This window comes from Pituophis catenifer, unplaced genomic scaffold, assembly GCF_029215685.1.
Source record: "Pituophis catenifer annectens isolate HBS135680 unplaced genomic scaffold, rPitCat1.0.hap2 SCAF_8, whole genome shotgun sequence".
NCBI lineage: Eukaryota > Metazoa > Chordata > Lepidosauria > Squamata > Colubridae > Pituophis > Pituophis catenifer.
Window position 1 is genome coordinate 37,904,129 of NW_027256888.1, and position 288,358 is coordinate 38,192,486.

General features: G+C 37.9%; 2 protein-coding genes across 4 annotated transcripts; one reads left to right on the top strand and one right to left on the bottom strand.

Moving 5' to 3' along the window:
- The first annotated feature begins 4,875 nt into the window (after nt 1–4,875).
- Nucleotides 4,876–168,699, top strand: LOC139320510 (teneurin-3). Of its 3 annotated transcripts, XM_070948858.1 has the most exons (27): nt 4,876–5,099; nt 39,491–39,613; nt 58,765–58,976; nt 62,293–62,503; nt 62,890–62,991; nt 63,167–63,361; nt 67,450–67,650; nt 70,878–71,063; nt 84,498–84,524; nt 86,028–86,048; nt 86,952–87,098; nt 101,562–101,778; nt 102,944–103,063; nt 108,021–108,282; nt 115,770–116,037; nt 117,858–118,001; nt 120,859–121,108; nt 121,585–121,605; nt 124,159–124,391; nt 125,069–125,223; nt 127,002–127,876; nt 147,457–147,632; nt 148,244–148,479; nt 158,816–159,112; nt 160,757–162,368; nt 164,028–164,158; nt 167,137–168,699. In XM_070948858.1, exons 1-27 carry the CDS (start codon nt 4,928–4,930, stop codon nt 167,890–167,892), a joined length of 7,350 nt encoding a protein of 2,449 aa, XP_070804959.1. In that variant the 5' UTR covers nt 4,876–4,927; the 3' UTR covers nt 167,893–168,699. The 3 variants fall into 3 exon arrangements, with proteins under 3 accessions (XP_070804959.1, XP_070804960.1, XP_070804961.1); XM_070948859.1 differs by lacking the exons at nt 84,498–84,524; nt 86,028–86,048; XM_070948860.1 differs by lacking the exons at nt 84,498–84,524; nt 86,028–86,048; nt 121,585–121,605.
- A 58,642-nt stretch (nt 168,700–227,341) lies between these two features.
- Nucleotides 227,342–267,653, bottom strand: DCTD (dCMP deaminase). Its single transcript, XM_070948154.1, has 6 exons — nt 267,574–267,653; nt 255,032–255,143; nt 253,529–253,664; nt 237,911–238,027; nt 230,382–230,478; nt 227,342–227,530 (listed from the first exon to the last, which is right to left on the bottom strand). Exons 1-6 carry the CDS (start codon nt 267,612–267,614, stop codon nt 227,452–227,454), a joined length of 582 nt encoding a protein of 193 aa, XP_070804255.1. The 5' UTR covers nt 267,615–267,653; the 3' UTR covers nt 227,342–227,451.
- Between the last annotated feature and the right edge of the window lie 20,705 nt (nt 267,654–288,358).

Consider the following 288,358-nt stretch of genomic DNA (forward strand, 5'->3'; position numbering starts at 1 on the left):
AAGGCCCCCCTGGCCACGGCCGTCATATGCTCTTCTAAAGACAGCCGTGCGTCCAGGAGGACACCCAGATTGCGAGCCCTCTCCGTGGGGGGCAAAGATTCACCCCCAATAGTCAGCGATGGCACCTGCTGACTATATCGGGGTGCCGGAAGCCACAGCCACTCGGTCTTGGAGGGGTTGAGTCTGAGCCTGTTCCTCCCCATCCAGATCCGCACGGCCTCCAGGCAGCGAGACATTACATCAAGGGCATCGTTGGGGTGGTCTGGGGTGGAGATGTACAGCTGAGTATCATCAGCATACAGATGACACTTCACCCCAAAACCACGGATGATCTCACCCAGCGGCTTCACATAAATGTTGAACAGGAGGGGCGAGAGGACCGACCCTTGCGGCACTCCCCATGCGAGACGCCTCGAGGTCGATCTCTGTCCCCCTGCCAACACGAACGAGCGGTCGGAGAGGAAGGAGGAGAACCACTGCAAAACGGTGCCCCCTATTCCTAACCCCCTCAACCGCTGCAGCATGATACCATGGTCGATGGTATCAAAAGCCGCTGAGAGATCTAATAGGACTAGGACAGAGGAGCAACCCCTGTCCCGAGCCCTCCAGAGATCATCCACCAACGCGACCAATGCCGTTTCTGTACTGTACCCCTGCCTGAAGCCCGACTGGTACGGATCTAGATAGATAGATTCATCCAGGTGCTGGGGAAGTTGTCGTGCCACCACGCTCTCAACAACCTTCGCCACAAAACGAAGGTTGGAGACTGGACAATAGTTGGCTAATTCAGCTGGGTCCAGGGAAGGCTTCTTGAGGAGGGGCCTCACTACCGCCTCTTTCAAGGCGGCAGGAAAGGTACCCTCACTCAGAGAAGCACTTATAATCCCCTGGAGCCAGCCTCGTGTAACCTCCCTGGAGGCCAGTACCAACCAGGAGGGACACGGGTCCAATAAACACGTGGCGGCACTAATCTTACCCAGAACCCTGTCCACATCCTCGGGAGTCACAGGATCAAACTCCTCCCAGATAACATTCTCAAGACCCACCCTGGTCTCCTCCCGTGGACTCATCCAATCGGAGTCCAAGCCATCCCGAATCCGAGCGACTTTATCGTGCAAGAATTGCACAAAATCCTCATCACGACCCTGCAAGGGATCTTCCCGCACTCCCCCCCGAAGAAGGGAGTGGGTCACCCTAAACAGGGCGGCTGGGCGGTTCTCTGCAGATGTGATAAGAGCGGAAAAATGGTTAGATTTTGCCGCTTTTATCACCACTAGGTAGGTCTTGATATAAGACCTCACCTGTGTCCGGTCGGAATCGGATTGACTAGTCCTCCAAATGCTCTCTAGGCGTCTTTTCCGACGCTTTATCTCTCTCAGCTCCTCAGAGAACCAAGGAGCTAATTGAGATCGGCATCGGGTCAGAGGCTGCAAAGGCACGACGCGGTCCAAAGCTCCAGCGGCTGCCCTTTCCCAGGCGGCCACCAGCTCTTCAGTCGAGTTGTGTGTTAGAGTCTCAGGAAACGGCCCAAGCTCCGTCAGGAACCTTTCAGGATCCATCAGGCGCCTGGGATGGAACCATCTGGTCGGTTCCGACTCCCTGCGGCGGGGGCAGGCAGTAGGAGAGTCTAGTTGAAGGAGTGAATGATCTGTCCATGACAAGGGTTTAATATCTAGGTCCCCTCTACCAAGATCATTCAACCACTAACCAGAGATAAAAATCAAGTCCAGAGTGTGTCCCCCTATGTGAGTGGGGCCTTGAACTAACTGGGTCAGGTCCGAGGCCGTCATGGAAGCCATGAACTCCAGAGCCACCTCCGCGGATGGGAGGTTGAAATCCCCCATGACAATAAGTCTGGGGGTATCGACTGCCACCCCGGCAATGACGTCAAGTAGCTCGGGCAGGGTCACTGCCACGTGGCAGGGAGCCAGGTACGTAGTCAGCAAACCCATCAGCACCCCACGGCCCCACTTCACACAAAGGGACTCACATCTGGCTATCTGAGGAACAGTGGTCTCCCTCGGACAGAGACTCTCCCTAATGATCACCGCCACTCCCCCACCCCTCCCCTGGGCCCTTGGCTGATGAAATGCATGGAAACCTGGTGGGCAAATCTCGACAAGGGAGACCCCCCCTTTTGGCCCAACCAGGACTCTGTAATACCTGCCAGGTCTGCACCCCCCTCCAAAATAAGATCATAGATGAGGGGAGCCACCTGGCATTACATAACATCAGCCGTGGACCCTGGGCCTGAGGCTCTACACAACCCAGGACACGAGTCACGCATTGGGGGCCGGAGTGCGCAATCGCTCGGAGACAGCGCATGCGCACCCCCGACACTTGATATGACCCCCCGTGCCCGTCATACCTGCCCCTCCCATTCATTATTTCAATTACACAGCCCTTTCTATCATCCCCCTGCCCCCCGGTTAAATTTCCTTTCACGACCCCTCTGCTGCAACTAATCGACCCATCATCCCGCACAGTCGCTATCTGGACCCCCCCTAGGTCCACTTTTACAACCCCCACCCACCCTCCCGGGTCCCCTTAAAATTTTCCTTAAAAATTTAGCTAAAAAACCCCTCAACCCCCTCTTTGCTGCATGCCATCTCTTGGGGTCCCAAAGCCCGTCATCAAGATAGGCCCTCGATAACGTGGAGGGCCACGCCTGCGAGAGGGGGGAGTCTCGCAGCGCAAGAAGGTCGGTTTTTTGGAGCATCAACCGAACCAAAGATGGGAGAAGAAAGGCCAGTCCGGGAATCTATCATGGTCCAAGGGATAACTGAGCATAAAAGGTCACAAAATATCCATTTATAGGGCTGGACTCCACTGTCCTCTCACAACAGGGAGAGGGTCCAATGTTCTTTTTCTCCAACGGAGGCTAATGGCCAACCATCCTGTCACGACGGCCGGTCCCGTTACAAAGTTAACGGGAGCAATGTTCTATCCTCTCCGTTGGGATGTGGAAAATCCCTCAGCTCTCTCAAATGGTGCTCAGTCTCTCCTACCAGCGAGGGCGTGAGTGGAGCATAGTAAGGGGTCCAGAGTGTAGATGTTAATAACGATGGTAATAGTAAAGATGCTAATAAAGATGATAATAGACCCATGGGCACAAGATCTTCCTTGAGGTGAGAGTAGGAGTAGCGAGACAGGAAAGCCCAATCCAGGAGTGGTTGGCCATTAAGGCCAACACCCACCCATATCTGGGGGAAGGGGGGGAGAGGCCACCCGAGGCAACCAACAAACCAAACCATGGTCAGCCTCCCGCCTCTCCAACCCCAAATCTCCACAACCCCCAGTCACAGCTTTGTTCTCAAACACCCCATCACAGTAAAAATCTACTGTGAGCCAGATTGTAGTCCTAGGGGTGAGGCTGTCCGCTTCTCCCCCATCAACCTGCTGCCTGGCCGTTTCTCTGGCCGGCCGGTCCATGTCAGCCATTGCCTCCGCCGCCGCCAGCCCGCAACCAGGCACCCCAAGCTCCCAAGGCACACCGGAGCCCCCAAAAGCGCCGGAAAAGAGCGTCCCAGCGTCCCAATAATGCACCATTCCTCCTAGTTCTAGAATATGAAGAACTGATTGACCTGGTCCTCTTGCTGGATTTTAGTAGTTACCCAATAATTGGTTATGAACTATGGTAACATATAGTGTAAAATAATGTTATTGTTATACATATCATTTAGAGTTGATTAAACATGACATCAATATATCAATATTATGTCCAATAGATTTGGGGAGTGAGAATTTCAGCAGCTTTTTAAAAATGCAGGTAAGATATTTCTGTTGTTGGCACTTTTTTGCCCAAACCTATTCTATAAAAGAAGTTTACTAGATGGCAGCACTACCTGACCTTGGATCATCTCAAAAAGTTAACCAGTGATTGTCCTGGTTAATATATGTACTATGATATTAAAAAAAAACATTGATATAGTCTAGACTGAAAACTGATAGGACATCACAGAAGAGGGCAGTATTGACCTTTCCATTTTTAAATTATTTTTAAACTATAGTATATTAAATTTATATCTTGTCGCCGTCTGTTTTCTCACAATGCCAACCTGTTAGGTGAATTGGACATTGTCAAGAAATCTATGTATGACGTGAGAATTATTTTTACACGTTCAAAAGTATAAAAACAAATAGATCATACCATTACCAAAATACAGAACAAATGGAAACCAGATTACTTAAAGACCTTAATTGGGAGCAGGTCTGGGAAAGATATTAAAAAATTGAACAGTGATTGAAATGTAAATAGAATTCTCATTTGATATTTAGTAGTTGCTGGCATTCTTTCATAATGACTTCATAGTTTTACTGCAATAAATCTGCTTTTTTGAGCTGTCGTGACCTACAAAATATATTCTTGCAGTATTTTGTTTTGCCAGCTGAGAGGTTTCTGACAGAAGTCAACAGGAGACTAGATTGGCCTATAGAACATTTATCTTTATCTTATCATGTAAGAAATTTATTTTCTTATTCTTGAACTCATGGGGCTTTCATAATATAGGGAATATTTATCCAGTTGGTGATACAAACTATACACTGTTTTGCTGGATATATAAGGTTTTACATGTTCTTTAGAAAATGTTTCCAATTAATTTGATTTAACAATCTGCTTAGAAAAATCATGTTGGAAGCAGTAACAGCATCAATCAACAATTCTAATAACTTTTTCCATGCAGTGCTTGATACTTGTAACAAAAATATTTAATATCATGTTTAAAACTATTCCTATCTAAGAAGGATTAAGTAAATACACAGGAAAATATAATAGATAGCACATTAAGAAAATAATATAAAGCATTTTACAAATTAGTTTGTGTAAATTTTAAATATATGTATTTTTTTTTTCTGCAGGCATTTCCTATTCAAAACAGGAACAGGGACAACACCACTGTTCAGTACTGCAACACCGGGTTACACAATGGCGTCTGGCTCAGTTTATTCCCCTCCTACACGACCACTACCTAGGAACACCTTATCAAGAAGTGCTTTTAAATTTAAGAAGTCTTCAAAGTACTGTAGCTGGAAATGTACAGCGCTCTGTGCTGTTGGGGTGTCTGTGCTTCTGGCAATACTGCTATCTTATTTTATAGGTAAGCTTTCCTTTTTATGTTCATTATAAACCTATATTCCAGTACTGCTGGAGGTAAAGATCTAGATATAGATCTGGAACTAAAAATATAGAGTCAGCACCACACTTACAGTTTAAAGATAACTTACTAGCAATTGCTGGAAACCATGTGAATATTTCCATGTAAAAAATTACATGGAATAGGAAATACCTGTATTTTATAAATATTTTCCTTCAAAAATGGCATCTGAAATGTTATTTTTAAAAAATTGAACTATAATTTAAGAGTGTTTTTCTTTTATAAGGGTTGGCTATCATTCAGCCATCTTTATATTAAAAGTGTAGTATATTGGTTATACACAAAATAGTTTTCTTCTAGCAAAAAGCCTGTATATCTTTACTTTTAAAAATGTCACTTACACGTAAATAATGAAAAGCATTGCTTAATTCTTCTTTCTTTTTCCCATGCTTTAAAGCATTATTTTACTGAATAAGTTACTCATGATTGCTTATGTTGTATTGAGTTGAGTATTTACTCAACTCAATACAATTAACTAATTGTAAAATGTAAAATGCAGTGATCCAACACTCTATCAATTAGCGCATTATACCATAGTATAATGGCAGAGACTGTGATTATTACATAAACAATATAAGAGTGAAATGTCAGGTTTTACTGGCATAACTAAAATGTCTCTGAACCCCAAATAAAATATTCTGTTAAACCAAGCCGTAAGCTTTCTGAAATGTTAAAACTTTGTGTTGAAATGCATTTCTTAAATTTAAGCTCAGTCTAAAGCACCAGCTGAATAAAATCTTTGAATTTAGACCCTTGTTGAAGCTGAAGCCACTGAAAATAATATGAAATAATAAAATAACAAAAAAATAGTTCTTTAGCAGTCGAAGAAATTTGCTTTTCCTGCTGTTTGAATATGATTGCCTGAGATTATTGCCAGTCTGCCTATTATCAAAGAGAATAAAAAGAGTTGCATGGGACTGATTCTGATGCATGATAATTTGATGCAGTATATGGCAATAATGGTAAGAAGTTTATTAGACTCAAAGACTTTTTGGTTCAAAGTATTAGGCAAAGACTTCAATTACTGTATGCACAAAAAAGGTATGCACAAAAAAAACATTTGGGCACATTTAAGTGCCACTAATGTCAGATATTGAATATCTAAATATGAAGTTAAAATGTCCGTATTTATACTTAGAAACTGATGTGCGGTTGATTAAAACTGATCTAAATTTTAATCACATTATTGTTTTAAGTAAATTATTGTTTTAAATAAATAATGTAATTAAGTTAAGGTATATTGTAAATTAAAAGTTTCCTATTAACTTGGAGGCATTTAAATACATTCAATTATTGTATTGTACATATTTAATGCTACTTATTCTTAACTTTAGTTTCAAAACAAATAAGGCTGACCATAAGTTTGTCTTATATTTTGATATACACTAAGTTTTCTAAGCAGTGATTAAAAGGGTGGAGATAAAGGTTGTTTAGTCTCTATAGTTCCTAATGCCTTTTGTTTCATACTTGGCATTGTGTTAAGCATACATTTTGCTGTAAGCATACATTAAATCTGTAATTCTTATTCAGCAAAGATATTTTTTTCTTTGAAAGAAAAACAGTAAAAAGCGGCATATTTTCAAAAGGAAAGGAACCTATTAAGTCTTTATTCTTGCCTTCTAATTATTGATATCTAGGGCTCCTAACCTTCATTGAACAGACCTTAATGTTTACAACCTCCTATATTTTGGAAGGAGGGGTTATTGCTGAAATAGTCATCTTAAACCTGCTTGTTGATATTCATGGATGTACTCTGTTAATTTTCGGCGTGTTTGTCCTACATAATGTCTGTAACAGTCCTTATGTTGTATGTTGTTGGTATGGTATGTTGTAGATGACTCCTGGTTTTTTTTTTCCTTCTGGGGCTACAGGATCTTTTGATTTACTTAAGATGTTTTGTTTTGTTTTTTATTGAAAAGTTTTACAAAAAGTTTACATATTTCTCCCCCCTTCCCTACCTCAACCTCCCCCCCCTCCTCTTCCCAGAACAAATTACAGGGTATAACCTTCAACAATCATAATCAATCCTAGTCTAAATAATTATGACATTCCACATCTCTTGTTCCTTCAATTCCCTAATTACCCGCCTAGCTTTATTACTTAAAGACACACCAAATATCTATATAATCATTCATAACCTATCTGCAATTTCTTATTCCGGTATTTATTTTGAATATAATCTATCCATCTTCTCCAGTCTCTTAAATATCTTTCATTTGAATGATCCTTCAGGTACGCCGAAATTTTTGCCATTTCCGCTAGGTTTGTAACTTTCATTGTCCACTCTTGGATTGTAGGTAAATCTTGCTTCTTCCAATATTGTGCCACCAACAGTCTTGCTGCAGTTATTAAGTTCAAAATCAATTTAGTCTCTATAACTGTACAATCCGTAACTATACCCAGCAGAAACAGCTGTGGTGTAAATTTCAACCTTTTTTTAAGAATATTTTGTAAAATCCACCAAATTTTAATCCAAAACGCTTTAACCTTTTTACATGTCCACCAAATGTGAAAATAAGTGGCATCCTCACAATTACATATACTTAAGATATTTTGGATGGCTTTAGTTGGTTTGTGTGCTACAATGATGTCTTGCGGTTGTCGTCTATTGGTGGTTTCTGAGAAGTTTTTGATGTAAAAATCTTTTAGTTGTTTCTGATATGTATCATATTAAAGTTAGAAGACTATGAAAATTCCTTAATCTGAGCAGACTGAATCATAGTTTCAACCGGGAAATGATGCATCCAAGATGCTAGGGAATTGGCATTCAGACAAATCAGCCATCAATGGACATTTGGAGATAAACCACATTTACACACTATTTTAAAGAGATAACAGTTTTTGTTAAAAAAAAAAGAAAACTAAGAAGAAAGCAAAAAGACCAGACTATATCTCTTTCAGCAACCAACACTGATGAGTAGGGATTAACACAGATAAACAATCAGCAAAGAACAATAGCCTAATCAAGGGACTTTCAAGGAGAAAGCCACATTTCCATGAACACTGGTAGGGCAAGCTACTGTATATAAGCAAGCCCCACACTCAACAGCACTAATGATACATAGGCCAGTAATGAAATCTCAGAGAGCACCAAAGACTCCACAATTCAAACCTTAGCTACATATTTTTTGTCTTTTAATCATCTTAAAACTTTTGGAGTTTTAAAGCACCTACTTCTTTTTGTTACTTTTTAAAAATAAACCTAACAATTTCTACAACTTTTGAATAATTTCCTTCTACTAATTTGTGTTATTTTGCTGCTGTTTGGAGTGCCTCTGGAACTGCAGAATATGGTTTTGGGGTGCAAATGTAGTTGTCTGAGATTTCCTATTATGAGGAAACTATAAACAAACTGGAAAATGAAAAGGTTAGATTCTTTAATTTGTTTTATAATTCCTAATGGGAAATCAGTGAGAAACAAGCTTTTCTGGCATTTTTCAGGGCATATCTTCTCATGTGGTTACATAATATTGTCACATTTGGAATATTGGAAAAAGAAACTCTATTATAACTAGATTCAGTCTATGCAGTGATTTAAATTTTGTTAGGCATGAGAAACTGTATATAAAAAGTCTGTGTACTTACAATTCCTGTAAACATCTCTCCATGACAACCACAAGAGATTGCTTGTTCTCTTCAAAATATGAAAAATTTATGTTTTACTTGACCTTAAATCTGATACAGTTTCTTTTGACAGGCTATTAGCTCTTTTCTTCATGTTATGAGGATATCCTCCATCTAAACTTTCAGTTCACTTGTTGTATAATTCCACAATCATTTTTTGTTCTTACTTTTTTCCTGGATATGAACATACTGCTTTCTAATCATAATATAAACGTGTCTGCTGCTAGATTGCAGAATATTTAAAATATACAAGTAAAACTCAAAAAACTAGAATATCGTGCAAAAGTTCATTTATTTTGGTAATGCAGCTTAAAAGGTGAAACTAATATATGAGATAGACTCATTACATACAAAGCGAGATAGTTCAAGCCTTGATTTGTCATAATTTTGACGATTATGGCTTACAGCTCATGAAAACCCCAAATTCACAATCTCAGAAAATTAGAATATTACATGAAATCAATAAAACAAGGATTATACATAGAACAATATCAGACCTCTGAAAAGTATAAGCATGCATATGTACTCAGTACTTGGTTTGGGCCCCTTTTGCATCAATTACTGCCTCAATGCGGTGTGGCATGGATGCTATCAGCCTGTGGCACTGCTGAGGTATTACAAAGACCAGGATGCTTCAATAGCGGCCTTCAGCTCTTCTGCATGGTCTCATGTCTCTCATCTTTCTCTTAGCAATGCCCCATAGATTCTCTATGGGGTTCAGATCAGGCGAGTTTGCTGGCCAATCAAGCACCGTAATCCTAGGTTTTGGTACTTTTGGCAGTGTGAGCAGGTGCCAAGTCCTGCTGGAAAATGAAGTCAGCATCCCCATAAAGCTCGTCTGCGGAAGGAAGCATGAAGTGCTCCAAAATCTCCTGGTAGACAGCTGCGTTGACCCTGGATTTAATGAAGCACAGTGGATCAACACCAGCAGATGTCATGGCTCCCCAAATCAACACAGACTGTGGAAACTTCACACTGGACTTCAAGCATCTTGCAGTGTGCGCCTCTACATTCTTCCTCCAGACTCTGGGCCCTTGGTTTCCAAATGAGATGCAAAAGTTGCTCTCATCAGAAAAGAGGACTTTTTTTCTTTAGCCCAGGTAAGACACTTCTGACATTGTTCGTTGTTCAGGAGCGGCTTGACAAGAGGAATACGACATTTGAAGCCCATGTCCAGGATCCGTCTGTGCGTGGTGGCTCTTGATGCACTGACTCCAGCCTCAGTCCAAAAGTCCCCAACACTTTTGAATGGCCTTTTCCTGACAATCCTCTCCAGGCTGTGGTCATCCCTGCTGCTTGTGCAACCTTTTTCTTCCACACTTTTCCCTTCCACATAACTTTTTATTAATGTGCTTTGATACAGCACTTTGGGAACATCCAACTTCTTTTGCAATTACTTTTTGAGGCTTTCCCTCCTTATGGAGGGTATCAATGATGGTTTTCTGAACAACTGTCAGGTCAGCAGTCTTTCCCATGATTGTGATTCCTACTGAACTAGACTGAGAGACCATTTAAAGGCTCAGGAGCCCTTTGCAGTTGTTATGTCTTACTTAGCTGATTAGAGTGGGACATTTTGAGCCTAGAATATTGAACCTTTTCACAATATTCTAATTTTCTGAGATTGTGAATTTGGGGTTTTCATGAGCTGTAAACCATAATCATCAACAGTATGACAAATCAAGGCTTGAACTATCTCGCTTTGCATGTAATGAGTCTATCTCATATATTAGTTTCACCTTTTAAGCTGCATTACCGAAATAAATGAACTTTTGCACGATATTCTAGTTTTTTGAGTTTTACCTGTATATTTTAAATATTCTGCAATCTAGCAGCAGACACGTTTATACTATGATTAGAAAGCAGTATGTTCATATCCAGGAAAAAAGTAAGAACAAAAAATGATTGTGGAATTATACAACAAGTGAACTGAAAGTTATTATTTATTTATTTATAAGTTAATTTTTTGAGTTTCACCTGTATATCATTTCCTACTTAGCAAATTAGAAGATACTATAGCTCTGAGTCACAATTGGTCCTGTGCTTCTCTTGTTATGGAGTTTCAGCCCAAGCCCCAACTCCTTTGGGGAAAATGCATACTTTCTCACTTGATAACATTGCCCTTAGCAATACAGCTACTTCTTCATAAACTGGAATTGTAATTGGTTCTATTAGCTAAAGCAAGTGCTCCACTGCAGAAGGACTCTGTTATTTCTTCTGCTTAAAAGGATAGTTAGTATTCCTGCTTAACAATTCTTTCTGATAGGAAGGGAAAAATAACTTTTCAATAACTCATGGAAGGAATAACAACCTGCAATTTAATACATCTCCATCTTGCCAAAAGTCTTCACTGTTACTGAGTTCTGTGCATATCTACTCAGTTAGCTGGCCTTTCACAAATCCAACAAAGGAAGCAGTCAGCAGGCTTGAACCACCTCCAGAAGATGTCAACCAAGTCTTTGCAGAGACTCTTTTTTAATTGAAGTGGAAGCAGTCTTCTATTGATCAGTGTGTCAGAGCATCCAACCATTTGGGCAATTGTCAGATTCCTTGCCTTGACAGTATACTATAATGAGATTAAACATTGCATATTTTTAAATTACTCAAATATCTATCCATCCAATTTCTGAATATGTTCCATTGGAATAATAAATAAAATCACTGATTTTTTTTTTCAATTTTCATCAAAGTATGCAAGGAAAAATTTGATTGAAAAGCAATATTCTAAACTTTGTCTTTTCAATAAATTACATTTTTTTCATAAGTGACCCTCAGTTCAGCTCATCAGGGAGATTTATTAGCTTTGATATTGTTGAATATTAAGACTGCCGCAAGCGATTCCCCCACCCCCATCACCGGCACAAATGGTTCAGCTGTTCTCTGATTGGTTAACCGAGTGACAGCTCTTGTATAAAAGGAGCTGTCAAAAGCATGGCTGTTGCTGTTGTTAAGTTGTTGCCGTTCATAATAAAGTTTGTTGATTGCTGCAGCCGCCTCGCCTCGCCTTAGTCAGTGATCGTGTGGACTGAGTATTTAATAGTGGCGACGAAGGTGGGATATGCCTGGCGGCTCTTGGGGGCATAGTGGAGATTCCAGTGTCGGTGGTTGTTGTGGAGCCAATCCAAGCGTGAGGCAGTTACACATCGCTGGTGCGCCTCAGCCGTGGTGAGAGACAATGGCTATGTCCCAACAGTTCGCCCCATTTAACCCGGCAACAGAGTCATGGGAGACGTATGTTGCCCATTTTGAATGCTTCCTCATTGCTAATGATTACCGTGATTTGTCAAGCGAACGTAAGAGAGCATATTTCTTGAGCTTTTGTGGCCCAGAGATGTTTGACACAGCAATGACTTTGATGGCCCCCCAGTCTATTCACGCAGGAACATGGGATAATTTTATGTCCAAATTAAAAAAGCATTACGCCCCCCGCACCGTCCCGCATTGCTAGAAGGCAACATTTTTACCACAGGGACCAGGCTGAGGGGGAGTCCATCAGCCAGTATGTAGCCGCTCTGAGGAAAGCGGCTAGGCATTGCCAATTTGTTGACCTAGACGATTACTTATTGGATTGGATTGTCAGTGGCGTGAGGGATCAAAATTTAAAGAGGCAGCTAATTGCTAAACCAGAGCTGTCTTTCCAAGAAGCGTTAGAGAGGCTTGTGCGGCAGAGCTCGCTTCGTTATCTATAGCCGATCTTCTCCGGGGCCAAAGCACAGAGCAACCTAAGGGGGAAGCAGTTCATTCCAGCTCAGCGGCCAGCTCAGTGGACTATAGTGATGAGGAAGAGCAGGACGAAGCAAGAAATGGGAACCGTGTTCAGGGTTCACAGCAGCCAGTCCGGCCAAATGCAGGTGCAGCCTCGCAATGCCGGGGTTGTGGGGAATTCCATTTGCGATCCACTTACCGTTTTAAAGACGCAGTTTGCCGCAGATGTGGCCACCATGGCCACATTGCCCGTGTGTGCTGGTCGGCACAACCGATCGCTGCGGTGCCAGCGCGGATGAATAGGGATCACCGGTCTTTGCCAAGGCGGCCCGGTACACAAGATGACAGGCCCAGCTGGGGGCGGGGGCCGGGTGATGTGAATATGGTTACCCTCGCTGCAACGGCCTCGCTCCGTAAGAAGATTTATGTGGAGGTTACCATCGAAGGCAAGCCCTGTCAGATGGAGGTGGATTCCGGCTCCGTTACCACGCTCGCATCCTGGAGCACGATGAAACGACTGGTGCCGCGGCTGGCCAAACACTGCCTCACACCTTGCGATGTGACCCTACAAGACTATCAGGGCGTCCAAATTCCTATTTTGGGGTGTGGAAAATTCCGAGTGAGGTTTAAGAAGTTTAATGGCAAGCTGCCTATAGTGGTAGTCACCGCCCCATTGCCAAGCTTACTTGGCCTTAACTGGTTTGAGGCCCTAAGGCTGACCATACAAGAGGTTAACGCCATTAGTCCTGACGAGCTGGATAATTTAGTAAGGGAGTTCCCCGCTGTGTTTGATGGCAAGTTGGGATGTTATAAGTGTACCCCGGTGTCTTTTTAGTTCAGATCCTAGTTTCCCTCCCTGTAGATTGAAGCCCCGGCGTGTACCATTCGCGCTTAAGGCTAAGGTAGATGCTGAGCTTGATAAACTCATTTCCCAGGGGATTTTAGAACCTGTGGATTTTTCCCATTGAGAAACTCCGATTGTAACACCCATTGAGGCTGATGGCTCGGTCCACATCTGCACGGATTACCACTCAACAATCAATAAGGTGCTCCTGGGCCATGCGTATCCTGTCCCTGTCGTGCAGCACGTTTTGCACTCACTGGGCAGAGGTTCTGTGTTCGCCAAGCTGGACCTCTCACAAGCCTACCAGCAATTGCTGGTCGATGATGACACCGCAGAGGCCCAAACTATTGTTACACACCGTGGGGCGTTCCGGTGTCGTCGCCTCCAATTCGGTGTGAGTGTGGCCCCGGGGCTCTTCCAGGGCTTGATGGAGAGAGTTCTTCAAGGAATCCCCGGGGTCATACCATATTTTGACAATGTTTTGATCTCTGCTACCAGCAAGGCACAACTGATGGACAGGCTGCGCAGAGTTCTCCGGCAATTTGACGCTACGGGGCTTAAGGTGAACCGCTCCAAATGCCAGGTGGCAGTGCCTGAGGTGGAATTTCTGGGATTCTTGATAAATGGCTCTGGCATCCACCCCACTCCGGTTAAAACGGCAGCGATTGTGGACCTCCCACCCCCCCCCCCCGCTGTAAGGCAGATCTTCAGGCTTTCCTCGGCCTTTTAAATTTTTATGCCATTTTCCTGCCTCATAAGGTGTCCGTGGCAGAGCCTTTACATCGCTTGCTGGACTGTGGGGCAGCCTGGGTTTGGGGTTCTTGGGAGGCTGCCGCCTTCCATGCTGTTAAACGCCTCCTTGTTTCGAATTTTGTACTGACCTAGTATTGTGAGAACCTGCCCCTTGTTTTGGTTTGCGATGCCTCCCCGTATGGGGTGGGCACAGTCCTTAGCCATGCCCTGCCTAATGGCCGTGAAGTCCCCATGGCCTACTTCTCACATACCTTAGGTCCTGCGGAACGGAACTATTCGCAGCTTGATCGGGAGGCCCTCGCCTTAGTCGCGGGGGTTAAACGTTTCCATCATTATCTCTACGGCCGCTCGTTCCTGCTGGTCACCGATCACAAGCCACTTCTTGGGATCCTTGCGGGTGACCGTCCTGCCCCGCTCATTTTGCCTCCACAGATGACGCGTTATTCAGCGTTCTTGGCAGCCTACTCGTATACCCTCCAGCACCGCCCAGGGCAGGACCTGGCACACGCTGACGATTTGAGCCGCTGCTCAGCAGAGGTGCCTACTCTGCTGCCTGACCCTGTGCCTGCTGTGGCCGTCTGCCTGATCGACTGTTCCCCGTTGCCTGTGATTGCTTCGGACATTGCCCATTTGTCTGCCCGGGATGCCGTATTGTCCCAGGTCTTGGACTGGATGGCAAGGGGGTGGCCACAGGGCCCTTTTGCACCGGAGTTGCAGCCCTATGCGAGCCGGCAGCTGGAGTTGCCAACTCAAAGTGGCTGCCTCTTATGGGGACACCGGGTAGTTGTCCTGCCCTCACTGCGGCATTCTCTGTTGTCCCAACTTCATCAGGGCCACCCAGGGATAGTCCGTATGAAGGCCCAGGGTCGCTGCTATATGTGGTGGCCCAACCTGGATAGGGATATTGTTAAATGGGTTGTCACCTGCCCGCAGTGTCAGGAAAATAGTCCTATGCCTCCTAGAGACATCCCCAGGGAGTGGGAGGACCCCAAGGTGCCCTGGTCCCGCGTGCATATCGACCTTGCGGGTCCTATGCAGGGACAAACATTCCTCATAATGGCCGATGCCTTTTCAAAGTGGGTAGAGGTAGTCCTGACGCCGTCCACCACTTCAGAGGCTGTCATACGGGCTCTCTGGGGGTTGTTCACGACCCATGGGTTACCCGACATTCTGGTGTTGGATAATGGGCCCCAATTTACGTCCACCCCCTTCGAGGTTTTCCTAGCCACCCAGGGAATTAGGCACTGTCTCATTGCCCCGTTCCATCCGTCTAGCAACGGATGTGCTGAACAGGCCATCCGATCAGCCAAGAACGCGTTGCGGAAGTTAGGCTCAGGGAGTTGGCAAGAAAAATTAAGTAGTTATCTCTTAGCGCAGCATACTACCCCATGCCACCTTACAAATAAGACCCCAGCTGAGTTGTTAATGGGCCGTAAACTGCGCACAGCGCTTGACCGCATACACCCTCTATACTGCCCAGCTAAGCCATTGGATATAGTGAGGCGGCACCTGCCGTTCCAATTGCGGGACCCAGTTTACGCTCGGAATTACGAGGGCAGCCCCTGTGGCTTCCGGGGATAGTTGTAGGAATTGCGGGGCCTTGCTCCTATCAGGTAGACTTGGGCCAGGGTAAGATTTGGAAACGACATCAGGATCAGTTACGGAAACGGTGGTTGACCACGAGCCTACCTCACGGGGACAGCGTTCTAGCAGAACACCAGGCGGAGCCACCCGCCGTCCTTATGGATCAACCTCCTCCCTCTCCCACGCACCCACCAATTGAGGCAACCCCATCTCACTCACCGGTTGTGGCCAATGAAGCAGTCGAGGACACCCAGAGGGTAGATTTGGGCGACGCGTCAGTACTAGGAGACAAGGCAGTTAGTAACCCCCAAACTGAAGTTCCTGGGCCCCGGTGCTCGGGGCAGAGCCAGCATACTTACAAGACTACGCATGTGCCACCAGGGTGGGAAGGGGTGTTGAATATTAAGACTGCCGCAAGCAATTCCCCCCCCTCCAGCAACCGGCACGAATGGTTCAGCTGTTCTCTGATTGGTTAACTGTGTGACAGCTCTTGTATAAAAGGAGCTGTCAAAAGCGCGGCTGTTGCTGTTGTTAAGTTGTTGCCATTTGTAATAAAGTTTGTTGATTGCTGCAACCGCCTCGCCTCAGTCAGTGATCGTGTGGACTGAGTATTTAATAGATATGGCATTAAATTTTTTCCATACCTCTTTTTGTCCATGCCACAAGTTTTCTTTATTTACCAATTGAAACTATTCCAGTACAAGGAAGCCTATTTATCGTTAATCAGAGATCATGGCTCTTCACCCGAAAGAAGAATATCCATATTATGTTTGTTTTGTGCTTCTTTCAAATATATCACAGCTGTACTGATTTCAGGTTAATTTTTCTCTCTAGAAGTAAATACAGGTAACTTTCCTTGGAAGTTTGTAATATTATGTCTATAAAATACCCATCATGATAAATCTGATATTCCGTCAAAATTCATTAATTTACTAATCATTCTTGTTCCATGGACATGACATTCCTTCTCTAGCCACTCCTATTTTGCCAGACCCATATAAATCTCAATCCTGCATAGCTCTGCTTCAAAATATTATTACGTCTGTCCTTTGATAACTCTATCTCTATACCTGTTCTTCGGATGACTGGATACATACCATCTGCATCTATTCAATTTGTTGTGTTCAGCAGGGATGAGGTTGGGAGGGGCAGGTGGTAATTTGTTAGACTTTGGGTTAAGAGATGAATCTTTGGAAATCACATTGAATCAAGATATGGTAATGCAAAACAAATAAAGCCAAGATGAATATAATTTCAGGCTTTGCATAGGATGAGAGAGATCACACTGAGTAACAATATATGCAGTAGCATGACCAACAATATATGAATATAAACCAATGTTTATGTAGCTGCAGAAAAAAGCAGTCCTAGGTTGCCTCAACAGAATCATAGTATCAAGATGAAGAGAATCCTTGCTATTGTATCTTCTGCATTGTTCAGATCAGATCTAAAACACTTCATGTCTGGGGCACAACATTTTAAGAAAAATGTTGACAATCTGAAGCATGTCCAGAGGAAAACACCAAGATGATGAAGTTCTGGAACAACAAAACTTACGAGGAATGGTTGAAAGACTATCACTGTAGAAGCGAGTTGGGCAGCATATAAATACTATATATCAAATAAAAATTAAATAAATTGTATCTGTTTAGTTTCCTCTTGAATGCCAGCTCAACCTGTAATAAAGCTGTATTGTTATAAACTCAGCATCTCTGGATGGTAGATTAAAGTCCCTGAGAACCATTAACCTAGGGGTCTCTGTGAACCAATTTTAAAAGTTGCTAAATAAATAAATAATATATTCATATACTATGATAATAGATAAGTCAGCCAATCAGGTTTGCATCACCAAACCCTGGGTGGATCAGACAGAGGAAGATTCCTCTCAGAGATAAACCTACCTGGGTTGGGGACTGGCACAGCCACAGTTCCAGGGAAGAGGAAGTGGGGCGCCTGCGGTCACCAAGGCAAAACTGGGGGGATCCATTGTCTTCAACGGAGGAAGGTAAGACCAGGGAAAGGGTCAAACCCTCCAGAGGAGCCTCGCTGTCCCTCTCAGGCCATACGGAGGACCCCCAGATGGTGGAGCAGGCTGTCCTGAGCCCTAGGTAGCAGAGGGCAAGCACCCAGCCTGGCCCTCGACTTCTCAGGGCACCAGGACCCCACAGACCAGACCAACTTCCTTCTCAAGGCTGCTGCTGCTGTGTTTGCTCTCCTTGGTTAGGTTGCTCGTGGTGTATGCAGGAGGGCAAAGTGTGTGGGTCAGAAGGAGGCTCACTCCGTCTCCATGTGAGGAGACCTGGTTTTGTAACCAAAGCATCTTCAACAATAGGAAGATCCTATCCACTCCTTTCTCTGTAGATAAAAGACCCCAAACTTGGGAGTGTGTGTGTGTGCATGCGCGTGCGTGCGTGCACATGCTTGGCTGCCAGCAGTTTGGGGAGGTGAGCTTGTGGGGCACCAAGTTGTCACCATGTCTACTTAACCAGCGCAACTTGTTCTGGGCCGATCCAGTCATCCTGACTCAGACACACACAGTAAGCAGTATTGAGCTGGCTATGCTCACCTACTGTGTTTCCCCGAAAATAGGACATGTCCCGAAAATAAGGCCAATTTTTGAGGTGGGCATAAATATACGCCCTCCCCTGAAAATAAGCTCTCCAACAAGTGGGGCCGGTTTTGCCATGGATTACGACCACTTCTGTAACAGGAGGCCAAGCGATGCACCCCATGTGCCTCATGGCGGCCTTCCAAAGGGTACTGTAGCAGCAGCTATCCACAATTTTTTTACCCTTATTTCATCCCAACAGTACTGGGCCGCATGGGTCAGGACAAAATAAGGGTTAACAAATTGTGGATAGCTGGTGCTATGGTACCCTTCGGAAGGCCGGTGCAAGGCGCAAATTTCCTACTGCAGAAGTGGCTGCACCAGAGGAGCGCTTTTGGGAGAGAAGACAAAGGGGAAGCGATCTCTTGCAAACTCTCGCCCTGCTCCCGCCTCTCCGCCGGGCGGCTCCCAGCAGTCCCAGACGCCCAAAGCCCGTGCCCACCTGGCTCCCTTTTCCACAGTGCCCGGCTCTTTATTGAGGGGAGTAGGGGAGAAGCGAGAGGCATGGAGCAAGACAGGGCTCGCTCTTCTTGCCGGCTCTTCTCCTCCTCTCGTCGGACATGGCAGGGCTTCCTGTCCCTGCCCCAATTGGATGCAATTTGGGGGTGGCAAGTGGGGAGGGGTGAGGCTGGGGAGACGTGAAATGTGTCTTATCTGCCTTGTAGCTCCGTTGCGTGTCTTGCCATTGTCTGCAGGCAAACACGTTGTAGGGTAAAAGAAACCTCGCGAGTTCAAACTTCTCGAACTCGCGAGGTTTGGTTTTACCCTACAATGTTTTTGCCTGCAGACAACGGCGAGACATGCAACAGAGCTACAAGGCAAGTAAGACACGCATCTCGTATCTCCCCGGACCCACCCTTCCCCACCTGCCATCCCCAATTGCATCTAATTGGGGCAGGGACAGAAGCCCTGTCATGCCCGGCGAGAGGGGGAGAAGAGATGGCAAGAAGAGCGAGCCCTGTCTTGCTCCATGCCTCTCGCTTCCCCTGCGCCCTACCTGCCATCCCCCTCGACAAAGAGATGGTGGGAAAGGGCAGCAGCCAGGTTGCTGTTACCATTGGGGTGTGTGGAGCCGTCTTACCTGCCTTGCAGCTCCGTCACGTGTCTCGCCGTTGTCTGCAGGCAAACACGTAAGGTAAAAAAATCCTAGCAAGTTCAATCAAACTTCTCGAACTCACGAGAAGTTTGGTTTTATCCTACGTGTTTGCCTGCATACAATAGCGAGACACGTGACCGAGCTGCAAGGCAAGTAAGACGCGCATCTCGCATCTCCCCGGCCCCTGGTGGTGGTGGGGAGAAGAGACGGCAAGACACATCTTGCTTCTCCCCCTCCCCACATGTCACCCCCCTCAAAGAGCCGGGTGCTGTGGAAAAGGGAGCCGGTCGGGCACACGCATTGGGCATCTGGGGATGCTGGGAGTTGCTCGGCAGAGAGGTGGGAGCAGGGCGAGAGTTTGCAGGCGAGAGGGTTGGATGGATGGATGGATGGATGGATGGGAGTTGGGCAAGTGCCCAGCTAACAGCTGATGAGTGGCTGTGTTGCGCTGCCACAGCAGCGCAACACAGCAGAAGCCATGAGGTGGCCACGCTCGCTGTCTCCTGCACCCCCAAAATAAGGGCCAAGTCCTTATTTCGGGGTTCAAAAAATATAAGACAGGGTCTTATTTTTGGGGAAACACAATAGTCATGGCGACGCAGCTACAACCGCCAGCCATGTCTACCCAGCCACGTCCACCTGGCCAGTGTGAGTCATCATAGACCCCTGTCACTGTGTAATAGTGAAGCACAAGCAAGCATAAGGTGGCAACTGACAGGGTGGTTGGGCTTCAGCTTCAAAAGATGGGAGGGAGGAAAGGAGAGAGTGAAAGAAAGAAAAAAGAAAGAAAGGAAAGGAAGGAAGGAAAGAAAAAGAAGGAAGGAAGGAAAGAAAAGAAAGAAGGAAAGAAAGAAAGAAAGAAAGAAAGAAAGAAAGAAAGAAAGAAAGAAAGAAAGAAAGAAAGAAAGAAAGAAAGAAAGCTTTAATGAGTGCAGTAGGGTCTGGGAACTTAGTCATTAGGTGCAATGGTCTCTAAGTAAAAATCATGATTATGATTATGATTATGCTTACAATTTTACTTCAGTTTTTCTCTGCATGGTACTTGAACTGGGGTTCTTTCTCTTTGCTTATTTATCCATACATTTTTGCATGGGATAAATAAGCAAACGAAAATAAGAGCAGATTGACACTGTGAAGATCATAAAAGTAAGATAACTGAGTTTTTTTAGGACTCTTATAACTCCTGACAGCCACTAAACTAGGCAGTTGCTAAGTGAGGACTGCCTGTATTTCAGCTAATAGCATTCTAAATGTGAAATCTGATACTTAAGGCTACAGTTTCAAGGTCTGGATTCTGTAAAGCAATTTACATAATTTAGTGGACTATGCTTGCTCATATGTGCAGTTAATAACATGAGTCATTTAGTGTGAAATAATTTAATTTAGCTGTTTCAAAATGGCATATATTAAACAAAACAGTGGAATAAGAAATTTTTGACAGAAAAATCAGATGTTAACAACTTAGATGACAAGTCACATTTGAAGACCCAGTTAATGACCATTTCTAATGTGGTGTAAATGTTTTACTATAATTGAGTTATGTGTCAGTATATATTAATAAAGTAAAGGTTCAAAGTTAATTAGAATTTTACACTGTGATGAAAACTGGGCAAATGTTGATTTACATTCACAAAACACTTACCCAGGTAATTAACAAATAGGCACACTGTGATATAATTGATACAGTCATACCTTCTAACATAAATACGAGATTTCTTTTTAAAAACCTTAATAGATTGTATTATGTGCATGTATTTAAAAAAGAAAATGAAGAAAGCTGAGTAAAGTTGAGGTGGTAACTATGTTATTGCAGAGAGCACTTTAGATTAAGAAACATTATTTGCTAGAAAAAAGCATCGTATTTGCAACCTTTCAGCTATTTTGATTATTTAGCTCAGTGATAGATGCGCATATGAGAATAGTTTTTCTTAGTGCTTACAATATGTCTTTCAATTCAACAGATGAAACCCTCCATAGGTCTAAATTAGAATATATCCTGTGTAAATTGATCTGTCCCCTTGTTTCAGACCATACCATATTGAATGTAAAAGTCTACAAAGAGTTCTTACTTATTTCATTTAAAAATAAAAGAAGCCACTGTTTGTGATTGTGAAATTCAATAAAAGAAGGTGTGCAATCCTAGAGATTTTTGCTTGCATTCAGAACATCTGAAAATGAGAGCGTGGAAAAGAAACAGATAAAAGAAAGACTAGTATACCTGCTGTGTATGTCTCCTCATCTTGATTTCTTAAGGATTCAGGAATTAAAGAAGGACAAAGGCATAGAAATAAAAATAAAAAAGCATTTGTTATTGCTATGACCTATGATCTTAGATTTGTAAATGCATGTAAATAAAATATAAATGCATGTAAATAAAACATCATAAATATAGCCACTTAATAAATTAATATACTTTTTCCTTTGAACAAGCAAGAGAGAGAAATTGAAGGAACTAATTCCATACATTTTAAATATATTTAAATACAACTGAATACTGATTTTCAGCCAACAAGTTTTTAAAAATAAATTCAATCTTGAATAATCCCTTTTTAAGCTTAATTCAATTTAATTTAATAATCCTATTTAATGCTGCACTGCATTGGGGTTTTAATGCAGAAAAGTCCTCTTTTTCTCCTAACCCTTGGCATAATAACCCAATTTTTTCATGGTATGGATTAGTATAGTACATTAGTGGGAAACCTGGTTGAGTTTCTTTGTATCAAATATAAATGGAACGTTAAACTTCTTATGAATTTTTTTTTTAAAAAAATACAGTGGATGCACTTTATCTGGCTTATTTCTTTTATTTGCTCCAAAAGCAAAAATCAGAACTTGGAGAAAAAAACCAACACCTTATAGTAATACATTCATCAAAAAGTCCTATACTGCATAGGACAAGAAAAGCCTACCCAACAGTTTCACAAAACCAAGATCATCTGTTTGGACATATGATGTACAGATGGAACAAATCGAAAGTTGTATGATAAAGTGGATACACAACTTGGAGTACACACAGTACAACAATGAAAGAGTTATGGAAGAAAATTAAGTTTTCTCTAGGCTACAATTTAAGAAAACTCGGTACACAGTAAAATGTTTTACTAATGGCAAATGACTTTGCTAATAATTAAAATACTGTAGATAAATCATGTAACAATAAATGTTAGAAATGCCATAACAAAAAAAAAAAACATTTTATCATGTATGGTGGTCATATAAAGAAACTCAAACATACTGAAAAGAAATAAAACAAAATATTCTGAACATTGTGAAAATTAAATTTGTGTTGAAATATTTCTATTATGTATAATTCTGGAAAATATAAATGAAAAATACCACAATATATTAAGATAATATGTTCACAGCTGTAAGAACAAATTTGGACAACATTTTTCCTGGAAGACTTTGATTTAATCTGCCTGCTGAGGTGGTATGATAGAGCCTGTAGTACAGTGGACTAAGCACTGTTATTAACATCTGCTGCTTGCAATTACTGCAAGTTCAAATCTCACCAGGCTCAAGGTTGACTCAGCCTTCCATCCTTTCAAAGATAGGTGAAATGAGGACCCAGATTGTGGGGCCAATAAGCTGACTTTGTATAAATATACAAAAGTATGAAGGCTATTGCTTAACGCATTGTAAGCCGCCCTGAGTCTCCGAAGAAGGGCAGCATATAAATTAAAGCAAAAAAAAAAAAAAAAAGTGACGTGCCTGGGGCTCCAGGCCGTCCCATGCGTCTCGGGCTGTTCTAACAGGCAGCTCCCTGGATTCTGTCCCTACGGGGAGGTTCCGAGCGGAAATACTAGCCACCGATGGGTGCACTGGTTTCCCGGCGTGCTGGCACAACCACCACCGCCACTTCGTTGGTTTTTTTCCTTTTGGTGGTTCCGAAGTCACTGCCCATTTGCTCATGGCAAACTCCGAGGACCAGGCGTGCTTTGCGGAGCTGTGGGGGAGCTTTGGCTTCCGCGCCTGTTTACTTGATCAATCGTGAGCTGTGGAGGTGGCATCGGTGCCCTCAAGTTGCGGCCGTCATTTTGCGAGCAGTTACAACACATGCAGCTGCCATTTTGTTGCTGTACCGGCCAAGCGCCTCCATTTTGGGACTATTCAAATCGGAGGGTTTTTTGACTCTTCTGGATTGTCCTGCAGCCCTCCAATTTAGCAAAGCGGCGATTTGGACTCAGGATCGAGTTTGCCTTATTTGCCTGGTAAAGCCTGGAACCTTAGCGCTGGGAGAGTGTGTCGTTCTCACGCTGCAGCAGAGGGATTGAAGAGTAGTCTGTGCAGTCAGGTTTGCCTGTCTTGCTCTTGACTTGGGCCCATTGCAGCGAGCCCAACAGTATCTGTGAAGTGGTGGTAACTTTGGGGGGTGCCTTAGTCCCACTTCATCATCAGACTTGTCCTGCTAATTTGATTGACTGCTATATTTGGTTCCAGCTTCCCAATATACCAACTGCTCTTAAGCCATATATCTGTTCTTGGCCATGGCTGACTCCTCACTTTCTTTAGATATGGGGCATGAATTTAGCCCCCCCCAGGGTGAAAAAGTGACAACCAGCCCCTCAGGGGTCCAAAGGTCGGTCTAGGAGTAAGCCTAGTAAGGCTCAGCCCGCTCAATCCCAAAGGTCTGCAACTGTGGACAAGGATGCTCAAAGGCGTCATAAGGCCTTGGAAAGGCAGTTTGACATTGTCCACCGTAAGACCTTGACTGAGACTTCTACTGTTTCGGCTGCGGACCCAGCCCCCTCTGATCAGCCTGATTTGGGGAGAGCTTATCACCATGAGTTCCCAGCGATACCGGCTGGGGGGAGGGTCTGAGTACCCATAGTCCTTCTACCTTGGGCCTTTCAAGGGGGGTTTCACTGTCCCTGCCTGATGTTTCAGCCTCTCAGTGGGTCATGCCACCATCTGTTCTTCCGCGGCTGCCGGAGGCTATGTTCACTCCCACAGCTGTGGGTCTCCGCAGGGAGGAGGAACATCTCCCTAGCCATGACTTTAATCTTCAAGCTGTGCTTTCTGAGGCACTCTCTAAGATTTTGGTGGCTGGTATACAACAAGGGGCTCCTTGTTCAGGTCAGATAGCTAACCCTCAGCCCCAGTTGGCATTCGGCCAGCAGGCCAAGTTCCCCTGCTCATAGACATTCTGTTTCTCCTGAAGAGTCAGTGCAAGGGGAGGAGGATCCAGAGGATATTGAGTTCTCAGAGGATGAGGGCTTGTTGCCGGATAAACCGGCATTTACGGGGCTGTTCCGTCCCTCGCTATTTAAATCATTGTTGCACAAGGCGAAGGTGACTACCAACATGGGGATGCCTGGACCTTCTTCTGCTCCGCCCCTGGGGTCTGCTGGTCCTCATGATGTCTTGTTCAAATCGTCCACTCCGGACAAAGACTGTGTTCCTTGTCCACAGTTGTTTGCTGAGGTAGTCCAGACTCTATGGCGTCAATTGGGGTCTTTGACCATTCCCAGTGGCCATGATAAGAAGTTATACTGCTCGGCCCCTGAACTGGATGAATTGCTGGCCCTACCATCTGTAGATAATCTGGTGGCATCTCTTTCTTCTTCTTCTGTCATCTCTACTGACATTGTGGATGATCTGCAAGCGGAGGACAGGAAGGCCGGGCTTTCCTTCAAAAAGGCACACCAGGCGGCGGCTTGGGCCATTAGGGCCGCCACAACTACCTCTTTTTTCAACAGAGCTTCCCTTATCTGGCTACGCCAGTTACAGGAACGTTTACCACCTGATGCAACTAGGCTCCACCAGGACATTCATAAACTGGTGGCTGCCACGGAGTATTCTGCAAACGCTTCTTTAGATGCTGCTAAATTTGTGTCCCGTGCTCTTGCCTTTATGGTGACTTTGCGCAGACTCTTCTGGCTCCACAACTGGCGAGCAGATTTAAAGGCAAAGTGTAAGTTAGCCTCAGTCCCTTATAAGGCTCCCCAGTTGTTTGATGCTGCGCTTGAACCAATCTTGGTGGAAGATAAGGACAAGCGAAAAGTCCTCCTCTCGTCTTATAGGAGACCGGACAGGCGATATACTCCATATTCCCAGCAGCAGCCCTTTCGGCCTTTCTCCAGGCCCAATGCTCTTATACCCAAGAATTTCGACCAGCCTTCCGACAGGCAGTCATTCAGAGATCGGGGACCAAGCTTCAGCAAAGCAGCCCTTTTGTGGAACCAGCTACAGGTCCTTTCGATGAGGCAAGTGACTCCCTGTCTCTGCTTCCCATTGGTGGTCAGCTCTAGCACTTTCACCATCAATGGGAGGTGTCGAAGTCTGACGCTTCAGTTTTGCGCACAGTAACACACAGCCTGACATTGGAATTTCACTCCAGCCCTCCCAACCAATTTGTCCAGTTCTGGGTCTTCCTGCGAAGCAACAACTTATGGAGGCCGAGATTTGGCACCTGTTGGACATAAAAGCAATTGAACTGGTGCCCAAGGATCAGGAGGGAACCGGCTTTTATTCAACCTTGTTCCATGTGCCCAAGAACTCGGGGGGCTGGAAGGGGATCCTGAACTCAAGTGCCTAAACCTGTTCATTCGTTATCGCAGGTTCAAGATGCACTCCCTGAGATCGATCCTGGGCTGTGTACGGAAGGGGGACCTATTACAGTCCATGGATCTCAGGGAGGCATACTTGAATGTGCCCATTCATCCCGAGCACCGCAGATTTCTTCACTTCGAGTATGCCAACAACCACTTTCAATATTCTGCCATGCCATTCGGGCTCTCATTGGCCCCAAGGATGTTTACCAAATTGGTGGCAGTGGTGGCGGCATCAATCGCGATGATCCCGGTATGCATTCTTTGTTACCTTGACGACATCCTGGTCCTCTCGTCCTCCCCGGCTCAAGCTGCCCAGGATATTGCTCTGGTGATCAGTATCTCTCAAAGGCACGGTTTCACCATCAACCTACCGAAAAGTCATCTCACGCCCACCACCCGTATTCTTCATCTGGGAGCAGAAATCGACTCAGTATTGGGGCAGGTCTTCCTGTCTCCCGAGAGGCTGACCAATATCAGGGAGATGTTGCAGCAGGTGCAATCCCAGAGGTCCATACCCATATTGCTACTGTCCCAATTACTGGGAAAGATGGTCTCCTGCTTTGCGATCGTGCCCTGGGCTCGCCAGCACTCTCGCTCCCTGCAGTGGTTTTTACTGCCATTCCAGAGGTCGGAATGCAGCAATTCTCGAACCAGGGTGGTTCTGCCAGCCCGGGTTCATCTATCCCTCGTGTGGTGGGGGTGGTCAGTGATTCTGAAAGGCTGCATGTTTTTGGATCCCAATTGTCTCATGTTGACTTCGGATGTGAGCCTTCAGGGCTGGGGAGCCCATCTCCTGGATCAGGTGGCTCAGGGCCTATGGCCCTCGGAGGAACGGACGAACAGCATCCACTGGCTGGAGCTGAGGGCTGTTCGTCTGGCTCTCCATCATTTTCAGGACACTGTAGAAGGGCGGCATGTACTAGTCCTCACGGACAACATGACAACAAAAGCACATGTCAACCGGGAAGGGAGCACTCGATCCAAGCCCCTAATGGCTGAGGCGGAGAAGCTGATGAGCTGGATGGAACGACACACTCTGTCCATCAAGGCGAATCACATTTCCGGTCAATCCAACATCCAGGTGGATTGGCTCAGCAGGACGCATGTAGACCGGCGGAATGGCAACTTCATCCTTGCCTATTTCTGCAACTGTCACAGAGGTTCGGCAGGCCTCTGGTCAACCTCTTGGCAAGTCCGCAAAACGTCCATCTTCCTCACTTCTACTCTCTCTTTCCAAGCCCTACAGCAGAAGGATGCAACGCTCTTTGATGTCCATGGCCACCTGGCCTACTATACGCCTTTCCTCTCATCCTGAGAGTCATTCGGAAGCTACTGTCCAAACAGGTGGAACTCCTGCTGGTTGCTCCCCTTTGGCCTCGTTGTCCTTGGTACACCAACTTAGTGGACCTGTCCATATCCCCGCACTGGACAATTTCTCAGCACAAGATCTCTCTCAGCCAGGGGGTCATCCTCCACCCAGAGCCCCAGTGGCTCCGGTTGACCGTCTGGCACTTGAGAGGGTCATCTCTCGGAGAATGTGATCGAAACCATCCAGGCGTCCAGGCGCCGGTCTATGGCATGTATGAGGCATCTTGTCGCTGGTGCTCGAGGCAACATGTAGACCCGACTACAGCTTCCTTTCCTGAGGTTCTAGACTTCTTATAGGCCTGTCTGGACACTGCTACTTTGCAGAGACAGGTAGCGGCTTTGTCCACTGTGCTAACCTGTCCGCCTTACAATTCGCTTTCTCAACATCCACGCATTAGGGAATTTCTTCAAGGAGTGATGAATCTCTGCCCGCCGGTGGTGCACCGCTATCCTTCGTGGGAGCTGCTATTGGTCCTTCGCGCCCTCACATCGACTCCATTCAAGCCTCTGGGATCTGCAACCGTGAAATTTCTGACTCTCAAAGTTGCATTTCTCCTGGCAATTACATCGGCCAGGAGAATTTTGGAGCTTGCGGCCTTGTCAGTTCGCAAAGATCTTTCATGCCGACCGTGTGGTCCTGAGGCTGGACCATTCCTTTCTGCCCAAAGTGAATTCGCTTTTCCACAGGTCTCAGGAGCTCATCCTACCTGACTTTTGTCCGGCCCCTCACCATCCGCTGGAAGAACAATGGCACACCTTAGATGTGCGCAGGGCCCTCAGATGGTACATCAAAAGGATTGCTTCGTTTCGTAGAACAGAAGCTCTTTTCGTGTCATTTCACCCATCATCCATGGGCAAGAAGGTCTCATTATCCACGGTGGGGAGATGGCTTAAGGCTTGCATTGCCAAGGGGTACGAACTCAAAGCCTGACCTTTGCTAGGCAGGAGTCTCCCGCATTCAACACGCAGCGCTGCCACTACAGCGACTTGGGCTACTCAAGCTTCCATCACTGACATTTGTAGAGCAGCCACTTGGTCATCGATTTCGCCCTTTATTCATCATTACAAACTTGACACCTATGCCTCGGCTGAAGCTTCCTTTGGGAGAAGAGTATTGCAGAGTGTTCATTCCACCCAGGACCCGGGGAGCAGTCAGCCTCCCTACCTGGATCCTTGAGCTTGGGTATATCCCATCCATGGATTGCAGGAGCAGCGCACTGGAAAACAGACATTGTCTTACCTGAACGTCCCTTTTCTGGGCGCTGTGACTGCAATCCATACCCTCCCTTTCAGCTTCCTGCTGGGGGTCTGGGTGGCTGGCTGTTTTTGTTGTGCCTCTGCTTCAATATTTCTTTCTAGACCATTGGTGGACTGCGCCTTTGTGATAAAAGACTGATGGTTGGTGGACTAAGGAGGCATGGTCAAAGGAACAAAGAAAAAAATCTACACTCAGTCTCTAGCAAGGAATGTCAAATAACCCATCCATGGATTGTAGTCGCAGCGTCCAGAAATGGGACGTTCAGGTAAGACAACGTCCATTCTAGGAAAAGTGTTATTTTCCTAGAGAAAAATGTATTAAAAATAATAGATGACATAATTTAAACAGAAATTACCAATATTTTAATATAATGTACAAATATCTAGGTTGGCAAAACAAATGGAAGGGAAGCACCACTGGGAAAAAAACCTTTTAAGATTTGTTTTTTTTACTTTATAGCTGTTATTCTTTTCTATGCTTTAGCTTTCTAAAAAATCTGTCAAAATCTCAAAAGGGAAAAAAAGAACAAGAACAAATGGATAGCCTACTAATCTAAGTATTAGAACTATCCAAGTTTACTTCATGAAAAGGAGAAACATCTTCAAAGCGAAGAGAAAATGTCAAAATTCAAGCAATCTTTCCCTATTGGTAAGTTTGAAATCAGGCCAGGGAAGAATAAATATTTTTATTAAATAGAAAATGGAAACTTCCTGGAAAGATCCATTTTCCTGTAATGTCCTTCCTCATAATTAGACAGGAGCATCTGAAGCTGTGAAACTTTTTTGTTTTCTTAAAAAAGAAAAAAAAATGCCACAGGAGCTCATTTAACAAAAGAAAGGGGATCATCACAAGATGAGCAAGAAACTGGCATTTTCTATCTTCAACTTCATCTCTCATTTCCACTATCTTTTAGGGTGATGAGGAATCTGTTTAGAGATTCTTTGTTCCTTAAGGAGAGAAGTTGCTAGCCTATAGGGATATCCTGGAAAGTCTGTTGCAGTGTACCAAAAAATAAAAGTTTTCCCCAGTGGTGAAATCCAAATTTTTTTACTACTGGTTCTGTGGGCATGGCTTGGTGGTTATGGCAGGGAAAAGATACTGCAAAATCTCCATTCCCACCCCTCCAGGGGAAGGATAGTGCAAAAACTTCATTCCCACCCCACTCTGGGGCCAGCCAGAGGTGGTATTTGCCGGTTCTCTGAACTACTCAAAATTTCCACTACCAGTTCTCCAGAACCTGTCAGAACCTGCTGGATTTCACCCCTAGTTTTCCCTCCCAGTGATCAGGGAGCTCTTCTAAAAACTTCAAGTAATTTGCTGGACTACCAACATATCAAAAGCTTTCTGAAGAAAATAGGAAAGTAGACCAGCTAAGAATAGATGTTGGAAGAACCCTGTGATCCTTCTAGAGAAATTAGAAGGAACAATCAAATTTTGAATAACTTCATCTATTTTATATAAACTGTAGAACCCCTTCAATTTTCAAGTACGAATGCCCATTCATTGTAATGATTTTCTTGTTTAAAAGAGTATGCCTTCAGAATGTACTTTTAGACTATTTCTTTTACATGCAGATAAATTTTAAACTTAGTGTAAGACTTTCCTTACTTATGAATTATTTATTAGTTTATTGGAAAGAGTGCAGTATGATTAACATGTTGCCATAAAATTCTTGATCATAATTAATGGAATGTGGTTGTGGGAATGTTTATTCCAAAGGTAGAGGTTGAGAAAGTAAATATATCCTTGTAATCAATCACTATTTTAATAAAATATCTTTCAAAATTGCGTATTGTGGTTAAAAAGTATGGTAAATAAGAGACAGTTCATAAAATTTTTGAATAAGGGTATTCATGAAATTGAAACAATTAAATTTTGGGCTTGGAATCAATTCCAAGTGGAAGATTGTATTTAAAATTTCTGGATTGGTTGATTGTGATGAATAAAACTTCAAATAGATTAAGTATTCTGGTACTCCCAAAATAAATTGAAATTTTTCAGATATGTCAATTTGCATTTAGATCTTGCTTACCGACTACCTTATTCAGTGACTGAAGTTACAGTGCTGAAATAAAAACTTTACTACCAATATCCACATTTATAACCTACAGAGTTTCCCTGAGTTACATGATCACCATTACTGAATGTGTTTTCCTATGCCTGATCCATTGTTTTTCTCCCCTCCCCGCAAAATGGAGAGATTGGAGAGGAAGGGATTACAAGATAGTAAGCAGGCACACGGTAGGGAATACATATCAGAAGAATGTGGCAATGTTTGCAGCTCTGAGCTTGCTATAAGAACAGCCCAGTGTATTCCATGTTTGCCTGCTTACTCTCTTGTAATTCCTTACTCTTAATCTCTGCAGGCCAGGAAGAGGGAAAAAATGGTCAGGAACAGGATGCACTGCCTATAGAAATTGCTGGAGTTTTTTCTTCCTTCCCCTTCTTCTCTCACAGAGTGGAGCGTTCTTAAGCAAGCAAAGGAGGGAACAACAAACAAGCAAGCAATTTCTGTAGACAATCTCCTGAGCCTGACCTATTTTTGTCTTCCCTTTCCCGACACACAGAGCTAAGAGCACACAAAGCTAAAATCGGCAGGATACTAAAGTATGCACCCAAACTAACATTGTTCTCGCCACTCAAGTCTTGCTATACTACCTTCTCCTGTGGGTGAGGATGAGGGAGGTTGTGTGTTTGTTGGGGGGATAGGGTGATGAGCAAAGAATGCCAGAAGAATATATATTGTCAGCAGGAGAGTATGTACTTTCAGCAGGGACACCCAGGGCAAGATGATTATCCCCACTATCTAGTTGAAGAAGGCATCTATTTACCTTCTATTCATCTAACAATGAAAAGAGTATAATTGCTTTAGATAGACAATATAACGCTAGATGAGGACTTCTCATGTTGACATGCTGCAGAGGAAGAACTGAAAATCCTTCAGAGTACTAAAGTGGCTAAATTTAGATGTGGCTAAATTAAAGCGTTGGGAAAATCTATTTGCTGATGTTGTCAACAGGAAAAGAAAATCTTACGATGCAAAGACATAATTATAGTAGAAACATTGAATGAAGAAGCATGGACATGGAAGAACTCAGGTAGTGAAAGATGAAGTAATTTATTTACAAAGTGATGTCTCCTATGTAAGCTCCAAGTTAAACTAAAGTGGAAGAACAAAGCCAACCATTTTCCACTATATTTTCTTCCAATCTTTATTTTCAAGGAGAACATCAAATCACTAAAATCCCCAGCCACATTGATTGGAAACCAGAGAAATTGTAGAATGAATCCTAAGAAGTTGTTAAGGGTAAATGTAAAAAGAGATTACCAAAGATGAAGAAACAGAAAAAGGTAAAGTAGATGTCAGGACAAATCATGGAAATTGCCAAGAAGAGAAAAGACAAAGACAAAAAAGACAAAGTTCTCAAGAAAGAACTTAACAAAGAGTTTTGGAGAGCTTTCAAGAGAGACAAGAGGCAGTACTACAGCAACATCAGTAAAGATGTTGAAATGGAAGTAGATGGGAGAAAACAAGGAAACCTTTTGAACTCAAGATTCCAACCTTGAATTGGTATCATAGGGATGCCAATGGATAGAGAGTAACTGACTCAAAGATTAAAGATGGAAAGAGTGTAGTTAAATTCTGTACAATAGATATGTTGAAATCCAAAATACCTTAAGAATTTTTAGTACTGGATTAAAAAATAAAGTTGAACAACTCTTTGGTCATTATCAAATCAGAAGGCTGCAGAAATTGATGGCCTATCTACAGAAATATGGCAAGACAGAAAAGAAGAATCAAACTATGCCAGAAAATCTGGAGAATTCACACAGTGGTGATTAGAATGGAAGAAATTAATCAATGTCAAAGGAAGAAGTATAATATTTTAAATTTCATTTGCAAATTATGAATTTTAATTCCATAGCAAAATTATTCTTAGGATTTTCCAAAACAGAAAAAAACTGGTTTAGAAAAGACTGAGAAAAGGAAATACTATTGCTGATGCATACTGGATAACTGAGAAAACCAAAGAATGTCAAAAAGATGTCAATACATGCTTTATTGATTGTAGAAAAGCCTTTGATTATCATGTAAAGCTGTCAGATGTTTTTAGGAAAACGAGAACCTGGAATATGTCATTGTCCTTCATCAAAAACCACACACAGTCAAGGAAGATGCAGTCTAGATGGAATTTGATAAAACAGACTGGCTTCAAATGGTCAAGAGGAGAGACAGGGTTGTATTTTCCTGGAGTGGTTTCACAATGGGGGAAGAAATATCAATAATATGGTAGCTCGTGCACTCTGATAGTGAAAAATGCTGATAATCTGCAAACAGTAAGGTATCTCATGTAATTCTAATTATATATATAATATATAATAATAATTTATAGAATTGTCCAAAATCCAGGACCTATGACTCCTATGGAATACTTAGGAAACCTGTAAGATATAGAAAATATAAAGTCTTGACAGACTTAATTTTGGAAAATATTTGTAGCTCAGGGTTGAAATTACTGCTAGCACTGATGATGTTACCTACTTGGGTAATGAAACGTCTATGTGATGACCCAGGCTGTGGCACGAAAGCAACACAACCAGAGAACAGATCTAACTCCCCTTTATTGTTCCAACTGTGCTCCCAAACGTTCCCACATTCACTACAAGTCCTGGAGCAAAACTCGCACGCGCACTTTCAGAAGGCTCTGGGTGCAAGTAGTCCAGTAAGCCAGGTTAACCAAACAGCAACCAGGGTCAGCAGTCCAATAAGACAGGTTAGCTAAAAGTAACTAGAGCAAGAAGTTCAGCGAAGCAGGCAAACTGGCAAGCCCCACAAGACAGAGTACAGCAGTCTCCAGGCTTTGGCAAGTACACACAAGGCTCCACAGATTCAACGCTTGTTCCAGACAAATGCCCTTCCCACCGGCAACTCCTTACATCTCAGTCCCCTTGTGAAAAGGGGTGGGGCACTCTCCTCCCTCATAGCTGGCTCAATCTGCGTTGATATCGCCATCTCTCTTCCCTCCTTGCTCTTGGATCAGGAGTGGGTAGCCCTTGCTCTTCTCCTGAACTCTCCCTGTCTGCAGGCCTTACTAATTCAGAAAAGCCTTGTCTGAACTGACTCTGCCCTTCCCCAGTTTCTTCCAAGGCCAACTCCATCTCTGTCAGTATTTGTTCCAGCTCATCTTCCCCCACAGATTCAGACTCCAGAAAACAATCAAGCACAGAGAGCACCGAGGACCCCTATTTAATTTTCCCTCTCTCAAGTCTATTCTTGCTTTCTGTTTTATTATGATGTCTTCTTCCCCTTCCAGCAGCTCAGTTTTTGATATTGGAATGTCTCAGAGTTTTCTCCCAGCTATCGTGCTGTCAAGCAAAGCCTTTAATTCACAAAGTTCTGCAGTCCAGCATCAGAATCCCATCCTCAAAAGCTGCTGTGGCTTTTCCTCCCAGTCTTCCTCCATGTTCCAGAACTGGAATCTCTAGATTTTAATTTGATGAATTACAGGGTGGGTGTTGACAGAAATACAAAGTAGTAATGTAGACAGTTTTTAGTTGCTCCATTTATAAAATAATTTGCCAGGCTCACTTTTATATTGTAATTACAAATATAACTATAAATTGTTAATTAATTTAGCACAATGAAATGGGTATAAAAACAGATTAAAAGGTAAGTGGCTGTTAAAGTATAAAAGCAAATGAATAGCTACCAAGCTGGTCTAAAATTATAAATAATGAGATTTTTCAATTTTGAAAGATTTTCAAATGACCTTTTTTTTTTTTGTTTTTACAAAATTACTTTATGGATTTGGGTAGCACAACTAATAGAATCTTTCCTTCTGATTCCAAAATAAAGAAATAAATCAGTTATCAGAACAAAATTAACATTTTCCTGAAATCACCAAAAATATTATGGGTATGTTTTTGTATGTGGATATGTGTGTTTGTATCTGTGCATCATTTTAATTTCAAAAAAAAGTTACAATTCTACCATATAGTTCTTTGGAATCTAAAATAATCTTAATCTTATTTATTATGAGACACAATATTAATTTTAACAATACTTTGTGAATATGTATTTTGTAAGAAACTGAGACATATTGAACATATAAAATGTACTATAAACCAGTGGTAATTGCAGGGCACACACAAATTTAACAAAGATTTCAAATGCTAAAAGCACTCAGAAAATAGTTACATAGCACTTTCTTCTTTCAAATATTCAAAATAGATTATTTTTCCCTCTTTGTCTTTTCACTTTTCTATAATCTTTCTCAACATGTTTCATTCAAACTGTTTCCTGATGAAACAGGGAAGTTATTTAGTGAATAAACAGATCAGGGCACTTTTAAGAAATCAAATTTTAGGGAAAAAGTTTTTGTTGCTATTTAATAGGATATTTTTGATGATCACTATAAAATATTAGGTGTGGAAAAAATATAAATGTTTTATTATAACAGAAGTATAATAGACAGCTCTCATGGAAGCACTTCACATACTTACATTGAGTATGCCTTTCATTATGGTGGTAAAGGCTAATAATTTAACCTATGTATTATTGAGTAGAGCTTTCAGAAATAATTGAGTTCACCATAATTTATTTCTAAGTTTGTACATACTGACTTGCAGTTACTCTGAGGCTGTGAGTACATTTGATTCTCCCTTGGAATATTGTGATAAATACACCTACCTGAGGTAAATAGCAAATAAAGAATAATGTAGATAAAAGAAATAATGTGAATAAAATAGGAATCATACAGAGTCAGATATATGGGCTCTGGGGGACCCTCTTATTATTATAAGGGGAAGACGTGCTTGGATACATGAACTCTGAGAGACCCTATCTATTCACATATAAGAGAGGAAAGTGCTTGTTGGAAATTACATTAACAAACAGTTAAACCCCTTTAAGTGGTAATATATCTTCTGAGACCTAGATATCACGGAAAGGACTGCTATATGGAAAAACATCTGAGTGACCTGACTGTGAATGACACAAAGACCTATATGTTACAAAGAGTTACTTAATCCAATGAATTTACCCAAGGATAGTAGTAACTCTCCCATTAGCAACTCCGAGCACTTAAGAAAAGTTGTGTGGCTAAGATAATTTTGTAAACTAAGATTAATGCTTTAAGTAATTAGTTGAACTTATTATACAGTGTATGTAACCATAGAAGGAAAATCGGATGTATGATCTCATGATTAACCATATATGGAAAATGTATGATCTCACTGAATCCTTTGTCTTAGAAATGTATAAAAACCATTCTATCAGAGTTCTTTCTTTGTTCAAAGCTTCAGGTACAAATCTGGCTCTGAACCTTGCGCAATAAAGCTGTCTCTGACTGACCTGGGAATGTTTTTTAGTCCTTCCATTCCACTACATACCAGTGTTTAAAAAATTATAGCACATTCAGTAAACTTGGTATGAACTCATATATAAATTGCATTTTTCCAATCTATAGAAAAGTTTGCTGTAATCAGATTCTTTTTAATGTGCATTTCATTTGCAATTTCATGTTTTCATTTCATGTTCCAGTAGAATAATAGTCCAAGCGGGTATAAAATCATTCAGTGCCTTATATTACATTATATTATTATGGAATATTTGTTGTAATTGTTGCTTCCATCTTATTTTGGAATATTAAAGAATTGCATTCTATGTATCATTTGTGAATTGTAACATACCATGCAAATTTTATTACAAAACAGGGAATTTTAGCTAACTCTATATTTGAATGTTACATTCATTTGACCTTGCTATATTTGACTCCATAAATCTTTGTAATAGATTTCATTACTTTTAGTCATTAACGTGTGAAAAAGCTATTTATCATGCATATTTTCAATATGCCCAGCCATTTCACAATTATCCTTGTAGCTTGACATGTACATACAAGTTTGTTTGACTTTTCTAAAATTATTAGTGAACTAATTTATTATATCTTTTAAAGAAATATATTTCAAATATGAAATTTTGAAAGCCTACTGGCATTTACAGGTTTTTTCCTTCTGTGCTAATTATCTAATATCGAATTAGCTTTGTAAACTGACTTTCAGCTGGTCCATGTGGAAAGGGATATAATGTAGATGCTTTGCTGCACTCATTGTAGTCTGTGTGTGTAGTTTGCTGCATTTAAAAGAAAAGTAGAGAAAAGCTGAAAAAGCAATGGATGTAAACTTCATCTCTTTGGTTATGTCTTAATATTTTTTTGTTTATCTGCAGTTCTGTTACGATGTGTGTGCATTATATTTTAGGGCTGGGATAGCATTGTGTTATAATCAGACAGAAGCCGTGCAGGATATATTTATTTGCTGCATTTTCATTTTTATAAAAAAATATACAGCATTTTCTATAAATATTTCAAATACACAAATTAAATATCGAAATTCTGTTACATGCTTCTTCGGTTATGAACCTGTCCATCTATTTAGATCAATGGAAAAGGTCTTCTGAAAATGTCCATACTGCAAGAAACTCAATTACTATGTGGGAAAGTACTTTCTCTTTTATAATTCCCAGGCAATGGAATGAGCTCTAAGGAAGTGATAATAACAAATAGCTTTTACCAAGGTTTTAATTATTAATTATTTTAAATGACTGATTTTGATTTTGATTTTGTCTTTGTTATGCTTTGTATTTTTCATTGCAGTAAACTGTCTTGAGCCTCCAAGATGTATTGTCCACAAGCTGTGGTTGGCATTTTCCACACTTTTGTTTTTGATTAATCTTAAACATTTTCATAATCATTTTATTTGCATGAATATGTCATTGTTTTTTAACTTATGAGCTGCTCAGAATCACATTAGTGAGATGCACTGCTATGGAAACAAACAAACAAACACTTTGAAAAAAAAGACCAAGATAATTCTAGCAGTGTTCAGGAAATGATATTCGGTCAGGTGAGTTGCATTGGAAATAAGGAAGAATAAATATTGAGATCTATAAGAGAAAAGAAATCAAAGTCTGAGCCAAAGGTCTTTATATATAACATAAAGAATACAAAGGAAAGCCATTAAAGAATCTTACATTAATAGCATGAGTTGTTACAGCATTCCAAAGCATATTCTGTGGAACTACCATTTATATTATTGTCTAAGATGATGATACAGAGAAGAATTTCATCTATATTTTTTCTATTATTGAAAAGAAAAACTATTTTAGCAATTCGTAGAGGAACAACTTGAAAGAATACAAATATTTTCATTGACATTAGGGTATAGCGTGATGAATGTTGTACTGTGACATTTCATTATAGTGAAAACATTGCAGGAATCATGGTATAAATAGTGGTATTCCATCCTCACTATCACCTCTTCCAAATTATAGATGTTGATCTAGAAATATCTACAAAACTAAAATGTATACATGGTAATCTAGATAACAAAGCCAAGAATTGGGAGCCCAGAAATGGGCACCGCGGAAGCTCTTGCTAATTGACTGAAATGAAATCCTGAACTATTGACTAATGTTTATCTGTGCTACAGTAATGCGCTGCTCTCCCAAGCTATTATCCATGGCAAAATAAAATCTATTTTCTGCAGCTGAAAAAACTCTTTTTACAATGGACATTGACAATACAATAGATTGGTAAAAATAAAGTACAAGTCATGAATTGAACCTCCTGGGAAAAAAAGTTTAAAATTGTTCCCTACAAATACAAAACACTAATTGATATGAAGAGGCATCATGCCATTAAGGTGTCAGTCCATTAAAAGAAAGCCCAAAATCTGTAGTTCAGTCATACTTTTATTAGGATCAATAAAGTGACTCAGATATTTTGAGTTCTCTAGGACTTTTCTTCTGGCAAAGTATCATGAATGATGGAAGGCAAAGTAACAGGAAAGTTCAGTGAGACCAAATGGATCAACAATGAGCACAGTTCAAATTCAAAGTAAAATATAGGCTGTGTTCCATGTATTATCCATAGAAGTTTTCACCGTACTGTATAATATTAACCCTATCTTTAAAGGACAACAAAAATAGTTGCTGCCTTCAATGCTATGTTTTCACATCAAGGGAAAAAGCATATTTTCTCCAGCTGTGTGGGACCAGCAGCCAGGCATGGGTACAACTCCATCTGATAACCAGTGGGACCGAGTCTGCAAACTGTTAAGCACCTCCTCCTTCCGTTGCTTCCCAGCTTTCAGACTCGGTCTGATTGGAACAGACGCTTTTTTTTCTGAGCTGCTGTTCCTTTGCTACTGATAGCCTGCGCTCCCGATTGCTGGTTGAGTGGTTTCGGCCTTTGGCGTGAACTTAGTTCAGTGATCCCAGTTTGTTTTGAGCCTGAAGCAAATTGAGATATGTTTGCTTGAGGGTACATGTACGGTATATTGGCTGTTTCCTGATTTTTTGTGAATAATGTTGTGTTTACATTGATTTTAAATGCAAAAGTTAAAATCTACTTGAATTTAAAATGTACTTGAAGTATTTGTTTTTTAAAATATAGTTGTCTGTATAATAAATCAGGAATGTAGATGCAGTTATAAAGGTATAATGAAATTGGAGTGGAACTGTATATTTTAAAATGAAAATAATTTTTGCCATCTAAAGATGGATTGGGAAGATATAAAGTAACTAAATTGCAGGTGGAAATTACTAAAATTTCCATTTCAGAAGGTAAGTGAGTGGGTTGCGTTTTGCTTCTATTTCTATTAAATGGAGAATTATGTACTTGGGATATTCTGCATTATTGTTTCATGGCTAAATTTAATTTCTAATGAATTTTTATATGTCCTTTTAAATTTATCTGACATCACTGTTTCCTAAACCAAAAACAAAGTAAAACAATTAAGACCTTATTAAAATATTCATTTATATTGTATTTTAAAATATGAATGTTGGCTATAGAATAACATGTAAATTTATTCACTGATCATTATAGTTTTTTTCGCCTAATATAACTTGTGAAATGATATATTTTCTTTACCAATAGCAATGCATCTATTTGGCCTCAACTGGCAATTACAACAGACTGAAAATGACACGTTTGAAAATGGAAAAGTGAATTCTGAGACTGTGCCAACACACACTGTATCATTACCTTCTGGTGAAAATGGTAAGAGAACACATAATTTGAATTTAGTTTTTTTTTAATTCCAGTATATCACGTTTTTAAATATTCTCTGCTATTAGAAATCTAAAACTATAGTTTTCTAAAGCTATCTGAATGATCTTGAGCTAGGCCCTCGCTCTCAACCCAACTCTCCCAGGATTTTTGTGAGGAAAACAGGCAGGAGCATTATGTACATCATTTAAATTGTACAAAACAGAGGTGGGATATAAATCTAAGAAAATAAGAAAATACTTTGAACATTTTAAAAAGAAAAAAAAATTATTGTGTTTACCTGGTATTAAATATTGTCATTTTTTAAATAGCAATAGCACTTATACTTATATATCACTTCATAGTACTTTACAGCCCTCTCTAATTGGTTTACAGAGTCAGCATATTACCTCCAACAATCTGTGTCCTCATTTTACCAACCATGGAAAGATGGAAGGCTGAGTCAGGATTGAATTGCTGCAGGCGACAGAGTTAGCCTGCAATACTGCATTCTAACCACTGTGCCACCACGGCTCATAGTTGTATAGTTGTATAGTTCAGTGATGGGATTCAATTTTTTTTACTACAGGTTTTGTGGGCGTGGCTTGGTGGGCGTGGCAGGGAAAGGATACTATAAAATCTCCATTCCCACCCCACTCCAGGGGAACGATACTGTAAAATCTCCATCCCCTCCCCACTCCAGGGAAAGGTTACTGCAAAATCCCCATTTCCTCCTGATCAGCTGGGATTCAGGAGGCAGAGAATAGATGGGGGCGGGGCCAGTCAGAGGTAGTATTTACCGGTTCTCCGAACTACTCAAAATTTCTGCTACCAGTTCTCCAGAACTGGTCAGAACCTGCTGAATACCACCTCTGGTATAGTTGTAAAGTAACTCAAATCCCATCAGAGTTAGGCCTCTTATACTCCAATATATGCTTAAATTGGAGACAGTGATAACAATATTCAGGTGCCTGTTTATTGATGTCTTTCTAGATACCAATTCTTCTGGATTATAGATACAAGCAAATTGGTTCTCTTTTGCTTTTTCCAAACCTTTTTAAAGTAGTGTTTTTCTATACATAGTAGCAGTAACCAATGTTCTTTTAATATAATTATATACAGCAAAGGATGTTGAGTTTTTGCCAAACCATGTACATATTATATATTTTTCAGCGAGGATATGCATCTTCTGCCAGTGCTGCATTTTTCATGAATCTTTCCCTTATGTTATGAACTGAAATAGTTATTTCTTATTGTACATTATCTGTCCTTTATGTCTTTTCATGCATAGTAGAGATTTTCCTCAAATTATGACCACATTTGGGCTGCAACTTCCTTCCCCTAAGCAAGACAATTGTTAAATGAGTTGCTCCTAATTTTAATGACCTTTTTTGCCACAATCATTAGGTGATTCATACAGTTGTTTAATGAATCTGGCTTCCCATTGACTTTGCTTGACAGAAGCTGTCTGGGAAGGTCACAAATGGCAATTACATGACTCTCGGATGCTTCAGTCATCATAAATACATGCTGATTGCCAAGTCCTGAAATTTTCATCCCATGAGTGGAAGGATGTCACAGTGGTCACATGTTAATCAGTTACAAGTCACTTTTTTCAGCACCATCATAACTTTGAACAAACACTAAATGAACATAAGTCAAGGACTACCTGTATGTCATTTTCTGGGTGTAGGAATAATAGATGGCACCTGGCATCTTTATTCAGCAGTAAATATTTTATTGAGATAGCTCCAAAGAAGAAAAAAAGTTATACCACAGATCCTGAATGTCTGCAGATAAGAAAAGGAATTTTGAAGATTTCTAGATTTCTGTTGTTAGTTACTATTAGTAGTACTGACTTCAAAAAATCAGTAATACTGTGGTTTTTTTGTTTGTTTGTTTGTTTTTTGTTTCAGTATAAGGTATACTTTCATGTTTCTATGTCGAATCAAGTAAATTATACCGATATCTGGGAGTGAATTTACACTGTAACAATCTTTTAAGTCATTCTTTTTCTCTTTGCCCTGTTTTCATATCTGATCTTGACAAATAGCTATGTTCAGAAAATAATGGGAACACATGAGGGAGTCAATAAATAGCCAGAGGTCAAAACACAGGGCACCACATGACCAAAAGTAAATAGGAGTCAATGTGTTATATGAATCAAAACTGGAGAACAAAAACAGATTCCAAATGCTAAGGTAATTGAGAATCAGGAACAATATTTTATATTGTTACATCCCAACAATACAACCCAGTCCTTAGGATACATCAATAACCAATTACTTTCTGATGCCTTTTCTATTCCTGCCCATTTTAGTTTAAGTAATTTCAGGAATGTAAATTAATTTTTCTCTAAATTGTCTCCTAGATTTTCAACCTCTACCTATCTGTACAAATATGTATTTGCTATCATGGTTTCAGAGACTTCCAAATATTTCAGGCTGAAATTCACATCCTGTTAAGCTATTTTTAAATAAGATAGCTAGCCTTCTTTTCCAACTCCGTCCCATTTCAACTAATAATGGATTTTTTTTTTAATTTTCAATTCTCCTTTGAAATAGCATGCATATTGAGCTGCCTCCTGTTCATTCAGTATCTCTTAAATTAGAACTGCATTGTAGTCGAAGGATATTAAAAGAAGAGCTTTGGAATTTTAATTTCATTAACTGATGTAGAAATATACCTTTTTTTTTTTTAAATGATAATTTTCCTGGCAATCTTTTAATTGGGAACTTTGCCCACACACTCAATTGATTTTATACTTCTACTGTGGAGTATGTCCTTGAAATTTTGGAAAAAGCAAATCAGTATAATGATTTGAGACAGCCTCCAGAAACTAATAGGATCTAAACCTTTTCTGAATGTCTTGTGAATTTTTCTAGATAATCCAGCCAGTGTTTTTGTCAAGGCCCTATTCTTGGGATAGCAAGGTAAACAGGCTATTGATACAATTGCAGTTAAGCATTATTAGTTAAACATTAATCACCCAGAGTTGCTGGAAGTTGGTAGCATATAAATTTAATAACTTTCATCACTTTCTTCATTATTGTGGAAGCCAGAAGACCTCCTGAAAACTGACAGGAAATGTAGCTGCTCAAGAAAGAATTAGAACATAAAGGATAGAAAACTTGCCATGTATACAATAAACAGGTGTTAAAACATATTATAATACCTGCTGTGAAATTAAAAGCTGCAGATAAGCCTTTTGTGCCACCAGTGTTGCATCTTTGAGTAGATATCCAAAGGACATGTTTTGATGTGTGGGAGCAAATAGACAGTTATTGTAATTTATTTGCAAGAGATTTGAAGGATAAAATCATTTATTTACATGCTCTCAAAATGCCAAAAATTAATACTAGTTCAAATTAGATGTTCATTGTTTCAACCTAGTGCAATTTTATGAGATCACTTTTAGCAACTTGTGCATCCAATCATATGCCCTGGTGTACCTGTCCTTCATAGCTGATTTAGTCTTGTCAGAAGGCCTTGAGTAAGTGAATCCATGTATGGTAAATGAGTTTCCATCAGGCTTATGCATCAGAATTTGGCATTAGTTTCTAGACACTGGTGACATTAAAGTTGGAGGAATAAAATTGGCCTACAAAGAAGCTACATTTCAGTTCCAATGCCAATTCATTGGCATAGTTTTCCGTAAACATTTTCTCCCTCTTTGTCCTTCAAAAGATTATAAAAAGAGCTTTAAAAAGATTTTGTAGAATAATATGCCTTGTGTAGTTGGGATATTATTGTGGTTCTGTTCCTAGTGACTTGCATATAGCTTTTCACTTCTTTCATTTATTATTTATATGGTACTGTTTTCTCCATCATGGAGTGTGCAGTGTATGATCTTGTAGATTCTCCTTAATACTTGCAGTATACCTCAACACCATCTTTTTTGTACTTAGATTGTTTTCATTTGTATCTAGAAGGCCATATATGGAAAATATGTTGAGTATATATTTCTGTTCCTTTCTGCTGTTCAATATCTATATGATGCTTTTGATAGATCATTAGGAAGTTAGGAGTTATCAGTATGCCAAAAGCACGGAGATCAGTTCCTCTGTATGTATTATTTGAAGATATCAGAGAGCAGGCAGGTCTAAATTAATATTTTTCAAGCTTGGCAACTTTAAGATGTGTGGACTTCAACTCCCAGAATTCTTCAGTCAGCACGGGAGGTGAAGTCCATATATCTTGAAGCTGACAAGTTTGAGAAGCATTGGTCTACACTGATACGTAGGTTCATTGGTTTCTGAATGAAGGTTAATAAATTAGAGTGAATCCTTACAAGACATTCCCTTGAAAGAAATTGAGGAAATTATATGGTTTGGATGGGATTACAGTTCTGAAGGAACAGGTACATAATCTGGAAGTTTTACCACTATCACAGATAAACTCTACATTATGAGTAGTGGGAGGCAGTTCTGGTTAATTTGCAAGCTCCCTCTTTATGTTACAGGGATAACCAGGCCAGAGAGGGCTCTTCTGATGTAATATATATAGGCTGCATTCAAAATTGACCCAAAAGCACAGCTATTACAAAAACTCTAGCAAAGTTGCTGAACTGTACAGTCTACTGTAATGTTATTCTGAAAGAACTGCAGTGACTGCCAGTTTACTGTCAACCAGGTTTAGAGTACATGTAATGACATAAGATCTGTTTGGTACAGAACATGGATATATGATGCTCTCTTTTCATGTGTGTACTTCCTGCCAAAGAAATAGGATACCCCCTTGTGCATGCCCCATATTCCATGACCAATCTTAATACAAAAAAAACAGTTATGGAGTTTCTTCCTTGTTCAGTTATAGTCAATACCAAGCTTTTTAACCTTCTGGAGACAGCTGAAGGTTTACTCAGACATTTGGTTTAATTGGTGCTGCTTTATCTGTCTAGATTAGATTGCTATTCTTGTTTTATGTGTTACATTTAATGGTTGTTAGAGCTATTGAATTATTATTATTGTTGTTTTTTAACTCATTGTGAATTATTTGTTATTCTTGTAACAAATCGTAGCCTGCTTTGAAATTGTTTTTAATATGAATGTACTAAATATATAATGACACAAATGTGTTAATATGGTTGCATCAGTCTTCTTGCTTTTATTTTTTTTATACAGGATAAGATTTATAAACACATATAGATAAAATTGCATTATGTGAATGATTTGGGGTATAAAATAAAATGCTGGTGTAAATTAGTAAGAACACAATTAAATTATTTGTTTTTTAACTTAATATGTATTTTAATGGTAATTTAAAAATCAAAAGATATGAAGACAATTTAAATAGGACTCTCACTGCTTCAGGAAAAGTGATAGAGAAGGAGAACAGAAACATCAAGCTTTAAAGGTCTTCTGCTAGGAAAAACCCTATCTCTGAAGGAAGCTTTTTGAGCGTCTTCTCAATTATTCTGTGGAAAGCAAGACGGAAAACTCATAAATTGATTACTGTGGTTTTTGTGGCCTGTTTATCTTTCTTTAAAGTGTTTCTGGCTATATTTGGGTCATACCAGAGTTGTACATCTCCCTCCTTTTGAGTGCTTTCTTAAAACTTGTATTAATGTATTCTCTTCAGTACATTTTTTCTGTTTTTCAAATAATTTTTATTAAAGTTTTAACTTTAATAATAAAATATAGTACAAACTAAAGAAAAAGAAATACAAAGATACAAGACAACAAAAACAAAAATGTAGAGAAATGAAAAAACTAAGAAAGCAACTTCCCACCTTCATCCTAAGTATAAGCAATTTCACCATCTCTTCACTTCCTCTTAATTAACAAATACAAAACTCTTTATCCCATAAGTCAATTCATTCCATAACTCAGTTCTTAACTATTGGCAAATCCAGCAAGCAATGTGTGCTATCCTGCTCACTCACATGTACACATAATGGTGTGTACCATAGTGGGTTTATTAATATTTCCCAGCAGTTCCCTTCATCAAAAATCCAGAACTGCCCCAATTAAGTCCAGTCAAAAGCAAACCAGCGCTAGTTCACAGCACAATGAGTCCACAAGGCACTTCCCAAAAAAGATAAATCCCAAAAAAGTTAAATCCAGGCAAAATTAAATCTACAACACAGGAGGATTCACAAGGCAAGAAAAGTCTAGTGTTCGCAAGACACAATCCAAAGTCGTTGTCAAATCCAAAGGCAAGAATCACAACAACTGGAAACGCACCACTAGGAAATAAACACATTGTTCCCAACATTGTCTCCATCTGAATGAGCCGTGATAGCACAATGGTTAGAATGCAGTACTGCAGGCTATTTCTGCTGACCGCCGGCTGCCTGCAATTTGGCAGTTCAAATATCACCAGGCTTAAAGTTGACTCAGCCTTCCATCCTCCTGAGGTCAGTAAAATGAGGACCCAGATTGTTGGGGGCAACATGCTGACCCTGTAAACCGCTGTAAAGGACTGTAAAGGAGTATATGAGTCTAAATGCTAAGTGTTCTGTCTGCTCTGCTAAATAGCCAGCTTCTGGAGCAGCCCATCGGGAAAGGCAAGGCTGCCTCCTCACAAGTAATTAGGCTGACCTTCGCTGCTCCTGCCTTTTCTCTGCCTTACGTGTTCTCAGATGAGGTGCAGAAGGCAGTTCCAATTCCACCTCTCTGATCAACTGCAGCTGCATGCTATCCCCACCTGAAGCATCAGCACTGTCCTGCTGCAGCTGTGCTTTAGCCAAATCACTCTCAGCTGGCTGCTTGTTTCTCTTCCATCAACCACTCACCTTTACTTGGACTCACAGCCCCTGCCTCAGAGCCATTGATCAACTTACCTCCTGATGTTCCTGGGATTGGTTCATCCTTCTCAGAACTGATGCCCAGAAAGGCATCTGGGGAAATCATCACACAATGCCATTTCCAAGGCATTTTTCTAGGTGTCAGATGTCCAACAAAGCCCTTAAAAAATAAGAAATTAGTTAACAAATATAATTCATTCCATACCTCATCTCTTAAGCATAAGCAAATCCAGTACATGACTTTTTTTCAGTCCAGATGTCAATAAGGCCAAAAAGAACTGTCCAAAATATTATGTCCCATATAAACCATGATCAAGTATGCCAACTTTATATTCCTGCCTTTTGTATAAAATTAATCTTGTTCCTTAATCCACTGAAATGATTATTGACCTTAATTTTTCAAAACTGTGACAAGTCTCTTTCTAAGTCCAGCAAGAAAAAAATTATTCCAATTGTTCTCTTGGATTGACATTTTTATTTCCTTATTAATTTTTAAAGCCTCATCCAGTTTTTTTTCTAAAGCAGTAATAAAAGCTTGTTTATATTACTCTCCATATTTAAACCAGATTTCGTTGCAAATTCTTTTTTCTATAACAGCTTCTTTTAGAAAGACTGTAAGAATACAGAATGTAACTGATGTTGTTGAAGCCCCATTACAATTCTTCAAAAAATATCTCTGAATGGCATTACAATTTGTCTATTTTGTTATGTTTCCAAAATCAATAATAATTTTTCTTCTCCAAAAATGCTTTCATTCTTTAAAATTCATTTTATAAAGTCTTAATATTTGAAATCAAATATTCTACTGTTTTCTGTAGCCAAATAGCCTTGATTTTTGCTGTTTATTTTAAATTCTTAAACTTATTTCATTTTCTTATATTAAAGATTGAAAGCAGTCACACAGTGTTTCCAATTCTTTTCATTTTGAAGGTGTCTAACTTCTTTAAAGTAGTTAATAGGCAATTTCCTAAAGTGGTTAGCAAAGAAAATGTGTCTGCAGCTGGAGCAAGAATAGTAAATTCTCTAATCTCCTGATTCTTCCAGAGACTGCTGCCTTGCAGCCTCTCTTATGAGACATCTGTATGTACCCTCTCCCTTCTTCCAAAGGGGAGTCAAAGGAGTCAATCTGCTTGTCCAGTCCTTGTTCCTAGCTGCAGTTGTTGGCTGTGCTTTCTCAAAGCTGTCTTCAGTCTGTCATGTTCCTGAGGAAATCCCTTCAGGTCATTTTTTCTAGATGATATATGAAAGTCAAACACTACTAATTTTGGTATGGGGGCTTTTCAGACTGAAACCATGTAACAGGATTATATTTTATTGACTTTTTCTGATGTTCCCCTTTCTAAGTTAATTCACTTTAGGCTAACAAATCAATATTTTTTAAAATAAAAACTTGATTTAAATGGTTAATGAATAGAACATTTGCTATATCATTTTGTATAAATATGTTTTCCTGTTCACATTTATAGATGAACTTTGTGTAACTTTGAAGCAAAACAGAAGCTCTTATAATCAATTTTCTGTCCATCATAGTTTCAAAAGAGATGTGAAATTATTTAGTTTCTTATCTCTAACATTTTCAAGAGTGTAGATATTCAGACTAAGAAAATGTTTTCTATATTTCTTTTTACAAAACATGTTCTTATTTTAATATCCATTATTTCTATCCTATAGAATGGCTTCCTACTTAAGTAAAAGAATGGAAAATCCTTCTGGGTATTTAACACAAAACCACAAACTAAAACAAGAGCTACAACTAACCATTTAAACTTTCATTCCACCCCATTTATTGATATTAGAAAGTATGTGTAAAGATTGGAACTTCAATTGTTTTTATCTTTTAAATATTTGGGAATAGTTTTCCCAATGAAACTTTTTCTATAAAAGTTTCTATAAAAATCAGTATAAAGAGATGATTATAAATTCCATTGAGATTATTTAATAAAAATAATACTTTAGACTGCCTATATTTAATTATAAAATTGCTATGTTAATATTTTGTAATATTTCAAGCAAATTATTAAGATATTAAGTGTGTTTCATAGGAGAAGGACAAATTCCCTTATTTTTTCAATCTTTAGGTATTCATAAATAGAAGAGTTTTCTTGATTTTGGAAATGGAAATGTCAACAAGCTCTGTGATTCTTAATTTTTCATCTCAAGACAAGAATAAACATGCTGCTGCTGTCTAGTAGCAGTCAACCAACTTTCAGAAAAACAGGCAAAAATATTTTAAAAGCTTTGCAATGCCCCATTAAAAAAACAACGGAGGCGATTGTTTCTTGTATAGTAAGACAGGTATTATTGACATTGGAGGGATACAAATTGAAAGGAATATGTTCTTTTTAAAAAAATAACATGCTAATCTTCCATATTTCCTTTCAGTTATCTCCCGGACAGGGTACTAAATAGAAAAGGAATCATATCAGTCTACCAATACAAATGGAGATGCATTCAAAAATATTTTAAACTTCTGTTTCCCTATTTTAGTGTACATTGCCTAAATGTTCCCAACAGTCATGAATATGACTGTATTTACTTTGTAAGATTTCATGTAGTTTTTTTTCTTTCATGGCCAAACTGCAAAACCACCCAAAAGAAAACGTATAACTTCTGTTTATTGAAATGCTAACACCAAAAAGAGAGAGATGACAATAAGACGTATTTTCTGGATAAAAGAAAGGAAAATATGGATCTTGCAGAAAAGAAGGAAGGAAGGAAGGAAGGAAGGAAGGAAGGAAGGAAGGAAGGAAGGAAGGAAGGAAGGAAGGAAATCAACAATTATTTCAAATGAGGGTGTTTGTGGATTTATTTATTTTTTGCAAAATTAATATTGAATTGGAAATGTACATGTACATATTCATACACATGCAACCCCGAACTCAATAAATCAGTCCAAATTAAGCAACATGTTATCCTTTCCTGTTAAAAGCTACTTCAAAGACTTGACAGAATTTAATTCCCAGAGCATGATTATCACCAAAATTTGAGTAAGTGAACCAGACACTATACAAAGAGTTAGTCTTTGCAAACCCATATGGAATTAAGTAGTTTCACAAGAATTTCATCCAGCAAGAGCATCACTAAGGCACTGCTTGGGGACTAGAAGTGATAGCAAGCTGAGACATCATGACATTTTATCTTGGACATTTTTCTGAAGTCTTGTGAGCCAGTGTCATTCTAGTATGACCACTTCAGTAAGTAATTCATTTACTCAGAATGATAAGATATTATTGTAAGAATAGTATTTACCGAACTTCCAGTTTGACATTGCAGTGAGACAGTTGGGAAATAGCAGGCTCTGATGAGTCCCGCGAAAACCCTGGCTGCCGAACCGCCGCCAATGGGTCTTTGGACCGAACCCGTCTTGCAGGGATGGGGGAAGAAGAGGGGCAACTCGGACAACCGAGAGAAACAGGCAAGTTCCTCGGAAGTCGGAGGGAACCCTCTGTGAGTTGGCGGCTGGGGCCAGCAGCCATGGCGGCTGCCACAAAGCTGGGACAACCAGGCAAGAAAAGTGCTGGAGGAAAGCGGAAAAAAACAGAGCTCTTTGAAGCCGGGTGAGTGACAACAGCCCAGGCTCGTAACAACGTTTGGAGCATTATTAACAATTAGAAGACCCCTAGCCTAAAACAGCGGCTATGCAACAAAGGGGCTTTGGAAAAAAATTTAAAACTACAACTTTAAAGAGACAAAGACCTGAGAAACGACTAATTTTGGAACAGAACTAAGAGAATTAATCTGGAGATATGGTTAAAAGAGTAAACACTTTAAAATTTGTACTGGATTCTAAAAAGAAAAAAAAGATTTGATATTTTTTTTAATTAAAAGAAGAAGAAATAAATTGGATGGTTATATAATGATAAATAAAATGGAGTCTTGCATGACTAATGGGAAATGAGGATTATAGAGAGACATCATCTGGCGTAAAGAGGAACTTTGCAACTTCCCTTTGTTATGGGAAACTGAGCTTTACAGATAAAAATTACTGAACTCTGTGGAGGAGGATTTTTCTCTCCTGTATGCAGGCAGCTTGATTTTGGTGAAAAGAAAAGAAATCTACAATGGAACTCCTACAGTTGAAATAATAATAATTCAAATGCTGGCGCAGGAATAGAAGAAGGATTAAGCGCAGCCTCAAAAGAAAAAGATTTGATACATCATATCTGGAATAAAAATAAGAAAAGAGAATTAACTTGATTTATGGAGAACAAAATTAAAAACTAGCAAAATGAAAGGAAATATATGTTTGCAGGCGAGGAAATGAAGATAATGTGATTAAAAATAAAATAAAGTAAAGATGGATTGTAATGATAAAAGGGAGGTTTTCATAGAAATTAAGAATGTAAAAAGAAATGAATATATGTAAAGATATGTTTGATGCAAGAACTATGTTTTAATGTTAAAATGCTAAGGAAAAGAATAAGGATAAATATGATTAATTGAAAATGTTAAAAGGAATTTATAAATACAGTTAAAAATATGTTTTAAGCAAGAACCATGTCTCAATGTTAAAATGTCATGAATGTCATGAAAAAGGATACAGAAAAATAAGATTAGGTGAAAAAGCAAGGCATAGATGGATGGAAACAACAAAGAAAGGTTTAGGTAGAGATTGATAGTTAAACCAATTATGAATATACTGTGTTTAACAGCCAAAAAGTTATAATATGCTGTGTTGAACAGCCAAACAAAATGACTATGCTGTGTAACAGCCAAAACAAAACTGAATATGCCGTGTAATGGCCAAAAAAATAAATAAATAAATATGCTGTGTTCAACAGCCAAAAAATGGAATATGCTGTGTAACGGCCAAAAAACAAAAATTAATATGCTGTGTTTAACAGCCAAACAAGAAAGGGCATGCTGTGTAACAGCCAAAAAATTAAAAAAAAAGATATGCTGTGTTCAACAGCCAAAATAAATGGTTATGCTGTGTTTAACAGCCAAGAAATAAAAAGGATTGGTTTAACAACAAAGATAAAGACAATAACGCTGTTTGTTTTTTTTAAGGAAAATATAAAATGAGGTGGGATGATTAAAGTGAGGAGGTGTATGTTGAGAGTGATAGTTAAGATAAAATGAATAAGCTAGGTTCAATAATAGAAATAAAGAGTATAAATTTTGAGTTTAATAGTTAGAAATAAAATGGGTATGTTGAAATTAAATATTTTTGGAATGTTTAATATAATTGTATGATTTATATTGTTAAAATATATCCATCTAAACAAATGAAAGAGAAAAATGGATTGAAATTTGGTTTGGATTTAAGATCTAAGTAACGGGTTTTTGGGGATAATGGCATAGATAGATTCGAGGGAAATACTTGTTTAAAATATTTAGTTGTGTTAATTGAAAAATAAGATTTGTTAATGATTTGCTTTAATATGTGACCGGAGCAAAAGCTTAGTTTTGAAAAGATGTGTTTTATGTTTTTTGTTTTAAAAATAATAATAAAAAAAATAAATAAATAAAAAAGAAAGAATAGTATTTACCCTTTTCCATCAGCAGTGGCTTAGGAGGGAGAAGAGGGAAGACTGCATTCATTAATAGGTAGGCTGAGATAAGACAGCTACTTATTTAATGGGAGGTTGGGAATGTCTAGAAAAATGAGGTTCATTTTAAAGAAAATGAAATATTCTACCAAAGCAGCACCTAGAAGTAAATAATCGATTATTAGCGTATTTCATGAAGAAACATTTTCTGGTTCAGGATGCTGGTTTGTATTACCTTCTCATTTTTTCTGTAATTTTTCCAGTAATGCAGAACAAAGCATATTTTATTACAAGGGTGGAATATTTGAAATTACTTGTGATACACACACACTGATTGTGATGCTCTTGCAACTGATCACGTATTTATACTTTAGTGCTAATATATAAAGAAAATCTTTATGGTAAGTTTCTGTCAGCTTTGCTAAGAAGAAAACTAGAAATAATCTATTTTTCATAGGAAAGGTTCTGATGGAGAAATAGCCTTGACAGAAATGTTTTTAGAATATAAACGACATCCTGGATATCTCAAAATGCTTGAGTATTCAGTAAACATTGTATGATGTGCCATTAATTGACTCTAAAACTAATGTTACTTTCTAAATACTGGTTATGATTATATGTAGCAGCAGTCACCAACCTTTTTGGCACCAGGGATCGGTTTTGTGGAAGACAATTTTTCCATGGACCGGTGGGGGGGGGGAGCATGCAAGCTAGGTCCTTCACAGTTTACAGTAGGATTCGTGCTACTATGAAAATCAAATGCTTGATAAACTGAGGTGGAGCTAAGGCAGTGATGCTAGCGCAGGGGAGCAGCTGCAAATACAGATGAAGCTTCGCTCACTCACTGGCAGCTCACTTCCAGCTGTATTGCCTTGTTGCTAAAAAGCTACAGTTGGGGACCCCTGTCCAGTAGCAAGTGTTGTTTGTTTTGTAATGTCTTGATCAATCTTAAAAATATATTATTTTTTTATTTCTTTAAATTTCAATCACTTGTTTTGACTTTGTAGCATTGTAGGGAAAATCATTTTCTTCTGCACTGAGAGAGAGGGAAAGACAGACAGACAGATGCATACAAACTTGGTCTGTTCCAAGTAATATCATCACAGACTTCATGGAAAAAAACCTGCTTTTAGCATTTACTCTTCTGTATATTTAATATATTTAATATAATAAATGAATTTAGTCTATATGTAGATATCTTTATTATTTTCAATTATTTCTTCCACAAAACTATCTGTAACTGTGACAGCATCTTTAGGAACAATAAAAAATATATTACGTTAAATTTTAAGTTTTTGTCCACTCTGAATACGGTTTGCTAAATTCAGTGAAATAAACCTAAATTGGGAGGTTTATGAATGCTTTTTACATATTTTCATTACCTTTTCCTCAAGGCTTTATATTATTTTTCCTCTTCAGAGTTTTTTCTTCCTATAAGCCATAATGTCTTGACTCTTAACATCTGCTTTGGTGTGTCAATTACTTCTTTCTGCTCTAGAATCAGTCCTAGATTTCTATCTAAATAATTCTTAACAACATGCATTCATTTTCAGTAATAGCAGCATACTGATGATTCCAGTCAACCTCCAAGTTCAACTATTAAAAACCCATACAACTGTTGGGTTCTGTTCTGAGTGGCCTGCACTGTTCTACTAACAGTAGAAATAGAAAGAATCTCTAGTTAGCTACAAACTCTTTATAGGTGTCAGCGTTGCTGGAATGTGTGTTAATTTCCAATAGCCATCAATACTGATTTACATTTTGTATCAATATGATATAAAGTTATATCTTATATATAGTATAAATACAGTTCTCTTCTCATGCAATATCCAGTTTTCCCTTCTGTCCTCTGCTTTCCATTCTATTCTCTTCCTGCTTCAATCATCTTTTATTGCTAAAATATAATTTATTCAGGTAGCAGGAAACCTGAGAAGAATCATTTCAATATTTCAAAGAGATCTCGCTTTAAATGAGGGTGGGAAGTTCCTCTAAAAATTTCCAAAATAATGCATTTTCCAGACTTAATATTAAAATCAGCTGAAATCTGTGTAGCTCTTGCTTCCTTGATCTTTCCCACTTGTGTGAGGTTTGGCACAGGACACCCTTTGCTGTATGGTATGGGGCCTTACCTTTCCTCTCATAAAGGTTGCTTGACCTCCCGAATTTTTTTCTGCATGTAAACAGTTCCATAAACTTTTGGGAATGAACATTTTGGCCAAGTTGAACACACACACACACACACACACACACACACACACACACACACACACACACAGAGAGAGAGAGTTAACACTCTGATATTCTTTGATAAGTTTAAGAGATGAATTTGAACTAGAAGCATTTTCTTTTTTATCTTGTTCTTGCTGCTTAGCATATTATTTTTAAGAAAAAGGTCTTCAAATCCCCATCATCTATATCAAAGTCCCTCTCTAGCCTGTGAAAGTTACACAGTGTTGTTTTTTTTCCTTAATCTACTTCACACTGAAGAAACATATTATGGGCTGTGTACACTGACTGCTGAAATGGGTATTTAATCAATGCACCCTCCATCCTATTATTTATTTCTTTAGAATATTTGCAAATTTTCTTCTCTTGACTGTTAAGAGAACAGTCCGTTTCCCTGTAGTTGGCAATGACTAGCAGACTAAAATCCGCAGGGACTCCATTACCTTTTTTTAACCACTAAGGTTTGTCTCATACTAAATTTGTATTGATACATGAATTGGATATTTGTGGTCTGAATTTTTCAAGTTTAATAATAAAACAAATTCGACTGAAAATTAGGAGCATTGTTATTTAACTTCTTTTTCCTAAAGGTATTTTTTTCACTGCAGTAAGTTTTTATTTGGTACAGGAGACTGATGTTTATCTGAATTAGGGAAGTTTTAAACAGAATCATCTAAACACATTGATGTTCTAAACATGTTTTGTTATCATCTCTATTATCCCTTGCTATTTCTGTTAAATTCTTTTTAATTAGATAATGGTAGCATGCACTTTTAAATCATATTTGTAAATCTTGTTAATGCGGTACAGGAAACAGAAGACAGACTTATGAGAAAGAAATATATGTTTTACTCTAAATAGTTTTGTTATCTACTCTAGATTAATTCAAAATTGGTTTTACAGTATATGAAGGCACTTCCTATTGTTCTCACTAGCACTTTAATTTTAAAAAACACATAAAAAACAAGAGAGTAGAAGTATTTCAAATAGCAAACAGAACAAAAGAAGCACATCTACACAATGTGAAGAAATATTTGCATATGTAGCATGATACTGAAGTTAAGAATTTTACAAATGAAGGGCTTTGTCTTAATAATCTTTAATTCTGTGTATCTATTACACATACCCCTTCATGGATCACTGCCTTGTCGTGGTGAAGGGGCTTGCGTAGCTCAATGAAGCTATGAGCTATGCCGTGCAGGACCACCCAAGACGGACAGGTCATAGCAGAGAGCTCTGACAAAACGCAATCCACTGGAGAAGGAAATGGCAGCCCACTCCAGTATCTTTGCCATGAAAACCCCATGGAGAGTACCAAAAGGCAAAAAGGTATGACGCTGGAAGATAAGCCCCTCAGGTAGGAAGGTGTCCAGTATGCTACTGGGGAAGAGCAGAGGGCTAGTACTAATAGTGCCAGAAAGAATGAAGCAACTGGGTCAAAGCTGAAAGGACACTCAGCTGTGAATGTATCTGGTGGTGAAAGAAAAGTCCAATGCTGTAAAGATCTATTCTCCATAGGAACCTGGAATGTAAGATCCATGAATCAAGGCAAGCTGGACGTGGTCAAACAAGAGATGACAAGACTGAACATCAACATCTTAGGAATCAGAGAATTAAAATGGACAGTAATGAGTGAATTTAATTCAGATGACCATCAGGTATACTACTGCGGACAAGAATCTCTCAGAAGAAATGGAGTAGTCTTCATAGTCAATAAAAGAGTAGGAAAAGCAGTACTGAGATACAATCCCCAAAATGACAGAATGATCTCAGTTCGAATCCAAGGCAAACCATTCAACATCACAGTAGTCCAAGTCTATGCCCCAACCACTGGTGCTGAAGAGGATGAAGTTGACCGGTTCCATGAAGCCCTACAACACCTTATAGAATTAACTCCAAAAAATGATGTCCTTATCATCATGGGGGATTGGAATGCTAAAGTAGGAAGCCAAACGATAACTGGAATAACAGACAAGTTTGGCCTTGCAGTACAAAATGGAGTAGGGCACAGGCTGATAGAATTTTGTCAAGAGAATAAGATGGTCATAGCAAACACTCTTTTCCAACAATCCAAAAGATGACTCTACACATGGACATCATCAGACGGTCAACACAGAAATCAGATTGACTGTGCTCTGCAGCCAAAGATGGAGAAGCTCTATACAGTCAGTAAAAACAAGACCAGGAGCTGACTGTGGCTCAGATCATGAGTTTCTCATTACAAAATTTAGGCTTAAATTGAAAAAAATAGGGGAAAGCACTAGGCCACTCAGGTATGAACTAAATCATATCCCTGATGAATATACGGTAGAGGTGACAAATAGATTTAAGGAATTAGATCTGATAGACAGAGTGCCTGAAGAACTATGGACAGAAGTCTGCAACATTGTACAAGAAGTAGCAAGTAAAACCACCCCAAAGAAAAAAAAATGCAAGAAAGCAAAATGGCTGTCTGAGGAAGCTTTAGAAATAGCTCAGGAAAAAGGGGAAGCGAAAGGGAGAGAGAGGGAGGAAGAAAGAGAAAGATACACCCAATTGAATGCAGAATTCCAGAGAATAGCTAGAAGAGAACGCCTTCTTAAATGAACAGTGCAAGAAATTTTCTTCAAGAAAATTGGAGATATGAAGGGAATATTTCATGCACAGTTGGGCATGATAAAGGACCAAAATAGCATCCGGCCCTCTCAATTCCTGGCAAATAGACGGGGGAGTAATGGAGGTAGTGACAGATTTTATTTTCCTGGGCTCCAAGATTACTGCAGATGGGGACTACAGCCAAGAAATTAAAAGACACTTGCTCCTGGGGAGGAAAGCTATGGCAAATCTAGACAGCATACTAAAAAGTAGAGATATCACCCTGCAAACAAAAGTGCGTATAGTCAAGGCTATGGTTTTCCCAGTTGCAATGTATGGCTCTGAAAGTTGGACCATAAGGAAGGCTGAGCACCAAAGAATTGAGGCCTTTGAACTATGGTGCTGGAGAAGACTCCTGCAAGACTCCTCCTCCTCCTCCCTTGGACTGCAAGGTGATCAAAGCAGTCAATCCTAGAGGAGATCAATCCTGACTGTTCTTTAGAAGGCCAGATCCTGAAGATGAAAGTCAAATACTTTGGCTATCTAATGAGAAGGAAGGACTCACTGGAGAAGAGCCTAATGCTGAGAACGATTGAAGGCAATAGAAGAAAGGGACGACTGAGAATGAGGTGGCTGGTTGGAGTCACTGAAGTGTTGTGGTCTGCGGGCGGCCTGTGAAGCTGGCAGCAGAGTCGGACAGTGAGGAGGTTGGGGAGGAACATGGGCCAGTCCTGGAGTCGGGGGAAGGCTCAGACGAGGGCTCTGCATCGGAGGCAGAGAGGGGGCCAGGACCACCTGGAAGTTATGTTCTGCGTCCAGAGCCTCCATAGTCAGACATCAGCGAGGCAGAGGAACAAGGAGAGCCTGTTCCCAGTGTGTGCATGCACAGAGTTGCCAGAAGGCAAGAACAGTTAAAATAAAAGAGATGACTCAGGAGTAGGGTTTGGAGATGATTGGCCCCTCCCATAAGACATAAAGGAGGAGCAAAGGCACGTGAGCCTTTGCAGGAAGCAACTTGTTCATGCTGGTTGGTTTAAATTCTGAAGTTCCGTTTTGACTCTGTACTGCGTGTGGCCTTGCAAAGCTAATTGCCAATTAGGTATTTGGCAGCGTGTCAAGGGAGATAAACATGGGTGCATATCAGCCTTATCCCGAAGGACTGTGGCAGACTTCTGACAGACTCTTTACCAACTCTTTGTGACTCATTACGGGCTGTGAATGAACAATAATTCACAGCTGTTGAAATAAAAAGAGGGTTTTGGGGACTAATCGTGTGCTTTTTACTGTCTTAGGAAGCCTAGGTCAGAACATAAAGCAGTCGGTGTGAGATTAAATGGACTCCAGGGGATGGTAGAGAACAGTAAGGCCTGGAGGAATGTTGTCCATGGGGTCGCGATGGGTCGGACACAACTTCGCGACTACAACAACATTACACATAAGAACTGCTACTTTACATGATAATCTCATAGAATGTTCTGCTTTGTGGTTACAGAGTAACAGTTATTATTTGTGCTATGTTGTTTCTGATTGTTGGAATATGTTTGATATTCTTGTGCTAATTACACAACATATGTCTAGATAAACAAAGTGTGAATTCTTTTTCAGATAAATACATTAAATGGAAGGTGAAGCTTTCTTAATATACAAATGTTTACTGTTGTAAGTTTTGTATCATTAAACAGGGCTTACAATTTCTACTAATTGTTTTACTTACCTGTTTATATAAGAATTAGCTTCTCATTTGTGTGTTTGTGTCTGTGTCTAAATTTGTTTATAAAAATATAATCCTTTATAAAAATTATAGAGTTAATATTTTGCCTAACAAAATTGGACATACAGTAGGTAAATAATTAATAAAAATAAATAAAATGTAATCTCTTATCAAAATGAAAATATAGTGCATCCTATAACATTTTATTAAAAGTGGAAGTTGTAGGATTTGAGTTTGAAAATGTTTTAAGTACATTTCTTTAATCTGTTACTTTTTTTCTTCAGTAATTCCTTCAAATTTTTAACGTTCATTGAATGATCTGATTAGTAGCTTAGTTCAAACTAATCTAAATGTTTGACAATTTACTGAAAAAATTAATAAAAGCTAATATTTTATATTTTTAAATTTTCAGGTAAATTAGGATTTACACAAGAAAATAACACTATAGATTCTGGAGAACTTGATATAGGTCGAAGAGCAACACAAGATGTTCCACCTGGGATCTTCTGGCGGTCACAAGTCTTTATTGATCAACCACAGTTTCTAAAATTCAATATCTCCCTTCAGAAAGATGCTTTGATTGGAGTATATGGCCGAAAAGGTTTACCACCTTCACATACGCAAGTAAGAGTTGTTTTTAATGAAAGTAATATTCATAACTTCACATCTTTAGAAATGGTTATTTGGGGTTTCAAAATTTTATAGTTTATTTTTTATTATTTCATATATTGTGCCAAGGTCATAATATTGGCCCTTCTGAATCATAATTTTACAGCATATACTTATGCTTCTAAAAAGATCAGAACACCCAAACATGTGAGCTCTCACATACACAAATATATACTTCCCTGGTTCATAGAAAAATAACATACATTTTTTCAGAAATCTTAAGATAAATTATATGATAAGATATAACTGCCACATTTTAATGATACTTTAATATGAAATAAACTTGATTACGTTTATAATTGTTTTTTAAATAAATATTTTAACAAAAAGCATTAGTTATTTCTTAATAAAAATCAAAGGAACTTGAGATCAAATGAGCATTTTTATAAATAATATTTATATGTTATTCATTTCATCCTTCAAAAACCTTTATGATTGCATTTACTTTATTTTCATTTTTCTTTTGCTATATTGCTGTAAGAAGTGATATTTTGCAGTTTTTGTGTATGTGTGTTTGTACCAATATTCCCAGATGTAGCTGAATGACTACCTCTTATATTTTGTGTCTGTGTCAGAACAATCTTAGTTGCACAGCTCTGTTTTCTCAGACATCACAAATAAGTCAGCCTGAAATAATTGATAGTGGCTGACCATTCAAAAATAGTCAATGGTAGTTTCGAGTTGGTATGACACATTCTTAGAATGTTGGTTTTACTGCAACAAGTCAATATGTTTATCTAAAGAAACTACAAAATAACAGATGACTTTGGTACTTTGAAACAAAAATGAATAAACTCTTAAGGCACTTGTCTAAATCTAACACGTATAAGGAGTTTGTAAAAATTATAATTTGCTGCAAATAGCAGCCAGTAGCACTAACTCTGCAACAAAGATTTCCAAATTTTATTTTAATAAGATAGTTCCAATGCTCATTGAATGCTTATAACTTAATACATGTTGTTATTTCCAGTGTTGCTGCCAAGATCTGGAAGAAAGTTATTATAATGAAATAAGGCAGATGAAAAACAGAAAAGAAAAATGTGTTAATATAGAATTTAGCAATGTATGCTGTTCACTGCTGCTTTTTGAATTTTTTAAAATAGCTATGTGATTGCTGAGTCAACAGGATTGTTGTTTTTTTAGTACTCATTAATCAGGCTAGTGCTCCTTCACAATTACATATATAGAGAAATAAAATAAACTATTATAAACAAATCCTGTAAATGATCTGCCTCAGTCAGTCAGTCATTGAGTATTGAGACACAATGATTGTCATTACAAAGTTTCTCTTCTAAAGTCTGCTGCCTTGTTTTCACTTAAAAATCTGAACTATACAGATTATACAGGCAAAAAAGCAATGAGCAAAACCCAGAAATGACATTGACATAGTGAACTAAACTAACTAACATTTGAACTAAACAATAGGAATCTTACTTTTGACAAACTGGGATATGAAGGGAGTAAGTAGACTGAGAAAGAATCCTTCTGTGCAGAAAACCTTAAGAAAAACTACTCAAAGAATAGCTATTTTAAGCAAGGTAGTTTGCTTTAAAAGTTGCAATCCCTGACTAATGAGTTCTAGTGGTCAGTGGATTTATAATCCTTTTCCCTCTGATATCAGCAAAATGATAAATGATGGCTAATACCTTCCCTGATGCATTTAAGGCTTCTGCTTCAGTCATGACAAGCGCATAATAAACTGCAGCTTGCTGCCAGTTCTGAATAGGAAGCAAAATCTCAGGATGCTATTTGAGAGAGCAAGCAATCTCCCTTCATGGTCACCCATTGAGCTATCAGTAAACTGCCTGTAGCTCAGAGTTACTTGACACGTAACTCGTCTTTAAAGACAATTTATTTTCCTTCACTCTGATGCTCATATAGAAAACTTCTGGTAAAATTACCCATCATGTTAATGGTATTTGAAACAAACATATATTAATGCTATTTAAAGGTAGATTCTAGTCTCCTTCAGATGTTTCTTTTTATTTATTTTTTTATTGTTTGTCTTTTTATTACTGTTCCTAGCCAGTCAGAGTTGTATACTACAAAATAGGTGGCCTTATAAATACCCAACGCAAAAATAAATACCCATACCATAAAAAGAATAAATTTTGCTATCTACCTTCACTTACCTGGTTAAAAGCAAGACCAAACTATACAATATTTGGAAGGGAAACATTTTTTCTAGCATACACGTCTAAAATCATTTAAGATTTTACAGATTGAAATCAATTTCTTCTTAAGATCGCAGGGGCCAAATTTCAATGATATATCCTTCTTTTCCTTGAAACTTGATCAGACATGGAGACAAGAAATAAAATTACAATAATGCATATTGGTTTTAGAATAAGTAAGTGTACTGTTAATAAGCAAGGTGCAAGACATATCCTGAAAATGAAAGTACAATGCCTCTGAATTTGTTCTTTTAAATAAAACTTTATTCTTAATATTCCAATATTTGTTTTAATTTTCAATCACATCATTTAGATGAACATAGCCTACTCGTTATGTATAATATATAAATGTACTACATATATAAAATGTATAAATGTACCCAGTGCCAGTGAACTGTGCTCTTCTTGCCCATCCCTGATTTCTATGGATGCATTATATTATTACACTGCTGTAAAAAATATCCAGGCAAAGTAATGCAATTTCACATTCTTAAGCTTTGAAAGGCTTCACCTCTTTTTTCACAATTTGCAGAAATATATTAATAATTAACAAAGAAATTTGGTTTAATTTTGTGTAATAATTTTAGAAAAGTTGATTTTGCAAAAACGTTTGATAACCAATTTGTTTCTTTAAAAAAAAAAAAAAAGGTGCTTCTGACAGCAGTGTAATATTTAAACCGAAATAACAACTTTCTTATTTATATTTTTTTTCTTGTGAAAAAGAATATATAGTAACCATGTTTTTGGCAATGGATTGTTCAATCTATTAATCCACAGCATCCATGTATTCTCTATTTTTATATTCTTAGTTGTGTCCATATATTAAGATTGTTGTTTATCTTTAGCAAAATACAAATCAATATGATACACTTCAGCCATAAATATATGCTTTTTTAAATATCTCCAGGTTATTTTAAAAGATGCTACTCAAGTTGTGTGTTACACATTTTGTTAGCAATTAAAGCAAAATCGATTCAAGCCAACAAGTCTTGTTTCAATATATTTTTTAAATGATATACTTATTACTGAGAACAATATAACTATAGGTTTGAAAATTAATTACATAATGCATGTCATTCATTTTTTCCCTCTTGCAGTATGATTTTGTAGAACTTTTGGATGGAAGCCGATTGATTGCAAAGGAGCAGCGTAACCTTTTTGAGACAGAGAGAGCAGGCAGACAGACAAGATCTGTTAGCCTTCATGAAGCAGGGTTCATTCAGTATTTGGATGCTGGGATCTGGCACCTGGCTTTTTACAATGATGGAAAAAATGCAGAGCAAGTGTCTTTTAATACGATTGTTATAGGTAAGTAGAGTAATCACAATATTCTTTAAGAATTAATATTTTGAATATCTCAAAACTTCCAAACTTCAAATTTTCTAACATAACCTTTCTAACTATACATAATTATTAAACAAGAAATGCAATTCCATGTTAATTACAGACACAAGCTATGAAATGTAGTAAAAAATGTGACATATAAAGCTTGTAAAATTTTATTCAAATGTGTTAGATTTTTATTTAAATATTTGTATTTATTCTCTTGAAGGCACACATACATTAGATATATGATTTCTAAGGGTATGTTAATTTACTAACATTTATAGGTTATATAAAGAGGGAATTTTTGCTGCTTTATTTCAGTGCACTGATTGCTGCCTGTTAGAATTTTCTTCTTTTGGTAATTTCAGAGTCTGTGGTTGAATGCCCTCGAAATTGCCATGGAAACGGAGAATGTGTTTCAGGATCATGCCATTGTTTTGCTGGCTTTCTTGGCCCCGATTGTTCAAGAGGTATATAAACTGAATTCTTTCTTAAATAAGTTCAAATAAGAAGCAGAAAAAACAAGTAGTTACTAAGAAGCAAGAAAAAAAGATATTGAAGTACAACTTGTCAAGATGTACCTCTGCGTCTAAAGCTTGATTGAAAAGAATTATGTTAAGTTTTCTGTCATGTTTTATTTCACAGCAGCCTGCCCAGTATTGTGTAGTGGCAATGGGCAGTACTCCAAAGGACGTTGTTTATGCTATAGTGGTTGGAAGGGTACGGAGTGTGATGTGCCTACCACCCAGTGCATTGACCCTCAATGTGGAGGTCGTGGGATTTGTATTATGGGCTCTTGTGCCTGCAACTCTGGTTACAAAGGAGAAAACTGTGAAGAAGGTAAATAAGCAAATATTGATTTAGGATTGAACTATTATGCTAAACACTATATTCCACTACAGCGTATATTTGATCTAAACATAAGATAACATTACGTAGATACCATGATGTTTTAATTTCAACAGAAACAAGTATTTCTGTGTGTTTCATTCATACATATAATCTTTCAAGCAGGTTAAATACAGAACTTAGAATATATATTCTAGAATAGTAACTTTAATTGCTTTATTGATCTATAAGTGTAAGTTAATCTGTTTTAAGAGCACTGAAAGTAGAAAAAACTAAATTCTTGATAAAATACAGATTTTTTAAAAATATATTTTTTAATCTTGATTAACTGAACAACTGAAATGACTTAAGAGTATTAACACTACAGTTGTATAAACCTTGTGTTGTATCAAGTGAATAATTACAAAACTCTTTCTACTGGAGGGAAAAAAGTGTGGTCATTTTTGCTGGATTTATTTAGACAGAGAAAGCACAACTTTCCACTCTCAAATAAAATTGATTTTATTGATCAGCACACACAAAGTAATACAATTAAGTCTCTGGAATTAAATTTTCAGACCATTGACCCTACAAGTGTAACGTTTTATTGAGTCAAATTGCTAAATTAAATCTCATCATCTAAAGCACATTAAAGGGAATTAAGAAAGATAGAGCTGTGCAACTCATTTATTTCCTAAATAGGCTGTGGGTCAACCTGTAGCCTGCCTGCTTTTTTGGATCGGACAAATATATTTCTGGGTTGGATTAATTTCTCTTGTCTTTTTGCATTTCTTCCTTTCTTCTTCTCCTTCTCCTTCTCCTTCTCCTTCTCCTTCTCCTTCTCCTTCTCCTTCTCCTTCTCCTTCTCCTTCTCCTTCTTCTTCTTCTTCTTCTTCTTCTTCTTCTTCTTCTTCTTCTTCTTCTTCTTTTTTTGCCTACACATAGCCAAATTCTTCCTAACATCAGCAAAGAAGTATTGTGATATTTGGAAAAGGAAAGCAACAACTTTGTCTTTCCTCCATTCCATGGAGAATATTAATTTACACAGCAGACAAAATAAATGTTTAATGGAACATTTGTTATAAACAGTATAAATTAAATAACTGCATTGTTCTATTAATATTGAAAGATGATTAAAGAATAAGAAATGAATAAGAGGGTATTAAAAATAGTATGCCACAACTGAGGTCTAAAAGTAAAAACTGGTGTGTCCAAAACTGAAATTTAATCTTGTTAGAAAACTGAAGAAAAGTATAAATGGAAGGTGTAACAAATATTAATTCAGCATTTGGGAAATGTAAAAAGTAATTTAAGGTTTTCTGATTATATGATAGATTATGAGTCAATGCAGATTCCTGTTCAGAATCAATTGTTCAAACTATTTACTAAGACTGTATTAGTATTATTCTTCTCATCCTTCCTATTACCTATCTCCTCCCACTTATGACTATAACCATGTTGCTTGTATCTTTACGATTTATATTGTTTTATTTGTTTCCTAATATGATTTGATTGCTTATTAGTAATCTATGACTATTACTAAGTGCTGTATCTTATGATTCTTTATGAATGTATTTTTTCTTTTTTTTTTCTTTTTATGTACACTGAGAGCATATGCACCAAAGACAAATTCCTTGTGTGTCCAATCACACTTGGCCAATAAATAATTCTATTCTATTCCTATTCTAGAATCATACCATGTAACTAGGCCTTTTGGTTTATTTCCAAAGTGACACAGCATTAGCACTGAGCTGACAGTATTTTCTATTTTTATGTATTATATTGTATTTAACTTGTCTATAACACTTATTCATATATTTCCTTTGGCTGAAGAATTACTCATTGGGACATGTCACAAGTTGTCTAGTTTTCAGCATAATAGCTTTAAAGTGCCTTTTTCTTTAAATTCAAAATCAATATTGCAGAAACAAGGTTCTTTCTTTTGATGGTATCAAGCTCTTCAGGGCAAATTCAGCAAAAAAAGAACCACTTGGATTTCCAGAAATATCTTTATTACTAGTATGGAATTATAACAGAACTTGAAAGCCTACCAAAATAGTTCTCTACCTCAACCTATACATAGCATAATTAAGACAAAGTAAATTAGTCCTTTCTCACATTTTCCCCTCTCAGGAATCCTTTTGGTAACTGTCAGGCTCCTTTTTCCTTGTTCCCAGAGACTATTAGATATTTTATGAGAGGTAAACATTGTCTTCTCTGCTGCACCATCCAAGAACTCAGAAAATTGCCCAGTATGGGCTCAGAGCATCCTAAAATATTTGTGCTGTCTATCCAAGCAGTGAAAAAGGAACTGAGTGTTACACACTGTGATTCACTCTAATATCTGCTTCAGAGCCTTGCCATATTCGTCGCTTCAGTTGCAGTTGCTTATTGCAGAATTCAGTACTATGCAGTCTTAAGGCTGATTTAGAGTTCCCCACAACTACCTACAGTCATCACCACATGCCTATGCTGCAAAAGGGTTGATGGGTAAGCAGATGTTTCAAGATGTTTGAGTGGGCAGGAGCAACAGCAGAGAAGACCCTCCTGGACCCTGCTAGCCAGAATAATCAGTCTGACAGGACGTGCAGCATGTCTCCTCTGCCAGCACAAATGGTATGTGCCAATGCCAGTGGGGTGAGATGGTCCCTCAAGTAACCTGGACCCATGCCATGAAGGACTTTAAAGATGATTACCAACACCTTGAACTGCACCTAGAATAGAATAGAATTCTTTATTGGCCAAGTGTGATTGGACACACAAGGAATTTATCTTTGGTGCATATGCTCTCAGTGTACATAAAAAGACAAGATACATTCATCAAGAATAAGGTACAAAACTTAATGATAGTCATAGGGTACAAATAAGCAATCTGGAAACAATATCAATATAAATCGTAAGGATACAAGCAACAAAATTACAGACAAACAGTCATAAGTGGAAGGAGATGGGTGATAGGAACAATGAGAAGACTAATAGTACTAGTAATGCAGCCTTAGTGAATAGTTTGACAGTGTTGAGGGAATTATTTGTTTAGCAGAGTGATGGCGTTCAGGAAAAAACTGTTCTTGTGTGAAGCAGTTCACCTGGTAACCAATGCAACTCATGGAGCAGTGATGTTACAGGGGCCATTCTTGGGGCCACCAAAACTACCCGTGCTGCTGCACTCTATACCTGCTGAAGCTTCTGAATGTACTTCAAGGGTAGACCATGTAGAGCAAATTACAATAGTCCAATCATTTAGCAACTAGCCAAAGATACGACAGTGTAATCCCTCAGACACATGATCACCATTACAGACACGAAGCAGGTACACAATAGGAAATACATATCTAAAGCAGTATATTTAGTTTCAAACCAGTAAGCACAATCATGCTCAATTTGGTTTGGCACTGATTTTAGGTACCAGTTGTAGTCGCTAAACAAGGACTACATGTACTGACCAATTTTTAATTCCAAAATAAATATGTTCTTTACTAATCTGACTTCGTATCACTCTATGCAGGGAGGGTTTTTCAAGCCTTTCTTTCTTTACATCCATTTTCTTTCTTAAATTTATTCCTCCTGAGCCTTTCCATCACCGAAGAATTATTCAACTGGAAGATGCTTTCTCTCTGTAGATGAGTTTTAGCACAAAAGACAAATAGAATCAGCTACTATGTAAATTGTACTTCACTCTTTAGGCACAGATTTTGTGCCTAAAATCTCCAGATAGCAGGAAATTAAGCATATAATGTGGACATGAAAGAGAATTAGGGAAGACAAGTTTAATATGATACTAAGTTACCAACTGTTTCTGTTTTAGTTATTTAAAGATTTTATATATTGACCATCTTGCCTATGTATCTCTCTGTCCTGTTACCTATTCAATGACAGAGACACATCTGTCTTTTTCCAAGCCTCCTATTATTAGAACATATAGCTTTGCATTATGTTATCCTGATGTTATCTCTGAGGATGAGTTTGGGTTCCCTCTTTTCATTTTTCAGTACCTAATAAGATGCATGATTCATTTTTTAAGTCTATTCATGTGTAATATGAGGAATAAAGCCTGGCAAAAAATAGTGAAACTTATAGATGCCAAACTTTTTTTTCCCCAGCTGATTGTTTAGATCCAGTCTGTTCAAATCATGGTGTATGTATCCACGGAGAGTGTCATTGTAATCCGGGTTGGGGTGGTAACAACTGTGAAATACTGAAGACAATGTGTCCGGACCAGTGTTCTGGCCATGGCACGTATCTACAAGAAAGTGGCACTTGTAATTGTGATCCTAATTGGACTGGCCCTGATTGCTCTAATGGTAAGAATTTTGGAGAAATTATTTTGTGCTAATAATATTAAAAACTTCCAAAATTCTATAGTGCTGATTTGATTAATTTATAAATTCCACTAAAGCATACCATTTATGTAAATATTGGCAAGACTAAAAAGAAAGTTTTTATTTTCTATAAACACAATTTTTTGTATCAACAACTACAGTTAACTTATTTACAGTTAGCATTAGTTCTTAGTTTTAACTTGTAATATACAATCTGTAGTACCCCCATTTCAGATCCTCTGAAAATTGCTCGGAATACAGCTGCCAAAATAGTATTGTATCAATGGCCAAATGTTTAAAATATTTAGCTATTACAGTACTTCGTAAATATGCTAAATCATCAATAGCATCAATAGAATTGATGTTATACTGTACACTTAAATATTTTCTAATATTTATTTATTTATTTATTTATTATATTTCTATACCGCCTTTTTCCCGTAGGACTCAAGGCGGTGTACAGTCAAGAAAAATATAGACACACAAACATCATAAAATTGCTAATTAAATATGAACTAACTATTTTAACATAAGCTACTCTCCTTGTCAATGTCATCAACTAAAGTCAATGTACAGGAACTGAACATGAAAAAAATTTGCTAGGTTCCCTTTCATATGATAAAATTGGCAGAAATGCAAACAAAAACCTAATTCTATGTATTTCAAAGACAATTTGAGCTATGTTCAGGCTTTCAGAAAATATATGGGAAGAGAGGAGATATGAATATATGTTTTGACAATGCTTTGTTTCGGAAAGTTCTGTAAGAAAATAGTAAGCACAGAAGGCACCATAGAATCTTGATCCAACTTTCCATGTATGTATTCATCAGTTCCACTCCACATGATCAGATCACCTTCATTCAGATCTATTATATCCTTTCCCTTTTTTCTTAGTGTCACAAATACATACTGTATCTATTTTCCTTTCATTGATAGTGACTTGTTAATTTATGCTCTTTAAAATTTTATACTTGACATTCCAACTTTTACAGTTTTATACTTTTATACTTGACATTCCAAGTCAAAATTTTCCATATCCCATAGTCATTATCAGATGGGTCAGTAAGTATTGATCTTGCCACCTGTCATGACTTAGATTTATCAAGGATTTTGCATTGTTTTTTAGAAAGATAAAAAATGGTTTAGGTTACCAGTCTCAGTCATATCCATTTCACATGAAGCATTCTCTGTTAACAATAAGTACACAATACATACTTGTTGTAATGTATTTTTGCCTCAAATTTAATCAAAGCTCAGTTTAATCCCAGACATTCTTAATCTAAAAATTAACTTGGAAACCAGTATACATTTGCTCATATTTCATCAACTAGAAAATTAAACTACTTTTAAAATTAATTGAATGTTGCAAATAACTTTTCAAAAATATTAAGAATTATGTTATTTGAAATTATTTCCATCCAATCAAATGAAGATGTTTCAGTTTAGAAAAATTGTTAACATCCCAAAGGAGAAAAGTATAAGCTCTTTTGTTCCCTTTTCCTTGGTGGTTGTCCATTAATTAGCTCTCCAATTCCAGTTTTTCTAAATTAACCCTAATTAATAAGCTCATTACAAAGACTGGCACACCTTGCTTTAAAGCAGATCTGCTAAAAGCTGATAAACACCTTCTCTTTAATGAAAAATTGATTAGACTGAGGAGAAAAGGCAAGTCTTTGGAAAACGAGGGTATTCTAAAGTTAATCTATCCAAACATCTTATAACAAACAAACAAAAAAAATCCAATTCATAACATAAAACATGATAGGAGGAAAGCTTTGCAGGTCAATATTCATTCTGACACATATACTGTCAACATACTTAATTGTATATTTGATGTTCTACAGTGCTTTGAAATAGATAAAGTAGTCAAGGTGAATGAATGTTTTTCAGACTTTTATGTTTTTTACACCTCAATATCTATCACAAATAATTTCATTTTAGGATTGGTGTCCTGGTTTATAAGCAGGAAATTGTTCCAGGAGACTTCAACTGTGTCTTTCAGTTATGTTAGATTGTATTTTTCATGAAAACAAAAGAAAAAGAAAAAACTAAGTATTTTTTTTATGTTTTACAGAGTAATATAATTATGTACCCTTTATTGTTAAAGCAGTTAGTTGTATTTTCGTGTTTCATAGTGAAATTTAAGTTAATCATCCCTGCATAGCCTTCTCTTCTGTCACTTAAGACATAAAACTGTTAGTGCTCGAAAGCAAATTTCCAAATAACAAACATTTTTCATACTCAGTATAAAGGTCATTAACGTTGTACAACTAAGACTTCATTGTTCAAAATGGTTCTATTGATCAGTAATTGTAATAAGGCCTAAAATAAATGGAACTTCAGTATACAAAAATGGCAAGAAAAACCACAATTTATAACTATAATCAAGAAAAAGGTTGCTTTATGGATATTCCTTTCATGCCAATCTCAAAAAAAATTTCTTGCCACAATGATACAGTACAGAATGTTAGCATTTTTTTAATGATAAAGAAGATACATCTCTGAAACATTATTTTGCTACTTGTATATTGCCTATACAAAGCCTTCGTACTTAACATTTTTGAGATTATAAATACCATACATTTATTTTAAAAAATGCAACCACTGCTCTTTTTAAAAATAACATGAGTGTCAGAAACCCACCTCATCTTAAGAAAAACGTCTATGTGGAATTTACCACTGATAATGTTACTTAACTCTCAAAAGTGCCTGAATTAACTGAATTTAAGCAAAAAATATGTATGATTCTAAAATCTGATGAATTCACATTGTATAGTTTTTAAAGTAAAATATTCATTGCAGTGTTTTAACTTCTAAGTTTTTTAAAAACATATCTTTGTATTACAATCCTGTTTTTCAGAACATGTAACACTGTTTACCGAAAATAATCTACAAAGACTCATAAATTTACACAAGTGTATAATTTCAGAGTACTCCTAAGCAATATGTAATTTTAAAAAATGGTCACATATTGAAAGAACTCTTAAGCTAAGTGAAAAAATCAGTAGAGAGATATTACTAGATCTGCTGAATAAATAATCAAGTATTAGGAAAGATATAACACCTGAATCATGTGAAATAAATTGCTTGATTTAATTTTCAAAGAGTTCATATAGCTGGATTTTGGAACTTAACTAATTACTGTGCTCTTTTTCCTTCTGCCTTTTTCCTTCTCTTTTCATCTACCACATTATTTATTCCTGTCTCAGAAATCTGCTCTGTTGACTGTGGTGCTCACGGTGTCTGCATGGGTGGAACATGTCGATGTGAAGAAGGTTGGGCTGGAGCATCTTGCAATCAAAGAGCATGCCATCCTCGGTGTGCTGAACATGGAACTTGTAAAGATGGGAAATGTGAATGCAACCAAGGCTGGAATGGCGAGCACTGCACAATTGGTATGTTAGCAGAGACTTCTTAGTACTGAACTTAAAAAGTATGAGTTTCTCTGAAATCGAATATTGTTTGTTGAAGCTTATTTCTTCAACATAATATTTTCACTTACATCTTTGTAAAGATTTTTTTTTAATAAAAAAGAAAGCAAGTATATAATGTAAATAGCCTTTGTAAATATCTTGTCACAGAAAGGAAGGACAAGAATTTCATTTTACATTTACTAAATTTTCTGTTTAGATTCAGAAGATAATATTAGAGAAAATTTGCTTTTACTGCTTGGACTCTTAAATCTCTAGCTAAATGAGTTAATATTCACTGGCTTTTTCTAATTTTAGGCAATAATAGAATACCTAATGTTAATGTTATAAAACAAAAAGGAAAAATACTATATATAAGGAAATATGAAACTTGGCTGCAAAATAGCCTAGCAGTCTGATATTGTTTTTGTTATGTTTTGTTAGCTAGCATAATGAATTATGTAGGATTTTCATACAGCTTTCTATTTCAGTACCAAAAAATTGAAAATGTGCTGCCTTTCCCTACTTTCATTTATAGCTTTTTTTAGGAATAGATATGTGTTTTACATCCTGAAATAAAAGAAAGTTGCCTTTGATTAGTAACATAATATAAAAAGTACTCTTCCCTAGAATTCATTTAATATTCCTTTCTAAAAGCTAATCTGTGCCTAAATAAAACTTTCATCTCTGATCTGTCATTAACCATCATATTATAAAACATCAGTGAAAAAAATACCACAGCGATTCTTCACATTTTCTCTATATGTCTTTCTCTTATAAATCTATGTGTCATAGATTATAATGTTCAGTTACAAATTAGACTTTTTTTCTGTAGTCCTCACTAACTTTAGTAGCACACTGCTGGTTTGTTTAATGGATTATCTGCTCTTGTACAATTTTTTCCAATGCCTTTGACAGAATACACTTTAATAGTAGCCTTATAATTTTCATATATATATTCCATGTGCGTGTAATTATTGTACTGCTGCTTTTGCAACACAACAACAAAAGTTTTGGATAATAAAACAATTATTATAATGTTGTAAATAGCACAGTAGCTTGGCTTGGGCTTCTGTTATTTGCATAAATTACCTAGTATGGCAATAGTATATGACTAGTACGTCTCCATTTCTATAAGCCTATAATTCTCAAAATTATATCAAAATCAGCTAGTTAATTGTGGGTTATAAATTCTGCAAAATGTAGCGATATTCACGCAAAATATAGTATGTTTTGGATATTTCAGATACAATTTTATTTTTTAAAATACATGTTTTGTGATTTAATATCTTCAGTGCACCTGTGCTGCTGTGTATATATTGGTAGCAATCACATAAAATAAAGAATTTATAAAAAGTAAACACAGAATCAATTGGATACAAAATATATCCGCTAAAAAAAGGAACCATTTGGATAAGTATGGTAGTACACATAGAGAAAGATAAAATTGCACAGAATAAAATACTAGTAAGACAAAAAATAGTATCTGACTCTTAAAATTTTCACTAAATCTGCATAATCATTGGCATTGGCATCCTTCAGTCTCAAGAGACTATGGTATCGTGCTCTGGAAAGAGGTCCTAAAACAGCATCTAGTGTGACTAAAAAGGCCAATTCGAGAGTGGCAATCCCTCCCACTCTGAGGGCAGATACATTCTGTGCCCTGCCCAACCCCCAGATTTCGCTGGTTCCGGGACAGTCCCGGAACCAGCAAATCTGCATAAAGTAACCTGGGAATTGTTGTATTGTATTTTATTTCTGATAAAGGCTGGTAAAATTGATAATTATAACCTAAACAAAAACAGATGATATATTTCTGCAATATGCAATTAGAGACACTTCATAAACCAAATAATAGAGCGCACCAAATATAATGCATGCATCAGTGGAACTTGGGTGCACTGACTACAAGGTACTACAGTCAGAGTGGCTGGCAAAGTATAAGACTGTAATTCTGCCCAGACTTCAAATGCATCAGTTTATTTTAATACTGTTTAACAGCTAATTCCCAGATGTTAGCATTTCATTTTCAATTTTTTAAACCGAATGGCTACCAAACATTCCAGGAAGCTTAGTGAAGAATAGAGGCATGCTGACTGGCATGCCTGCATTTTTTTTCTGAACAAAGCATGTCTTTGTGATCAGTAATGATCTTGCTTCCCAATGCAATAAAGAACTGGAATGAAAACAAATAGCTGCTCTTTTGTAGTTTAAAGGAATTAGGATTTCCCTATGGCCAGATTACCATTTGAATTGCCTGCATATACATGAAAATCAGTGTAGCTCAATAAACAACTTGATGTTTAAAGCACTATTAGTGGAGAACACCTCAAAGGACTACCTTTCCTTAAATTGGAGACATGGGATTTGGGGGGCTTGGTAATATGTGGCATCCTGCATACAAACAGAGCATCTAATTGAAAATGAGGCAGAAAGGAAATTAAACATTAAACATTAAAAAGAAATAGAAGTTTTCACTTTGTACCGCAATTTGCAGTCTAGTAGCACAATATGTATTGTTGCATTGTGCATGGTTAAAGCTTTCACACAAATTAATACAATCATGGAGCAACCGTGCTTCTTTTCCAACATTGGGAACATGCTTACCCATTGTTCAATGAAACAGTGCTGTTTATTTTTTCAAAAGGATAGCTATTCGTGTGGGAGATGAAGCAGGGTGAAGAAAAGAGAAACAGAATGGCACCATATTCTTATGTGCCAAGTTTGGTGCATTGGTTGAGACAGCAGCAGATCATAAGGCACTGGTGATGGTGACAATACAAGGACATTATTACTGTTGCAATTGTATTCATGAATCCTTTCTTTGAACTGTTGTGCCCTTTCAAGCTTACTTTCAAATACCTATTATGCAAAAGTCTAGGCCTGACCCACATATAAGATGTAATTGAACAAATGATGCATATTTGTTACCCATTGTTTCAGAGTATAAAAATCAACATGCATTTTAAAGAATTGTACTGTATTTAGTGAGGTGTTAAGAGACACATACAATAAACAATAAGGCTTTGGCAACAAAAGAGGACTTTCTAGTCATGAAACACAATTCATTTGTTTGTGATATTTACATGCTCAATGCATTGCCTTAGTTTAGGGATGCTACATTTTTCAGATTCTGTAGGAATCCGCAATCTGCATATGTGCAGGGATTTTCCTGTCTTGGATGGCAAACCTCAGATAAGGAAGGTTACTTGCACGTAAGCACCAGGAAATTACATTAGAAGATAAGACCCTAATTCTGTAAACAAGAGGAACAGGGGGAGAAGAAGTGGGATGTGTGTTAGATTTTAATTATAGCCAAATATTAGAAGTGCTTAAGCCAGCAGTAACGGTTAACCAAAGACTCTAGTTACCTGGAAGTTTCTGTAGCCAATGAGATGCTGCCAAGTACACTGTAACTTGAAAGTAACAAACTATATAATGTCACTATGTAAGACAATAAAGTTCCCCACATACATCCTCAACCTTTGTGTGTGTGTGGTCTCTACAAGATTCTAAAATAATGAAGGCCTAAATAGATGATCTCCATATTTCTTCTACTAATTGTCCAGAAAAAAAGGTTTTTCTGTATTTTACCTACATATGGAAACGATTAGCTATAGTTTTGAGCAAACTATACCCATTTTTATACATCAGTTTCACACCTCATTCAAGTTTAAGAATACATTAAGGAATCTACAATTGTGTAATAATAGTCTTCTTTATTTCTATTTCTATTATGATCGTATTTTTTCAATTCTGTTTTAGATTTGGAAATAGATATAATATAAACTTAATATCTGAAATTATTTAAATTTGGCTATATCAGATGTACATCAGAAGCATTAAGGGTATTCATGAGGCAATTTTTGTTTTAAAATAAATTGTTTAGTAGGATAAAATACCATGCGATCTTGCTAGTGTTTTTGTTGTTTATTAATATATATCTTCAACTGTGAAATAGTTCCATTTAAAAAGTTAAAAACAAGCAAGATAAATGCTTGTGGCTTAAATATAAACAAATTTAAGCATGAGGAATTTCAGTGTTTTAGTGATATTTTCAATTTAAAACATAGCAGCAAGTTTTTCCCCAAAAAAAGAGGGTGAAAATCTGGGTGCGTTTTATACTCCGAATGTAGCCCTGCCCAGCTTCTCAAACGGAAGTTTCAGAGGCTGAAAAAAGCATCAGAAAAGAAGCTTCAGAAAAGAAGCCCCCAGACAGAGCTTCAGAGGCTTTTTTTCTAAAGCTCTGTTTCGGAGGCTTTCAGAGACAAGAAAAAAAGTTTTTTTCTGAAACAGAGTTTCAGAAGTTTCAGAGGCAGAAAAAAAAAAAAAAAAAAAAAAAAAAGGAAGGCAAAGCGCTCACAACCAAGGAATCTGTTGCTAAAATTCACCTCTTGGAACAGCTGATTGGGGGTATTCCGGGAGGCTGATCCACCTGCCAATCAGCTTTTTTCTTATTTTCCTCCCCAAAAACTAAGGTGCGTCTTATACTCCAAAAAATACTTGCAATATTCAGATAGTCCTTGACTTACGAACACAATTAAGCCCAATATTTCTGTTGCTAAGTGAAATATTTCTTAAGTGAATTTTACATTTCTTGCCACAGTTGTTAAGTGAATCATTGTGGTTGTTACGTTAGTAACATGATTGTTAAGTGAATCAGGCTTCCCCATTGACTTCGCTAGTCAGAAGATCACAAAAGGTTATCACATGATGCTGGAACACTTATAATCATCATAAATACATGCCAGTTGCCAAGTGTCCAAATTTTGTTCATGTGACCATGGGGATGCTGCAAATATTGGAAGTGTGAAAAATGGTAATAAGTCACTTTTTTCAGTGCCGCTGTAACTTCAAACGGTCACTAAATGAACTGTTGTAAGTCATGGACTTCCTGTAATCATTTAAGTCCTACATTATGGTTTAACTGTTAATTGCAGAAATTTTGTTCTGATTTATTTATTTATTTATGAAGATTGAGCATTTGTATTATTTTAAGTGGCTAAAAGTGTGGGTGTGTGCATGGGTGTGCATGGCACGCGTGGGTGTGTGTGCATTTGAAATTAATTTTTTATACAAATTATAATTGTCTTAAGTTATTATTATTATTCCAATAAGAAAGCTAAGCTGAGTGGATTGATTTGGTTTTCCTGAAGCTTATTTCTGAATATTTTCTCAACTAGGACACACAATGAAGCTAATTAGTCTGAGTAATATAAACGGCCTGGAAAAATAGGAAGAAGGAATAGATAACGGGGTAGAGGGGGGTATTTCAAGATTATGGCTGCTAGCGCAGTTTTTTGGGAAAAACTGCAATAAGTAGCAATGTATAGCACTAAATGTTAGAAACAAACATTAAGATTTTGAAGAGTCCTAGAACTGATTTCTTAGGCAGTCTGTTGTTCTTTGACTCTTACCTTAACCTTGCTAGGTGAATTTTTGAACATTTGTTATTTTTCAATTTTTCCTTACGCATTCATATATAAATAGAAAATGAGCCCAAATTTACAAATATGTTAGTTGTCTTCTGCCATGATGGATTAAAAAGGCACAAAAATAGATTTGTTATCCTCTTCTATATTAATAAGGAGCAGTTAAGAAATAAAGCAAACATTTCAATTTATATGATTCTTGACACAACTACTTTTTGAAATTCCAAGAATAATAGTGTGATTACCAGTTACAAACTGACAATATAAAACTTTACACAAACGGTAAGAAAACAGTTCTTGAGATTGAAAATTGCAGGCATGCTGTGAGTATGTTAGTACAAGGAAATTGATATATATGAAAAGACAGAATGTTCAAAAATACAGCTGGTCTTGCATTCTACAAGGTATGCAAGAAAAAAATGCAATCTATTACAATTGTAGGTTCAAATTCAGAATTATTCTTACTGCTGCAGAATTACAAAATGATGAGTAGGCATTTTGTAGGAAGAAATAAAGAACTGTCAGCATGGAACTTGGACTAGCTCATAAAAGGACAGTATTTTTATAATAAAAAAAGAAGATCTGGGTAAATAGAAACATAATCTGTGAAATTTGAAAATACTAGGTATTGCATAAAAAACAAGATATTGTATGAACTGAATTCATAGTAGTATAATGTTAGTAATTACAATTAAGGGAAACAAATTGTCTCAATGCCAATTTACATTCAGGTTATGAGATAGTTTAACTGAACTGAACATAAAATATGAGTGCAATCATATTATGGTAGGCAGTCTTCTAATTAATGATTTAACATGCACACAAATTACGGCAGAAGGTCATATTCATAGAAGCTACTCTATTTGAATTACATTCTTCATTTATACTCCTACTCCATGTTATTTTGAAAAAAAAACTTATTTTCCTTTGTCATTATGTTCATACGGCAACTTTTGATATTGAATGGTATTGTGATAAAACAACTATCTTTTTATATAATACTAAAATAATTAACATATACAACTATGTTAACAATATAATTTAATATAAAAAGTAAGGGGGAAAGTAGAGAAATGGCCTGGAAAAATGTATAGATTAATTTAGCATTTAAGGAAATCCTTGCTGCAAATTAAGTGTAGGTTTATTTTTCCAATGTTAGAGACAATAATTCTGTTAGCCATTCTCTAAATGTTAATATCCACAATTATTTATATTTGATAAACTCCATATATTATTGGATTGATCACCAAGAAGAACATATGTATCTTTAATGAACAATTATCAATTATAAAGTCATATTAACAATCCTACATATTGCAGCCCAAAATATACTATGACAATAATATGACCCTAACTCTTTAATATTTCAATTTCTGAACTGCAGAGTAATTGCAACCAACTTTTATTGAACCTTTTCCATTTGTTTTTCAATTTGAATTGTGCAGCTTACAGTGCATTCTGAAAGTATTCAGACCCCCATCATTTTTGTCAATTTTGTTACACTGCAGCTTGATTCTACAGTGTTGAAATTCATTTTTTTCTCATTAATCTACACTTGGTTCCCCATAATGACAAAGAATTTTAGAAATGTTTGTAAATTTATTAAAAATAAAAAACTGAAATATATTGGCATAAGCATTCAGACCCTTTGCAACAACACTTGAAATTTAGTTCAGGTGCCTCTCATTCCTCTTGATTATTGCTGATATGTTCCTACACCTTGTTTGGAGTCCATTTGTGATAAATTATATTGATTGGACATAATTTGGAAAGGCACACACCTCTATAGAAGGCCTCACAGCTGACAATGCATACTGTAGCAGAGCAAAGGCCATGAGGTCAAGGGAACTGTCTGCAGAGCTCAAAGACAGGATTATTGCAAGGCACAGATCTGGAAAGGGCTACAATAAAATTTCTGCTGCACTGAAGATTCCTAAGAAGACAGTGGCCTCAATAATTTTCACATGGAAGAAGTTTGGCACAACTATGATTCTTCCAAGAGCTGGTTACCCAATTAGGGGAGCAATCAGGGGAGAAGGACCTTAGTAAGAGAATAAGAGAAGTGGACTCCAATCAATGTGTAGGAACATGTCGGCAACGATCCAGAGAAATGGGAGGCACAAGAGATTAATGAGAAACAAAATGAATTTCAATATCTGTAGATATTGCAGGCTGCAGCATAGCAAAATTGACAAAAGTGAAGAGGGTCTGAATGCACTGTATATGTTATAATAAATGTGGAAAGAATTCTGAAGAGATTTATCTTGATCTGATTTTTTTTTTATGTGTCAAAAATCTGGCATTTTAACAGGTGTGTAGACTTTCTATATCCATGGATATTGTTATTATATAATAGCAGTAGACAAATATTTCAATCTGTGTTTAAGGATTGTTTTATTTAAATGCTAAATCACTGAACTCATTTGAGCTATGGTATTCCAGTTTCATGAATTTATGCAATTGACAATATATCTGTACAAAACTGGAAATTCATATCTGCATTTTAATTATAACAAGTAAAATAAATAAAAAATAGCACTTTTCTAAATCTGGATTGATTTCAAATATATTGGATGGCATAAGTTGCTCTGCAGCAGCAAAATTCCCTTAAGGTTTCTTTATGACTTAATTTGTGTAATAGAGTACATTTGCAACAGTATTCTAATAAATTATCACTTTGGCAGTTTGTTATTGAAACATCACACAGCTCTACCATCAGGTCACTGTATTTTTCAGTACCATATGTTAATGGAGACTCTCAGTCATCCACATCATGGTTGTTCCAAAGATGCTTTTTTAAGAGGCATCTTTGGGACAACCATGACGTGGATGACTGAGAGTACATTGCTTTTTAAAGAGGCAACTGGACTTTCGTTATTGTTTTTTCTTGAAGATGTTTTGCTTCTCATCCAAGAAGTTTCTCCAGTTCTGACTAAATGGTGGGGAATAGAAGGGAATAGAGTAGAATATTCCTTGCAGACATCTGGTCATTAGCACTCTTTCAGAGAGTAGGAGAGAAGCTCAGGATGATTTTCAACTAAAACAACATACATGCATATTTTAAACCCAAGAATACACTGAGGCAGAAGGTTGTCCACATCAAGGATAAAACATCCAGACACAAACTGAGCAATGTGATATAATGCAGTACAATGCAATAAGAAGTGCAGATCTGTGTATTGGATAAACAAAACAACCACTTCACAAGCAAATGACACAACATAGAACAAGCCCATCAGGATAACATTCAGCAGTCCATCTGCATTTGAAAGACAAAGGCCTCTCTTTTGAAGACAGCAAAGTCCACATTCTGTGGACTTTGGTTTGAAAGCAGGATCAAAGAGGCCATCTACATTAAAATTGAACAGACCTCTCTTAACAGAAAGGGAGGGATACAATATCATCTATCTATTGCTTACAACAGAGTCCTTTCAGCAGTTCCAAGGAGGTTTCACACCCATTTGCACTATTCAGATCACTCTCAGGGCAGAGATAAACCTCCAAGTGGCCTTAATGACTCTCAGAAAGAGTGCTAACAACCAGATGACTGCAAAGAATATAAATCTTTCCATTTTCCACCATTCAGTCAGAACTGAAGAAGCTTCTTGGATCAGAAGCAAAATGTTTTCAAGGAAAAAGAAAAAAAAGTCCAGTTGCCTCTTGAAAAGCACATTTGGTTCAGTGCCATATAATATATTTCTAATGTATCATTCATTGTGTCTAATCCTTAATTCTTATACCGGTAGATCAACATTGACTTTTATAGAAAGTTCATTGAATTATTGCCTGGAAATCTAATTTACCATTCCTTAAGTGTTGTTAGTATAGTGTCAGTTATTGTTGAAATTTATGCAAAAAACAAGGTGATTTTTTAAAAGCTAATCTTAAACATGAAATATGTTTGGTAGAAATAACTTATAATGGGTATGATTACACAAATATAAATAAGAATGCATTATCTCTCACTGAAAATAATGTCACTATTATGATCTGTATAAGGTAATCAGTAATAAAACAGTGCACTGAGTACCAATTAAGGACCATGAAATCATTAGCTCACCCTGATTTAAACAAGAAATGATGGGAATAAATGGATTTAATATAGGCTTCTTTGCAAGTTATAACTTCAATAACAATTGAAGCTAGCATATGTAAATCTAATGATCCAAGGATACTGATTTACATCTTTAATCGATGATTAATGAAAACTCTTCAGTTTTAGAAACCCTTTGCTGAGATCTCTTAATTAAACTTACTAGTAAATGAAAACTTTGTGCTAGTATAACAACATTTTGTAAGCAAAATTACAAAAAAAGATTTTATTTTATTTATTTACATTTTATTATAAATGGGTAGTGATTAAATATCAGTAAATTTCCAAATTTTTCCCAGTATTCAAATTAGAGTTTCTGATTGATGTCAAGTCAGTGTGCAGTTTCAACCAGTTCAGTATATTTTACCCAAGGTTTGAGATACAGAAAATTTATGTTTATAATTTTATCAGATATTTCATATCTAGAGAAATGAACCTAATTTTTATAGTACAGTTTTGTGATGTTCATGAAGGAATGCTTAAAGTTGAGAAGTATATATAATATATTATACTGTACTTTTTCTGCGTTTTACTTCTTTGCACAATTCCAGCAGTGTTTCCATTACAAAACTCCAAAACCTTGTTTATTCTCAAAAAGCACACGTTCTGCAATTCCTTTGCTTCGTGGCATTTCGGTCAAAGTTTCCTTTTCTATGAGACTAAAAATACTTCTTTTCAATAACTACATGGTCCTTCTATGGGCAACTTATCTAAGTGGTTATTATTTGATATGGTGTTGTATTATTAATCAGTTTCTGTAATTGAACTTTTCACATTCCAAAGAAGTAATGTCTCAGTAGGCAGTTTAGCATTCTTCTTCTAGTCCATCATGTTCCTTTTAGCACTTTCATGTTCCTGTTTACATATGGCATTTCATCCTCACGGCAGTCTTAAGACACCAATCCTTTTTCCTTTGTCCTTTCATTGGATCCATTAGTTTCATACCTTTGGTCATAAACTCACTGTTTTGCATTTGATTGTCATTGAAGTGGATAGCAATTTTTCCCTAATGCAGTAAAAATCATGTATATATGTTAATATATAAACTTTTATTATTTTATAAATTTTTACAGATCATATCAATTCAGATCTTAGGTTTGCATTTTAAAAACACAATAGGAGCTAAACTTGAGAAAAAATATAATCTATTTGTCCATTGTTGACAGAGATCATCTTTTTCACTCTTCTTAGCTTGAGATCCTCAGGAATTTCTTGTCAAGTGTTCATGCAGCAGCCAAATACTATGCTTTATATTAATTTGATCTTTTGTTTGTTTGTTTATTCAGATTTGTTGTAGCTGCCCAACTCTGATGAACTGTAGGTAGTGTACAAACCAAAAAAACAGATAAGATAAAAACACACAGACAGGCCAGACTAAAACAATCTAAAAGCAATTCAAAACAAACAAAGCAAAACAGCCATTCCCCACCCCACCTAAAAGACAATAATACATTAACCCCAGGCCTGCTTTTAAGAATTTTTGGAATCCTAGGAAAAAGGAGACCACCTTATCTCTAGAGAGATGTCCTTCCAGAGGGTGGGGGTCATATCAGAAAAGCAGTGCTTCCTCAGTGTCACAAAATAACAACATTTAATAGAGGGAAACTGGAATGCACCCATCCTCAGAATCAGGGTAGATTTGATTTAAATTGAGTCGATTTAAATCATGATTTAAATCATGATTTAAATCACTAGTAAAAAGACTTGATTTAAATCAACTCGATTTAAATCATAATTTTTAAAGAGCAACTTTAATCTTTGCTACTCCTTTGACCCGCTGTTGACTCACCGATAGTCCCAGTGTTGCAGAATATACAGCCTTGTGCTACATAACTAAGCTCCATTTCATGCTGAATAAACTAAATTATTTATGTATCTTAAATATAAAACTATCTTACGATAGATTTTTACCCCAAAAGTTTTTATTAAAATAAATTCAATAAAAATCAAAAAAATCTGATTTAAATAAAAAAATCCGATTTAAATCAAAAAAATCTGATTTTTTTTTATTTTTTTTAAAAAAATCATTGATTTTTATCCACCCTGCTCAGAATATAATTGGGAAGGCAGAAGCAATTTGAGATTATCAGGTATCTAGACTCTATACTACACAGGTAATTAACAAATAGTATCCTTTGGCAGTTGCCTAGGAAACTTTAATAAGCTTGATTCATGATAATCATTTTATTTCCGGATGTTAATATCCATTATTGTGATTATTGAATAATATCCAAAATATAAAAAACAATACAATATCATGCATAGTTATATAAATTACATTCAATATATAACTGAAAAATAAGACCCATTATACCGATGTAAATTGCAACATACCGTTATTTAACCATTGCCAAACCTGTGAAAAATATACTAGGCTTTATGTGAAATCGTAATTGGCCATTGTAAAACATCTTGAATTTTTGAAAATATGCTGCCAAAATTATATTGCTTTTATCTGAAACCTTGAGTCAGTTTCAAATTTTAAACAATTAGTTTTACCTTTCATTACTACCAGTAAGAATAATGTGTTTTGTTTTGCATAATTAGCTGCATAATTCACAGAAATTGACAGTGCTCAAAATGGAGGGAGTAAAAAATGCCATCTCCCAAGAATCCATATTGAAAATAGGTCTTTCTGAGTTATTTATGAATTACCTGAATAAAGGGGTAAGCAGTAAAATTCCCCTGTTTGTGAATCACACAAAATTATCCAAGGCAGCAATAAAAATGTTAATTGGAAAAGCTGCAGAATTGTTTTCCGAACTGAAAATGGCAGCTATTATTCAGAGTAAGTAATGTGATCACCTCGGGAGATTATAAAGAAAAAGCTTAATTTCTCATATACAACAATGGAATATAAACAATTATTTACTGACCAGAAAAAGGATTTACTGAGGCGGTTGTTGTAGATAACTCAAAGCTATGAAAACAATGGATTCTGTATTAAGGGTCATTGTAAAAACACAGGATTTAAAATCAAATTGGAATGCCTTTAAACAGCTCTATAATGCAGCTATACACTTGGAGTTATAGTTTTCATCAACACACTACTAGAATAAATAGATCTAGACAAAGTAAATCTGAATGTTTTGGATGGAACAGTTTTCTTTCAAAAAAAGATTAGGACATATAGAATTATTTAATTTAGAAAAATATGACTAAGGAAAGCTTTGATAGAGATTATCAAGTGTTGATATAAAAGAGAGAAATTTCTTTCTCAATAGCAAAAACTAAATCTAAGCTCCAATTTAGCTAAATGGTGGGAAATTGGTACAAATACAGGGAAATAATTCTTTACCCAGTGAGTGAAAACTATGCTTCTACAAGATACATCAATGGCCACCAACTTAGAAAATTTAACAGGAGGATTAAAAAAATTCAGAGCGACACTTTCACTAATTAGTGGTCATGATAAGTAAGTACTTTTTTCTGAATCAAAGGCAATCTTCTGAGTAGCAATTGTTGAAAGTACAAGAGTGAGAACAACTTTTTTATGCTTTTGTGTAGATGTCTGGAAAGAAAAAGGACGTATACCAAACTTTTCCTGGTCTATTAAGTATTTTATATCAGAACTGTACAATTCTGTGAAATACTGGTTTTCAGTTGGTCTTGGCAACAAAAGTCACAAACCATATAAGTGCACTACAATTAAAATTGTTCATGCTTTTCAATGGATGTAGCTATAAAAAGGTATAAACCAATATATTTGAAATCTAGACATAGATTTTAATTGCTGAATGTTTATATGATTATTTACAGTAAGAAGTATACTATTCTGAAATGAAGGACAACTCTTTTCAGTAAATCTCTACTTTTTCTATTTCTGAATTCTGAAAAATTTCATCCTTTATTATTGTTCTTAAATGTCTGTTCTTTTTCTTTTTAATTCTCAAGCTCACTATTTGGATAAAATAGTTAAAGGTACTGTATATTTGCTCTTACATGACATGGTTCCATGTATCTCTACATGCCTTCATATATCTTTGTGTATATTATAGTGGTCATTCCATTAGACTTGGCAAGTGCAACATATTCATACTCATTGAATTACAGATTTCATTTGTGTTACTTTCCATATGACTTGGATAAGAGAAGACTTAATGTTGTTGTTATCTGTTAACATTTTTACTAAGCAGTTTGTTAAATTTCACAATATGTGTATAAATAGATTCACTTTGATGTTCTCAGATGCTGAAGATTACAAGTATTTGTTGTTTGTGGTGTCTTTAAGTGTCCCAACTCTGTTGTTGGAACAGACGTTCAATTATTCATGTATGAAAAAATATGAGAAGCCCCCCTGACCTGGAAATTTATAATAGAAACAGGAGTTCAGGTCTGATATGAAGGAAAAGTGGAGACATTTAATGCTTGAACTCTGAATTCTGCATTCAAATATCTTGACATATTTTTTGAATACTATCCACTAAAATTAAGCACTAAACTTTTATTACTTCAAAGAAAAATTGTAAGAAAATCTGTGCAATATATTAAATCTATTTTACTTGCAAAGTTGAAAGCCACTAAACAGCAAATATTTCCATATCTTCAGTTTTTGGTAGAAGTCTGGCTATTTAATTTATTTATTTTTATTATCATCAGTGCTCCCCTTTTTTCCAGATTGCCTTTCTTCTATTCCTTATTTGTGCTTTTTCATTAGAGTATGGCAATATCCAGGCTTTCGTAGAATTATTGTTAATTGCATCAAATTGTCTGCAATACCTTGATGATAGGACAGATAAAGCTGTATATCCTATGTAGTAATCAAGTGGAAAAAAATATTTCAAAACTAAAATATATCCTCTGTGTGTATAGTTAAAATGTGCACGTGGCAAAAAATGCTAAAGAAAAAGCAGGCCAAATATAATCTCAGCCAGGTAGGATTACATGACATCCATAACAATAATTTCACCATACCTGGTCATGAGATGTTACTATATGCTATTTCAATGAAATTATTGTTTAATTTGTACTAATATAGATAAATAAAGGCATACAGTTATAATTATTTTAGTCTAAGACATAGGAACAGATTCTTTCATTAATATTATCAATCTTCTGGAAAGAATCCTTTTCTAGAACCCAGAGATAAAGTCAGAAAAAAATGGCACATCTTACATATTAATGTGTGTGGAGTAAAAATTAAGTCCTAAAATCTTATTGGTAGTTAGTGATTATAATTCTGCTTTATTTGCTTATGTGAATGTCTTACAACACTCATAGATAAGGAATACTAGAATTTTACACATCTATATTTATATAAACTGTCATCATTCTCATACAGGTCATGTTGGCTGCATGCCAGGTTTTCATCAATATGAATTGACAAATACTGTTTTTGATGTAATGTTAGATTTAAAAAATAGATCTTGGATATATTAAATAATTTTAATTGTTTCCCAAATTTTCCCTCCTTGGCCATAAAAGCAGACAAGATAGGATATAAAGGTAACAGAACAAAAGCCTTAGGGAGATTGTCACAAAAAAAATTATAATCACTCTCCGCTCTGTCTTGAAGCACGTCACTACCGTGTTTTTGTTCAGTCTATCAATGTTTTATTGTGGTCCTTATGGTATTTCATTTTGTCCGTCCTAAATACTCAAATACGCACAGCTATTACATTTAGTTGGAAATCTTGTTGGTCCTGTCCCATCCGTATGCAGCCTGAATCCTAATGTTTGTTAGACTAGATGCTAAGCTGCTTCACTATTTCCTAAGCTTTGCTTATTCTGTGGAAAGGAATGTATTTTTGGCATAAAGTATAGTCATAAAATTGACATATACTTTGTGCAATTATTTAAAGCACTGTAATTTCACATGAATATACGGCAACTCTGAGACCAGATGAAATTAACATTCTCTTTTATTGAGTACTAAGGAACATACCTTCCTTTGAATTTTAAAAATACTTCTTTAAAACAAGGAGCTTAACAAAATCTACATAAGTAACTTGTGATACAAATATATCAAATCATTATTCTTAAAAATAGAAGCACTATTGTTTTATCTTGAGGCTATGTTGTATGCTGTGATGCTGTTGCCTGCTGTTTCACTAAAGAAAATGAAAATATGATTTTGTCTGGCCCGCAGGTATTTAGTGGTTTCTTAGATATATTTCCTGCCTGCACAGGTAAGTGGTGTCTCAAAGTGTCAGACAAATCAAAGATGCCACTTAGTTAAGAATAAGAATCCTAGTTAATGTTGCTGTTACTCTCCATGTGCAATTACAGTATTTGTGCTGTTCTGAAGGCCTGTTCCCAGTAAGTGTCCCCTGTTTGTATTTTAATTAGATTGAAATATTTTTGCAATATTTAAATCACATGGAGTATCCTTTTTGCCTGTTTTAACAGAGGGATGCCCTGGCCTGTGTAATAGTAATGGAAGATGTACTCTTGACCAAAATGGCTGGCATTGTGTTTGTCAGCCTGGATGGAGGGGAGCAGGATGTGATGTCGCCATGGAAACTTTATGTACTGACAGCAAGGACAATGAAGGAGGTAGGAGGTGTAGAGCAAAATTCTTGCACTGCTAAAAAATGTAAAATTATTGGCTTCTTAATCAGGTGAACAAAATACTGCTGTGAGACTGATACAGAGCTTTTACTACCTGGGATGAGGTACATGTAGAAATGTGCTTCAACATTTATTGCCTTCATTTTGTATGCTATCAAATCCTTAAGTGCTGGTTACAGCAAGCAAAATGTGTACATCAAAACCCATTAGTGAACATTAGATTATAACTGGTAGTATATCTATCAAAGAGCAAATACAATAATCCAATGAACTTTATCATAAAATGCATACCAACAAAAATGGTTATGAAATCCATTTTCAGATTAAGTTTTGAAAAAGTTACAGGAATATGCTGAGAAATAGCTTCATAAAAGCTTTTCTTTTTTAACTGCCTTTTATCAGCAATAGTGTCATCCCTAATACTACATACAGGCTATCCTCAACTTATTATCATTGATTCCAACCACATCACTTAGCAACATAAATTCCAGTCTCAATTGCCATTCTAAGTCAAAGACTACCTATAACTGTGTATTAATTATATTTTTCAACATTTCCACCAATTTGTTTAAAATTGAGGTCTTCGTTACCCATTTTGAATCCTCCCAACTTTCATATTCTTGACAGAAGCAAAAGTATTATGTTTCCCAAATTACATTCAAATCTTTATTTCTCTTTCCCTTTCATATGGGCCATATCATAACTTCCTTTCCTGGTTTTTCAAATTGCTTTTCTCAGTATGCCAGTCTTTTCTTGCCTGTCCTCTGTTTCTTAAACATTATAGTTACATTTTCACCTTGCATGTTTAAGAGGATGCTGAGATACATTTCTAGTTAACCATTTTGTCATATCTTTATATTTTATTTAATTGCCTAAGACAAGGTGAAATGCCTATGTGACTTTATTCAGACCTAGACCATATATATATTCCAATTATTTTGTAGCAATTTTTAGTTGTTCTGCATTTAGGATGTGAGTAATTTTAAGTTCTAGCCTATCTACACATTCAGCAACAATGGAAAACTATGGAACATTAAATGTAGTTGGACCATCATGCTCTACAGTCAGAATCTAAATATAAGTGAAAATATAAATATAGATGCAATCTCTATAATAACAAAAGTATCTAATACACAAAACTATTAGGAAAGTAACATATCTCTTAAGGATGACAGTTTAATGTTAGATTGAATTAACTACATAGTAAAACTCTGATTTCAGAGCATAACAGTTTTAATCATCTGCCATGATACTGATTTCTAATGTTACTTAAAATTGTGTAAAATCTTGAGGTTAAGAATTGAAAATTATTATAAGAAAACAATAGATTATGCCATTTATTAGCATAATAAATTTTAATTTCTATAATAATGAAATAGTATGGACATTGATTTTCCTTATTATGCAGAAACACCATTCTGCCCAGCAATATCGGTAGGTGTAATTTAGTATTCATGTAAATGATCCTGCTGAGTGTCATTATGTGTGTACAAGGAATTAAATAAAAATCTATTACTTTAATTCCTCCTTTGTCTCTAGGTATATAATACTTCTGCAAAAGATATTACCAAATTGTTGAATTACATTGATAGACATTACAAAATCTACCCTACTGAATTCAAAATTCCCCCCTCAAAATGTAAAATTCACCTTCTTATAAAAAAAAAATCTTAGCCAGTGATCTACACAAATTTATCACTGTTTACTCAGTTAAATGTTCCTAAACTGACAGGTGAAAAAAAAACCCAGTAGGAAAATTAGAGTCACCTACATGAGATGGGTGGTGTAGTATGTTCCATCTTAAAAGATGCAGAAAGAAAAAATGTAGCCATGTTGGAAAATAGGGTGGGAAATAAAACCTGTAGAATGGCAGTGTTGTTATTGTCACAGATATATCATAAAATGCCGAACTGTTATTTTACTTCTTCACATTTTAAACTTTCTCATACTAAACTGTAAGACAGATTTGACAAGTGAGATCACAGACTCTTAAGTAGCTTTTTCTATTGAAAAGTGATGGGACTAGGATGCAGTTTAAAGCAAAACAAAACACACATGTATTTATCATGTATTTCAACTGTAGTGTGTGCTAGCCAGTTTATTTTAGTCCTACCAAGCTTCTCCAGTGCTAAAGCAACTAGAGATCTATCGTAGCATGTTTGAAAATGAAAATAGAACAAATAAAATAGAATGACCATTACATTTTTTCTTATTCTTCACCATCTGAGTTTCTAAAATCAAAATAAAAAACTTGAATTCCCATATCCTATTGTACAACTATGAATAAACCTTATCTGTACTGAGTAAACCCAAGATCAGTGCAAAATAATAGGACCTCTCCCTTTAATTTTTATCTTGTCAACTACTAATTTAAGGAATAAAAATATACCAGAGTCCTGATTAAAATAAGCCTCAAACTGTGAGATGAGCAGCATATAAATTTAATAATAAATAAAAAGAAAAATTACTTTACCAATAAAATAAGACCCAGGTAGTTCTGGTTTGGTAAGTGTCAAATCACAGCAAATCTACAGCAAATCAAATGCTGATATAATACATACAAATGAAAGAATTAGGAGAACTCTTGACAGGCAGAGGCAAGTTTGTGTATTTATTTGTTTGCTTTAATTGAAGCTATAGATAATGGCAAGGACACTCACAATGTGATACATGTCATCTAATCCTTTCACTGCTTTCCAGCAATATATATGTATGTAAATGTTGTTAATATTATTTAGGCTGCTTAAGATTTAATAATAATAACCATTGTTTTTAGTTATCTTCTTTTATGGGGGTTATTTTTATCCTTTTCTTATTTGAAAGGTTTCAGATAGCTCCTGACTATTCTGTACTTTTTCTCTGAACAGTTTCCAGGTATATTCTGAACTATAAGATCAAAGACATTAAAAATATTCAAGAAGTGAATATATTCTAAATGGGGATAATTGCTCAAGATGATTCTCATAAACCCTTTCAGTTGCAATTAACTGTATATAATAATCATAATTTAATAGATGTGAACATTTTAAAGTTTTTGTTTGATTTCTTTTTTTATTCAGAATTTTTTAATTAAAAAATGGAATAAGAATCCATTGTTGGTTCTGACTACAAAGGAGCTGTAATATTTCTACCGGTAGAAGCATTTCACCTTTGTTTGTTTTTTTTAACACAGTGGCAATATAAAATTTGGAAAAAGTACTAGGCATATAAAATATATAGACAGATTTTTTTTTTTATTTAGAGGAAACCATATTCATAACTCTCCATTGCTCGCTTCGGCAAACAACTGATAAACTTCATAAAAATATAAGAAACAGCAAAACGGCATGGTTCTGTATTTTGTCTGGTGAAAAGGAGATTCATTTCCTGATAAATATGAGAAGAGAGCCCTACAAAAATGTATCTACAATTGATTAGTTCAGAAGATGTCAGTTTCACACAATTTTGTTATCACAATCCACATTCTAGATTTATATTTGCTTTTTCTCCAGTAGCAAAGGTAAAATATTAAATGTTAGCTTTTATTTTGATAAATAATATAAATGTTGTCTTCAGTTTCAAAAAGACAAATTTAAGTTTATCCCACTGTGCATCTTAAGAATCAATATGCCAGATACCAAATTTAGGTAAAAACAGATAAAAAGAACATGTTTTTCACAGCAAAAACAGAACAATTTATTGTACATATTTCCTTCTCTTATTTTGAGGCCAGGCTTAGATTGAACCTGATGCTGGTTTAGTTGTTAGTGATAACTATAGGAACTGTAGTCTTAGCCTTCTGTGCTCTAGATTATGCAAGCCTATGAGTTCCAACAAAGTTCTTTCATTTTCTTTCATCTTTCCTTATTATTTTTTCCCTTCTTTATTACCTATCTCTTCCTTTCTTGAAGACAAGATACAAGCAAATCCACTCATATTGAATAACTTTTGTGATAGATGTGGTAAACTAGAGTTCACCTCTAGCAGCACACTAATGGTCTACTTGTTTCTCAGCCAACTCTAACTCTAAGGACATGGCCAGAAATATTCAGAGAGCCTGTTAGCATTCTTCTACAAAGTCAAATGGTTCTGGCCTTAGAGGGGGTGAAAGCTGATGGTGCCAGTGGTCCATTTCCCAAATCCTCTGCCACTAATTTCCTGACTTGGTGCTGTGAGGAAGGCCAGTCCAGCTGTGACTTCAATGAATTACATCTGTTCTAGGGATTATCCTTCAAAAATAAGACATACAGGTAGTCCTTGATCTGTTACTGTAAGGAAGCATGCCCATTATGGTCACAAGTCATAATAGTCATTAAGCAAGATGCTCACATGATTACTTAATAACCCCATTCCATTTTTCCTCAGTGCGGTCATTAAATGACCATGCGGATTATTAGGGGAGTGCAAGATGTCTTTGGGGTGGAAGAGACTGTGGGAAGACTAGCGCAGGCCCAGGTCTGTACTCCCCAGCTCACGCATGGCCTGTTCCAAATATTCCAAGGCCTTCCCTACCCCCTGAGGCACCTCATGCTGCTGTTCCCATTGTTTGTGGTCCCCACAGACCAGGGGTGAAATGCTCCCGGTTCGGACTGGATCGCCCGATGTGGTAGTGATGGAGGCGGGTGGTTCGGAGAACCGGTAGCAAAAATCCCCGCCCCCCCCCATGCCCAGCTGAGCCGTGCGATCATCAGAGGCTTAAAAACCCTCTGCCGATCAAGGCAACTCAGCTTGGATCGTCAGAACCATTTAAAAGAAAAAAAGGTTTTTTCTTTTAAATGCCTCTGACGGTCCAAGCTCTGACGATCCCAGCTGAGTTGCCTGATCGGCAGAGGGTTTTTAAAAAACCCTCTGACAATCAGGCAACTCAGCTGGGATCGTCAGAGCCTTTTGAAAGCATTTTATTACAACCTCTTTGCCGAAGAGGTTGTAGAAAAAATGGTTTCAAAAGTAAAAAAAAAAAAAATGGCCACGCCCATCCAGTCACATTACCACCACCCCCCACCAAGCCACACCCACAGAACCGGTAATATCAAATTTTAGATTTCACCACTGCCACAGACCTTAGGCTTACTTCCCTACCCAACTGGGTCTCCATAGGCTTGGACTTTCTTTTCCACACAACTGGGTCCCCACAGACCCAATGCCTGCTTCCCACATCCTCTTCCTCACCTCTGTCATCAATCAATCACTTATCTTTTCAGTGCTTTAGATACCTTCTTGCCACACAGTCTTCCTACACAAAGAGGGACAGAGCCACTGGCTTCCATTGTGTAGGGAGGCCAAGGAGTGGAACGGCCTGCTTATTTCCCAGTGCAAGCCCCTCCCAGAAGCAGATGCAGCCACAATTCATCAAAATGGGGCCTGCTTCCAGAAAGGCGCCATGCAGCCACCATTATGTTTATAGGCCATGTGGCAGATTGGCTACTGCAGTACTAAAAAGGAAGTGACTGTATGGTGACGGGAGTGGGAACAGATAAGACCTAGAAGAGTGGGAAGGACCCAGCAGGATTGGAAGCAGGCTCAAGTCCTGAGAAAGCCTAACAGGATAAGAGGGGAGATAGCCGGGGGGGGGGGAAATGAAGTGTCCCTGTGGGTCAGTCATAAGTGTGGTGGATTGCCAAATGCCCAAATTTTGTTCACATGATTGTGGGGACATTGCAGCAACTGTAACTTTGAGTAAGGATTATAAGCCCCCTTCGTTCAGAGCTGTCATAATTTCAAATGGTCACTGAATGAATGGTCATAAGTCAAGGTCTACCTGTCCTATCTTGGAACTCTCCAGCCTTGTCGGATCAAGAAGGCAGAAAGGAAAAAACAAGAATACTCCCCTCTTTCATTTTTCTCAAATTATCTTGGTCCAGGATATATAGACTTTCTGTATCCACTGTATGACTATGGGATGCCCTAAATATACATACATAGTTAGTTTAGTAATAACAATACAAAATAGATGTGTAGACTAATATACATTTATGTGGAATCCTTAATGCTGTCTGAGTTTGGTTGTTTGCTTACAGACATTTCATTATCTAACTACTGTAGATAACAAGTGTGAGTGATTGTGGACTTTGCTCCCTGTTTTTATACAGTATCTAGTCCTGCCAATGTTGGCATGGAATTGATTTTCTCTTTTGTAGTTCCCTGATTAGGGAATTGTTTTGTGCTTGATTGTTTGTCTGGTGTTATTCCTGCCTATTTAGATGTTAGCTGCTGGAGAGGATGTGTTCTTTTTCTTTACTTCTTAATTTTTTTTATTTTTGTTATTGCTTTTGTTTTTATTTCTTAGCCAACCAAGCTCATAGAAAACACACCAAGGACACTACAGTTATATTGTGAGCTTCATATATTCTCTTCTATTTGAATATATGATACTAACTGCATTGAGACATGTGGCAATTATATTTTAAAATAAAATAATTTATATATTATTTAGATAGCATAGAATCCGGTAGTCCTTTGCCATTTATTGAAATTCTCCATTAGTTAATGGAGGACTGTTGCCTCTTACATAATGTCAAAATCTGGTGAAACTACAGGAACAGATATGTTGGAAAAAGGAAGGTGAAATGGTATGTTTATCCCAAAGAAGAGACGTTTAAATGACTAAATGTCATTTAAACACTAAATACCGTGTTTCTCCGAAAACATGACCCACCCCAGTAATAAGCCCAACTTTAATTTTTTCGGGGTGGGCCTAATATTACCCCTACCCTGAAAATAAGCCCAGAGGGATGGGCATGGCCAGCACAAGTGGCGGCGCAGGGGGGCAACTGTCCAGCAGCAGCTGCAGCCCACTAACCCCTGGGGCAGTGCAAATACTGCTTTTGCCCTTCCCTTTTTGTAGGTAAAATGCTTCTGCTTGTTGGGCTGCTTCCCCGAAGCCAGCAGCTCTGCGGCCAGTTGCTTTGCTTTTTTCCTTTTTTGGGGAAGCTTGCAGGAGGCTTGCGCACCGGCACCAGCATGGGGGAGGCAGGCAATCCAGACACCCCATGCTGGTGCTTGTTAAGTGCAGCCGCCAGCAAGCCAAGAGACAGTGCAACGAAGGGTCTAGTGCATTAGGATCACCTCTGCCTCCCAAATGCTTCTGCCTCCACCTGCTGCTGGTGCCACCACGCACCCAGAGGGGAAAAAACAAAGCAGCTGGTTGTGGAGCTGCCAGCTTTAGGAACAGCCAGCTTCAGGAACAGCCGAACCCAACAGGCAGAAGCGCCGCATCCGGAAAGAGATGGGCAAAAGTCATTCTGCACTGAAGCAGAGGCATGGGGGAGGCAGAGGCGATCCAAACTCGCTGCCCATTCCATCCCATTGTCTCTCAGTTTGTCTGCGGCCACTCGAAAGAAACACCAGCACAAGGCATCTGGATCCCCTGCCTTCCCCCTACCTCTGCCTGTTGCTGGTGCTGCAACACAAGCTTCCAGCAAGCCTCCCATGAGCTAGGCCAGTGGTTCTCAACCTGTGGGTCGGGACCCATTTGGGGGTCGAACAACCCTTTCACAGGGGTCGCCTAAGACCATCGGAAAACACATATTTTCAATGGTCTTAGGAATAATTTTATGGTTGGGGGTCACCACAACATGAGGAACTGTGTTAAAGGGTCGCAGCATTAGGAAGGTTGAGACCCACTGAGCTAGGCAGTTGGGATCGCCTCTCAGCCCCGCCCTCCCATGCTTCTGCCTTCCATTGCTGCCGGTGGTGCAGCAGAGAGAGAGAGATCTGATCCAACCTTCAAGAGTTATACCAAGGCTGGCAGAAATGTGCTATCTCTCTTTCTCTCTCTCACTCACACTCACACACACACACTCACACTCACACTCAAAAAAAACCAGAGATCTCTCAACCCACCACCCTCCCCAGGGCAGCCACATCCCTTCACTAACCTACTTTCCAGTTCCATTCTCTGCTGCACTTGCAGGGCAAGAAAAGTAGTCTCTGGGACTATGGTTAAAAAAAAATAGTTCAGACCTTCCAACTTTTCACAGAAAAAAAAAAGATCTTGTGAACCATCTGTCTTGCTTTGTCCTCCCGCCCCCCACCGCCTCGCTTCGTTCTTCTTTGCAACATGCAGCCTCTCACAATAATGAGAATTGCAGGCACAATTGTTTCCCACAATCTTCCAGAATTGCCCACAATTCTTGTTTCTGTGAGAGGCTGCACGTTGTTTCTGGGCAGGGGAGCTTGGTCCCCTTACCCAGTTCACCTCTGCTGTTTCTCTTTCTCTCTGTCTCTCTCACACACAGAGAAAGACATTTGATCGCTTGAACTGCCACATACTTTGCCCAGTTCGGTTCCCCCGCTTCCTACTGGTACATGGCAAGTGGGTCGCTCCTTTCGGCCGCAAAAGAAGCAGCCTGGCAGCCAGGTGAGATGCATCGCTCGCTCTTTTTGGCTGCGAAAGGAGCAGCCCAGCGGCCAGCCGAGATGCATAGCTCGCTCTTTTCAGCCCCCAAAGAAGCGGCCAGGCGAGGTACATGGGGGGAAAATTAGGACACCCCTCGAAAAGAAGGCCTAGCCGTTTTTTCAGGGGTCAATAGAAAATAAGACACTATCATATTTTCGAAGAAACACGGTACTTGAAGTGCTATCACAGGAAACATGGTATTGATTTATGCTTCATACCTCCCAAGGATAAAATAAGAATTTCCTAACCATAAATAAATAGCAAAATGGCCCGCCTCCTGATTTGGAGTCTTCATTACTGTTAGTTTTCAAGTCATGGTTGAACAACCATTAATCTGAGCCAGTTTGAAGATTCCTGTTTAAAGGAGTTGCCTTAGAAGACCTCCAAGGTTTCTCCACTTCTGATTCTGTTAGGAAAAAGAATGACAAACATCACCATGCCTGAGCAAATGCACATTTATACAATATTAGATTCAGTACATAATGGAAAAATTAATGAGCATGTGTTGGCAAAGTTTCTGTAACTTCTGTTCATAAATATTTTTCGAGAATTTTCAATGAAGTTAATGTTTTTTTTTTAATAAAAGTTTTTTTTAAAAAAAACACACAAACAAACATACAATGCAACAGAATATAGGCCCGGTCATAAATTTATACAAATTTTTGTTCATCTTTAACATAATTTTATATATTCGTTTTTTACCATAGTATTTCTTTCTTTCTAGTTTTAATAAACCAATATTACCCTTCATTCTAACCTCTAATCCTGGTATAATTCAGTTTTTCTTTTTCTCCCCTAAGTTTGAACCCTAAGTTTAAATTCTCACAACATAATACAATTCCAAATTATTTCCTTAAATTCCCTTATTCTGATCACAAAACCAATTAAACATAAATCTTAACTCAGATGTTCCAACTATTACAATCTTATGTATTAAGTTTATTTATATTTCTGAATCTTGTTTCAATTCTTAAACATCCATACATGTTATCATTACTTCATATTAACTTAATTAATTCATTATTACCATTCAATACCTTCTATATATCACAATTTTTTATCAGTTCCTTTTTTAATTTACATTTTCATAGATCTTAAATTCAATTTTTAATTACTTCATCAAATATTTATATTCTTATCTCTTATCTTAAAAGTATTCCAATTGTTATAATTTCCCTAATTACAATTACTTAGCAATTCATTTTTTAATTCACAATTTCATAGATACTCCATCTGTCACAACTTATTCTCATTTCTAAGTAACATTCATTTATATCTATAACTTTTACATCAATTCATTTTAATTCTAAGTGCCTACACCATGTTTATATCTTTCTTTTTCCCTTTCTTCCATTTTTTTCTTTTTCTTCTTTTTCTTCTCCCATCTTTTTATTTGCATTTTTTATTCCTGCACTCTTATCTTGTGCCCTGTATTTCCCATTATTCTCTATCCCTTTCTCTTTTTTGTTCTTTCATTATTAATCCCAGTGTAATCATTCATATTTTTATTATTTCTATTCCACCCCTTTTTTCCTTTTGATCTTTTCCTTTTGAAATTGATCTTTTCAATTTCTTTTTGGGTTCTTGATTCTTCTAATTTTTTAAAGTTCACCAAGTACTTGTATCCAAAAAAACCCACAATTTTCTGATCGGGTTTTGTCACTTTACAGCTTCCGCTTTAATCTTCTTCTTCTAGACTTTTCCCCACGCCCACTAGCCACTGTTATTCTGCTGGGACAATTATAACTAATTTAAAAGTCCTCTTTTTTTTTTCTGCTTATGAGCCAGTTGTCACTCACCTGGCATCAATGTTCTGCTCAATTTGCCGCTCCTGCATAATGCTTAGTCCGGTTGTCCCAGCTTACTGGTGGTCGCAATGGCCGCCGCCCCCCCCGCTGCCAAGTCAGGGAGAGTTTCCTCTGACCTCCGAGGAACTTGCCTGTTCCTCTTGGTCTCCCAAGGTGCCTCTCCTTCTTCCCTACAGGAGGGGGTCTGGTCTGAAGACCCCTCGGCAGCGGTTCGTCTGCCCGGGATTTCACAAGGCTCATCAGAGTCTGCTAATCCCCAACTGTCTCGCCGCAATGCTTCTGGTCAAATCTCCCGTGGAGTTAATGTTATCAACATTACATTGCAGTGCATCTTTTAAAAACAGTATTATATTTTCAGTCCTAAAAAAATAAGTTTAAAGATTTTGTATAGATGGAGGTTCAAACTGAAGTATATAAATGATAATTTACTGAATATAAAGTATACTGTACCTGATCGATTGATTGATTACATGCTATCCAAGTGCTGTCATCTCTTAGTAATCATATACATATATTGACAGATGACAATCTGTCCCTAATCTGGTTCTTCAGGCTTTCAACAGTACACACATTGGCACTGTAACTGAGTCCATCAGTCTTTTTATCTGGGTACATCTGATTCATTTTTAGGGATATATCAATAGGCATGTAATAATTTGCATGTATTATTAATCGTGTGGTTAAATTTTATAGAGCTAGCTTTCTTGTTCTCAGATAAGTATCCTTTTAAATGTAAGGAGAAACTTTTTGTTCTCACTTGTCATTATTTTAAAGAACTGAGATTGCAGTTTCAGAAGTGGGTTTTTTTTCCAAATCATCATGCACTCTGTGTTTTTCATTGAAAATAAAAAATATCATCCAGACTATTTTTTTAACATAAGAAACTAAATCAAATGCAATTTGGGGGTTTTAACAAGCTGCTTGAAACAAATAGAGAAATGTAGATATTTTCATAGTGCTTCACAATGAATTTTAAGTCATAAAGTGATAGTGGGGAGTTACTTCTGTGAAAACACCTGTTACAGGGTTGTGTAAATTAAGCGATTTCAGTTTATTCAAAAAGCTGATTAAAATATTATTTTTAGCATTATGAATGAACACAGCAATACTACAATTGATCTTTTACATAATGTCTTTAAGAGCAGGTTAATTTAGCATGTTTTCATTGTTGCCATTTAACTTAGTTAATACCTAGGAACTTTAAAAAGCAGGTTCTGCTACATTTTTAATCTTGAGTAGTAAATGTCTTTAGCCACTGGCTGAATATTTAAGGATAAGGTTTTGATGACTAAAGGCCATAACAAGAAAAGCAATAACATCACACAATTGGGCAAGATTGTGGTTTTATGGCAGGAATTTTTGTGGGTTTTGAACATTGTGTTTCATAAATATTTCAGTGTATTAAGCTAATGCAATAGCATTCATTGCTTTTATCTTATTCTTGCTGAAAATTAGCAGAAAAATGCATCTTGAAAATGTTATACTGAAAAATTCTTGTTCTAAAAAATTGCATACTATTTAAATAAGAAAGAAAGAAAGAAAGAAAGAAAGAAAGAAAGAAAGAAAGAAAGAAAGAAAGAAAGAAAGAAAGATGGATTTGAGGGCTACATGCCAGCTACTAATTGTCCATCAAATTTCATGCCAACTACTAAATATCCATCAATGTTCTGGACATTTTAAATCATTCTCAACAAATTATGGTCATATTACTTATGTAGCATAGTCACATCTCTTTTAAATACCAAAAATCTTTTTTTTTTCTAGTAATATGGAGCGGTTTAGTCACACAGCTCATACTTTAAGATAAAATTTTGCCAATATTTCTAAATATACATTTGGGATTTGAGACATACTTTGCTGATGGAGCACATAACTTGCATACAGGAATTAAATCTTGGGTTAATTGATCAGTGGAGAAAGATGCCCTTTTCTAAACCTCTGAGGAGCTCTTTCCCATCAGTGTAGACATGACTGGACTAGGTCAATTCAACTTTGATTCAATATATGAGAGCTTTCTTTGTTTCTAAATATCAATATTTTTATTTAATCATATAACTGGATTTTGAAGAAATCTTGACTGCTGTCCACCTTTAATAAATAGATGGTGACATTGCTCAAGAGTTTTTTTTAAAAAATGTCATTCATTCTGTAATGATCTCTGCTCTTTATTTGGTTATTATGAAATATATGCCGCCCTGAGTCTCCAGAGAAAGGCAGCATATAAATTGAATTAATAAATAAATAATAAATAAATAAATCTTAAAAACATATACTGAATTATTTTGAAGTCATTATTTTGCTACAGTATATGACTTACTCTCTTAAACAATACTTCAGCATTCTCTCCTCAGAAACATTTGAACATTCTTCTTCAGAAGAATCTGTGTGGCTCTTGAGTCATATTCCCTGTAGAGATCTTCATGTATTGTTCCGAATTCCTAATGTAAAATTTGTTTCTTCAGTGATATGTGGATCAAGAAAGAGTATATTATTAATAACATGTATTTCCCTTCTTCCTTATATGACATAATCTAAATTCTTCCAGTAGTGGTGTGTCTGAAAAGGCTTCTGCATCTTATTGATGCTGTATATATTAACATAGAGAACTATGGTGTAGTAATTAAGGCACCAGGCTAGAAGCCAGGAGACTATGAGTTCTAGTCCCACGTTGGATACCAAGCCACCTGGGTGACCCTGGGCTACTCCCTTTCTCTCAGTCCTCTGATGGAGACAGTGTCAAATTTCTTTTGTAAAACCTGGATAAGAAAACTGCAGGGAATTGTCAGGAAGTCACAAACAATTGGACAGGATTGAATGGGAGAAAGACACACACACACACACACACACACACACACACACACATTCTATGAATAGCGAGAGGTGCAGGTATTTCTTATGTTCTTAGTTTGCCTGTGTTTCATTCATCCAATCAGAAATGTGATTGTTTCTTTGAGAGCATCTCAGAGCAAGAATTGCCAGTGAACTGTTGCCACTAAGGTGGATTTTTACTAACAATCGAAATTTCTGGAGAAGGTTATAATTCTGTTTAGGGATTTTAGCTTATTTAATATGTGTGTGCGGGTCTGCGCTCACATACACATGCACATGAACATATAGAGAGCACACATAAACACAGAGAGATGGGGGGAAGGAAGGAGAAAGAGTTGCAACATTACTTCCCAATTACTTGTACTTCTTTAGTACAGGAATGGAGTGGAGTGGAGTGGAGTGGAGTGGAGTGGAGTGGAGTGGAGTGGAGTGGAGTGAAATAAGAATGGAATGGAATGGAATAGAATATTCTTCATTGGCCAAATGTGATTGGCCACACAAAGTAACATAATCCTAAAATACCAATAGTAGAAGATAATAGGAAAGATGAAAAGGATAATAGTTATACAGCCCTACCACATGGGTAAATATCTTTTGACATAACACAATGCTGTGCAAATTAGGCGTTCAGTACAGTGATGGCACAAGGGAGAAAACTGCCCCCGTGTGTAGTTATTTTGCATGCAGTGCCCTATAGCGGTAATCCTGAGAGGAGGAATTGAAACAGTCCATGATATGACAGGTTTGTAAATATTTTGTCAGCCCTCTTTCTGGTTCATGATGGTATTGAATGCCAAGCTGAAGTCTACAAAAAGGACCCGTGCATAGGTCCTTGAGAATTCAAGATGTAGTGCAGGGCAATGTTGACAGCATCATCCACCAATCTCTTTGCACAGTAGGCAAATTGCAAGGAGTCTAGCAGTGGATACATAATGATTTTCAGGTGGGCCAACACTAATCCTTTCAAAAGTTTTCATAACTATTGATGCCAGAGCAACCAATCTGTAGTCATTCAGCTCCTTGATGAAGGGCTTCTTGGCCAGCAGATGATAGTAGAGCGTTTGAAGCAAGAAGGGGCATAACACATCTCCATTTATTTTTATTTTATTTAGTTATTTTAGTTTATTAAAGATGCGGGTGAAGATGAGGGCCAGTTGATTAGCACAGACTTTCAAGAAAGAAGGAATTACTCTGTCTGGGCCTGGTGTTTTTCCAGTCTTTTCTTTGTGAAACAGAGACTCCACATCTCTTTTTCTAGGATCACTAGAAGAAGGTGATAAATTCTTTACCTAATCTGAGCTCTCTACTCTTTTTAAGAAGCTAAACTTCTAATTTTATTTTATATTACATACAATACATTAATCATGTAATTGCTCATTAGAAAAAAAATACTAATAAGTATTGTTGTTTTTCTTTTGACTTTTTTGTCTGTAGATGGATTAGTTGACTGCATGGATCCTGACTGCTGTTTGCAGAGTTCCTGCCAAAACCAGCCTTACTGTCGAGGATTGCCTGACCCACAAGATATTATTAGCCAAAGTCAGCAATCACCATCTCAGCAAGCTGCTAAATCCTTTTATGATCGGATCAGTTTTCTTATAGGACCAGAAAGCACGCATGTTATTCCTGGGGAAAGCCCGTTCAATAAGAGGTGACTGTATCATTGCTGTATTAAATAAAAAGTAATGTCTTAAGGACTTTTTTTACATTTCTGATGCTCTATTTTTTTCCCCAGGATAGTCGGAAACCTTCAAACTTTGAAGTTGAACTTTGTGGCTATTATATATAAGGCTTCAGTCCATTTACACACCTTTTCTTGTTTGGGGTGTCTATGTTCTAGTAGGACATTAGGGTTCTGCAAATCTTACTTACCCAACTGATTTGAGTTAGCACTGCTCACATAAATTTTGTATTTTGCATCTTCCAAAGATGCAAAATTTCTTGCCTAAAGAGCTTGTCTAAAAACAAACTAGCAAAACACTTTTCTTTGCAAAAGTGCAAAAGTTAGGTCCTGATTTTAAAACATATTACTAATTTATTCATTTTATCCAATGACTCAGAATGCTTTAGTTGCAATTCAGAAAGCCTTGTATTTGAAATCAGGGAATTGTACACAGTAGTAGACATTTACAATAGTGTTCTCCTGTTGTAGCATATTATATAAATTGAAAAAAAATGCATGCATACGTATGTCCATATGTACCACAAATTGAAATTTATAGAATTAGTAACATTTTTATTTAATAGCTCAGTAGTATTTGAAGAATGAAAAAAATCATGTCATTTATGTAGGGTGCATTGCTTCTTGAACTTTTCCTATTGGCTATTGATTTTGAGGTGTTGATTTTCTGATTGAATGAAATCTAACAAATGATTGTACTTTGCAGTTAGAAAGGAAGATGCCACAGTTGAAAATGCTAAAGCTCAAATTCTAAATACATTCAACATGGAATTAACATTTCAAATTCAATGAATTAAATGTAGTAATCATACATAGGATTGCATTATAAATTACTGCATAGCCAATAACATTTTCATAGAAAGAAATATACTGGATCTGAAAAGGACCTTTAGCAACAAAATATAGTGGGCACAGCTGTATTGACTTGATGCAACTTTTTGGTATTCAGATATTGCATGTTCACATATATTAAAGTGTAACAAAAAGAGTCACTGTAAGTAAATAAGAATTCGAAATGAAGTTGAAATTAAATTGCATATAATGCTGTGAAACTAATATAATTTAATATTTATTGTTGGACAAAGTCTAATTTGTAAGATTTCTGAATGATCTAAATTTGTGCCTTTCTCCACAGTCTTGCATCTGTTATAAGGGGTCAAGTATTAACAGCAGATGGAACACCACTAATTGGAGTTAATGTCTCCTTTTTACATTATCCTGACTTTGGTTATACAATCACTCGTCAAGATGGAATGTAAGTTTTTTTTCATGCACTTGAAATATGGCAGTTTTCATTCTTCTACCTATATATTAGAATCATTGCACCAATAGGTTGTAGGATAGCTAACTATCATAAGGTTGAAACTGGTTGGACTTTGATAAATGACCACCAGGAGGATCCCTCCTCTGCGCATGTCCAAGATGGCCGCTCCCAGCTGAGCGGCGGCGATACCTGGGGGAGATTCCCCAGCTTTTGGGGGATTTTCGGGGGCCGGACCAGCTAATTTTGCCCCATGTCTGGCGAGGGGAGCTTCCCACCAATCGGGTGTTATCTTTTTGAGAGCTGGCAGCTCTCCAGGACGCGATGGCCGGGAGGAGACGGAGGCGGCTGCGCTGCGGCTTTACGAGCAGGGAGAGCGGCTTCGGCGTCTCCCCGCGGCTGCCGGACTGGTGGAGTGGGCGGTGGCGGCATCAGCGATACAGTCTCTCCCTGGAGCTCCAAGGGGATGGCAGGGGCTTCCCAGTGATGGATGGAGACGTTTTTCGGAGAACTGGGATCGTCGGGGCTGGCACTTGCTTAAATACTGGGACGAGCGGCTGTGAGGGACGACACCAGAGGGGGCGAAAAGGAGGAGGAACCTGCTTAGGGAGAGCGAGGAGCCTCTGACCACGATGTACTATTAATGTTAGTTCCTTGGAACTATTATTACAACTTAGATGGGAGGCTTACCTGGAGGGGGCCTCTTCCTGGTCCTTCCAGAGGTTCCCCCCCCCTTATGTGGATGGGGGTGAGCTAGAAACATTGCTGGTTCTGACGGTCGGAAAAGACCTCGGGCCAAGCTCTTATGCCCCATGTGGTCTGTTAGCCTCTGTGAGGCCACGTATCATCTGGAGGTTCCTCTGAACAATATGATGATATTTGCCTTCCATGGACATCTATAGCCTCCTGATTCGCTTCCTGATTTGCCTAAGGTGCAGCCGCCAGAACCATCGGAGGCTTCTCTTGGCCCACGGACCTGTAGATTGGTGGCTGTTATTAATGCCCCCCAATTGTAGAGCGAGATATTCCAGATTTCAAGCCTTGCATGGAGCCGGACGATGACTGCGGTTTCTGGCCCTTCCCAGCTTTCGTGAGAGGGCAGCTGGTGTCAACACCTGGCCTCGAAGCGGCTTAAGACTCCATCCACTGCTGTGAGAGAGCAGTGGAATTTATTGAATTTATTGACTTGGAATTGATTGAATATCCCTCCCCAGACTTTGGACTATCTTGATTACCCCCAGGGCGTGGACTTCCCCCTGAATAATTAATTAATTGATTGATTAGATGTATTCGCCAACAGAACTTCTTATTCTGCGAGACTCCCCCCTCCCGCAGGTGTGTCCCTCCACTTTATCAAGGGCCTACCTTTATGATGGGCTTTGGCACCCCGAGAGGTGGCATGCCGCAAAAAGGGGATTGAGGGTTTTTTTAGGGAAACTTTGATAGATTTTTAAGGGATTTTAAGGGGCAGGAGGGTTGTGTGGGTTTGGGGGTTAACCCACGGGGGGAGGGGTCCGACCCAGCTGTCAGTGGGGCCACGGAGGGTGCGGATTCCGGGGGTAAGGGGGACATCAGAGTCCATTCTGTCGAGGGCTTCTCTATCAATGTGTTGAGTGGGAGGGGCAGATATGGCGGGAGCAGGGGGCCGCATCATGTGGTGGGGGCGCGCACTCGCTATCTTCGAGCGGTGGCGCACCCCGGTCCCCATAGCCCTTCTCGCACCCCAGACTGTTCAGACTCTCAGGGCCCGAGCCTTCGGCTGCTGTTGTGCAATACCAGGTCCGTGGTAAATAAAGCCCCCCTCATTTGCAATCTTATTCAGGAGGGGGGAGCGGACCTGGCAGGTATTACGGAGACCTGGTTAGGCCATGAGGGGGGGTTCCCCTCGTGAATATGTGCCCACCAGGTTTCTGAGCATTCCATCAGCCGAGAGTTCAGGGCAGGGGCAGGGGGGTGGCAGTTATTATAAAGGAAAATCTTGATCCGAGGGAGACCACTGTTCCACAGATAGCCGGATGTGAGTCCCTTTTTGTGAAGTGGGGTCGTGGAGTACAGATGGGCTTGTTGATCACGTACCTGGCTCCCTGCCGTGTGGCAACGGCCCTGCTCGAGCTGCTCAACGTCATAGCTGAGGTGGCGGTTGGTACCCCCAGACTTCTAGTCATGGGAGATTTCAACCTGCCATCTGTCAGCGAAACATCTGAGATGGCTCGAGAGTTCATGGCTTCCATGGTGGCCATGGACCTTACTCAGTTAATTCATGACCCTACTCACACGGGTGGACACACTCTGGACTTAGTTTTTGTCTCTGGTCAGTGGTCGAGTGGCCTTGATACAGGGAATATAGTCATCGAACCCTTGTCATGGTCTGACCACTCGCTCCTTCGACTGGACTTTCTAACCGCTGCACCCCACCGCAGGGAGGCGGGACCGACCAGGTGGTTCCGCCCCAGACGCCTGATGGACCCTGATCGGTTCCAGATGGAGCTTGGGCCATTTCCTGAGACTCTGGCTCATGACTCGGCTGAGGACCTGGTGGCCGCCTGGGATAGTGCGGCTGCCGGGGCCTTGGACCGTGTGGTGCCTTTGCGGCCTCTGACCCGGCACCAAACTCACCTAGCTCCTTGGTTTTCCGAAGAGCTTAGGGAAATGAAGCGCCGGAAAAGACGCCTGGAGAGTAGTTGGAGGACCAGCTGCTCTGAATCCGACCGAACACTGGTGAGGTCTCATATTAAGACCTACCTAGTGGCGATAAAAGCGGCGAAATTAGCTATTTTGCCGCTCTTATCGCGTCATCAGATAATCGCCCGGCCGCCCTGTTTAGGGTGACCCGCTCCCTCCTCCACCTGGAAGTGCGGGATGACCCCTTGCAGGGCCGAGCTGAGGACTTTGTGCAGTATCTGTATGACAAAATCGCTCAGATTCGGGAAGGGCTGGCCTCTGACTTGGTATGTCTGGACGGGATGACTGAGGCAGGTCTTGAGAGTGTTATCTGGGGGGAGTTCGATCCTGTGGCTCCCGAGGACATGGACAGGGTCCTGGGACGGCTGAACGCGACCACATGTTTATTGGACCCGTGTCCCTCCTGGTTGGTACTGGCTTCTCGGGAGGTGACACGAGGCTGGCTCCAGAAGATTGTTAACTCTTCTTTGAGTGAGGGGATCCTGCCGGCTACTTTGAAAGAAGCGGTTGTGAGGCCCCTCCTCAAGAAGCCCTCTCTGGATCCGGCTGTTTTGGCTAACTATCATCCAGTCTCCAACCTTCGCTTCGTTGCAAAGGTTGTTGAGAGTGTGGTAGCGCAACAGCTTCCCCGGTACCTGGATGAAGCTGTCTATCTAGACCCGCTCCAGTCCGGCTTCCGGCCTGGGCACAGCATGGAAACGGCATTGGTCGCATTGGTGGATGATCTCTGGAGGGCTCGGGATAGGGGTTGTTCCTCTATCCTGGTCCTGTTAGACCTCTCAGCGGCTTTTGATACCATCGACCATGGTATCATGTTGCACCGGTTGGCGGGGTTGGGGGTGGGGAGCACTGTTCTGCGGTGGTTCTCCTACCTCTCTGACCGGTCGCAATCTGTGTTGACAGGGGGGCAGCGGTCGACCCCGAGGCACCTTGCTTGTGGGGTGCCACAAGGGTCGGTCCTCTCGCCCCTCCTGTTCAACATTTATGTAAAGCCGCTGGGTGAGATCATCCGTGGCTTCGGGGTGGAGTTCCATCAGTACGCTGATGACACCCAGCTGTACATCTCCACCCCAGGCCACCCCAACGATGCCCTTGAAGTGATGTCCCAGTGCCTGGAGGCTGTGCGGGCCTGGATGGGGAGAAACAGGCTCCGACTCAACCCCTCCAAGACCGAGTGGCTGTGGCTTCCAGCGTCCCGATATAGCCAGCTGACGCCATCGCTGGCTATTGGGGGTGAATCACTCGCCCCTACAGAGAGGGCTCGTAACTTGGGCGTCCTCGTGGATGCACGGCTGTCTTTAGAAGATCATTTGACGGCCGTGGCCAGGGGGGCTTTTTATCAGGTTCGCCTGATACGCCAGTTGCGCCCCTTTCTAGATCGGGACTCCCTACGCACAGTCACTCAGGCACTCATCACTTCCCGCCTGGACTACTGCAACGCTCTCTACATGGGGCTCCCCCTGGGGTGCACCCGGAGGCTCCAGCTGGTCCAGAACGCGGCCGCGCGGGGGATTATGGGGGCGACGAGGCACTCCCATGTGACACCTTTCCTGTGCGAGCTGCACTGGCTTCCGGTGGTCTTCCGGGTGCGCTTCAAGGTGTTGGTGACCACCTTTAAAGTGCTCCATGACTTAGAGCCGGGGTACTTACGAGACCGCCTTCTGCCACAAATAGCTCCCACCGGCCAGTACGCTCGCACAGAGTGGGCCTCCTCAGGGTGCCGTCCGCCAGACAATGTCGGTTGGCGACCCCCAGGGGGAGAGCCTTCTCTGTGACGGCGCCCACCCTCTGGAACCACCTCTCCCCAGAGATACGTACAATAACAGACCTCCGGATTTTTCGTCGGGCCCTGAAAACCTATTTATTTCAACTAGCTGGGCTGGCTTGAGTTAAATTTTAAATTGATTTTAAATTGGGTTGTTTTAATTTACGGCCAAAATATTTAATTATTTTAAACTGTTTTTAAATTTTGTATGTTCTGTTTTTTACTTTGGCTGTTCACCACCCTGAGTCCTATTTGGAGAAGGGCGGTATAGAAATGGAAACAAAATAAAATAAATCAAATTTATCAGCTACATTGGGAGCAAAAAAACCTGGTTTGCATCAAGTATCATACCAGTGCTAAGAAAACTACATAAATATGTTCCTGAAGTCACAAAGAGTTGTGCTTAACTTAAAGGAGTTATTATCATTAAATCTTAATTGTATATATCAGTTGGAAAGCTATAAATTTAAGATGTATTACTAAATAATTATCTGGTTTACCTAGGTTTGACTTGGTGGCAAATGGTGGTGCATCATTAACTTTAATGTTTGAACGATCACCATTCCTTACTCAGTACCATACAGTCTGGATTCCATGGAATGTCTTCTATGTCATGGACACCCTTGTCATGAAGAAGGAGGAGAATGACATTCCTAGCTGTGATCTGAGTGGATTTGTGAAACCAAATCCCGTAATTGTGTCATCACCTTTATCTACCTTGTTCAGGATCTCCCCCGAAGACAGCCCTATTATTCCTGAGACACAGGTAAAGTACCATTTAAGTGTAAGGATCTTTGCATACAAATAGTTGAAATATATATTTTAAGTCATTAAAATAACAATAAAAACAATAATACATAATTTGTATTGGTCTTATCAGCGTGCTGGTTAAAAAGTTTCAACTTTATCAACTCCTAAGTATTTATCAATACTCAGTTATTGTCTTAACCTTTCTATAGTTCATTCTGATCCCTTCAAGTCTCATTAGTTTCATTTTAGAGTTATGTGATTCCATTTGACTTCTGTTTCCTGACACTTTTTCTTACCATTTTCTAACCAAACAATTATGTGATACCTAATAGTTAATTTGCCTAAAACAAACCTCACATTTTGCTTGTCAAACATCCAATAAGCTGCAGGAGAAGAATGAATTAATGTAAATGTTTTTTTTTACTCTTCTATGTTATTTCTAGAATATCTGTCTATAAGAAAGACTAATTTGAGTAAGTATACTTATTGGTATACCTCCACATCATTTTTTGAAATATTGAAGAATATGAATGAGGTTAATTGAGAGTCCCCAGATGTGGAAAAGTTTTCATTCTTGATTTTCTGGCAAACAGCTTTTTCACTAAAAAAAAAGCTGTTTGTTTATGGGGTTTTTTATTAAATAGGATACATTTATGTATTCAGCACCATTTAATATCCCTCTACTTACCTATTCACATTTGCACGTTTTATAACTTGATATTCATTTCACATCTATGTACACATATTCAAAAAAAATGCTTTTGAACCCTTTCTTACCTATACATAAACACAAAGATAAGTGAATCACCCACATTCTGTCTACATTCTGCCTTAGTTCTTGCTTTGGAATGTAAATCCTTGCCTCATTACTTCCATAGTGTTCATTGTAGAGACAAACCAACATTTTAAACATATGCTTGTGAAAATGTGTTAAAATTTAGGGAAAATTTATGACAATAGGCTTCTTTATCACTATCCAGTCTATCAGTATCTTCATTTTTTTTAAAAAAAAGCTCTCAAAACTAAAATGGCAGCACATGAAAAAATAATGTCTGGTGAGATTTAAAAACAAGATTAAACAATTACCCATGGTATAGTTAGAGCCCATGTTGTATCTCTGTGTGGTCTGTAGATCTTAAGCAACTTGCTTGTAATCCTTTCAGTTGTTTGGCTCAAGTGTTATTTCCACTCTTTCCAAAGATAAAACAGTAGCTTTTAGTAATGTAAAAACTATGCCAGTAACTAATGAGTGACTTTTTTTCTTCAATACAAATTATTTTAGAAAGTTTTCTTTTAACTGCTTAGTTCGGCTCCCGAAAAGAATATATTAAATTTATAGTATAGGTTTTAAAAGCTGTTTATGGTGAAGTAACTTCCAGATAATGCCATAACAGAATTAATCTGTTGCCAAGTTCAGTTTCAGATCTGTTCTCTAGAAGTTGGTTAATAAAATATCAGCACATTTTATTTATTTTTCACATTTCTGAACCACCCATCTTCCTCAATAAGCAGTAATTGTCTCATACAACATTACCTGGAAGTCATTTCATCAATTATATTAAACTATTTTCTAATTGCATCCCATCAAGATTAGACTTCTCTCAGAATCTTTTACAAGTAGTCCTTGACTTACAACCATGACTGAGACCACAATGTCCATTGCAAAGCAAGGCAGTTTTTAAGTGGTTTGCACCTGATTTTATGTCTTTTTGGGCCACAGTTAAGTGAATCAATGCAGTTGTTAACCAAAGCAGGCAGCCATTCAACGAATCCAGTTTCCCATTGACTTTGCTTGTCGGGAGCTGGCTGGGAAGGTCACAAATGACAATCACATGACCCCAGGATGCTGCAATGGTTGTGAATAGATGCCAGTCAACAATTCTGATCACATGACTGTGGGGGTACTGTGATGATTATAAGGCTGTCTGATCGATTATTAGACTTTTTTCAGTGCCATTATAAATTTGAGCAGTTGCTAAATGAATGGGTTATAAGTCGAGGACTACTTTTACTTGTATTTTCTTAATTGTGCATACAATGTTATACAAGTAGTCCTCAATTTACAACAGTTAGTTCAGTGAGTATTCAAAGTTACAATGGCACTGAAAAAATGTGACTTACGACTGTTTTTCACAATTACAACCTTTGCATCATCCCTGTGATCATATGATCAAAATTCAGATGCTTGGCAACTGGTTCATATTTATGACCGTTGCTGTGTCCTATGGTCATGTGATCATCTTTTGCAACCTTCTAACAAGCAAAGTCAATGGAAAATCCCGATTCACTTAACAACTGGGTCACTGACTTATCAAGTGATTCACTTACAACTGTGGCAAGAAAAGTCATAAAATGGAGCAAAACTCACTTAACAAATGTCTCATTTAACAAATTTTGGGCTCAATTGGGGTCATAAGTTGAGGACTACTCATATAGAGTTTCATCTCCAACTTATTTCTTACATTCATTTTCTTTCTTTAGCAGGTTAATTCTGAATTCATGTCACATATTTTTCTATGGAAAAGGTAGTACATAAAATCATGTAACAATTATCGTTTTAAGTATTAAGAAGGAATTACTGTATCCATAAGTTGGAACCATGCCTGGTTGTGCTTAAAGCAATCTCACTGAAAAAGAGAAACATTAGCCATGACCTTTTTGTTTCAAATGATTTAAGTGGTTCTATCTTAGATCCAACTTCTCTGATTGGTATATTGTGTAAGGGAAAAGCAGTTATGATGAAGACTTTATGAAAAGATGTGTGAATTGTTTTTGTCCTTGCATCGTTTTTCACTATATCCTATCAGTGCAGCAGTATAACTAGTTGGTAAAGACAGTATTATATATAATGTATTTAGGTACAGGAATACATCATAGGTTCCTTCATAGGTTGATTGGTTTGAATGATATGACAGGAAAACTACATTTGTCATTTGTTTGTTTCAAATCTATATTTTCATGTTTGTTAATAATACTTGAATAAATTTTTAAGGGGAAAAAATTAAATTACCAGTAATTCAGATATTTGCACTGATAGCCTACAATTTCCCATTTTCTTGTGACCCTTTGGGAAGCTATTCAGAGATTTGTAAATCAAATTCATTCTATGAATTTCTTTCCATTCTTGGTTAACTAAGTAAAAAAGAATATTTTGCCTTAAAAGACATTAATTTCACAAATCAAATAATAGGGAGGGAAGAAAAGACAATTCTTCATGTCCATCAGCTCATTAATATTTCCTCAAGGTATTCAGCACTCTTCAAATGCTTTTGGGCTTCTGACCATTATAAATATGAAAGAATATACTGATTTCTGTTATCTATTTTTTTTTTCAAAATAAATTTTGTACCTTTTTCCTCATATCAGCAGATTCAGAGTAGTGAGACTAATTTATTTACTATTAAATTTATACCTTCCCTTTTTGTTTATTCCAGTACTCATGGTGGCCTACTACAATAGAAACATAAAATGTAAATCTTAATAAAATTAATAAAGGTAATTACAAAAACCAATATTAAAATCAACCATTTAAATAAAGAGATACTTTTGGCATTTTCCTTAATAGTAGGAGAGGGTCAGCTAGACCTCCTTCAGAGCATATTCCATAGACTGGCAGCCACACAAGAATAGGTCCTTTTCCATGCCAAATGTTTGGCTGCAAGGACATCTTCAACAGTGTTTCTCCTCTAAGTTACAGAGAAAATTCATATGGTGGATCAGTTCCACAGATAATCAGGCCTAAGCACTAGCACCATATATAGTGCTTGATGAATAACTGGTAACCAGTACAGATCTTTATTTGCAGGAAACATTTGATTTCTGTTCCTGATATTAATGAGCCACCTCATTGTAATCTCTCAGCATTTCTCATATAAAGTGCATTGCAATGCAGTAATCAATACATGTTGCATATGTTCATGCGTAAGACCTAGTTGTAATTATGGATACAGTCCTTGTCCCAGAAGAATTTCAAAGCAGTAGACCAGGAGGAATATTGACCCTACCAAGATCAGCTTCACCTTACCGTAATTCCAAAGTCTCTTGATTCTTTTTCCCAACAGTATTTCCATCTAGCCTGGATTTAATTTCAATTTGTTCTTTGTTATATAGCCTTTGTGGAGATGAGGCCATGCTCAAGGGTATTGTAATGACATCTGTATACATGAGGCTGGTGATGAACTCTCCTTGGCTAAATTCAATTCCATACCTATTTATGAAAAGTTTTCTTATGGTGGAATATTGTAGCAATAAATTGTAGCAATAGAATATTCTATTGCAGCAATACAATAGCAATGGAGACAAGATGCATATCTGGCATTAAAATACAAGATACATCAAGCACTGTAATCAGGAGCTGCCTTTTGTTATGATAACTGTACTTTTCTAATGAGACAAGACCTCCAGAGCATCACTTGGGGTAAAGATACAATGCTGATTATCATGAAAATACTGCCTAAGCCTGTGTTGAGGGATAACTTCACCCAGTGAAGTTGTCTTCATGTAAAAGTTAAACAAGAGATATGAGAGCATCAACCCTGGAAGCCTCCCTTCTCTATTATAGTCCCTACCCTGTGGAATAGAATCTGAGATCTGTGTGTTTCTTACTGTGATGACATTCCAGAAGGCTTTGAAATTATGGTTGTTCTCCCAGACCTCAGGGTAGGATATTTGTGGAGCCTGTCGGTTATTTTTTCAATTTGACAGAATGTGCTTGTTTAGAAGCACCACATCTTCTTTCTACTAGTTCCTTTTATTTTTTCTAATGTTTTCATATAAGCCCTTAGAGTCACTTTGGAGTTGGACAGCCTCTGCATTTTATATATAAATAAAATAAAGTTCTGAGGCAACCTATAAACCACAGGCTTTGCAGTCACTCATCTCTCCTATCATCATCAATTGGAAAGAGCCACAGTTCTCTAAAGATTAGGTGGAGGCAGAGAAATAAGCAGTTTTACTGCACCCACTGTTGTGGAATCAGATTTCAAATAGGCCCTGAAAATGCTCCGACTCCATGTTTGATCTCATTCAAAAGGGAAGATTCTCCATTTGTTCATCAATCTTATATTGGATTTCTTGTTGTGGAAGGTGACAGTATTCCATTAACAGGAGCCATGTACCCCAAAGCATATATGGATTTGAAGAATGGATCTGAGTAGTATAGTAATATTTATATAGCACATTTCCTCCAAAGGGATTGCATATGCTTTCCACCCTCAGAGCAGATATTTCCTTTTACTTTGATGATACCAATATTCAGTCTAAATCCAGATTTTTTTTAAAAAAAAAATTCTGGTGTTTAATAATTAATAATATGTGGGCCTAACAAAGCTATAACCCAATTGCTATAAAAAAAATCTTGCAACTCTGAAAAGTATAGTATTTATTTTGTTTCAGAAGCTACCCGACTGGATTTGAGACTTACAGTTCTCTTTTTAGGAAAAAATTCATCTTAATGAGGAATCCTGGTAGCTTTAAAGCTGAAATTTAAACTTCTAATTTCTAATGTTTTTTTTTTTCAACTGAATTGGAGTTGATTTGAAAAAAGCAGTTTACTGCTTGCCTTGTTGTTTGCATGACCTTTTTATGAAAAGAAAGTGTTTTAAAAGGTTTAAAACGTTTTTGATATCAATGAATATTGATCAAAATACATAAGTCAATTTCCCTAAGCAATATTTTAAACATTTTTATGTTAGTAACAACCATATAAAATATAATTGTAACATTTGGAACTAAATTCTATGGGAATTTAGAAGTTACAAAATTAAAGGTGTTGTATTTGTACTTTAAAATAAGGTAGTTTCTTTTTTACCAAGCTTCACGTACAATACACATTTTCACTGGTATTAATAGAAAAACCTCTTATGTGAAGAAATCTTGCCTTACTTTATATTTTTTTTAAGAATTACATGTTAAATTCCATATTTTTTTTAAAAAAAGATTACATTTCTATAAATAAATACTTGTCTTTTAAGCTTTTTACCCCTTTATGCTTAATCTTGCTTTAGTTTATTGTTATAATGTGGGAATAACCTTGAAAGATAAAGGGAAGACATGCTTCATAGGGAATGATCATACATTAGTAAGAGGAGCCCGCAAGTGCTTAACAGTCAGAAAAAGAAAACTAGGAAGGACTCACCATAATTGATCAGGTTGTTGAAAGTGATAATGAGAGATTTGTACTTTCAGATTTGCAATTCTATTAATGTAGCCATACAATAACGAAGAATTAGCTCATCTGGTTTACGTGGGAGGGCTGACAATTGTAGTACTCAACAAGCAACAAGCAATTATTCTGAAAACACCAGAAGTCATACTGACAATAGATAACATGAGTGCAAAGAGGACAGTCCATCATTAAAAGTATAAATCACAGATGCCACTACAGCTACATCATCAGCCCCTCCAAAATCATAGCCAAAGTAAGTCCAAGAATCCAGGAATTCACAAAGATATTTAAAGGATAAAACCAATATATCAGCAATATATAATATACCATATTTATTAGATGTAGATAAAAGTAAAGCTAAAGGCCAGTTTGATGTAGCAGTTAAAGGCATTAAGCTAAACACCACGAAACTGTGAGCTCTAGTTATTTCTTAGGCATGGTGCCAGTTGGATAGCTTTAGACCAATCATTGTCTTATCTACTCTAGGAAGAAGATAATGGTTAACCAAGAAAATTGGGTAAACTTGTCCAAACAATCATCAGGAGTCAAAACTGACTGGAAAGCGTGTATGCATCTGCACAAACAAACACACACAAACACACACACACACAAAACATGCATTAGAAGCAGGAAAAACAATAATTGAGTTGGGCTTGGTTTCTAGGGTTCCTGGAAATGTACCAAAAGCCATAGCTCAGAATGATAGATACTGCTGAAGTAATGGTCTACTTCAATGGATACAAGACAATTTATATGAAATCATGTTATCAAGGTTGTGTGTTCTTGTCTGGCAAAAACAATTGGAAATTTTGCCGGCAAAATCTTCTTCCGATAGTACGGTAGTATAAGATTTAGGTTGTTGTGATATTGATCATATAATCTAGACAAATGTTACTTTAAATTTCATGTTGATTAATCATCATTAATTGAGAATATTATTGAAGACATACTATGTCAAACAGGTAAGTTAAATTTTCTGTAAACTTTCAGTCCAGATTAATTTAAAAGAAAAAGTTTTAAATCTAATTGAATGCTGTCTCAAATTTCATCAACATTTGTATAATATGAATTATTTTCAATACTGGTATATTTGCTATGGTTCCATAGAGAATATTTTTCTAAAAGTATTTGCACTTGTACATCTTGATAAAACTATTAAATTGTATTTCAAAATTCCAGTAAAACTGGGTAGTACATCATATAAAACTGAATTGTATATTACTATTCTTAAATGATTACTACAAAATTATGTTTACAGCTATAGTAATTATCCAATTATGTGCACTAAACAAATAGCAAACTTGGGTTAATTTGTCGATTTTTTTAATATATTTTAGGTGCTCCATGAAGAAACTGCAATTCCAGGAACTGATCTGAAATTGTCATACTTAAGCTCCCGAGCGGCGGGGTATAAATCTGTACTTAAGATCACAATGACACAGTCTGTGATACCATTTAATTTAATGAAAGTTCATCTCATGGTGGCAGTAGTAGGAAGACTTTTCCAAAAATGGTTCCCTGCATCCCCAAATTTGGCTTATACATTTATATGGGATAAAACTGATGCATATAATCAAAAGGTCTATGGTTTATCTGAAGCTGTTGGTAGGTTTTGTTTGTTATTAGGTTCTTTTGAATACGCTAATATTATGTAGCAAAAATTATATTTAATAGTATAATTCATGGTGGATACATTCTATAGAAAAAAAACAAAATTATGCTGTAAGTTAAATACAGTATTGCAGTCAGTTATACAAATCAAATGTAATTTTTACGTATAAATACAGAAATATGAAAGGAATAATCATATTAATTTTGTAACTATTGTATTGATTGTGATAAACTGTTATTTTTACATTGGGGAAAGTAACATAAATAACTGCATTGAATGGATCATTTCTAATGCTAATTTACATGAAGAAACATACATTTGTTTTTGCAGAAAAAGCCTTATGCGGCCATGGTGTTTTCAAAATTGCCTGAAATTTGCTATTCAGCATCTGATACTTCACAACATGGAGCCATAAACTTATTTCAAGGGAACATCAGTATATCAATATACAAGAGCTTCTAGTTTTAATTATTCAGTACATTAATTAAATCTTCAGATACTGAAAAAAAAATTGCTAATTAAATGTCCAGACCTGAAAATAAGCAAACCCAAGATGTCTGAATATGCAAATAAACAGTTATTTACATATTTATTTATTCATTCTATTTATACTATTCCTTCCCTCCAAGAACTGACAGTAGACTATATAATGCTCCCTTCTCCAGTGTTTTTATAATAATGATAGTGTGATAGGTTGGGCTAAGCAATTGTGAAACTCCAAAATGTCCAATGAATATCCACAGCTGGATCCTTCTAGTCCTAATCCATCATTTTAATTAACGTAGCACACAATTATTCCACACATATAATGGATGTGAAAAAAGTTTTATTTAAAGTTATTCTAGCATAAAATTATGTTGAGGTCTTTCTGAAGTAAGACACAGGAGATGACAAACAGTAGAAATGTGCATCCATATTGGATGTATTCAACTTCTCTATTTCCTAAATAAAATTTATATGATCATAGCTATCCCTCTTGGTAGACCAAATCAGTGGATAGAATAGATAATTTTTAAAACTACATAATTCACTGTACCAATTAAATATTGACACAATTTTCAGAGGACTGACAGTTATAGAATGACAAGAAAACCAACTAAATGTTTGATAGTTTCAAATATAATTACTTTGGTCAGAATTTTTAGGATCTGTTTTATCATGTGTAGGTTCAAATCCAACTTTAGCCATGGAAACTAGATGCTCACAATACAACCTACCGGTAACTCATAAAATGGTGGGAAAATAGCAGAGGATATGCTACCTTGAGTTCATGGAGGAAAGGTGGAATATAGCAAATGGATAAATATTATATTCCATAATACCTTTTGCCATACAAAATATATTGGTTTTCATATAATCTTTTTGTTATACTTTTTATTGAATTTGATTAATGAGAATCGTAATTGTGAATGATTAACTGTTGATGTATCTGTGAATGATTAACTGTTATTTCTTGATTGGATTCTGAATCAAGGATCAGTGACCTTTTCAAATGCCAGTCTTCATGTCATATTTTAAAAGAAATCATTTAATTTTTTGAATTTAATTTCAAAATCTTTAATTTCAGAATTTGTGGGTACCACATTGCCAGTTTCTGTTTGGATTTATAGTTTTCTATATTATATTATTAGTGCTTTAACGTATATTTATTTAAATGTCAACATTTAAACATTAAAATTAATCAGATAAAATAGTTAAAGCCTTTCATAGTCACTCTATATTAATACTGTAAATGAAAATAAATTAATCATGACTATATTGCATTGCATTGCATTAGTTTATAGTAAAATAATAATTTTATTATTTATTTCAGTATCTGTTGGTTATGAATATGAATCTTGTTTGGATCTAACACTGTGGGAAAAACGGACAGCCATTCTACAAGGTTATGAACTGGATGCCTCCAACATGGGTGGATGGACACTGGACAAACACCATGTATTAGATGTTCAAAATGGTGAGTATTGTTAATCTTATAATGTTACGTAGTGCATCTTAAACTGAAAACCTCAGATTCCAAGTCTGAACATAATTGTACCTTAAAAAAAAAAGTTTATAGGCTTTCTCTTGGAGAATGCTGTGTTTTTTCCAATAATGTGATTAATCCATTACTCTGAAACACAAAGCATAAATTCAGAAATTACAGTTCTCTTTTATTTTAAAATTCCAATTTCCAAGCATTCTTTAACCCACATAAACACCATGACAATGTTTCCTTTTTTGTAGTACATATGAAAATACTATATTGCTCTTTTCTGCCTCTTCAAATCAATTAATTTCCATGCAATATAGCAGTACACTTTCACTCTTTTATCTGATTATGTCTCTCCAAATATACTTTATGCAATCTATACAAACAAACTCTGTGTGTGTATGAGAGAGAGCTAGAGAGAAAGTGAAATAAATCATAAGAGGTTGGTAAAGGAATATCTCCTCCTTAAGAAAATATCTCTACAAGCAATAAAACTAGACACCTGCTTGATGGCAAATAATCAAATAGAAATATGCTGATTTAATAGGGAAAGAAGTAAAATATTGGCCCTTTCCCAAGAGATAGTATCCTACCCCTTTTAAATGGGCCATTAACCATGAAACAATATAAAACAAAGAAGCTATCCAATCCTCGGTGTAGAAGGGATTGCCACTCTCGAATTGGCCTTTTTAGTCACACTAGATGCTGTTTTAGGACCTCTTTCCAGAGCACGATAGCATAGTCTTTTGAGACTGAAGGATGCCAATGCATCCAATCAATATGGTAACTCATGTAAGGCAAAAGAAATTGATGTCCAAGAACTTATTCATGCAATCATATTTTTTTAAGTATATATACGTTCAGGCAATCATGTTTTTAAGTATATGTATTTAATTATTATTCTGTTGCATATACTCTGTAAATCAACTTCAGTGCTTAGAGATGTGCTTAGGAAGCAGTTGGCAAATAATGACTTTTGCAAGTGTAATTGAATAAATGAAGTGACTAGGATGAATGAGCTGGAAAAGTGTATTGGCTTAGAGCAAATACTGTGGCAGGTTTTTATATGGATATCTTGAATGACTGCAATAGTCTAATGTTCATCTTTCCTTGTTTATATTAAAAGAGAGATGTGAAGGAACAATTTTTCAGTGTAATGAGGAAATGTGTAAATCAGATGGTATAGTACTAACCTCTAGGAAATTTATAGAACTCATGTATTGAAGTGACATTGCAGGTTTCCCGATTGTCATAAAGGATGTAATCATAGAAGTAGGGGTTCAGATTCCAGTAGTGTACTTTTTTCCTAAGTGCTTATGAGGATCTGAATTCCATATAGAGTAATGATGCAGTCTTCTGTATAGTCTTCTGGTAGATGGGGAGGGAGGGGGTGGATGGATGGAAGATAGATAGATGATAGATAGATAGATAAATAGATAGATAGATAGATAGATAGATAGATAGATAGATAGATAGATAGATAGATATGTTTAATAGTATATAAAATATTTACTTAATAAAATAAAGTAGCTTGGATTGTGAAACTTCATAAATATATTTTACTGGTAATCGTAAAGTATAATAATGATCATGAATTTCCATTTTAAATTGAAGTGAAACCAGTATTATTATACAGTACAAAGTGACATGTACATTGCATGATTTAAATTAGATTGAGATTTATAATGAAACAAATGTTACAATAATAGCTCACTGTTCTTGCAGCAGACTTAGATTGACTCATTAATCTTGATAATAATGAGGAAAGAAGTCTGTCCAACAGACAGCATTAATTGTGAAAGTGTACATTAGGTACATATCTTCCTTCCCCACATTTCCTGTGAAGGTCATAAAAAATGATGCTGGCAAGATACTTTGTCTTTTTCCAATGATTGTTGATGCCTTTGAGCAGAACTCGGTTTAAAGGGCAGGTGTCCTGCAAAAGCATTTTTGTTGTGTTTGACATATGAGAACCTAACTGCAAACACATTATAAAACCAGGCTCTGCAACCCAAAGTAAATTATTATAAAACCATTTTGCAATGTGAAATTGAGGCGGTCAGAAAACTGCTCTACAGTAATAACGTACTAATAGAAGATTTTGATTCGTAACAGCACATATGTTTGTAGTTTATTCCAAGAAAAGAAAGAATGTGAAAACATTGTTCCAATCCAACATTCAGCCGAAACTAAAAGAGAAAATCTTCATGCAAATGAATTCTTCAGTCCTCTTTCATATAGCAGACTGAGAAGCAGTTTATGCAGAGACACAGTCAACATACCAGCTATCTGGAACAAAAGAAGACAAACATAGATGTGGATTCTGTCCAGAAAGAGAAGAGTATTGCTAACTGGGGTTACACGTACATAGCTCTTGTTCTTGGGAACCAGCTGTACAGCAGCTGTTTACATATGTTTTTCTGCTTCCACATATTTGGCTGATTATATGTAACATTACAAGCCTAGATAGAAAATAATGTAGGAGGGATTCATTATGGATTTATGAAGATCCTTGTTTTTCTTATTATTGAATTAGCTGTAAATATGAATGTTTGAAGACAGGATATCTAGCTATACATTGTTAAATAAAGTTACAATTGGAATTGAAAGGACAATGCCAATGGGATTCTAAAAGATTGTTTCTTGGTATGTGCTGACAATGCTTAATGAACAAACTTGCTGAATTTCATTGGGATGTGCTCAGATACACTATTCATATACTAGCATCCATGAAATGCAATCACACTGTGAAATTTTAAGTTTACTTTATTTAAAATGTATCTGGTTATTAAAAGTTATTACAGAGACAAGAGGGGTCATGTTTCTGGTTTTTTTTTTAAAGGAATCCTATATAAAGGCAATGGGGAAAATCAGTTTATCTCTCAGCAACCACCAGTTGTCAGTAGTATAATGGGTAATGGCCGACGGCGCAGCATTTCTTGCCCAAGTTGCAATGGTCAAGCAGATGGCAATAAACTCTTGGCTCCAGTTGCCCTAGCTTGTGGAATTGATGGAAGTCTGTATGTAGGAGATTTCAACTATGTTCGACGGATATTCCCATCTGGAAATGTAACAAGTGTACTTGAACTAAGGTATATTTTCCCCTAATTTTAAATACCTAATTTTTAGAATGCGGTTGTGATGATTCATGGTCTCTCTTTATCCATCAGAATTTAAAAATACACACAGCTAGAAAACCATTTAATATAGCATAACCATTCAGGTGGCCACGCCAATGGAACTGCTATATATCATGGCTAGTGTTTGACTATTACTGGGGATGCTAAATTGGAGTCTTTTTTCAGCCATAAAAATTCACTGGGTGTTTCTCTCTCAGCCCAAATGATTATACAGGTTGGTTGTTGTGGGAAAAAATTGGAGGATGGAGCATTGTGTATGTCACCTGGAGCTCCCAGAAAAAAAGGCAGGGTATCAATATAACTAATAAATTAATACATAAAATTAAGGCTAAAGTCTTACTAGCAACCTTACCAATTTTTTCGTTCCTTTAACTTTTTCCTTCTAATACTGTTCTTTTTGCTCTTTCTTCTTTTGCCTACCCACCAAGAAATAAAGATTTTAGACATAGGTAAGCATTTTAAGCATGTTCATACATTTTGTTGAGGCTATTATTGGCTTTAAATGAGTAAATAAGGTACTACAAAAACTGCTTCAATCATTATTTGAATAAAATAATAGTAAAACTATTCTGAGATAAATCTTAGTAAGTATAAGGTGAAAACTTCCTACTGTTCATTATTAATCAAATTACTTTCACATCCCAGTTTAACTTGTTACATTTTAAAGTATGACTCTTTAGATAAATGTAATGTTTAAAACAGATAAAACAGTGCTTCATTATCTTTATATATTTCTTATCTGTTTTTAAGGTATTGGCTATGTTTTATTTCAATGATTTGTATCTTCATTCTGCTACACCGATCATCCACCTCATTGTCTTTTGGGCATCCTCAATTCCATTGACAGAGGCTGCCATGCTGCCTTTTTAGATGGAATTCATTTACACATTTGATTGCTGGGCATCAAGTCTTGCAGTAATCCAGATAGATAGTTGAGCACTGTATACATGTGTACAAACATGTCTGGTTTTCAACAGAATAGGTCAGAGAATGTTTTAGCACTGTGATGGAAAATCTGATATACAAAATTTAATCTTCAGCATCTCAAATGTGTCTGAAGCTCTTAACATTGAAATGGAATGGAATTGGGAACATGAAGAAGAACAGAACAGAATACTTCATTTGTCCAAGTGTGATTAGACACACAAGGAATTTGTCTTCGGTGCAGAAAATATTAGAGAGAATCTACTTTTCTGTTTATAATTTTTTTTAAAAAGTCAGAATTAAAATAGTTCAAATTCCACTTTCTTTATGACGTGCTTTAATGATTATACATGAGTTTCCCATTTCTCCAACCATAAAATGCTACAAAAGGTAGCTTCCATTAAAATATATATTTCTTGAGTTGTTCTCTCTCATCTTAAAAATAATAGTATTTGGGTTAGTATATGTTCACTTTCTTTTTCAGTGTTTTTCTAATGTAGTAAAACTAAGTCAAATTCCACTATTTTGTGCAAGTTAAATATTCTTTGATTTAAATTTAGTTAGTTTAAATTTGTCCAACTAAACTGTAAAATTATTATCCAGAGCTGAATTTTATATCTGACAAAAGCTTTTCTTTAGACAAAGTCTAAGCACATTAGTGAAAAGGTATAGATGAAAAGACATATATTTGATCCATTATATTTACTGTAACCATCATTATTTTATCTTAAATAATTTTCAAAAATATATTTTCCAGTTAAGAGGTTTCTGATCAAATCCAGACATACCATTTCTTAAAATAAAAATCAGAAGAAGCTGTCAGAACCTTCAGTGCTTTGCCAAAACCTGTTCACAATTTAAAGATAGTTAGAATGCCTCCAGTTTAGGCTTTTATTGTTCAATTGCCCTGCTGCATTAATCACATTTTACCAAAACTTAAACTGATTATATTTTCCATCCAGATTTCTGTGTCTATTAAAATGACATATTAATTATTCAAAACCTGTCCCTACTTCAAACCATAATTTAGTCACAACTTGTTTATGTTAACCCCTGACACTCTTTGCCAACAAGATTACATGCAATGTGTTATTCTAACACTGTTACATTATATTTATGAAATACTAAGCAGTATTTTTTCTGAACAGATGCTCTGATATTACCAAATCTATTGGATACATGTTAGTAGCACATTTGCAAATAAATTAGAAATTGATCTGACAGATACTAGGGCTTTGTGCATTAGTAGGCAGTCTAATACTATCAGCTATATATTCATTCTTTTATGTCATAACTTAGATCTATTGTTATTGATGCAGCTAGTTAAGCTTTTGGATTGTATCTTTGAGCAGCAGATATATTCAATAAAGTTATTTACTCATTAGGAAAGAAAACTTTTTCTCCAAAATTTATTGAGCTTTGAAGAAAAGCTCCAAAACTGTATATTCTTTTATTTCATAGGAAAATATGGTGGCATATTTAGTGGTTTTTAAAATGCTGTGATATTTTGAAAAAATCTGGATTTACTCACAAATATGTCTAATATATGAAACTATGCTCAGTGATAAGAAGGTGCTTTCTGATCAGAAGAAAACACAATATATTATTTATCAGTAATATGGATTATGTATTCAAATGGCTTAGATTTATGAGAAAATGTTGAGAACAAAGGAGCGATCTAAGTGAAGAAATCCAGATATGATTATTTGAAACTAACATTTCAAATATGTTAGAGATATCTTAGAATTATATACAATTATAGTATTAAAAGAAAAAGATCACAAAAGAATTAATTCGATTCAAATTTTAAGACAAATGACAGTCTGTGCCTATGCAACTATACCAATTGTTCTCAAAGTATAGTCTTTGCCAAGTTAATTATTTTAAAATTTCTTTAATTTCTAATATAGTAAATATCAATAGATATAACCCATGTAAACCAAAGCTTTTTGGAGTCTTCTATTATTTTTTATAATGTAAAGGGATACTAAATGTTCAAGAACCACTGAATTAGACAAACAAAAATAGTGACATGGGATTATAATCAAACTAAAAAAAACTTGTTTTCCTTTTTGCAGCAGTAATCCCGCTCATAGATACTATCTTGCAACTGATCCAGTCACAGGAGAATTGTATGTTTCTGATACAAATACAAGACGGATTTATCGTCCAAAATCACTTACAGGAGCAAAAGATCTGACAAAAAATGCTGATGTAGTAGCAGGGACTGGAGAACAGTGCCTTCCATTTGATGAAGCACGATGTGGCGATGGTGGCAAGGCTGTAGAAGCTACTCTGATGAGTCCGAAAGGTGGAGGAAATTGAAAATTTATGAAGAGAAAAATACACAATATTAGTCAGCACTCACTATATAACATTTAACACTGTCTAGTTGTTTATTCAATTCTGTACTTATATGTAATTTTCTGAATGGAAGAACCTTCTAAAAGTAAAGTTGCAAAAATGAAGTCTTTGATTTCCTATCATTAATAATTTGTCTTTCATTATCATGCATTGTGAATATTTTTTACCTTCTATCAAGGATGTCCATGAAAACCTGGAATGATACCTAAAAGATGGCATGTATATGATGCCATAATCATGCAAAAACCATAATTACATGCTTGCATCATAACACGAGTTGCAAGTACGTAAATCATGTCGATTGCATGATTGCATCATTATGCATATGTCATCATTTGTCCATCTTTGTTCATGTATGCATGCCATAAAGACTTTGTATCCAGGGTACCATGAAGGGCTCAATAATTAGACACAATGCTTAACAAACTGCAACAAGCAATATTTTATTTTCATACATGATATGCCAGCATACTAGAATCAAGTTCTGTTAAATCTTTAGAATCATTCTTGGTATTTAATGAAAAGACATAAAAAACAGTGTATAAATAGAAGAGGAAAAATGTTGATGGTTATAATTTGAAAGAAAATCATATCGTATATGCTTGTTTGTTTGTTTTACTGAAGGAGTGGCAGTAGATAAGAATGGATTAATCTATTTTGTTGATGGGACTATGATCAGGAAAGTGGACCAAAATGGAATAATATCAACATTACTTGGTTCAAATGATCTGACTTCCGCGCGACCATTAACATGTGATACCAGCATGCATATCAGCCAGGTACTTTTAACAAAGATCTTTTTTCTTTTGAAGTCATTTTCCCTTGAAACAGCCTGTATAGTTCACACAATAATAACATCAGCATCTTCTTTGTCAATCTACTAATGAAAAAATAAGTACAGGTCTAAATGAATAGATTGTTCATTCATTCATCCAGGTCTAATCTATTCATTCAAATGTCTTTCCAGCAAATAAAACTCCTGGCAGGAGACAAAGAAAGAAGGAATTTTTTTAGATTTTATATTATGGAATTTTCTAGCATTTATTTATGCTTTCTGTCTGTGAATTCTAGACAATTAAAAAACTCAGCAATAAATTTGTGTCAAGATAGTGATAGTTATTTCAAACTTGATCACTCCTTAAAATAAAATTTACTGTCTTATACAAGAGCATTGTGTTGAATTTAGTGCCTCTGGGAACAACCTTCAGTTAAGTTATTTATTATTTAATTCTACAAAATGTAAATCATCAAAGTGAAGCAATTATAAAAACAAAGATTTTATACACTTTATAATATCATTTTAGAAACAATCGAGAAAAAACAAAAAACCTTCAAGGTGGATTGTAACAATTATTGCACATGTATTAACAGATCTATTAGAAAATTACAAGACTCAGATACATTTAGTACAAACATTTAATCATTATTTTAGTGTGCTACAAACATTTCTTTACTTATTTATTTGCTTGCTTGCTGCTTCTTTGCTGTGCTGCTGTGGGTCAAAAGCTAATGTAAAAATCAGAACTGTATACCCGAAAGCAATTTAACACGTGACAAAAATCAGGAAAGACTATCAAACTTCATAAATCAGCATGTTTATCAAAACCTATTCTTGTCTGAGCATAACTCAGAGGCTGTACCTCCTAATCAGAACTATGATTGTGATGGTATAGATTTTGCAACTTTCTAAGAGATTTTGCTAAACTAATGTTTTAATAAAAGGCTCACAAATCAATATAATTTTAAATTTTGCCTTTTTTCAGTACAGTTTCTCTAGAATTTTTCTTTGCATTGCTAGGTTTGTAGGGAGACAAGCTCTTAATATTGTGTGGGAGTTAGACCTGAAGACCCTATTTGTTTCCACAGAACCACATTTAAACAAATCTACCATTAACTTTTAACAGATTAACAGAGTTGGAAGGGACCTTGTAGGTCATCCAACCCCCCACCCAAGCGGGAGACCCTACACTATTTCTGACAAATGCCAGTCCAGTCTCTTCCAGTGATGAAGCTCCCACAATTTTTTTAAAATCTTTCATTTGTGACAAATGGCAGTCCAACCTCTAAATTTTTTTTTTTTTAATTTGATTTATATGCCGCCCTTCTCCGGAGACTCAGGGCGGCTTACAATGCGCTAAGCAATGGCCTTCATTCTTTTGTATATTTATACAAAGTCAGCTTATTGCCCCCACAACTGGGTCCTCAATTTACCTACCTTAGAAAGGATGGAAGGCTAAGTCAACCTTGAGCCTTGACGAGATTCGAACCTGCAGTAATTGCAGGCAGCTGGTCTTAATAACAGGGTGCTTTAGACCACTGTACTACCAAGGCTCTATCAAGTTGTAATGTTTTTAATTTTTAGTCTATTTGTTTTCACCTAAGTTAAGCCATTTAAATTGTTGAATAATACCATTCTCGGTAATCCCATGCAATTAAAAGAAAACAGAACACTATTCCAAAAGCAGCAACTAGGGCTATTTTAAATTTCATTCAGAAAATTTATTTGTCTAAAGCCAGGATAACTAATGTGTTAATAAATTGTTCTTGTTTTGATAAGGTACGTCTAGAGTGGCCAACAGATTTAGCTATCAACCCAATGGATAACTCCATATATGTGCTGGATAACAACGTAGTGCTTCAAATTACAGAAAATCGGCAAGTCCGTATAGCTGCTGGAAGACCAATGCACTGCCAGGTTCCTGGAGTGGAATATACAGTAGGAAAACATGCAGTACAAACTACCTTAGAATCAGCCACGGCTATTGCTTTGTCTTATAATGGGGTGCTTTACATTACAGAAACAGATGAAAAAAAGATAAACAGAATAAGACAAGTAACAACTGATGGAGAAATCTCATTAGTTGCTGGAATACCTTCTGAATGTGATTGCAAAAATGATGTTAACTGTGACTGCTATCAAAATGGTGATGGCTATGCTAAAGATGCCAAACTCAGTGCCCCTTCTTCCTTAGCTGTATCACCTGATGGAACACTGTATATTGCAGATCTTGGAAATATTCGAATAAGAGCTGTGTCAAAGAACAAACCATTGCTGAATTCCATGAACTTTTATGAAGTTGCCTCTCCAACTGATCAAGAGCTCTATATCTTTGATGTCAATGGCACTCATCAGTACACAATGAGTTTAGTCACAGGAGACTATCTTTACAATTTTAGCTACAGTAATGACAATGATATAACTGCAGTTACTGACAGCAATGGAAATACCCTTCGTATTAGGCGTGACCCCAATCGGATGCCAGTAAGGGTAGTATCTCCAGACAATCAAGTCATCTGGTTAACCATAGGAACCAACGGTTGCTTAAAAAATATGATAGCACAAGGACAGGAACTAGTCTTGTTTACATATCATGGCAACAGTGGCCTCCTAGCAACTAGAAGTGATGAAATTGGATGGACAACATTTTTTGAGTAAGTATAAGCTTAATGTGTATCATTTTGAAGCATGCACAGGTTGGTGTAATTGAAATTTGATATATATTAATAAAACTGATAAAGCAACTATTAGAAGAGGAATTGTGCACACAAAACAGAATACACGATCTATCTGATAAGAAATCCAGAGTAATGCTGTAACCAAAGCTGATAACCAGGCTAAATCAATCAATCCCATTTGTGTACTATAGAAAAACAGCTTAACTTAATATTAAGTTATTTTGACATGTAGTGCCAAATTACTCTGAGGTAGAAAGTATGAAAACAATGTTTGTTGTTTCCTGTAACAACAATTACAGGTGTGTCAAACTCAATTTCATTGAGGTCTTCATCAGGGTTGTGTTTAACCTCAGGGGGCTGGCGTGGGCGTGGGCAACTCAACATCATTCGTGTTAGGGGACCCTGTGGTAGCCCGAGTGCTTTACTAGCGTAAACGGGCTCCTGAGCTCCATTTTCGGCTGCAAAAGCCGCCTACAACCCTCTGCCAGTGAAAATGGAGCTCAGGAGGGCCACGGGTGGCCCTCCGAGCTCCGTTTTCACTGGTAGAGACATTGTGGGCCAGCCATTCATTGTTTTCAGGGTGGCCCTGTGGGCCAGATCTAAGCACCCCGGTGGGCCAAATCCGTCCCCCGGGCCTTGAGTTTGATATCCCTGCTGTAGTGTGTTAAGCAGCTGCCTATAATTGTTTGGACTGGTTCTGAGAAAGTTGCTTTCCTCAGAAAATGTCAGCTTCTGTTTTCTCAATTATTCTATGCATGTTCTTATGAAAAACAATTCAGATTATTCAGAACTCTGCTGGATTGGGTCCCAGATCCATTTAATCCAGCATGAATTAGATTCATGTATCATTTCCATGTATAGCTAGCCAGACACCACCTAGGAAACATACAGTCAGATTCTGAACGGAACAGCATCTTTTTCTGTGTACCTCAGAAAAGTGCTATGGCTTATAACTACCCTGTTTCCCTGAAAATAAGACATCTAATAATAAACCCAATCGCGCTTTTGAGCACATGTGCTAAAATAAGCTGTCCCCTGAAAATAAGCCCTCCCCAAAAATAAGCCCTCCCTGAAAATATTTAAAGGCATGCGCAGCCGGTCCCCACCATTTCCTCTGGTTAGGGTTAGGGAGACAGAGCTGGAAATCAGGTAAGACGGCAAGAGGAGCCCTGTCTTGCTCCACGTGCCCCAAAATAATAAGACCTCCCCAAAAATAAGGCCAAGCACTTATTTTGGGGTTCAAGAAAATATAAAACAGGGTCTTATTTTGGGGGAAACACAGTAACAATAGCTGTCAAAAGATTGTTGCATCAATATAATGTTCCTATTGCAAGACTAGCAGAAGAGACATAAACCTAAATGTCCAGTCTGAAAAGTAATAACGGAAATAACTTAGACTTAAACATTGCTAGGCAGCAATAAAAAAAGAGACAGGAATGGAAGTTGGTTTTTAAGTTGATATAGTACAGGATGTGAAAAAAGACCATGGAATAAGAATGAAGACATTCAAAAGACAATAGAAGAAATTTAAAGGGCAGAAGAAGGATGTGCTATAATCGTAAAAATACGAAATTAGGTGAGTTGAAACATTAAACCGCCCATTTAAATAGATTAGGGAATTAAATAAGCACTAATGGAGATATTTAGAAGCATATTACCAACCCTATGTTAATTTAAAGAAATCAAAGAAACTTCCCTTTCCTTTCCAGTATAGCCATCAATAAGCATCTCAAAGTTCTCTGTTTTTGTCCTAAACAATATGACACCATATAGGGGAAAGAAATAATTGGAATCATTTCTTCCATGCATTTTACTATGCAGGCTGAGTCCTATAATTGCTCCTAACATATAACTTATCCTATTATTCAAAAAGTCAATTTGACTGTCAGGTCAACTTTTATAGGTATGATAATAGAAAATTTATCTTCGAATTCGAACATAGTTTTTCTTTTGTTATAAGAAGCCATCAAGAAATTCCTATTATTTAGGCATGTAGCTTCTTTCCAGAAAACAACTGAAGTATGATTCTAATCTGTAAATCAGTTAAACATCCTTTTCAATATATGTATGAGGACTGGTATTTTTTAATGCATTTAGACATCCACCTGTTTAAATAACATGAAATCTTAATATTATTTTGTGATAAAAAGGTGTATTCTGAATTGATATATTTCAATAGCTAAATATAAAATTAAGTCAAAATACATGGAAAAGTATGTATTAATCAAAATGAAAATAAAATATTACTTTTTTTTTTTTTTTAATTTGATTTATATGCCGCCCTTCTCCGAAGACTCAGGGCGGCTTACAATGTGCTCAGCAATACTTTGAACCTGCTTCACAATTCAAATAATCAAACCATATTCTGTTTTATTTTTACTTTTTTCTTTTACAAAGTATGTGCTGCCCAATGCATTTGTGGCTCTTGGCAGTTTACAAACACTGATATAAAAGCCAAAGTAAAAAGCCATTAAAGCCAATTTAAGAAGGCCTTAAAAATTCTAAAGAACTCTTTAGAACCCTAGGAAATCTCAGTAAAATATGTTAAGCCCCTTCCAGAACTATAACAATTACAATAGCAAATTGTTCTCACAATAGAAAAAGAAGAATTAGCAAAAAGTATAGTGCAAGCTATATAGGAATTAGCAATTCTTCAAGTAACCTGGGCCCAAGCTGTATAAGATTTTATACACCATACTGAACACATTGACTTGAGCTCATGAAGCAATTGTTAACCAGTACAGCTGGTTTCTTATTTCCTACAAGCACCATTCATCATCCAAATTATTGCATTATGGAGCAATTGGAGTTTCAAAACTATTTTATTATGGCAATTCAAAAAAAGCACTTTGCAAATTCTATCCTTGCAGAATGAGTGTTCCTACTATATCAGCCAGTGCTGATAAAAGGTCCATCTTGCCACTAACATAATGTGGCTTTCTAGGACCAGTATCAAAGCCAAGAGGACCTAGCAGCTGTACATCTGATCCTTATGAAGTCTAGCCCCAAGAAAGGAAGCATTTGTACCTTGTCTGAATTCTGGTTTGAAGTATTATTATTATTATTATTATTATTATTATTATTATTATTATTATTATTATTATTATTATTATTATTTCTGTACCGCCCTTCTCCCGAAGGTCTCAGGGTGGTGTACAGCCTATTAAAAACACAAAAATATACAGACATCAATTAAAAATAATTAAAATTATTAAATAATTTCGGCCCAAATTAAAACCCAAAAATTTAAAACACCGAATTTAAAATCATTTACATTGATAGCCCGGCCTGGCGGAACAGCAGGGTCTTGAGGGTATTGTATTCTCCCACATTTAACTCTTTATATCTTAGTGACATACAGAAGAATTCTAAGCGTGCAATCCAGGTTCACAGAAAAACAGAAGTATAGAGAAATATACAGCAATCTTCACCCATGCTAAATTGGTGTGACTTATTCCACATCAGAATGAAGGGCTACTTGGGAAGAGTTCTTGATGTCTCTAAAAACAATCATTTCTTGCATGAAATTCTGCGTCTGTTGATTTGGGGTGTTTTGTTTTTTTTTACTTTCAATCTAATGCTACCAATATTGCAATATGTGGAACGAATATAATTTTCGTTATATTCAATCAATCACCGTCATTGTTTTAAGTTTGAAGATGAAGGAAATGTCACCTCTGCTAGGGGCCTGGCTATTTGGGATCCTAGTAGAGAATTGTGCCCATGTTCAAATGTTATGAAGAGCAACCAAGAGAGTAGATGGGATACAATTAAGGAGAGTCTTATGCATCGATCTCCTTTTACACAGTTAAACTTTATGATTTAGTCAATATCTGGACCATAGTCTTAATTATTTTTTATTTCTTCTATTCTTTTAATTTTTGTTCATATTTTAGGTGCTTATTTTTAATTATTTTATTATTAGCTGTTGTTGAAAATAAAGAATTAAAAATAAAATACATATTTATGTAGGCAAAACTTTCTAACTAAATATTTATCAGTCACATTAAAAATTAATTCACATTTTATTTCCAATGAAAAATCTTACACTGCAGGAAGTCCTTCCCATGTCAAGAGAAGGTTAAATCCTTTCATTAAACGTGCTGTCCTACTGATTATACAATTTCAGCAACACTGAGATGCCATAGTAAAATACACGATATTTTCTTCTGACGGGGGCAAGATAAACATAGCAAGACACTTAGTAGATTGAGTTTTATGTCCTCAGCAGTAACATTTGAACTGATATTTAAATTAGTTAACTGAGATGTAGAAGGACCCAACTCTATTTCCTGACAGATGAATTCTAGTGGGGAGTGGGGAGTGGTATTCTGAAACAGGGAATTCCTGGCAGACAATTCAGACTCTCTCTTCATATAGTCTAGAATCCCTGTATTAATCCCCAAACTTTCTTGTTGAATCTGAATTGTCACTTAACTTTACCGCTAAAAATCCAGATAAAAGTTTCAATTGTTCTGGGGTTCTCTATTGGAATGCTGAACTATGAAATGCAGTAGTCCATGAACTATATGTTATCCATAAACCTTTTCAGAATTACTGTATTTTTTATCCATACATTTTTTACACTTGTTCTAGAAGTAATCCATATCCACATACGACATGATAGAAAAGTAACATTGCCATTTGAATAATCTGCAGAACTATCCCTTTCAATATATCATAGCAACTTGGCAAAGGGAATTCCATTGTAAAGTCTCAGGATTTAAATATATGTTTGCCTCTGATCTGAGATAGTGTAGATTCCCCACCCCCAATATTTAGGGGACATTTTGAATGTCCCAGTTTTACCTCATTTCATTGTTTAAAAATGTTGGACAAACTAATAGGATCATCTATATAGTATTATATACAGTATACTTAGAATTCTTGATTAGTAAAGAATGCTATGAGTGATTTGCATTTGATTGGTAATTTTCAGTAGCTTGACAGTAAATAAAATTTCCAGCAAGAATACTGCAAATGAAAAGAGTCAGATTGGTGTAATGGTTAAGGCATCAGAGTAGAAACCATGAGACTGTGAGTTCTAGTCCCAGCCTAGCTACAAAGCCATCTGGGTGATTCTGGGTCACTGGGCTAGTCGCTTTCTTTCAGCCTTAGGGAGGAGGCATTGGCAAACCACTTCTGAGAAACCTTCCCAAGAAAACTCAGGGACTTTTCCAGGTAGTTGCAAAAAACTGACTTAAAGGAACAAAAAAAACCCCTCTTGAAAATAATACTTATACTTTACTAGCTCTGAGGCAATGAATACAAAAATAGCACTGTTTGATTTTTTGAGACAGCAACTGTCTCGTGTCCCTGCTCTTTGCAGATGCTATGACACAAAATATTATTGCAAATAGGCATGGAAGTAGGTAATACTTGTTCATGCTTAGTCCTAAAACTTTGTATTATAATATTTACCATTTAGAATAAATTACTACATCAAAATATACCATGTGATTGCAAATACCTATTTAAAATATGCAGATATGAAAAGCTAATGAGTAGCTGTTAAAACATAAGATGATTATTATGATTCACTTCAGGGTCAATTTATTCTATTACTATGGCTGTGTTATACAACACATTTAACTTGGTTTTAATCAACTCATTTTTCTGAGTTTTCACATTACAGTACATTAAATCATATATTAACCACATGAGTGGGTTCACATAGTACAAAACTGACCAAGTTTTCCAAATTCATATGAATATAGCCACAAATTTTGCAGCATACCTGCTTGAGCATGTTATCTGAGTGTCTGATTCAGGGGTGAAATCTAAAACTTTTCGCTACCGGTTCTGTGGGTGGGGCTTAATTAGTGGGCGGGGCTTGGTGGTCAGGTGGGTGTGGCCAAGTCGACGTACACTTCTTTGCCCTTTTTTAACCTACAAAACAACACAACACAACTGGCTCACCCACAATGTAAAAGCAGCTGTGCTAGACCCAAAATGGCCCCTGCAACAAGCAGGAACCTCACAGAGCCACAAAAAGCCCAAAAAAACCAACTTTCACACTTTACACACACAAAATTCCACATACAGCTTTGTGAGATTTTGTGTGTTTGTGTAATTAGAGTGAAACACTACAGAAACACACAAAATCCCAGAAAGCTGAATAAATATTATTTTATTTTATTTTATTTTTATTTTTATATAAAAGCAGCTAAATTTAAAAATTCCTAAACTTTAAATGGCTAGGTCTAAAAAGAGAACAATTAAAAAAAAAACCAATTAACTATTTTTTTTAAAGCTTTCAAAGGGGAAAAAAAACTTACCCAATTGAAGGGACAAGGCAGGCAGGCAAATAGAGCTGCTCACCGATGAGCTTGATTGCAGGCAGGGAGATTCACTTGCTTGCTGATGCAATGGATTGCAGGGATTACAGCAAGCGAAGCAAGGCAGGCGTTGCAACCAGCGGCTCAGGATTCAGTCCGAAAAGCAAAGGTAAGGAAGCTGGAGGCTGGGGGGGAAGGGATTTTTGCTACCGGTTCTCCGAACTGCCTGCTGCCATCGCTACCTATTCGCCCGAGCCGTTCCGAACCGGAGCATTTCACCCCTGGTCTGATTCTTTTTTGCCACATACCGGTAAATATTTCTGACCCAATCAGTATCTGGTTCAATTTAAGTATATAGTAGCATTCTGTGATATTTTTTTCCTGAATTCTATTAAGCCAAAAGTGGAAACCTAGGTTACCAAGACAAACAGAGTTAGAGTTGGTTAACATTTGGATTATGAGAAAATACCAGGGTTAAATCTAAAACTAGATTAGGTTATTGGAAGAACATTGCAGAACAGGAGAAGTAAAACATTCCTGTATTGGTGCCAAAATATGTCAGTTTTAGCCCAGAAATCATCCCAGAGTTGAGTTTTATTCGAAAGGGTCTTCCTCCCTATAAAAACAAATACTAAAATTATCAATTAGCAAATAAGTACTATTTCCATTGTGTTTCCAAAGGCTGTTCATCTTGCAAGCCATTCAACATTGCAATTAAAAATTTAAAAAGCTGTTTAATTATCTGTTGCAAGGTCAGGTGAATACTATATTGTCATTCAGTCCTAATTATTCTCTGAGTTGCTAAATGTTTCTGTAATTATATATTGGATTTCAAAGGAAGTCAAGTTTTGCATTCTAAATAACCCTTTATATTTCTAACAAAACTTTTCCCTTTCTTCCACATTTGTTTGGCTCACAGATTATTTGAATATGTAATTTCTCTTATATGTGCCTGACAGTTTGAAGGAAGATTTGATCTTAATTGTGTTTTGAGAGCTGTATCAAGAGTAAACTGTGAAATCCCATAATGAAATAGTGTTTGATTTTTCTGTCTGATATCTACTATTTTATAAATACAATTATTTTTTGTATTCTTATTGCTGTAGTTACATTATCTTGAATTTAGTGAAGCAGAAATGAAATGGACTGAGCAAATAATTTTAATCCATTGCATAACTCCAGATTAATCGTATTGACCACATAAAATAAAAGAATGTGTCTGACATTAAAAATCATATATTTATCACAGATTATTAAAAATTATCGGGCAAATGAGTTCATTTTCAAAATCAGTAGTGATTGTTGTTGCATTGAGAGTGTAATACAGACAGATACAGGCTACCATACAGACATTCTACTGGCAGAATATAATATGGCAAAAAGCCATTTTGATGCAGCTTTTAACATCTACCTTTTAGCTTTGAACAAAAATATTTTGTTTCTTCCTGTATATTTAAAGAGCATTTTAATCTGTAGCTGTTGTTACAATTCTAATAGAATTAGATTGTGTGTATCTACATCAGGTCATGTAATTTGATTTTTTTTTAACATCCCTCTCAATTGATCTAGTACTGCAGCCTGGAGACACCTGCTATAAGCCAGGATTTATGTAAACCATACAAAATGCCCAGTGCTGCATTTATTCCAACTTTGTATGTACAATTCACCACAGGAGATTTAAGGATCTGGACAAGAGAATTGGAACCATATGTCAAACTCCATGTAACTGACAAACCAAATAATTAAACAGCACACAGATTTCAGAAGAGTAACTTTAGTGATAATCAGGGATAAAAACATAATTTTAAAAATGATAAGATTAAATTCCAATCCACATATGAAAGTCAAGTAAGGTCCAGTCTCTTTGAAACAGTTTCTTCAACAATCCCCAAATCTAGGCTGCTTTTCCTCTTCTTACAAAAGGTAGACCAGGGGTCCCTGGCCATGGACTGATACTTGGCCCACCAAGAACCAAGCCACGCAAGCGAGCGAAGCCCCATTCATGCATACACCGGATCTAGGCAACACTCAAAGCCACGCCTCCATGGTCTGCAGAAAAACTGCCCTCCATGGAGCTGGTCCCTAGTGCCCAAAAGGTTGGGGGCTGCTGAGCTAGACTTTTCCTGCCCTGCTTCTTTCCCAATCTTTAATAGCTAATTTGATTTTGATAGAAGAAATCCCTGTGCATATTCTGATAGGGTAAATATATACAGGTGTAAAGGATGCAAAAATTCCAAAGGTATAGAAGTTGTGCCACTTGCTAAAAAATCTGCACTCCTTTTCCCAATGCTAGCCAATTTGCTAGCTAGAACCATTGTCACCGTGAAATACCCTGTGGCTGATAAACTAAACATTGAATTAATGAAGTGGACTTTAGATGGTGATACTTTTAAACCTCACCCCAGCCTGAGTTTATTTTGCATATTCAGCATTATACAGCTAATTTAGCTAATTAAAGGGCTAAAAGGGTTATCTAGTGTTAATATATTCTCTGCCTGATAGGATGGAAATATACTGGCTGCCAATTTGCTATGACGCCAGGTTCTAAGTGCTTTTGTTGACATATAACTGCTACATAGGCCAGGATTTTATTTAGTTGATGGATCCCATCCTTTCCATATCAGTTAGGAATGCAATACCCAATAAAAATATCTTCTTATGAGATTGTCCTTGTCAGTGATGTGTTATGTATCAATCCATAGCAGAACATTTTCTAAAGAGACAGTAGCTTCCTCCATGACTTTCTGGCTTGTAAATATTTGGTATTAACTGAAAACCATTAATTGAATTGATGCTACTGAATATCTTGTTTCTCCTGCTGTCTATTTTTAAAGTGTTACAGTTTTATGGTTTTAAGAAGTTAAAAATTTAAAGTTTTGATCCCATTTGTGCATTTTCTTTAAGGTTGTGAGGGCTGTAATGAAAGGTGATAGTAGATCCTTATGCTGACTTTGATTTTAACAAATGAAAACATTGCGTCCATATTACAAGCACACACACACATATATATATATACCCCTACTTACTGAATTATTACACTAAAGACATTAGAAAAGCCTGTGTCATTCCCAAAAATAAAGTTACAATAACACAAAGCTTCAGAGCGTCTAATTAAATTTAACATATATTTAGAGTATCTCAATATACATTGTGAGGGAACTTTAAGCTCCTGGCTTGTAAGAGAGAAGTAAATGTTATTATCTAGAGAAAGAAGAGATCATTATTTTCAAAATCAACAAAGCAAACTTCAGAAATACCTTTAAAAACTGCTTATTAAAGTGTTCCTGGAAATTTATTGTGCTTGACATATTTTGAGGAAAATAATGTAACCCTGAATGAAAAGAAATTGTGAAATGGGACATTTTATTTCCCAGAAGTAAAAAATGAAATGAAATAAAGGGAAGCAAAATACCTTTTTGCTGATGTTGTAGCTTTCAAGTTGCACCCAATCCAATTCAGGAATACAACAATGATATATACATTGAAAGTTTAAAAAAAACAGATGTGTTTATTTAATTACTATTGTTTTGAAATAGTGTGGAAATCAGTTCATACTTTTAACAATGTTACATGCTTTCTTAATCAAGTTTGTTAATGTGTTATGGGTAAATGTAAAAATTTTAAAAATAAATAGGTTACTCAGATAATTTAGGACTGGAAAACCCATGGTATTCTTCTCTTAAAAGAAAAAGGTTAGCTGAAAACATTTTGTACACCTAATAAGCCAATTAATATTTTACCAGATTTTTTTTGAATTGCCTGTTAACCATGCAAAATAAATGCATATTTCTACATAATAACTAAGAAGCAGGATATTTTCTTTGATATGTAATTACTGTACACTTGATTTTAGCCAAAGGCTGAAAAGTAATACTCTGTTTTTTTCAGATTGTATAAATTGTTCAACTTTTTTTTTATACATAAGAATATATTTCAGTACAAAATTTGTGGAGCAAGTACACAAGCAGTATTGTACAAAAGTCTCTCATATTTAATTTTGTGTCCTAAAAATAAAAATGTCAGTATATGCCACATAACTATGAACTTATGGAAAAGTTGATATATTTTCTGCCAAATATATAGATACATGCTCTAAAGATTCTCTACCAATAGATTAATTAAGTTCAGCTGAATATGAATTTTCATATTCTTATTTATTTATTTATTTATTTATTTATTTATTTATTTATTTATTTATTATATTTCTATACCGCCTTTCTCCCGTAGGACTCAAGGCGGTGTACAGTCAAGAAAAATATAGACACACAAACATCATAAAATTGCTAATTAAAATTATTACTTAGTTTGGTCAATTAAATAAAACCCAGAATTAGATAACATTTAAAAAATCATTCACATGTTCGTATGTTTAGCCCCGCCTGTTGGAACATCAGGGTCTTGAGGGCACGGCGGAAAGCACGGAGATCAGGGATATTCCGTATCTCTGGGGGCAGTTCATTCCAAAGGGTTGGAGCCCCCACAGAGAAGGCCCTCCCCCTGGGAGTCGCCAGTCGACATAATTTGACTGACGGTACCCTGAGTAGTCCCTCCCTGTGAGAACGAACTGGTCGGTGGGAGGCTATTGGTGGCAAAAGACGGTCTCGTAGGTACCCAGGTCCTAAGCCATGGAGCGCTTTAAAGGTGATAACTAACACCTTGAATCGCACCCAGAAGACCACCGAGAGCCAGTGCAGCTCGCGTAGGAGAGGTGTTACATGGGCGTAACGAGCTGCGCCCATAATCACCCACGCGGCTACGTTCTGGACCAGTTGGAGCCTCCGGGTGCTTTTCAAGGGGAGCCCCATGTAGAGAGCATTACAGTAGTCCATACGGGAGGTAACTAGGGCATGAGTGACCGTGCGCAAGGCGTCCCAATCCAGAAAGGGACACAACTGGTGGATCAGGCGAACTTGATAAAAGGCACCCCTGGCCACGGCCGTCAAATGATCTTCTAAAAATAACCCTGAATCCAGGAGAACACCCAAGTTGCGGGCCCTCTCTGTGGGGAGCAAGATCTCATCCCCTATTGTCAGTGATGGTACCAGCTGACTATACCGGGACACCGGAAACCACAGCCACTCGGTCTTGGAGGGGTTGAGTCTGAGCTTGTTTCTCCCCATCCAGATCCGCACGGCCTCCAGGCAACAGGATATCACAGCAAGGGCATCATTGGGGTGGTCTGGGGTGGAGATGTATAGCTGTGTGTCATCAGCATACTGATGAACACTCACCCCAAAACCACGGATGATCTCGCCTAGCGGTTTTACATAAATGTTGAACAGAAGGGGTGAGAGGACTGACCCTTGCGGCACCCCACAAATAAGGTGCCTCGAGGTCAACCTCTGCCCCCCTGCCAACACAAACTGCAAATGGTCAGAGAGGAAGGAGGAGAACCACCGAAGCACGGTGCCCCCTATTCCTAACCCCTCCAGCCGGTGCAGTAAGATACCATGGTCGATAGTATCAAAAGCCGCTGAGAGATCTAATAGGACCAGGATAGAGGAGCAACCTCTGTCCCGAGCCCTCCAGAGATCATCCACCAATGCGACCAATGCCGTTTCCGTGCTTTATCGTGACCTGAAGCCCGACTGGAACGGATCCAGATAGACAACTTCATCCAGGTATCGGGGTAGTTGTCGCGCCACCACACTCTCAGCAACCTTCTCAACAAAGCGAAGATTGGAGACTGGACGATAATTTGATAATATAGCCGGGTCCAGGGAAGGCTTCTTGAGGAGGGGCTTCACAACTGCCTCTTTCAAGGCGGTGGGAAAGACACCCTCACTCAGAGAAGCATTTATAATCCCCTGGAGCCAGCCTCGTGTAACCTCCCGGGAGGCCAGTACCAACCAGGAGGGACACGGGTCCAATAAACATGTGGCAGCGTTAAGCTTGCCCAGAATCCTGTCCACGTCCTCAGGAGCCACAGAGTCAAACTCTTCCCAGATAATGCTCTCAAGACCTGCCCCCATCTCCTCCCCTGGATCTACCCAATCGGAGTCCAGGCCTTCCCGAATCTGAGCGACTTTATCATGCAGGAATTGTACAAAATCCTCAGCTCGACCCTTTAAGGGATCTTCCCGTACCCCCACCTGAAGTAGAGAGCGGATCACCCTAAACAGCGCAGCTGGGCGGTTCTCTGCAGATGCAATAAGAGTGGAGAAGTAGCTAGACTTTGCCGCTCTTATCGCCATTAGGTAGGTCTTAATATAAGATCTCACCTGTGTTCGGTCAGATTCAGATCGGCTTGTCCTCCAATCGCTCTTCAGGCGTCTTTTCCGACGCTTCATCTCTCTCAGCTCCTCGGAAAACCAAGGAGCTAGACGAGATCGGCATCGGGTCAGAGGCCGCAAAGGCACAACGTGGTCCAAGGCCCCAGTAGCCGCCCTGTCTCAGGCGACCACCAGGTCCTCAGTCAAGTTGTGAGCCAGAGTCTCAGGAAATAGCCCAAGCTCCATCAGGAACCTTTCGGGGTCCATCAGGCGCCTGGGACGGAACCATTTGGTTGGTTCCGTCTCCCTGCGGTGGATGGAAGTGACTTGAAAGTCCATGTGAAGGAGAGAATGATCAGACCATATTGATTATCTTGAAAAGCAAGATCAAGTTTTTCATCAAATAAATAGACAATTGTCATTGAAGTAGTCCTTGACTACCCAATTGGGCCCAGAATTTTGGTCACTAAGCAATTAAATTATTAAGTGAGTCATCCTGTAACCACACCCAGATTTACAACCATTTTTACCATGGTCATTAAGCAAACCGCATGGTCATTAAGTATATGTGGCTTCCCCAATTGACTTTGCTTGCTGGAAACCAGCTGGGAAGGTCATAGATCATGATAATATGTTGCAAGACACTTCAACTATCATGAACGTGAGCCAGTTGCTAAGCACCCCTATTGTGATTGTGTGACTATGGGAGTGGTGCAACAGGTTGTAGATTACTTTTTTGGTGGCATTGTAACTTTGAATATAGTTAAATGCTTGTAAAGCAAGAATTACCTGTAGTTTTGTTGTGAACCATTTCAGATCTACTCTTTTAAATATCTGTCACCATTCATTAAAAAATGTATAAATATATTTCAATCTTAATCACATTATCTAATTTTCCTCTGTAATTTTCACATGATTTGGAGACCAAACATGTAGCTTAAAATTTATTTTGCAGAAATGTCTCTGATTTTTTTATTGCCTAATACTAGACATATTTATAAGATTTGCTCAGAGCTATAAGTAGACTGTCCATCAATTCAGAGAGGAATTCCTGGATGAGAATTAAAATTTAGAAAGGCATGTTAGCAATGTCTTCAGCTGGAATAGAAAAGTAATAGTATCAAGAAATTGATTGCTTAAAATGCATGTAGATATAAAGAAAGGAGAAATGGCTTAGACAGAAGAACACGAGATAGCATAAAAGCAACTAAGAAGCATATACTGTACATGTTATGACTTTTAATGAGGAATTCTTTTGCATTTTTTTTGTCTAGTACAAAAATCTGTGTAGTACAGAAAGAACACAATAGCAGTGATACCATTTTGTAGGATTTAATGGGGTTGATGCCCAGTCAAAAAAGTAGCTTTTACAAAAGTAGATCATGTCTTTTCTCTATTGCTTGCCATGTTAGAGCCATTTCATATTCAGCACTATAAATCTTAACCCTGATTGCTCTCAACATTAACATATTGTTTCTTGCAGTGAATTCTTTAGCCTACATATTTCAGAGTTACATTGGAATTCTCTAGATCTCCAGCTCTATTATATCTAAGTAAACAAGGATAGGTACCAGTAGAATCCTTTAAAACTGTTTTCTCTCTAGCTGTGTTCTATTAGTGCTTTTTTATATGCAAGTGCTGTTTGCATTTATTTTACAGAGAAATGAAATAACTAATAAACATAGTCTAAGCAAGATAATTCATTTTAATTTGGTTGTGAATTTTATTAAATTAAGTTTTGAAACCTTTTAGAATGATCCATCCAGATCCAGTAGTGAAATTAGTGAAATTTACAGCTTGTCCCTTAGAATGAACAATTAATAATAAAATGAAAAGAAAGATAACTTTTTAATTATTTTTAATTCTGCATATACAGCATTTTGAAGAGCTTCCACTGAGTCTATTTGTGTGATCCATTGTTCATTAGAGGATTTAAGTTAAATTAGTAGTCACAAATTGTTTGCAAAGAAAGAAAAATACATTTATGCAGGGAATAACGCAGCAGAATTACTAACAGAGTCATTTGGTATTTGGAGTATCAGGAAACACTTAGATAATCTGTGGGTGACTGAGTACAGTATGTCAGGTACATAGCCTTTGTGTGCTGCTTTTCAGTAGCAGAAAAGGTGAATCATCTCATCCTCCTACTTGAAAATGTAGGGACAATGATGAGAACAAGAGGGCACATTGCTGATATTTCTTTATTTCTTCATAATAAACTCTCAAAATAAGCATGTGTCCGATATCAGCCTGCCTATACTCTGTTTTTAACCTCTGTATTTATATAAGACTAGCTTTACTTAAATATTCTATGTAGGACAAAGAATTACTTGAAAAGCACTACAGATCAAAGTGGGAGTTTTTCCCAGTACACAGCCTTAAAGATGCATTTTGCTAAAAATTATCTTGTAGCAGAGAGTTTCCTACAGGAAACCCCTGCACTAATTTGCAAATGTTCACATTTATTATGCCCGGGGTGGGTATGCGAGGTTTGACGGGGCCAGCCCCCTTTTCCCGCTGCCCTGAGCTTCTTTACTCCTCTAGCTGAGAGGTGCCATCGGCGACATTGATTGAGAAAAGGGAGGGAGAGAGAGATAAAGAAGAGGAGAAAAAGAGAAATAAGAAAATGATGGAGGGAGAGAATGAGAGAGAAACAAATGAGAGAAAGAAGGGGGAGAGAAAGAAAGAAAGAGAGGGAGAGGAAAAAGAAAAGCAAATGAGAAGGAGAAAAAGAGAGAAATGAGAAAATGATGGAGGAGAGAATGAGAGGGAAACAAATGAGAGAGAAGGGAAGAGAAAAGGGAGAGGAAAAAGAGAGAAAAACAAATGAGAGGGGGGGTACGAGAGAAATGAGAAAATGATGGAGTGTTGTGGCCCACCAGTGGCCTGCGCGGATTGTGGCTGATCCTGACGACGAGCTGGCTGGTATGGTGTCGCGCCAGCAGCCTGTGCAGCCGGTGCTCGAGTCGGACAGCAAGGAGGCTGAAGAAGATGTAGTGCCAGAGGCAGAGATTCAGCCTGGGCCTTCAGATCCTCCAGAGGCTCCTTCAAGTGAAGAGAGTGAAGTGGAGGAGCCTCTTCTCAATGCACGAGCACGCAGAGCTGCCAAAAGGCAGGAGTGGTTACTCAGGAGGAGGGCTCCTCGAGAGTAAGGCTTGGGGCTAATTGGCAACTCCCTTAGCCTATTTAAGTTTGCACACAGCTAGCAAACGTTGCAGGAAACAACGTGTGTTCGTCCGGTCATTTGTTGAGCATTTGAGAGTGAATTTTCCTTGCAAACCTGGTTTCTGGGCTAACTGCCAACTCTTGTAAGCCTTTATCTAATCTTTGGAATTTCTGGCAGGCTGTTAAGGACGCCTGCATTTGAAAAAGACTGTGTTTGTAGTAAACGGAGTTGTTTGGAGTTTTGTGTGTGCTACATTTCTTGGGTTCCGTAGCTGGGGCAGAACATGGAGGGAGAGAAAGAGGAAAAAGAAACAAATGAGAGAGGGAGAGAAATGAGAGAGAGGAAAAAGAGAGAAAAACAGAAATGAAAGGGGGGGAGGGGAGGGGGGGAGAAAGAGAGACCCATTTCCCACAATAAACACCGGGAGCCACAAAACCTAAATAGGCATGGCTTTGGGGTCATGTGACTGGGTGAGAGTGACGTTGAGCCACGCCCATCCAGGTTTTGTGGCTCCTGGTGTTTTCTGAGGAAAACGGGTCCAAATGACTCTGAGTGTTTAAGGTTGCAGACCTCTATAATAGACATACCATGAAAGAAAAGGAGATTAAGCGAACAGTGAACAGGGTCATTCAATACTGTAATATTTGGTTACAAGTACCACTTATTCCTTTTATATTAGGAATTTTATCTTTTTCCATTCAATTTTTTGTTCCCACTGAATGCATCACAATGGCCCTACAGTAATAGTACTCCTATCACAGCTTATTGTTGTATCATTAAGATAAGGTGACCAGATTTTAACATTGGTAAAGAGGGACATTGTGGGCGTGGCTTATTTTGTGGGCGTGGCTAGCTGGTCATGTGACTGGGTGGGCGTGGCTAGCTGGTCATGTGACCGGGTGGCCATGGCTATGTCTATAGGGTAAGGTGAACAGATTTTAACATTGGTAAGAAGGACACCATTGTGGGCGTGGCTTATTGTGTGGGCGTGGCTTGGAGGCCATGTGACTGGGTGGGCGTGGCTACCTGGTCATGTGACCGGGTGGCCATGGCTATGTGTATAGGGACTACTCAGAGGGCTGAAAAGTCATTTCTGACAGGTCCTCACACTTTTGACTGGTCCTCACACTTATGACCATCCTCACATTTATGCCCGTGCAGCATTCTTAACAACCATGTCACTCATTTCACAACTGCTTCTCTTCAACAAGGTGACAAGATAGGGCAAAAATGTAAAATGTGAGGACAGTCGTAAGTTTGAGGACTGGTCAAAAGTGTGAGGACCAGTCAAAAATAACTTTTTCAGCCCTCTGAGTAGTCCATATGCACAAAAGGACTAACCAGAGGGCTGAAAAAAGTCATTTCTGACAGGTCCTCGCACTTTTGACTGGTCCTCACACTTATGACCATCCTCACATTTATGCCCGTGCAGCATTCTTAACAACCATGTCACTCATTTCACAACTGCTTCTCTTCAACAAGGTGACAAGATAGGGCAAAAATGTAAAATGTGAGGACAGTCGTAAGTTCGAGGACTGGTCAAAAGTGTGAGGACCAGTCAAAAATAACTTTTTCAGCCCTCTGAGTAGTCCATATGCACAAAAGGACTAACCAGAGGGCTGAAAAAAGTCATTTCTGACAGGTCCTCGCACTTTTGACTGGTCCTCACACTTATGACCATCCTCACATTTATGCCCATGCAGCATTCTTAACAACCATGTCACTCATTTCACAACTGCTTCTCTTCAACATGGTGACAAGATAGGGCAAAAATGTAAAATGTGAGGACAGTCGTAAGTTCGAGGACTGGTCAAAAGTGTGAGGACCAGTCAAAAATAACTTTTTCAGCCCTCTGAGTAGTCCATATGCACAAAAGGACTAACCAGAGAGCTGAAAAAAGTCATTTCTGACAGGTCCTCGCACTTTTGACTGGTCCTCACACTTATGACCATCCTCACATTTATGCCCATGCAGCATTCTTAACAACCATGTCACTCATTTCACAACTGCTTCTCTTCACCATGATGACAAGATAGGGCAAAAATGTAAAATGTGAGGACAGTCATAAGTTCGAGGACTGGTCAAAAGTGTGAGGACCAGTCAAAAATAACTTTTTCAGCCCTCTGAGTAGTCCATATGCATTAAAGGATTACAGCAATAGAGAGGGATGAAGGAATGGAAATTAGAGTAGGAGTGAGGGTAAGAGAGGGAGGAAGAGAGGAGGAGAAGGAGAAAGAAAGAGGAAGTAGGGAGGAGAAAAAGAGGGTGGGGGGAAGAGAAAGTAAGAAGGAAAGAAAAGAGAGAGGTGGTAGGTTTGAGGAGAAAGATTGCTGTACAATAAAAAAGATGAAAGGGAAGAAAGCCAACCCCAAGCAAATATAAAGATATTAAGATAAAGAATGAATTGTTAAACTTTAAAGAATAAAAGAGAACAAATATAAATAAATAGCAATAATTAGAAACACACATACAAACATACAATGTATTTTCTTTGAACAGAATATTTGGCTGGTTCACAAATTTAAACAGCATTTAGTCATTTCAATTAAATTTACAATTTCTATATTTCCTTTTTGCCATATTTATTCCTCATCTATTTTTTAAAAAAACCAATATTACCCTTCATCCTCATCTCTAATCTTAATCAAATTCAATTTTTCCCTTCTATTCTATATTATACCCCTTCCCATTGTCATCTATTTTTATATCCATCCTCACATTGTTTAATTATGTAATTATGTAATACAGTTGTTTAATACAAATTCAACATTTTAATATAAATCAATTAGTTATAAAACTATCTTTTTTGTATATTAATCAATATGAACATGAATATTCCAATTATTTCCATGCAATCCAATTTCTTACAAATCAATTAATTATAGTTACCAATAATAATAAACCAAATAATTTCCCCCATATATTCCTCCAAACCACAACTTAACCATTTCTGCTTTCAACACAGTATACAATTAATAATATCTCAATTATTACAATTCCCTAGTTAAAAAGAGCTTTTTTTTTCTTTTGTGTTTTAAAATCTTGAACTCTCCTCTTTTGCCCTAAATAATTTTCCATTGTTTGCAGTTTTTCACCTACCTTTTTTGGGAAGGAAAAATAAAAATAAAAATAAATCTCTCTCTGCCTCATTTTGTCACGCTGCACCAAAGACCCTGGTTTCGGTTTCGTTTCTGAAGCTTAGCTAGGGGAAAAAAAACTGCTTTACACTGATTGCCTGTAGGGCGGCCCTTTGAAGCCCCGGGCAAGAGTTTAAACAGTTTTTTTTTTCTTCTAGCCATCAGCTGGGGCTCAAGAAAAATCGGGACTTTTTTGAAACGCCGCGGGACGCGGGACAAATTGCTCAAAAACGGGACTGTCCCGCCAAAAGCGGGACGTCTGGTCACCTTACATTAAGAATGTGATGCTGTCAGGAATGTACATGAACAAAGTTCACTCTCTTCATAAACAGATAAGGCCCATGCTAAATTAAAAAGAAAAAAAAATCAAAACCACTGGATATAACATTTGTATCAAACTGAATTAAATCTACCCTTATTATAAAAAGCAAATTTGGAACATAAAACAATTAATCCCTACTAAATATACTCCTTTTAAATAGCAAATTAGATTGCAGTAGGATTTGGTCACAGTCCAAAGAGACTTCTATGCAGACTTGAGAGCCATTGGGATTTTTTCCCCCCTCTACCAAGCTTCCTTTATATATTGAAAAAGTTTTCAATAAATTCAACAAATTCTTCATTTTTTCATTGTGCATAATTCAGGCATAAAACCTCAAAATTCCTCACAGTGTTATCAGCCGAAATTTCTAGTTTGAGTCAGTGAGTAAAAACAATTCATTCTTGCATTTGTTTGTTTGTTTGTTTGTGTAAATTGTTTTAGCTATGACAGTGAAGGCAGATTGACCAATGTCACATTTCCAACTGGAGTGGTCACTAATCTACATGGAGAAATGGAAAGGGCTATTACTGTAGACATTGAATCATCTAGCAGAGAGGATGATGTCAGCATCACTTCAAATCTATCCTCAATTGATTCTTTCTATACAATGGTCCAAGGTACGTTAACAAATTAAATGAAGCAATAATCTTCAAGAGAAAAAAATGAATTAAAAGAAAAAACACTGTTATATTTATTACAAGTTGTGATGAGAACTAGCCTGAAAGGGAGGTTAGCTAGGGTTTTGTATAGGGTTAAAGCTTTAATCTTCTATAATACACATACTTATTTAGAAGAAAATTCAACTGAATAAAGTCATTAACTTTATGATTGTGTCTCTAATTTTTATGATTACACTTTCACTAGTTGTGGATGCAATTTGCAAGTAAAAGTTTTAAAAATATTTAGTTACATTGATTAAAACCTTTTATATACATTCTATTTCTAAAATTATTCTAAAAGGCATGTAGATGTAAAAATAATGCTTCTTATGGCATGTATTTGTTATACATTGAAATATGCACCAAGAAGTCAGATAATGCTGAAAGGTCATAATCAAAAAATTAAAATTAAAAGTTTAATGTTTAATGGTTTAAATGGTTTAAAATTAAAACGCTTGTATTTTTAATGCAACTGAATGTTGCATTAATATTGACTTGGTTTGTGTTATGAATAATTTTGTATGAAAAATCTTGGTTTAGAAATACATCTTTGCTGGGTTTCATTTCAGATCAATTAAGAAATAGCTACCAGATTGGATATGATGGGTCTCTCAGAATCATCTATGCCAGTGGCCTGGATACACACTACCAAACAGAACCACATGTTTTAGCAGGTACAGCCAATCCAACTGTAGCAAAAAGAAATATGACTCTTCCTGGAGAAAACGGACAGAATTTAGTGGAGTGGAGATTTCGAAAAGAACAAGCACAAGGCAAAGTGAATGTATTTGGCCGTAAGCTCAGAGTAAGTTACATCTCTAATGCATTTTTAGTTTAAGATGAATAGTATAGAAGACCTACTGACAGCTTTCACTGCTTCAAATGAACTTTTTTTTCTTTTAGCAAGTCTTCTAAGACCAATAAGATAAAAAGGAAAAGGAATAATCCTTGCTAATATAATTTCAAGTTAGCAATGCCTCAGAAAGGAATATCTTAATTCATATTGTTCTATGTATTTCCAGACTTACAACCCTCAGTTTTTACCATTAGCATCACACACTAAATATGAAATCCTTCCTATACAACCCTATATTTTCTGCAGATACATAGAATGTTCATTTTAGATGAGACCCATTAACAGTGTTTTAGGTTAATCTTACACATTAAGCTATAGTCATCAACTGTATAACTCCTTACTTTAAAAAAAAAGGAAGTTTATAACCCTAGGTGTGTTTCATTTCACTGAATGTATGAAATCTGGGATCTCCCTGTAGTATGTTGGTTTGTGAGTTAGTGTCCAGGTTAGAGATCCTAGCTTTCATACCAAAGGACTTCAAGCATGCTTGGGAAATAATTGGGCTTTATCTGTGTTTGTAGTGTACTATCTGAAATCTTCAGTACTCAAAAATTGACCTGTAGTGTCCCTAGTTTTAGCAGGAACTCTTACATATGGAAAGATGTTAGTAAGACTGGTAACCTAATCAGCCCTCTCTCAATCTCTTCTGAATATTCTATGGAAAAGCCTCAATTTACCAACACCATGATAGGCAACAGAGGTCAGTATCCATGAGTCCATCTAGTCATAGCCATGGCATGTGGAAGATTGCAAACCGGAACCTAAAAGCATAAATGGCAAAGGCATGAATTAACAAGAATGATGTTATATATGCCTGTGAAATTAAGAATGGAATGGTGTTGATAAGTACAAGTAGGGACGTTTTAATTAATAAAAAGGCTTAAATGAATACTAGAAAGTATGCATTTATGTCATGTTAGTTGTTGAGGTTGCTGAAAGTAAAATTCGTAGGTTGGTGATAATTACATATTATTTTCCAGCGAATGACAATAAGAGAGAAGGTTTGGAAAAATTGTGCAATATATTGAATGAATGCAATCCAGGGCGAAAATATTCTGTTAGATGATGATGACATGAATAGATGGTAAGAAAAAGGCAATAGAGCATAGAAAAAATGTTACTGCCATTTGGACATCAAAGAATGAAAGATTCTGGTCAACATACATTTACAAAAAGGTTGGTTTTCAACATGTCATTGAAGCAGAATGCACAGGGGAAGTAAATGATTCGAAAAACATAACTGATATAATTGTTTATTATTACAAACTGAGACATTAGCGAAGGATATAGGGGAGATAAGAAGTTATGAATGTGGGGCAAGCAATTATTTGAAAACATCAAAAGTGAATCAAGAAAAAAATATGCATGGAAGAAAGGAAGTAAATGTATGAGAGTAAGTATATGACTACAGGAACTAAATGTATGAGTTGTATCTGAATAGCTGGCAGAATATAAATTAATCTCTCAAAAGAATGAATGGAAGTGAAACATATGGAAAGAGGATTTGGAAGTTGCCCGGAATTAAGTGAGAATTACACTCACTGGGTGGAAGTGACAATAGTACCACAGAATGTGGGGGTTACTCTAATGAAGAGTATGCCAAGGGCTTTTAAGAGAAAGGTCTCTGCAAATAGTGCTGCTGAGAGAATGTTAATGTGTACATATAGCAAAAATAGTTGCAAATAGAATGTTGTCTTTATGTGGCATTGTGTGAGTAAGGGTAAAAGCATCATCTCTTCTACCTTTATAGTTTGAGCAAGGATTTGAATTACAGTAACATTGATTGGCTTGGACCTTGGTGAAAGTTTGCTAAAATGGGAAAGGAATAGTAACATTTTAAGTGATACAAGCGCTGATAGAAAGAAAAATAGATAGTATGTATTCTTTTGTATGTAATGAATGTGCATATAATATGAAATAAATTTAATTGTGTATAAGAACCGGCTTCTAGCTATTTTGATATGTAGAAACTGAAATTTGGATAGGTCAGGAACATAAAAATAAGTTGAATGCAGTAGGAATGGGGTATTCAAATAAATGTATGGTAAAACAAAAGGTGGTAGGGTAAAGAATTAATGATCTGTATTTTCCAGAAAAGCATGCATTTATACAATGCACATGTACTTTGAAAGCTTTCAAAAACATTTCTTATCAAAACAGGATGATGAAAAGAAATGTTGCAAACAATTCTTATTGACCCTCACTTTTGAATACTTCAATCAAATTATAGTTGCCTAGAGGATTATTGTAAAAGATTTTGAACAGCGGGATCCCAACATGGAATAGATTTTTCTGTCTGTATTCAGATAATTAAAGACTAGAAATTCACCGTCCTTGTTAAAATGCTTTCCTTTTAAAAACTTCTGGAATATGATCAGAAAACTTTGGACCTTTTGTTTCTATTGCCCAACAAAAATTCTTTGTATCTCTAGACTATCTAACAAAATAAATATTTTATTTTGTTTACAGATCTTACCATCTTTCTCCTGATAGGTTCCAGAACTAATGATATTTATTTATTTTATTTTAATTTAATTTAATTTGTATACCGCCCTTCTCCCAAAAGGGACTCAGAGCGGTGAACAGCCAAAATTAAAATACATACAATACAAAAGTTAAGATAATTAAAAGAGATTAAATCAATCGGCCTCCCAATTTAAGACCCCAAGTCTATAAAATTTAAAAATCCCATTAAAAACCATTTAGGCTAGGCCGGCTTGCTGGAATAAATAAGTCTTCAGGGCCTTACAGAAGGTACGGAGGTCCAGGATCAGTTGTATTCCAGGAGGTAACTCATTCCACAGGGCGGGTTCCCCCACAGAGAAAGCTCTCCCCCTGGGGGCCACCAGCCGACATTGCTTGACCGACGGCACCCTGAGGAGGCCTTCTCTGTGAGAGCATATTGGCCGGTGGGAGGTTATCAGTAGCAGCAGGCGGTCTCGTAAGTACCCTGGCCCTAAGCCATGGAGCGTTTTAAAGATGAGAACCAACACCTTAAAGCGCACCCAGAAGACCACCGGGAGCCAGTGCAGCTCACGCAGGAGAGGTGTTACATGGGAGTGCCACGTCACTCCCATAATCACCCGCGCGGCTGCATTCTGGACCAGTTGGAGCCTCCGGGTGCTCCTCAAGGGGAGCCCCATATTGAATCATTAATCAATTTTTCTTTTTTTTTTTTTTTATTGCAAAAGTTTTACAATTACATTTTCACCCCTTTTTTCACCCCCCCACCTCCCTCCCCAAACTTCCCATCCACCCTAACCCTCCCTAACCCTCCCCCCCCAGACTTCCCTATTACATACTCATAACTAATAACACTAATATATAAACCTGAACCCATCCCTCCCCCTATATAATTTTTCCTCTTTGTCTCTTTACATAAAAATATTTCTAATACATTATTTTCAAATAAAAGCTATTTGATACTTTCTGGTTTGGTATTTGTTCTGAACATATTCTATCCACCTTTTCCATTCCCATTCGTAAGTCTCTTGTGAACAATCTTTTAGATACGCTGAAATCTTCGCCATCTCTGCAAAGCTGGCCATCTTCAAAGTCCATTCCTCGATAGTAGGCAAAGCTTCATTCTTCCAATATTTACCTATCAACAATCTAGCTGCTGTTATCATATACAATATTAGTTTTATTTCACCCCGTGTAAAACCCTTAACTATACCCAATAAAAACAATTGTGGAGAAAATTGAATTTTTTTCTTCAAAACATTCTGCATGACCCACCAAATTTTTATCCAAAAAGCCTTAACTTTCCTACAGGTCCACCAAACATGATAATATGTAGCATCTACACAATCACATCTCCAACATTTTGGCTGAACATTAGGGTACATACATGACAACTTTTTAGGATCTAAATGCCATCTATAAAACATTTTATAAAAGTTTTCTCTCAGGTTTTGGGACTGTGTAAATTTAACATTCTGAACCCAAATTTTTTCCCAAGTTTCCAGCATCACTGGTTCTTCAAAATTCTGTGCCCACTTAATCATACAATCTTTAACTAATTCCGTTTCTGAATCTCTTTCTAACAAAACATTATACAGCCTTTTAATATGCATTGGACCTTTCTCTCTTATATGTCTAACCAATTCTTCCTCATGCAACATAATACCAGTTTTTTGGTCCTCTTTCCATCTCATTTGTAATTGATTATATTGTAACCAGGTTAAATTAATCCCTTCGTCCAACAGTGTCTGCAATGTCTTCAGCTGCCATCTGCCCGCATCTGTAAAAAGAACCTCTTTGTATAAAAACCCCCCGAGTGACATTATATTTGTATTCCACAAGGTATGACCAAGATCCAGCCATAGCGGTATTTTATAATCCCATTTGAGTCGGTGCTTCTTCCAAACTCTCATCGAAGAATCTCTGAGTATATGACTTTTAAATACTTTATCAACTTTATCATCATAAAATAAATAAGCATGCCATCCAAATTCAAGATCAAAACTTTCTGCATTCAATATTCCAGCCTTTTTATTTCCAAACCAGTCACTTGTTAAAGTTAAAGCTGCTGCATCATAATATAACTGTAGGTTTGGGAGTTTAAGGCCTCCTCTTTCTGGAACATCTTGCATAATTTTCAATTTCACTCTCGGCTTTTTCTCGTTCCAGACGAACTTATTCACACCAGACTGCCAGACTTTCAGTTGTTTATCACTTTTAAGCACCGGAATCATTTGAAACAAAAACAGAAATCTTGGCAAAATATTCATCTTAACTGCTGCTATTCTTCCAAGTAAAGACAGTTGCAGCTTTTTCCAGGTCTCCATGTCTTTCTGAACCTCTCGCCACAACACCTCGTAATTATTTTGAAACAATTTCATATTTGATTCTGCAACCTGAATTCCAAGATATTTTACCTTAGGTACAATTTCAAAACCTGCCCTCCTTTCAAGCTCATGTTTACGATCTTGTGTCATATTCTTAACTATCATTTTAGTCTTCTTTGAGTTCAGTTTAAAACCTGAAACTCTACCATAGTCTTGTATAATGTCGTTCATCAGGATTATTGATTCCATTGGTTGTGATAGGGTAACAACCAGATCATCTGCAAATGCCTTTATTCTATAATCCTCTTGCCTTATCACTATACCTTTCAAGATTTTTGAGTCCCGTATTGTATTTAGCAAGACTTCCAATGTTAATATAAATAAAAGTGGGGACAACGGACATCCCTGTCTTGTTCCTTTTTCAATTTTAAACTCTGTCGTCAAACTTCCATTAATAATAATCTGTGCTTTTTGCTCTTGATAAATTGCTGAAATCGCCTGTATAAATTGGTCCCCAAAGCCCATCTTTTTTAAAGTCTTTAGTAGAAAGTTCCAATCCACTCTATCAAAGGCTTTCTCCGCATCCAAAAAAACCAGCACTGCAGAAATCTGTTTATTCTTATCAAGATATTCCAATAAGTCTATTACTTGCCTTACATTATCCTTCATATATCTGCCCTCAATAAATCCCGCTTGGTCCTCATGAATCACTTTTTGAATTACTGGCATCAACCTGTTGGCTAATACCTTCGCATAAATTTTATAGTCTGTATTCAAAAGAGATATTGGTCTGTAGTTCTCTGGTTTTTTAGGACCAACTTGTTCCTTTGGTATCAAAGATATATAAGCAGTTGTCCAAGATGGGGGTATTTTACCCCCTTGTTGAATATTACAAAATAAATCTCTAAGTTGTTCCACCATTTCAGCTTGTAAAGTTTTGTAATACACTGCTGTCAAACCATCCGTGCCAGGCGCTTTAGCTGTTTTTAGCTGCTTAATTGCTGCTATTATCTCCTCCACTGTTATAGGGTAATTCATTCTTTCCTTTTGTTGATCAGTAATTTTTGTAATTCTCTTATCCTTTAAATATTTTTCTATAAGTCCATTCTGCACCTCTTCTTTGGCATATAATTTAGTATAATAATCCACAAAAGCTTCTTTAATTAATTTTTGTTGAGAAATTTCTTTCCCTCCAATATCAATACTATCAATAGTCCGTATACTTTGTTTTTTCCTCAGTGTGTAAGCCAACCATCTGCCCGGTTTATTAGCATTGCAAAATGTATTATGCTTTGCGTATTGTAAACTTGTTGCAACTTGTTCCGCCATAAGCATTTGAAATTGGTCTTTCAAAAGTTTTATAGCACTTCTTATTCTTTCATCTGTTGGGTTTTTAATAAGTAACTGTTCCTTATTCTTTATTTCCATTTCCAACTCAGATCTTTTCTTTTGTCGGAACAGTCTGTGTTTAGAATTCATGTAGATGAGTACCCCTCTCATATAAGCTTTACTAGCGTCCCAAACAATTTCAATTGGGGTACCTTTATTCAAATTTATTTCAAAAAATTCTTTCAAATGCTTTTTAAGTTCTATTGTATTTTTTTCATATCTAAACAAGTTCTCATTTAATCTCCAAGAACGTCTCTCAACCTTATCCATCTCAATTTCTATCCATACAGGGCTATGGTCAGTCAAAGTTCTTGGAAAAATCTTTGTTCTTTTTGTCTTAATAAGTAAATCATTTGACAACAGAATAAAATCAATCCTAGAAAAGGATCTATGTCTATCAGAAAAAAAAGTGTAATCCAATTCATTCGGATTATGTATTCTCCAAACATCTTTTAGTTCCATATCTTCTTTCATATCAAAAAAAGTCTGCGGTAGTCTAATTCTAGACTTTGCCAAGCTCTTTTTATCTAATTTAGAATCAATTACTCCATTCCAGTCTCCCATAAATAAAATAGATCTATAGTCCCATTGCAATATTTTAGTATGTAACATCTTGTAAAAACAATCCTGTTGTTGGTTAGGAGCATAAATTCCAATCAAAAGAATTTGACCATTTGCTGTAAGCAATTCAATTGCTACAAACCTACCATCTTGATCTACTTCTATAATTTTTGCTGTTAATTTTTTATTTACATAAATAACCACACCATTCTTTTTCTGCGAAGTTGAAGATATATAATGCACTCCTAATTTTGAATTTATCAAATATTTCTGATCTTGAGTTGTAATATGTGTTTCTTGTAAGCAAATTATATCATTATTAAATTGTTTCAAATATGTAAATATTTTCTTCCTTTTCTGTGCTGAATTCAACCCATTAACATTCCAAGATAGACACTTAAGGGTCATCGGCCTGTTTCTGGAGCGCAGAGCAAAATATTTGAAGTTCATCCAAAAGCTTCGATCTTGCTCTTCCCATAGCTCCACTCTCTTGTGGGGTACTCTTAGCTGCCATCTTGTCTTGTCTTTCCTGTTGTTGTTGTTGCTTTTGTTTAAGTAGCTTGGATTGAGCTCTAGTTATACGTTGATCTTTAACTTCAGTCAGCTGAATCAAATCCAAAATTGGAGAAGAATCCAGCAAGGGCTCACTCAGAAAACCTCCTTCTGCACCTTGCACATTTTCTAATTCTTGCTTGGGCTGTTCTTCCGACTGCCTCTCTTCACTCTCCTTAATCTCCAAAACTGTAGATGTACGTGGAGATGGTGTTCTTTCCTTAAGAATAGTACTATAAAAATGTTGTGCCTTCTCCACGGTATTCAATCGATATCCTTCTCCCTTATATCTAAAAATTATCCCAGCTGGTGCATCCCACCGGAAGGGTATCTGTAAGTCTTTCAGTTCCTTAACAAGAAAACCAAACTCTTTTCTAGCTTTCAGCATTTTAGGAGGTAATTCTTTAAAAATTACAAGTCGTGAGCCCCCCACTTCTACAGAGGTGTGAAAAGATTTTTGGAGGATTTCATTTCTAATTTCTCTCTCAGTAAAGTATATGACCACATCTCTAGGCAATTGTCTTTGTCTGGCCACCCAAGAGTTGACTCTGTAAATTTTATCTATTTTGTGAAATACCAAATCAGGGTTAACTTGTAAGATCTTAGCCAGGGCTTCAGAGCAGACTTGTCTCAAATCCTGTCTCTCCTCCTCTCGAATTCCCCGAAGCCGTATGGCAAATTCCATCGCCCGAAATTGTATCATGACAATCTCATCTTCAATTCTCTGCATTTTATTATCAGCTTCTTCAATTTTATAGTCATTATCTTTCATCCTAACATTAACTTCTAATTTGAGTTCTTCAACTTTAAAATCAACTTTCCCAATAAAATTTGCCAGGCCAGACGCCACTTCTGATATTTTTTTGGTCACCATATTTTGATTCTGCTTCACCATATCTTTAACTTCATTAATTTCCTGCAAAAATTCCTCATGTGATTTTTGAAGTTTATGATCTATTTCCTGTTGAGATTCTTGAAATTTTTCATCCAAAGTTTTAGCAATAAAGTCTTTTAAATCTCCCACATCAATTTCTTTTTTCTGAGTTTGTAGTTGTTGAGCAGGGGGAAGTTGCGTTTGATGTTTGTGTGTGGGGGATCCCCCCCCTGATGCCTTCCCTTCCTGCTTCTTTGAAGCCATTGTGCCACGTAGGCTAATTTTTCTAGAGAGGGAAGTTCTTTTTCCTTTCCCTCTTCCACAAAAGCTTCTAAAAAGTCCCCCAAATTTAGTCAGGTAAAGCAAAGTCAAATTTTAGCAAAAAGAAATGTTTTCCTTTAGGTAAGACAACTTTGTAGCAACTTTTCAACTTTGTAGCAAAGCAGAGAGGCTTCACAAATTCACTTTCACTAGCTCGTTAACTCAAGCGCTGGACGCCATATTTTTTCCAAATCACTTTCACTCGCTCACTTTCTCTTGATTTAAAAAGTCAATAAAACACTAATACTTGCAATTTTCAGGTTTCTGGATTCAAGTTGGTATTTCCGCTATTTGTTAGAATTAGTTCCTCTCACTTTAAGAGTTTGCTGCTGTCGGCTTGTTCTGCTGAAAGCAGAATCGTCCCACGCCGCCCGGAGTCTCCGCAGGTTGGAAGGGAGCCGCTCCTGTTTTCACCCCCAGAAACAAATCCCTGGGGGGGTTACAGGGGCTCAACCTGTGCCCTGCTGTCTCTGCTCCTGCAATCTTCAAGATTTCGGAGTTTTCGAGCCGCTCCTCGTTCGCGGGGCGGCTCTACAGGCGGCGGGGCTGGCGGTCTTAGAAAATCACCGCCGTCGCCGAAGCTCGCAAACCGGAAGTCGATTAATTAATTAATTAATCAATTTTTCAATAGAATTCTGTTTTCTAAATACAGCGGATATAGGATTTTGACATAGTAAAACCTGACACTAAAATGAAAAATAGAACTACAAACTTAAAACAGACAGTAAAATTATGAAAAGAATGGAATATAACAGAATTGAAATTAAAATGCAACTCATCATTGTTCTATCTATATATTTTTTGTACAACTGAAAAGCATTACTTTTCATTGCTCCTTGTTTCAGTGGATTGCAGACATTATTCAACTTCCTGGTCCTAATGATATTTATTTGTAAATGTCTTCTGCTGTAGAATTTATCAATATTTAATAAGGGAGGGTTTTTTTTTAAAAAATGTAGCATTTGGCTAGATAATTCTACAGTCCTTGGCTATTAGGTCAAAATATCAAAATTCGTTTTTATTTATGAAAGTCAGAATAATGTATTATTTGTTTTAAGAATATTACTTTTCTCAAAGTTTAAATATTTTTTCTGGCTTCAAACAATGTAGCTCAGATGATCCATTAGTCAGAGAAATTCTTTCTGAAAATTCTTCATATTATATTATATGTATAATATAATATGTCAACATTCCATAAAACCCCCAACTCCCAGTAAAGATGCGGAAGCAGGCATTTTCCAAAGTTCCTTATAATATACCTTATAAAATTAGAAAGTAACGAACATTCAAATTTTCTTGCCTATAAAATAAGCTAATTTTATTATTGTGAACGACCTGCCAGTGTCTATTTTTGATGATCTATTTGAAAAGCAGTTCTTATATTTCACCAACATATTTGCTGGCCTTTTATTTTTATTTTTCATTATTATAGTGATAATTCTGCTATATCTTCATAATTTCCTCTGTAAATCTTGTTAAGTATTATAAAAGTTCTCAATGTATATATTGTTGAATTATATTAACATTTAACTAAATTCTATCAGCATTAATTGAAAACATTTTGAATAAAATGTCAGTGCATCTTTATTTAATGAAACCTTTTAAAATGGCAACCTAATCCCTGGCTATTATACTAAGAAGCTGCTAAATTAGTTTACTGACAAAGAAAATCAATCATTGTAAATGATCTTTAAACAATGGTATTCAAACAGTGGCTGATTCTATAAAGAAATAATAAGCAGCTCAATGCCCCTCCCCCCACATTATTTATTTTGTTGTCTTGTTTGTTTCATAAAAGGTTAATGGTAGGAACCTCCTTTCAGTTGACTTTGATCGGACTTCAAAGACAGAGAAGATTTATGATGATCACCGTAAATTTCTACTGAGAATCGCCTATGATACTTCAGGACATCCAACTCTCTGGTTCCCAAGCAGCAAGCTTATGGCTGTCAATGTTACCTATTCATCTACAGGTCAAATTGGTAGCATCCAACGAGGCACCACTAGTGAAAAAGTCGATTATGATGGACAGGGAAGGATTGTATCTAGAGTATTTGCTGATGGTAAAACATGGAGTTACACATATCTTGAAAAGGTACTCAACTATTAGATGGAATGTTGGTTTGCAGTTCTATTAAACAATCATTTCTGCATAAAACGTTAAAAATGATTGCTGCATGATATTTGCAGTTTTAGACAGAGAAGGGATATCCGTGTGTGTGTGCACGCACTTTCCTCCAAGCTCTTGCAGTAACACGTATGATTTTTATAGTTCATTCCCCTGCAAAGTCATTACTCAGCTGAACATTACTGTTCAACCGAGTAATGAACAGTAAATATTGATCCTACTCATCCAGTAAACTTTCTAACTTTGTGGTCATTTGAACCCTGATCTCTTCAATCCTAGCCCACATCTTCACTGTTGCACTGTGTTTAAGGAAAATCCATCCTAGAAAACTGATTGAGATATACAGTATGTAAGATAAATTTGATTTCCTGGAATTTACTAGCTTGTTGCCTGTGGATACAATTTCATGGAATTTATTTATGTCATTGAAATCATGGGGAATGATTATACATTTCTAGGATTTCAATGAGATTGAAGCACATTTAGGTGGCAAGCAGAGTCAATTTATTTGGAGATACTCTTTATAAGCAGTCATGTTAACCTAACACTTTTCTAAATGATTGTTTATTTAATATTATATTTTTTTCAAATGAAGTTACCCTTAAGAATGTCTGTTAACACAAATAAAAACAGCTGTAGCTTTTCCAGGCTAAATCTGAATCTAAAAACATTTTCCAAACTTTTTTTTTATTTTGTACCAAGAAAGAACAGTATCAAGTCAAACTTATGAAAGAGTTCTAAACTGCAGCATAAATGTAATGATTTAAACAATGATTTTTCTTTGTGTATATGTGCTTCTCTCTTTGTCTCTTATACATACATATACATATACACAAACACTAATGTGTTTTCCTCACATTTGTCCAGCAAAGTCCAAAATGAAATATGGTATTAAACCAGTGCTGCATACCAATAGCATAGCAATACTGAACAAAGCATAAGAAGTCTTTTATCATTATTTAATTTGATGTCCTTTAGTGGGACAGAGCAGAATTTGCCTTAGGTGGAAACAGCTACCGACAGTGACAGATGCTGAGAGTTTTATACATCTTCATGTGAGTAATATAAAATAACAGTGGTAGTGATGTGTAATGCCAAAGCTTTACAAAAGGAATCATTTGGTGACTAATTAACTCTGCAAAATTTGATGTAAATAACAAGCCAATTGCTTCACCCATCTGACAAATAGATATAAAAGAGGAGGTTCAGGGATCTTCAGGCTAGTAAAATTCTCAGTAAATTATCTCTAATTACAGGAGTAAAATTGTCTCCTCCATATGTTGTTCCCTTCTTGAGTTGCTGGCTTAAGACAGCCTCACTTTTGTTGGTATTAAACATGACTTATCCCAGTCCATTGACAATCTGCTGTTTGGCACTGAGTACTTGATAAAAGGATGACTCAGTCACAACAAGAACACATTAGGAATCTGGAGTGACTCATTATAGATCCTCTTACAATTAAGTATCCAAATGAATTAGGCAATTACCAATATGTAAGGTCAAGAATTACTCAATTTGAATAATGATGATTTAGTAAAAAAAAAAAAAAAAACAGTGTTGCTAGTCTATCAATAGTTTTGGCACTTGATTAAACTCTGTTTTCTTTTTCAGTCAATGGTTCTCTTACTGCATAGCCAACGGCAGTATATCTTTGAATATGACTTACTGGATCGGCTTTCTGCAATAACCATGCCCAGTGTAGCTCGCCATACTATGCAGACTATCCGTTCTATTGGCTACTATCGGAACATCTATAATCCTCCAGAAAGCAATGCCTCTGTCATCATGGACTACAATGAAGAAGGACAGTTGTTACAAACTGCTTTCTTGGGCACAAGCCGGAGAGTCTTGTTCAAATATCGAAGGCAGACCAGGCTTTCTGAAATTCTATATGATAGCACAAGAGTGAGTTTTACTTATGATGAGACAGCAGGAGTTCTGAAAACAGTAAACCTCCAGAGTGATGGCTTTATTTGCACCATTAGATACAGGCAAATTGGTCCATTGATTGACAGGCAGATTTTCCGCTTTAGTGAAGATGGAATGGTAAATGCCCGATTTGACTACAGCTATGACAATAGCTTCAGAGTGACTAGCATGCAAGGTGTTATCAATGAAACTCCATTGCCTATTGATCTCTACCAGTTTGATGACATATCTGGAAAAGTTGAGCAGTTTGGAAAATTTGGGGTTATTTATTATGATATTAATCAGATAATTTCAACAGCTGTAATGACTTACACAAAACACTTTGATGCTCATGGTCGCATAAAGGAAATTCAGTACGAAATATTCCGTTCACTTATGTACTGGATTACAATTCAGTATGACAACATGGGCCGAGTAACTAAAAGAGAAATTAAAATAGGCCCATTTGCTAACACTACCAAGTATGGTTATGAATATGATGTTGATGGCCAGCTACAGACAGTTTACCTTAATGAGAAAATAATGTGGCGCTACAACTACGATTTGAATGGCAATCTCCACTTGTTGAATCCAAGTAATAGTGCTCGATTGACACCACTGCGATATGATCTAAGGGACAGAATCACTCGACTTGGTGATGTTCAATACCGGTTAGATGAAGATGGATTCCTGCGACAGAGGGGCACTGAGATATTTGAATACAGTTCAAAGGGCCTCCTTACCAGAGTTTATAGCAAAGGCAGTGGATGGACAGTGATATATCGTTACGATGGACTTGGAAGACGTGTTTCCAGTAAAACCAGCCTGGGACAGCATCTTCAATTTTTTTATGCAGATCTCACATATCCAACAAGAATAACTCATGTGTATAATCACTCAAGCTCTGAAATCACCTCTCTCTATTATGACTTGCAAGGACATTTATTTGCCATGGAGATTAGCAGTGGAGATGAGTTTTACATCGCCTCAGACAACACTGGAACCCCGCTGGCTGTTTTCAGTAGTAATGGTCTAATGCTGAAGCAGATTCAATATACTGCCTATGGCGAAATCTATTTTGATTCTAACCTTGATTTCCAGTTGGTGATAGGATTCCATGGAGGTCTTTATGACCCACTAACCAAACTAATTCATTTTGGTCAAAGAGATTATGACATACTGGCAGGCCGTTGGACTACACCTGATATTGAAATTTGGAAAAAAATAGGGAAAGATCCAGCTCCTTTTAACCTGTACATGTTTAGAAATAACAATCCAGCCAGCCGAATACATGATGTGAAAGATTATATCACAGGTAAATATTTACATTTAATAAAGTACAATTTTCTATTGTTTTTATTAAATTACATTACACATGTATATCACCTTGGAATTATAGCATCTGATATATAAAAGTATAGGAATATACCTTGTTAAGGTAAAAATGTATATGCATTCTACCTTGCTTCATATAAATGAGAAGTATACATAGTTGGGTAAAATAAGTATATCATTTTTCTTAATTAGATCTATCTGAGATCTTGTGTCTATAGAAAGTAGTCAGGATGGTGTCTTTTTTTCCCAGCCAATGATAGATTTAGTGACTTAATAGACAATAAGACTTATCAAAAAATCCTCATAATAGGCCTTGTTCCCTGTCTCTATAGAATATTTTATCTCTTAGAGGATTCAAAAGAAAATGGGGTTTTGATCTTTCCATTTGACTGAATGGTTACTATGGCAACAGTTTATAAGTCTGCAAATTTATTGTATATTATGAGTGCTATTTTGCCAGATGGCCAATATATCTAGGAAACATACTAGGATTTTTTGCTTGCATGGTAACACCTTAGATCTTTAAAGGGAAAGTTTTCCGAGCAGTCATGTGTCAGTGGGAAAAATAATGTGCAAAACATTCCTTCTTGCTATTTATGGTTGTAGGTTTATCTGTAGTTTAAATAGTAATGCTTTTTGATTTACGTAGCTCTGCTATGTTTTCAAGTACTTCATAGAAAGGCCTTAAACTAAGAAATCTGGTATTTTAATGTTTAAGCATTTTTGTATCCAAAAACTTAATTCACAATATACTTTTGTTGATAAATATATATATTTGGACACCATTGTAGTCTTTTGTAATTTATTTTCTTTCAAAGAAATGGATACAAGTTCATTGTAAATCACTTGAAATATTAATGCCAGCTGCTCTCAGTATCTAAGAACTATGCTTCCCTTTTTCACAATGAATTATTTGCATAATTTATTTACCTAATTATAATGCACTTATATGATCCTACCATGTACTAGAGAGAATCATGTTATCTGTACATTCCTGCTTAATATATCTACATTGCAGTAACATTAGGGATAAGTCTCAGTTGCACTGTGGAATTACATAATTGGAACATAAGACCAAATATATTCCAAATTAGGATCTTTAAGATCTTATTAATTCACTAAAGAGGCTTTTTTTCTAAAAGATGTCCAAATATATATATATATATATATTTTTGCAATAGTCGTGATCATATATTCATAGCAGTATTCTTCCTCTACTGTTTCTTCTGTTCCTCGCAGTCTTGCAATAGTTGAATTATGGGATGTGAGGATCTAGTGCTTTCCCTATGTTTATTAAGTAGATAACTTTATCTGCATAAAGAAATTATGTGGATCACAAGGAATCGTCTATAATAGATCATAGATTATTGCTTCAGATTATTCTGGATTGTATAAATAGTGCATTTAAAAACTAGCTTCACTGCGTTCCTTTCCCTGGGTCATTGGTTGTATATAAATGAGGACAACTTTTAAACAAATAAACTACAGCCCTGCCATGGATTTTCTCTTCCAATTATATTTTAAAGCACAGAGCATTATCCAGCTCACCAACATTCATTCAAATGATGCTGTGCTAAATTCAGGCACATATTGAGGGACACGTGACGTTTTTCTAACTTACTTTATAATTGCTTTCTAGATGTTAACAGCTGGCTGGTGACATTTGGTTTTCATCTACACAATGCGATCCCAGGTTTCCCTGTGCCTAAATTTGATTTAACTGAACCCTCCTATGAACTTGTGAAGAGCCAGCAATGGGATGATGTACCGGTAAGAAAAAAAATAAGGAACATTAAACTGCAACAAAATATAATAAAAGATTCTATTAGAGTATTGAAAAATCCTCAGAGGCATACATTGAATATTTAAAAATTAAAACATTGTAGAGATGTTTCTTGATACACTTTTGTCCCAAACTATATAACAGATGTTAATTCTTTAGGGAATTTTTTTTCCAATAACTAAAGACTAGGCTTATATTTTAACATTTCCTAAACTGAAGTGAGAGGGAGGAAATGATTAATCAATAAATAATAGTATTTTAAAATCCTTTTTTTTTCCTTCAAATTATAATATTCCCAGTGGATGCTATAGAGATTGGATTGATAGCAGCATCCTGCCTCCAGGCTAAAAGTGAACAATGTAATAAAAAATAGAATGTGAAAGAAACAGAATAACAGGTGATATAAATTATGCATATTGTACAGCAGTACAATTTTACTTGTCTTTAATATTAACTGTGTTTTATATGTGAAGATAAAATATTGAATATAAAATCACCCCAGGTAAAATGTATTACATTATATGGAGTCCAAACTCAAACTCCTTGTTTTAAAAAATATATTGCCAAACAGAAGTATAAAACTAAATCATTTACAAAAATCTATGAAATGCAAAATAGAAAGTTCATATGTACCATTTAAGAAAAATAGCAATTATAAATTTTATTCAGAAATCAAAAATCCATTTACCCTCAAATTCTCAGTACCAGCACTAAATGACAAACATTAAATAGCTGTTAACCTTTCAGGTGTATTCCGAAGGATCTCTGTGACTTTCCAGGCTATTAAAATAGTCAAAATAATTTCATGTTATATAAATCCAGAAACATTGTGTTGATGCTTTTACAGAAGAAATCTTAGTCCTATCATTATAAAAATACGTATAATTTCTTTTCTCTGCATACAAAAACTAACATAAGTGATATGAAGGATTCACCCAGGGTCTTTTCCCAAAATGGATATTAAACCTTGGGATAAGATATCTGGTGCAATTGCTGCTGTCAATATTTATTTAATACATTTGAAGTTCTAATGTAAAAGTGTAGAGAAAACTGCAACTTGCTCCTATTATTTTTCTTACTCATAGCTCATTTCTTAATTTTGCAAGTTCTCTCAGATCTTATTCAAGATCAAATATAGGCAAAATGTGACAATGAGATCATTGAGGCCTTTTATTGATGGGGCCACGCCCCTCAGTGATCCAAGATGACTGTTTCCCTGTTGAAGAATGTAAAGGGACACAGTGCACAGTGTCGAGAGAATGAATGTTATTAACATAACAGTAAAAAGGAGAGATTAGGAAGGAATAAGTAGAAAATGAAGTCATAAAAGAGGATGCTAGAAAGGAAATAGAGAAGAAACTCACGTAGTATGTATCTGGATGCATCTTTAAAACCTCTGAAAGTCCACCAGCACTGAATGAAACTTTGGTAGCTTAAGTCCTCATAACAATTTAAAATTGAATTTCTATTGTGACGTGAATATCCAAAAACAAACCTTTTGTCCTAATGGTATATCTGAACCCTTACTGCTAAATCAAAAGCAAGGCAAAAGTTGTGAAATTAAAGATGTAGAACTTTTAAGCCAGTGGAGAAACTTATTTTACAGATCTAGCAGTTGAAAATGCAATGTATTACTGTGAGATAGATTAGGTAAAGAGAAGTAGTGGTCCAAAGCTACTACCACATCACATTGCACCCCAAGGGTATAGAAACTGCTCTCCTGTAGCGAAGTTGATCACAAGTTCCTGCATCTGGTACCTTTTATGTGTGAAGATACAAAATTCAGAGATTTCAGGGAGGAACTTACATTCCCTTTCTGGATGAAGTTATAGCACCGTGATGGTGAACCTATGGCACACATGTCAGAGGTGGCACACAGAGCCCTCTCTGTGGACACTCGCGCCGTCGCCAGCTGCTCTTCTGGTTTCTGGAGCGCACATGCATGCCGGCCAACTGATCTTCGTGTGTACCGGAAACCCGAAGACCAGCTGGCCAGAGCCCCAGAAACCCGAAGACCAACTGGTTTTCGGGTTTTTGGTGCTCCAGCACACATGAAGGCCAGCTGACACACCAGAAACCTGAAGACCAGCTTGCTGGCGGGCACATGCGCACTGGCTAGCTGATCTTCGAGATTCCAGGGCCTTTGGCATGTGTGAAGACCAGATGACCAGTGCGTATGCATGCGCCAGAAACCAGAAGACCAGGTGGCTGGCGCACTGGCCAGCTGGTCTTCTGGTTTCTAGGGTGCCGGGGCATATTCCAGTTTGGGCACTCAGTGCTGAAAAGGTTCGCCATCACTGTTAAAGCATATAAAATATGCCTGATAATAAATAGATTGTACCAAATATAATTGAACCAAATATATAAGCAAGCATAAAACTCTCATGGTAGACCTTCTTTCATTTTTGCAATGAAGAAATCACTAAAGGAAAGCGCTAGAAAATTACTTATAGGAATATAGGTAATAATTATTTTGGTAATTATTTACATAAGTATGCATCAAAGATGTCTTTGCTTTTAATTCTTTAGCAAATCAATTTATTATATGAATCTTCCTATCTGAACAATATTTTATCTTTCTACCATTTCATGGTGTATAAATTAACGTAATAAAGACTGATGTAAAAAACTAGTGAAACATAGCAAATCTCTTCAGTCAATGTTTCTAATTTTATTTTGATTGGTTAATGATCACAATAAGGAATAGTTTGAATAACTGAATTTTTCTTTGGAGTGATTCAGTGCTACTTTTTAAACTTCTTAATCAAAAATGGTAATAAATGTTGAAATATATCAAGCAACGTAGAACTTATAAAAGTGGAATCCAGTCTGTGAATTCAATTAGCTGCAGCAGTGTCATTGTGGCATATCATGTTGTCAGCTGCAGGCATCATGCCAATAAATGCTTGACTGTTGGAATTTATAGGCTTGTAAAAAAAAAAAATCTGTCTCTTCTTGTTTTCAGCCAATTTCTGGAGTGCAACAAGAAGTGGCAAGGGAAGCAAAGGCTTTCCTATCCCTAGGAAAGATGGCAGAAGTCCAGATCAGCAAACGCAGACCTGGTAGTGAGAAATCCTGGTTGTGGTTTGCAACTGTGAAATCTTTGATTGGAAAAGGAGTAATGCTTGCTGTCAATCAAGGCAAAGTACAGACCAATGTGCTTAACATTGCAAATGAGGATTGTATCAAAGTGGCAGCTGTTCTGAATAGTGCATACTACTTGGAAAACCTGCATTTCACTGTTGAGGGAAAGGACACGCATTATTTCATTAAAACCACTTCACCTGAGAGTGACCTGGGCACGTTGAGATTGACGAGTGGCCGGAAAGCACTGGAGAATGGCATCAATGTCACAGTTTCCCAGTCCACCACGGTAGTGAATGGCAGGACTCGTAGGTTTGCTGATGTTGAAATGCAGTACGGTGCACTGGCTCTTCATGTCCGCTATGGCATGACCCTTGATGAGGAGAAGGCACGGATATTAGAACAGGCTAGGCAAAGGGCTCTCTCCAATGCCTGGGCCAGAGAACAGCAACGAGTGAGAGATGGAGAAGAAGGGGCCAGGCTATGGACAGAAGGGGAAAAGAGGCAACTTTTGAGTGCTGGAAAAGTTCAAGGATATGATGGGTACTATGTACTCTCTGTTGAGCAATACCCCGAATTAGCTGACAGTGCTAACAATATACAGTTTCTTAGGCAAAGTGAGATTGGAAAGAGGTAACACATTGGTTGAGCTTGGCCTGCCAAAGAGACGGACCCTGTGCCAGTGTCTTCTAAGAAGGGAGACCAAATAGTTTGCTGCATTATTACTTGAGCCTAAATATACATCTTTGCTCAGATTTTTCTGTAGCACAATCTGAATGGACTCTACAACAAAGAGAGAGCCTTCCAGAAGAATGATAATATTAAAAAGAAAAACTGGAGTTGTGTTTTTTTCTGAATGACCTTAAAGGTGATCTGCTTTAAAGAATATGTTTACATATGCATATCGCTGCACTCAAGTTGGACTGAAAGTACTAAAAAAGAAAGATCTAAAGAGTTTCCAACTGGCTGAGTATTACAGTAACTAAGAAAGAAAGCGATAACAGTGTTTCCAAATATTACTAAATTGTTGACTTTTACTTACAAGAATTAGTCTTTTTTCCTCCTCCTCCTCCTCTTCCTTCTCACCCTTCCTCCTCCTCCTCTTCTCTCCTGCTCACTCCCTTTCTCTGCCTAGGATGTGGTATATAATCTCTGTTCACGTTAAGCGGAGGACAAGACTCTTTGTGTATGGACACCCCAATGGCTTTAACAGTGCTGCTTTTTGAAAGGACACTGGCACAAGCAATTTATTCTACAATCAAAATTTGGTAATGGATTTTACGGTGATCATGGGGTTTACCTTGGGGAAAATGGCAAATAGAATTCTTGTCACAGAGAAGCAAAGGAAGCTTGATTTTTTTGTAAATTATGTGAGACAAGTTGTTTATGGATTTTTATATGAATTACAATTTACTGTACATCAAATATTAGTCTCAGAGGAGTTAATTTATGTAAAGTGTTTAAAAAAGTTTATACTTAAATAAAATAATAAAAATATGCAGTGTGTGAATTTTTTAAAAGAATTGCACCTTTTATTATGTTATAGCTGTACAGTATTAAGAGGTATAATGTAGAGATATAACAGTGTAAAACAGTTGGATAGAAGTGTTAATATTTTTGTATTAACTTTAACATGGTGTGTTTTTCTCTTTGGATTACTTCTGAGAAAGGATGGAGAAATCACAGACTAGAAGGAAACGGAGTTGCCACTCTTTTTCCTCCCTCCCTCCCTCCCTCCCTCTCTCTCTCTCTCTCTTTGCTTGAGCCCTGGCAAGCATGGTTGCATCAGTCACTGCTAAAAGGAAGGAAGAACAATTCAGCAAGACTCATTTGTTACCATAAAAGACTTTTGTAGGCTGGACATGCCTTGTTCTCTTTCAGAGCTCAAGGTGTAATTATTCTTTTTACAGCTTTCTAATGTGTGGGGTTTTTTTTAAAAAAATATGGGATGTGAAGTGTTATGTCATAAAAGGAACATTTCCATACTTCTTTACACAGGAGTAAATTCCTTTGTGGGATTTATTTTTGATGAATAAATTTAGGGCTGGAAGCTCAGATATTTAGAGGGTTATGAAGGCAAGTTGATGCTGTTCTAAACATACAGAATTGGTTCTTACAATATGTTTAACTGAGTAAGCTGGAAGTTAATTATATAATGGAAATACTATATCTGGCCAACCATGTTGGAATTAATAAACATGGGGTAATTAGCTCTTTTGTCTTCTGAGGATTAAGCAACATCCTATAGAAGCCTCATAAAACTGGGTCTTTTTAGGTAGTTTCTATGGAAGTTTTCATAAATACATCCCTTAGACACAGGAGAGAATGAGAAACAAGCAAGTCCCATGCCGGCTGGTGAGAGAGCAATAACTGAGTTGCTTGTGTCTGGGAACTTGTGAGTCTTTTCGGTTTGTTTAGTTTTGGTTTGGTTCTCTGCATGTGTGAAAAAGACATACTCAATTCTCTTCTGGAAGAAAGAAAAGAATAGAATTCTATCTGGGGCGATGGAACAAAAAGAAAGTTATCCTATCAAGTAAAAAAAATTGAAAAAATCCAAGAAATTGATAATTTTAGGATATCTAATCAGCATTTATGGGTATCGTAATGTTTAAGACTTGCCTATAAAGACACGTGTTAGGACTTGAGATGTGCTGATAGAAGAATTTAATGTAAAGCGTGCATAATTTTCTTAAACCAGGTTATAGTATCAGATCTCTCCTGTTGAATACCTGAAAATATCAACCAAAAGGAATATTTCTGAATAGTTTCTAAATATATCTCCATCAATGATAAAATCCAGGATGGAACATAATTTTCATGCCAAATGCCAGCCTCACACAGTGTTGGTCCAGCACTTTCTTATTAACAAATCAATCAAAATACCTGTCTCAAGAAGTTTAACATACTTAAAAATTCTGTATTGACTACCTTTTCACTTTTTTCTAGTTAGTTTGTTAGTGCAGAAGTTCGTGTAAAAACTTGAAATGCTTAGCTTCCATTTAAAAAAACCCTTCAGGCGCAAAAAAATATTGGCAGTTTCTGGTAACCCTCTTATGGAAAAACACATTAAAACAATATTTTTATCCCCAATCCTTTTTTATAAGTATAATAATACAACTTAACTTGCAATTGAGCTGAATGTTGCATGATTTGAAAATACATTTAAACTTTTTATCGGTATTAGTATTGCATAATTTATATGTGGGAAGGAAAAAGGAAAATCTCAAAGGCCTAATTTCTCTCTTACATCCTTCGTACTATTTTCAGCAGCATATATTCAAAAATATTATTTATTTGGGGAAAACTAGTCCATTTTCATTTTTATGTGCTAAAAAATCAAGATAGAAATGCCAGTTAAATACATCTGAAACATGTAAAGAAATTACATAGATGATTTTTTAAAATTGTTTTCTAATTGCTTTCTGCACTGAGATTCTGTAATAGACTTGTGCTTTCAATTACACAGTGTGTATCTTGTCAAAGAATTATGGAATGATCAAGCAAGCCACAGTAGTATTACTTACCTGTGTCCTGTTGGACACAACCTATAGAATAACAATCTAGACATTTAGAACAAGTGTTATTTTATTACATTTAAAGTGAAAAACAATACTTTATTGTTATTTTTCAGACACAAAGAATCCAAATTTAGAAATTAGAATTTAAAAAATGCTGATCAGTGCCATTATTTCCTATCTAAGTTTAAATCTCAGAACAGCCTGTCTATAGTTCTGTTGGGTAGAATTGCAGAGGATTTTTTTGAAAGCACTGGGTTTTCTGTTCTTTTGGGCTCATACTGGAAATACAGTAATATGCTGTTTAATAGAAATACTGCAACAGATCTGGTGTATGACAAGTTGGAATAGCACTAAGATTTCTGTTGACGTGTCCTTGTGCTTTCACAAATAACCGAAACTTTTATCTGTTAGCTCAAATTGAATGATGGCCAATTAACCTTCATAGGTTTTTAGTAGATCTTTTTCATACTGTAAAAAAATATCTGATATGTTCCTACATGACATAGTGACTGTGGGGAAAATGTAAACTAAACAAGTTTTTTTTTAAATTAAAATCTGTATTAAAGTAATTAGCCTTTGGAAATTCAGAGTATTTTAGGCAAAGCCAGTCAAAATGTTTTCATGCAATTTTGAAATGTATTTTTTGTCCAATTTGTATTGTTCTTTTCATTTGCCTTCCAAACTTTATATGTATCCTGAAGTTTTCCACAACTTGATGACTATATTGCATCTAGGCTTTCCAATAAAAGCCAAGCCAATGTGTCTGCGTTTAAATTTGTTTTCTTAACTATGTTTGTCAGACATTATAACTGCTATTACTTTTTGTTTCAACTTGTAGATGCAAAGTGATCTGGTTGTACTAGTATTGATTTATTTGCTCCACAATTGGGAATTGTTTCCCACACCTTCTGCCAGTGTCTCAAACTGCTAGTTCAGCAAGGCAAACCATGGCAGGAGTCTCCAGAGACCTACTTTACAGAAGCATTAACTAAGTTAAGTTTCGCAAATTTTAAAAAAAGACAATTGAAGCTGTCTCTCTCACGCTAAAAATAAAAAGATTCATTTAACTAACCGATCATGAGCAGGAACCTTTCCCTGGGAAGTGGTATCTTCAAATCATTCAGTATGTTTTATGTATAATGGTAGCATATTTTGATGTGAATTGGAAGAGGGGCATTGCAATATGCCTCCTCGTATAGAAAGCTACAGTTTGATAACATGTCAAGCAAACACAAATCATGTTACTTGTCTGCTACACATAACCCTACACATATACACATAGTCCAACAACAGAAATTAGTTCATTTTAAATGGAAAAAGACTGTTAGTATGCTTACAGCTTTTTGCAAGTAATGAATGATTTATTAATCATTCCAATTTGTATATCATTTTAGGATGTTCATTGTCTAATTATAATCCTTACAGGTAGGTCTATATCAGCTCATATTTTAGATGAGGGGATTGAATGATGGCAACTTATTTTATAGCCATCTAAAGAATTCACAAATGACATAATACATAGTTCAATTCTTCTTGATTTATATCATTTATTGTAGGTGTCTTAACTAATTATATGCCAGCCTTTAGGAGATACATGAAAGAAAAACAAAGTTGATTTCTAAAAACGAAGTTATGTTTTAGAACAAAGTGTAGTCCCAAATGTTAATGGCAGGGACAGTAAAAGTTATCTATTAAAACATACTTTATTATATATTTATAAATCTTAGCAAAATCCCCAAAAGTAACAATATTTCAGCAAAAAAATAAAAGTTAACAATTGGTTTAATAAGAGAGACTTCTTACCAAGCAATTTCTATGCCTTGGTACAACATATACCATTCCCAACTCAAAACAGTCATAAAACCCATTTCCAGGTTAGAGGCTCAAATAAAGACAAGGAATAACAGTTTGAATATATATTACAGTGATTCATGAACATGTTTAATGGTATCTATTGCACAGATATGATCATTAAAATCAAATGTCAAAATTGTCAGGGTCATTTGTAACTAACTTCTTCAGAGTTTTTTATTTTTATTATTGGGGCATTTTGAGGGTCCAGGTTAATTCACAAAACTAGATAGAAGTAACTTCTGTATAAAAAAAACCTGAGTTCACTGTTTTGGAAATCTAACCCAATCTATGTTGTCTCACTAGAATGCCCTGACATTATTTTCACACTTGGTATCAGGCAATAGAAGTGCCTGATTTAGCTCACATTCCATGTCAAAGTTCTATTAGATACTGCAGTTTCCATTGTCTTCTGAGAGGCAAAGCCTATCAAATGTGCATTTTAAAAGCATGGTTTTAACTAGCCATTTTTTAAAGCAGTCTAGAGAATAGCCAATCCTTGTCTGGCAAGCAGTACAGAATCCTTCCACATGCCTTCTGCATTCTGACACCACCAGCAACAGCCAAAAACACAACACAGAGTGCTCTTTACAGAGACCTATTGCAACTATCTGCAGTTGATTTGCTAAGAAAAGGGATCATTGTGTTTTGTCAATAAAAAAAAAGTGTGTTTGGCATTAGGGCAACATGGTGATTTCAGAAGGCATATGCATGGGCATAAATGTCACACCTGTTGTATCTTCTTGAATCAAAATCATTTTCATTGGATCTCACTGTTCAAGTTGCATAAATCTATAAAAGAATGTGGGTTCTTTAAGGAATTGTAATTTGAGCCTGTCAGTAAACTCCAAAACACCTTTCCCCTTTTGTATTCTGATTGTTGCACGACCGAATGGAAGACATTCTTTAGCCCTAAAATGAATTGGCTATCCCAAATTAGACAATAGACCTGCTAAATTCTGTGCAAGGAGGCTTTCTGTCTGAGAAAGCGCTCCAAGTAAGCATACTTTTCCACTTAGGGCTCAGTACAAAAATCATCACCAGCATTTATAAACAAGCCATTGGCTTCAGAAGGAAAATATAATTCTAAAAGAAGACCACAGTTACAACAAATAACTGTTTAGATGTTTTTTCCAAGTTCTTTCACACTGAGCACAACATTCACAATTTCTTTTCTGTTAAAATTTGTTGACACTCTACAAACAAATGCAAAGGTCTGGATGACAAAAAGGAAATTTTCCTCAACTCTATAAGGCCCACAAAAATAATAAAGTTAGTTAAATTTTGACATTTGACGGTGGCTGACATTTTTAACTTTAAAGGGGGGCTTTTATTCTCACTGACCAATCTTCTGAGTTTGAAATGTTTGGTAATTAACACTACAAATTGTGCAGGAGTTAGAACAACCAACTTCTAAATATTTACTTAGCTCTACATGCAGTATTTTTTGCATTTATCTATATGTTAGTCTTCAATATGTAAAAAGCATGTATTTCAGTGCAAAAAAAAAAAAACAAAACCAGACAGATTGCATTTTTATAAAAACAACAAGAACACAGGTACAGCAATATTATGTTTTATTTTAAAAAAATCCAAAGACCAAACATTATCAGAAACCTGAGGTGCTATAAATTTAGCATTCAAAACTAAATTTAGGGTTGGCATGCTCCAAATTCATCCAATTAAGGAGTATCATCAATCAGGACTCTGGAAGTACCTCTTCCCTATAGCAGGAGTTTCCCTATGGAAGAAGGTTCCACCTGAGATTCATACACTCCCATCCAGCTTGTATTTTGGACGCTTTGAAAACCTGGATGATAGTTTACGAGAATAATCGAAAACCCCATTTAGGCTGTTCAGATCTTGCTTTTTGCTTCTGTCTGATTTTTACTATCTTACCATCTTTCATTCTTGTTCCTTGTTGTATGTTTTATAGTTTTTGTTTAATATTTTTTACTTGTGAACTTCCCAGAGTCATTGGTTCTTTATGAACCCTAAGTAGCTTAACTGACGTTTTTGGTGCAAAACATAAAGGAAGGAGTGTCTGAAGTATTAAGAGAGATGTGAATATGGAAACACAATTTAAGCATTTTAGACATAAACAAGGTGCATTCATATGTACCTCCCAGTATGTGCACGTCTCCTCTATAAACAACATTCCATTTCATATCAGTACAGTAGCAATACTTGCAGAATTATACTAACTACCCTGTTTCCCCCAAAATAAGACATCCCCGATAATAAGCCGAATCGGGCTTTTGAGCGCATGGCAGTAAGGCCGAGCTCTTATTTCAGGATTCAAAAAAATATAAGACAGGGTCTTATTTTCGGGAAAACATGGTAGTTAGTTTCAGAGCACTAATTAAAATATATCAATTACAGCAGAATATCTCGCTCTCGCTCTCGCTCTCCAGTATCTATCATCTATCTCTCTGTGTGTATTGCTAATTGATTGATAATTAGTAGGATCAAATTTACCACATTTTTAACATTGGGAGAATTAAGCCAATCTTTGCGGATACAGAAAAAAATGCTTATAGCAGTGAAAACGGGACAGAACAGAACAGAATAGCTTTATTTGACCAAGTGTGATTAGACACACAAGGAATTTGCCTCTGGTACAAAAGCTCTGAGTGTACCTGCAAAGCAACAGAGTAATAATAATCATAATAATACAAATAAGAGGGGATAGTAGAGAAGATGTGAAGGATAATAATAGTACTACAGCCATACAACATGAATAAATATCTTTAGACATAAGACAGTGCTGTGGGAATTAGGTGTTCAGAGAGTGATGGCATTAGGGGAAAACTGTCCCTGTATCTAGTTGTTTTGTCATACAATGCCCTATAGTGGTAGCCTGAGAGAAGAAGTTGAAACAGTTTATGTCCAGGATGTGAAGGTGGCTACCAAATGTCCAGCAGAATGACCACCAAGGTGTATTTATTGTTAGAAATCCAATGCTTTACATTTTTTCACTTGAGCTATTAATGAGCCATAGTGAAACTATGGGCCATTTGGTTATTTACTGGCAGGATACGTGCATCTTCTAGAAATGCTTTAAATAAGCCATAGAAGAGCCCAATCTGTCTCAAGGACCATTAAATTAGTGCTATTTGTAGAGCTGAATCTTGATAAAGATTGTGATATAAAATGCCAGACTAGACAAACTTTATATTTCAGAACCCAATATAACCAGGTCCAGTTTTCTAATTCATAGTTTGATTTCTTCTCTATTTGTATTTTTTATAGCCACCCCCTTTTTTTTAAGAAAAAAAAGTTGCATGTGAAGTTGTAAACTAGGGTTTTCTGTGCTCTCAAACTAAGTTGGGATCAATTGTTAAACTGATATAAAGGAGAAAGTGATCTAAAATAATCAAAGAGAGATCCAACATAGAACTAAGGAGAAAGTTCCTGACAGAATAATTAATCAATGGAACAACTTGCCTCCAGAAGTTGTGGTTGCTCCAGCACTGGAGGTTTTTATGAAGAGATTGGACAATCATTTGCCTGAAATGGTATAGGGCTTTCTCTTTGAGCAGAGGGTTAGACCAAAAGACCTTCAAGGTCCCTTCCCATTCTATTATTCTGTTATTCTGATTGGACATAAATTAGGCAAGACTAATGATTTGCTGAAAAAAAATTTAGTTTCATGAGCATTATTACTTGTAGTTATAGACTCTCTCAAAGAATTAGCAGTTGGATCATTAAAAAATTGAATTGAGACTGTAGACAACTGAGCAAGACATAGGTCTATGTCAGTCACTAGTCACTACTTGGATGAATGTTAGCAATAGGGGTTAATTTTGTTTTATTAAATCGAGTGCTAACTTATCCACAAGCAGTCAGTGGTTACTCTCTAGGCCAGGGGTGTCAAACTCACATTGTCATGGCAGTGTTACGTGACGTATCGGAACTTTTTTTCCCCTTCACTAACTTGGGCGTGGGCATGGCCAGCATGTGACGCATCTGGCCCGTGGGCCAGGAGTTTGACAACTCTGCTCTAGAGGAGGAAAAAAATCCACCTCTGCAAGATGTGAAAGCAGTAATATTAACATGTAATCTTTACTACATCTAGATCATAAAATAATGGGTTTGTTTGAATGAGCATGTGTATCATTTGGAGACAAGAATTTAAATTATACACACGGACGTTAGCTGGAGTGTTTACAAAATACTAGCGTTGAAACCAAATAATTTTAAATACATTTCTGGAATTTTGGTGGAAAGATTCATTTCTAATTTTTTTAAAAAATGAGAGACCATGATAATTTTCAGTGTTTCTGAAAGAAATTTTTTTTTGTTATTAAAGTTTAATTTAGTAAATATTCATATTTTAGTAACCTGACTTAAAAATACATCATTTCTAAATGTAAAGCTTTCAACAATATAATGTTAATATTAAAGGGATCCATTAAGAAGAGGTGGGGGCAATGGTGATATTCTTGATTGCTCCATCAGGCTCTTAACTGCAGCTATATTGCATCGTTTAAAATGTCACATATTGAAAAACAACTAGATCTTCAGAGGCTTTATCTTAACATTATTACATAAACATTCCTGTAGTGAGTACCAACAAAACATTCCAGGAGGTGAAATTACAAGATCTAATTAACCTGAGACATGTAGGAACAGAAAACTCATGCTTGACCCCCTGAGAATGTGCTGTTTCCATCCTTCATTGAAATTGTCCCAATACAATTTAGTAGGCAATGAAAGCAATGGGTTTTCCACAGGAATTACTTAAAAACCTATCTGGTTTAATAGAAAATGGGAGTGTTTCACTAGGTTGTTTGCTTTAAAACCACTTGAGAAGCTTCTACAGGAGAGACAAAACTGTCTTTCTCATCTCTGCCAAAAGACTGTTTTTCAGTCATAATGCATGTAAGAACTCAATTGTTGTCTTTTTAATTGTTACATGTTCTGGTTATAAGCATTAATAAAGCATACCCAGAACCATCTAATACATCTGAGCTCTCTTGTGCAGAACAGTCATGTGGAGGAACAATTTAAACTTATCTCTGTCTCTAGAATGGAACAATTTTGTGCACCTGAGCCTAAAATATTAAGCAAGAGCATTCCGTTTGTTTCTGTTGCCATGAAATCAGGGATCGGCTCTTGAAATGTCATTTGTATGGCAGCCCACTAGCTAGCACGTTCCTTGCCTTCCAAAATATTGTGGCACCACTAGTGGCTTAATAATGCCTTGCCCTTTTCTATCCACACTTTCATGTTGTGCTTCTAATTCTGTAAAACACAAAAGAAAAGGAGAGCATGATTGATGGTAGCACCTGCCAAATTTTTACCTAAGTTTGGAGCTAAACTGGAATAAGCCTAATTAATACTTACAGTAGGAGCCCTCCAGAGAATCCTACAGTTTGTGGAAAATGGGGGGGGGAGGAATGTTGCAGAAGGTGGCATTTCTATATAGCCTCAATAAAAGACAAAAGGAACCAACCATGATGTGCATGAGAACTCATGGAAAGTGAGAAGTGTTTCCAGCTGAAATGATATTATAGCCATCCTTCTGCAGCTGTGAGGCAGGGTAATAACTAGGAAAAAGGAGCTTTGAAAATAGGAAGGCATGAAGAAAGAGAAGGATTTGACTCCCCTCTGTTTGCCATGTATGTTTCCCTTTAATTGCTTCCCAAGATGACACTTTATAGGACTGCAGTGGCAAATTGATTCGGCACACTCATTTGACATAATTACATCTAGTTTAGTCCTGACTGCAGTAAAGCTAGTCTCAACACAGTGCAAAGAACTGTGGCTCTTAACAGCAACTCCAATATCTTTCCCTAAAAAAGTTGTTTCTAGAGGTTCTAGGCTGTAGTTACTACGAGCATAACCTGGAAATACTACAGAAATATCAGCACATTTTATCAGAGCACCAGTGAGCCTCCCCTTCTAAAGAAGCATCCCTCCTTAGTCCATTCTGTCACTTCCTGTTTCAGCTATAGCCAGCTATTTAAGTGAAGGTAAAGGTTCCCCTCGTGCACATGTGCTAGTCGTTCCCGACTCTAGGGGGCGGTGCTCATCTCCGCTTCAAAGCCGAAGAGCCAGCACTGTCCAAAGAAGTCTCCATGGTCATGTGGCTGGCATGACTAAATGCCAAAAGCGCACAGAACACTGTTACCTTCCAACCCAATAGGTGGTCCCTATTTTTCTACTTACATTTTTTATGTGCTTTCGAACTGCTAGGTTGGCAGAAGCTGGGACAAGTAACAGGAGCTCACCCCATTACGCAGCACTAGAGATTCGAACTGCTGAACTGCCAACTTTTCGATCGACAAGCTCAGCGTCTTAGCCAATGAGCCACCGTGTCCCTTAGTCAGCTATTTACAAGTTGTTAAATACATTGAAATAACTGGTCCTCCGGCTCTCTCTCTCTCTCTCTCTCTCCTCTCCCTCCCTCACACACCATTTTATCTGGACTTGATTGATTCTTTAGGGCTTTAGGGCTTTAGGAATGCTGATTTTAAAAAAGACGAAATTAAACATTAAAAAAAACACTTGTGGAAAAGCTTAATGTTTAAAAGACTTGCTGAAAATTTCTCCCATTTTTATCCTTCAAAACTGGCAAACTTTATTGAGAAAAACTGCAAACAGGCTGAAAGTGGAAAAATCAACCTACGGTAATACCCAGATGAAAGCATTAGTTCAACATGCTTCTTTCAGCGACAGTAACCGCTTGGGGTACTTTCGAAATGGGACTTTGACTTCAACCTGCATGATTTGCCCTGATATCAACAATAGGAGAGAGGAAGCTGTGGTCTTTGGAAAAAACTTGGATTTTGAATACTTAGTAAATTGCATGGATTCCCAATGGATTAGGGAAGCTGTTACATATGAATGTGCTTCTCTACAAACTATGAAGAGGGCTGTACCCCATAAGAAACCTTATATTTACTCCATATGCATCCTACCAGAAATATGACACCAGTGCCCCTTAGTGGTCAGGAGAATTTGGAAGATAATTTGGGAGAAGGGGGAGGGGAAACCTCATTCGATTTGAGCAAAGTCTGCATTTCTTTTGCTATTGTTTGAAGAATTCTAATTATCCTGCATTTTAACAGCTTAGCACTGCCCACAGAGTTTCACAAATAAAGGCTATTACTGCTACTTCATGCTTCAGCTCACTGATTTCTGGGCCTTACGAAGAGGAAAAAAGCCTTCTTAAGATCTCTTTTCACCCCCAGCAAAAACTTTATGGAACAGATTCTTTTCATCTGCTAGATCAAAATGGAGCTGCTGCCAAGAATTGTTTTTCTGGTCAGATGAATGTAACAGGTCCCAGCATGAACTACCCCTGCTGCCATTTAGCTGTTCAGGCTACAAATTGCCAAACAGCAAAGAGGCCAAAGAAACTTTAAAAATCCAGACAGAGAGAGGAAGATTAATTTGTAGTATTAACCATGTAAAAATGGAAGCTTATAAGAGACATGAAACTGTCACCTAATGTTTGTCTCTTTTAAAATTTAGGCTCAGATGAACAAAAAACAAAAACAAAAAACAAACAGATTGATGTGCACCTCAACCTCGCCTCTTCTTACTAACTACCTAATAAACAACTGGAAGTTTCCAAATCACTTCAGAAGCTAGGAATAATACAAGCTGCTTTGATTTTGATAATACTTTGATTTTGTTCAATATTGTAACTTTTTGTGCTTATTTACAATGATGTTGGAGGTGAGCCAAAACTACATAATGGCAGTCATGGCCAGATGATCAAAGGACTTATACATCCATGCAACATTAACACACAAAAGGACAGGACTTCTTGATTTTCTAATCCCATCCCACTTCACAGATCCACACCAAGTCATTTTATAAGCATATTTTTGCCAAACTGAATGTGTTCATTTGAAATCCAAATGCACAGGATGGTGCTTAGCTTCTCCCAAAGAGGCCCATATAGTAGTTGGCAAGTTAAATAAGCTAAACTTTCATCATGTAATACTTAGCAAATAAACTTGCCACTTCAGAGAGGAAGCCAATTACAAGTATTTCACTGAGGTAGGTTAGTTGGTTAGTTGGTTGGTTGCTTGCTTGCTGGATTGCTTGCTTGCTTGTAGATATTTCATTACCAAACTAGGTAATATCATCATGAGTTTACCTAGTTGAGTAATGAACCGTTTTGAAACAAGCAAGCCAAGCTCAGATGCCATCAAGAACACTAGAGTTCAACCCTGAGTTGCAGACAGTCTCTTCTATCTACAAGATAGTGTAGCAATCTTTCAAGCATACAACTAGCTTTGAGGCCATACTTAATCATGTAAACTTGATGGATCTTGATTTTTTTTTTTTTTTTTTTGCTAGTCCAACCTATCTCAGAGGATTGTTGTTAGGAAAGAGCGGATGAAGGAAAATCATGAACATAATACTGAGCCCCTGGAATAAAGCAGATGGTAAATCTAATTAGGAAATAAAATTATACAAAAGCATGCACATTATGCTTCCAATATTCAAAATGGACCTAAGATTTATGACCTTGTGACTGCTTTTCTGGCATTGTGGTAAGTTCAGGATCTTTATCCATGTGCCCGAGATCCAGATATCAAAGAACAATGAGGGACATATTCCATTCTAATTTAAGAATGGAATATCCTTCTGCCTTTCTCCTCTACCTAACAATCACACTAGAAATCTTTGCCATTAAGAAAAAACTCTCTTTGAGGCATTTTAGCCCACTGCTACTTTTTAAAAAGGTAGTTAATGTTTAGCTGCTGATTAATTTCTGTGAATCATTTTAAACTGGACACCAATTTAGAACTTCCATGTTTTTAATACAGTGTTTTTCCCTCTCTGCTCTGCTTACTTCCTGGCAGCCCAGGCTTATCCACCAAGTCCACCCCATTCTAGCCTACACCAATGTCTTCCTTCTTGGTGGCCTTTCCAATCTTGCAGGGGCTTCCCCCCACCTCCTGCCTTCAGGGACCATTTGGGGCTTGGTTGCCTTCTATGAAAGGCTGGACCTTGTTTTGTTTTTGATTTTTAACAGTTTCAAAGATGGAAGTGAAATGCTGGTTACTGTCTTGATTGAATTCTTTTTAACAGGTTCAGCAGACTAATGGCCATTTTGATGATGATGATAATGATGATGGTGGTGATTACTAACTGAAATTACCAAGCATTGGCTCATATTTCCCAGCCTAGCTCAGGTGACAAAAAGAGCAAGAAATCTGTGGGAGGTTTTTCCCTCTGAACTAGCCTCAAAAGATGCCAACAGAAAGGAAGCGATTGGTATTTCCTTTCCTGGAATGGTTGGGAAAAAGAAGCAGGGAATCCACCAAATCCACCAGCCATATTAGCTGTGGTCTTGAGAGAACTCCTGGCCATCATAGTGATCAAGTGAGGAAGGGGTGAAATTTGGAAGAGGATTTCTCAAGTCAGCTTCATTTCTAGGTAGTTAAGCAAGCAGCTGAAGGTTGTGTTACTGAAAATGAAATATATGATATATTGTTTTAAACAAATAACATGCATAACGTTGTTTGAGATGAAAGGAAACCCCTCAGCCTGATTGCTCTCCTTAATCTTGCGTGGACTCTGACCAAAAGAATCAACAGATTTTACTGTAGGAAGCCTGCTCATCCGGCCATCAGCTCTAGTAGAAATAGCCTCACAAAAATTGTTCCTCACCACTTTCTGTTCTCTCACATTGGTTAAAAGGCTTGGCTCTAAACACAACACATATCCAGGCAGCCATATTAATTTGCCAGCACCACCTCCGGGCATTTCTCTCAACACAATAGCCATCCTATATGTAGCAATTATTTATGCCTCCCTCCCTCCACTTGTCACTTCCACTTAGGAGGTCACTGCAATTTTACATTTTTAATCCTGAATCTACTGTGGCTGCCACTACAGGAGCAAATGCCTTTGGAGTTTTGCAATCCAGAGTCTGACTGCTTTTGCCCACCCAAACTGTCCCCTCTGCTTGGTTAGTCATTACTCAGAGCTGCAGTGAAACTTCTCTATGATGTGTCAGACTTGGCCAGAATGATGAAGTTGGCAGGACAACAGATTGGCATCTAAACGTCTTACTGTACATTGCAGAGGTGAGTGACAGAAGGTGCTTAGAAGGTTTCCCAGGCAGGAAGGTGGAGATGATGAGCTCTCCTCTGCTACCTCTAAAGGTTGACATGCTCATCAGTAAAAGGAGTGTAGCATTTCCACTTTTCCCTATTGGAAAAGGCTAGACAAGGCAGAAGCATTCTGATGTTATTTGAACACCGAAAAGGCTTAGGAAATACAAAGCCTAGTGGTCTGGAAAAGACTCACAATGGTGTGCCTGAGGCAGGAGAAAGGTTTTGCTTTGGATTTTTGATTTCCTGAAATATCGCTAACAGCGCATCATCAGTATTGTACTGTGGCAATTATGTCTTTTTATAGCACATCGCTTCCTAACGTGAGATACAATTTAAAGTCTAAACATACCAATCCTTCTAGAAGATTGCTGTTAAACTGTCTCCAACCAAGTGTCCATATACACATACTGCACTAAAGCCATTTAATTTGCTTAACATCAGTTCACTTGCAATTAATATGCCTGCCATAACAAGGCCCATAAAATCGCTAGCAGTAGGGGAGTGAAATGATTATAACATTTTTCCCCTTTCAGCAATACCCATCTATTATCTGAGCTCTGTCAAATCTTTTTAAAGGTAGAAAGAAGAAGCTGAGCAGCATCTGAACAGCTGTTGTTTACTGAAGCAATAATTAGTAACAGGGATGGCATTAAAGTACCTGCTACCTGAAATAACAGCAAAACAGCAGATGAACACACACACGTGTGTCCCCGACCTCCTGGCTAGACAAACCAAAACAACTAACAATACAAAGAATAGGCTGCTGCTGAGATTACTTAATTTGTTTTATTAAACATTCAAAAGCTTCCCAGATGATTCTGCTCATTTAAGACAGACCTGCTTGGTGCCACATAATTAAATTCAAGTCATCCCACTTGACTCTACTATGCTTCTCTGGATAATTACTAGTTCAGTACAAGTATCTTTGGATTCAGGCAGATATTCCAGTCCATCTTCAGAAGATAATATTTGAGCTGAGAATAATTAATAAATTAAAATAGAGATAAAACAAGCAATCTTGGGTGGGGGGGGACACACACCAATCCATGGTATGCAAATCCAGATCAAGTGAGGCAATTTGGAGCATAAATCAAGACCAAAAAGTATCTATATGTTACAGAGACAAATAACTTTTTTTTGTTTTCAGATATATTGGACATCATTCCAAACTAACACATTTGAAAGCCTTGACTTGGAAAAGCAAACAGTGCAGAAGCAATTTGGACATTTGTTACCGAATACTGTTTGTTTTAAATGGTATTAGCTCAGCAGCCCATGAGCGGGCAAGTATTTCTTTGATGGCTAAAGATCTCCCTTTAGTGTTGAACTAGACAACACGAGGGCACAAGCCAACTTATTTTTCTATCCTGGGCATACTTTAAGAAGATGGCAACACTTAGCTGACTAGGGTTGGTTCAATGTATCTCCCATTAATGAATGTTGGATCTGGATACATGGAAGATCACCAGGAACTTCAAGGGATTGTAAGACAGCAAGAAAATGGAAAAAAAATTCTTAGGAGAAGCAACCCATCTGAATCTGAGCTGCCAAGAAAAATACTTGGATGGAACCATATAGTCAATATGAATTGATCTTTACAACTGAAATCTTGTGTGAGAGAAAATAGGATTTAGGGACCAAAAAAGGAATAAAGAAAGAAGGGACTAGAGAAGAGGTACTTTGTGATTTGCAGACTCTTTGAGAAATGTGATGTTTTGGCAGATTGACAACTGCTTGATAGCAATGTGCATGCAGTTTGCTTCAACATTACAAAAACTGATTTGTAAAACATCACACATGACAAGAGCCATGAATGTCTACTGCTTCCTTCTCCAAAGAAAGATAAACCTGAGCAGCATTGTCTCACTTACCTTAGAAAGTAAGAAGCATATTCAGTCCTATAGCCAACTAGCCCATAGCAGACACCATTCTTTTAAAGCAGTGTTTTTCAAACTTGGTATCTTTAAGATGTGTAGATTTCAATACCCAGAATTTGTCAGCCAGCATGCGGAATTCTGGGAGTTGAAGTCCACATATCTTAAAGTTGCCAAGTTATTTTATAAAGCTCCTTTAAATAATCTTCAAAAGAAAATTGACCTTTTTAAACATTATCTAAAATAATTCAGTACTAAAACTAAGCTTAGAGCTTTCATAGTCTTCCAGTGAAAATAAATAGTTATCAATCTTGTTATTATGGAAAATCCATGAGAATGATTCCAACCTGTTCTGGGAAATGAGAGGAGTATTTTCCTTTTTATTTCACAAAAGTCTCCCGAACCCATATAGCACATATTCATGCAATTCCAGTTCAGGAAATTACCAGTTCTGTGAGAGCTGAACCAATGCTGATCCTGAGCACAAGACAATACAACTACTATGTGGTGCTTATTTAGTCAAGGAGAAATCAAACTGGTAACTTTCTAATCTATGTTGTAACATTGTGTACAAGTCATTATGAAATTGACCAGATATGATTTTCTTAAAAAGAGAAATTGTAAAATTGATTAGAAACAGGAACACTCAGGAAATTAATGGCATTTAAAGCCCAATTTGTATCCACCAGGGATTGGCAATGTGGTAACCATGGACACTGATGTAAAACAGACATCTCCTATCACACCTGACAATCTTCCCGCCCACCTGACTGTGTATTGTTAAAACTTAATAAGAAATTATAATAAATGGAAAGCTAGTATGCTACAAAGTGCCATCCTCTAAAATCAACCTTATTTAAAAGTCTAAATTCTCAGAAAATAAAGCAGTGGTTCTGTCTGCTTAGTAGAGAGCCCACCTATTAGTAGGGAGACATAGATGGATTCAATGTTAGGGGACACACTAACAGACTGCAAGGAATGCCTCAGAGCAACTTTGTCAGTTTGAATTTTAACCAATCACAATAGTTGGAAAGGGGCCTGGTTAGCAAGAAGATAGGGGATTAATATTCCAATAAATCAATACATCTTTCCTTCCTCTGATATTTCCATGTCAAACAACAAAAAAGTATCTAGTTTCCCTCAAAGCCGAAGCCAAAATACCGATAAGAGCCAGTGCTCAGGAGCTATATAGCAGGGGTGTCAAACGCGCATCATCACGGCATTGTCACATGACGTATTGGAATTCCCTCCCCCGTGCTAAACTGGGTGGGGGCGGGGCCAGCACATGATGATCCAGCCTGCGGACCATGAGTTTGACACGCCTGCTATACAGGGATGGGAGCCAGGGCCCACAGCAGGCTTTGGCAGCCAATAGAAGCTAGATAAATCTCTGCCCCTGACTGCATCATTATCAGCCTTGTCGCTGAGACCAGTGTGACTTGTTCCATCCTGACCCAGCGGTCCCGAGTCACCCACACCCAGTGAACTGCATCGAGCCGGCCATGCCCAGCCAGCCATGCCCACTTCGCCGCTGTGAGTCATAGTCTTACATGCAACTGGCCCTTTGAGGGCAACCATAATGCTGATGCGGTTCTTAATGAAATTGAGTTTGACACCCCTGCTGTAAATTGTTTATATAGCAAGCCTTGGGTCAGGACAAAAGGGAAGCTACCACTTTAATGACAGAATAACTAAAGACAACTTCGCAGGGCCTCTTTAGCAGAGTGAAAATGAGACACTGGCAATGTTATGAGTACATATCCCTTAAACATAGTATGATAGGCAGATGCAATTCTACCCTTTATCTATCTTGGCTTTAAGAAACAAATTGCATAGATTATTAGAGTAAAAACAGCATCTGTGGGAGCAAACAGCATCTGGTGGAACTAAATAGAGATTATCCTATTCATGTAGAAACACCCATTTTATATCAGTGGGGCTATCAAGGCAGGTCTCTGTTGAACAATTCAGGATCTCACTTAAGAGAATGAGCAGGAAAGCCCCAAAACAGAGGATGGTTGGCTTTTTGACTTTTGAAATTAGGGAAATTCATTACTGTTGAGAAGGATCCCTGTTAGACCATTAAAGCAGAATCTAACATTTATGTATCATTAAAAGAAGATGATTAAAATACATATGTTATACAGTATAACATATGTATTGGGCTATTAAAATTACAGTTGTTGGAAATGTACTAATTTCTTTTTTTTTTTTTTAATTTGATTTATATGCCGCCCTTCTCCGGAGACTCAGGGCAGCTTACAATGCGTTAAGCAATAGCCTTCATTCTTTTGTATATTTTATACAAAGTCAGCTTATTGCCCCCACAAACTGGGTCCTCATTTCACCTACCTTAGAAAGGATGGAAGGCTGAGTCAACCTTGAGCCTTGGAGAGATTCGAACCAGCAGAAATTGCAGGCAGCTGTGTTAATAACAGGGTGCACTAAACCCCTGTACTATCAAGGCTCTTTTTCATCAGATATGTTCATAATATTTGGCCAACACAAACATACATTTTCTTGCATAAGAGTGAAAAAATGTGCAAAACCTTATGGGAAATAGATTTAACCACTCATCCATTAATCCAAGATGCATAAATATCAACGAGAGTTAAAGATACTCAAGATAATAAAGAAACACGTTGTCACAAGATGAAGCAGGGGCTGCCTGCAGTTCAATCATGATGTTTCAATTAACTTTTAGAGAGAAGCAACTCAAAATATTTTCTGAAGCCTGTCCTGTCTCTCAGCCAGAATCAGACAAAATTTAAGTAAACACACAGCTAGTGACAGCATTGAGCAGCAAAAAGGAACTCCTTGATAACCTGAAATTAAGGTGTATAAAGTAACCTGGAGTGCATAGTATTGTGTAGCAGATAGCTTGATATGATGTAAAGAATGCATGGAGTGAGAATCACTAAAGTGAAGAGTCTAAGTTTTGTAGAAAAATGTCTTGATGCTGCTGTCTGTATGGGGAAAAAAAACTTTATTCAGGAAATAACATGGTGATAGAAAAGCTACTGTTACTTAAGTCTAGCTATAGTTTAGTCGGAGATAGACTAAATTATTACTGTTATGGTTTATCCTGGAGCCTGTAATGTTCTCCCTTCCATTATGGAAAGAAGGTGTGCAGGTGAGAACTTGCAGTGTATAGTTGAGAGACAAGAATCTGAGAACTGAGAAAAGAATCAAATAATGAAGGCCCTGAGAAAATCAGTCCAACCCAATATATGTTATGTAGAGGCACGCAAAGTAAGGTGCTTAGACAAGGAAGGGAGGTAGTTCTTCTGTGAACTATCCCTACATCAGCGGTGAAATGCACTTACCTTCACTACTGGATCGGAAATGTGAGAACGTGTGCCTTCTGCACATGTGCAGAAGATAAAAAACAGGTCATAATGACATCCCGGAGGATGGGCAGAGCCTCCCGCCGCTGGCCCTACCACCTTGCGCGAGCCGAATAGATTCATTCGGATTTTACCGCTGCTCTACGTCTAATGTCTCCAGCAGTTTATAGGTTTATATGTGCAGAAAGCTGGTACGCGCAAGATTTAACTCCAGCACACAACTTAGACGTGATGCATAAAACCATACAGTGCCTTAGAACCCTCAACTTGAGCAGCCATTGCACCATAAGAAATAGAGTGGCAACATTTCTTCAGAAATGTGAGGAGCAAAGTATCTTCACAAGCGACCTTCTTTTTGAGAATCTGCTCCTTGAGAGGAAGTTGGAGAATCTTGTCTCTTCTGAATGGAATTTTCTGCTTGGTGTCTGCCTTGCGTGGTAGGCTATTGGAATTTATTGGTATGCTAATAGGGTATGCTAACAGGAAAGACTACCAAAAATTCTCCTTTTTTTATATCAGATACAATCAAGGCAGAGTTATTTTGAATGTTTTCTTTTTGCTTATTGCCTTTCCCTGCTGAGATTTCATTTACTGTCTCTTTTAACTTTTGCAGCTTTCACATTCCTTTGCTCTCTCTGCCTTCCACCACAGCAGTGTTTTTCAACATGGAGAACTTTAAAATGTATGGACTTCAACTCCTAGAATTCCTCAGCCAGTATGCTGGGTTATCTTAAAAATGTCAAGCTTCAGAAACATTGCACTATAGTAGGGGTACATCAACCTGGCAGAGAATCTCTATACGTAGTCTTTGATTTATGAATACAGTTGAGCCCAAAATTTCTATTGCTAATTGAGATAGTTGTTAAGTGAGTTAAGTGAATCACTGCAATTGTTCAGTTAGGAACATGGTTATTAAGTGAATCTGGCATCCCCATTGACTTTGCTTATCAGAAGGTCGCAAAGGGGGATCACATGATATCCCAGGATATCACAATCATCATAAATATGAGTCAGTTTCCAAGCATCTGAAATTTGCTGCAATAGCTGTGAAAAATGGTCATAACTCACTTTTTTCAGTGCCATTGTAGCTTCAAACAGTCACTAAACGAACTGTTGTTGTAAGAGGACTACCTGTAGTCAGAATTGCCTGCATATTTGCTATTGGCACAAGGGATGCAATAATGATTTTTGAAAAACCCAGAAATCTATATCCAAGACGATTATAAAGATGTGTCCTTTGTTTTTCAATATATAAGGACCTTGGAATCTGTGTACTGTATTTGTCCCATATGTAGTCTGCCGACACAACAAAGCATACTGTTAATTTGCTGTAAGGGTTTCTATTGCCAGCATTAGCCACTTCATTTCTTTTCTAGATCTTGGATCATTGACTGTGTTCTTTTTTTTTTTACAAATATGAAAAAAAAAGCTTTATTGCATATTCAGCATTACCAAACCATCCTTCTCCTCGTATTCCAGATCACCTTCAGTGTCGTTCTGCGACTTATACTCCTCACTGTCAGTTTCTGATTTGGTGGGCTCATAGGTGGTATCCTCTGAATCATCATTATCTGGAAGATCTTTCAGGATTGTTTCTATCCAGCACTGGGGCTCATCCAGAACAGCATCTTCTTCCTTCTTCCTTTACTCCTACTTTAGAAGGGGTGACAGGCAATTTCAACATCTCTTCAACTTCAATGCTCTGGCACATGCTATGTAAAAAGCCAAGGGCCAGCTGGAATCGGACCGGGATGATGGCAAAGAGGATCTGAGCCACTGTGCCCAGGCGCTTCGTGGCAGGCTGGCGCTTGTTACCGTCACGAGGTTTCACTATAAACAGGCAGCGAAGCCAGGAACATCCCTTGTGTAGCTACTGGAGCAGAAACCTCAATGGCTGGAACCAATCTATTATTTTAAAACATACTTTCCAGGCAGCTTCTGGGCTTTCTTTGAGGGGAAGTGTAGAAATCTTCTGGGACAAGGAATTCTCTCCCTTCTGCTCCATCGTAACTGAAAGAAAAAATATAAAATAAGCCCATTGACTGTGTTCTTAACTGCAGGATTAAAAGCAGATGAAACGTACACTTCCATAAGTCCTACAGTACCAAACTTACATGCTCCAGTTTTATCTACTAAAAATTCAAAAATAAGAAGAAATCGGGTAGATTAATTTTGCCCGGCTTGAGGATGTCTTGAGTAAAATGCTCACTTTCAGATTACCTGTCCTGGCTTTCCCTTTTTCTTCTCAAAACTATTTTTTTGCAGAAAAAGAATGGGAGAAGATACAGCTCTACACCATTATGCCCAAATCTTGGTGTCCCAAAAATTATTAGAAAAAATTGGTTTGATTGAGTCTAACTATCAGATATTCTACAATATTACCATAGCATATAATATTTCAACGGAATCAGACGTTTCATAGATTCCGTCTACAGCTTCTCCTTTACATCTTTTTCCCCCTTTATTGTTACTGTTCACCTTCATGTCATTCAGTAAAAAAATTGTGTGAAGTTTCTGGGTTGTGCTGCGTTTCTCTGGAATGAGAGAAAAATCTAATCTTCAAAGAGGAAACAGTGTTAGTCACTGATTAAAGTGCAGCTTTAGCATGCTACTTCAACTCAACTGTTTTGCATCTCACAGGGCACCACCTGAGTTGAAGCATGTCAAAATTCAAAGGCTTCCAAACCGGCAAGTTAATCATCAGAATGCTGAAAACTTAATAGCTTGTTATTTAAAGTGCAAAATGCAATTGAAATATATGCAGTAAATCCAACTATTTACCTGGACTTTGTCATTTTATTATTTTATTGAGTTTTAATTTATTATTTGGTCCTGTTAAAACCTGACATTGATCTCCTCCAAGAGGTAGAAGAGAAACAAGTATGAAGGGAGGTGACCACCATGTCTGTCACTTTAAAACAAGCACCTTAAAAGCTCTAGTAGCAACTGTTCCCTCTCCTGGTCAGTAATTGAAATGTAACATTGAAGCCTGGGGAGGTCTTCTTGACCCAAAGCAGGAACAGATGGAACTAAATGCACCCCAGATCCAAAGAGCAAAACACAAGCAAATTCCTGCCCTCGTAATTAATAGGGACAGTCAGGGAATTATTCATCTATTCCAGAAAGTCACACCTTCCAAGTTGTAATTGGACAGAGATATCAGTATTACAGAACAATGACAGGGCAGCCAGAATATTATAAATGTTATGCATGCGCATTCCCTTCCAGAAAAACGCCCTCCTCTGCAGATTGAGCAGGGGGAAAGCAAAGAGGCTAATGCACACCCTCCCCCCCCCAAAGAGCACTCTGTGTTTAATAAGTTGATGGGTCTTTGTCAGCAAGTCCATCCAAGTTAATACTCTGTGTTTGCCAATGAATAGTTCAGGTCAATGGCATTTTCAGTGACCTGCATACCTATCACAGCTAATGCAGTTTCATGTTAGCAAAAGGGTAAGCTGAGGTGAGGGAATTTGTGGGGAGTACTCAAAACTTTTGTTAGTTAGTCAATATATCAAACTAATGGGGTCATTCTCCCAAGCAGAATTTTACTGCATCGCAATTTGTGTGTTGAATATGTGTTGTATATGCCTCTTTAATTTTTACTTGGGGTTTTGTGTATATCCTGTTCTGAATTCTTCATTTTAACATCTCGTAATACATCTGCAAAATAAATATATAGATGGGGAAGGCCTCAAATCTGTTGCTGTACTGGGTCTCCAAAGTCCATAAAACTGTCCCGATTTTATGCTAGTGAAATGAGAATAAGACTGGCTCTAGATTATGCTTCTAGACACACTCTATTGCCTGTGTCTTGGAGAGAATTAGCCATTTTACTTCTACTGTATTTTAAGTGTAGGCAAGAGAAATAGAATTATTTCCAGATCACACTTTCAGGACTATCAGATTGCCCCCAAATGTAAATTTCACTAACTTTGTACTCCCATGGGGCTGAGTTAATTAAATGTGCAATTACAAGTGCCTAGCTTTTCAAGATATGATGGAGAGCAGATCTCGCTAAAGCTTCATATTGACTTTTTAATGCATATTGTATTGCTAGGTACAATAATATCACTGTTAGAAAGAAGGCAGCTTACATACATTAGAACGTCTATGAGCAATTTTCTGTAAATGTATTTACAATGGAGGAACTAAGTCAAGCAGTAGTTTTTCTGGAACTGTTATCAATGTCCATGTTAATCAACGTGTTGTTTATTGCCAAGTGCTGTAGTTTTCTTTTTGTTGTTTGTTATTTGATAATCTTATTTTACTTTCACTTTATTTACTGAGTACCTCAAACTAACAAAAATACCAACTTTGGCCATCACTAGAAGTTCAAAAGAGAATTGAGCCCAAGTGACTAAGGAGATGAGAAGGAATGGTGGCATCAACTGTATTTTATTCACAATATAGTTTAACACAAATAGTTCTTGAATTCTAAAAAAAAACAAAAAAAACATCTCCCTTCTCTCATCCTGGCATAGCTTCATATACATTTGTTCCTGTTTCACAATTTATGAAGGGACACAATTAAGCACAATACCCTGATCCTTTTATCAATGTACTGTTTCTTCTACCCAGAGACCAGTTTGGCGAATTACTTTTCATCGATGCATTACTGTCTGAATGTCATCCCATTTTCTTACATTGAAATAGTTGCTTTTCTATTCTATGTCCTTAAAAATAGATATTTAATGGAAAAATGTAGTCTGCGGGTAGAAGTAGCAACCTGCTTTTTAATAATCTATTTATTCATACCTAAAGGGCCTCTGTTCTGTAATGTGACTTAGTTTAATTATATTTCAGTATTTCACATTCACATCAAGGCAGATCAGAATAGAAGAAACAGATTGCTGAAATTTCTAACAAAGACCAATCTACTTTTCCATAAAGCCTTTTCCAATAAGACTAAAAGAGGTAGAAAGTAGTAAGATAATTTTTGTAGGAAGTATAAACACATAATTGAAACTCAGGTTGTGACATGTGACCTAAGGTCAGTTTTCATCTGTTAAAGCTTATTACAGCATGTTTTTAATAGACGTATAATTATAGTCCATTATTATTGTACTACTCAGTACACCATGCGCTACTAAGTACTGCATATTATTGTAACATATGGCTCTTTCAAAACACCACAGGAGTATTTCTATTAGGAAAGAAATAAAGTGGTTGGTAAAAAGGATTTCCATGTACTCCAAGCAGTTCTTATCAGGCCATGTTTTGAATGGATTGCTTTTTAAAAAATGTCTATAGACACTGAGAATACATTAACACTCCGTACATGCATATATCACCTTATCCAAAATATAAACTGACAAATCTAGCATCTAATAACATTTTAGAAATATACAGTAATCTGGTCAGATTCAGGACTCTCTAAACCTATTTAAATTAGAAAAAAGGGAATGGGCTTTGTAAACAATAGATTGATTTCGAGCACCAATTCGCTTTTCTCTAAGTGCTTATAGATTAGTTATTTGCTTTGTTATATGAACTTCAGAAGTACAGAAATCAAACAGGCCTGAGGTTTATATATTGGTTATTCACCCATTATATCTGGTAAATCAGTCCACATAAGCCTCAGTCAGAGTGAAATCTTTTGTGTTCTGGAGTCTTTTTCAAGTGTGAAATCCATGTATTAGATTTATAAAATAAGATAGCATTGCTGCCCTCCACCAAGAAGTGGTATTCAGCCGGTTTGGACTGATTTAGGTGAACTGTTAGCAGAGATTTTAACTGGTTTGCCGAACTGGCAAATACCACCTCTGGCTGGCTCCGCCCCCCTGCCCCCCCACCCCCGCTTGCCTGCCCGCCTGCCCCCCATGCCCGCAAGAAGCCTGCAACCGCCGCCTCTTTTTCAGTGCAAGAAACCTCCAGCCACCGCTGCTGGCTCAGTTCCAGCTGACAAAGAGGCGGCAGCTGGAGGCTTCTCATGCTGAAAAAGAGGCATCGGCTGCAGGCTTCTTGTGCTGAAAACTACTGAAACCTAGAGGCCGAAAAAGAGGCCCAAAGTCCTGTCGCTGCATTCGCCACCCTGTTCTGCATGCCAGCTGCACACACACACCCCATTGCCTGCCAGTGCATATACACAGCCACACTCCATTGCCAGACCCAGCCAGGTGAACGGCCTGCTGCGCCGGAGGGACGGTGTCACAGCAGAGCTGCTCGGAAAACAGCTGCCACAGTCTGTCCCTTTAAGCTACTTAAAGGGGGAATGGGGGACCATAAAAAGACAGGCCGCAGGAGCTGCCTTCCGAGCAGGTCCACTGCGAAGGAGGGCAGAAAAGTTCAGCCAAGTCTTCTTCTCCTTCTTGGGCATACACACAGAGTGTGCACACATCTCACAGTGCCAGGACCTTTTGCAAGAAGACAGCACGTGGGTGAGCTTGCTCTGTGTGTATGAGGCTGAGAAGGAGAGAAACAGCCAGGTTGAATGCTGCAGCAGAGAGAAGCAACCAGGTTGAATGCTAAAAGACTTGGCTGAACGTTTCTGCCAGTTCTGTGGGTGTAGCTTGGTGGGGGCGGGGTCATGTGACTGAGTGGGCATGGCCAACTCAATGTCACTCACAGCAAGGTACCACCCCACTTACCGTGAGAGACTTTGAGTTGGCTTTGCCCACTCAGTCACATGAGCCCCACCAAGCCATGCCCACAGAACCGGTAATAAAACAATTTGAATCCCACCACTGCCTCTGTCCCTCTTTAACCATTTGTTTAAAATCTGGCTCCTATAGACAGAAGGAAATTTTTGGTCCCCAAAAGTATCATAATAGCACCTCAGAGTCATAAAATAATTAGTAACTTGACATGGAGACAGGTAGTGAACATTGTCTATGGAATTAAATGGCCTCCATTTTTATGCATCTTCACAGGAAGCAATTTGCAAAAACTAAGCTAGTTTGTTCCATTTCCGAACGCATCACAAATAACCATGAAAATCCCTAGAAAAGCACTAAAGAAGCAGTATGAGGAAGGCATTTTTGAGAGAGTATAAATTGTTGCATTTTGGTGAATAGGATTTGACAAAATTTTCGAGTAGGTAATAAATTAAGTGCCATATTTTTATACAGACTAGACAAAGTATCTTCCATGTTTGTAACTTCTGTATAAAAGGGAGATTAACAGCTAAATTTATTCTTATCATTGTGTTTTCATTTGAAATATGTCTTCAGCTGTCTTCTAGGTAGAGGTAAAATCTCTACTAGTTGAAAAATGGCAACTTCCCTTAAAGGCTGACAGAATAGTTAATAAGAAGCTATTCAAGTATGTTTTGAAAATATATTTTATTTAAAACTGAATCGTTCACAAAAGAGTGTTATAAAGATGTAGCACAGTTTTCTTTAGTATTTGTTAAATTGTAAATTGTGCAGTGAACAATTTATCAAATTGAATGTGATCTTTCATTTAGTTACTTGAAAGATTGTAAATGATTAGTTTGCCATCAGGAATACTCTCTCCTTCTATGACTTCTGCTATGTTCTTGCATTTTCTACTATGCATGGTATATAGAAATAAAGTTGGCTACAAATCAAGACCACCTAATCTTCTTTTGAACATAATGGTATAATTTTTAAAAAATGAAAGAATTCACACAGGTCACTTACACAGAATTACGTTGTGGTTACTGAGTACTGTACAATCAAAAACAGGGCGCTCCCACATAACACCTTTCCTGCACGAGCTGCACTGGCTCCCAGCGGTCTTTCGGGTGCACTTCAAGGTGTTGGTTCTCACCTTTAAAGCGCTCCATGGCATAGGGCCGGGATACCTGCGAGACCGCCTGCTGCTACCGATAACCTCCCACTGGCCAGTATGCTTGCACAGAGAGGGCCTCCTCAGAGTGCCGTCGGCCAAGCAATGTCGGCTGGCGGCCCCCAGGGGGAGAGCCTTCTCTGTGGGGGCACCCAACCTGTGGAATGAGCTACCTCCTGGAATACGACTGATCCCGGACCTCCGCGCTTTCCAAAAGGCCCTGAAGACTTATTTATTCCAACAAGCTGGCCTAGCTTAAATGGTTTTAATGGGGTTTTTAAATTTTCAATTTTATTGATTCTGGGTTTTAAATTGGGAACTTTTCAATTTTGCAGATCTGGGATTTTAAATTGGAAATGCTGATGATTTAATTTATTTTAGTTTTTTCTTAACTTTTGTACTATATGTGTTTTAAGTTTGGCTGTCCACCGCCCTGAGTCCCCCTCGGGAGAAGGGCGGTATATAAATTGAATAAATAAATAAATAAATAAATAATTGAGATGTGGGTTTTCCCCCCTATGCCTTCATGACTCTCCTCAAAATATCACATCTCTCTTTCTATCTCAAATGTTTTCTCTAAGGCTTCAAGGTGTAAAGGTTTTCAACTATAATAATGCAAAGTATAAAATCAGAAATTCTCAAATATGAGTTTGAAGACTCTGAGGAATTTCAATAAAATTGCTTGAAAACCAAGTGAAGAAACAAGCCAGAGAACACTAGCCTCACCTATCTTGCTGAAACTTGCAAGATCATAATAAACATGTTTATACAAATTATTGGACAAAAGACATTATTTGAGAGGCCTGCATAAAAGTCTATTCTGCATTTCACAGAGACACCTTTTAAATCAATGCTTTGCTTCTAGAAAGTATGCCAGGTGGCCAGCATCTTTTCATTTAAATCTTAATTAAATATCATACTATGTAGCATTTCTATTATCACTTAATACTTCTCCTAAATTGCATGAAATATAGAGAAATTTCTGAATGATTGCAACAGTTGCCTTCTGAGATATCTTCTATATCTTCTCCTGTGTACCTCCCATTCTCCATAATGGTAAAAAATGGATAATCCTTCCCTTTCAAGTGTCTTCAGATTATATAACGTTCTATCACACAATTTTTCATATTCTATAAAAGAAACAAGGCAGACATCCCTACTTGTTAAATCAGTGGTGCAGCCAACCTAGCATTGTGAGTTGCTAGTTCCTTGACAGTCTCACTGTTTTGTAAATTTTGATATCTCACTATTTTTCAGATAAAACAATCATTTTACTGAACTGAAATGCATAGCTTGATTGTGTATAAATTATACAGGATTGATATACATGTCTGAATGCACACACACACACACACACACACACACACACACACACAGACAAACACACACACACACAGTTTTTGGCATCCAAAAATAAGTTTTGTTATAGTCACATTCTCAGCCCTGCTTCTAGATCTTGTCCTTAAAGCAATTAGGAACCCTTAATGCACGTTGGGAGCTCCAAATGAACTTTTTAGGCTAGGCTCCAAACAGAAGTTGATTTTTTCTCCCAACAATTGCTTTAATGGGTTGGAATTCCTGGGAGACAATTTGACTTTTGCTCAGACTCATGCCACGCTTTTTTAAATGCTGATTGTGCAAAAGCATAATGCTGTCAACAACCTCTATTCAGTAGTATTTCAAGAAAGGAAATAAAGGGCCATCTGATCTGTCAAGAGGAAGGTGGAGATTTTGTTTGGAAAATAAAAAGCAAAAATGTTCTTGCAGAATCAATAGTCAAATCAATACCAGGCCGTCCCGCCGAAAGCTCAGTTCAACAGTGGGTTTCTTTCCACTTCCCCGCTCCCTCATTACAGCAATCATCCATTAAAGGGAATGGATGATACATGCATTGCCAGGACCGCATCTTTGGTAAGTGTTTCTGTAACAATAGAGTAATGATTATTTTGCAGTATTGCATTTTAATAATTAAAATAAAGCACTGAACATTATGCCTGCTACTCTGTGGGAAATGTTTCCCAGTAACTAGGGCCCTAAGAAAGCATAATTTACATTAGCAAAGAGATGCTTCCACAGAATAAAAGCCTAAGGTGAAAATGTAAAGGTGACCCTGACTTATTTACCCTCTTTCTCAAGTAGAATCAACAATCAATGCTTTAAAACATGTTTTTCCCCCTCAAGGAATTACTGTATTTCCACAGCTGCATTATGTGCCTAGGAAGAATATTATCCTAAAGCATCAGTGAGATTAGAAGAGAGAACAGATCTGGCTCCCCCACAAAAAGGAAGGATATAGAAGAGTTTTATAAAATGCCATTTTAAAGGTGCAAGATTCCTTTTTTAATGGACTGTAGCCAATGAAGAAGTCACAAGTTATGGTCCTGTTTCAACTTTTTTTGCTTTGTGTATCATCTGTAAAATGTTATTCTATTGTGAAATGCATTTTCTGTGCTACGCCCACCATTGATTTCTGTAGCTTTAACACTTAAAAGTGACTATTTCACAATTCACTTATTATGACCAGACATATGAAAGGATAGGTCACTGATCTAAACCATTAACTTTTATCTAGAAAATAAATTTTAAATAAGTGTTATTGGTCATGCTAAAAATGCTGAATCCTCTCTTTTAGAGAACTACTAAGACAGAAGAGCTCTATCTTCACTTACATCTAATACCAACTTCAGTCATTATGAATACTAGAGCTGCCTTATTTCAAACTTCCTCCTTTTTTAAGATAATGAGCCCAACCGTTTGTCTTTCTACAGGATCTAAAAGTAATTTCTAAAACTAAATAGAAGTGGATGTGGTCATTGCTTGAATTAGAGACCACCTGAGAAGCTTACACATCATCTTGACTTCCATTATCAGATTAATCATGATGACATCCAACATTACACAAAATTCTGTTCTAGAGGATTAATTTCCACAAAGATTGTGAGCAATTAAGAAACATTAAGCATTCCTTCAAAACAGCAGGAAAATCTCCAATTGCTTCTTGCCTTCCCTGATTCCCACACAAATGAGAGAAGCAGTTTATTTCACAAAGCCCTTGACCAAATTAATGGAAGAAAGAGTTAATAATGAATACATACAATGGCTGACTGTTAAATGAAGTCACCATTTTGGGCCTTTTCCAAATGACTGGATTTTTTAAATATTATGGTGAAGCTAATACATTCAGAAACAATACAGAAATAATTTCTCCTCTTGAAAAGAGGATGAATGTTCTTCTGGACCATAATACTACTTCAGGATACCTTTTAAAAAAATAATTCCATTAAAATTACAATTGTTAAAAGTAAAAACTAATTCAAATTACAAAAAGTATAAGTGTAAGTGTGTGTGTGTGTGTGTATGTGTGTGTGTGTGTGTGTGTGTATACATATATATATATATACATACATATATATATATATATATATATATATATATATATATATATATATATATAATATAATATAATATATATATATATATATAATAAATATGAGATGCAGGAAAAATGGAAAAAAGGAAGTAAAAAATAGATAAAAATAACTTCCCCCTTTTGGGATACCTCCCTAACTAAAAAAAAAATAGAAATAAATTATCAACATATTTTAAAATGCAACCAATGTATTCTTCTTCTCATTATTCATCTCTTGACTATTAACAAAATCTTAAAGCTTCATCACTTATTCCTTTTCAGCATAAGTCCATTAAGGGCTACCAGAAATAACTACATAACCATTTTAACCTTAATCAAATCAGCCAATGCTATATTCCTTCCCCACACATTTAACAATCTTAGGTTTTAATCTGTTAAAATAAAATCCTTGGGATTGATTTCTTTAGATCATCTTTTTGTCTTCTTTCAGCAAATCATTCAAAGCTTTAACAGATCTTTTTTGTAAAACCAGTAAAAATTATTCTGAATTAATATGTATATATCCTTTCTAAATATCATGACATCACTCAGTTTCATTTGTATATTCAGTGTATCTTTTTGCATATCATTCTTATTGCTTGTCATATTTATATTCCACATTCTCTGCCATAGACAGTGTCACATTCAAAAAGGGTCATCTAGCTCACCATGAATCTTCTCCAGAAGTCCCAGGATTTGAGGGTCTTCAAGGTCAAAGGTTTGGGGAAATGGCAAGACTTTTACCTGATGTTAATTTCACCAGAATCTGGGAGAGAAGAGAGTAAATGGCTACAGCTAAAAATTGACAAAACTTTGCTTTTGTCAGTTTTATTACCATATTTTTTGGAGTATAAGACACATTTTTTTCCTCCTAAAAGAGGCTGAAAATTTTGGTGTGTCTTATACTCCGAATGTAGCTTTTTTGAAACTTTTTTTCAGCCCTAACGAGGAACTAGCAATCTTCTGGGCTTTGCTGCTCCCTCCGACTCTCAGCTGTGAATCTTTTTTCAGCCTTAATGAGGCAATAGCGATGGTTTGCCTGCTTTTCTCACTGCTTCTCTCTCCAAAGATCAGTTGTGCTTTAGAAGCTGTTTTTTAATTCCCAAAAAGAGCCTTGATAGTACAGTGGTTTAGTGCACCCTGTTATTAACACAGCTGCCTGCAATTACTGCTGGTTCGAATCTCTCCAAGACTCAAGGTTGACTCAGCCTTCCATCCTTTCTAAGGTAGGTGAAATGAGGACCCAGTTTGTGGGGGCAATAAGCTGACTTTGTATAAAATATACAAAAGAATGAAGGCTATTGCTTAACGCATTGTAAGCCGCCCTGAGTCTCCGGAGAAGGGCGGCATATAAATCAAATTAAAAAAAAAAAAAAAAAAGCAGGAGATAAAAAACAGCAAACTAATGTGCTGAAGCTGACCAGAGTAAGGACGCTAGCCAGATGAATACCTGCTAGGCAGAATTTTTTCCCCCTATTTTCCGCCCCAAAAACTAAGCTGCGTCCTATACTCCAGTGCGTCTTATACTCTGAAAAATATGGTAAGTATCTTGAATCAGACATTTTTCAAATACCAATGTCTAGCTATGTAAGCACTGAAGCATAGCATCATTTATATAGATGTAGAGATAGATAGATGATAGATAGATAGATAGATAGATAGATAGATAGATAGATAGATAAATAGATAGATAGATAGATAAACAGACAGAGACAGGGACATACTGGTAGATATAGATATAATTAGATGAGATAGAGAAGAGAGAGAGAGAGAGAATCATTCTCATATTGTCATTAATTAGGTCTTAATGAATTGCATTTCAAACATGTTATATAGCTGTGCTGAACCATAACTAAGTAGACATGTGCTGGAAGGAGTTTCATGGGAACTTCAAGTACTATGGTATAATTTCACGAAGGAGGCAGATAATTTGTGAATAAACCTGTGTAAGTTGATAATGTGCATTAAAGCAAAGAGGGAAGGATTATTATAGCAGATGAAATGCATATGCAATCAGCTTTAGAAATATTAATGCAATATAAGGACAACAACATTTCTAAAGATAAAAATATACATTTTTTATACCAGCCATATCTCTAATTAATTACTTTTCATAATGTATCCTGAATCTATTTATTTTCTCTCTCTCTCTCTCTCTTCTCCCGCCTCTCTCCCTCTCCCTCTCTCTTTCTCTCTCTCTCTCACACACACACCTATCTACCTCCCATATTTTTATCCTACGGCACTTATGTGACTCTTGGTAGTAAAAAATATATATAAAATTCCACAATACAGATAATAGCTAATGTAATGATGTAAAGCAATAAAACCAATAATACTTTTAAATCTAAGCTATGTAAATCCTTAATAAGTACTTAATTTTATTAAGTAAACTTTATTGGGAAATGCTCTAACTTGCTTTCAGAAGGCTAACGAGTGCCTCAGTTAATCTAATTTCCTAGGGGAGACTATTCCATAATACAAGCATATCTTCCTAGCCTGCTAATTTCATGGCAGTACAGAATTACAAGTAATTTTCCAGAAAATGTTTATATTGGGTGGGACAGTTCTAGTTGAAGAAGCCAATTCTGGTGGTGTCTTTTCCTCAAACCATTTTACACTCTATAGCATGCAGCGCCCTCTTTGTAGGCATGCAAGCCGTCTCCCCAGTTCAGCTCTACCGCGCATGCCTACGTGCCTCCCGCCAGCAAGCTGGTCGTCAGGTTTCTGCCGCACATGTGCGGGGCGGGGCACGTGCAGGGGCCCACACACGCTTGCATGGGGGGGTGGAGCGTGCCCACCATTGCATTTTGGGGGTTCGAGCATGCTTTGGGTGCCCGGTCTGGAAAAGGTTAGCCATTACTGCTCTATAGGGTACAACCAACACTTTAAATTGCACCTGGAAATCTCTTGGTAATAATTCAGAGCCCACGATTTTGGTGTAATGTACTTTTATTAGTTTTAGTAGAAAAATCTATTCTTGAAACACTAGAGAAAACTAGAGCACGTCCCAGTCTGTCTGAACAGGCATCTGACAGCACTGTTAAAGGAGCTAGGGTCCTCCAGCCAGGGGTGAAATGCTACTGGTTTCTTCCAGTTCAGGCGAACTGGTAGTGATAAAAGCTACTGGTTCAGTTGAACCAGCAGTTTTAAAAAGCTACCAGTTCCTCAGAAATGGTATCTCTGACGATCAGCTGTGCAGTGGGGTTTAGCTTTGCTAGAAAGCACGAAATCCTGCTTTCTAGCAAAGCTAAATTGCGCGCCACAGCTGATCCCCCCCTCGCTGTTCTACTTATCTTCCCAAGCCTCCCTTTAGCGCATACTGTGCATGCATGTGCATGTAAGTAGAACAGCGGGGGGGGAATCAGCTGTGCAGTGCAGTTTAGCTTTGCTAGAAAGCAGGAAATCCTGCTTTCTAGCGAAGCTAAATCACGCACCACAGCTAATCCCCCCCCACTTCTACTTACCTTCCCAAGCCTCCTTTTGGTGAGTACTGTGCATGTGCATGTGGCAGACCGCGTTTGGTGTGCACTGTGCATGCAGTGCACGTTTGGCACACAGTGGGCAAGCGCATGCACAGCCAGCAAACCGGTAGGAAACCTGTTCGGATTTCACCACTGACTCCAGCTGTGGTATTTGAAAAAGGCTCCCAGGATATTTTAATAGAGTATTCTTTATTTCATCATGCTCAAATAAATAAATTCCTTTTGCATTGAAAATATATTTTGCAAACGAATGCATACATTTCCCGAAACATATTGGTATGATGCAATTTGATATCAATTTTTGAAACTTATCAAGAACTTCTTTCCTGTAACCTTTCTACTTTCCAGAAATACGAAATTCAATTTTGCATGCTCTGCATCGAATTGCTTCTGAGCTTCGTACAATTGCATTCTACATTGCAAATGGCTGTTCAGTTGGCATAAATCGAAATAAGTAAGATAAAGGATGTTGTTTTAATCTAGGAAACTACTCAGTGAAGTGCTTGCCATGTTTTTATGTGCAGGTTTCATTAACAAGCCCAGGTATTATTAGGTTTTGCATTATCAGTAGCAGACTTATTAATGCTTCACGAACAAATGAAAAGAGCCATTGAATGTCTATTAAAGTGTAACAAAATTACCCAACAAGGAAATGGTTCCATAGCAAAGGTATAACAATTAGTAGCTATTTAGATCAAATATTTTACATCTATCTCAACAATGAATTATTTCCAGATCCACTTCCATTTAGGTATCCATGTTACTAACTGAGATTGAAAATAAATGTTCTTCTCCTGTTTTCTCTAAATCCAGCATTGCAACAACCAGCAGAATGGGGAATGGGAGAAAATCTGTAGATATAAATCTGTGTGTAAGTGTGTGTGTGTGTGTTTGTGTGTGTGTGAATGATGTATGTGTATACGTATAGGTATATGTATATGCATATGCACTGTATGTAAAAAAAATATACGATGTCAGCAGATGGCTGATGAAAGCTTAGTAAAATAAAATCTTAATTCTTTTAAAATTTTAAAATCTTAAGTTCCGGAGATCGCAGTATATCTGCTTCTTTTTTTACTAATATACATGGAACTCGTATTTTTAGAATAGTTTGTAATATGTATATGTATATGTATATGTATATGTATATGTATATGTATATGTATATGTATATGTACATATACAAAGTATACATACTTTGGTATTCTCCAGGACAATTAGAAGGCAGACTATAAATGCAATGTGTGGTGTTCACTATGGTAGTGATTACTCATTTAGGCATAAAGGTCATCATTTGAAATTGCACTCATTAGTGATGGATATTCATACCCAGTTGTAACCCACCTTTTAGAGAGACGGTTTCTTTTGGACAACTTTATTTAGAATAGACTGGCTCTGGAAGTAGATGTCCAAATTACATTTGCTAAGGTGGTTTAGGCTACGTAAGAGACAGCTTTTCCAGCCTGTTACTCTTCACATGGTCACTATATCAGAAAGTCACGACAGATATTTTTCTTCTGTTTGTTGTGTTATTGTTTTTTAATGGATTGCAGAATTTTGGAGTGTTTCTTTCTCATCATCTTTTTCCCCTCCCTCTTTTTTTTTCTTTGCTGGATAACAAATAGCACTGAATTCAACAAATGCATACGAATGGCCTCCATTACAATTTTAATGTCCTCATGGAATTGGAATGAAAGAAAAGCTTAATATAAATCTTCTTTAAATAACCAGAACATTAATTCAGACAGGGACCTCACCACCAAGGCTGAGCTGGAGAGTTCACCGTCTGCTGTCCTTCTCATAAATTAATTGAGGTCGCTTGGTGAACAGCGAATCCTGGAAGGAGTGTATCTGTCAAGATTGCAGATTGCTTTTTTTTTTCCCTCTGAGTTTGCAAAAAGTCACAACTTACATTACCTTCATTATGTCAATAAGAATGGCTTTCCAGTTGGAAAGAAATGTGTGCTTTATTCCGTGAGGCCCAAGATTTATAGAAAAAGCAATTTCCTTTCACAGCCAAGTCACAACAATTCCCATCCCCACACAAAAAAATGTCATTTCATGTCTCTCATTGTCACTTTTTTCTGACAAACGTATATTCTTTCAGCTTCATGTGTACTGAAGAATTGTGACATTTAATGGCCAAGTAAGGTTAATCATAGGTGAGTGCATATACTGGATGGATATTGCTAGGAGAGAGGTATCCTCTGGCTTCAGAGAAATTGAATGATCTAAGTATGTGATCTGATGTCTCACACAATTCTGCAAACTTGGGGAGCTAATATTTCAATTCCATCTTGGGAGGCAGAAAATCCACCTCAAAATGTTACAATACCCAAGCACTGTGACCTAAAAGATGAGGAAGGAAAGAGATACATATCACGCCCTCAAGTCCTCGTGGGCTGCTGCTTCTCTTCCTGACTTTCACCACCACTGTGCACTTTCAGGAAAGTGTAGAACAGCTTCTGGGGTAGCTTTAATTTATTAGTTTCTGTCACAATCCTGAACATTATGTGCACTGACCTTGTACTTGGATACGTGGATGCAAATAGGCAGTTTTCTCAGGGCAAAGTGCTCTATTAGCATTCATTAATGCTAATGTTACTCCTCAATATAACATAAAACTCTTAATGCCAAGTTATTTGCTGAGGAGCAATATAAAAATTGCTACTCCACAGCGAGTCTAAGCCACCTGCTGATCCAAATCAGCAAGGAGATAATGAAGTGCATGTCTGCTTCCTTTCATTACATAGTGACTCTCTGAAAAGAACTGCAGTTCCAAGGCTGTCTCCTGAGGCTTTATGAGAGGCCTGAGACAAATGAGTTTCCTCCCTGTCTTCCGGCAGGCCAGAATTGTTTGATCTCACTATCCAGTTCTCAGAATGGCTAGTTTAATTTTTTTTACTTCTGTATTATTTGATTCCTTTTTCCACTGCTTCCTTTCAGAACAGCCACATTCCAATAAAAGCTCTTGTTTTTTTTTGCCCGTGGCTTCTTTCTGGTCGATCTCAGTACTTTCTCTATAACTCCCAGGGAAATGCCCTTTTCTGTAAATTACTCTGAACCCTCTGTTTTAGTCAAGTGTTGATCAAGTTATTAGCACAGGCACATAAGCAAGATGAAGCCACTGGTTTTAGAACTTAGCAACCTCTTTCTTTCTTTATAGTATGTAAAACTTAGTTTGATTCTTCCTCCAACTAGTACTGACCCAAAGGCCAGAAATAAAGAAGAAGTCAAACCAAACTTGTATTTCCTCTGTTTTGTTGTTTATGTTTTAAGGTTTATGAGATCAAGTAGTCATTATACTTAGTGCATACTACTAAGTTCACAGAGATAGAGAAGGACCGGGAAGAGAGAAATTTGTGATTGAGTGGAAATTTCAGTCTGGATCTTCTCAAATACACAAAGCACAGGAGTTGTTGTCCCAAAGTGTTTTTTTCAAGAGGCAACTGGACTTTCTTGTTTTTCTTTGAAGATGCTTCATTTCTCATCCAAGAAGCTTCTTCAGCTCCGGAGCTGAAAAAGCTTCTTGGATGAGCAATGAAACGTCTTCAAAGAAAAACAAGAAAGTCCAGTTGCCTCTTGCAAAAAAACACCTTTGGGACAGCCATAACCTGGATGACTGAGAATCTCCATTCTCAGGGACTAGAGTAGTTATTCTGAACAACTAAATTTGCTTTGGAATTTCAGAAAGAGCAGTTTTGCTTCTATAATTTTTGGCTTAGTAGTAACCAAAGCCAAGATATATTACATTTCTTTTTAAATCTGTTGTTACTTCCTCAAACCCCCATAGCTTCAACCTTTTTTTTTTTTTTGAATCAAGTTTTATTGATTCCCCCCCCCCCACATTCACCCACATATTTTATGAACAGAGTATTGGCCATATCCTAACTTATACAATTTATCATATTCAAATACATTTTACTCAGTTACAATTTTTGCTAAAATTTCCTTTTTCCATTTTTTGATTGTATCTTAAAATTTCTATGCTTATTTGTATAAGCAAATCTTTACTCGCCCTCAAATTCTGATTTTTCTGTTTTAACTCATATTTATTCTCTTTTATTTTTTAATAACTCATTCTTTATCTTAGTGCATTTATGCATGTTCGAGGTTGCCTTTCTTCCATTTCAACTTTTTTATTGTACAGCAATCTTTCTTCTCAATCTCTTCCATCTCCTTCCCTTCTTTCCTTTCTTCTTCCCTCTTCTACTACTCCTTCTCTACTTTCCCTTCCTTTCTCCCTCTCCTCTCTTTCTCCCTTTCTAACCCTCTCTCCTACTCTTATTTCCCCTCCCTTCCTTCCTCCCCTCTTTCCTTTCTTCCCATTCCTCTCTCTCCTTCTTCCTCCCTTCCATCCCTCTACTCCTCTTTCGTCTCTCTCTATTGCTGTTTTCATTTTCTATTTTCCACTATGGTGTCCAGGCAACCCTAACTTTTCTTTCATTTATTTTTTCAAAATTCCCCTTATCTTTTAATTATTAACAGTGTATTTCAACTTATTCCATTTTTATCTTAAATCCTTTGCTAGTATAACCTTCCAGCCCTTAACAATATCTTTCTTCTATTTTATTTCTTACATGTATTGTTTTGTTCTTACTTGCATCATTTATTAACATTTCCATTTTATTCAATTTTACATTTCAATTTTTCCCCTTGATTTCAATTAATTCTTTTGTTACTATTATTTCTCTCAAATTTGTACATCTTCCAACAAAATATATAGTCCATTCTGTCTTTCACATTGCATCTACTGATCTATTTTACATTAAATAGTATATTTCTTAATTTTTACTTATTCACATTTCATTTTATCTTTACTTATATCCGTTACAATAAACTGTATCTTTGTTCTAAATTGCTTTTTACATATAATTTCTACAGTTAACATCCTTCTCTTCAATTAGCATATTCATCTTTTAAATTCCTTTTCACTATCCCCTAGCTATTTTCTTTTAATTTCTCCACAATTCCATTTCTTGACACTTTCCTTCCTTTCTCCCATTCTTCTTCTTCTCCTTTTTCTTCCCCATTTCTTTCTCTTCTCTTCCTTTTTGAGATGTATTCCTCCTTATCCATTTTTATTCTATCACTGTTAATCCCAGTGTAATCAACTTTTTTATTCTGTCACTGTTAATCTCAGTAATCATTTTTTTTATTCTATCACTGTTAATCCCAGTATAATCATTTTTTTTATTCTGTCACTGTTAATCCCAGTGTAATCATCTTTTTTATTCTGTCACTGTTAATCCCAGTGTAATCATCTGTATCTTTATTTTCATTTATTTCCTTCCCAATACTCCATGTTATCAATTTAAAAGGCAAGGATTTTAAAGTTTATTATTCCTTTGCATATAATTCAAATTCAAAGTCCATGTAGTGCCTCTTTTTTCTTTCTTTTTTTTTCCTTTCCAGATAGTGTTCAATTCAAATGTTCATTTGAGCCATTCCAATTTCAGTCTTTGTTATTTCAATCTCATTCTAGTTATTTAAACAAAGCACTCTGACAGTACTTTCAGTACTTTCTCACGATGATATAAATAAGCTTAGTACAATACTCTTTCCACCAGCAGATGTCTGTCTCCAATTCACAAATCCTCCAGCCACAAAGTATCCATTTGTAAATCCACAAAAATGATTATTTCCTCTTCTCCAAATTAAATCCTTTTGTAGTTTAAAGAATACTTCTCTATCTCCTTTTTTCTTGTATTGTTTTAATTTTATCCAAATCCAGTTTTAAGTCCCGGTGGAAGGTTCCTTTTAAGGCTTTAGTTTTAGTTTTAAAGTTCCTTTTTTTCCTTCGCTTAAATTCCTGAGTGCCAATTAGCTGCTAATTAGTTGTTGGGACTTCTTTCAAGCTTTTAAAAGTTTTTTCTTCTTACCTGTGAGTTGGCCAATTACTCACCCAGTAGCAATACTCTGTTCAATCTCCACTCCTGCTCACATCTTAATCCGGTTGCCCCAGTTTATAGCAAACATAATGGCCGCCTCCCCCACTGCCGGGCCAAAGAGCTGTCTCCGACTTTGGAGCAGGTCTCCTCTTGCCTGCTCTTCTTTGGTTTTTCGAGACACCTCTCTTTCTCCCCCGTCCCTCCAAGACGGTTCCGGTCTGAAGACCTCCCGACAGCGGTTTGTCTGGCTGGGTTTTGCCGAAGCCCATTGGAGTTTTGCTATTTCTCAGCCAGTATCGTCGCGACGCTTCTGATTCCTCCGCTTCAATCTTAAACTGACTATCGTGGACCTCACACCATTCCTAAGAGGTCTGTAAGGGAGCGTGCATAAGCGCATCAGCATGCCTACTGTCCCTGTCCTACTGTCCCCATTTATTTGTACTCATTTCAAGTGCTCATGTCCATGTTTATACTTATCCCTGTTATCTCGTACATGTTTGACAAACTAACTAACTAACTAAACAAAATAAATAAGTTGCAGCAAACAATAGCCCCCTTTTGTCCAAGGTGCATTACTTCATAAACCCCATATTTATATACTTTTCCCTAATATGAATTTCATACTTTTCGACTTATTAAAGGACAAGGAAATCTGACATTTCCATATCCCTGCATCTCTACCCAAGGGTTATCTGTTATAGAAGCATGCCTCAGCCTTGGCAATTTTAAGATAGGTGGAGACTTCAACTTCCAGAATATAGGAAAAACCTGAAGTCAACAGACTTTTTATTTCCATCCTGGCAAACTTAGCTTGTTACCTAGGACTGTTTTTAAAATTAAATTTTCTCCTTTCCTGTTTTGTGCTATAAATTCTGAGAGGAGTTATCTTATCTGCTTTGGCAGGAGATCTATGCTTCCCAGGTGCTGTTGGCAAAGGCATGTCTGCTGGCAGAGTCTAGGAGGAGCACCCTTTCTGCCATGGTACCTGACCCTGCTGGCCTTTCAGAAGGCTTTGAAAACTTGGTTTTGTGCTTGGGCCTATTACTTCATTTTGTTGAGGGTCATTTTATGATGCTTGAATGCTATGTGTTTTTATTTTTATATTGTGTATTTTACGTGCTTTATCTATTTTAAACCACCTAGAGTCACGTATGTGAAATTGGCAGCTATATTACAAATACATACATACCCCAGAATATCTGTGTATGTTTAGTGACTTGCAAAAAACACAGAATATTGAGTGTCAGTGGAAAAATAAATACAAGGGACGAAGAGAAAATTGGGGTTCCATTGGCTTGCTATATTCCTGTACTGACATGGCTGACTGGCTGTAACATAGTTTGAACAGAAGGATTCCTACTGGATTGAGCTATTTTACAACATTATATGTTTTCTTGTTGTAGAATTCTTATAATATTAATTCCTAACACTAACATAAACAATGGAATAGTAAAATACTACAGGTGGATACCAATTTATGGAGGGCTGCTGTAAATTGTTACACTCTTTGTGGTTTGATATTGCATAGTATTGGTTTTAGTTGGTTTGTAGAATTATGTAACTTTGTAGAGCAGAAGACCAGGATTCAAATATATGACTATTTTCATATATAGCAAAAGATGTAAATCATTCATTTGGAAAGTGTTTTGAACATTCTTAAGCTTACTGTATGTGAACAACTAATGTTATTGCTATTACAAGAACACAGAGTATGCTAACAACTCTGTTGTTTCCTCTTTAATGCCTTCTGTCACCATGAAATAGTGGACTATAGCAGCTATGCGTGATGTGAACAATATTGCCAAGTTACTGCTAAATACAAGTGACAGAGTTCCTTAAGTTAACAGTACATTGGAGATAGCCAATTGATTTAGACTACTACTTCTTATTTTAATTGCTTACAAAACGCTAACAAGCTCTGATAAGATTCAACCCCAGCTGTGATGCTTTGTAGCTTCACATCATGATGCTGCATTTTCTCACCATGACTCTGCATCATCATGCCATGAAAGTAATTACAATACTATTTATTTATTTTATTGCGAGCACTAGTATTATTCCCAGTACAATATTTAACAGTTTGAACACTGCTTGTGTTTTTAAATGTAGATCATCATGTCTTCAGAGTGAGCATCAAATAAACATAATAGTGAGAGCGAACAAATTTTATTCAGGAGTCATGTGGTTGTTGAGTTTGGAACAGTTTTTACTGACCTTGTTGATTTGAATTTATATTGCTTTGGGTTTTCATTATGCTGTTTGAATATGTGCTTATGTATTTTATTTTATCACGTTTCTAAGTCACTGTAAGACGCCTTTGGATTAGTCAGCATGATATTAAATATTAGAAATACAAATGTAAATACTGTTTTACTTGCAATGAATTTAGCACAGCAGCCAAATTGTTAGTGAATATGCCTAAAAGCTGAGTGCATGTTTTCTGCAATCAGTTTTCATATCTGAAATATGAAATGTAAACAAACATAATATGGTATCTAAATCAAGACACAAACATATTTTCAGCAATATTAGCAATTAGGCTTAGCACAATTGCTAGTAAATATAGAAAGAACATTAAATCTTTATTAAAGGACGCTAGGTTTCTGAACCAACAAGAAGGGTATTAAATAAAACCTTCCTTGGTAAAAGGCCTTTAGCTCGCTGCAGCTAAAGAATTTCAGATCCACATTTCTAAACTTATTTAACTAACAATTACAGCATCATAGAAGAATAAATGTGAATCCATTTCTTTAGTAAAACTATATGAACACATAATATTAATGGGTCTATTATAATTAGGGAACATAAAATTTATTTGCTAGAGATGTGACATTAGCCTCATTGAAGAAAAACTTCAAAATAATCAAAAAAATTAAAGTACATAGAAAGACACAGAGCTAATAATTGGAGTTAATAAATTAAAATGTATGATTTAAATATGGAATCAAAAGAAGCTGGATGATCAAACAGAATATATTGTATGAAATAAAAGTTTAAAATAAGGTTTTCATTCTTTCATATCACCAAATTATTAAAATTAATTTCAACCCTTTTATAAATCAAATCATTAAAAAAAATCAAGTATACACAAATAACAATCTAGGAAAGATTTCAGCCATAAATTATTACCCAAATATTTATTTTAGACTTCTTCCTGTGCATACTTCCACATAATAATTGGCAGGCAGGTAAAATATTACAAATATTAGATTGAATAAAAAAGCTATATATAGCAATTTAGAAAATCAAAAGGTGTTCCAAATATTACATCCTACAATGAAGTATCCTGTTGAGACAATTCATTATATTAATAAATGATAATAAAGAGAAAAAATAAATATGGAGCTAAAATAAAGCAGCACAACTTATGTGGCCTTCCTTTCCAAGTATATCAGTTAAAGAATATACTAAGTCTTTGTAGCTCATCAGTATATGGAATAACTGCATTCCAGACTATTTATGTAATGCCATATAATCGTAATATATCCTTAAACTGTTGCTGAAGATTCAAGGAAAAAACATTCACATACAGTAGAATGACCCAAGTAATAGCAAACGTCAGGTGCATTTCTGGAGCTTCAGTTTGGGGCTTAGACATTTCAGAGCATGTCCCAGATTCCTGCGCTAATAATGTTATCTAGTAGGTATATTAGTTAACCCAATAACTAAGCTCAGACAATATAACATTGCACCATTGCCCAAATGTTAAAAACTTTGTACGAGTTTCTTTCCAACTAGTTGTCAATGCAAATGTAGCTTTATTATTTCATTTACAGATTCTAAAACACTGAGGCTAAGGAATTGCTTATATTGCTTTCTGTTAAGCATAATAATTTACATTAGATTATGAATCAGAAGGTTTGGACTTCAGCTTCAAGCTGAAACATTGGCCAAACAATTAAGAACATGAACACTGAAAATAATGCAGTAGATGAATATTAGGATATTGGTACATAGTGCAACACATGTCCAAAGATACAGAGCTTGTACAATACCAGTGCAACATTGCTTTCATAAGTTGCACCTCATTGACCTTCCCAATGGAAGCACATTGTAGAGTTTTATATATTGGGTGATTTGATAGAGCCGTGCAGGTTTATCACCAAACATTTCAACTTTTTTGAAGTGAAGTTAAGCCCAAATTGTAAGAATCAGTCAACAATGTAATGTCTCTTTTGAAAATTCTATGTTGCTCATTTGTTCATCATTTACAAATCATCATTTGTTTCTAATAAAAAAATGAACATATTGTGTTCTCATATGTGTTACATGATAATAATAGTCATCAACATAATAATTCAAGACAATGATAAAAAAGTAATAAATGGGGGAAAAACTCTTTGAGTAGTTATATTATTCTATAGAAGTTATTATACTTTGAAAATTATAATGTGCTTAACAGATTTGGCAAAATTACCAATAATTTTAAAAGTGTTAATGTCAACTGTCCAGCTAGCTAATCCAAAAAAAAGAACTCCTGGGATATTGTTCTTCCCAAAAAGTAAAACTTTAAAGATAGAACTTTATTAGAATCACTCTTGACAGTTATATACATTTCTTTCTCAATTGATAAGAAGTAATCCACATTATTATATCAACTTTTTCAGAGATTATAGCCAACATATTTATAGAAACACCTATATGTCAGGAATCATAAGGAAGGAGAAGGAAAGAGAAAAGGAGACTGGCCCTCTTGTATGCAGTGCTGTCTACATTTTAAGGTTGTCAAGTTATGCTAAAAAATTCAATATGGTGGCCATGATGGTTTAATCAAAGTTCTGCTTGATCATCATCAAGCAGTTGATCATCACTGCCATCTAGCCATCACTGCCATAATGAACTAGCACAGATGATCGGGGGTGGAGGTGGGAACACGACTAGAAGAACTAAATTTTAACTACAAGAACTAAAGTGTATTACTCATTGGGTACTCCTAGTATTTTTCCAATGGACTCTTTCTCCATTGCATGCCATTATAGGTAGTCCTCAACTTACAACAGTTCATTTAGTGACTATTCAAAGTTACAACGGAAAAATGTGACTTATGACCGTTTTTCACAATTCCAACCTTTGCAGCATCCTCATGATTATGTGATCAAAATTCAGATGCTTGGCAACTGGTTCATATGTATGACCGTTATTTTGCCCCAAAATCATGTGATCACCTTTTACGACCTTCTCACAAAGTCAATAGGTTCATTTAACAACTGGATTGCTAACTTATCAACTGCAATGATTCATTTATCAATTGTGACAAAAAAAAAGTCATAAAATGGGACAAAACTCACTTAACAGCAGAAATCTGGGGCTCAATTGTGGTTGTAAGTTGAGGACTATCTGTATTATTCTTGTAGTGTTGGCTGTTGACTTGGTACAACAGGACAAGTCTTATATTCTGTTTAAAAAATACGCGTCAGGCATCACTAAGCACAGATTAATTATATTCCAACTTTTGGGAAAACAGTTAACATATGTACTTATGCTCTGCAGGTTCAAAGCACATTAATAGACCACCTCAAAATGATATCAGAGTACTTGGTTTAATTTAAATAGTCCATAGCCTTCTCTTCAGAGTAATGGCTCCTATCTGATGCCAAAATAGTATTTTGGGGATGCTGCCAAATTAGCTAATAGACCTATGGTTGTGCTTTTCAATGCAGACACTATTTATATTTATAGAAAGCCAAGGAAGAGGGCTTTGAGCCTTTGCTTCGTACTATAATGAGCAAAGCTTAAAAGGGAATGATTTTTTAAAACAATTATAGCATTCATTAAGAAACTACAAAACATAAGCATAAGGATGCTCAATCAAATTGAGCAGAATAAGTTTTAAATATTTCAGGATTCCCCCCCCCCAATGTTTTAGCTCTTTAGGTTATCCTTAGTGTATTTATTGCCAAACATGGTAACTATATTCTGGCTACATTGAAATTATTTAGAACTAATTAACTAGCCAGGTTTTATAGATCTCAAATTGATATTTATAAGGATTGAGTTGTATTGTTAGCCTTTGTAATGCTTTATTTAGGATGCTCCTTGGGTATTTCAAATATCACACTGCCTATAGAAACAGGGCTAGTCTCATTGATGTTAGAATTTTGCTCTTACCACTTATATTTTTGGTTCTGACTACTTTTCCCAAAAACCCATGCCGTTACCATCTTTAGTTAAGATGACTTTAAATCCTCAAATAACATTAGTCAAAGTTAGTAAATGTTATTCATTTATGAACGAAGGGAAAAAACATGACTGGTTTCTTGTCTATAGTAGCTTGTTTTCTTTCTTTAGGAACATAGCCAGGCATTGAAAAATGTTGTTTCTATGAGCAAACTAAAAAATCATAGAAATTATTTAGATCAGGGGTCCCCAACCTTTTGGATTCAGGGACCACCAAGGTCATAATTTTAAATCCCGCAGATCACCAAATTCATAATTTTAAATCCTGTGAACCCTAATTCATAATTTTAAGTCCTGCAGACCACTAATATGAATTTTAAAAAAAAGATAAATACATTTGTAAAATAATGATCAGAGATTTTATTTTATTAATATGAAATGCACCTATTTCCATTTTATTAATATGAAATGCACCTATTTAGTATAACAAAATTATAAATGCTTATTTAATTATAACAAAATCTTTAAAGGTTGTTTAATTGTAACAAATTTATTAAAGTTAGTGTAATTATTACAAAATAATTGAAGCTTATTTAAGTATTACACATTTTTAGTATGATATTTGTTCCTGCTTGCCCTCCCTGGGAGTCTGGAAGCCGGACTGGGAATAAGGAAGTGCCTTCCGCTTCTCCCCTCCTCTTCACTGCCGGCAGCACCAGGCACCCCCAGAGCGACTCAGACGCATCCCATCCACTCTCAAACACCTCAAGGCACCCGGCGACTCACCATAGGCGGCTGGACGCATGTAGTCCCAACCTCCACTAGATCCCGTGGCCTTGGCTCTCCCAGCGCCTTCCGAAATGTAGGATGTGGCAATGGCCAAGACCCTCCCGAAAAGCCATCAGTGACCTCCACCCTACTCCGGTCCAGCCCGGCCTAAAAACACCCACCACCTCCGTTACACGTGCTGGGTACCGTTTTCCTCAGCAGCCTCTCACCTTGTAGGCAGCGCTTCACACCGCCACTGGCTGGCAGGCAGGCTCGCCTTCCCAACCGGAACAGCTCCGTGACTGCACCACTTCTTTCTCCGGAGCTGGAACAGCTCACCCCCCTCTCAGGCTCCAAGCTGGGTGACCCTCCGTCTCCAGCTGAGGCCAGTCAAGTGAAGAAAGTGGGGCTGGCCCAGCTGAGGAGAGCGCTTCTTGGGCGGGCATGTGCGCGCCAGAGTGTTTAAAGAAATTATACACCTTTAACAGTAGGGGCTGGCATGTGGGCGGGGTGATGTAAAAGATTTCTCTGGGGACCACCAAAAATTTCTTGCAGACCACCAGGGGTCCGTGGCCCACCGGTGACCTAGGATTTAGATCACAAGTTTTTTTTTTTTTTAAAAAAAGATTTTTATTAATTTTTCAATAAAGAAGAAACCAAAAATATACATACAAAAGTAGAAAAAAAAGAATGCAAGAGATACAGAAAGAGAAAAAAGAAAGAGAGAGAAATAAAAGAAAAAGGAAAAGAAAAGAGAGGAAAAAAAGAAAGAAAATAGGAAAAGGAAAAAAAATTTTTTTTGCAGAACTGTGTCCATTTGCAAATCTTATCCTTATAGAATACTTATAGTCTATATATTTTACTTCATCAAATTTTGTTATGTCTGACCTGATTCATCTTTCTCTTTTTAATCCCTTCATACCATTTCTCCCATGATACGTAATACTCTGAGTCTGTCATTTCTTTCAGTTCCAATCTTAGTTTGTCCATTTCAGCGCAATCATAAATTTTTTGGATTATTTGATCTTCGGAGGGTGTCTTCACATTTTCCCAACATTGCGCAAAAGCCTATCTCGCCGCTGTCATTATGTGTAAAATCATATGTCTTGTCTTCTTATTGTAGGTTTTTTCCATTATTCCCAGTAGGTATAATTCTGGTACAAATTCTAGCTGAACACCTGTTATTTCTTGCAACCAATTTTTTTTCCATTTTTTTTTTTTTTTTGATTCTGGACACAGTCACCATGAATGGTAGAAGGTACCCTGTTTCTGTCCACATTTCCAGCAATTTGGGAGCAAATTTGGATATATTTTCGCCAATCTTGAGGGAACCAAATGCCACTGGTAAAACATTTTATATTGGTTTTCCTTATATTTTACCAATCTTGTTAATTTCTAATTTTTGTTCCAAATTATTTCCCATTTCTCTAATTCAATATTGTGTCCTACATTTTTTGCCCTTGCTATCATCGTTCTCTTCCTCTGCTTTATCAAATTCCAAAAGATGTTTATACAGTTTGATTATTAATTTGTCTTCTGGGTCAATCAGCAATTTATCTAAATATTGTGGAACCAGTTCAATATCATAATCCTCTTTGTCTTTTGAATACCGCAATTTTATTTGTAGATATGGCCACCAATCAATAATGATTCCTTATTTCTCCAGATCTTGCCTGCTAGATCACAAGTTTTGTTCCTTAGATAGAGACAGACCAGAACTGTCTACAAAAATGAAAAATTCTGTGCCATAGCAATCATCCTCCACAAGTCTTACTAGTGACGCACACAGTTCTCATATTGGCTCGTAACATTGTTTTTTCTACTTTTTACTATTAATGATATTAATTAATTATTGTCATTACTGTTTTACTTTCTTCTTTTTGGTTTTTGTACTTGTCTCTTAGTAGCAGAATAAGAATTGTTTCTGAGTTCTTATTCTATTATTGTCAAAGTAATAAATTATAAGTATCAATGTTTGACAAGTTCAGATGCTCTCTCTCTCTCTGTGTGTCCATAAATTCTTGAAATAATTTTAAATTTGTTAATCTGCTATAATTTGTACTGCTTGTAGTACAGTGGAGTATAAATTTAATTAAAAATCAGTTAAAAGAACAGCTAGTATTAATTTGTATCATATTTCTAACAATTTTCATGCACCAGTAAATTCAGCATTTTCAAATGAATGTCTGCAGAAATTGGTTTATAACAGAAGTTCCCCAAATACCATTTCTGATGGCCTTAGCTACTATTAATACTTATACATGCGGTTCTTATGGTATAGTTGATACTGAAATTATTTACACTAGATATCCCACAAGAGACATTTAGATAGCCAGAGAGAGATTGCTCCTGAGGCAGTAGAGCATGAATTTGTCATCTGAAAACAAAAGCTGTAACCATGAATGCCGCTGTCGCTGTTGTTGTGTGCTGCTTTGTTAGCAATCAAACAAGCAAAAGGAAGCAAAAACAAAAACAAGCAAGCAGGATATCAGGAAAAACTGGACAAGAAGCACATCTGGGAAAACAAATCTTCCAGCCCTTGTCGGCTATTATTTGGAAGAAAGTGATGCGTTACACCTCAAAATGTGCTCATGAAGTCAGGAAGAGTGAGTTATGGCTGCCCTTAACAATTTAGCAACAAGAAAACAATATCTTACCTGGGCAGTGGCTCTCCTAGAGTAATAATTTCACCCATTCAAATATTTTTATGAGATAGTGACTGGTTTCCTAGCCTCCCGGCACACATAATAAGTTCACATTGTCTTTCTTGGAATGAATCCTACTGGCCTTTGCTAGAAGGTGTTGGTTTATAAATCATTTCTAAAAACCTATCTATTTTTTAACCATTGCTATAAATCTACATATATGAAAAGAATGTTGTATTTTGCATTTGTACACACACTAATAAAATCTAAAAGACATAGAGATCTTTGGCTCTTAATAAGTGGGATTTGCAAACAAAGAAAAAAGACAATATTGAGTCAATGTATTTCAATTAAACTTACCCACCTTCACATTGCTTCATTCAATTTGTTCTCTCCAATGTTAAGAAAGGAAGCTATCCCTAAGCCATATACGATAGATATTATAGGTAAAGTACAATATAGGTATTATAGATAAAGTATTAGCAAAGTTTGTCTCTCAGCAGCTACTGGCTACAATATCATGGTTATTTTTCTGTCCATTTTTTTTCAAACGCTGTCCACAAGGCTAAAGAAGGCTCTTCTGTTCAACCCATCTGCTACCCACCTCTGCTAACATCCATTTCAAATGTACCAGAAAACTATTCAACTATTTTCAGATCAGTTCAGATTTCAGATTATAAACATGGATATGTTTCTACTATATGTTTGTGAAGCTAGAACTTGCAGAGAACCACCAATTGATCAGTGCTTGTTCTTTTCGCCACTTGCTGAGCATAAAAACTGCCAGCTGATCAATATGTGGTTTGCCATCCAGTATTTATAAAAATAAGACTAAATTTTCTCTTTTTGCTTCTTTGCTTTCATGGTGACAAAATGCTATTGCCTTCCAAAATCCTAATGCCACCAGTTTTGCAATTGGATTCCTTTATTTGATTATCCTAGCTACTGAGATTCCATTGTTACAGTGGAATCTTGGCAGCCAGAAGCAAGGAACTAGAGTAAGCCAAGAATCGCCTACAATGGGAGCATGGAAACATTCTCATTTCTGAATGGATATTATGCCTCCAACACGAAGATATGTAACAATTGCAAACCATCATTATAATGCTGTTTTAACAAAGGGAAATTCATTGGCTCCCACTCCTGGGACTACACTTGCCTATAGTATACCTTGACTTCCATGAATTTCTTTGTGAGTACACAAATTATTTTCATATCATATTATTTATCCTCTCTTTTTTTTGCACCAGTTATTTTTGAACAACTTGCATTTTAATTATTACCTTCCTGTACCAGGAGCTCAAATTAACATTGCTTATTATTTCTACTTCAGTAATAGTCTATTATGAAGTTTGCTGGGCCTTCTTATGACTTTGCCATTTCTCTAAGTCCTTATCTTTAGTAGTTAGCTTTGCATTTTTCTCAGGTTTTTGTTTCCATCCTCCATACGATTTGATTAAAAGCTCCCTTGATTAGGATTGCCATGCTTTTGCTAAATGCAATTTTCCCAGTTCTTGAGAAGTATAGCTTTTGCCAGAAGTAAATTATTAAGAAAGCTTTGACCAGGGTCCAAAATTTGAAGCTTTTATGTTAGCAACGTCTGTCTAGAAAACCACAGACTTGTAGTGACTCATATCTACCAAAGGCTTACTGCAGTACATATATTTCTCATTCTCCATTTCTTCGACAGAGCTCAAATACTTGCCAAATGCTTTCTAAGACCAGATATGCCTAATCAGAGTTATATTCTTTAAAAGTATATCCTTCTTCCAAGGCTCAAGAATGAACTGTGTGGGGGATGGAGACAAAAAAACCGAAATATAGATCATTTTAAATACGACCATTGGGATCTAGTTCTATGATCTAACAGAACTGGAATGGAATTAAATGTGAAATGTGCAATCTTGTAAAAGGACATCTGCAACAATTACAGATTTCTTGTTCAAAATGATTGCTAGGTATCTTATATCTTTGAAATGCACTACAATAAATTAAAAGCTATCTTATTTTCCTAAAAAGAAATGTCTAGCACAAAATAAAGCATATACAGGTAATTCCAGGGTTACGAGTGTTCCCTTAGCAAACAAAGTTACGTGATCAGCGCCCCCTAGTGTTTACAAACAACTCCCAAAACTGAATCTTGCAGCACCACAGCAGTTGTTCACCTTTATGAACAACAGCAGAGGCTCTGCAACATTCATCCTGCACTTTGCCAGCCAAAATGGAGCTCCATTTAGGCCTCCACAGGCCTTGCCTGGCACTTTGCAGGCCAAAATGGAGGTTCGCTCCATTTAGGCCTGTGCAGGGCCACTCCTCTGAACCTCCATTTTGGCCTGCAAAGTGCTGGCTGAGGCCTGCGCACACCAAAACGGAGCTGCAGAGGGACGAGTGCAGCTGAGAGTCTGGAGAGGAGACAGCTTGTTAGATCTTCACATGGGAAGTGATCCAGCGCAGCAGGTTGTGGGAGGGAAGCAATTGTAGGGAGCATGAGGTATTTCGGGGGGGGGGGCGGGGCTGGGTGATCTTAAGCAGGGGGCCTGTTCCATCACTAGCCCCCCCCTCCACATGGCCTTGCCTACCTGAAATACCTCATGTGCACTTAACGATTAGCGAATGCATGGGTGAAAGGAGGGAGTGATCCTATTCAAGGTACGAGATACACTCCCACGAATCCTTGGGTTACGAATGGAATGGGCAGGCTCCATTACATTTGTAACTTCAGGACTACCTGCAATGAGCACTTATTTGTTTATTTGTCACATTTATATACCTCCCATCTCACTATTGACTCTGGCCAATTTACAAATAAAAAATTGTAAAATCCATACAAAAGATAAAAAGACAAGAGTTAAAAGAGCAGTTTAAAAAGAATACTAATTTTGAAACATCTTGAAAAATCACTTCCTCCATTATTAGCATGCCTGCACGGCTCTATATTCTTGGGGGAGGTGGCCAACCTTCTCCATATTATGCTCACTTTGAGCTAGGATGGCGATAACAGGGCACTGAGAAAGAGCATTCAACTGATAGCAGATGGCTATTTACAAGTTTTACAAAATAGCTTTTGCACAAAAATTAACACATCTAAGGAGTCAAATTAAAAGATGAATGTATCTTTAATTATATTACTTTTCTTATATTTCAGACAACTCAAGATGTTAACTGGGTACCAGTCATGCTTCATTTTAAAGAAAAATAAAATTCCCTGTAAAACCCCAAGGTTTATGGACATAATTTCCATGCTGGCATATGTTGGGTTAATACAGTAACAATATTATATTAGTCTTCTGGGTATTTATCAATGATTTCAATTGTTAAGATTTTGTTTCTCACTGTTGTAAATTTAGAACAAAAATTAGTAAACATTTTAGGTATGTTTTCTCTCCTGTTATTTATTGAAGGAAAACAATTAATAATCCTTAGTATTTTTGCTACTTAAAACACAATTGTACATTATTTGATGTACAATACACAGTTTGTATTATTAGAAGAGTACTTTACAGTATCCTGCTTGGCACACATTCCTCATTAAAAGTCCTTTATTCTGTCCAGGTCCATTCAATTATTAGGCGTGTGTTTGTATTTTTATCATGTATTATGCATATGCTTTTTAAGCATAGCCATTAGTCTTAATTTTAAATCTTAAACTGCTATTTAATTAACATTCATTTTGGCTGCAATCCTAAATTATTTTTCATGAAATAATTCTACTATATCTATTATAGACAGAATACAACAAAGAATTAAGTCTCCTGCAACTCAAACATATTCCTTTCTTTTTTTCTTTCCCATCCATCCATCCATCCTCCATCTGTTGGTAGTAAACTCCAGATCTTTACCTTGCTATTGGATGATTATGAATATGTAGACATGGTGCATATTATGAAGATATGGAAGGGTAAAGATATAGGCCTCTGTCCTTCAGGATACTTGGCACCAGGATGAAGTGACACTGATATTTAAGACAGCATAGTGGTGATCAAAGGAACAGGACAGGGATACTGAGAACACTGTGCTCAGCAGGATCCCTCCCTAAAATGCTCAGATGTTGGAGTTTCCTGTTCAATAACTTCACAGTCCATGCTACAAGGCTGGGCCAGGAAGAGCCTGGAGGTTCATGGTCCTTAATAGCCACCATTACCTTATCTGAAGTAATCTTAGGCCTGATAGGAAAGGGCAAAAAGCCTTCTAATTGATAGGGACTCATGACTCTATGAAGTGAAAGGGATGATTTGGAAAGTTCACCCCTAGCCCATTATCTATTGAGATGATTTCTGGCAAATACCTGGGAAGGTTCCCAGTGATCTTATTAATAGTTCCATTGAATACTTGATTGCTTATTGGCATCTAAGAATGACTTGGGCATTAGGCAACATAGTTCTTGAACAACCTGTCTTTTGTACTGAACTCTGATGGTCCCTTGGTATACTGAGGAATCCCAGGAGAAAAAGTGGCAGAATTAACAACTAGCAAATAGAAGAGAAAAAGGAGAAACTGACCAAACACGGTATGAGCTCATGTTCGAGCCTAAATCAAGGCAATAAGGTAGGTGAAATGCTTTATTGTGTTGGACTATTGGACAGCTGATAGTACCATGTTTATGGTAACCTTTTTAGGGAGGAATATCAAACAGGGCTCCTGCCTGACCAGTTATGTTTGGCAGTGTTTGGTTGATAAAATCATTCAGATTTACAGCTTTCTTGACTCTTCAAGGGAAGTTTCCAATGTGATTACTGCGGCAGTATCTTGGCCAATCTTTGATTACTTTTGGCCTCTAAGGATGTAGATGTTTTCTACTATGTTCTCACCCATCAATAGTTTGGATCCATGCCCTTATGACTCTTTTGGGTGCAGGATGGTGTGGCATTGGATATTTCTATGTGGTTATTGTATAAATCCGTTTTTGGATTTCTGAAACTTTTGAATTTATTCCAAAGGATCTAAGATTAAGATGCCCAATCTGACTAATTTATGGATATTTGTTTTAGCTTTTTTTATTTTAACCATGCATTTGTAACTGTTTCTTAATTGCAAACTATCAAGGTCTGATGATTGCAGCAGGCATCGATTGAGACATAAATGTCTGTGCTCCATTGTGATCTTTTATTAGCACTATTGAGGTCAGGTGGAAGGGGGGATTATATCTGGCTCCTTCTTTCCCCAAGAGATATTAAAAACGTACTTTTCTTTCATTTATGGGTCACCTAAATTAGACATAGGAGATTGTTGTACATCTGAGACCTAATATGAATTGAATATTGCATTTAAACCTACAGCTGTGATTTTCTCTACATGCAAAGGTGCCATCTCGTCATAGCTGCATTGCTGTCATTTATCATTATGTTCAAATACATTCATACTAACATAAAACCCCACTATACTAAATATGTAGTGTTAAAATTGTTACTAAAGGTCTAGCAATCTTCCTATATATACGTCAAGATACAGAATTCTACCAGTGAGTAGAGCATAAAAATTGCAATTGAATTTGAAAATCTGATAACCCTGGGAAAATATGGCCATCAGATATACTGCATATAAATCATCAGACAGATTAAATTCTGAATTTATAAATGCACTTTTTCTATATTCATATCAAAGTAGTTACCAAATCTATGGCAATGAATGAAATTTATTTTATTTTCCTTCACTCATGCGCTGTTTCTGTAAACTAAACAATGATTGCATACAAGTTTTTATCCTGCATTTCTTCAGTAGCTATATCAGAATGATGTAAAGGTTAACTTCATTTCCCATGTTAATTCAAACCTTCTTTCCAGACCCTGGAAAAATCAGACATGTTTTAATGAATATTGCTCCTGGCTTCTTTTCAGAAAAAGGCTCCACGCTCCCTCTCCACAACCTGTCTGTCTCCTGTGCAGCAGTCATTGAGTTTTTTTTTCTCCCCCAAATCAAAACAGACAGCCCATACAGGTAGACATATTGTTGCATTGCTTACTCCTCACATCTCTACATGCCCAGCTGAGATGCCTGCAGTCCTAGATGGATGGAATACAGCATAGAAAAAGGCATTTGCCTGATATGTGTAAAAGAACACATCTTCAACAAAGCTTGTTTCTCCAGAGAATGCAATAAAAGCTCAAGGACTGTAGGACTTGTAGTGTTCTCTTTAAAGTGAGAAGAAAAACATTTCTCAAGCATTTTGTTGTGTGTGTGTGTGTGTGTGTGTGTGTGTGTGTGTGTCTCCTTATAACAGATCAACACAGGAATATTATAGTCACACTGGGATTCAAGCTCTTTATTGCCTGTCTCTCCTTTGAATGTAACAAGCCTATTGAAAAGTATAAACCTTTTGTGTTATCTAGTGGTAATGACAGTCAGCATCATTCCTCTTTGTTTCATGTCATGATGCTATAATTGTTAATTAATGTTTTACAAACCTGACCTTGTATATTTGGAAAGTTTCCTTCAATAGGTAGCCACTTATAAGCACACTAACAACAGAAATTGCCCTGATTCCCAGTTTGGGACAACACAACTCCACTCATCCTCCATTTCAGAAGAACTAACAGAGCAGTCAAACATTTAGTATGTACAGGCTTTGATTAACCTTAGCGTTCTTGACTCGTGATAGCTATAGGTAGAACTCTTAAAAAGGCAAAGACAATCTGCTATCTTGCTTTTTAAAACATGGTAGACTTCTTAATGGAAGTGTGTACTTTAAATATTTATTTGTTCTGGATATAAAGAATGTAAAGAGCATTCTTCTCACGCTATTAGTAAATCTATAATCCCTTGATAGTACAACTGTCCAAAGTGAGAGACCAAAGCATCTGGAAATGCTGAATTGTTTGATGCACTGGTAATACTTGGCGTGGAAATTGCCATATATTGGCCTTGAAGAACAAAATTTATTTATAAAAAAATTTCCAACAATTTTTTTCTGTCAATTGCTATGTATATATAATTTGGATTATGAAACAGGCAAACAGTACCTCTTCAGGTAAATTGGGCTAAAACTCCAAGAAATCTTAATTTTTGGCTATGACAGTGATGGCAAACCTCTTCGGCACTGAGTGCCCAAACTGGAGCGCGAGAGAGCCGGAGCCCCAAAGACCAGCTGGGCAATGCACATGAGCTGGTCTTCGAGTTTCCGGTGCTCCAGCACGTGTGAAGATCAGCTGGGCAGTGCAGATCGCACGCCAGAAACCCAAAGAGCAGCTGGCGACAGCGTGTGTGCCCACAGAGAGGGGCACTTTTGGCACGCATGCCATAGGTTCGCCATCACAGGGCTATGATATATTGAATTCAAAAAACTATCACTCTAAAATGTAAATTGGTTTGCTAATTCCTTTCTTGCAGAATTTTAAAATCTTGTGAAATATATTGGCTTACTGTTCAGAGAAAGCTAACAGAAATGCTTTTTTCAGCGCTCAGCTTTGGATCACTAAGTCCTTTCTATTTCACATTTAAATTAAAAGTCCGTTCCTTGAAAGCCAGTTTCTGAACCATTATCATTTTAAGTATGTAATTTATTTTCTGGCTACATTAGCAATTTGTTTCCTATTTTTAAATTAATGAAAATTTCCTTAGTTGTACATAGAATTTATTCCTGCCATGAAAAAGTTGATAATATTCATACATTTTCCACTATGACCATAAGATCTTTCTCAGGATATTTTGGCCAATTACACTTATTGGTGTGAAAAAGGATATGACAATAATAGCAGATTATATGACTTACATTTATATTTGCCTAACCAATAGTAATTTATAGGTAAGCAAAATACCACCAATCTCAGTATAGTCCTATTTTCACCTACACTGGATATACTTCCACAGATCAAGACAGAAGGCTAGAGGAAGTTTAATGAAAAAACAAAATATAAAGAAAATCTAAAGATATTTTACTGCTCTAATATTGTACAGTATATTTAATCTAGTATTTCTTTACTGACAAAATACATTGACTAGATCTTTTCTCTTTCAGTTTAGGAACAATACTCTAGAACTACACAGTATTTACATTTCTTTAATGAAATTAGCTCTCTATTCCAAGAATGGTTCTCTGGATTCTACTAAACATGACTAGTATGACCAATTATTGAAGGTATTGCCTTATTTAATCATATCACAAATATTATAATGGGAAGGGAATATATTAGGTTTTTGACATATCTTTCAACATTCAACCAGGATTGATTTTTTTCTTATGTTTTATGTTAGATATATTTGTTACTTGTTTTTTTTGGTCACATGGTTTGTTGTTAATGTTGGATGCTTGTTAGTTTGTTTTTTCTTTTTCTCCCTTCTTTTTTCATATTTTATCTTTAGTGATAAAATAATAAACATGTTTTTAAAAAAAACAAATATTAAAATATACTTTTTGTATGACCACAGAAATACTAGGATTTAGAACCAAGCACAATGAGTAATATAATAGTAAAAAAATATTTCACAAAGATTTTAATAGAGATTTTATAATGTTGGTATCGTGCCATATTAAAAAATGTTTAACACACAGAATTTTAATACAACTATACATACCAAACTTCACAAAACATTTTTTAAAATGAAATAATTTGAGTATCTAAATATATATTTGTTGTCAAAATCAAATAAAAGGACCTATACTGAAATCTTGTGAAAGCTTTAATCCATGTTTCTAAAGCTTAATGCTAATTTTAACAAACCAAAGCAAGCTAAAGCCATGATCTATTTGGCATATGTAGCCTCAATATGGATTAAGCGTGTTCATTTCCCTTAGAAGAAAATACTAATTTAGAGTTTTAACGTTGGAAATTATTAGATTGTCTCCCAGAATTTTAGATCAATGGACAAATTATTTTTTAGGGTATAAAAATCAGCTCCAAAGAAGTTCTTATTTGGTTCTGATGATTTATTCACATCCTCTAAGAAAAGTAAGATGTTTGGGGCAGAGGGGCAAAGGGGATGAAAGCTACTCTAAAATTTTATCCAATGCAAAACATTTTCAAATGTAAATCATATAAAGAAGAAATTAAGTAGCTGAAGATTTCGAAGTGTTAAAGTACTAGTTATATAACTGTCTAGCCAGTCTGAATTAAATTAAACTAGGACATGTGTTCCCACAGTTGTATGCTGCTGAAGTGATTCTTTAACCATTCTTGTACAGTCAATATTCACAGAATATGAATTGTAATTTTATTTCCCTTCAAGTCAGATGAGTTCTTGGCTAATTGACACAATATATTGAATATCTTTTGCATTGTTTACCCACTAATACTAATCTCACAGACAGTTTCATTCACAGAAGATTTAGTAAAATCCTGGAAGTCAAAGTTTAAATGTATAGCAGAGAAAGCACAAATGTTCAAGTTCTGACACATTCCTTAGATGTCTGCTTAAACTGTAGTGGCTATTAAAAAGTTATGCCTAACTTCAAGATGAAAGGCATTAGCAGCTTCTAAGAAAAGGATAATCACACTCTTCTGGAGATTTAATTAGATGTAACTCACAGAGGCTTTTGACTTGGTTTGCTGTTAATTGAATCAAAATCAATGATGATCTTGCTGCACTTTGGTTTGAATTTTCTAAAAACAACAAAGAGAGGAATATTAGCTAGTGAAGTAGTTAAACATTTTGTTTGCTTTGGCTCCCAACTAAATTTTAAGAAGGAAAAAGCATATCCTTGGATTCATTCTATGTTTTATCTCTATAGGAGCCAATTATAGTGCACCATACTGAGAGATACCCGGACAAAAAAGACTAAGACAAAAAGACACATGGGGTTGCTTAGTCTGTATGTTCTTTAGCTATTGGAGTTCATAAATTAGACAGGAGTTAGAAGGATTTCTAACAACTTAGCTACAGGGGGTAGCATCTCTGTAACATTTTATATGTTCTTTCCATGCCAATTTTTAATAGGAAATTTCCAAAGTTTGCTTCTTGTAGTCTTAAAGGAAAGGCAGAAAACACTGCATTATGCAAGGGGGATAAAATACAAACTACTGAAGCTAGAATCATTTTAGAACTGTAAAATTAATACCATCACTATAGCTCATCCTTTTACATCATTAGAGCATCTGCTGCAGCAATTAGCAAGAGAGGTATTTGGGGACTTTGTATATATTTTACAATCTACTAGTAAACAGAAGAATATGCAAATAATGTGGATTTAGTGTCTCATTAAGCTTGACAATTCAGTACTAGAGATTCATTCAACCTAGCCAAACCCTCACAAATCATTACAAAAGGCAGAAATAGTCAATAATGAAAGATATGCTTGGAAGAATGACTATACACAAATGTTATCCAACCAATTGGTCAGAAATACTTGGAGGCATGCCAGCCATAGATAAATTTTAGAAAGATCTCATAACAGAATGACTTGTGCCCCTCCTGTAATAAATGTCTCTCACATACATACCACATTTTATCACTTCATGTTTCTACTTCAGTAAATTAGGCTAAAATTGTCTGTCAGAACTGTTGAACATATAAAATTCCCTAATTTTCAAATTCTGAAGACTGAAAAATTAGATTTCTATCACTTAGTAGTTTGCCTCCCAGAGCCTTTGAAAGTCTACTTTCATTTCGTAACACTGTAGCTTTAAAAAAAGACATTTACAAGAAATGGTTTCAGAGATTGCTTTAGACTGATTTTATTTTTGAGAAAAAACTGTTTCCATTTGGACTTGTTTTATTTAATAAAAAATATTTTGTAGATAAAAATGAGTTTTGAAGCATATACAACATAGCCTTATCCTTACATGGACATTATTGAGACATTATAAACATCAGAAATAATCCTCAATCTTAGAAGACATCACTTGTCAATTGCTATCCATTCAATGTAAACCTTACATGATCTACTTACTTAGTGTACTTTCATGCTGTCACTTTAAAAATATGAGAAATTGTGCCATTGTTAAGCTGATGACATACAGCTCTGATTCTCTGTCAATCTGAATGTTGCCATGCATAACCAAGTCCAACACATTGCAATTCAAAGTTTTAATGCAGAGTAAATGAAAGCAAATAGGCTACAACTGAATCCTGGTAGGTCTGAAATTCTGTGCGTAGGTAGTTCTCAGGTCCTGTGGGTAATTGGTTTCTTTGTTTGTTTGTTTATGGATGGAGTTGCATTCTCCATGAAGGAACAGGTATATAGCCTAGAACTGCTAATAGATTCAGCTTTGTCAGTGGAGATCCAAAGCAACTTCAGTGACCAAGGGCACCTGTTGGCAGTGTGTGCTGGTTGCTTCTGCCTGCATGAGCATGCATAGCCATCTTGCTTTGCCAGCCAATCCAATGGAAGTATTCTCTATGTATCCATGTAGGCAACCTAGAAAACTGCAGCCAGCCTGAGCCTTTCAGAACAACTGTTTCAACATCTCACGGATGGCTGCTTTGTTTATACTAATATGCTCTACAAAGTGTCCCTCATCCAGACCTTCCCTTGATTTTGTCACATCCCACAATTAGAATTATTTTTCAAAAACTATCTTTTTAAAAATGGTTCTTATAAAAGTTTTTATTTATAATAATCATTGTAAATTAATTTGGGATAGTTTAATTAAAAAGCAATAAAGTGTTGCAAATAAAATTATCTCTCATTTTCTATTTCTGACACCCTCTTTTTTTCCTTTTCTGCGATAAATGGTAGGCGGTTGGGCTAAGGGCAGATTGCTCATTAGAGGCATAAATTTATCTTTTGTAAAAGACTTTGCTAGATTTGAAGGCTGCATAGGACACTTTAGATCTAGATGTCCATTTTGGCTTTATAGGTCTATATTTTCACAGCCATTTTCTTTATGACTGAAAACTTTTTAGTTACACAATGAATATGGCTCTGTTTGCGGTAACTAATGCAGTCATGATACATTTGCTGAAGCACAAAATTTTACTGATGTTTGTTGTTTGTGAACAGTATGTGTTTCTTTTTTTTGCAGAACAGAGGCTATTGTTTCCACAATAATTCCTTGTATTTTTGCTTATTAAGTCCCAATCATAAGCCACTTTTCTCCGCAGACAAATTTGCTATATTTTTCAAAGAAACTAAATCTAACCTACAATTTTCTGCATGCTTTGGTTGTATCAAAACCATAGCAGTGTGTCCAATACAAGAAAATCGGTCCATGAAAAACAGCTCATCTCTGCTTGTTCAGTATAATAAGAATGCTCTGGAAAAAGTTCACAACAATCGACCACTTTCCCATTATTGTCCCAACTCTACTTTTAGTGTTAATAACATTACTATCTCAACTTACACCATTCTGTACGTAAAAGGAAAAAGAGAAATTATTGAAGTGAAGCAACAGATTCCTTCACAATTTTAAGACAAAGCAATAGCAACCCAATGCATACAAAAGGAAGATTGGGGATAGGGGGTGGAGTGGGGTGGGTGGGTTTAAGGATTTATATTTCCATGTGTTGACTCACATGTACAAAATTCCAGCTAGATCAAACAAGCGCCGTGCAGCTATCATTTCCGGAGTATCGTGATATTTATCGGACATAAAAATGACTTTTTTTATCCCTAGAACAGTGGGGGAGAAAACAAAAACATCAAGTACGAGCCAAGATACAGTAGTTCATTTAGACATGTAGACAAAAAAAATCCTGTTAAAGAGAAGTTCAATAGTTTCCATGCAGCTAAAGAAAAGGGGGGAAAATTACTCTTGTACAAATCTCTATGTGCCAGAGGCAGCAACATGAGTTCTGTTGATCACTGACATTATATTTTAATTACTGCAAAGGGAACAGTTACAGATTTCTTTGGTATAAACCCCTAGTATGTTTGCCTCCGTAGTCAAGCTAGGAATATTCCCCATGTTAGAAACATCACTTGTAAATTAGTATCCTGTTCAATGAAACCCCTACATTACCTATGTATCCCATTTACTTTAAACTCAACTACTGAATGTAACCAGTTAAAATGCAGCATGCTGATCCTGCACATTATAAACAAGCTAAAATAGGTCATCTAACATGATAGCAACAACTACAATCAGCATGACAGATCTGGATCATGTATTCTGTAATTTAGATGTTGCTATAAATAAAAATATCTTTGGAAAGGAACAGTGTTGTTAATGAGGCAAAAAATTGTACTTGTAGCCTCAAGGCTATAGGGCTTTAAAAAGGGGGAAATATACTAGTAGGATTTTAAGGACTGTAATACAAATAAATTACTTTTTGTCTTTACTTAAGCAACTGTTGAAGGATATACTGTGTTTCCCTCAAAATAAGATCGGGTCTTATTTTCTTTTCAGCTTGAAAATAAGTATTAGGGGCTTATTTTCGGGGAGGTCTTATTTTTTTTTGAGGTCCAGGAGGCAGCGAGAGTGGTCGCCAAAGTGAGCAAAGAATGGACTTATCTGGTGACACTCAGAGAAAAAAACCTAAGCAGAAAATAGTTGCTGCTGCTTCTTTTGCTCAACCCCCGCCATTGCTCACACGCCAACCAGAACCTCTTAAAAGGCATCTGAACTGTTTTTCTCCTTTTCTATTATGGTATCAGATGAGCCTTTTCGGTGGCATTAACTCCCGGCTCTAGTTTTCAGTAGTTTCAGGTGATGGCTTGTCTTAGACTTAGACACTTAACAGAGCGGCCCGTTTCCTACTAGGTGGCTACAGTTTACCCCTGGAGTTAATGTAAAACTTGCTTCGTCGTCGCCCACGCCGAAATTCAGTTTTACCATTGCTGTACTCACTGCTACCCCTTACCCCCCCCAAGCAACACTGCCCACCCCCCTTGTGTCACCAGGGGTTTGTGCTCCGCTTTACTGTAGTTGCATACGCATAAATGGATCACAGTCCTGGCTCGCCATTCACACGCCCACAGACGTAACAGCCCAGGGGCCCTGCCTGCGGACACAGTACTGCTACCTTTGGCGCACACCGTGAATCGGAGAGCGCGCCGACTGACTGGCTACCCCGAGGAATGTGTGGTATGCAAGAGGCAGAAGCAACCATTCCATGTGATGGGGGGATGGGAACGGCCCATGTCTGCGGAGGGCGCAGAAGCACGCATGTTTTGAGCTGTCGCGCGCAGTCCGGAGGAAAAATGTTCTTGGCGGCGTGTGACTAGCTGCTGAGTAGCCGCCGCGCGGAGCAGCTCAGTGTTTTCCAATTTAGTTGTTTCGACTCCCCCCTCCTCTGCTCAGTTGCACGCTCTCTGTATGTTTTCCCCCTCTCTCCTGCCCTCTCTCACTCACTGGGCAATAGTTGAGGCCGCTGGTAGTTAGGATCGATTTTGCTGTTGCTTAAGTCGCCGTGGAGGATAGCAGCAGCAAGCAGCAGTGGTAGTATTGGGTAGATCAAAGAAGGGGCATTTATGGCAGGCTGGCCAGCTGAAGCTGTAGGCTAAGCACAGCTTTGCTGCCGCCGGTGATTCAGAAAAGAGGGAAGGAGGATGGGCGTGTTGCATGAGAGATTCAGCCCAGGGAGAGGCGGATGGAGGCAGAAAAGGTGGAAGCATCGAGCCAGCAGCCAACTGCAGGAGCAGAGTCCCATCCCAGCAGCCGGGGAGAGAGAGGCGATGAGTCTCACAAAGACTAATTTCTGGTGGAGTTTGGGGGAGAGAAAGAAAGAATTTTGCTGCTTCTGCTGCTTTCCTTGTGTGCAGCCAAAAGCAGAAGCAGCAGAAGTCTTTTTCTCTCCCCCAGACTCTGCCAGAAATGAGACTTTGTGAGACTCATCATGCCGACGCAGCCTCTTGGAGCAGGACTCTGCAAAGCTTGTTGTGCCATTGCACACACGAATGGCAGCACCGCCACGAGCTTCATAATACCAACACAGCTGGCGTCCTGCCGCTCGCGGCTGCGCCAGTATATCAAACCTTGCAGTGGTGCTGCCGTTTGTTGTGGCTTGTCAGCGGCCTGTGCAGTTAGTAGCTGATTCCGACAGCGAGGAGGCTGGTGTGATGTTGCGCCAGCAGCCTGTGCAGCTGGCGGTCAAGTCGGACAATGAGGAGGCTGGAGAAGATGTGGTGCCAGAGGTGGGGATTCAGAACCTCCAGCCAGGGCCTTCAGAACCTCCAGAAGCTCCCATAAGTGAAGAGAAAGAAGAGGAGGACCCTCTTCTCGATGTACGAGCGCGCAGAGCTGTTAAAAGGCAGGAGTGGCTCCTCAGGAGGAGGTCTCCTTGAGAGTAAGGCTTGGGGCTAATTGGCCACTCCCCTAGCCTATTTAAGGAAGGATAACGACTGAGGCAATTTGCAGGAAACAACTTCGTTCATATTCCTTTGCATCTTGATTCCAGAAACTTTTGATTCGGCTCTTTTTTCTCTGGTCAGTCTTCTTGAAAATTGCTTCTCGGCATTCTGCCAACCATAGTAAGATTATGGTTATCTGAAATACTGTGCCTCACAATTGAGTTATTATTCTTTGGATTCTTGTTGGCCGTTAATGAAGTTAACAGCCCTTGTTCAGAAAAGACTGATTTAAACTGTATTTGTATTCAAGCAACTACTAAGAAAGCTCATTAGTAGTCTTTAATTAGTAAACTAAGGTTTGTACGGATTTTGTTTGTGCTGAGTTCTTTGGGTTCCGTAGCTGGGGCAGAACACCATTTGTGTGTGCAATGGCACAAGTCTTGCAGAGTCCTGCTCCAAGAGACTGCAGCGGCGCAACGAGTCTCACAAAGACTCATTTCTGGCGGAGTTTGGGGGAGAAAAAGAAAGACTTCTACTGCTTCTGCTGCAAACCATGGTCACCGCCAGCTCCATAGCCACAAGGTGGGCTGCGGAACAGGGGGCCCTTGGCTGCAAGGTTGCCTGGTGCTGTGGGCAGGGCTGGGGCTAGCAAGTGTGCTGGAAATATCTCCAGGCACCCGGAGAGACAGAACTCCCAGTCCTCACTCAATCAGCTGATCCACGGGCCGCGGTTAAGGGTCCCAGGTGACTGGGGAAGGGAAGGGCTGCCTCCTGCGCTGGCCACACCCACCCTTTTCATTAGGGCTTATTTTTGGGTTAGGTGTATATTAGTCCCACTCCCAAAAAATTGGGCTAGGCCTTACTTTTTGAATAGGCCATATTTTCGGGGAAACACGGTATAAAAAAACTGAAGAGAGATGCCATACATTCAGCAACAAACTATAAATATGAAACTGCTGCTATCAAAACATATTGTACTTGTACTTTGTTTGCATTTCTGTATGCAGATGAGTAAGCTACTACTGTCCATCTGTGAGCACAGAACCACAATTTTTCTCTGAAGAACATAATTTTGCACACCTCCCATACAAATTCAAAATCCTTCTATCTGCTGCTTCCAACTCTCTATATCTCATCACTAACAGTCAGAGCCAAACTTAATTATGTTCATATCTTACTCTATCAAAAGGTTATATTAACATAAAAAGATAACAGTTTATTTCCCGTCTAGTCATGTTAAACACTAGGGAGCGGTGCTCAACTCCATTTCTTAATCAAGGGAGCCAGCCAAAGACACCTCTATGGTCATGTGGACAGCATGACTATACGTTAAAGTGCACGGAAAGCTGTTACCTTCCCACTGAAGTGATACATATTTATCTACTTGCATTTGCATGCTTTCCAACTGCTAAGTGGGCAGGAGCTGAAGAGAATAATGGGACCTCACTCTACTGTGTGGTAATAATATCCTGCAAGAAGCACTCATAGAGATAAATGCTATGTCTACAAAGCAGTCTTCAAATCAGTGTTTTTCAAATTTAGCAACTTTATAAAAAACACTAGTTTAAATGTTAGCTGATTTAACTGTTACTGCTTATACATGGTGACAAATGAGTACCAATTGATGTGAAGTATTTTGGAATCCTCCACCCCCCCCCCCAAATTCTACATTCTATGACTCAACAGTGAAGATATCAGTACAATTCCTTTACAGACTTTACAGGTGGTAATGACAGAGAATTAATCAAGCTGAACTCAAATCTTGGCAACTACATGGGCACTTCAGTATAGTCCACATTCTTTGCTGAAATACAAAGTGGTTTTTCATTGACTGTTGTTTTCACTTGAATGCAGGAGGGGCACATAGGGTACTGAAGACTAGGAACCCCAAGCCCTCTTTTGGTCTTTCATGCTTTATGCTTGGTTCTGCTCCAATTGTACATGAATAAAATCCATTTATAGCAGTTCTCCGCAGTCCAAATTACCTGAATCAATATGGTGTCATGGCAGGAGAGGAAGTCAACAAAACAGGGAAGCGAATCATCCAGCCACATTCCAGATTAGAAAGATGACATTATGATGATCACATGGATATCAAACAAATGCACCGAGAGCCAGGAGCTGAGTGGATAATTTTTATAGTAGCTTCTCCCTTTGAGATCCTATTCTTCCTATTTTGCCATCTTTTTGTCTGCTGAGCTTCCCTTCTTTTGAAGGGGCAGTGGAGCTTATTCTGGCAAAGAGACCGCAGAATCAAAGCAGCATGGGCAGCAAATTGTGGGTTACTAGTGCTCACCAGTAATCCACGTTTGCTGCCCATGCTGCTTTGATTCCCAACTCTTTAGCAAGGGGAACATCTTTTGCCTTACCAAGTGAGAGAAAGATAGGAGAGAGCCGTTTATCCTGAGAGTCAGGTTCCTGCAAGGGCAGGATAGTTTGGAAGCAGATGAGGGTATACCTCCAGGTTGCATTTTTTGGAGGGCTTGGCTGAAATTTGTTTTGCTTGTGAGGCAGTTCCTTCTGGGTATTTTTTAATATAGCTGAAATGGAGCTTCGGAGGAGTCACTATCAATGTCATTATCATTGTTACTGGTGAAAAAGTTATAGTGTGCTGACAGTTTTCTACCTATCTGAGTCAAGAAAAGACAGCAGTGTGAAATGATTTGAGCATCTCAATAGGGCAGATGTGTAAAGTTGGTGCTGGACTTCCATATCATTACCAGAGGGTGGGGAGGAGATGTCAGGATTGTTGTTTTGATTGTCTGCTAGTTTCTTCTTCAGATTAATGAGTTCTGTGTTTATATTCTTGCTCTTGACAAGTCTGTCAGAATTACGTTTGGAGCCTACGTTTTTTATGGCTCTTATCTGCAGGGTCCTGACCATTTGTCACTTTCCTAGTGATGGGATCACAGACTAACTTGTCCTTAAAGACTCTGACAATTTGGATGTAGTGAGTCTGCCACAGAAATTCACTCATTTGTATAAGTCTAGAAGGGAGAGATTATTGTTTGAAATCCAGGAATAATTGTTTAGTATTTCTTGAGCTGGGTAAGTAATGAAAGAGTTTCAAATCAGTTTCTCTATTTTGGCAGTTTAGAAGCTGAGATAGGGAAGTCACAATAGTCTTACGGCAGTTCCAGCTCTGAGAATTCCAATGTATTTCTATGGGTGCTTCTGGATGCACAGTTGATATGGGACAGGCTGCTGTAGTGCCAGCATGACCAGCTTCTGCTGCAAATTTAACCCGATTGCCATGGAGGATTTGCAGATCAAGCACTTGTTGGAAGTTGCCATTTATCCATTGCAGTATGAAAACCAATCCATTTGTTCTGCAGACAAAAAGCTTACCTTATGGTAAGAGGGGAATAGTATAATTGTAAGGGGACGGGGGTGCAGGAGACTTACTCCAAACAACTATTCTCACTGCTTCCCTGCTCTGGGGAGTGACTTGCACTGAAGCTTTGGAGGATTGGTGGAGGCAGCTCTTATTCCTGGCTTTTGTTTGTCAACTTCTTTTGAGATAAAGGGGATTCTGAGGTTGTAGATCTGCTACTGACATTTTTGATCATCTTTGCATTGGGGAGATAGGAGTCAGTTCTCATCTGTTTTTTTCTGCTTTGTAGGATTTCTGGGCCCCATTATCATTACTGGGGGTTGCCCAGCTTCTTTCTTTACCTCTGGATGCCATTTTTAGGTTGAAGGACTGCACCAGAGTGGTAAGAGGATGTAAATTCATTTCAGGAGCTGCTAGGTTGTTTCCATCTTATCTCCTTCCTCCCATGTTTTAAATACAAGCAGGAAACAAAACAAGGAATAGGACTATGCAGATGTAAGCAATGGATTTTTTCTCCATTCCAATGATGCATACCTTTTTTTCTTTTAAATGAAATTAAATAAAGGGTTCACTCTTGGAAAAGATAACTGCATGAGAAATTTGCTAAAATTGTCAGACCTGTAGTCTACCAAGCTACTACTGTGCATATTGACTGATAATGATTCTTTTTTATTCAGTTGGACTTATTTTCCCCAGAACTAATTGGAAATGTCAGGAATTTAACTAGAGCTCATTTTTATACTGCGCATGATCTCTACTAATGATCTACAAAATCTCTTCAGATAAAAAACTGGAGACAATGGAGTCATAAGGGCAAAGAAAGACTACCACTGATGACAGGAGATGGTCTGACTCTCACTACAATAAGCACAACTCCATATGGCTAAGAAACATACACGACTTTTCTCTGAACACTGTCATAAGGATGGGCATTTTACCAGTATCTAATAATCTGATGAAAGGCCCAACTGTCACACTTGCACAACTGTAGCGATGGCAAAAATGTGTAACTACTGTAATGAGAAAGAGAGAGAGAGAGAGAGCCTGGAAGTCTTATGACATTTATGACAAAAGAGATAAAAATCTTCAAGTGCTAACCATGTCTGATATTCAAATTAAAATGTAACATATATATTCCCAGGAGATCTTATGTCACACAAAGTTTATTCTTCCATCTCCTCCCCTTACATTCAGTGTGTCAGCAATGTAAACCGACAGTAATAATATGCAATGTCTGCACAGTTTCTTGGCAACTGTTGGTCTAGAAAGTTAAAAACTTAAATTAAAAATAAGTAAGAATCACAGAGGATGCAATTAGTATGGGAAAACCTGGCACCAGTCAAGGATAAAAAAAAATACAAGGAGTAACTTAAAGATTGATAGTGCAATTAATTTAGATCTAAACAGCGGCACTTGTAATGTTGTGTCCAAACAGGCAGCACTCTTAATACCAAAAATAAAGCTGGCCCCTTTTCTTACCTGCCTGGATGATGAGCTTTGCACATTCATTACATGGAAACAGAGCAACATATATGCTGCAGCCTTTTACATCAGCAGAATTCTTGTTCATTATGGCATTCAGTTCAGCATGACATACTGATTAAAGAAAAAAGATTTCAACAAATATTATTATGTGTGTTCATTAAAGAAGATCATCAATCTAAAACTTAACTAAGTGTTAACTGCAAATGCCCAATTCCTTCCAGAAGCAAACACCAGTACAATTTGTCACACAAGAGAAATTTAGCAAGGGAGACAGAAGAGAAATTCTTCAGAAAACCAAGATCAATGGAGGTCAAGTGGTCTGGCCAGACTAGTAATGAGGAATGAAATAATTAAGAACATTAAAAGGACCATTCACTAACACCTACAGGACAAGTCAAGGCCATAGGCTGAACGCTAAGTAATTTCAGCCATCCTAAGTGTGCCAATATGTCGTAGCACTATTGCTCCCAGAGAGTATCTAATTGCCTATATAAAGGAACTCATTTAGGGGCTTACATGCATGGATACATTCTTTTGATGAGGCACGTGTATGTTGTATTCCTAAAAATGAGAGTTATGACAAAAAAGCAAGCAGTCCTGTCCTCCAAATAAGATAACTGGAAACTAGGGCACAGAAAAGATGACTAGCACAAAGAATACTATTTAGAAAATTATTCTGCCCTGTTACTACTATTATTAATGCCAAGTAAGAACTCTGAAACACAATTAAGAGAGTTATTTGATAACCAGACCATCATAAACAATCTGAAAATGAATATTTATAAATTCCAGGAGGCACAAGTCTTTTTAAAGAAACTATAAATTTATCAGGAGAAAATGTATTCTTTTGGCAGTATATGTGTTAACAAATTAGCAATAATTTGCCTATTTGTGATCACTGTCTGAAAGCAAAGTCTTCGCTATCTAAAAGCCAAAGCTGACAAGTTCAATTATCTGCAGCATGTTCAGTGGGATTGGAAATCACTTTAGTTTCACACATGTTTGATATATTGGCAGCAGGAGCTGCTGCCTCTGATGTACAAAACCAGTTCTGTGATTCTTTGGGTGTTGGTCTATGTAGTCAAATTCTTTAGAAAGATTTTTCTCAAGACCACTGAGAACCAAAATCCTGTGGAGCAAAGATTTATTATGCTGCTATGATAATGCCATGCAAAGCAAATTCTATGTACACGGATTTCAAGATATTCCTTGTATAATCAAGCTCAGCTTGTCACTATGATTTTCCCTTGCACCCACCCACCCCCATTCCACCCACTAACTGAACTGATAATTCCCACATTTCCTAGTAATTGCCAGCTGAGTTTCAGAACCTGCTGTCCAAATATATACACTTAACTATATCTGTAAAATATCAGATTGGGGAAACTTTGGCTAGTAAACTGCAGTTAATATTTTTAAAATGCATATATTGCCATTTTGAATATTTATAATTTTATGGAAACATACATTAATAAAGAGTGTTATTTCTAAGTACCATTAAACAATCCATGATCTGTTGAGTCATTCTTTCAGATATATTTCCTTACCTAAACAGAGAAGCAAGATGACTGTGGGTGAGCAAAACAACTGGAAGTGGGAATGACTTCCAACCAGCTTCTCCATTGACTTTGTTTGTGGGAAGCTGGCAGGAAGCATTGGAAGTCACAATCATGTGATTGAAGCGAACTGCAATGATGCTAGTGGCTACAACTTTGCAAATATAACTGGTATGAACATCCTCGAAATTTCAATTACACAAGTATAATGGGTCCCAGATTTTGTATACATTCTTTTAAGTAAATGGATTTGAGGTACACTGATTCAAAAAACCTTGAACTTGGACTACTTGAAGGTTTCAGACAGATGACTTTTAGTAGTATATAAACCAGGGATGTCAAACTCACATCATTACATTGTCACATGATGTATTGCGACTTTTTCCCCTTCGCTAAACCAGGAGTGCTCGTGGCCCGCCCGTGACACATCTGGCCCGCGGGCCGCAAGTTTGATATCCCTGATACAGTTATTTGATTAGTATGCCCATATAATCAGTGAAATTTACTTTCATTGCACTAATTCTATACAATGATTTAGAGATTCATTTTAGGAAATTAATATTATAACCATTCTAAATTCACATTCTTTTAGAAGAGAATATACTAAAAAATCAACATTTATACCAGAGGTGGTATTCAGATAGTTCGGACCAGTTCAAGTGAACCGGTAGCGACAATTTGTATTGGTTCGCCAAACCGGTAAATACCACCTCTGGTTGCCCCCGCCCATGCCTGCCCGTACCTAATGCCCACTGACCCGCCCACCCCACCCTATATATGTTGCCTTTGCCATGCAGCCCAGCTAATCGCTGAGCCAATCACCTCCATACCTCGCCCACTCTGCTTAGCTCCCAAAGGTAAGCATGCTGCTCACTCGCTCTCCGCCAGGGCCCAAGGAAGCACCATTCCCCGAGGCCTGAGTCTCCGCCCGCCTCGTCCAGGTCGAGGAATGTGCCACTCCCCAGCTCCAGCCTTGCCCTGGAGCTGCCGGCCGCTTGCCACCCCGCTCATCTACTTTACTTTACTTTTACTTTACTTTTATTTGATTTGTATACCGCCCTACTCCCGAAGGACTCAGGGCGGTGAACAGCCAACAATAAAATACATACATACAAAATTTAAAAAGCAGAAATAAAATCGAATTGAATAGTTTGGCCCAGACAGATTAAAACCCCAATCAATTTAAACCAAATTTAAACTTTGAGGATTAAAAATATTAAAAATATTAAAATTGTTTAAAAAGAGGGAGAAAGTTAGGCCAGGCTAACTTTCATTCCAGATCTACCTTCCATTCCAGTCACCTTGGTGGGGGGGACATGGCGAGGCTTGGCCGCCTTTTGCGGGAAGCCTCCAGCTGCCGTTTGTTTTCGGCTGCCTTCCGAGCATGTCCACTGCGACGCCATTCCTCTGGTGCAGCAGGCCATCCTCTTAGCCGGGTCCAGCCGCGAGCAGCACTGGCAGGCAATGGGGTACGTGTGCACGGCCAGAGCAAAGAACAGGGCAGTGACGGCAGCGACGGTCACAGGACATCGCCGCCGTCAGTGCCTTGTTTGCATTGGCCACACACGTGCACCCCATTGCCTCTTGGTGCCGCTCACGTCCTGACCTGGCCAAGAAAACGTCCTGACCTGCGCCAGAGGGACAGCTCTGCTGCAAAGGGAGGCAGAAAAGTTTGGCTTTTCTCTGCAGCAGCATTCAACGTGGCTGCTTCTCACCTCCTTCTCGGCCTCATACACACAGAGCAAACATGAGAAGGAGGCGAGAAGCAGCCAGGTTGAACACTAGAAGACTTGGCTGAATTTTTCTGTCTGTTTTGTGGGCGTGGCTTGGTGGACGTGGCTTGGTGGGGTGGTGCTGCCCCACCTTGCCGTGAGTGACATCGAGTTGGCCACGTCCACTCAGTCACATGACCACGCCCACCAAGCCACATTCACAAAACCGGTAGTGAAAAAATTTGAATCCCAACACAGATTTAAACTATATTTTGTCTTTCGCAGAAAATAAATGTTGCCTGGGAATCTGGTGTTAAAGTATGCAATGACTTTCTCCATTAATGCTAATAGAGAAATTTAATTTCTCTATTAAGTCTCAACTGGAGCCCAAAATGTATGATATGAGCACAACAGAAACATGTGATTGAAATTATTGAAATTCACATTATAGCCTAAAAAGGGAATGTTTATAAAATGATGTACCATTGGTATATGATTCCAGAAAAAATATCTGGAATGTACAGTCATGTGAAAAAGAAAGTACACCTTCTTTGAGTGCTATGGTTTTATATATGACATAGTAAAAAAAAAATCTCGTCCTTAGCAGTTCTTAAAAATAGATAAGTACAAGCTCAGATGAACAACAACACATGATGTATTATAACATATCATTTATTTTACAAAAAGAAAGCCAAAATGGAGAAGCCATGTGTGAAAAACTAAATACATCTTTACTGCTTCTAAAGGTCTGAAGAATCTAAGTAGCAGCCAGGTGCTGCTAATCAAGTGTCCTTGATCTGTTGATTATCAGCAAGTGTGACTACTTCTGTAAAAGTTGAAGTTTTAGGAGTTTGCTGGTCTCCAGCACTGAGGAATGTGTAACCAATGCCAAAGAGGAATGATCTTAGAGAAGCAATTGTTGTTGCCCATCAATCTGGGAAAGGTTATAGGGACATTTCCAAACAATTTAAAGTCCATCATTCTTCAATAAGGAAGATTATTTACAAGTAGAAAACCTTCAAGACAGTTGCCAACCTTCCCAGGAATGGATGTCCCAGCAAATTCACTCCAAAATCAGACTGTGTAATATATCAGAGAAATTGAAAAAAGTCCAAGAGTTACATCTCAGACTTTACAGGCCTCAATTAGCTTGTTAAATATTGAAGTTTATGACAGTACAATTAGAAAAAGACTGAACAAGTATGGTTTCTTTGGAAGGGTTGCCAAGAGAAAGCCTTTTCTCTCTAAAAAGACATGGCAACATATCTTAGATTTGCAAAATCTCATCTGAACAAATCACAAGACTTCTGGAACACCGTCCTTTGGACAGATGAGACTAAAGTGGAGATGTTTGGCCATAATGCAGTGCCAAGTTTGGCTAAGCCAAACACAGCATATCAGCACAAACATCTCATATCAACCATCAAGCAGGGTGGTGGAGGAAAGATGATTTGGGCTTGTTTTGTAGCCCCAGTATGTGGACACCTTGCAGTCATTGAGTCGACCATGAACTCCTCTGTATACCAAAGTATTCTAGAGTCAAATGTGAAGCCATCTGTCCAATAGCTAAAACTTGGCTGATATTGGATCATGCAACAAGCCAATGATCCCAAGCATATCAGCAAATCTTAATGGCTTAAAAAGAAAAACATTAAGATATTGCAATGGCCCAGTCAAAGTCCAGACTCCAACCCAATTGAAATGCTGTGGCGGGACCTCAAGAGAGCTGTGAATAAACAATTGCGCAGAAACCTCAATGAATTCAAACAATGTTGTAAAGAAGAGTGGGCCAAAAATCCTCCACAACAAGTGAGAGACTGATAAAATCAGACAGAAAACGATTACTTCAAGTTAGTGCTGCCAAAGGTAGTTTTATAAGCTACTGAATCATAAGGTGTACTTAGTTTTTCACACAAGGCTTCTCCATTTTGGCTTTCTTTTTGTAAAACAAATGATGACATGATATAATATGTCACGTGTTGTTGTTCACCTGAGGTTATATTTTCCTACCTTTACGAGCAGCTAGGGAGCGGAGGATTTTTACTATGTCCTCATACGTAAAACTATAGAACTCAAAAAGGGTGTACTTTTTCACATGACAGTATAAAGGTAGTTTCAAAATTTATGTTGGAAATATAGTAATTTTATCATGCTTGGTGGGCTTGTAAAAAAACCCAGAAAATTCAAATACCATATACCAGGGATCCTCAAATTTTTTTAAACAGGAGCCAATTCACAGTTCCCCAAGACTGTTGGGGGGCTGAACTATAGTTTGATCTGCCTAATGACGGCTGGGTGGGCCTGGCTAGATGGTCATGTGACTGGGTGGGTGTGGCTAGGTGATCATGTGACAGGTAGGCACGGCCAATTTAGCCGTTCATTTTGCCTTTGTCCTTCCTAAACTGTATTTGCTCACCCTAAGGCAGGGATGTCAAACTCAATTTTATTGAGGGCCAGTTCAGCATTGTGGCTGTCCTCCAAGGGCGGGGCATGGCTGGGGTGGTAGTGACCGACTGGGTGTGGCCTGGGGCGTGGCTTGCTTAACGTCACTCACATGGGTGGTGCCTTTGGGTTTGGGCAAGATTGGGGAGGGAATCCAGGGATCTCCAGTGGGTGGGGGGGTGGCCTCATCCTGCAGGATGAGGTGAGGCAGGGGGAGGGAAACCCACTGGCCATGTGCTCACCGCCCTTTGTGTGCAGGGGAAATGGTTTCCAGCTGTACACTGCCTGATGTCCCCTCGGCTGGCGCATACTGCAGCTCCAGAGCCTGCTGCCAGCATGGGGCTGGCTGTCCAAGCAGAAAGTGGAGGCAGAGAGAAGGAATGTGATGTGGGCCACTGGGTGCATTTACTTTGTCCCACTGTCTGTTTTGGCTTGCGGTTGGACAGCAGGTCACCGCTGGTCATCTTCTCCTCAGCCCTCTGGCGGGTCTTGCCCTTGACCTGCGTGTGGGGCATGTTCCCCTTGCGCACCTGACTGAAGCTCCTGGGTGGCAGACCCACCTAGTCCAAAGAAGGCGAAGTAGCCAGCTAGAAAGGCATGTTTTCCTCGCACACCCAACACACCTCAGCACCACCGAGGCCGCCAGCAGCTCATGCAGGTCCATTAGGCTGTTGCTGTCGCCACCTGGAGCACCAGGTCTGCCCAGCCCAAAGGAGGCAAAGCAGCCTGCTATAAAGGCCCAGTAGAGGTGGTAAAGCATGCCCAGACCCAGCAGAGATGGTGGGGAGGCACGGAATCCCGGCTGGGCTTGGGTGGTCATAGCACTGATGGGGGTCAAACTTTTCCTGGGCCTGGTGCTCCAGGCAGCAACGGTTTAATGGACCTGCGTGAGCTGCTTGAAGCCTTGGTGGTGCCGAGGTGCATCAGATGTGTGAGGGGAACACGCTCCATGCATGGCCAAGGGCAAGGCGGGCGAGGGGCCAAGGAGATGACCAGTGGCGACCTGTTCTTCAACCGCAAGCCAAGAGAAGGGACAGAGTAGGCAGCAGCCACCCCACACCCTCCTCACCTTGTCTTCGCCCACAGTGGCAGCAGTAGCCGAAGGCAGAGGCACAGGGGAGATGCTGTCTGGCCTGTTGGATGCTTCACAGTCACCTGCTCTGTCCCAGCCACATGGGATGGAGCAGGTGCATCCGGTGGTCTGCATCATGTGCCTCTCCCCCCCCCCCCCCCGCACTCTGCCTGCTGCCGGTGCCAGTGCTGCTGACGCCATGCTTGTTTCTTGGAAGACCAGCTGCAGAGTCCCTGCTCCCGGACACCTGCACCTTGGCAGATGCTGCTTTTGTTGCTCCTTTTACATCCTCGGCTGCCACCGCGGCCAGCCAGGCACCGCAAGGCTGCGCTGCCCACATCGCCCCACTGCCTGCTGGCAGTTGCAGCAAGTGAGGCACCTCCTCCCCAGGTCCCTGTCAGCCAGAAAAAAACAGCCATGCAAGGTATGGTAGGGAGGAGAGGGGCGAGGGGTGGGGCGAGGTTGAATCCCACCACTGTGCGGGTCAGATACATTGCACTGGCGGGCCGTATCCAGTCCATGGGCCGTAGTTTGAGGACCCCTGCCATATACTGATACAAAGAATTTTAAAGGCTAAGATTCAAATGAAACAAGAACTATTTTCTGGGATTAATGGACAACTAATAAAAACTATAAAAGTTTATTTTTAGGTATGATCTCTGCTGCAAAACAACTACATACGCAAAAATGGAAAGATTCCAATAGAGGAATAACTGATGAAAATGATGAAACAGGGCCAACAAAGTTAACTTGCTTGCTTAGAGAAAGATCAAGTACTACATTTATAAGCGACTGGAAACCTACAAATTCTGTTAAAAAAATGAACTAATGATTTATAATTTGTTGATGAGAAAGGGTAGATTATGGAAAAAAAGAAACTTTGATGTAACCTTAGAGAGAGGGAGAATAAAATGTAAATATAATTGCTGTTAAGAAGACCGGAAGTCATTTCTTTATTATTTTTGTTGTTTTCTTTGCTTCTTTTCCATTTTCCTATTACTTTTCTTTGCATTGTTTTTACTGTGTGGAAAAACCTCTTTAATAAAAATTAAATAGATATATAAAGGAAAACTACCATAGAATTGGCCATGTTGAACCTAAAAATATTTGCACAGGCCAATCAACGGTCATTATGGCAGCCAATTTTGGGCAATACACCTTAATGATCTGAAAATTCCAGAGATGTCCTCCAGACAAAGATAGCTAGGCACCCTGTCTCATTTAGTACAGATTTTAACAGTCTCAATGACCACAGTAATCCAAGAACAAAGAAAGTTTGGATTTCGAAACAAATAAACAAAATAAGACAATATGCCCTTTAGAAATAAAGAAAATGCAAATCAGAATCACAACAATCATACCAGAGATCAATTTGGATTAAATTCCAGAAACTTGCTTTGAAACATTTCCACAGTTGCCAACTAACCTTAGGAAAATACAAGACTCCTTTAAGATTTGGAGACTTGAATGACATCTTTGGAACTAAATCCAAAACGCTGTAGAGCTTTTATTTATACATTAATGTCATCCAGGATGAATTGGATATTCACCTTGGATTTTAAGATTATTGGGAATGCCTCCCAGGACACCCTTCGCATAGTGTACTCTTGTCATAACATGATTTTCCCCCCAAAATCTTGAGTAGACATTCTTAGCATCTCTAATTACTCTGATAGAAGTTTGAAACAGACATATAGGTAACAGACTAGTCAATACAATAGAAAATCTAAGTACATCAAGGTTAGATGGGCAGAATGCACATCATATATTGAGACAAAGCCATTATCTCTGAATTGTTAGGAAGATTATTTTAGTCCAAAAATCTAAATGTCAGATGCACCAAATAATAGAAAAGATGGGACAAAAATCACCAAAAGTCCCTTAAAGAAATTAAGAACAACAGAAGAGAAAACTGGACTTGCCATGTAGTTCCTTACCATATCTGGACTACTTTTCCTCTTGCTCAGGTAGATAGGATGAAAATATTTTATTCTATGCTCCAGATAGAAGAGAACAATCTCTAGTTAAGGGATTGACAAAGAACACTAGAAAGAATTACACAAGATTGAAGTGGAAGAAAAACAGATATAACGATAAATACTAGATGTATTTAGAAAAAAAAGAGTCTTGTTTTCACTAAAATATAATAAACTATCCATCAACAGAAGAAAAAGGAATTTTACCTGTCAGCTTGTGCTACAAAATCTCAAGTAAAGATGGTAAAAGGATGGTAAGTGTAGGGTAATCTTTGCCCTGTAGAAGGTAGTTACCTTGAATGTGGGCCTCTTCTGTTGTTCCAGGATAACAAAAACCAGAGAACTAACAGGATGATCATACACTTGGGTCCCACTATTGCCAATGTTTTGTCATAGGGCAGTGATGGTTAACCTTTTTGGTGCCCCCCCCCCCCGATGCATGCACTCACGCCTCCCGTGCATGCACACACACCCGCCATATTTTGGCTTCCAGGAGGCTTTCCAGGTCCAGGCGGCTTTCTAGGTCCAAAATCAGGTGCGGGGGCTGGGGGTGGGGTGCATCCCATTTTGGGCCTGGAGAGCCTCCTGCACCAGCCTGCCCCCCCCTCCCCGTGCATGCACAGCAGAGGCCTGAAGACCAGCTGGCCGGCAGGAGGCGCACAGGCATGCATGGTGGAACTGAGCTGGGGCGACGGCTGGCATGCCTGCAGAGAGCGCTCTGGTGCCACCTGTGACACACGTGCCATAGATTCGCCATCACGGTCATAGGGTATTTCTGTGGATACCTAGGATTTCATTAGGACATAGACCCAAAGCAGCTCTTTTGGATTCTCTTCCCCCATTGATTATGGAAACATATCAGAACTGCTGATATTAATTTTGTTTTCCCCCATTCTAATTCTACAAGCAGAATTAAAAATTAATTAGCATTCCAATGCTCAATTCTTGCTAACACCATTGCTTTACTTTTTCAGTAAAACATTACTTTCATTACTGTCATTACTGTTCAATATCAATTTAACACTTCTCCAACTACATATACAGTTGCAAGAAAAAGTATGTGAACCTCTTGGGATTACGTGGAATTGATCATAAAATGTGCTCTGAACTTCATCTAAGTCACAACAATAGAAAAACACAGTCTGCTTAAAATAATACTACACAAACGTTAGATGTTGCCATGGTTTAATTGAACATAACATGTAAACATTCACAGTGCAGGGAGGAAAAAGTATGTGAGCCCCTAGCCTAATGACTTCCCCAAGAGCTAATTGGAGCCAGGAGTGAGCCAACCTTGACTCCAATCAGTGTGATGATATTGGATATGTTGCTGACAGCTGTCCTGCCCTTTAAAAACACACACCTGTTTTGGGTTTACTGGTTTCAAGAAGCACTGTCTGATGTGAACCATGCCTCACAGAAAAGAGCTCTCAGAAGACCTACGATCAAGAATTGTTGACTTGCATGAAGCTGGAAAGGGTTACAAATGTATCTCCAAAAGCCTTGATGTTCATGTGTCCATGTGTCCATAAGACAGACTGTCTACAAATGGAGAAAGTTTAGCACTGTTGCTACTCTCCCTAGGCGTGGTCGTCCTATAAAAATGACTGCAAGAGCACAGTGCAGAATGCTTCATGAGGTAAAGAAGAATCCTAGAGTGTCAGCTAAAGACCTACAGAAATCTCTGGCACATGCTAACATTTTTGTTGACACATCTACAATAAGGAAAACATTAAACAAGAATGGAGTACATGGGAGGACACCACAGAGGAAGCCATTGCTGTCCAAAAAAAATATTGCAGCACGTTTGAAGTTTGCAAAAGAGCACCTGGATGTTCCACAGCACTACTGGCAAAATAAACTGTGGACAGATGAAACCAAAATTGAGTTGTTTGGGAAGAACACACAACACAGGTCATTGCAACAGGACAATGAGCCAAAGCATACAAGTAATTCAACAAAAAAATGGCTTCAACAGCACAGAATATGCCTTCTGGAGTGGCCCAGTCAGAGTCCTGACCTCAACCCAATTGAAATGCTGTGGCATGACCTTAAGAGAGCGATTCACACCAGACATCCCAAGAATATTGCTACACTGAAACAGTTTTGTGAAAAGGAGTGGTCCAAAATTACTCCAGATCATTGTGCAGGTCTGATCTGCAACTACAGGAAACGTTTGGTTGAGGTTATTGCTGCCAAAGGAGGGTCAACCAGTTATTAAGTCCAAAGGTTCACATACTTTTTCCTCCCTGCACTGTGAATGTTTACATGTTATGTTCAATTAAACCATGGCAACATCTAATGTTTGTGTAGTATTATTTTAAACAGACTGTGTTTTTCTATTGTTGTGACTTAGTTGAAGTTCAGAGCACATTTTATGACCAATTCATGCAAAACTCCACGTAATCCCAAGGGGTTCACGTACTTTTTCTTGCAACTGTATCTGATAGCAGTCGTGATGCTCTAATATATGTGAACATGGCTATTTCTAATTACTTTAGGAGAGAATATTTGTAGCTCAAAGTTGAACTATAGGGTATTTAGTGGTCTCTGAACTGGGTCATTTTCTTGCAGACGTTTCATTATCCGGCTAGGTAACATTTTCAGTGGATCGAATTATTTATCTATTTAAATCCTATTGTAGAGATGAAGGAAGGATAAAATATTAGTCTCTCATCTTTCTCTTTCAGACTGACTGATAGAACATCCAACTTTATGATAACTCCAATTAGTTTAGATATATCAGCCAGCATTTCTCTATACTAAAATCTTCAATTGTCATGTCTAGCTTGATATGATGGCCAGCCATTAGGCTCCTCTATTACAATTCTCCTTACAATACTTCTTTCTATTCACAGGGTTGTTTTCTGGGAGTCCACTTCTTTTTTTTTTTATTGAAAAAGTTTTTCAAATACAAGTTTTTCCCCCTTTTCCTCCCTTCTTCCCTAACCCCCCCTCACCACCCATCCCCCCCTGTGACTTCTTCACAACAATAAGCTAATTCATAATTAATTACATAATATTTTACCATACCCTTACTCACTCCTCAAAGTACTGACCCTTAGCAAAGTATTCTTATAACTCCGCTTTTCTCCGCTTTTCACAATCTACCCTTTTTCTCCTCCCCCAAACTTATAAAATATTATTATTATTACAACAACATAACCTTTACTTTTATATATATATTAATTTAACATTTCAAAGCAGCCTTCTCCAAATTTAACATTTGTTCAGTTCTATCCGATTCTTCCACTCCCCAAAATATATGACTTAAAAATCCTTTTTCTTAAACTAATCAATCACTAAACTAGCCTATTTCAACCCAGTTTCCTGCAAGATTACCATGCACTACAATTCTAAATATAATCCACTGCCCACTCTGCTAAAATATACATATGTCTATATATACATTCCATTTTATAAAAAAAGACAATAACTTTAAATTTATAATTCATTTAGTATCTTCTTTGATGTCTTTCCACTAGATTGTTAAATCCATCATCCATAATAGGGTAACATAGCATCCTGGTGCAACAGTTTATTCAAAATCTTCAGTCATCTTCTGCCCCCATCAATAATGAATATCCTCATGTATATATAAAAATAAAAACAACCACCCGAGTGACATTATAATTATATTCCATATAGTTGTAATTGTGGTTTTCATCAGGATTATAAATCCCCATCATCTTTGTGGGTAACAGCCAGATCTTCTGCATGCCCCAGCATGACTCTCTTGCCTTGTAACTCAAAATAGATATAATATATTTATCGGTAAAAGAAATCCAAAATAGATAGTTCAAATCCAACAATGTAAGGCTCTTTCCACATCCCAAAATCACGGCATTGCAGAGATCTGCCACTTTCCTCAAGATAGTATTAAACGATAATTCGCCTCCAATATCTTTTCACATATTCATTTATTTTTTTTAAAATCCCTGGCTTCACTGTTGCTTGGTTTAGAAACTACTATTTCTACGAGATCTGTTTCTTTTCTTTTTCTTTTGCGGGTTGCATTTCCATCCAGATTTCCTTCCTACAAGTTGTGTATCAGCTGATCGGTTGTCATTCTGCTTTGTAAATTGATCTTGTTGGTTTTGTTTTATTATCTCATATGTCTTTTCCTTCACTTGTATATCAACTGGTTGATTTACGCACTTGTCTGTAAGTTGATAGTTCATCACATTAGAATCAGATGACACTGCTCTCAAATTTATAGACAGTCCAGCTGGGGTATCCAAGGAGTCCAAAGACAGTTTATCTACCACAGCCTCTGTAATTTGATGTTTTCCCTTTATTTCCAACTCCTTTTGCTTGTCCTGTGTTATGCCTAAAGATGTTAAATTTATTTTTAAATTTTTTTGATAAAATTCTTCCGCTTTTTCAACTGTATCCAGTTGGTATCTTACTCCTTGGTGTCTCAATATTAAACCAACTGGGACGTCCCACCTAAATAGAGTATTCCTTTTTTTTAACTCATTCACTAGAAAACCAAATTTCTTCCTCTCCATTAACATCTTGGGCGGGAGTTCCTTAAAAATCCAAATCTTTCTTCCACGAAATTGCAAAGCAGAGTCATAAGAATTCTGGACAATATTATTTCTAATTTCTTTGTCTGTAAAATAAATCACCACATCTCTAGGCAATTGCCTTTGTTTTGCCAACCAGGAGTTTATTCTATAAATTCTGTCAATCCTGCAAAACACTTCATCAGGTTGAACCTTTAAAATCCCAGCCAGAATTTCAGAAGATATCTTCCTTAAATCATCTCTGTCATCTTCCTGCAAACCTCTCAGTCTAATTGCATATTCTGTAAAATTGTATTGGATCATTAAAACTTCTCTTTCAATCCTCTGTTGTACATTTTCTTCAATAACAGTCTTTTGATCAGCCTCCATTTTAAGTTTGTCTTCTGAACTATTATCCTGAATGTTTGCCAAATCCTTTTTAATTTTTTGGATCTTGTCATCCAAATTCTCCTCAGTTTCTTTCATTTTAGAGTTAGTATTTGCTTCCAACTGAGTCATAAAGTCTGCTAAGCCATTAGCTACTTTTAAAATCTTTCGATCCAAAAAGCCAAACTTAGATTTCACCAATTCACCAATTTCTTTGATTTCCAACTTAAATTTTTCAAGTTGCTGATTCACAATCTCATCCCTTCTTACAATCTCCTCAAGAAGAAATTCTATTATATTAAAGTCAGGTTTCTGTGACTGGAGAGTTAAAACTTGTTGATGTAATTTATTAATGGGGGAATCCCCCCCCACTGCCTGTTTGTCTAGTTTTATAAGTCTCAGTGCCATTTTTCCACGCAGACAAAATTTACTGGAAAAGAGAAAAAAAAAAAAACTTTTTTCCAACCAAGATCAATATCAGATCCTCAAAGAAAAAAAAGAAAAGAAAAAAAAAACAGAAATGAGAGTGAGATTTTGCCTTCAGTTACAGCCAAAAGTATTCATTCCGCTACTTTGTAATTGAAAACGGAAGGAGTTTCCCTTTCAGCCTCTCTTCAAGCCGCAGCAGCAATCGCCATTTTAAAAAAAAACTTTTTTCCCTTCACTTCACTTCTTAGGCAAAATAGAATAAAAGGAATACTTGCGCTTCAGGATCAAAGGTCCAGCTCATATCTTCTTTAATTAATTTATTTGACAGATTAACAGGCTTGCTTTTGCCCCCTAGCTCTGCGTGTAGCAGAGATTTCCCAGAGCCCGGAGCGTCGGCTGGGGATACGGGGAGTCTCTTCCGCTCCCTCCCAAAAGTAAATAAAAAACTTTTGGGATTAGGCAGAGGACTCTACCCACCCCAGCCGGCTCTATCTCCGTTTCCTAATGGAAACGGAGTTTTTTCGAGCCGCCATTCCGCTGAAAAAGGCGGCTCTTACAGGCAGTGGGTTCGACGATCCCAGAGGAGCGTCCAGCGGGGACAAGCAGCAAACCGGAAGTCCTGGGAGTCCACTTCTAATGCCTTCAACAACCCCTTCTTTTTCCACAAGTGCATTCTCCTATGAGAAAATAACTCCCAATCCTTGCTTCTCTTATCAACTACCTAGCACAAAGAACTTGTTTGGGTATCTATGTGAATATATGAAAAGCCAGACATGGCTGAATACAAGATGTCTGTCCATCCTTCTGCAGAAGTTAACTATACTTGATCACAGTCAAAATCTAACAACTTGCCAAAACATCTGTGCCTGTTTTGGATTATATACTAAGTCCTAAGCTGAAAATGTCTGTGCACGGTGACTGCCCTATGCTCAGCCATAAGGCCAGATTGATTGTGGGAGAAGGTCAATTTTCAGAGACCCACAGAGATGAGGAAGCACTGAACATGAAAGGGGAAAGTTCAGTGAGAAAACGTGTCACCTACATCTACATTAATCCAGTTTAAAGTGGCCCTGTCAATCAAAAAGAACATTAAACATGTCCTAATCCACAGGTCTTTTGGTTGCTTGAAGATAGCTCCATAATTTCACTTCCTGAATATCCAAAATGGTCCTTTGGGCAAGAATGAGAAAAAAACCCACCTGGGTGAGTACTTATTCTGGTAAAACCCAGGCATAAGAATGACAGTCCCATGTCTGGATAGACTTCTGCTGTGTCCAGGGAAAGTCTTATAGGAAGAAAAAAGGAAGGAAAAAATCAACAGAAATTGAGAAAGGAGAAAGTTTAATTTAGAGGTTTTGTCTGCTTATAAACAGACAAGAAATGTTTGGGAGGTTACTCTCATCCCTGCCATGTAGGAGCTATAAAATAAAATATTTTGATCCTGCCTAAAACGTGACAGGCACTTCCGATAATATTGCCTTGGTTTCCATCAGGAAAAAAAAGACCTAATTTAATCATTACATTCCTTACCATAGGGATATTTTGTGTTGAGTTTATTATCTGCTGTTCTTGTCCAAGGCAAAAGATCATCACTGCATCCATTAGGCATCCCATTGTATCCAATTCCAACAATCTTGTTTTCTGAATTCACAATGCAAGCACCAACCTAAAACAAAGCATTTAGTTTACTGTTTCACTCCTGTCATCCATTTACCTGTTGACTATGGCTCAGAAGGTTAAGAGTAACACAGGAATATTAATTGATATATAAAATTTTGAGGCTGCCCTATTCCATGATGTCTTGCTCAACATTAGTCCAAATGACATTATATTTATTTATAGGTGCTGAAAACCAACCTGAAGAACTACAGACCAACTATAAATATATGAGGCTCCATAATCACCTATCTCAAGGTCTGGAGAATAACCAAACAGATCTTTAACAATTTCCAAAAGATTGGGAGTCACATGAATCTCGGCAGGGGTGGGGAGAGAAAGAGCTACAATACGGTAGGTGCACTTCCTAGGGTCCCTAAGATGACATGGTTTATTCAATGGAACCTGGAGCACACCTACCTGCATTCATGCACCTCTAGCATTAGAGGCTCAGGTTATCTCAATGTGCTTTAAAAGTTGGTACTTTAACTGCAGAACTTCCTAGACAGAAACAACCTATTTGATTTTTATCCATTTATACAATGCTTCGTATATATGATGGCTTTTCAAGCATGCCAAAAAGTTACAACTGCAAACACAACTGCAAAATTTTAGCAGGTGCTAAATCAAACTATTAAATGCACATCTGATCAATACTTCCAAAATTGTACCAGTTTCTGGGGGAAAATCATAATATTGCTAAACTTAAACAGTCACAGAAATTAAGACCTTATTATATTTCAGCAAGAATTGGAGTGGAGCTGCTGCAGCGAGGCAGGTGTCAGGGCATGGATGGCGTGGCTGCGGGGGTCCTGAGGTAAGCTGGTGCGGGGCACATGGGGCAGCTCCACCTCCCCACCTGATCTTGTGGCCGTGGCACTGACAACCAGATGGAATGGGCGGGCAGCTGCGTAGGCTCTTAAGTAGGGTTTATTTTGGGGGTAGGGCTTATATTGGGGACATGTCATGAGCCACAAGCCAAACTTCAGAAGACATTCAGTCATTTATTAATGGAGCACCATTCCGGCAATACTCCGATGGCTGATCAGATCCCGAGGGAATATCAGGACCTCGCGGGAGTATTCAGCGAGGCCGAGTGAGACATCCTGCCTCCCCACCGTGAGATGGACTGCGTCATCGAAATCATCCCCGGGGCAAAACTACCCAAGCCCAAACTGTACGCTATGGCATACAACATACACATAAAACATGCTAGGGCTTATTTTCAGGATAGGTCTTATAAGTTTTGGAGACAGATCTAGTCATGTCTATTCAGAAATAAACCCAAATGAATTCAATTCAATGTGATTAGGATAGTTTGCCTAAAATTTCAGCTTCGCTGCCTTATCTTAGTCTGCCCAAATATCATCTTCCTACCTGAGAATTTGGATCCTTGCTTCTTTGTGCTGACAAGAATGCTACAGCCATGAAATATTCAGGCCACTCCAAGTAATCATCTCGTTTTTTACAGGTCATCTCACAATCATACCTACAGAAATTACACAATGACAATAAATGGTTATGGTTTGCATGAACTAAGATTTTTTAAAAGAAAATTAAAACCTGTAAAAGATGCACTTTGACCTCAGGGTTTGAATCTGCAGAAATAAATCAATTATTGCCATACAGAAGGATGGCACCAGAGTTTAATTAAGTACAACTAAAAGAGCAGAATCTGACCTTGAAGGTTACAGATTCAAATAAAAACTTTTAATAGTTGGAAATATTGGTGTTTTATATCTGCCTAGTGGCAGATATAACATTACTGAAACATTACTTTTCAGACCAAAAGGCCAAAAGGAGACTGGATTATCTCATTTAAAACTGCAATTTATAGTGTTTAAGTCATGCAATGTTAACTATTATCTATCCCTCAATATTATCTTCTTTGGAAAAATATGGAAAAGATTACCTCACTTACCCGAACATTACTGACATTAAGTTGTTTGAATAAAGATACCATCAGCCAGCTATTCTTACAGCAAGCATCTGATGCAGTTTCATTTGTTACAGCTAAAAATAAACACTGAACATGAAATATCTTTTTGCTGAATATTCTTGGCGTGTCAATGCCTGCTAATAATGATTTTCAATTATACTGCTCATAAGCCATGTTGATAACATATAATCCAATGTCAGAAGTCAAGTGTTCCATTTTGACTGCTTTTATGGTAGACTCTAATAATAGCCCTTTTTTTACTTTGCATTTTAGCAAACATGAATAAGCAGGTAGAACAATGACCCGAAAAGTAGTATTTAAATAAACTCAATTTTTCAAAGCATTATATTCTTCCAAAGAGAATAATCCATGTGCACTATTTTCTAATTCTCTAGATAAATAAATACAGGTTTCCTGAGAGTTGAAAGTGGGTTATGATTTGTGAAATATTTTGCTATTCATGTTCTACAGACATAAAAACCCAGGAAATATACTCATTCAAATTCTGCCTGCACTTTACAATGTGAGCAGCTGTACTCTTCCAACTCTCTAAAAAACCCATCATTTAATGGAAGCTCTCAGAAAGCCAACTTCATTTGATGTCATTCACCCTAGTATCTAAAATTCAGTTTGCAGGTTTTATATCCATCAATATTTATATCCATTCTCCCATGTAGATATTAATACCTCTTTCATTTACTGATCCTTAGAAAACATCTATATAGATTTTTCATTGTAGAAAGCAGAACCTCATGTAAAAATCCTACAGAACTGAATTGCAAGCATTGCGGAGTGCATTCTTTTATTTCACCCAAGATATTTGTAATATTTTCTCTATGCCTAAAGACTATACTAAAAATAGATTAATATGGTGAGCATTTGTCCTCACACTAACCAGAAGTTGAACCTGATTTGAGAGCACTAGTCTCTGACGTTTTTTAAGAACATGATAGGCAATTCTTACAATTAAATTAAAAGATGCATACAAACATAATGATGGATTTTCCTGCTGCACAAGTGAGCTCTGCTTTCCCCAAACGTAAGCTTATTTACTAGATATTTCTGTATTGGAAAATGTATGTGATCATCCATATTATATAAAAAACTCTGGGAGCTAATCAACAGATATGCAAATGATAAAATATACAAGATTTTTTTAAAAATTATATACCACCAAATGGCCTAAGAGCATCCTCTCAAAAACACAAGTGGTGTCACTTCCCATTCTGGCTCAACTCCTAAGGGAAGTGCCTTCTGATTAAATGGCTGAGTACATTAATCTGTTCTTTATATGGTGTATCTGCCCTAGGATTTAGTTAGTTTTTCCTAAATCTTTACATACAGAAAACATTCCAAACATTTCCTAAACACTTTCTGCTTGGCATTGTCAGTTACTTTATAAAGATTAGTTGAAATCTGAAAGGAGGTTTCACATCATACAGAGAAGTTTGATGCAGAGGATCTCCAATATGTCCTGTACAAATGCTTCTTCTAAAAAAACATCCCCAAATTTGGTCCAGAAAAAGAAGCTGTGTTCACATAACATGATAGACTAAGCTACAATGGTGTTGGCCAGTTTGTGGTCCAGCACCTGTAAAACCAAGTCACTTTCTTAGCATATTGTGTAAATTGGACCATCATACTAACTTCTATTACATACTAACTTATATTTGTATGTTATGTAGGCATCTTTTGTTAATCTGCTTTTAGAGTTTAATATGTAGTATATCACGGTGTAACAACAAGCCATACATCTGTAGCAAGCTCATATTTTTCTCATGAAGCAATATCTTTTCTGATCTTAAGAGAAAGACTTCCACTAATGAAGAACAATGTTGCTTTTCAATGTTTTTTCCTTAGGGAAACCCTTCTGAAGAACAATCATTACTTTAAGATATAAAATACACTCTAGAAATTGGACTGAGATAAAAAGCTAGTCAAGATGAGGCCATTTCTTCATTATTTTATGATAGCAGATCAGTTTAAACACTCAGGTGAGCCTAATCTTGACATTAAATCAGTCACTGCTGTAATATGAATTCAGTATTTCAGACTTTACAATGGTTGGATTCAAAAAACTTATTTCTCCACCAGAACATATTTAAGTAATTGCTAAATTTAAAATCTTCATAAGATTACTTTTTAGAATCAAGTCTGATTTTCAGAATTCTTAGAATCTATCTTTTTAATTACTGCATAAATCAACTTGCTTTCCTTTTTAAGTTTGAAGCATAGGATATAAATGTTTCATAAAATAAACATTCAACAATGCAATTTCAGGTTAAATTACTTTAGATTATATATCTGTTTGTAGCCTACCTTTATTGTTTTTACAAACAACTCAAGAACATATCTCAACATACCTTCTTCCTCCTATTTTCCCCACAATTACAACCCTGTAAATTATGAAGTGTGTTGGACAAAAAGTGACTAGTCCAAAGTCACCCAAGCCTGGCTTTTATGGCCAAAGCAGGACTTGAACTCACAATCTCCCGCTTTCTTAACTGGTGCCTTAACCAAGGATGTCAAACGAACGTTGTCTTACCTGAACGTTCCTTCTCTGCGCGCTGATGGAGAATCCAAATAATGGGTAGTTCCTCAGCTTCATTGCTGGACTGGGTGACTGTTTCTTTAAGAAACATCCTTGGCCACTCCTCCTTTGCCTGGCTAATCTCCAGTTCATTCGCGAAGTCAACAGAGGATGGTATATTCCTGAAACAACAGAAGGAAGGAGAAAACAAGGCAGTCCTGGCCGGAAGCAGCCCAGGGATGGGTTGGATTCTCCATCAGCGCGCAGAGAAGGAACGTTCAGGTAAGACAACGTTCGTTCTCCAGCGCGCTGCCTGGAGAATCCAAATAATGGGATATACCCAAGCTAGTTAGAAGAAGGGTGGGAGGCTGCGTCACCCCGGGGAGGAACAGCCAGGACAGACTGCAGTACTCGACGTCCAAAAGAAGCTTCAGCCGAGGCAAAGGAGTCAATTTTGTAATGTCTAACAAAAGGAGTCAAGGTAGTCCACGTGGCAGCCCTACAGACATCAAGGATGGAAGCCTGAGTAGCCCAAGCCGCTGAGGTGGCTGCGCTCCTGGTGGAGTGTGGAAGTATCTTCCCTGGCAGAGGAGCCCGTCTTGTGCGATACGCCATGATGATGCAGGCCCTGATCCAACGGCCTATCGTGGATGAGGAAACCTTCATGCCCAAAGTAGAAGGATTGAAGGACAGAAACAAGGCTTCGGATTTACGGAAGGCCGCAGTCCGTTTGATATAGCGGCGGAGAGCCCGTTTAACGTCCAGGGTATGCCATTGCTGTTCAAGATGATGGCTAGGAGCCGGACAAAAGTCAGGCAGAATTAACTCCTGGGCACGGTGGTATAGAGAATTTATCTTCGGCAGGAAGGAAGGATCTGTACGAAGAACCACCTTGTTGGGATGGAACACGCAAAGGTCCGGCCGCACCGAAAGCGCCGCCAACTCAGACACTCGTCTTGCCGAAGTAATTGCCACCAAGAAAGCAACCTTAAGAGTTAGATATCGTAGAGATATAGAAGCCAAGGGCTCAAAGGGAGGTGACATGAGAGCTGATAGAACCAGTGGCAAGTCCCAGGTTGGGTATCTATGAATAGTAGGGGGACGGAGATTGGATGCGCCCCGTAAAAATGTCCGTATACTGGAATTCTGGGTCAAAGGACGATCGTTCCCAGATGACAGTACCGTGCTAAGGGCGGCCACCTGTCGCCTCAGGGTGTTAGGAGCAAGGCCACGGTCCAAGCCGTCCTGTAGAAAGACAAGCACGTCAGAAGGAGAAGCAGTAGTAGGGTCCTGATGAGATTTGGAACACCAAGTGCAAAAGGCACGCCAGGTGGCGTCGTATATACGGTTAGTGGATGCACGTCTGGCAGACTGCATGGTGTGGATCACACAGGCCGGGATGTTGTCCTTCCTCAATTTGATCCTCTCAAACGCCAGACGGTCAACTGCAGCCATTGAGGATCTGGGTGCAGAACGACCCCCTGGCTGAGAGATATCCGGTCGTTGGGAATGTGCCAAGGACGTTCCACCGAGAGGTTTCGAAGGTCCGCGTACCAAGGGCGACGCGGCCAATTGGGGGCGACCAGGATGAGGTCCGCTTTCTCCTCCAACAACTTGCGAATCACTCGGGGAATGAGAGGCAGCGGGGGAAAAGCGTAGAGAAGGCCTTGTGGCCATCTGCTCCGAAGAGCGTCGCACCCCTCTGCTCCTGGACAGGGGAACCGGGAGAAGAACCGGGGAAGATGAGTGTTCAGCTGGGTTGCGAACAAGTCGACCGTTGGAAGGCCGAACCGCTTCGACAGCTCCCCGAACAGAGCCGGAGCTAGACGCCACTCCGCCTGATCTATTGGAGTCCGGCTGAGCCAATCTGCCGTGATGTTTTCGACCCCGGAGATGTGTTCGGCTGTTAATGAGAGAACGTTCTTCTCTGCCCAAAGTAGCATCTTCCTCGCCTCCTCCATCAGTTGTCTGGAACGAGTTCCCCCCTCTCTGTTGATGTGGGCTTTCGTTGTTGTATTGTCCGTTAGGACTAGAACATGATGCCCTCTCACAGATGTTTTGAAATGACGGAGAGCAAGGTGGACTGCTCGTAGTTCCAGCCAATTTATGTCGTGCCGTAGGTCCCGAATGGACCAGCGGCCCTGGACAACTGACGACTGCAGATGGGCGCCCCAGCCGAATTGACTTGCATCCGTCGTTAGGGTTAAGCGACTGGGTTCCAGAAAGAAGGAGCCCTTCCGTATTGACGGGGAGATCCACCACTTCAGAGACAGCCGTACCGTAACTGGAAGGACGACGGTGATGTTCGAACAGGCCCGGTGAGATCTCTGATAGGGCAGGAGGAACCATTGGAGGGGGCGAGTGTGTAGACGAGCCCACGGGACAATGGAGATGCACGAAATTAACTTGCCGAGCAATTGGGACAAGGTGAGTAGGGGCACGGACCTGCGGGAGAGAACCTTGGTCACGGATGACTGAATGCTGAGAATCCTGTCGGGGGATAGGAAAACCCGGCAGCTGATGGAGTCTATGAGAGCACCCAGATGGAGGATGCGAGTGGTAGGTGAGATTTGACTTTTGTTGAGGTTCAGGGAGAACCCGTGTTGTCGCAGGACACGAGAAACGACCCTCAGATCGAGGACAGCCTGATGACGAGAAGCAGAAAGGATAATGATGTCGTCTAGATAACACATAATCCTGATGGGGACTTGTCGCAGAGATGCAGCTAATGTAGCTAGCAGCTTCGTGAAGGTCCGAGGGGCGGACGAGAGGCCGAACGGCATGGCCCGATACTGGAAGTGCCTGTTGGCATAGGCAAAGCGAAGAAACCGTCGATGACAGAGACGGATCGGGACAGGCAAGTAAGCCTCCTTGAGGTCGATTGATGTCATAAAGTCGCCTCGTCGGACGCCCTGCAGGATCGATCTGAGCGAGTGCATCTTGAAATGGTGGTATTTGACGAACTTGTTCAATGCTTTCAGGTCCAAGATCCCTCTCCAGTCCCCGGAGGACTTGGGGACGAGAAACAGGCGCGAGTAGAACCCGGAGCCCCGTTGTTCTACCGGCACTGGTTCGATAGCGCAGATGTCGAGTAGGTGTTGAACTTCTGCGTCCATTAACGCCCTCTTTGCCGGATTGCTCGGAAGAGGGCACCGCAGGAAGCGGCTCGGAGGGCTGGAGAGGAAGTCCAAGGTGAGACCGAAGCGCACAGTCTGAAGGACCCAAGCATCCGTTGTGGAAGAGATCCATTGGGGCAAAAAATGGAGGAGACGACCACCGATAGGAAGCTCTGCGGAATAGTCACTTGCCCCTCCGAAAAGATCGGTTGGACGCTCCGCGGTACTGGCGTCTGGAGGAGGGCTGGCCTCTGCCTCGATCACGGTAGGCAGGCCGATCAAAGACCCGATCTGCTCCGTAGGAGTAATGTTGTCTTGGAAAGTAGGACCCCCTGGGTCCGGAATCAGTCCGAAAAGGCTGACGCTGGCCATAAGGAGAAAACCGCCTGTCGTGGCGCCTGTAGGAGGATGGCATGATTTTACGCTTATCCTTGTCCTCCACAAGGATAGGGTCTAAAGCGTCACCAAAGAGGAGGGACCCCTTGTAGGGAGCAGATGCCAGCTTCCACTTTGACTTGAGGTCCGCCTTCCAATGGCGGAGCCAAAGAAGACGCCGGGTGGTGACATTGGAAACAAGGGCCCGGGACGAAAATTTCGCTGCATTTAAAGAGGCGTCTGCACAGTACTCAGTGGCTGCGATGATTTTATTAATGTCGTGATGCAGCCTGCTGTCCTCGGGTGGGAGCCGTTCCTGCAATTGGCGCATCCAGATGAGAGATGCGCGGGCAAAGAAGGAAGTCGCAGTAGAAGACCTGATGGCCCAAGCAGCGGCTTGGTGTGTCTTACGGAGAGACAGCTCAGACTTCCTGTCCTCGGCCTTGAGGCCATCAAGGACGTCGTTAGATATCACCGAGGAAGACGTAAGGTGGGCCACAGGGGGGTCCACAGCAGGCAACTGGATCAGGTCCTGGAAGGAAGGATCAGAGCAATACAATCGTTTGTCAAGACCGGTGGGAGCCGAGATATAGGCCGGCTGAGACCAGGACCTTTGGACCACATCAGTGAATAATTCCGGACATGGGATAAAATCCTGGTCCGGTTTCTGCAGACGAAATAAGTCACCATGGGGATTGGGATCTGAAGTCTGAGATGATTGAGATGGAGCAATCCCCATGTTAGTTGTAACCTTGGCCTTGTGGAGCAAGGACTTAAACATGGAAGGTCGGAAAAGGCCCGTAAAAGCAGGCCTTTCTGGAGTTAGATCCTCATCCTCGGATAATTCTCCTTCCTCGAGCTCCTCTTCCTCCCAAGGAGAGTCCTCCATTAGGGGATCCGGACGATAAGAATAGGCAAGACGCGGATCATCACAGACATGAGCCAAGGGAGGATGAGCCCTGGTCGGGGCGTGAGGCACCTGGTGAGTATCAGAAGACAGGATGCGAGACACCGTCTGAGACACGAGATCCTGGATGTCCCTAGAAAGCGCAGGCTCGAGGCCCTCAGATGAACGAAGACCAGCTGCAGTCGGCGTAAAAGTAGCCTCTGGAGGGGTCTTTTCCAGAGGTCGGGGGGCAGGTGCACAGGACCCCGGGACCACCGACGGAAAAGCCGCAGCTCTCAAAAGCTGGACATCAGAAGAGCCTTGCGCCAATCCAGATGGAGCTTGAGGTACAGGGAGTGGCCTGTCTGGAGAAAGATTGCGCTGGGAAGGTTGAGCCCTTTGTTGGGCAAGAAGATATTGCCTTTCAAAGGCCTTACGCTTTCTTTCCTCCGCTCTGTCAGCAGCGGAGGAGCGTGTAGTAGGATGAGGACTAGCAGACCTAGCCCTGACCTCACGACTTTTGGAACCTTTGGAGGAGGCTTTAGATCTCTTCCTGGACTCAGGAGGACTGTAGGCCTGCTCGATTTCAGAAGATATGTCAGAATCCGCCATAGCGAAGATGCAGACAGGTAAGAAACTGAAAACAATTTAGAGAAGAATTAATTAATTCATTTGATATTATTACTGTCATTGTAATATCTTGAAATCACCTGTTTCTTCTTTTTTTTTTTTTTTTTTTTAATTTATTTATGTATAAACAGGACAACAGAATCACAAGGAATGGGAGGAAAAAACACAACCCAGAATCCTTCAACTAGGCCAGTGTGGCGTCAAAACACCAAAAGCCTATTAGCCCCCCCCCAAAAAAACCAAAGTTGCCTAGAAGATCAGGCCTCAGCTGAATGGTTATTATTATTACATTGCTATTAATATCTTAGATATGGGGCAACATGAAACCCAAACACAAAGGCAACAAATCATGGCGGGAAAATGCAGGCAGCTTAAAATGGCGCGGGGCTGAAATGAGCTCCGAACGCTGAAAACTCCAAGCGTCAGAAAGGGACACACTGAGGGAAGCTGTGAGGCAAAAGGACTCTTCGCGCGGCTTGCCATTAGCCGCCGAAACGCCGCAACAGCAAGGTGCTCTAAAACATAAGAAAGGCTGACAGGCAGTTCATATTGGCGCGCGGTTTGAGTTTGCCGCCGCGCCATGACCGTTGAAACTTCGAGGGGGCTGTCAATCACGGCAGAAAATGGCGGGCGCGAGGCTGAGCTCAAGCCTCCAAGCGCTGCTAGCTGCAGTTTGCCAAACGCCGTGCAAATTGGAGCCCCATTATTTGGGGGAGGGGGTTTGCAGGACAATGTAGGGACCCCCGGCCGCCACAGCAAATCGTTGGAGCGGTGTGGGAGGCGAAGGTGGGAATCCGGCTATCCGGATCCCAACGCAGCACCTGGCGGCAAACTTAATCACCCGGAGTTGCCATGGGTAGAGCTCCGAGGAATAAAGGACTAAGAGAATATAATTAACGGAGGGGAGTCCCCTGGAAAGAGCCCCAGGCTAACTCACCCTCCGCAGAGACAACAGGATAGTCCTTTGAGAAAAGGCTGTCACAGTCTGATAAATCCACACCGCTCAGGAAAGCTAATTGTAGTAAAAAGGTGAAAATCCAAATATTGTGATAGTTCATCAGCCAAATTGCTGGAGCCAAGGAAAAACCCAGTCTCTCGCTCGACTGAGTGAATGAACTGGAGATTAGCCAGGCAAAGGAGGAGTGGCCAAGGATGTTTCTTAAAGAAACAGTCACCCAGTCCAGCAATGAAGCTGAGGAACTACCCATTATTTGGATTCTCCAGGCAGCGCGCTGGAGAACTCGCGTCGTCACATGACATATCGTTACTTTTCCCCCTTCACTGAATCGGGTGTGGGTGTGGCCAGCGCATGATGCATCCGGCCTGCGGGCCACAAGTTTGACAGCCCTGCACTGGACCAAACTCAAACTGAAAGTGATTCTGAAAGTAAAACAATATGAATACATTTAAAGCTGTTAGGTTAAATTCTGAGGTTGCATATGTGGAAGAAGAGCTCTTATCTCATTTTTAGGACTGTCATCCCACTTTCTCATTGTTCTGTTTGTTTAGAGCATCTTGAATCTCCAAAGACCTACGCAAGGGTCCTCTTTGTAGACTTTAGTTCAGCATTCCAGACACACTTCTAACTAAGCTAAACCAGCTACAGGTACCTGAACACACTTGAAGTGGATCATAAGCTTCCTAACAAACAGGAAGCAGCAGGTGAAGCTAAGCAGAATCACATTAGATACCTGTACAATTAGCACAGGGCCCCCCCAAGGCTGTGTGCTCTCCCCACTTCTCTCTGTATACCAATGACTGCATCTCTAACAATCCATCTGTTAAAACTACTGAAGTTCACAGATGACACAACAGTGATCGGTCTCATTTGCAGGGCTGTGGAGTCGGGAGATAAATGTTCCGACTCCGACTCCGACTCCTCAGTTTTTGTACTTCCAACTCCGACTCCAGGTACCCAAAATTTCCTCCGACTCCAACTCCACACCACTGCTCATTTGAGACAATGATGAATCCGCATACAGACGGGAGGTTGAACAACTAGCCTCGTGGTGTGACCAGAACAATCTGGAACTGAACACACTAAAAACTGTAGAAATGGTGATAGACTTTAGGAGAAACCCTTCCATACGTCCACCTCTCACAATACTAGACAACACAGTATCAACAGTAGAGACCTTCAAATTTCTAGGTTCGACCATATCGCAAGATCTAAAATGGACAGCTAACATCAAAAAAGTCATCAAAAAAGTACAACAAAGAATGTTCTATCTGCGCCAACTCAGAAAGCTCAAACTGCCCAAATAGCTGCTGATACAGTTCTTCAGAGGAATTATTGAGTCTGTCATCTGCACCTCTATAACTGTCTGGTTTGGCTCTGCAACCCAACAAGACAGACACAGACTTCAGAGGATAATTAGAACTGCAGAAAAAACAATTCCTACCAACCTGCCTTCCATTGAAGACCTGTATACTGAATGAGTCAAAGAGGGCTGTGAAAATATTTAGACCTCTCAAAACGCCATAGAGCACTGCACACCAGAACAACTAGACACAAGAACAGGTTTTTCCCGAATGGCATCACTCTGCTAAACAAATAATTCCCTCAACTCTGTCAAACTATTTACTAAGTCTGCATTACTATTAATCTTCTCATCGTTCCCACCACCCATCTCCTTCCACTTATGACCGTATGACTGTAATTGTGCTGCTTGTATCCTTACGATTTATATTGATATTGTTTCCTGATTGCTTATTTGTACCCTATGACTATCATTAAGTGTTGTACTTTATGATTCTTGATGAACATATCTTTTCTTTTATGTACACTGAGAGCATATTCACCGAGACAAATTCCTTGTGTGTCCATTCACACTTGGCCAATAAAAAATTCTATTCTATTCTAGCTCAGAGCAAATCAGAACTAGCTTGTTCTCATAATCGTGAAAGCTTGTGTTTGAAATCTACAAAGGTACAGAAAGATAGCATTCGATATAGACTTTGCTCAACTTTGTTTAATTAAATGCATGCATCTCATAACCTATGTAAATTTCAACTGAGTCTTTATTACTGTACTACACCTAAAAGAAGCTGTTTCTACATCTGTAAAGGATGCTTTAATTTTTTTTTATTGCTCTAATTTTAGAAAAGAAGAAATTCTGAAAGTTATTGAACAAGAAAATTTCAGAAATCAAAGACCTCCAGCAACATAATATTTAACACTAATCTTATACTTAATCCCTAGCAATTTAACTTGCTGAAGGAAATGCCTTTCCTCCAAGTTGCAAACAACCACAATTCTTTAGATTTGACAACAGCAGGCTGCATAAAGTATTGCTTTTGGTCAGGGTTTCCTGCCAGGCAGAGCAACAAAACTGTCTGTGCTCTGCATTCCCAAGTAGACACAAGGAGGATAAGTGATTTTCCCCCAGACATAAAGGAAGCCATACATGTACGCAAGTTACTTAAATACAGTCTCCTGTATTTACCTCTGGGTGTTAACATTTCATTGTGTGCTCTAATAGTGAACTGATTTTTCAGGCTTGTCATATTATGTTGGAGTAGTAGATACTCCCATTCTAAATTCCAATTCTAAATTCTAATTCTAAATGATCGTAAATCCTTGTCATTCAATTTTCAGTAATAATCAAGACATTACACACTACTTTATAATCTGTGAACTCTATAACCATATAATAAAGATCACTCTGTCCACAACACTCAATGGTAGGCCACCAAATACATTTAGCAATTGCTTACAATTTGTATTTGAATTTCAACCTAAGTTCTGCAATGAAATGTTACTGTTAAACAAAAGGATTGTTTCAACCAGCCAGCCAGCCATCAAGCCATGCCAGCTCCAGCATATGCCATTCAATTCTTTCTTCTCTCAGACCCACCAATTAATAAGCTTACTTCTCACAGGACTTTTTTTTTTCCTTTGCTCTTACCATTTCTTTCTCCTGATATTTCTTTTACTTCACAAAAGTAATCCCACAATTTGGGATTCAGCGGGGTTTGTTCATTCTTAACTTGAGTAATGAAAAAAAATGGGAGACTACAAAATACCGTAGGTTACACTGGGATCCGCATGTCCCTCATTGTGTTTATGGATGCACACTTCTGGTTCTCTCCTGTCTCCTGCGTTGCGGGCATCTAAAATCAAAAGGGACCTGCACAAAATATAGTGAAGAGACTGCTTCTGCTTAATTCATTAAAAATAGTGAGACGAGAGACGGAGAAAATTAAAAAGAAAGTTTCAGAGAAAGGAATAAATGGTTTCACCGGGATATGTGTGTGCATGTTAAGTAGGCTTTTGAGGGACCCGATTCAATTACCCAAGCAAATACAAATGTGCATAAAAGGGTGAAGGGAATTCGGGGGAAAGGCGTAAGTCTAAGCAACCAGGGTGGATGCACAAGTGAGTATAAACGGAGAGAATAGCGTTATGCGAATGCGCAACCCATCGGCAACCCGTGCCCCTACCCATTGGGGGAGCTGCTCTGCAGCTGACCGTCAGCGTTCATCGCGTCTTTATCCACGTCGACCGAACAAATTACAGTCCCACCGGCGTCCGCCTCCCAACAGAGAAATCCGCTTTGCAGTTTGGCGCCAAAACCGGAGTCAGAATTGGCGGGAAAGGAAGGCGGAGTTCGACTGGAAAGCCCCGCCTCAAACTGCACATACTGGAGGCCGGAGGGTTCTGGCGGACTACATTTTCCAGAATGCATTGCTCCGCCGACCTTGTCGGGCTATCTCGGCAGAAAAGGGAAGTTTGTGCGGTGCCGACGGGAAGGCGACTAAGCTTTTTATCCACTAAAATCTAATTTAATGGTACAATGGAGCCATATGTCATTTCAGTAGCCTTTACATCCTGTTCTCCAAGAATATTCTTGATTTAACCTCAGTCAGACTATACCCCATAATTCCTCGTGGTTTTAGCTAACTTTACAGTGTCTGGAAATTGTAGGAATTGTCATCTGACCTCCCTAACTTTTTGAGGTTACATTTAGAGAATGTGAAGAATTCTCTAGAGAAACCTTTATTTTAGGATGTTGTACTCTTGTGGGCCATATAAGTTATTTGCAAGCATATTGCACTTGATTGTACCCTATTCCCTTCCTGGGCTTTTCTTAGTACAAGTATGCAACTGATTTAATCTGTAAGCCTATTCCATACAATTGCAAGCATTAAAAAAAGAGAATCACTTTATCACATGATGACAGAATTGGGCTCTTGATGCTTAGAAAAGGGGAAAAATGGTTGACCCTACTGTTTAAAAACTGACAGTGAAGTCTTAGGCATAATAGGGCTACCTTTACCCAAAGATAAAAGTTTTTGGGTATCATCTAGTGCTGGTACAAATTTTTACAGAGTAGATACTATAACTGTAAATATTTGGGTAATGAGAAAGACTTTTTTTCTCCACTATTGATTTACAGTGCTATCCACTATTTCTGCCTCAGGGAAATACTGCAGTTTTAAAGTTGGTGATCTGTTTTTTTGACTTCATCCTCTCTGGCTTCTGTTGCATCTTTGGTGCTGAAATGTGTTACAGTGCCTTCACTATTCAGTGTGCCAATACTACACCGACATCTGAAGTTATCTTCTTCCTGATGTTTCTGCACAAATCAGTGAGTTGTAAAAAGAATGGGTCTCCTGTGTTATTCTGATATCATTTCTGATTTGAACAGATCAGCATTGCAACTCTAATTGAGAGAGCAAATGCTAGAAGAGAAATGCCAGCAAATGCTATGAGTACCGTAGCTGGGCTTCAGAAATCTGGGTGATGATTTGATAGTAGAAAATATGATGAAACCTTTTGCACCCACATAGTGATATGGATTTTGCGATCTAAATATAGTACCCGTAGCAAATGCTGATTATGAACAGAAGGAAGAGGTCTTGGCTACATTTGAGATGGCCACATCTGTGGCAACATTCAGAAGCAGGACCTAACTATTTCAAAAAGAGAATGCAAGATAAAATAGATTATGCAACTCCAGTTGCTGTAATGGGACCCTCTTGATTTAATAAAAAAAAGAAAAAAAAAGAAAATGCTTATCATGTATTATCTACCATAAAGAATGATAACAAAAAACTGAATAGCAGCACGTGAGATCACATTGCTAACATCCAGTGGATAATGGAAAAAGCAAGGGAACTCTAAAATATATTTATTTTGATTTATTGATAATACAAATGCTTTTGATTATGTAGATGACAAGAAAGTATGGGTTGTCCTTAAAAATATAGATGCAGCAGGCTATTTTACCTGTTTATATGATTATAGTTAAAATAGAATATGTAACAATTCATCTTATTTAACTTAGATCCATCTGTGTTGTGAGAAATGGTAGATTAGAAAAAATAGGATTTGGAATTAAAATATCTATAAGAAATATCAGTTCTGTGGATAATATCACTTTGATGTCCGGATGCAAGGAAAACTTTAGGAATATCTTGTTAAAGGTGGAGCTCAAAATAGGGGAGGGGGGAAGCTAGAATAATTTTTGACTTTACCGTCTGCTTTTATTTCTTGTCTATTTGCATTAAGCTGGCATTGCTTGTCAATAGAAGAAATAAAGGCAGACATTATCATTCTAGAGTAAAAAAATTACAAGGACGGTGACAAGCTGTGAAATAAATAAAAACGTTACTTGGTAGGAAGACTGCAACAGATGTAGACAATATTAAAGTGCAGAGATTATAACAAAAGATTTTTATAGTCAACGTTTTCTCCATTATAACATGTAGCTTTGAAAGCTGAATGAAGAAAAAATATGCCTTTGAAAAAGTGGAAGCTGGAAAATTGGGGAGCATACCTCTAGCTGCAAGAACAATTTTATTCTGTACTAGATAAAGAAAAGAGAGTACTCACTGGAGGTGCTAATAATGAAGCTAAAACTCAGCTATTTTGGACATATAATGTGAAGGCAATCAAAGAAGAGGCTGACAGAAGACAAGATGGCTAGATATTATCACTGATTACACAAGTATCATCTTAGAAGGACCAAAAAAGACCATCCTGATGAAATGATGTCCATCAAGACATAAATAGTTGAAAGAACTGAACAATCAATCTTATTCAGGAGGGGGGAGCGGACCTGGTGGGCGTTACGGAGACCTGGTTGGGCCAGGAGGGCGGAGTTCCCCTCGTGGATATGTGCCCACCAGGCTTCCATTCATTCCATCAGCCGAGAACTCAGGGCAGGGGTGGGGGGGGTGGCGGTTATTATAAAGGAAGGTCTGGATCTGAGGGAGACCACTGTACCACAGATAGCCGGATGTGAGTCCCTTTTTGTGAAGTGGGGTCGTGGGGTGCAGATGGGCCTGTTGATCATGTACCTGGCTCCCTGCCACGTGGCAACGGCCCTGCCCGAGCTGCTCAACGTCATAGCCGGGGTGGTGGTTGATACCCCCAGGCTTTTGGTCATGGGGGATTTTAACCTGCCATCCATCGGTGAAATGTCTGAGGTGGCCCGGGAGTTCATGGCTTCCATGACGGCCATGGACCTGACTCAGTTAATTCATGGCCCCACTCACATAGGCGGGCACACTCTGGACTTAGTTTTCATCTCTGGTCAGTGGTCGAGTGGCCTTGATATAGGGGATATAGTCATCGAACCCTTGTCATGGTCTGACCACTCACTCCTTCGACTAGACTTCCTAACCGCTACACCCTGCCACGGGGAGGCGGAACCGACTAGGTGGTTCCGCCCCAGGCGCCTGATTGATCCTGATAGATTCCAGATGGAGCTTGGGCCAATTCCTGAGACTCTGGCTCATGACTCGGCTGAGGACTTGATGGCCGCCTGGGACAGTGTGGCTGCTGGGGCCTTGGACCGCGTCGTGCCTTTGCGGCCTCTGACCCAGCACCGAACTCACCTAGCTCCTTGGTTCTCCGAGGAGCTGAGGGAGATGAAGCACTGGAAAAGACGCCTGGAGAGCGGTTGGAAACCAGCCGTTCCGAATCTGACCGAACACTGGTGAGGTCTCACATTAAGACCTACCTAGTCTACCTAGTGGCGATAAAAGCGGCAAAATCTAGCTATTTTTCTGCTCTTATTGCGTCATCAGATAATTGCCCAGCCGCCCTGTTTAGGGTGACCCGCTCCCTCCTCCATCTGGGAGCGCGGGATGACCCCTTACAGGGTCGAGCTGAGGATTTTGTGCAGTATCTGTATGATAAAATCGCTCAGATTTGGGAAGGTCTGGCCTCTGACTGGGTAAGTCCGGACGGGATGATTGAGGCAGGTCTTGAGAGTGTTATCTGGGAGGAGTTGGATCCTGTGGCTCCCGAGGACGTGGACAGGATTCTGGGACGTCTGAACGCGACCACATGTTTATTGGATCCGTGTCCCTCCTGGTTGGTGCTGGCTTCCCAGGAGGTTACACGAGGCTGGCTCCAGAGGATTGTTAACGCTTCTTTGAGTGAAGGTGTCCTGCTGGCCGCCTTGAAAGAAGCAGTGGTGAGGCCCCTCCTCAAGAAGCCCTCTCTGGATCCGGCTGTTTTGGCTAACTATCATCCAGTCTCCAACCTTCGTTTTATTGCGAAGGTTGTTGAGAGTGTGGTGGTGCGGCAGCTGCCACAGTACCTGGATGAAGCTGTCTATCTAGATCCGCTCCAGTCCGGCTTCAGGCCTGGGCACAGCACGGAAACGGCATTGGTTGTGTTGGTGGATGATCTCTGGAGGGCTCGGGATAGGGGTTGCTCCTATTAGATCTCTCAGCGGTTTTTGATACCATCGACCATGGTATCATGTTGCGCCGATTGGAGGCGTTGGGGGTGGGGGGCACCGTTTTGCGGTGGTTCTCCTCCCTCTCTGACCGGTCGCAATCTGTGATGACATGGGGGCAGCGGTCGACCCCGAGGTGCCTTGTTTGTGCGGTACTGCAAGGGTCGGTCCTCTCGGCCCTTCTGTTCAACATTTATGTAAAGCCGCTGGGTGAGATCCATCAGTACACTGATGACACCCAGCTGTACATCTACACCCCAGGCCACCCCAACGATGCCCTTGAAGTGATGTCCCGGTGCCTGGAGGCCGTGTGGGCCTGGATGGGGAGAAACAGGCTCCAACTCAACCCTTCCAAGACCGAGTGGCTGTGGCTTCCGGCGTCCCGATATAGCCAGCTGGTGTCATCGCTGGTTATTGGGGGCGAATCACTGGCCCCCACGAAGAGGGCTCGCAACTTGGCCGTCCTGCTGGATGCACGGCTGTCTTTAGAAGAGCATATGACGGCCGTGGCCAGGGGGGCTTTTTACCAGGTTCGCCTGATACGCCAGTTGCGTCCCTTTCTGGATCGGGACTCCCTATGCATGGTCACTCAGGCACTCGTCACTTCCTGCCTGGACTACTGCAGTGATCTCTACATGGGGCTCCCCTTGGGGTGCACCCAGAGGCTCCGGCTGGTCCAGAATGCAGCCACGCGGGGGATTATGGGAGTGACGGGGCGCTCCCATGTGACACCTCTCCTGCGCAAGCTGCACTGGCTCCCGGTGGTCTTCCGGGTGCGCTTCAAGGTGTAGGTGACCACCTTTAAAGCGCTCCATGGCTTAGGGCCAGGGTATCTACGAGACCGCCTTCTGCCGCAAATAGCCTCCCACTGTACAGTACGCTCACACAGAGAGGGCCTCCTCAGGGTGCCGTCCACCATACAATGTCGGTTGGCGACCCCCAGGGGGAGAGCCTTCTCTGTGACGGCACCCGCCCTCTGGAACGACCTCCCCCTAGAGATACGCACAATACCAGACCTCCGGACTTTTCGTCGGGCCCTGAAAACTCATTTATTTCACCTAGCAGGGCTGGCTTGATCCCATCCGTTTCGGTTTTAATTTGAAATTGGTTTTAATTGGGTTGTTTTAAATTGTGGGCCGAAATTATTTAATTACCTTTTAAATTGTTTTTAAAATTTTGTATGCTCTGTTTTATCTCGGCTGTTCACCGCCCTGAGTCCTGCTGGAGAAGGGCGGTATACAAATCAAATAAAAAAATAAATAAATAAACAGTTAGATAAGATTAGCACTGGGTAATCATAGAAAAGTATTAGGATTGCAGAGACATAATGCTGCTGATTTAAATTATGAATACAGCTGGCCAGATTAGGGAGTACAGATCGGGCTGAATAGTATACACAGCACTCTTGTTCAAGAGAACAGCTGAATGACTCACGATGAGTATCAAAGGAGCTGTTTTTGCCTCCATAAAAACACCAACATCTAAGACAGTGACTATTGTGCCTAATGGCAAACAACCCATGATGGGGGCTAAACTAGATTTTCCAACAGACTACTCTTATATGTGAGTCCATTTGCTGTCATATAAAATAGGAACCAGGGCATTTTAAACATAATAAAGACAGGGTGCCTCTTTTTTGCCACATATTATTGTCTAAAATGAGTCATTCAGTTATTTGTTTTAAATCAATTTGGCATAACCCACTGTAATGCTATGTATTGTATATTTGTGTAATGCAAGTAGTAATTCATCTGTAATGATGCGGTTGTGGTGTGCATTAACATGGTATTTGTCATACATGAGCAGGTTTTTGTACAGCATATACATATACTGCCATAATTACAAATGTGCAGAAGACATTGAGTGAGTACACTTATATGTAACAATAATGGAATGTGTTGATGACTTTGGGGGGCAAGAAAAAGATGCTGTCTAGGAAACAATCAGACAAGAAAAGAAGGAGCCCCCAAGGGTTTCTTAATGATTGAGAAAGAAACTTAAGAAGGACCTGTCCTAATTAATCTGATGTTTAAAAATGAGAGCAGGAAGTTTGTACCTTCAGAGTTGCAGGATTCTGTTAATGCAGCCTTACAATAAAGTAGATTTAGCTGATCTAGTTGTGTTTACCATCTGATACACCCAGAGTACTGATAATAACTTTATTAAATATGATTATGTGAAGTAGAATGTGTGAGCTGACTGCCTGAGAAACGTTGTGTTTTAAGAAATGCATCTTAAGAATTGTTAAGGCAATACCTGTAGAGATGAATTTTTGCTAAACAATCATAAATGCAAGCGATCTCTGTGCTTCACCTTCAAATGATATGTAAATCTATTATCAATTGAGCCACTCTGTTAGATAAGGAAATATGTAATATGTACTTCTCAAAATGGCTGTAGGCATTCATTGCTATCATTCTAGAAGTTTTCCTTCCTCCCTGAAGGTACACACTTTTATAAGTCAGGGAATGTACAATCTGGGTTGCATTCTTAGGAAAATGGCATCCAAAAACTCCATGTAGCGCCCTTGTAGCCTTGTGAGAACTCAGTGTCATGCTGCCTCGATGAGGTGGCAGAGCAACCACATTCTGACAGCAATCTCATTCTGCCTGTGTCAAGGAGATTAAAAATGGGATGAAGGCCTCACTCCATGATAAGTTGGAAGCTTGCCCACTCACTACTATCAAAGAGAACCTCATTCTTTATAAAAAAAAAAAATCACACAAATCCATTTATCATTTTAAGGGGTCACAGCATCACAATGTTTAAGAACCCCTGCCATAACCTTTACAGAGTGAGAAAAGGAGGATGTTAATCTCTAACTGGGACTGTGACAACGTTACTAAAACATGCCTCTTTAAAGCCACCTTTACACTAAGGCTGTGTTTTGAAGTATAGGTGAAGGCAACATAAATCTCAGATAATTTCTTTGCCCTTTTCTTTCCTTTTTTTTTTTTAAAAAAAAAGCTCTTTCATTGTTTGATTTATTCTTTGCTCTAGAAATAAAAGGTACTTGAAAGGAAAAGAAATACTTCATATCTATGCAGTGGTGATATCTATAAGTGTAAAAAGTTTGAGCAGCAGCCCATTTGCAACGAAAGTTGCTTTATGTGACAAGAATAATGATCTAATCTATTTAGTTATAGTGTGCCATCAAGTCAGTTTCATCCCTTAGCAACCACACAGGTAGGCCTTCTCCAGAATTATCTGCTACCAACCTGGACCTTCAAGTCTTCCAACAGCAATACCCCTTGCCATGTAAGCAAGTCGATTTGCCGTGCTGCTGATCATCTTTCTTCTACTTTTTCTAGCATCATATATTTTTTAAGAGGTCTTTTCATAATGTGTGAATAATATTATAAACATTTGCACCTCAAGTGAGAACTCTGGATTGATTTGTTCTGTGATCTAGTTTGTTGCTTTTCTTGGCTATTCATAATATCCTCAGGAGTTTTCTTCAATGCCAAAAGTTCAAAAGCATCAATATTCTTTCTATCTTGCTTCTTCAAAGTCCAAATTCTACTTCTATAATGTGCCACAGGGAAGAAAAAAACAATTTCCTGTGTGATTCTGATCTTTAAAGATATAGACAATTTCTTTTAATGAAGTCTCTGTTGCTACACTACTATTAATCTGCAGCTTATTTCTTGATTGTGGGTTCTTTTCCTGAAGATGGAGGATTCTAAAAAGCAGAAGCTGTCCAGCAGTTCAATATTATCAGCCATTTGAGTTGCCCAGATGACGAAACAAACTCCATAAGTATACTATAACTATACTTCATTGAGATATACCATAGTAATAGAACCTTGCAAGTCTGATTACATTTTCCTCCCACAGGGAGTCAGATGGAGTCAATCTAGGTATTTTTCTAATACTTCTTGTTTCTAAGGCTCAAGGCTTTCTTCTACACATTGCATTTTTGCAATTGTTCTGAATAGTTTAATCATCTACATGACTCTCTGCATACCTTCCCACTGATACCTTCAGTGTCACTTCTGAGGCTTGATTGCTGGACCCATTGTTTGTAGTTTCCTCTTCTTTATATGTAATCTCAGTTCCATATTCCATATATATATATATATATATATATATATATATATATACACATACACACACACACAGTATATAATTGAATGAGTAAGAGGCGAGTATAACTTTAATATAAATACAGTTTAATACAGAAACTAATTGCAAGCAATAGTTCATTGCATTTTTTTCTTATATATTGCTTATTGTCAAAAAAAAGTTAACTATTTCCATTTTATCTATAAAAATATGTTTATCTCAGATTTTTATTCCAGAATCTTTAAGGTAACTCACAATCATAAATAGAAATGAATTAGCCTACCCAAAAAGAGGTAATAATTAAAACTGTGTTCTATTGACTTGCTTCTTTTTATGATTATGGAGAACCTGGAAATTATTGGTGTTTCTTCCCAACCTGTTTGAGACTTCACAATTATTAATTTCATGCTCACAGAGATTAGGTCTTAATTGTTCTATTTAGAAAATATGATTAGCTTTATGGTGATTAGCTTTCAAGAACAAGAAGTCACTTTCTGTATAACATTTATGTACCATAATAGAGAGGTTGATGCTCTTATTAAGTACATTGATTGTGGATATTCTGGTTAGTCTACTATTGAATGCAAAAGTGATTATGCTGATGATGATAATGATGCAAAAAAGATTCTGATTTTAAACAAATATTTTTATATATAAAAATAAAATATGTTAAGACAAATGAAGTAAGGAGATTTTGATATGTACTGGATGACATAAAATTGATATGAGGAAAGCATGCTCAATTAAGAACCCATCCATATACTGTTCCCTCTTTTCTAGAGGGAAGATGTTCCATTCATCATGCATGTCCGCCAATCACATTTATTTCATTTTCCACAAATAAGACAATTCAAAATATTTTGGAAGTGTTATTTCCATTTTATGCCACCACAAGACATTCCATGTGGACAATCTAGGCTTTAGATGACATAGTCAGGATTGGCAATCAGTTTGGATCCTATTGATCCAGACATTTTGGGATGAGATCTCCTCTTCGTTCCACTCATTGGGCTCTGTTTCAGTTCTGTAGCACTGTTTGGGTTGTGAAGGAATCCTGGATTTCATAGCCGCCATGCTCCCCCCCAGCCCCCACGCATGCGTGTGTGATACCCCCGTGCATGCGCATGCAACCCCCCCACCCAGGCATGGGCCCCGGGCATGCATGGCATGCGTGGCAGAGACCTGAAAATCAGCTGGCTGGTGGAAGGTGCAGTGGCTTGCGTGCCCACAGAGAGGGCTCTGCGTGCCACCTGTCATACACGTGCCATAGATTCTCCATCACAGGTCTATGGAATGCCAAATGGCTTTTGAGAAACTCAAAAGACTGTTCGCCGCTGAGCTTATTCTTGAGTACCAAGATCCTGAGAAAACTTTCATTATCCAAGCAGATGTAAGTAATGTAATGGTAGGGGCCATCCTCCCCCAAAAGGAACACCAGATCCATTTGCAACCATGCACTTACACCTCTAAAAAACTGAGATTGAACGCAGATGGATGGTTTGGGGAAAAAGACTTATGCAGTGAGATGGGAATTACTTACATAGAGACATTTCCTAAAAGGGGGTAAGGTGTGGACTGACCATAAGAACCAACAGGCACTGAAATACCCTCCCCCCAGAAAACTGTCATCCAAACAGGGGAGGTGGATGCAGTATTTCAACCAATTCAACTTCACGCTGAAGTACTTTCCTGGGGGAAAGAACTTCCTAACTGATGCCCTGTCTAGATTGCCCTGGTATAGCAGCACCAAGGAGGAGGTAATGAGCTCCATCATCCCCTCTAGCCAGATAGCAGCACCAGTCACAACCAGTAAGGCAAAACCTGACTTGGATGATGACCTAACCCAGGCAATGAAAACAGCCCTAGCCAAGGATGAATGATTTACAGATCATAAGGAGGAGGTCTCCCTATGCAATGGTCTCGCATGGGTCGGCAGTAAACTATGTGCCCACCAGCCAAAGTCTCATAATTTTACAAAGAAGCCATGATTCTAAAACCAGATGGCATTGTGGTTTTGTGAAAACCCTGCAACTGCTTAGACGTCAATTTTGTTGGCCACGCATGAGAAAAGTATAGAGGGATATGTGTCTAGTTGTCCCCTGTGCGCATCAGCAAAAGGACATGCCAGTAAACTATAGGGGTTATTGCAACCATTCGCTAACCCTACAGTGCCCTAGAAAAAGGCCTCCATGGACTTTATTGTGGAATTATCAGAGAGCTCAGGGAATACTGTGATTTGGGTCACCACCAACCTATTTTCAAAACAGGTTCATTTCGTAGCATACCCCAAGATCCCATCCACACAAACCCTCACAAAACTTTATTCAACACAACTATCACCTACTCGTCACTCCCAAGAGGATTATCTCTGACTGAGGGGTGCAAATCACTTTCCAATTCTGGCAAGAATTCCTTAAATTACTAGGGACCAGTCTGGGGCATAGCTCCTCACACCACCCTTAAAGCCAACAAAGACTAATGGCACCTGTGAACATACTAACAGTGTATTGGAACAATACCTCAGGTGTTATATAAATTATCAACAAGACAATTGGGCAGATGTCCTTTCATTCGCAGGGGTAGCCTACAATAATTCAGTACATAGCAGCACTGGTTTTGCCCTTTCTGGGTTGCTACCAGATGAGAAATTGCAGCCATGCCGGAATTTCCACAGGAATTGCCTCCATGCCTCTCACTAGCCAAATGGCTAAAACAATTGCAAAGTGTTGGATACAGCCAGGGAGACATATAACAACTATGCGAAAAGAGGTCTCCATAGAAAAAATAAGAAATCAGGAGGAAGTGTACCTGTCCACTAAGTACATGCAATTTAGATAACCTTCGGAAAAAACAGGAGTGAAATTTATAGGTCCTTTCCCCATTGTGAGAATTGTCAACCCAGTACAGCTGAACTAAAATTACCAAAAAACCTGAAGAAAATACATCCTGTCTTCCACTTGTCTTCTGAATCCAGTGAAAACCTCGCCATTACAGCTGCTGGCAGAAGCCCGTCCTCCTCTCGATCTCATTGAAGGTGGACAACACTTTGAAGTAAAAGAAATCTTAGATTCACATCTGCACAGAGGCAAACTCCAATACCTAATTTCATGGAAACATTTCCCCACATCTGAAGCTGAATGGGTGGCCACCAGCATGTGCAAGCACTGAAACTCTTGCATAAATTTCATGACCAATATCTGGACAAACCACACTCAATAATTAACATTTTTAACTTTTCCATGATGCCCAGCTTCAGCAGCCAATTTATTTGCTCTGTTTTGAAGGGTGAGCCAAATGATCCTCAATACACAGCAGAATCCCTCAGATTCCCACTCTGTATTTATCAGATGACCACTAGATGGTAACCAACAGAGAAAGAGAAAAAAACTTCTTTGAAATTCTTTTCTAGCACTTGTTACCAATAAATCAATTGCATCGTGTGGAAAAAATTTTGTGGGTGTACCCAAGAGCATGCCACAATTTAGTATGTTTCCCAGAGACCAAAACCCGAAGAGCACTTGAGCAGCAGTTGCATTTCAGTAGCAGAAATCAGGGAGACTCCCATATTATAGTCAAGGGAGACAAATTCTCTGCTGCCACTTAGTTGGTAAGTTGCATGGTTACATACTGATAGCAAAGCAGGATCCAACCTGGAAGTACAGTCAGAATGTGCAACGGACCCTCCAAGATTTAGAACTATACTGTAAGTATCTCTCCCAGTTCTGGAAGGAAAGCTTGGTTATCAAATAAGTACATACACGCATCATAGTTAAAGTCTGACATACTTGAAGATTTCCATGCTATGAAAGGTTGCTTTATAGCAGGTAGAATGATTAGATAGCTACACTAATTTTATCTTCTAAGTTGTGTATGAAAATCAAGGAGGTGCATTCTTTATATGGATCGATACTACCTAATTCCAAATCATTTTATAAGCATTTCTCTCTCAGTTCTTATAAGATGAACTTTTGCTCAAATCTTCCATCCTAGAACAGGGAATGCAAAACAAAGAATACAAAACAAAGGATTCACGTCAGACTGACTTTTCTCTCAGCAGAATGTCTAAATAAATACTTTATTCCTATTCATTGAATGCTCCATTAATTTAGCTGCCACATAAGAATATTTTCCTTCCTATGAAGAACTCAGAATAGAGAGTTGCCACTGTTATCTTTCAATGATGATGTAGAGTCATTGGAATGAGCTAAAATGACTACAGGAGGAATAAGAGATCCCATATCTCTCAGTTATAGTCTTTCTATCTATTCCATGATCTGCTTTTTATTCATCCCTGATCTGAGCTTTGCAGTATGGCTCATAAGTACATGAGTGAACAGAAAGGATGAACAGTTTTTCAAATCAATCTAATAAACTGAAGCAACTCAAAATGAGTTTCTCATAAGCAACAGGATATCGTATGGCATCCTGTGGTACCTTTTTGTGGTGCAATTTAATGGCTTAATAATAGGTTGAAAAAATAATTTGAAGTGCTTTTTTCTGGCAATCTTTCATCTCTGGTAACTCCCCCATATTGGGGGCAATGGAGATGCCTGATTCTTCTTGCTAATAGGAAACAGAATGAGCCTTCAAACAAAAGTCATCTTGTGCACAGACAATTTTGGTTTACAAATCTCATTCAGTTTTGTAGCACACCAGGTGTTCTCAAGATCAAGTCACTATCTCTGGCATGTCTGAGAAGATGAAAAAGGATAGCCAATATTTGCTACCATAAAGTCAGAGTAAGAGCTACAGAAACATGATCAATCAATAAAATTTTTAGCATCACATTAAGAAAAATATATATATATATATAGCATACAACACTGTAACCACATGCTAATTTACAGGGACAGATAGAAGACAAAATACAGTAGATGAAATGCTGCCTTTGGAGAATAATCTCTACTTGTGAAATAATAATTCCAAAGAAAAAGGGCTATTAATCAGTTCCTAATTTAAAAAATGCAAATATTTTTAAAACAATACTTCTACTCAATAGGTTCATATTAAGAATATCTCAATCTGTTATACTGAATGTGTAGAAAATTGGAATAATTATGTATTTCACTTTCAAACCAGGGATACATTCTATGTCAACATATACATCATGAATGTCTGCAGGCTATAATTAAGAAAGTCTAAGTGGTAGTAACGGTGATATTTAATTTAATTTAATTTAATTTAATTTCCAATTTATATACCGCCCTTCTCCCTGAGGACTCAGGGCGGTGTACAGCCAAGATAAAAGACATAGAATACAAATATTAAAACATTTAAAAATATATATAAATTTTGGCCTGAAAGTTAAAAAATCACAGACTAATTAAAAGAATTTAAAAATTTCTTCTTAAGCCAACCCGGCTTGCTGAAAAAGATGGGTTTTCAGGGAACGACGGAAGGCATTGAGGTCATGGATTCTCCTTATCTCCGGGGGCAGCTGATTCCAGAGGGATAATTGAGGGATAATTGAAGTTGCACCCAGTTGTTTTATGCAACACACATAAACAGCCAGAACTTCTATTGACTTATTGTGGTTGCTATCTTTTTGATCCATGGAAATTCTCAATCATCCAGGTCATGGTTGTCCCAAAGGTGTTTTTCAAAAGACTATTGGACTTTCTTCGTTTTTTCCTTGAAAACAATTCACTTCTCATCCAGGAAGCTTCTTCAATTCAGACTGAATGGTGAGGAATGAAAGAATTTACATTCTTTACAGTCATCTGGTTGTTAGCTCTCTGAGAGTTATTGAGGCCATTTGGGGATTTATCTGTACCCTCAGGGTTATCTGACTCAGAATGCAAGGGAACCTTCTTAGGACTGCTGAAACAATCCTATGTTCTTGATCCTACCCTCTTGCACAGATGTAAGTCATATTGGAAGAAAGGACACCTATACACAGGGATGGACCAACTTTTTGATATCTAGGAATCTTGTAGGCATGACTAAAGGCTGCAGTTGGAACGATTATGCAAAACAGGTGATGTCAGCATTTCATGAATATATTTACTTAGAGTTTGGAGTTGTTTGTATTGTACACATTATCTTAAGCTCTTTTAGGCCAAGCTTCATTTGTTTATCAGTCTTCGTCTCATCATGGCAAGAAATTATTGCCATTAATTATTGGTACCATAATTCAGAATAGCTCCTATAACTTCAAAACAGAACTACAAGATTATCCACTTGTGATGTACAGAAAAGTAGAGTGGATTTGGAACAAATTATGAAAAAAAAAATAGCTTCCCTTCATCCAGGACTTAAGAATCTATTGAGCCACAAGTAAAGAAATTATATTAGGAAACTGATATCTAGGAACCTTGTATACATGACTAGAGAATGATATGAGTAGCATCAAATGCATGCTGTCTGGGAAATTCTGGGAACTGGAGTACATATATTTTAAGTTGCCAATATTAAGAAACACTGCTGTTTTTATTAATCTTTATTTTCATTGTATTTTATGTTATAATAAACTTCAATAAAACTTCGAGAGAGGAGGGGGAGAGAGAGAAAGACAGATGTCTCTTGTTTCTTGAAACTGCTTCAACTATATGAGGGAGGGGGAAGCAGAAAACAAAAGTATGTAGTATTAATTCATTTTTAGAAGATAAAGCAGACATCAGCTAAAACATTACATTAAACTGAGGGTATAACAAATTATCACATTTGGTGGTCTGCTTCCTGGATATGCATGAGCTGTATCATTCTTTCAAGAAATGCATTGTTATATTTTAGAAATAAATATCTTGTTCAAGCTCTGTCAAAAAATAGTTCACAATACATCAAGATTTAATTTCCCACTTTTAAAGTTGCTTCATTTATTATCTTTTTGTACAAGTTAATAATCTAGTTATTCCATCATAAGAGTGCAAGAGTGCATGTATTTCATTTAGGAAGAATATATAATGAATAGACTGATATCATTTTAACTGTTTATTCCAAAAGTCAACAAAGACTTTTTTTCAAAGCAGCAGTCACCCTTTAATTTCCCTTTTCTAATTTTCATATCATGTATCATGTTAGAGATTAAAGCAAAAGAAATAGATTGGATTTGCCTTCCATTTGCCCCAAATTAAGATTACCAAAATAATGTGGCTGTAGCCCCTCCCCCATATGAAGGGCTTCTATAAATGTCACATCATCTGTGATGTGCATAGTATATTATTGTCAACCATACATATATACAGCAATTTCATCCAACTATTAAGGAAAGCTTATGCAACAATATATATGTTAGTCTTTAAAATGCAATAGGACTTCTGGGCTGTTTTAATTTTTTTTTTCTATAGCATAAAATGCTCTCCTGCTACCATTTTATCCTCCAGCTGGGACTGGTAAAATTGCTGTTGGGAAAGGCAGTGCTTTTGAAAGAGTTTGCTTCTTTGTTCTTAAAAGATACTGTCACATTTTTTTCTAAGCAAAACAAAGCTTTCAAATAAAGAGCCAGATACAGGATTTTATTCAATACAGCAGGGGTGTCAAACTCATCACGGCATCGTCAAATGACGGTTTGTGACTTTTTCCCCCTTCGCTAACTGGATGTGGGTGTGGCCAACACGTGATGCATCCGACCCATGGGCTGTGAGTGTGACCGTCCTGCAATACAGTATCTTTTCATAGGAGGTGCTTTAAAAAGACTGAGGTACATCAAGGTAGAATGGCCATCATTATATGCAGTGTAACATTTAAGGGCTGCAATTACAAAATACAGTCCAGAGCTTGACGTCTTTGATAAATGATCTCACACATACATCTGTTCTGCCCCAGCTATGGACCCCAAAGAACGCAGCACACACAAAGGCCATTCAAACCTTGGTTTAGTAAATGAATCAGTCTTTTACAACAACGGCTGTTAATTAACTGCATTAACAGCCACCAAGAATTCAAAGAATAATAACTGAAAGCTTACTGTGGTTGACAGAATGCCCAGAAGCAATTTTCAGGAAGCTGATAAGATAAGCAAGACAAGACACGAAGATATGTGAACAAAGTTGTTCCCTGCAAATTGCTTCAGTTGGTGTTCCTCCTTAAATAGGCTAAGGGAGTGGCCAATTAGCCCCAAGCCTTACTCTCGAGGAGACCTCCTCCTGAGAAGCCACTCCTGCCTTTTGGCAGCTCTGCGTGCCCATGCATTGAGGAGGCTCCTCCTCTTTGTTCTCTTCACTTAAGGGAGCTTCTGGAGGTTCTGAAGGCCCTGGCTGAATCCCCGCCTCTGGCACCACATCTTCTCCAGCCTCCTCATTGTCCGACTCGAGTGTCAGCTGCATAAGCTGCTGGCGCAGCATCACACCAGCCTCTTCGCTGCCTGAATCAGCTACTAGCTGCACAGGCCGCGTAAGGGCCACAACAACATCGTTTCTGGATTGTATTTGCACATGTAATAAATGTCACCCAGACGTTGGACATGCATAGAGGATTTTTCCACAGCTTTATTCAGAATTTCATTATCCATATTGTTTGGCTAGAAGAGATACTGTATACCCCTACAAATAATCAGGATTATTTTATTTTATTATTTTTTAATTTCCCATCTTTATTATTTTTACAAATAACTCAAAGTAGTGTACATATTCAACATATTCCTCCTCCTATATAACAATAATGTGATGACCCAGGGCAAAGCACGGAGGCAACACAGTCAGCTGATAGTTCAAACCCCCCCTTATTGCCCCAAACACTCCGACGTTTATGGCAAGTCCAGGAGTAAAATGTTCATACACACACACCTCCAGCAGCCTCTGGCTGCAAGTAGTCCAGAAAAATGCTATTAGCACAACAGCTTCCAGGCAAGAAATCCAGTGAGGCAAGGGAACAAGGCAATGAGTTCCACGAAGCAAAGGAACTAGGGAAGAAGTCCAGCGAACTCCAGACTTCAGGAAAGGCACACAAAACTTCACAAATTCAGTGTTTGTTCCTGACAAGCGCTCCTCCACACATCGTCTCCTTAAGTCTCAGTCCCCAGGTGTACCTTGTGAAGTGGGGCAGGTGCTCTCCTCCTGAGTTGTTGGGTCAGCCTGCGCTGTCCCCAGCTCCTCTCCACTCTCCATGCTCGGGAATCAGGAGGGGGTGGTCCTTGCTCATCGCCTGAGCTTCATTGCTCCTCATCTCCACTGCCTGCCCTCTCTTCCCCCCTCTCTCGATCATCCTGCCCATATTCTTTCCAGCTGGCAAGCCATTCCAAAGCCCGAGGAACCTGGGGATGCCTCGTCCAGCTCCTCATCACATTCTTCTGAAGCCAACAAGCTACACCCTCAACCTCTGTTGGCCCCAGCTCTGGCTCATCCTCCTCGCTCACTCAGGCTTCAATGGAGCCATGACAAAAATACTATTGCCAAGCATGAAGAAACTGCTTCTACCTACCAATCTTTGAAGAGATCCATTTCATCAAAAATGAATAACAACATTTCTTTTGTTGTAGTATTTACATATTTCTTTATAACAGCTAATTTAAAAACAAATGACGTTCTAATTTTTAAGATCTGAAAGTAATCTTCTTATGCTCATGGACTCCCATTCTTCTTTAGAAAGAATCTCTCTTCAGGCATTGTCTCAAGGAAATTTAATCTAAAGTACACTTTTACCTATACATCTGTCTTTCTGAGAGCAATTTTGCATTGCAGCCTAAGCTGCTTGTGTTCTATGTTGCTTCCAACTATTTCCTAAGCAAATTTCAGCATTACAATGAGTTGGCAACAGGCTGTGCTAGGGCATCTTTTATGCAACTTAGACTAGAATGTATTTCCACCTATATTTTCAATTATTTGCTAATAGCCTGTTTTAAACTAAAAATAAAAAGTGACAAAGTTCTCATTTACTGCATTACATGTTCCCTTTACACAACTATAAAAAGCCACCTAACATATTATTTTAAAGTATTTTATCGTTAATACTGAATAAATGTTTGGATTTTTTTTCTTGATTTATTAAATTCTTACCTGGGATCTTAAAAAATGGCCCAAGTGTAAGTAAATATTGTGTGTGTGTGTGTGTGTGTGTGTGTGTATGTAGGTGGACATATAACTTTGCCTTATCTAATATTGACCAAGACATTATAGCTATTTTGAAAATGTTCCTGATTATATGTTATATCTGTAATTCCATAAAGTATACCACAATTATAATATCAAGAAACTATTCTTTGGTTGAAAAGATTTTTAGCTGGATTTTTAAAAGTGTTTTTATGTGATACTCTGTAATGTTTAAAAGTCTAAGGTCTAAAATTTGGAGCCTCTAAAATGTACTAGCACAATCAAACAATAACAGAACAGCATTGTTGAAATCTGGATTTATCTAGTGCGCTGGAATCAATATCAAGCAGTATTTCTCTCTGAAAGAAATTCAATCTGACAGAAAGGAGTAGGAGCAATATTAGGAAAGTGAGACCATAACTAAAGAGCTGTATATAGTGACAAAGTAAAATGTTATCTAGGTACTCTAATACTTTATTACCAGTGTTGCAGGTCACTAAACTTCCGAAGTCATATCCAACAATTTTGACAGCAATTTATAAGCTAACAATGGTAACAAGGGAGTAAGGTGCTTTAATGTACTAGCTATTTACAGAAACACCCGGGTTCAAACATGGTTTAGGATATAAATGAAATAGGATTGCTTATCTCAGCCTGCTCTCTAGTGGACAGTGATACAAAAACTAAAACAGAAACAGGAATATCTAAATAGAAATAAACCTCATTTTTTTCTATATTATCACTGCACACGTGCCTTCCTCTCCTGATTTAAGTTAAGGAGAAATACATGCCCTGCTAATTAAACTGATCATATAGTAATATCATCATTAGGTAATGATTCTCTGTCAAAACTTACTCAGCAAGTCACCACCAATAAAATGTTGATTTTACTAATCCAAAACCGCAATGGTCTTAAGGGCTATCAATAATAACAAGACAAGAAGTTCAATATATCATTTGAGTGGTATTATTGTCACAGTGAACGTTCCTGCAATCTCTTCTTTGAAAAAAATAACTGTCCCTATATGAGAAGAAAAAATGCTGCTGCTTTAAGAGTTGTGTTTCCTTTAATTAGCTGATATCTTAAATTAGCTGTGCCTTTTTTCTACCACCTGTGCAAGCTTAAAAGAAACAAAAAGGATCTGCTTTAATTTATAGTGGAGAGGTGCTGTGCTTATACTGTATGGGGCCTTAAGCACTTCTTAATCATTTTCTTCAAAGTATGCTTAGTCCTACTAGAAAATTCTGTAGAACAAGGATGTCAAGCACAATTAAAAGAAAATCAAGCAAAATCAAAACTTCCAAGCTGTTACCAGTTTTTTATACTAATGTGAATAATTTATTTTATAATGATATGATTATTGTGTATGAGTGAGCTAGGTGCAGATAGATAATAGAAAGCAATAATTAATTTTGTTTGAATATAATGTAATATCAGAAACTTTGGAAGAGAGATGCCATTAAAAGTTATATTATGGTTGGAAAATAAGGGGAAATGTAGAAAACATGACTAAATACATGACGTTAATTTTTCAGTCAATAGACCCCAGGCTCTAATATTTTTGCAGCAAGCAAACCATCAAGACAGATATATTAAGTTATTGTGTCACAACTGTACAAACTTAGAAATCGTCAGACAAACCTTCTGTCAGTCCTGTCCCAACCTGGTCCTTAAGCAAGAATGATCCTCAACTCCATTCTGTGTGAAAGGTTTACTTTACTAAAGGCCAAGTATAGCAAAGCCAGAACTGAAGTTTTCATGACAAACTTTTCTAGTTATCTTTCCTTTCAGTTCCTCCCCCTTGCTGGTCCCTTACTGTCCAATAATATTTGAATAAATTATTTTGGGAACTGTCTCTTCAACAGCAGGCTAGTTGATGAGCCATTGCATTCCATTCCCAGCACTTTGACCTTGAGATGGTGTCTCTGGAAGGTACAATGAGTAATTAGCTTTCACCACACCCAACTGGTTCCCTTCCCTCATAGTTCATGGCAACTGGAAGCTAGCAGCTAGAGAATGCAAAGCTCAAGAGTATGATGGCAGTTCTGATACCTTCCCATATGTCACTAAATCCTGCTATAATTCTCTGAATGAGCTTTCTGCCATGCTGTGAATGCTAAAAATTGTGAAATTTCTTAAGGCTGAAAATTCCAGCTTCTCCTATTTAAAATACAACTTGAAAAGAAATTGAAATATCCATTTATATTTCAGCCTGTGATATAAACTGTGGCAATTTACCAAGAAATATCAGCTTTTGCAGCTTGAGATTTCCAGTAAGGATTCATGGTAAACTAGATGTCCCCAAAGGAATGGAGATGGCATTAATAGTGGAGATTAGCACATTCTGGCTGCCAAAATATCTCCAGAAAAAGTAGAGATTGTCAGATTGCCCACTTGCACTCTGGATAACTACTCCTCAGAAGTAAACTGCGGGAACTGGGGCTTTTGTAGTCATCTTGTGAACTGAGCAGCTGAGAATGAGGGTCGCAGTTTTAATATAG

Bases quoted from the DNA above. Each gene is read 5' to 3' on its own strand.
- DCTD (XM_070948154.1), bottom strand. From the start codon at position 267,614: ATGAACGCTGACGGTCAGCTGCAGAGCAGCTCCCCCAATGG. The intron at 253,665-255,031 runs GTAGGAAGATGA...GCTTTGTTTTAG, and splicing joins GCAAGGATCCAAATTCTCAG to GTTGGTGCTTGCATTGTGAA. The intron at 230,479-237,910 runs GTAAGAAAAGGG...CCACTGTTCTAG, and splicing joins AAAGCTCATCATCCAGGCAG to GGATAAAAAAAGTCATTTTT.
- LOC139320510 (XM_070948858.1), top strand. From the start codon at position 4,928: ATGGCGTCTGGCTCAGTTTATTCCCCTCCTACACGACCACTACCTAGG. The intron at 58,977-62,292 runs GTAAGAGTTGTT...TCCCTCTTGCAG, and splicing joins TACCACCTTCACATACGCAA to TATGATTTTGTAGAACTTTT. The intron at 103,064-108,020 runs GTAAGTTTTTTT...TGGTTTACCTAG, and splicing joins ATCACTCGTCAAGATGGAAT to GTTTGACTTGGTGGCAAATG.